The sequence below is a fragment of the Copadichromis virginalis genome, linkage group LG14 (assembly GCF_057382275.1).
Source record: "Copadichromis virginalis isolate Kocher_CV1m ecotype Utaka linkage group LG14, C_Virginalis_male_GT1.1, whole genome shotgun sequence".
NCBI lineage: Eukaryota > Metazoa > Chordata > Actinopteri > Cichliformes > Cichlidae > Copadichromis > Copadichromis virginalis.
Window position 1 is genome coordinate 10,060,239 of NC_140631.1, and position 260,572 is coordinate 10,320,810.

A 260,572-nucleotide genomic window follows, 5' to 3' on the forward strand; every position below is an offset into this window, starting at 1 on the left:
TGTGGACTAGATTGTATATTTTGGACTATATATTGAATTTACTAGAAAAAGTGAAATTTTATATTTCACATTCAAACGTGGAAAAATATAGATATATTAAACAGAATTACTTTGAAAATTGGAATACGTTTGTTCCAAATATTTAATTTTGGGGTTGTTTTGCGCAAAGACGTATTTCGGAACATTTCTTTATCTGTTTTTGTTATTGTTATTATTAATATTTTCCACCCCTTTTTCTGAAAAGCTTGCTTCCTTTCTGACTCAAACAGCAGAGTCAGTCATGTTAATATAATATTTTGAGCAACGAATTCACTAGCTATAAGCATAATTGCATTCTTTCAACGAATACCTGTATTTCTATTTTCATTACTCACTAACTGCTTCAGGTTTCCTACAGTGTTTTATGCCTGCATTTTACTGTAAATAGGTGTTTATCGCGCATATTATTACTAGTATTTTGAACCCTTTCTGATTAATACAATTTTCAACAAGTGAAGAAGAGCTCGTTTTTTCATTGACTGGAACCACGGAAGGCGGAACTAAAATACGCACAAATCACAAAGCACTACGTCGCTCGGTGTAGAGCGCTAGAGCGAAAGCAGCCTGTCAGCGGCCCTGAAAAAAAGGGGAAAGGGCTGGCCTTACTGACTCACAGTCCAAAACTTGGGTTGCGCGTCCATCAGAAAACAGCTTAGAAAAATCTCAGCTGAAGAGAGAGGAAGGTCTGGTGCATGTCACGTACTGATCCGCAAAATTACAATTAAGATTTCTTCGTGCGCAATTTGGAGGACAGTTTTTGACTCACTGGTGCATCCTGAGATTCTGCAGCGCAGCATTTCACCGATCGAGACAGAAGCGTCAGAAAGGTGTTCTTTTCAAAGTTTAGACTGGACTTGTTTGTTTTGGTGTGTGCGCAATGATGGCCACTTACCAAAACCCAGAGGATGACGCAATGGCCCTAATGATCCACGACACCAACACGACCAAGGAGAAAGAGCGCCCAAAAGAGGAGCCGGTTCAGGACAAAGTCTCCGAGAAGCCGGATCCGTCCCAGAAACCGCCGTACTCCTATGTCGCTCTCATTGCCATGGCTATCCGGGAGAGCTCCGAGAAGCGCCTCACGCTGTCCGGCATATACCAGTATATAATCACCAAATTCCCCTTCTACGAGAAGAACAAGAAAGGTTGGCAGAACAGCATCAGACACAACCTGAGTCTTAACGAATGCTTCATAAAGGTGCCGCGGGAGGGCGGCGGCGAGAGAAAGGGGAATTACTGGACCCTCGACCCAGCCTGTGAGGACATGTTCGAGAAGGGGAACTACAGGCGACGCCGCAGGATGAAGCGGCCTTTCAGACCCCCACCAACGCACTTCCAGCCGGGGAAGGCCTTGTTCGGAGGGGACAGCTATGGCTACCTTTCTCCACCCAAATACCTGCAGTCTAGCTTTATGAACAATTCCTGGTCGTTGGGCCAGCCGCCCACTCCGATGCCCTACACGTCCTGTCAGATGGCCAGCGGCAACGTGAGTCCAGTGAACGTCAAGGGGCTGTCAGCCCCCTCATCATATAACCCTTACTCCCGGGTGCAGAGCATGGCGCTCCCCAGCATGGTGAACTCTTACAACGGCATGAGTCACCATCACCATCCCCATCATACCCAGCAGCTAAGCCCTGCCACCGCGGCACCACCTCCGGTCTCCTCCAGTAACGGAGCCGGCCTTCAGTTCGCGTGCTCCCGCCAGCCCGCGGAGCTCTCCATGATGCACTGCTCATACTGGGAACACGAGACCAAACACTCGGCGTTACACACGAGGATTGATATTTGAAGTTTACCAACTGGTCCGTGCAAAAATGAAGACTCTGGGAGAGAGAGACAGAGAGGTAATTCCTGTGACAGTATTTTGAAGAGACCACTCTGACTCAGATCTCTTCGGTTCCAAGCTGACATCTAAATGCCGACGGGGAGCTATATGCACGAGGTGATGCTGAGAAAGTTTTATGAAATGGAAACAGGAGGTAAAGGAGTCATCGGCTGCTCATTCATCAGGTAGCACAACCTCTGGGAGCCATTTCGTGCGCCTGTATTACACTTGGACTGATGGCCATAACTCGGTATTGTAAAATCAAAATTGTGAAATGAAAAACTGATTATTTTGAATGGATAGACATTGCTGACATCGGTCCAGCTGTATTTTTGGTGTGCGTAATGATTTGTCTCAGCTTTCCTTCGGCTTACTGCCGAAAGACGTCCTAATGAAGTCAGAGTTTTAATGTGTGATTAAATCAGAGCTAATTTTGGCTTTCTTAGTAAGCTGCACCGAGAAAGGCCTGCACGGTGATACTTCACCTCCTGCTATAGTTGGATACTTTGTTAGGTTTAAAAGGTGTGGGTAGAGATCCAGCAAACTACCAAAAGAAAAAAAACAATTCAGGGCTTTTCATACTTTTTGATTACATGATGTAAATTCCAAAGTGACGCCAGCCAGTGTCAGATTTTGTTCTTTCTAAATATCGTTTTTATATATATATATAAATGTGATTAGTTATGTTTCATTAATGTTGGGGCCATGTTTCATTTTAATTAGCACTTTCCCTTTTTTTTAGGTTTGTCAATTTCTTAATAAAGTTGTATTTCTTAAATAATTAAGTGGTCATGAAGTAATCTGTTGTATGCTTTAGGCTATTATAGCAACCACTGCTGGCAGTAGGCGAGCAATCAGTAATAAACAAATCTGTGAACCTAACACGACATGAAAGTGCCACATTGGTTATGATGCAGGAGTTTTTTTCACAGCTTGTTCAAGAAAGAAAATAACACTATTAACAGCGGCGCGTGGTCGGCTGAGGATAGGCTTACATAAAAATGGCTGATAGGCGCACTCAGTATCACTTTAAAAATTAAATATGTATTCTATTGAACTGTTTGGCTCAAATTAGGCACATTTAAAAAATCTATCGATTTATTATATTAGTGTGACCAGGTAAAAGCTTTCTCTTTCAACTAAGAATCAGTGTCTGCGTTGTGTGCAATACAATAAAAACACATTTAGACTTATTCATTAGTATTTATGCCCGCTAAGGACAATTAATGTCATATGTTTAATATTTTATATTTTTACCATCTGCAGCGGCGTTGCGTGTAGGTAACAGTCCTCTTTTTTACTAGTTAATTTCAAACAGACAAAGAAACAAAATACACACATAAACTGGAAAATTTCAGCTCGTAATTTATGATCATAAATATCCAAATATACATATACATCTAAATAGTCTTTCTCTATAAGTGCAGCAACACTACTAATGCCTTCTACCGCTAGTAATAATAATAATAATGATATAATATAATAATAATATTAATAATAATAATAATCATAATAATAATAATAAATTCGATAATATGGTGGAATTGATTTACGGCATTAGTGTATTGTTTGTTTGCGTTTTTTAGTATTTTTTTAGCTATAAGTATTGGTAATAAACAAATAAAATCAGTTAAGGTACATATATATATATATATATATATATATATATATATATATATATATATATATATATATATATATCTACCAGTAATAGTAACACGTTACACGAAGAAAAAAAAAAGATAAAGTCATTTATCCCAAATGTAGTTTACAAAATATTGACATCTGCTGACAGTCTGCTCTGAAGGGTGAAAGTGGGGCACATTTAGACAGCTCCTCCTTCTTCCCTTCTTTTTGTTTTACTGAGAGATTGCAGAACTAAAGAAAATAAAATTCCATGCAGCCCAGAGGAACATCCATGAAGAAAATTAAAATAGCCTTTTGGTAAAACTTGATCTCAACCTCTTCTCTGCTATTATCACAAAGCATCGACATATTGGCGTTATCTGCTGTCTGCGTTTACATCTGAGTGATCGATCACTGCAAATAAAGTGTCTCCTTCGAATAGGTTATAGCTTTCACGCACAGTGGATTACTAAGGAATCGTCAGGTCATTTAAAAAATATTATTTCCTAAATTAATTATTGTACTATCATTTAAAGATGAAAAACTCCCAACACATGACTTCAGGGCACCACAGGAGGCGCATCCAAGCATTCACCTCTCTCCAACTTTTACTCGTCACAGGGACGGTCAAACAGGGTCATCGTCCAGGTGCGCCAAAATAGGACGCAAAAATCCTTTTTCTTGTTTTTTTCTACTGCAGAGACAATCGGTGACCGAACGAAAGCCACACTTACGGCGCCATGGATACGCACATTACATGAGGTTTTGCTAAAGTAAGCTAACCGTAGGCAATTATTTCATTGCATATGTACAAAATGCATGTGGGTCATGGATAATTTAAGTAATTTATTGACAGAAAAAGTCGCATAGACTTTTTGCATGTATATAAACGAAATTCAAACGATAGCTTTTTCTTATATTTTCTTCTTTTTTTTGAGGACTGCATAAACAAGGAATTCTCGCCCCTGGGTATTGGCTGCTGATAAAGCGCATAATTCACTTATAATCCTCAGACACAAAAGTCAGCGCATGTCGCATGATGACTGTTTTTCATTTATTATTCAAGCGCATAAATAAATAATTTCAATAATCCAGCGAGAAAACAGCACATCACTTCATCATGACAGACAGACTCTGCACAAAGTCATAATCACAGATAAATTGACTTGACACTCGGCCCAACTGTAAACAGCGTGTCTTCTTCTTCTTGCTCAGCAGCAGGCAGCTGTCGGGGATCAGTGAGCTCAGACAACCTCTTAACATTGTTGCCCAAAGCTCGTATAAAAACTGCGGGAACAGAAACACAGAATGAAAATGCCATCAGCCGGGTCTCACTCAGACTAACACTGACACTTCTCCATCCTCCTGTGTGCAGAGGGAGCGTCGAGGCAAGCCTGAAATGTAGCTGTGTACGTTCTCAGCTTCCTCACATTAATGTTTTGTAAACAATAAGGAGATAAGGGCGCTTTTGAAAGGCAACTGTATTCTAAACAAGCTTACAGAAATAATAAATACAGGGGTTTAACAAGAAATAATGTTTCGACCAGTGCAACCTTTTACATAAACTGTCCAACCAGAGGTGGAGTTTATTTTATTTCTTTCTCCTCCTGATTTAAAGTTGGAATCCATCAATCAGTACAGCAGCTTTTGTCATATATTTATTGATTTATTTGTGCGTTTGTTTGTTTGTTTTTAAAAGGGGAAAGTTGAACTTTTTGTTTATTAACAAAGTTTATTATTATTATTATTATTATTATTATTATTATTATTATTATTATTATTATTATTATTATTATTATTATAGGTCTATTTTATATGACAATTGCTTTTTACACTTTATATTGGCGAAAGCCTTTCTGCACCAAAAGCTTCCATATGTAAACATACATCGCTGTCTCTGTGTCTCTCACTCACACACACACACACACACACACACACACACACACACACACACACACACACACACACACCTTACTAGTTAAACTTGAGGACCAAAAGGCTCGCCTATAAAAGGCGCGAATATACAAAGACGTGTGCGGACTCGGGCGCAGCAGGTGTGCAGTTGCGCAGAAAGGTTGTCAGTTCAGCAGGGCGGCAGGGAACAATGGGCCTGCATACAGGATGTCTCGGGGGGCTGAGACAGATAAGGCCAGCCGAGGTTCAGCCCAGGCGACACAGGCCTGCTTTAATATAGTCTTCTTTTACGCTGACCTCGGGAGTTTATAATATATCATTCATTATGAATGAATTGGTGGAATTTTTTTTAGACATATAAGAGCAGCTTCCTTCAGGCCTTTACACTAAGAGCACGTTTAGCAGCCCATATATATCTAGATGTGGCTGTCGGAAACAATAATAGAGTTCACAATGACATTAGAGCTGCTGAGACATGAAGAAGAACAACGATTTAACTATGGCGAGCACAGCCTTATGGACACATCTCCCACGTATCATCTTAATTGGAAAGTGACGCTTTAGTGACTAAGCGGGAATAACAACAGCAACCGTGCAGTCAGAATTAAAATAACACTGGCTAATTATTATTAAATGTGAGTCGAGCGCATTTCTGCATCGGTGAATATTTCTGTCAATCATAATTATTTCTCCACAAGGTGAAAAGGTTTAGCGCAATGTGCGGTTTGTTTTCACGCGTCTTTTCCGCAGAGCGCGTTCTGAATAACCATGATTGTATCCTTTGTTGTGCTCTCGGAGATGACAGATTATAATCAACAAGACGAATGAGGTCAACTCATTGTGGAGGCAACGCATTTGACCCTCGCTTCTTCTCCGGCACACACACACACACACACACACACACACACACACACACACACACACTGGAGCGTACCTGGAGTCGTTCCGCGTATGACAGCCTGCATGCTCCACGGGGCATCGGCGATGCGACCCGGCAGGTCGAGTCACACGCAGGTTGCAGGTTTCCCAATGCCTGCACACAATTGAATTCCTGGCATTCTGGTCAATGTTTGAGATTGAAGAGCAACAGTTTCCACTTAGACGCGGCGCACATCACCCCGAACCCATTGAAAAGGAGAGTGGGGGTCACCACTGTTTGGTATACATCTGCTCCAAACAGGAAAATATGCAGAGATTTGATTCGCAGAAAATCCGGCAATTGTTCCAATCAGCATGCGTTTTTTCGTCTTCTCCTGTCAGAGTAGAAAAACTCAAAGTTTCAGCCTTTCTGCCACGTACTGTGCTATGTCCACGCCATTACTGAATTTGGAGTTGTTTATTTTCTGAGCGCGTCCTCTGGTGAATCTCCAGCTTGCCACGGCGATCTACGTGATGTTTTCAGTGACTGCTGATCCCTATCTTAATGACAACTCGACGAAACAATGGATGACATATAATAATTCTTTTATTAAGCCAAAAATATTGCAATGGTGTGTGTTGATACACCGCCACAGTTTATAAATAGGAACCGCGCGTTTGTTAACTGGAACTTTGGGCAACAAAGGTCCACAAAATGTCTAGAAATACCATATCTATAAATACACAGGAGTGTCATCTATTCAAGGAAAAGACAGTCATCCATCTGCAGAGCAAAATCATCACGCACTGACCTCTGAGTACCCTCCAGCCACCACGGGGCCGCTCAGTTGTCACACAAACGCCATCCTTTGAGTCTGACAGCCTTTGAGAGGAGAGGTGGTGAGATGCTGACAAAGAGCGACTGAAAATAAGCAGTCACCGGGCTAAATATTATCTCATCTCACTTTGGAGGCTCTAAAAATATACCTGTTTAATTTGTCATTTCATGTATGATAATCTCTGTCCAACGTGATAATCACGAGCTCTTATCAAATAACAGTGTTTTCGTGACGGAATATCACCTCTCAGCAACGACTGGAGGTTATGCTCCGGCTGACCTGTTAAAGCAAACAAACAAACGTGCACACAAGGTCAAGATTTACCAGCGTTTGGCTCACGCTAACTTCTGCTGTGGATGTGGCGGAACTGACCAGCTTATACTGTAAAGGGAAATGCGATAAAAAACGGTTTCCGTTCCCTTGATTATGAGCTGCAAATTGCTTTGTCGGGATTTAAATGGCAGGTCTTTTCCCAGCGTGCTCTGATGGAGTCTATTTTTAAAGCGCTTTCCTTTCTCGCCCCTCTAAAAACTTCCGCAGGGTTGGCAACAAGAAGCTATTAGGATAACTCTTCTCCTGTTAACATTCCAATTAATCAAAGACGAAAGCAAATTCCCACTGGGATCATTAAGGGCCAGCACCTGTTCTTCTAATACTGTAGGCTGTATAATAAATCAGTCCAACTTCATGGTCAGACTTAGGCCGACCTCTGGGGATGGTGTGAGACACATAATCACTGAAAGCCAGTTATACATCAGCCCACTATCAGTAATAGAAACCCCACGCGGATATGAATGCCAAACACTGAGCTTATTTAAAGCAAAACATCTTCTGGACGCTCTCAAATTTATACTCTCAGGAAGCCTTTTAGGATACAAATTGCATGAGATTAACGACACATCCTACGTTTAAATGGATTCAGTCAGTTATTGTAATGCTCTTTAACAACTGTGTTTTGCATTGTCACATTCTAATATTCTCCGAATTTCCTCTAAATAATGAGATTTGTGAATATTTGGTTTAAATATACGTATACAAAACAGGAAGTTGGCCCCGCCTCTATGTGGATGCCAAACAATCCCAGGTCACATCTCAAAACAATCCAATTTCAGCCATATTTCTTTCAAGCAATTACATACCTCTTGGCAAGGCTTCACAATTAAACGAATGATCATACTTGGAAATCCATAATTGTACCATTCGCATAAGGTGCCCTTTCAACTTAAATGTGTGTTTTATTACATGCTTATCATCCGCGATGGGATTACGCACAGTGTGGGTTTGGACTGAGTTAGAGTACATTTAATCAAATAAGAGGAGACGTAATGGAAGCATGCTGGACCCAAAGCTTCACTGCCTAAGATGCTGTCTTTGAGCCCAGCTTATGTTTAGCAAATTTCAGACAATGAGAACATTATGAGAGGAACTCTGAGGGAGAGCCTTTTACCCCTGCCCACCAGAGGTCATACGCATGGCATATAACTAACCTCTACATCTCTAATGAGGCCCATCAAACATAAAGGTACAGAGAGATGTTTAAGATTACGCAAACAGGAAGAAATGCTTTTGATTCATAGCAGGTCCGATCATCATGTGGTGGCAATGGATATCGTCAGCTTTCACTGATTTTGAGAAACTCTTACGATTTTTTTTTTTTTTTTTCGTTTTGGCTCTTCTTGGGAACTGTCATGGTTCAGGTCAAGTTTGCTGTGTGGCTCTTTGCTGCTCCCTTGTGGCTCAATAACGCCATTACAAAGAAACGCACCATAGCAGACGCTCTTTCTCTCTCTCTCTCTCTCTCTCTGTGTGTGTGTGTGTGTGTGTGTGTGTGTGTGTGTGTGTGTGTGTGTGTGTGTGTGTGTGTGTGTGTGTGTGTGTGTCAGGTTTGTTGGTATTTTAAATTGATTTTTGAAATCAGTTAAGGGATTATGTCCAAAAGTTGATTCTGTTCATCTGGACGTAGCGTTTTTGTGGAAAAAAATGTTTCATCACTCATCCAAGTGACTTCTTCAGTCTCAGCTGACTGCAGGTTTCCTCAATCTTATAAACAGTACATTTGCATAATGACTGAAACCAGCCCACTGAAGGAACAATGGGCTGTGAGGTCAGTTCCTTAATCTTAATTATGCAAATTCTCATGATCAACAGCCACTGACCAAAACCCACTGATCAAAGCCCACTCATCAATGGCTATGAGTACCATTCACAGGGAGTTGGGGAATGGCTGCAATCACAGCATTGTAAGATGGCGAAAGATGTACCCTTAGGCCCCCTCCTCGATTCAGAGATGGTCTTTCCCTTTTCACGTAAATGGCCTCCTTGATTCCGCGCTCAAACCAGCGTTCCTCCCTGTCCAGGATGTGTACATCCTCATCATTGAAAGAGTGTTCACTGGCCTGTAGGTGTGAATAGACTGCAGAGTGCTGGCCTGACGAGGTAGCTCTTCTGTGTTGTGCCATCCGCTTCGCCAGAGGTTGTTTGGTTTCCCCGATGTATAAATCCTGGCAATCCTCCTGGCACTTAACAGCGTGCACTATGTTACTCTGTTTGTGTCGGGGGACGCGATCCTTGGGGTGGACCAATTTTTTGGCGCAGCGTGTTTTGAGGTTTAAAAGCCACAGAGACCCGGTGTTTAGAAAAAATGCATCTCAACTGCTTCGATACTCCTGACACATATGGGATCACTACAGATTTCTGCTTAGGGAGCGGTTGTCCTTCTCTCCTGGATCGGCTGGAGCTTTTTTTTTTTGGCGCCTTCCCAGCTTTGACAAAAGTCCAGCTGGGATAACCACATTTACTCAGGGCCTTCTTGATGTCCCGTTCTTCTGCCTCCCTGGCTGCTGTGTCAGTGGGGATGGTGTTCGCTCTGTGTTGTAGCGTCCTGATGACACCCAGTTTGTGCTCCAGTGGATGATGAGAGTCAAACCTTAGATACTGATCTGTATGTGTAGGTTTACGGTACACGTCAGCTTTTAGATGTCCCCCATTACTGATGGAAATCTCACAGTCTAAGAAGGCTAACCTGACACTTTTCATATCCTCCCTGGTGAATTTGATGTGTCGGTCCACCGAGTTAATGTGATCCGTGAAATGTGGTACGTCCTGAGATTTGATTTTCACCCAGGTGTCATCCACATACCTGAACCTGGTGTTCCAGGGTAGGATGGCAAAGCCCTCTTTTCCACTTCTTCCATGTACAAATTGGCCACGATGGGTGAAACCGGGGAGCCCATGGCACACCCATGTTTCTGCCTGTAGAATTGACCCTTGTACAGTGGGGCAAAAAAGTATTTAGTCAGCCACCGATTGTGCAAGTTCCCCCACTTAAAATGATGACAGAGGTCAGTAATTTGCACCAGAGGTACACTTCAACTGTGAGAGACAGAATGTGAAAAAAAAATCCATGAATCCACATGGTAGGATTTGTAAAGAATTTATTCGTAAATCAGGGTGGAAAATAAGTATTTTGTCAATAACAAAAATATAACTCAATACTTTGTAACATAACCTTTGTTGGCAATAACAGAGGTCAAACGTTTACTATAGGTCTTTACCAGGTTTGCACACACAGTAGCTGGTATTTTGGCCCATTCCTCCATGCAGATCTTCTCGAGAGCAGTGATGTTTTGGGGCTGTCGCCGAGCAACACGGACTTTCAACTCCCGCCACAGATTTTCTATGGGGTTGAGGTCTGGAGACTGGCTAGGCCACTCCAGGACTTTCAAATGCTTCTTACGGAGCCACTCCTTTGTTGCCCGGGCGGTGTGTTTTGGATCATTGTCATGTTGGAAGACCCAGCCTCGTTTCATCTTCAAAGTTCTCACTGATGGAAGGAGGTTTTGGCTCAAAATCTCACGATACATGGCCCCATTCATTCTGTCCTTAACACGGATCAGTCGTCCTGTCCCCTTGGCAGAAAAACAGCCCCATAGCATGATGTTTCCACCCCCATGCTTCACAGTAGGTATGGTGTTCTTGGGATGCAACTCAGTATTCTTCTTCCTCCAAACACGACGAGTTGAGTTTATACCAAAAAGTTCTACTTTGGTTTCATCTGACCACATGACATTCTCCCAATCCTCTGCTGTATCATCCATGTGCTCTCTGGCAAACTTCAGACGGGCCTGGACATGCACTGGCTTCAGCAGCGGAACACGTCTGGCACTGCGGGATTTGATTCCCTGCCGTTGTAGTGTGTTACTGATGGTGACCTTTGTTACTTTGGTCCCAGCTCTCTGCAGGTCATTCACCAGGTCCCCCCGTGTGGTTCTGGGATCTTTGCTCACCGTTCTCATGATCATTTTGACCCCACGGGATGAGATCTTGCGTGGAGCCCCAGATCGAGGGAGATTATCAGTGGTCTTGTATGTCTTCCATTTTCTGATGATTGCTCCCACAGTTGATTTTTTCACACCAAGCTGCTTGCCTATTGTAGATTCACTCTTCCCAGTCTGGTGCAGGTCTACAATACTTTTCCTGGTGTCCTTCGAACGCTCTTTGGTCTTGGCCATGGCGGAGTTTGGAGTCTGACTGTTTGAGGCTGTGGACAGGTGTCTTTTATACAGATGATGAGTTCAAACAGGTGCCATCCATACAGGTAACGAGTGGGGGACAGAAAAGCGTCTTACAGAAGACGTTACAGGTCTGTGAGAGCCAGAGATTTTCCTTGTTTGAGGTGACCAAATACTTATTTTCCACCCTAATTTACGAATAAATTCTTTACAAATCCTACCATGTGAATTCATGGATTTTTTTTTCACATTCTGTCTCTCACAGTTGAAGTGTACCTCTGGTGCAAATTACTGACCTCTGTCATCATTTTAAGTGGGGGAACTTGCACAATCGGTGGCTGACTAAATACTTTTTTGCCCCACTGTATGTGAAGTAAGTGGAATGAAGACACAGTTCCAAAAGCAAACACACTTGGTAGATGCTGAGAGTGGTCCTGTTGCTGAGGTTGGGGTCATCCTGTAATCTCTTATGCACTACCTCCAACGCTTCTGTGACTGGGATGCAAGTGAAGAGAGATCTAACATCGTACGAGACCATGTTTCATCTGCCTCCATAATGACATCTCTCACCTTCTCAACAAAATCCAGGATGTTCTGAATGTGGTGTTCAGAGCTGCCTACCAGCGGGTTGAGGATTGAAGCCAGAAACTTGGAGATGTTATAGGTGACCGAGTTGATCATACAGACAATCGATCTTAAAGGTGCATCCTGTTTATGTATGTTCAGTAAACCATACAGACTTGGTGTAGATTCCCCTGGGTATAGCCTGTGGTATGAGGTCCGGTCATTAGCCTTGTCTTGTTCTAACTGGTTCAGACAGTCTATCACCCTCTTCCTGTAACCACTTCCTGGGTCTCGTTTCAGGAGCTCATAAGTATTTTCATCACTGAGCAGTGACAAAATTTTCTCATGATCTTTCTGGTTTAGCAAAACTGTGCACCTACTCCTGTCTGCCGGAATGTTGTTGTCATTACTAAGTGATGTGAGTGCCTTCCTCTCCTCCATGGTGATGTTGGATGCTGGGGGCTTTGCATTGCTGAGACAGGCCGAAACCTTCGTCCGTAGTTGCTCTGCTTCCACTTCTGCAATATTGTTGTTTCGAATTGCTGTTTCTGTGGCTGTGATCAGTTCCACTAGTGGGATTTGTCTCAGTGTGACAGCAAAATCCAGCCCTTTAGCACGGATGTTTTTTTTAATGCTAAATTGATTTCATTTGTTTTATTAATCCCTGTGATAGTTGGAGAGTTGAGGAGAAAATTATCTCCACTATCAGTATAAAAAATAACTCACTGCATCCTTTCAGATTAACCGAAGAGATAAAGTGTAAAGTGTAAATTGAGAAAAACAAAAAAAATTTATAAAGTTTTATAAAGTAATAGAAGATATAAACGTAATAATAGTGCTATCAGTAACCAAAACAGAAAATGACCTTATATGGTTGTGTTGATGCGTGCTCAAACATCCAGGTAAGGATGTTTGAGCACGCAAAAATTTGATTCATTTCATCTGGAAAACGCTACGTCCACAATGTCGTCTGGAAACATCATGGAGACGCCCGCCTTAACTCATCTATTCAACCCTCCATCACCACTGCAAACGAGAAGCAGCTCAGAGCAGATTCCTGACGTAACTCACCACTATCTTCATACATGCCCTCCTGCACTACCAGAGTTCCTCTCTTGGCACCCTATCATGTGCTTTCTCTAAATCCAAAAGACACAAGTGCAACTCCTGACCTCATCTCTATCAGCATTCTCAAAGCAGACATCACATCTGTAGCGCTTTGAAGCCATACTATTTGAAGTCACCTCTGCTGATAAGCTTCAACAACTCTTTCTCATATCTTCGTGGTATGGCCCATCAGCTTTATCTGTCTGTAGTTATTACAGCTCAGCACATAAACCTTGTTCTTCGAAAATCAATAACAGTACACTTCATCTCCATTCTTCAGGCATCCTCTCACTCACCAAGATTGTTCTAAACAATCTGGTTAAAAAGTCCACTGCCCTCTCTCCCAGACATCTCCACTCCTCCACAGGTATGTCATCAGGACCAACTGTGTTTCAACTCTCAGCACTTCCTCATTTAATAACTTTTCTCCATCCATACATTGTTTCTCTCATTTTCTTCAATCATCAGTTTATCAAAAATGCTGTAGTCCTTCCATCTACACTCTCACACATCCTCTCTTCACTTGTTACTATCTCCACCCTATGACTCTAATCTGCTGCACATCCTTTCCAGCTCGATCTCTCTGCTTAGTCTTTTGATACAAGTCCTTTTCTCCTTCCTTACTATCCAGCCTCACATGCTATCATTAAAATTCTTGCCATCTTGCTGTACACCTAACCTCATGCCCTCTTTATCTCCCAGACGAACCCACCTTTTCTTGCTAACCTCTTGCTTTGAATACTTTCCTGCCTCCTTGTCTTTCTTCCTCTGTCCAGAGGACACACAAACACCTTCTTGGCAGTTTCCTTCAACACTTCAGCTGTACTCTTCCGGTCTACTCCTCCCTAAACTCTGCACTTCCTTCTTTAGCGTCAACCATTTAATCATTGCCTTTGCCTCCACCCAGTTCCTCTTATTGGTTTTCAGAATCATCCTTTGACTAACATTTGAAACTCACAACATATCCAGTATAAAATAATTTACAGGATGCACATGACCAAAAAGCAGGTTTAAAATGGGTTTAGGTGAGGCACAAAAATCTTCACAATGCACCTTTAGTAGTGCTGATGTTGAAAACAAACAAACAACAACAATACTTAAAATCTACATATTGAACAAATGCATTTTCTATAATCATACAATCACAAGCTTGCTGGGTGACCTGACCGAAACAGAGACATTTGGAATGATTATTTGGAAGAGATAATTATTTTTGTAAATTTGTTCTTTTAAAATATGGCAAAATATGAAAGGTAATCTCCAAAACGACTTAAGTGTGAGATACTCAGCAGTCAACTTCTTTGGCAGCAGGTTTGTCGTCTACACCTGGACCTACAATACAGAGCAGCTGTGCCTTCATATTTATAAGAAAATAGATTTTTTAAAAGATCTTTTTCATTTGTGTTTCTCAAAATAACAAACTTTTATACTGACAGACCTCTGGATCAATGGCACTCATTTTTCTTTCTTGCATCCCTCTTTAGGAATTCAAAATATGCCTCACATAATATCTTTGAAAATGTATCTATGTATATATGTATGTATTATTTTGTTTGTTTGTTTTTATTTGGGTTTACCAGTCAATGACTGAATGTCTGAATTTCTACGAACATTATTGCTAAGGATTGTCTTATTGCATTGGAGTCACACTGGGTTAAATATGTACACTTGGGTTTTAAGGGGTATTTATTATTTTCTTCTTTTTTGGGGGTTGTATGGAAGCCCCAAACGCAATTTCATTGTTCTTGACAATGACAATAAATAAATAAATACTAATACTAAATACTAAATACTAAATGAGAATAAAATAATTCAGGTTGAACTTTTGTTAAATGCATAACTTAAATCACGCATAGCTTATGTGTGATTTCTAAGTTAGCTATAACACAGTTTGATACAGTGGTCTATCAGCGTTAGTAAGGTCACAAGCGGTCTCGGGTAAAACAAGCTCTTTATTTAACGTTTAGTTACAATCTGGCCCACAGTTTGGTTTATTGGTTGACGCATTAACCATAGATAATGATAGATTTGTTCGCCAGATGGCAGCAAAGTTCAATATTTTACTGGCACTGTAGAGTTGTGCAGGTTTTGTGAAGATTATAGCGATGAAAAGGGACACTGTTTAATGACGCTTCGTGGCCTAAGTGAATGATTTGGGGGCTACATAAAAATAAATGGCGACTAAAGAGTCGCATGGATCCTGTCCATAATCCGTTGTGGTATGAGCAATTTGAATGCGGAGCTTGCTTAATAGGCTGCACTCACTCTGGCAAGCTATTTCTCAACAAGGATGTTAAGAAATGTTGTGACATTACTTCGGCGTTTTGTACATGCTGTGAGCGGCTGTTGATGAAAAGCCCGGTATCCTTCACAGCTCATCCGGAGAGCTGCCTCAGAGCAAATCGCCAAGTTGTCGCTTTCAAAATAAAAGCCTCGCCGTGTCGCCACATGTGCTTGTTTTTTTTTTTTTTTTTAATTATATTTAAAAAAAAAAAACAGCACTGAATGCAGAATTTTGTATCCGTATTTTGCCACAAACAAAGAAAATACTGTACAAGTAACAGTTTCTAAAAGAGCGAACCCACAAAACCCCTGCATATTTGTGTTTTGTTTTACATGTGAAAGAGACTGACCAGCTGCTGCAGTGACCCTGTAGGCCTAATCTGCATCAACGGGATGAATTTACTGTAAGGCCCACATTCAAACATGATTTGGATTTCATAGGCCCCATAAGGAGGGCAACAGGCAGTCGTCAGGTTACACGTGATGATCCTCGTTATAAGCAACGCTCATTTATTGCATACAACAGGATGTTTCTGAAAAGATGCAGTCTACAACATCAACATTCATAACCTCTATGTTGCAAGAATTTGTATTTAAATGCAAGACCGTGTGTTTCAAGTAAATCAAGATAAGAGCAGTTTTGTGTTGCCTTTGGGTGCTGCTGCACTGAATGCTCTCAGGGAGGTGTTGGGTGTCAACATATGAGTTCCTTTTCTGCATCTTTATCATATTTTAAACTAAACTGCAATTCCCACTCCAAATAATAGCTTATAACATCTAAAACAAACAAACAAACAAACAAACAAACAAACAAACAAAAAGTTATCTGAAGACATTTACCTTCCATATAGACAACGCCATGTCTTATTTGTATGGCTTAAATTTGTATTTCACCGCGTATTCATGAAAATTAATTTTTATTCTTGAACATTTACCGGATGTCCTGTTCTTGTTTTACTGATCGGGCTTAATAGAGCCGGTGGCGGAGGGAAATGCAGCAACGGAGGTGGTGTTGGTGGTGGTTGTTCACCTTCTGAAACAAACAGGAAGCACACAGATCTCTTGTCCACCTGCGGGATCCGTGCTATTCGTGGAGAGGCTGTCGAGCGGTGTTGTCAGATACGCGGACTCGCTGTGCGTGAAAGTAGCCTGGCCCACTCCGTCGTGAAGATAAAGCAGCACTTTTAACTTTCAGCTCTTCTGGCGTGTCCTCTGCGTTTTTAACGACCTCCCAGGAGAAAATTAATGAAGGTAAGTCCCACTTATATATAAAAAAAAATCACTTCTTTTTAGCTGTGGGCTTTTCGCTCGGGGAGTGAGGACGTCATCACGCCAAACTCAGTTCATCAATTCGTCTAATGTTGCATTTATTGCTGTTTATATTTGGCATTAAAATCCCAGCCCTGCTGTGGAGAACGGTCACAACTTCAGCTAATCGTAGCAGTCTAGTCTGTCACCTTTTAATTAACCCCGATGAAGAGGTTTTTGTTTTTTTTGTAACCCCCTCTTAAAGCTAACTAATCAGCCTACCCGGTGTGGTGGGCGGCGGAAAAACAACCATAGTTTTAAGTTGAAATGTTATTCTGATGTTCACAGAAAACCTTGTCGGCGTGTTAAACGTTTAGATGTTGTTTGAGGGGTAGTGGATTTCATTATCTAAGCAAAACAAGTAACACATTCCCTTTATCGTGAGCTCTCTCCACACGAGAAAGGGACGAAGCATTCCGGAGTGATTACTCCTCAGCTGAGGGGGACTTTGACGCTCGCTCATCGTGTTGTTAGTTTTAAAGTCGGAAACCGGCCCGCACCTTTAACGGATCTGTAGTCTCTGTGCAACTGACAGCTGTGTGTATCTCATTGTTGAGAAATGGACCGACAACAGAGAGGATGTGAAACTTAAGGGAGCAATTCGCACAGTCAGCTTTTCTGCAATAAGCATGATGACCTTTTTGTTTTTATTTCATTAAGAATCTTACAACTACAACAAAAACCCTCAGTAATTTGGTAAACTTGAGTGGGGGTAAAGCTGCTACGTCAGTCTAAATCAGGGGTGGGTAACTCCGGGCTTTAAGGGCGGGTGTCCTGCAGGTTTTAGATGTCCTTGATCCAACACAGCTGATTTAAATGGCTAAATTACCTCCTCAACAAGTGTTGAAGTTCTCCACAGGCCTGGTAATGAACTAATCATTTGATTCAGGTGTGTTGACCCAGGGTGATATCTAAAACCTGCAGGGCACCGACCCTTGAGGCCCCACCCCTGGTCTAAATGGTAATGTGACACCTGTGGGGTTTTTGTGTTTTGTTTTTGTTTTTTTGTTTTTATTATTTTAAGTCTTGTTTGACTGTCCACCCAACATAATGTCTGTTCCAACTAGTCAGATGTGCCTTAGAGGTTGTATGAGACCGTGCATGATGTCTACCTGAAAGATGCACAAACCCACTCGATTCATTTATAATAAAATGTAATCAGTCTTGATAAAAGTCACAATTGGCGACAATCGCAATCAGACTAAATTAACAAACAAAAACGGCTGAGTTCTCTATCACTTATAGTACACACCGGGAAACATAAGTAATCCCCTGGAGTGTTGCTACTTAGAGTCAAGTGTTTGTGTTAAAGACAGAAGATTAGAAGTGTCGGTCCCTGTAAATAAAGCCTTACAAAATATGGGTCTGATCTTAAAGTTTGTTTGGAGTGAACCAGACTTTGATCACCTTCACGGGACCTTAGAAGAATCTTAATAGAGATGCGTGAAAAAGTATTTTTAAAGACCTTTGTGCTTGTCAGTCCGCAATACGATTAACACTTTTGAACAAATTCAAGACTACAGCTACTTTCTGTAGCTGTGAGTGTCTGAGATCACAATATGGAGTCCATTAGGAGGTGAAAAAGAATTCAAGGGTAACAGCAAGCAAGCAACAGCACTGAGATCTTTGCTCATTGTCTATATTATTACAGGGAAAAGAAACACCACGACTGCTGCTCTCCAACAAATACTCTAGCCCTCCTCAAGCTTACAAAAGACCATCCCAATTTTCTTTAACGTTTTTCTGTGGACTGACTTTCAGTGACCTTTTGAATAGAATGTTACATTTGGAGGATTTTTTTTGTTTGTTTTGTTTTTAAGTCTTGTATATCTACAGTGTAACATTATCCCAACTGTAAAGCATGGTAAAGGCTGCATTATAGTTTGGGCAGCAGTACAACTGTACAGAAGTACAATACCTAAAGCTTTGTAGAGACAGGGTAGTACGACAAGACAATCACCCAAAGCACAAAAGTATATAACCTATAGGAGAAAGTGCATGCTTTGGGATGGCCAAGGCAGACCTGACCTTAACACAACTGACATGGTGTGTTGTGACTATGTTGATGTTGTCGGATGGGAGTTATTGCTGTTAAAGAAAATTCTGTGAGTTACTGAATTAAAGATGTTCTCTACTTTTTCTACCCTGCACTGATTTCCCCAAGAGCCAACTACTTAAAAAAACCCAAAAAAACCCCCCAATGTTCTTTTTTTAAGAAATCAGTGCAGAAATCGTGGTGTTTCCAAAGGGTGCAGGAAATTGCAGCCAAACCTACTGATCATGTAATGTACGACTCAACAGTTGGGCTACTTCCTTAGACCTATTTTCATTCAGGTTTTGGCATTTCTAGTAAACCAATAGCCTTCTTTCCAACTAACCTGAGATCTGTGTTTGTGTTAGTAAAGTCATTACATATCCTTTAGCTCAGTCTTAAATTTTTATTGTGAGTTTAATTTATGTGCATCTAGTTAATCAGCAGCTCAGTGGTGATATATTGCAGGCAGCACAACAGATGATACGAACACGCAGCTTTGCTAGCAGGCATGCAGCCACGGCCACCAGTCACTTTGTTCTTTTGGCCATTGTAAGCAAAGGACTTGGTTTTTCAGATTATCTAGAAATGTAAGTAGCACTGTCCATGTTTGAGTCCCCCCAAAAATGTAAACACAATATTCATAGCAAGCAAAAGCATTGCAAATGCTGCCTTACTGAACTTATTTTGTGTATCGCACACAGTTACACCTGCAGTGTATAACTCGCAGCTGAAGATCTAAATCTTTGCGGGCAGTAAATCTTGGACCTACACAACATTTTATAAAAGGGGAAAATAATTTCCCAGGGGAGCTGGGCAGTATTTGCTGCTTCTGTGGCACTTTGGGAAATATTGATGCCCAGTTCATGCATTTTGATATTATTTAAAATGGGCAATGCTCCTGCCTACTGTGTGTTGAGCAAGGTCTGCTGTCAGGTTCCCTCTGAGGTAAAGTTGGAGAACACTGATAAGGCTAACTGACGTCACTCCAAAGACATGAGCCAACAATGCAGCTATTTATTCCAAGCCAGATTTGGTCCCAAAGCAGGCCCCTGAGAAACGGGGGCACAAATGAAGGCAGAATTCTAAGCAAGTGTTTTCACAAAAAGAAAAAGTTTTTACAACTGTGGTGGTGCCTGTGTCACACATCATTTTACTTACAAGAATGAACACTATTGTACACCGAGGCTGTTTTCTGTGAGGATTTAGCTAGCTGGTTAATAAATGATGAATACTAATGTGTACAGCTAAAGTGGAGACAAAGCCAGGTGGACTACAAATGGAAGGAAGAGTGTATTAGAGGTCCCAGTGTCAAATGGTGTGGTGTAGCTAAGGCCCAGTTTAAGGGAAGAATGTGATTAATATAGTCAGTTACTTTACATAAAAGCAGAATGGATTTGATTTGATATACTTTTATTAGTCCCACAAGGGGAAATTTCCCCTATGAAGAAGCTATGTTTTTGTCATAGCTTCTTCATAGTGATCAGTGACACTTGGATTGTTGCACACACCATAACATCAAGGTTTTATTGGCATATAGCAGCATGGTGGAATTGAGGACAGTGCAGTCTTAGTATTTAGACAGTGGTGTTTTTCATTGCTTTGGCTTTACTCCACCAACTTGGATTTCAAGCAAAACAATGACTCTGAGGTGAACATGCTGACTTTCAGCTATCAGGATGTTCACATCCACTGTGTGAGCAGTGTGAGAAATCTCCTAAGTCATAGTTCAATTTGAAATGCATCATACATTTTTTGTTTGTTTGTTCCCAGTATGGTCCCTCTCTGGAAGGTGACAAGTATGGCCCAAATGAATGCACAGTTATGAGTAATCATTGTTATCCTTGAGCAAAACTGACGACCAGGATCACGAAGCCCCATTCAACAGAGTACAAGGGTTCACTGACTAGTTTGAGGATGAAAGGATAACCCATTTGAACTTTATTGTTACTGTTTCTCAAATTATTGAACACCTCTACAAGATATGACATCATTTTTGACTTTGCAGATGCTGCGCTTCATTATCAACAAAACAAAATGAGGGACTATCACCACTTTAAGATACCTTGCCTTTTTTTTTTTTGGTATTTTTGTTTTTTACCTTTTAGTTTGCCAATTTGTACTAGACTGTAAATATTGTGATTCCAAAAGCAATAGAAAATATTCAGACTTTCCTTTCTTCAACTGTCTAAATGCCCCATTTTAGCTGTTGAGCAAGGTTCCAGAGGATGCTCTTTAAATGGAACATGTTAAAGAGAATAATATGTTGTTTGATAGCACAGTATGCTCATAAGAAGTGTGTGTGTGTGCGTGCGTGTGTGTGTCCTGCTTTTGAAACCAGAATTGTGTTCTATTGGTGGTTTCTTAAAATGGAGCACATAGCTGTGGTTTGCAGTTTTTGGGTTGTTTATTTTTTTAAATTTTCTTTTTGTCATCCCCCATTATATCTCACTCACTCACTCACACACACCCACCACCACAATCTCTTTGACACTTCCTGCTGCTATACTTTTAAAGTAATGGCTTGCATAACATCCTCTCAAAGAGCAGCGTGTAAGATAGCCAGTAAAAGTAGTCTTCTTTCATTTGTGTGTGAGTAGGTGTGTTTGGTGTGGCACACCAGTTTGTCTGCTAGCTTTCAGGATCACTTGCATTAGATAAGCCCTATTTAAGCCATTATGGTCAATGAAAATGTTCAATTCCGCTAGCTGGTCCCAACTATACATAGAAAAGAAACTGCCACAGCTAGAAATGTGACTGACTGTGAGGTGAGAGTGGCCTGTTGGAATTCTCCACTCTGCTGCACAGCAGGCCAGGACCTGCCAAGGAATGCAAGGAAGACAGCAGGAGAGGGTTAGAGGGGGAAGAAATGAGCAGATTGAAATATGAGAGAGAAATCTGTCTGTACCCAAGCCAGATGTGGTCACTGACATATGTGGTTAGACACATCCATCCAGTTTCTTCCACTTATCCAATTCAGGGTCATAGTTGGGGTTGATGGAGACATATTTACCCTTGTTAAATCGAATGGTCAAGTGCCATAAATCAGCTTAGGTTTGACATGATCCTTTGAATCATCAATAGATCTTGTTCTAAGCCAACATGTTTACATTGTGTCAGCTGAGCAAAGGAAGTCTTTGACTTGAAGTTTTATGTTTAGAATCTACCGTAATTTAGATGCTCACTTGTCCGAAAGCCACAGATGTAAAAAGCTTTGAGAAAGCAGGAGTTTAAATCTGTTTTCTTGCATTTAAAGTTGTTAGTCAGGTGTTGAAAAGCGGTCTGTAAGCTTTTCTGGCAAGACAGAGTAGAATTCAGTTGATCTGCATTACAGGTCATCAAATATGAGAGAAGTATGTTATGCACCATTGCTTATCCAGTCCTGCATGCATGCATGCAGGAGCATAAACCTGTCACCTGATTGCATTTAGGCAAGTTATGTATATAAAGACAGTCCCAAAAGGTTAAAGCTGGGTATAAAGTGATCACTTTTGATGTAACATGTTTTTATAACAAGAGTTTTCCATGAAGTGCTCACTCGTCCGACATCCCTGTAAAGAAAACGTTTGACGTTGAGTGGATGTGAAAAGCTAATCTGAGATAAGCTCTGGAGCGCATTCCTAACTACACACTGTCCATATGAAAACATGGCAATGTCTAAGCTATGATTCAGTTAATTTTGTTTTCAGGTGAACACTGTAGTGGTGGATCATTCAAACGGGAATTAACTCTGCTTATTTTCTTACTGTCTGCCCACATAGCACATCCAGTAAGGGGAGCATCTATGCAGAAAATTATATTATCAGTTATGACATTACTACACTACATATAAATAGCTGAGACACTGATGACAAATTGAATTTGTGATATCAGACTGAGGATTGTTATTTCAATATGTTTCATAGAAGAGGTTTAGATGGTCCGTCTGTGTGTTTTGTCTTGTTTTTGTTAGCTTTCTAGATTTCAGTGACGTTCTAACATTTCACTAACTGGAAGACACTGACAGGTTTCTAGTGGTTGTTTACCCAGTATTTAAATTGTGATATTGCCCAGGACAGGCCTGGGATCAGCTTAGGCTTAATTAAATAATAAACCTTCTGCCTAATAAGCACAAGTAAAATCATTATTTATTTTTTACTAGTATTCAGATTTATTTCACATTGACAGCCTCCATTCTGTAACCTCTGAGGTCAAAACCTTAACCTGACGTCTCTATAGCAACACTTTCTCACAGCGCTGCTTCATGTCTGCCAAAGCTGATGACACGTGCACAGATGATGGCATTTGTTTTTCGCAAGGCTCGGTGTGTGCACACATATCTGCATATGCACGCATATGGCGCGTTCACATGTTACCAATGTTCCCTCACCCACACATCCATGCAAATGCTGAAAACTGGTAAGAGTTGTAATGATTAGCATATGTGTATGCTAATCTGTAAAACAATCACATCGGTCTTAACTGCCTTTTATTGCAAAGGGATGTCTTCTAACTTCCTGTTGTCTTCATGTTGTCCCTGCGTCCTTAAATTCCAGATTATGTCAAGACTTTTGGTCGTCTCTCTTGAGGTCTGTTTCTTGCTTCTGTTCTCTTTTTTCTCCAGTGAACTAAGTGATCTCAGTCAGAGGTCACAGAGTATCTGTTTTGTTTTGGCTTGTGCCAGTGTGTGAGCTGCAGGGAAGGGACCTTTTCTCTGTCAGCCCTGACAGAAGGTAACTGATTTACAGTGTCCGAGAGAGCTTTTTTTGAGAGTCAATGCACAGATAGTCTTTCACTCCACCCACCTGAGGGCAGCCTCACAAACAGCCACTATAAATAGAGATTGAAGCAAGCAGCTAAAAAGGGGGAAGGTGTGGGTAAAGGCTAAGACATCGACTGAATGGGATTTTATCAAACACTTTAAAAAAACAAAAAACAACTTTAACTGTAAAAAATCAGCCTGTGTGTGAGTCTCCCATATTTGTTGGTGATTGAGGGTTCTAAACATCCCTCTGTGCTAATGAGCGGGTGTGTATTGTTTTTAGAAGACGACAGACAGTGGTCTGTTGTTTACGGTGAGGCAGTGATGACGCATGGTCAAATGTAAGGCCCCTTCAGACCACACTTGGTTTGGGGAGTGCTAAAAATGTGCATACTAGTGCATTCCTTCTGTGTGTTTTAGCTGTTGCTCTTTACTTGGCACCATTTCGACCCATATCTCAAAGCAGCAGTTTGTAGTTGTCGTTAACAGTGAACATTTGTTTTTAGCAGTCCGCTGACATCATACATCATGCACTATGTTTATGTGTTGGCTCTGGGGTTAAGTCAATGCACAAGGCACAATAAAAACATAGTTGTGTAGTCAGACAGGAAGTGCCCTCTAGGACATTTGTTGGGTAGGAGGGTGCCTTGAGGGTTGCATAATAAAGTAAAGCACCTGATTAAAATCTGAGCTCTCACTGGTCTCTGTGGACTGGAGGTTGCAAGGAGGATACTAAGGAGAATAGCAACAGGATGGCAGCTATCCTGGCTCTCAAATAACTTCAGTGTAATCAATGTGGTCAGAGTACATCTGGGCAGATAAGATGCTCCTTACTGAGGACGGTGAGAAACTCTGCTGGTGATGAAGCCCCCCGGCCGTTTTAAGACTCCGCATTCCTCGCATTCCCGGACCAGAGGATGGGTGGAGGAGAGGAAGGGTGTGGGGTTATACGAGGAGAAAGAAACTCAGAGTCAGACTCCCACTGTGGTGTTTCTGTCACTCTTATCATTCTACAGGGAGTCTCCGAAGATGTGAAAATCCTGCATTAGGAATCTGTGTGTACCATAGCCTAATCCCTTTTGCGCAAGATGTACACATTACACTTGAGGTTAACGTCACTCACTACTGGGAATTGTTTTCCCCGTGCAGTTATCTTACAAAAATAACTTGAAGCTCAGGTACTTATTTGCTTAAACAAATGAAGTCTTCCTTACATGACTAGTTAGTATCCTGATAATGTAGCTGGAAACTCGTAGCTTCTAGTAAAGAGGCCATTTCAATCAAAATTGCCAGTCTGGAATTTTTATTATTAATTGACTTGAAATTTTATTAATCTTGAGTGTTCTGCTTTCTCTTCTCATCATTTTCAGACATGGTTCTGTTTACGCTCCATTGCTTCATGTGCAATGCCGCAATAGCAAGAATTTGATGATGGGCGTCTTATTTCTGTGCTTATAATTTAATCATATTTTTAGTTTTCTCTTCCAGCGTTAAACAGAATAAAACGATCATTGTTCTGCATTCCATTTCAGTCATACCCTTGTTTTTGTCTTGTTATAAATCCCTTTACAGCTTTCAGCACTCTTCCTCCATCAGGCTCTGCACTGTGTGCAGGGCTTACGGCACCTTTGTTGCCTTCAACACCAGAGGGGAAAACAAACGCCATTAATGTTACAGATTTGATGCTCAAATATCAGTTCTCATGAAATCAGTGATTTGACGAGGCTAGTACGGGCTCCTTTACTCAGTTAAAATGGATGTTTAAGGGGCAAAATCTGTTTGTCAGAATAGTTGCTTGGTTATTATTTAGTTAGTAGTTATTTGTCAGGTGTAGTTGTAATCTTAGTGTTCTCACTGCAATTGTTTTAAAGTGGTCTTGTTTACGTGTGCAAGAGGATGGCAGAATGTCAAAATGATATAAGCTTTTTAGTCATTTGAGTCATTTGTCCTTTTTGTCATTTGAGAGAAGAAAATGCCTGAATGCGTGTTACAGATTATTGTCTGAATTTTCTAGTTCCTGGAAAATCACACGAGTGCTGGTGAGTTAATGAGTCCAAACTTAAGCATCATCTGTGACATTCAACCAGAGATCTGTGCTGAGTGATATCTCTGGAGTCTGCGATTAAACACGTTATTTTCGACTCTGTCCCAAAAACAAACTGGCAGCCACTGGCATTACAGTGAAGTTGTTTTGCGCAGAACAATGAAAAGGCTAAGTTTGGGGTTTGCCCTTCAGCATAAACGTCATCCCTGAATCACTCCATAGTGAACCCTCTGTGCTGGTTTGGAGCTTTCTCCTAAAATCTCAAACACACGCTTGCTGTGTATCATGTGATACTTTGAGTCAAATCCAGTCAAGGAGTTAAACATTGACCATCTCTGGCCTGAGATTTTATCACTGTTAAACAGCACACTTCCTGGAACTGGTCACCCCACGTGCCTTTCTCCTGTATCTGTGTGCGGTGAGTACAAACACATTTTGTGGTGAAAAGCCAAGTCTTACCTCTTTCTATGAATTTATTCTCTGCACTTTCATAAGTATACTCATTCTTACTTGAAATGTCCGAGTCTCACACACGCTCACTGCAGTTGTTCTTCTCCTAGTAAACAGGAGAGTGTCTTAACCACAGGGGAAAAAAACGGAAGTTTACCAGCTTCAGTCATTGTGTGCACTGCGTGTCATCAGTGTGGTGTTTTTGTTTTGTTTTTTTTGTTTGTTTTTTTAGATGCTGTATATTTGTTTGCCATATTGCCTGGTTCACATCTTGGCTTCCATAGTTACAGCTCTTTGAACTGTAGACGGTGTACAGATACAGAGACCCATGCATATCACTGCTTGAGGTGTTATATACAGTACAAACAGAGGTCAGGTCAGGAAGTCTTGTTTGAAGGTTTTGAGGTACCACAGAGTTTTCTATATTTTGCCATTTTAAAAAGTGGGAAAGAATTAATAAGTCTGCTTTTTATTTATTTTACTGAATTTATTTTTTATTTTGTAACACTCCGGATTACGTCTTGAAGGGCTTACTGACTCTGTTAATTTACCATCTTTTGGGATAAATAAAATGTATCTTATTATATTGACCAATATTTTGTTTAAGCATCAAACCTTATCCTTCCACTCACAATAATTTCCCCTGTTTAAACTGATAAAACATATTTAGAATGAGGTGAGTCATCCACTGCTGTTTTTCAGTCATAGTGTTCAAAAGATAACACATGTGCTTGTTGCTCCAGAAGTTACAAATGCCTGCCGGATGACTGTTCTTGACAGGCAGTGTGCCTTGTTGGTCAGACTGTCTCCTCGAGGACCTGGGAGCCCTGATGCTCCCAGGTCCTGGAGGAGTGGGACAGTCGTCATAGAACAGGGGTGTCAAACATAAGGACTAGGGACCAGAATCAGCCCAGAAAAGACTCCAACCCAGCCCACAAATGTTTTCATAGGTTTTACAGCTTTTCCCAGTTATAAATTCCTCCTCATGGCTATTTATAGAAACAGTTAAATAACAGAAATGGGGTTTTTTTGTTTTGTTTTTTTACTGATATAGAAAAATCAGTTTGTGCAGTGGATTGGCAGTAAAATAATAATAATAATGGAATGATATGCCAGAACTTTTATAATTTATAATCTATTATAATTTAAGCCCAAAGAGTCGTGCTTACAGTGCTTTTATTTCACAGTGTGTGTCTGTTTACAGAAACCGACACACACTGTTGGAATTAACCTTCTTAAACTACACATTTACTCTGTGAAATAACTTCCTCACATTGACTGATGGGGAGTTTCACCTGTCTGGCACTTCAGCTCAAAGTAGGCTGTGAGTGGACCAGGGTGTTAAATGAGTTTGACATTCCTGTCATAGATGGAGGCGGCAAAGGAAAGGATTGTAAGAAAAGGACAGTTAAGAGGGTCAGTAAGGAAGTTTTGGTTTCAGTGCTCAGCCTTTTCTGTTTTATATCACGTTGCAGGTCAGCTGGGCCATGGAGGTAACACCAGGTTGACAGACTTGTTAATGGTATAATTTCTCACCTACAGGACCAGTCTCGTTCTGTTTCCGTTTTTCTGTATTAAATCCCTTTTTATATTTCCTGTTTATCTACCATCACCTAAACATCTTTTTTTTTTTTTATTAATTATTTATTTATTTATTTTTTTACTTTCTCGGTCCACAAAAACAACTACAGAAATGAGTAACAACATTCAGTGCTTTCCCCTCACCCTGACACTTTGTTCTTTTTCTTTATCAGATGCAGTGTCCCAGAAGCTATCCAGATCCCCCCAGCCAGGAGCTGAGCCACAGGAAATAAGTGACTTCAGGAAACTGGTAATACATGTGCATGTAAACATGCTGTATCTTGTAATTCCTTGACCTATTTTACCTGTGATTCTGCTGCTGTGTGCATGTGGAAGAGGAGGAATAGCGCTCAGTCTTAGCTGGAATCTGGGCGAGTAGGCCTCGTCCTGACAGGCGGGGAATGTGTGGAAGCCAGCCAGCATACCTTACTTCCCTGTTAGAGATCAGTGTTACACCATCTTGGTACACTCACTGCTTTTGGTTTATGATCCTTTATATCCTCCTTTCTGGGCTTTATTACTGTGGATCTTGTCTGGACAGTACAACAAAATCGAAGTCGTGCGTTGTTTATTTTCATGTCACTGCAGCTAGGTGTGGTGTTACTGCGCCCCCCCCCCCCACCCTTTTGCTTCTCACTTGACTTTCGTTAATGTTGTAAAATCATTTAAGGTGCCGCTGGCCTTGGCAGTCATTTCCTTTCTGTACAATCTTCAGCCAGGCTTGAGACTGTTTATGTAATATTGTCCTCAGTGCAGGAAGTGGTGGCTCTGTGAGCTGATCTGTAAGTCTTTTTTTTAAGAACACACATGATGATTTGATGAACAGCATATAAAATTAACAGTTGCTGACATGCAGTGCACTCAGCATTAGTGGTTTCATTTTATCAGTCCAGCCCTGACTGTTTTGTTTCTGTCCTCGCTCATGCCTTCATTTCCTTTTACAAGTAGACTGAGATGAAGCAGTTTGACAAACTTCTTTCAAAAAGTCTAAAATAAGTGGTCAGAAATTAGTCCTAAAGTCAACCTTCTCAAAAGTTCTCCACTGAGAATCAGCAGATTTGTGATGGTGCTTGCTAGTCCAGGTGATAAATGGGAATAAAATGCAGTGTTTCTCACACACAGGCAGGTTGCCTACGTTTGTTAACTGCCTGATAAGTAGCTGTGGCAGATAGTTTCAGCATTTTTAATCTAATTTCAATCTGTCAGAACAATTCTCAGTTTACTAGTGAACCTCTCAAGTCCTCTTGGTCTTATTTTGGCTCTTCCCATCTTGTCTGCTCCCTACTGCCTGGTTCCCTGGCTGTTATAGTGGCCCTGGAAATTGTGCAGCTGCTTCTTCGGATACGATCTTATTCCAGGGTCAGACATCCTTCTGCTCTGGAGATCCACTGTGAACTGGCAGGCCACTCTAAGCAGGAGAATAACTGGCTCACGTGCCTCTATACCAGGCTGCACTTGAACACAGCTCCCAGCTGTAGTTCAAGTGGTGGTGGGGTTCATCCACAGGGTTGGACTCCCTGGAGAAGCATCTGACTTTTTCGCAGGGATTTGTTTGCTCCAAGTATGTGGTAAATGAAACATTTGCAGAAGAGCAATTCAAAAACTGTTTTAATTAGTAATTCACTTCATGAAGCCTGCTTGTGTCCCCTTTCGCAGCGCACATGTTGTACATACACATGTATGGATATGAACACAGCCCAGGTACAAACACAGTCTAAATCTGCGGGTGTGCAATGATGTGTGCTAGCTGCGAATGCTGACAGAGTAAACACTGGGTTAACATCCTTCTCCTCTCAATCACAGCACTGGGCTTTACAGGTGCAGTTTTGACATCTGTCTGCTTAATAACCACATTTCATACGGTTGGTGTCTGTGGCCAGTAATCACCAGTAATTGGTACGGTTGCCTCCTACCTGCACTCCGTTTCTCCCCTCCCCCTCATCCTTCACCCCCACTCAAATGTGGAAAAATAGCTCAATCCAATTACTCATGCTGTGTTCCTTCTCCATATCTTTCCACTAACACGACTGTATTGGAGGGTTTCCATGTTTCATCAGAAGTCAGTTGAGGGTCAGTCTGTGCTGACCTTTTTGTTTTTCACAGAAATGACCTCAAGTGTTCGCATTCTTGCTTCAAATATTAACATCAGTGTGGCTATAACCCTATAACACACAATCCTAGGAAGCCCAGCCCTTAAGCTTATTCTTAGGAGTGTGTTTGCTTGGCATTATCGTTATGGCATTGACCTTTCTCCCCGTGGTATTACAGAGGTTGCATATAATTAGACTTGTGTGTGTGATTTTTATCTGGACAATAGGACGAGAACTTCTGTATTTATCTAATTATAGATGGGTGGAAAGACACAGTGCCCTCGCATGCTACATGATGTTTTCTGTCACCACAACGTGCGTGTGTGTGTGTGTGGTTAGCATTAGCTTGAGTTCTGTATTAATAGACGCCAAAAAGGATGCAGATGAGCGAGTGTAGAGTCGAGCCGCCCAGACAAACAGATGGATGCATAAACTGAAGAGGCGGGCATCAGCGTGTCATTTACCGGATCTAAGTGTTCCCAGCAACCCAGTCACCTCTACAGTGAAATGATAGCTGGAGCCAAGAAATGTCTTCCATTTCCAGGCTTGTGTGAGTTTCATTCATTGCCAGTGTGTGGCTCTTTGTTTATGAGGGAGATAAATGGCTGGGAGACGAGTGCTGAAAACTCAGCTCTGTTTGTGTGTGCCATCCCTGCTACATTTCACAGCAGCTTAGTGTTATATTTGTCTATTTCTTTCCACTGTTTTCACAAAATAATCAGTTGCTGCAGTCCTGTGGAGGCTATGTGACAGGCTGGGGTTTTCTTAAAGTCTATTTTCGGGCTTTTCCCTGTGAAAGGATCTTGTTGCAGTCAATTGTTCTTCTGACAGTCACCTGAACCGCAGTAAGCTGTGTTGTTTTGTCGATAAATTTGTTGTTTCATTGAATTCTGTGAGACAAAGTGACCCGACGATTGTACATTTGGCCTGTCATAAATAGAGCTGAAGCAAATGGCCTTCCCAGGGGGCTGTGGTGGAGCTGTCTGTGGGTGGAGGGAGACGCAAAACAAGAATCCTGGGTAAGATAAGAGAAAGCCACATGCAGGTGCTGTAAAAGCAGTGGGAGGTTAGTTTTTTGGGTTTTTTTTGTTGCTGTTTTTTTTTTTGTAGGTTTGTCTGTTTATTTGCCATATTTATTAACACAGGCGGCAATTACAGCATCGACACCTTAATGCTTAAGTTTGGAGCGTTTCATTCTGTGTGAGGTAGCACTTGTCTTATATTTTCTATAGCTAGTCCAGAAGATGCATAGCAGCATAACGATTTATAAATAAATCTTGGGTATACGGCTACACATCTAAAACTAAATCCAAGCCCTTATTGGATAAAGTGGAGACATGACCATGTGAATTTCATTTACAGTGGCAACTGTGAGAAGATGTACTTTCAAGGAAGGTAAGTGTTGTAATCAGTAGGAATAAATTGATCCCAAGTGATATAAATAAGGTGGCCAACATGCTCACTCCCTCATATCATAGCTGTTCATTGTTTCCTCTTTGTCAGAGTTTCCGAGGAAAGCTTTCTCTGTTCTTTTCAAAAACAGAAGCTGTTGTGTCAAATCGAACAAAGGCTAATCCTTATGTCACCCTCACAGAGCAGCTTGTAGAACAGCTAACTACAAAATGGGAAGAATTAGCCGGCTTCTGTTATGCAAATTGGTTTAAAGAAAAGAAATAAGGAAGTAGCTTGCTATAAAGTATTCAAAACATACTTGATTCCTGTTTTAATGACATCGTGTGTATTTAAGGAAGAGAACCTAAACATTTTCCATGAGTATACTTTGTCTGTGTAAAGTTTTCTGTAAGAGAAGGGGACAAGAGGTGTAGTAGTTTGTCTAGATATGCTTGCGATTAATTTTTTTTTTTCATTTCCTCTTTCACAGAATTAGATGGGCAAGGCTAACTCTGTATATAGGGGTTTATTTCCCCTCTAGGGCTTCCTTTTGCCTTTTGCGTTAGTATCAGAACTTGCTTTGAATAGTCGTATGTGGTCGTGTTCAGAGTTTGCATAGATCTTTAGCTTTTCAACAAAGGTATGGTTAGCACCAGCTATGTTTGGGTATGTTTGTTTGCATGTCTCACATGAAAGCTGGATTTCCGGTGTTGTATTTAAAGTATCTCTTACAAAGCAATTTATTTACATATGCTGATGACCCCGGTGTGCGCGTGTGAAAGCTACTGAAGGTGTGAGAAAGCCGCCTGAGGCTGCACATCCCACACAGCAAAATATGGCTAGCACTGTGTGACGACGATGCCCCCCTTCAGCCTGTGTTTTTTACTGCTCAGTATGTGTTTGTTGGTCTGCGAGGCCAAGCTGGCAGGGCAAGGGCAACACAAGGGCAGTGTTTGTGCAGGGCACGGGACTGGCCTTGGTGGCACACACGTACACATACAAACATGCGCGCACACACTTGGCAAAAACAGAGGCTTATTGTGGACTTCAGGCCCAGTTTGGTCCACCCACTACAGTCACACATTGTGTCACATTTTGCATTTTATCTCTGCCTTTTATCTCTTTTTATCTCATTGTCTATCACGGATTGGTCTGTTTTTTGTTTTTGTTTTTTTTGGAGTCTTTTAGTGAACTCATGAACTTAACATTCCCATTTATTTTCTACTGCACCTGTTTCCCTTTTTAATTAATCATCTTTTCTCCTCTCTTTTCCAGCCATCTCAGAACTGACTGCTTCTCAGACCCTCCTGAATAGTCTTTAACATTCCCTCTTTTTTGCTCTCAGCCCTGAAGTCTGACAGTATAGTCACAGAGATCTGTGCTGGCGCTGCTTGTATTTATATCTGTACGTAACTTGTGTCTGTCCTTATTTGTCTCGTGCCTGAGAAGTGAATCAGGCTCTGTGGGACATCACACTTGCACATCAGACAAGCTCACCCGCTATTCTGTCACCTGCCTCCTCACAGACACAGACTGTGATGAAGCTAAAAAGGTGAACACTTATTCAGCGTTTCAAAATCTTCACTATGCTGGTTTCATTTGTAGTAATTATTGCTTAATGCTTAATATTACTTAACACAGTCGGTATTTTGAAAGGATCAACAGCGTTACAGGACTAATTGTTGGATCTGCACTGCGTATTTGTTCCTTTATTCATTGCTCCCTCCACACTTTGTTGCTTCTGCTACTTTATCTTCTCATGGAAAACATGCTCAGTGATTCACCACTGTCCCAATATGATGGCTTGCACCACTGAAGCATGATTATGTTAATAATTACAAGTATTTTCATTGTTCTCTGGCAGTTGGGCACCTACCAATATGTATACTGCTGAAAACCAACTGGTGGAATCGGGGTGGACATTTTGCTATGTGGACTCAAGAAACTAGGGTGTGTACCACAGACCATGTGATAATGAGACAACCACTCTCCCCCCGGCATAGTTACCCCATAGGCTTGTTGCATCTTTACATGTATGCGAGTTATAATATAGTTACATCTTGCATACATGAATATTCAAATGTACATCTTCTATTACACTCAGACATGCTGAACGTGACAAACCTAACCTAAGAGAACCAGCTGTACTTTCATTGAACATATTTGTTCTAGTTGGGATAAAATGTGTCCTCTTTTAAAAGGTACCAGTTGATGAAGGGGATGAGATTGGAAGGGTTTTGGCTAGATCATCTCTACAACCCATACTTCCACTCAAAATCGGGTTACTGATAAAGTCTCTGGTTAGAGCAAGCAAAACTGTGATGACTTTCACAGGTCTCATTAATAATGATGCACCAACCAAAGCAAGGATTAAAAACACTTATAAAGACCTGAGTGTTCATGAACTCAGAGATGACCTTCTCCTAAGGAATGGTCATCCTGCACAATCTAATCTAAAAGTCTTAATGGAAAGATGTAAGGGTACCACAAGAGTCTCAGAAAAAGTATTCAAGCATGTTTCTATGAGCGCACTTCCCAGACATTGTGTGGTGGACACATGGGATACAAAAATGCACTCTAAAAGAAATTCATCACTGCACACCAAAACCTGTGAAACATGGTGGAGGGAGCATCATGCTTTGTGCCTGCTTTGCTACCTCAGGACCTAGAGCCTACCATGCAGTTACTTAAACAGTGATTTCAATATTGTTTGTAAACCTTGGAAATCCCTTCAAAGCCCTTAAGGCTTGAGCATTTTTTTTTTTTTTTTTTGAGCTTGGTTAAGTCCATACATCAGAAGGCAAATCTTCATTCTGTTCTTTCTGCTATATTCTGAACATGGAGTTAAATTCCCTGGGGTCTTACTCATTCCCTTTGGGAGAGGAATATGAGGAGAATTATGCATTGATCTAAAAGCAATCTGTGGTGCACAGGAAAAGGATGTTTCCATTGCTCTGTCTGTCATGCTTCATTTCTCCTCCACTCAGCTAATGACCCGGTCTTCCTGATACACAAATAGAATGCAAGGAGAGCATATTAGACCTTTTGCTGTCATTCAAACTTGATACCATCTAAACGCAGTCTTGCACGGTCACAATTTATCTGGTGGAGTGGCACGTCATGATGTCACAGATGGATGTAGTTTGATGTGGTTGTGCACAGTTGTCACAAGAGATTTCTCAGACGTGGATATTAAAGAAGATGGAGCTTTGCATGTTGTTTCGTGTCTTGTCTGTGATGTAACCGTGTCATAATGGCTTGGATATGATTAGTGTCAAGGTGGATGAATGGTGATGCAGCATCTGTCACATTGATTCCAGGTTTACTAGTAATTGTCTTTATTGTAATGCATCAGAAAGTTTGGCATAAAGTGGCTCAGTGAAGATGTAATAACCTGTTTATACAAGATGATGGTGTGATCGCGATGTGATGCTCATTTTCTGGCTTCTCTACTGTTTGGCTCTAATATTTATTCATATAGCCTTGAATAAGGCATTGCAAGTGATACCATGTTCAACAGCGATGTTTTGGCCTCATTGGTGGCCAAGATATCACTCTTGAACATAATGTGGAAGGATTTGCTTAATTTACTTTCTATGGAGCCGCATGTGGGCAGAGTGGACACTCTTGTCATGTGTTTGACAGATTTTCTATGCACAAGCAAGTATTATTGTGCATATTGTATAGTACATTGCATATACTAGGTATTGTATATTGGGTAGTCTACTACACAGCAAATGCCTATTTAAAAACTGGCTCTGTAGTGATTTTCAAACAACAACAAAAAACCTGTCCAGTCTGTGATTCAGCGTCCATCAGCATTTATGAATGACTAGTTGGGACTTTTTTTTTTCCCTGGGTTTTTTTTTTTTTTTTTTGTGTCACTCACTTCCTGTCTGGTGTCATTATTTCCTCTTTAAGAAGTGGGTGTATACCATTGTGTCACAGGAGCCAGTGACACATGGCGCACTCTTGGCTGACCAGATGTGGTTTGTTCATGTCAACCCTAAAGATACGCTCACTTCATTCATGTTTTCTCCCGGATACAGTATGGATGTCGTCTTGTGACTGAGAATATTGTTTTGCTGGTGAGTTGGTTTCATTTCTGGTCCCTGCTCGTTTCCTATGTTGTGAAGATGATTTGGTTTTATATCATCAGATGAGTCATGTGGACAATGAACAAGAAGGTGTTCGGTACAAAAGAAAGGAAGTTGATTTTGTTAGAAATTGAATGCTTTAAAGATGAAGTGTTTATAAGTAAGTCTCATACTTGGCACGATACCTAAAAATATTACACCGCTGCATCGCTCGGCAGTCACTTCTGTGGAAATATGTCTGAAAAGTTGTGCACACAAATATGTCTAATCACCGACACAGTCACAGTGTGTCACAGTTGAAGTGACCGTTATGCCTGAATGTGTGTTTACCGTCTACAGCCACCACCTATGTCCACTCCTAATGACAGTAAGCAGTAGTACTACTTCTACTACTACTTCATGGGTGAATCACAGCCAGGGCTACACACCTCAGCTGATCACTTATCCACACAGCCGCCAGATAAACTCCTACTACAGATCTTAACAGCTTTTCAGTCAACCTACACACAGACTAGACTGTGTAGCTGATTCAAAGCAAGCGTTAAAGTTATGAAAAACAGTTGATTCATGCCTGCCTCTGTGGTAGCATACCAGTCTGTAATACCTGAGGTAGTCATTTCCTGTTGTTTTTTTTGGCTTTTTAAGTAAACATAAAGGCATTCCTTTTTAATAAATGGGTTATCTCCCACTGCTGATTCAAATTTCAGGGGTTTTTTTTGCTATCTGTGATATGAATGTTTTGTCTATGGTTTGTGTGGAGGGAATAATCTTTGTTATATTCTACAACTTCTCACGCTGAGTTTCATTCTGTGCCATTGTGGTTTGTGGCTGAAACTGAAACAAGAAATGTGGTGCAGGTGCTAATATGCAAAGTAGTACCGGTATACCAAGAAGTACACTGCTGGCATCAGTGCTGAAGCTGTTTGCTTACTATAACTATATATAGACTCTCATTTAAATGGCACCAAATCACTTTTTCAATGTATCAATGTGCCCTTTAGTTTATAAAATATATGAAATCTATAGAAAATTGCCAAGCCTAAAGTGATGTTTAATAGTTGGGGTTTTTTGTTTTAGTTTTTAAAGAAGCTTGTTTTTAATCTTGTGCACAGTCATGCCCACATCCAGACAAATGTACGCACATGGACACACGCGTACACACTGCATGCCCAGAAGTGGAAAAGCTGACTCAGGCAGCGTCTGTCTTGCATATATTTGTCTGTATAGTCATTTACGGGAGGACAGTGGTTTGGAGTGGAGAGGTGAAGAGGTCCTAGATCCTCTTTGTGAATCTTTATTTTTAGCACAGTGTGAAGGAAAATGTGTCACAGGACCCTTAATCACCAGGCGTGACCTTTTACGCAGACACCATTTATTTAAGCCCTGCTCCCCTTTTCTTTTTTTTAATTACTTGTACACAGAGATGCACAGACACACTCACTCCATTGTAGAGAGCCTCACAGGCTTCTTACTGTTAAACAGAGAGAGCTTTAGAAAGGGAGTGCTGAGTAATACCAGTGTTACTGTTAAATGCATCTGGGCATGAAAGCCATCACAACATTCAGACTAGTTCAGAGGAAGCAAAGGTTCACTTTGTTTCTTCTGTGGTGTGAACTCGGTGATTACTTGGCTTGGTTGTGGTGTCTGCTAAATATCAAAAGTTGTTAGTCAGGGTTCTCCGTTACCTTTTTGTTAATTAAACAAAAAAAATAAAATAAAATCGTAACAAAGGAATTACTTCTCTTCTTTTACTGGTCTCCTTTGATTTACCCACAAACCCTGTTCCCAGTGCATTGGCAGCTGTCTGATCAAAAGACTAAAGGATTCTGGGATGTGAATAGACTGTAGCTGTGTTCTTCCCAGGCAATTTCTTTTGTTTTCTTTTTTGTTTTGTTACATTTGTGAGAGGTTAATTCCAAAATAAAGAAATGTTAGACAAGAAATATCCATTTGTGCTTTGTTTTTTGAAAGTGTTGCCTAATAATCGTCCTCATATTGCACAGAAAACGAAGGACATCCAAGTAGGATCATATTTCTGCGCCTCCAACCATCAGGAGTCATCAGAGTTTGCCTGTGGAGTTTGGGAATGGAGGCTAACATCGTGATGCGTTGTTTACTTAGCCAACTTCAGGCCAACTGGATGTGCCCCTTCAGGCTTCTCTGTTTGTTGCCACATGAAACGCTCTTTCTTTAACTGAGCTTGCAAAGCCGCTTGTTCTTCTCTGATCCTCCCGCTGAAACCTGACCTAGCAGCAGACCTCTGGCTGACTGCCACCACATCCTCAATAACCCTGCTCACCTGTGTGTGTGGTATGTGAGAGCGAAAGCGGCTGAGTGTGTCTGCATCACAGCAGGATGAGACTGTATTCAAGCTGTCTGCTGTGAAAGTGTCATTTTTGAAGCATATAATTAGAGAGAGGGATGTTACATGCGTAGATGAGCTTGCACATGCACTCGTTCATCCATCCCTGATAACATGGTGCTGTGCTGTCAGTGTTTCAGACAGACATGGTGTCAAGTTACTCGTGTTTGTAACTGCGCACCTTTGTGGCATAACAAGTTTGCCATTGTCTGACCTGTGACTGTTAGTCTCAGTGGCTACTTGTGGTTTTCTGTTTGTCGTGTGAGAACACAGAGCAACACAAGCACACACTGTCTGCAGTATCTGGGTGTTTTGTTTTGTTTTCTTGGTCAAGGCAATAGTCTATAGTTCCAGAGCATACAGAAACACGCACGAGGCTGATTCCATTTGCATGGTTGATCATGTTAAATGGCTGGGATCGTGGCTCCAAATGCACCGCAGATATTGCACCACACTCAGACACGTGCTGAAATGGTTGCTCATATATGGCTTGCATGAGCACTTAACATAGAGGAGAAAGGCCATTAGAGGCAATCAGAGCTGTTGTTTTTAATGGGCTGATCGAGCTGGAATGGAGATGGCCCTGTGGCCTGGAGGAAGAGTTAATGTCCCGGGCCACTCGAGGACAACGTAATGAGAATGCAGGTGGAAGTGGTGCGATGTGCAGCTGTGGTTGAGGCAAAGGCCCAAATGGAAACCAGATTGTGGATTTTTTTTTTTTTTCTGTTTTGTTTTTTTTTTTAACACTAGAAGATGGAAACTCACTTATGCCATCTGTATGGAACTTTACGAGGTAAACTGGGTGGGTGCATGAGTTTGTCCGCCTGTCTTTGAATTGACTATATGCATAGTATGTGTCGATTACATGGCTTGGAGACTTTTGCATCTGCCAGTAATGAACTGTTACAAAAATAGCCTCACCATGCTCGCTTTCACTTTGGCACCAGCCTCTGAGTCTACCGACATATTCAGTAAATGTCTGTATACATGATTCATATTTGTGTGCATTCCTATGCATGCAGAACCCCGTTGCCAGTGTTTTCATTTTATGTGTGGTTTTTTCCGGAGGCACCAGATTGTCAGATGAGGGGAAGGCAGGCTGAACTTTTCTGTTTGCTTAGTGGGCATTCTTCTGCACTCTGGCCCTCCTCCAAATTAAAGCAGCGGCTTCCCACTGGACTCAGCACAGCGCTTCCGTCACAGGGACACAGTGACACTGAATCATCTGCGCCTGTCAACTTCTCGCTAATGAAAATGTATGAGCGTAAAAATGGCTGTGTGTGTGTGTGTGTGTGTGTGTGTGTGTTGTTGTGTCTGGAACTCTGATTTAAAAAGTTGGTGTTGTTGTTTGGTGAGGCTGGATTGTGTTTGGAGTCTAAGAAGCAGTTTTGGAGTTTTTTGTACAAATGAAAGTTTAAACTTGTGACAACTGTTTGCTGGGTTGTTGAAATGCAGTACAAGTTTAATGCGTGTACATCTTTTATTCTTGAAAAGCTTTAAACATCTCCTTTTGACCATATTCAAATCTCTTACATCAGTTTGAAAATGCTGTCAGCTTGTCTCTTAAGTTAGTCGAGCTTATTCTGGGTTAGGTGGGGAATTACTCATTATTTGGCATCTGTTAGTTGTTTTTGTTTGCTTTTTACAGTAGAATAGCAACAATGAACTTAAGTGTACAATTTGTTTGTCTCTCCAGGTCCTTATGGTTGAGGTGGTGTTAACTTCCTCTTGCCATGCCTCCCGCCATGACAGACCTCCTGGACATATGGGCGGCACACTCACCTCTGGCCGGACACGCTCCGGACCAGATCACTGTGGACTTTTTGCTTCCCACTGGTATTTATATCCAGATGGACGTTCCACGCGAGGCTACAATTCAGCACATCAAACTGGTGAGTGTCACTGGGTTGGTGACTGCACAGGTTTCCTAAGCAACAAGGTTATTTAAAGTTTTTGTTTTGACCAGTGTTAATATTACACCTCAACTATTTAAACCTCTTTCAGTATCCTGCTCTGTTTGCACACTATCTGTACTCTAATTTTAACTGTACTGTACTCTGCTTTGGTAATTATTGTCCATGATGTAAATATGTAAAAAGTGTTTCTGTTCTGTGTCCTGTTCTGTTTGTATATGGTTTTTGTTTTGCTGTGGATACAACCAAATTTCCCCTTGTGGGACAATTAAAGGATTATTCTAGTCTAAATACTTAATCAGTTCATATAAAATTCAACTGGGAACCTACTTTGAGGACTTCTTTTGCTTATTGTGTAGTTGTTCCTGCATGCCTGTAGGCTTGCTGTCACATTAAGGGAAAACAGAGGCTGCAGCCCAACATTCAGACAGCTGGTCAGTCAGTCAGACATTATCCAATGCCTGTTTTGACAGAGGTGATTGTTGTGGCTGGCAGAGTGTTTTTCTGTTTGCAAATGGCTTGTGATGTCAGCTTATAGGTGATGAGGCCATACAGTGGGGCAAAAAAGTATTTAGTCAGCCACCGATTGTGCAAGTTCCCCCACCTAAAATGATGACAGAGGTCAGTAATTTGCACCAGAGGTACACTTCAACTGTGAGAGACAGAATGTGAAAAAAATATCCATGAATCCACATGGTAAGATTTGTAAAGAATTTATTCGTAAATCAGGGTGGAAAATAAGTATTTGGTCAATAACAAAAATACAACTCAATACTTTGTAACATAACCTTTGTTGGCAATAACAGAGGTCAAACGTTTACTATAGGTCTTTACCAGGTTTGCACACACAGTAGCTGGTATTTTGGCCCATTCCTCCATGCAGATCTTCTCGAGAGCAGTGATGTTTTGGGGCTGTCGCCGAGCAACACGGACTTTCAACTCCCGCCACAGATTTTCTATGGGGTTGAGGTCTGGAGACTGGCTAGGCCACTCCAGGACTTTCAAATGCTTCTTACGGAGCCACTCCTTTGTTGCCCGGGCGGTGTGTTTTGGATCATTGTCATGTTGGAAGACCCAGCCTCGTTTCATCGTCAAAGTTCTCACTGATGGAAGGAGGTTTTGGCTCAAAATCTCACGATACATGGCCCCATTCATTCTGTCCTTAACACGGATCAGTCGTCCTGTCCCCTTGGCAGAAAAACAGCCCCATAGCATGATGTTTCCACCCCCATGCTTCACAGTAGGTATGGTGTTCTTGGGATGCAACTCAGTATTCTTCTTCCTCCAAACACGACGAGTTGAGTTTATACCAAAAAGTTCTACTTTGGTTTCATCTGACCACATGACATTCTCCCAATCCTCTGCTGTATCATCCATGTGCTCTCTGGCAAACTTCAGACGGGCCTGGACATGCACTGGCTTCAGCAGCGGAACACGTCTGGCACTGCGGGATTTGATTCCCTGCCGTTGTAGTGTGTTACTGATGGTGACCTTTGTTACTTTGGTCCCAGCTGTCTGCAGGTCATTCACCAGGTCCCCCCGTGTGGTTCTGGGATCTTTGCTCACCGTTCTCATGATCATTTTGACCCCACGGGATGAGATCTTGCGTGGAGCCCCAGATGGAGGGAGATTATCAGTGGTCTTGTATGTCTTCCATTTTCTGATGATTGCTCCCACAGTTGATTTTTTTCACACCAAGCTGCTTGCCTATTGTAGATTCACTCTTCCCAGTCTGGTGCAGGTCTACAATACTTTTCCTGGTGTCCTTCGAAAGCTCTTTGGTCTTGGCCATGGCGGAGTTTGGAGTCTGACTGTTTGAGGCTGTGGACAGGTGTCTTTTATACAGATGATGAGTTCAAACAGGTACCATTCATACAGGTAACGAGTGGGGGACAGAAAAGCTTCTTACAGAAGACGTTACAGGTCTGTGAGAGCCAGAGATTTTCCTTGTTTGAGGTGACCAAATACTTATTTTCCACCCTTATTTACGAATAAATTCTTTACAAATCCTACCATGTGAATTCATGGATTTTCTTTTCACATTCTGTCTCTCACAGTTGAAGTGTACCTCTGGTGAAAATTACTGACCTCTGTCATCATTTTAAGTGGGGGAACTTGCACAATCGGTGGCTGACTAAATACTTTTTTGCCCCACTGTATGTGAGTGGAGGTCAGAAGTCACAGACGTGATGAGGTTCACAACTCTAAGAAAATAACTTTGAGGCATTTGTTGTCAGCGTAGGTGTTTGTGTGCGTGTGGCCCTCATTCACAGCACAATCAGATTCCTTCTGTAATGACTGACTGTATGAGAACACAGATGCTCAGTCCTAAGATGTACCAGCTTCTGCAAAGGTAGCATTTATTGCTCTCAGTACAGGGCTGTTTATTGGATTGCACAGAATTTTTATTTTTATAATTCTGGTGTAAAACAAACATGTGCTGCACTGAAACACAAAGTCATTATTTCCCCAAAAAGGGCACCATTTAAAGCCTGAGGAGGTGGGTTGTTGCTGTGTGTACAGAGTGTCTGCTATTCATTGACCGCAAGTCCTGATTTCTCTCTGAAATTCATGGGTCTTTGAAATAAATTTTTTTTTTTTTTTTTTTTTTCCCCCACTGAGGTCTGCGTCCTTGCACACTGGTATAAACCCATACACGGACGTGTTTGCATTTTAAAAAGTACATAAACCTGTGAATCAAACAGAAGCCGTGTTTGTGAAAGGCCAGAGGCTGTTAGTTTAGCTAAAGGGTAGAATATTCTTTAACTTTTTGCAGGCTTTCAGACCGTCTGTACAAAACTCTTTATTAGTGATCATATGGCCAGCAGTGGGCTTGTGAATGACTGCTTCTTTCATTCACAAGCCTCCATTCATGTTTCAGACTACAGCCGAGCTCCCAAAAATGTTTTACAGCGATTCTGGGAAATGAGTTATCATTTGAAACTCTTTGTTTTCCATTTGTCACATGTTGAGATCACTTGCTCACAAAAGCAGTTCAGAGAAAGTAACTGTGGGAAATGTTTTGAATGTTTGTGGAGAGGAGAGAGGAGGCTTGTTCTGTTTTGCCAGAGTGCATCCCTTTTTCCTCACAAAAAGACTCGCTCTTTGACACCCATCCTGTGATCAGGCTGTGGGGAGCAAAGGGGCATGAAGTGTACCACCAGGGGCTGGCAGGCAGGGGAGTCGTACTCTGATTGCCTCACCCAGAAACTGTGTTGTAAAGATATGAGTCACGTCCATTTCTCATTCTTGAAAATGCTCTCAGCCTTGTTTTATGAAACTGTCAAATAAAATGTGATGTTTATTACAGTTGCTCATTTTATGTAAGATTTATTTAATATGGGCTAATGGCTACAATAAAACTCGCCGTGTGATTTTTTTTTTTTTTTTTTTTTTTTTTGTGTGTGGGGCAAAAATACCTTAGTGGAACATATTTGTTCTTCTCCCTTCTAGCTCTTATGGAAGCAGGCTCAGAGCTTCCCACTGTTTCCTGCACTCGGCGAAATGGAGAGCCACATGTTCGAGTGTGTCAACCAGGCAGCCGTACACGAAGAGCTGGAGGACGAAACGCGTCGGTTGTGCGACGTTCGCCCCTTCCTGCCCGTTCTCAAGCTGGTGATGCGCAACTGTGGTCGAGCAGAGCGCCTGTTGGACTCCAAGATCGGCGTGCTCATCGGCAAGGGTAATGCAGCATCGCTTTTAAGACTCTACCTCGGTTTGAAGCAGTACATTATCACACAAGATCTCTCACATGCGTTCCTCCGCTCCGGATAGATTCCTTTATTCTCCGTGTTTGACATTTCCAATAAAGAAAAGCACTTAAGAGCTGGTAAATGGGACTGTAAATCTTTCCTACCTCACAACAAGCCGTTAGCACCTCCTCCAGTATGCTAAGCAGCTCTCCCACTCAGCACGCTCTCCCATGCATTCAGACCCAAGGCTCCTGTGCAGATGGCTTCTATCACTAACTGATAGAGAAGCGTGATGTTTGACTGGACGTGTTCCTGACATGCCTTCCATCACATGTCACTTTGCATTTTCTCTGAAGATTGGGCCTTTTCAAAGAACACAGGGGCTCTGTCACTACCGTATAACAGCCCAGTCCTCTGAGGTGATTAACTATTTGGAGGAAAAGCGGTGTTAAGTCTTGAAGCAAGGTGAAAACCTTGCGTCATGATCAACACTCAGTTTGTTTATCATACATGAAAGAAGGCACAGTAACGTTGAGTTTCGGGAGTGATTCCTGAAAGCAGGCGTAAACGCATTACAGCGGGCTGCAGGTAAAGTATAGTGGAAAGTCTTTTCAGAGATTTTAAAGGCAAAACGATGCCGTGACTACTGAAGAGAATAACAGAGAGGTTAATCAGTAATGAAAGGGAAGTAGTGTAGCCCCATTGGATTATTAAACAGACACACATTCAGCATTCTTCCAACCAAGAGATTACGAATTGGAAGTCCTTTGTTCTTCAAAGAAGAAGAGAAGAGGCTCTGAGTGTAATTGATCAAGACTCAGGTGATATTGATATTCTCTCCCCCCCCCCCCCCCCCCCCGACTCCACTTTGGTCTGACCTGATCTCTTAAAGGCTTTTGAAAGAGTAAAGCGGTGTTTCAAAGGGAACCTCACAGGCTTGTCTAGAAGGTCAACACACACACACACACGCGCACACATACACGTGTCAACCATGTTTTCCCCCTCCAGTAATGCAGCCACACAAACTTGGTCTACACAGCTAATGTGCTTCAGAGCCTTCTTGAATGCTGAGGGTCATATGAATGTGAAATGCCTTTAAATGTCAACATGTTTTCATTACTCAAGAGTGAATGAAAAGTACCCTTTAAAAAAATTATAATAATAATAATCCAGTGATAAAAGCAGAAGGTGGACTGTGATCAGCCCAACAGCAACTTATACCTCTGTGTGTGAATATTAAGGGGCTCTACTGTAATCCAACATGGAGACAGTCATCATTTTATGCACATTCATTACTTCTGGTGTCTGGCACTGAACATCCCACAGGTGGTTGTGCATTTTCTATTAATTTTAAAGCCTCTGTGTTCAAGTGTGTTACTTTAGGAATATTCACCATCTTCCTACTCGTTTCTCTTATTTCAGAAGTTTCGTACTGACTTTAGTTAAAAATGCTAATTAATTTTGTTCCATACTAAGAATCCACATTGCCATTTTTAATAAAAACTCAACTTGACCATTATCAGTCTTTAAATTGAACCTGTTATGCTTTGTATGATGTAAAAGAGAGGGAATATCTTTACTGTGTTCCTCTCAAGCAGATGGCCCCCACAATGTGCTGTTCAAACCTTCTGTTTGTGAGTCAGAAGAAAGAAATAAACTGGCTTATAGGGAACAGCTGGAACAGCTTGTTTCAGTAGATGAACTGAAGGGCTGCAAAGTTGTTGATGAATTGGTTGAAGTCAGTTTGTTTTTTTTGGGGGGTTTTTACGCTGATTTCTTGTAACATTAAGAATCATCAATTTAGATTTGTAGACAAATTACTGATATCCAAGTGCCCCTCTTTCTTAAAGTGGTGGCACGGCTTTCTTTTGCAATGTTGTAACGGTGTCCTTTACTCGTGTTCTCTAGGTCTCCATGAACTTGATGCCTTAAATGACCAGGAGGTGAAGGATTTTCGGAGTAAGATGTTTCGGATCAGTGAAGAGAGGATGCAACAAATACAAATGATGGCATTCTCGGAGTGGGTGCAAGCCTGCTACTCCCCACAGCTGGAGCCTGCGGCAGTGACCGCGATCACAGCCGGAGTCAACGATGCACCGGTGGACCTGAAAGTCATTATCCACTTTGACCAGTCCCAGGTGAGGGTCTGTAATGCAGAACAGTGCAGCGTAGCTTAATCAGTGGCAGTTTATGTAGGATAAATAAAAAGGATACACTGAACTATAGATGCAGGAGGTAGAGCAGGTCTGCTAATCAGAAGGTTGGTGGTTCGAGCCCTGGCTGCTCCAGTATGGATGCCAAAGTATCTTTAGGCAAGATACTGAACCTCAAGTTAGTCCTTTGGAGTGTGAATGTTACATAGAAAATTTGGGTATAAAAAGCATTTAAAAATGCCTGTAAAGTAGAACAGAAAACTAGTCTTTACTAGTTTAGTCTTTGTGTTTTTGTTTTGTTTTTTTTTTTTTGTTTTTTTATTATCAAAGAAGGCTACATTTTCATTTCATTCAGATGCATAAACATGGGTTGGAATAAATGAGTCCTGCACAGCTTTATAGCCATTCTGTTTCAAAATGGGCCTAAACAGGATAATGGATGTTTTTACCTTCACTTCAAAATCATTCTGTAAAAAAGTGTTTTCTTTATTATAGTCCTGTAATTTCATAAATGCAAGGTTTGTGATGAAAAACTCAATCATGTAGTTCACAGGTTGCAGCTTTCTTTAGAATGCCTCATCCAGTCTGGTCTTTCTACCACAATCGCTGAACCTCTTACGGCTGTCCTCTTTTCAAAACATCAGCTTTAATCATTTTTACAGCATCAATAAAACCTGTTATACTTCCTCTCAACAGGCTCTGCACTAGCGTTGTAGGAATAAGTCAAAAAGAGAACTTATTTTGGATGATCTTAGACCTTTCCTGAGGGTTTTGACAGCTCTGACATTAATTCTTAATTTCTATTTTTAAAACAAGTTCATATAATGTATCCTCGTGTTGCTTCATTTTGTGCTTATATTGCACGATGCTGAGAAGGATCCTCAGTGAATTGTGGCTAATTTATATGTATTCTATCGTTTTTCTACTGCAATCAGCAAGAGTAGACAAAAAGACACTTGAGTAATATTTTTGGTGTTGAAAAGAGATAGCATGAGTGCTAACGAAGAAGCTGTCTTTGTTTTGTAATGAGCTTTACAATATACGTGTAAAGTTTTGTCTGTTCAACATCTCTGTATACATAATGAATTGAGAATAACCGTGTGACTTACTGCTCCACTACAGAAGACAAAACCACCTTGTTTTAGAAGCAAAAGTAACCATGTGACTCCACCAGCGCAGGCACATGTACTGTAGCTCAGCCTTTTTTTTTTTTTTTTTTTTTTTCTCTTCTCCCCTGCTCTCACAGTTGGCAGCTTCACAACAGTCACGTGATTGAGCCCAACTAGCAAGACATGTGACGACAATAAGTGGGTCAAAACCATCAGTGAAATTATGCCGTTCTCTCAGATGCACGCACACATTAGCATGGCAGCTCAAGGGACCAAAATGCGGATTAAAATGAGCTCCCTTCTTTTCTCTGAACTCACTTGACTATGTCCCTCCATCTGTCTCGGCCTTTCTCTTTGCCTCTGTAATAGAAATAATATTATTTAATAATAAAACAGATGGTCACATCCCTCCAGACTCCTGTATATCAGCTTTGATCAACATCACAGGCACACACATGCACATAATACAAAGACTGACCATCTGTGCCACCGCACTCAGGTGAACATTGGCAGGAAGTCTTATTTTAAGAGATCAGACACAATAAGCTACATTATAGACAGGAAGTGCAGTGGTGTCGTTTATTGTTCAGAAATAACCAGGGTTTGGTGTGGACTGTCTAAATCATTGACCGACTTCCTCCTCCATGTTCACGTCAGTATCCAAATCAAGTCTCATTTTAGCGTTTAAAATATGGCTTTTATAGTTACCAGCGTGTAATTAGAAAAACTTTTAATATCTCTGCTGTGTGTAGATCCTCACTAATGCAGCTAAGGTCGCTTTTTTTTAAAATTACTAATGAAGGATGTTTTTATTAAATCACCAGGAAATTAAAAGCAATTCCATCTCTGGTATCGGGTCAGTGCTGTGCTATAAATGGCATGACGCAGTGAGCCTCACGGTCACACAGCAAACCTGGTAGATTCCCTGTGATAAGGCGATGGAGGCTAACACGTATTTGAACACACATCAGTGGAAATCCTGAATGAATTCAGCCATCAGTGTACCAAGTGATTGCATGTATATGAACTCACTCTGTGTATCAGTTACTTGTACACATGAAAATTGAGAGACTTTTGTTATGGTCTTATAGATCTTATATCATTACTTGTTTTACTGTGCTCTTCCTGTTTAAGATGAACAAGCAAATGCAGCTTCTAGGTGTGTGTGTGTGTGTGTGTGTGTGTGTGTGTGTGTGTGTGTGTGTGTGAAATGTTTGTATTTAAATCATAGAGGGTACCAAATATACACACAAACGATGATTTAAAAAAAACAAACAGCTATTTTATTCTCAGATGGTCCCAAATACATTTTGACCAGTAATAAACACTTGACTGTCTATTTTCCCTTCTTGCAGGACTCTGCCAGTCTGAAGGTGTCATTGTCTTGCACCCCCAATGAGCTGATGGAGCAGGCTTTGAAAAAGTGGCTGACCACCCACGGATCTGAGGACGCGGTATGGAGGGGTCAGTATATACTGAGGGTCAGCCAATGTCTGGAATTCCTTGGTGGAGACCATCCACTGATTCAATACAAGGTCAGTGGCTGCATATCAAAGCTGTGTTTAAGTGTCTGTGAGTGGCTGATGAACTTCAACATCAACTTACATGTCTCACTTTCAGGTTCATGCACAGATATAGCAGATACAGTCTTCTTAAAATGTTGTTGCTGCTGTATAGTAATACCAATAGGGAGACCACTGCAACTGAAGGTCAAAAAGGGTCTCGCAGTGTTATTACTGTGACAGCAACACACCAAAGCCTGTTTTCTGATTGCAAAGAAAGATGTTTACAAGTTCAAATAGTATGAGGTTGTACTCGAACCATCAGCATCAAATTGGTTTCTAAGAAATATTTTCAGTAGAGGTTTATTTGTGGGTTCTATTTCTTAAAAAAAATCAAAATAAAGTGTGTTTATGTACAACTCATTTCAGCTGTTTTGGAGACAATTTGGAGCACGATTACAGCTATTTGCTGAAACATATGCTCGCTAGTTACTCTTTATTCCCCTTAAGAATTATACGTTGTGTTTTGTGGGGTTTTTTGCACATTAATTTTTCAGAGTAATCAATTGCAAGCTTACGTTTTCTTGTTAGTTCATTCTGAATATGAAACAACTAAGCATGATAAAGTTTAAGTGATATTGAGCAGTATGATGGATGACTCAAAACTGCCAAAGTATTAGCTTGCAGGTAGCTGTTATAAGCTGAGAAAAAATATATACATGTGTATCTACGTGTTATGCTTCGTAAGTTCTTGTTTTTCTGTTAAGTATATTGAAGTGGTTGCTTGGTCTGTGATATATATATATTTTTTTTAATGTTTTTAATTTACGTCTGAAATTCCATTGGGAAACACTGCCAGGTAGAAATCATGAAATATTTCGTTTTATAGATTTCTTAGGTCTGTTTTTATTAGTCCAGCAGTGTAAACGTGTGTGTGTGTGTGTGTAAAGATGTAGTCACATTTTTATGCATCTGAATCTTGTTTGGATCCATGTGGGCAGGCTGCATGATGTGCTTTTTAAACATTAAAAATATAATCAAGATAATAATGAAATACCTGAAATTGTTTGTGCACAGTCTTCCATGTTACATTGAAGTCTGCTGACAAGTTGTGCAGAGATTAAATTTCACTTCTCATTTATTCGGTCTCTAGCTCATTAGCTTAAGTGACTTTAGCACTTTTTCTGCTCCAGAGACTGCTTTAACATGACATGGCTACAACCTCCTAAAATCTCCTGTCCTGTCTTGTGTGCAGTACATTCGCTCATGCCTGCAGGCCAAGGAGGCTCCCCACCTCACCCTGGTCCACACCAGCACTGTAAAGACTATGTTTGACAAGGAAATCTCAGCCATTGGCGCTGTGGTTAGCCGCAAGTCCTCCAACCCACCTTTACCGCTACCTCCCAAGAGAAGGCCTCCCACGGTTAGTCCAAATATTATGCATGACTCTGTGAACAATATAAATTTTATGAGTGTGTCTGCTAATCAGCTGATGTTGTTTTCGAAGAAACTGTGCTTTGCTAACAGCTGTACATCATCTGATTTGATGGCGATTTGTTTGACGTGATCAGGCCTAAACAGGGGGTTGAAAATGTAAGAAAACGTTCTTATGTGCACTAGATTACAGTGACTTGATATCCACCAGCATTTGCTGCTCTCGCATCAATATAAGAAAAGTTGCACACTTTAGTTGATTCACCTGCACAGGTGTGGAGGTTTAGTAAGTAAACAAGTACTTTTGGCAGGTGTCTCTTTTATGAGGCAGTGTGTCAGCCTGTACTGCACTACCAGCATTTGCCACGCTGTCAGGAAATCATTGCCAGTGTCTTAGCACTGCTTGCAGGTGCACAGTGACATCACAGCTCAATGCGTGCATCCACATTTTAAATGTCAGGTTGAATTTCATTGGCCTTCATTAGCTAGTCTCCTAGGGGTTTTAATTGCCTGATACTGTTGAAGCCCCGGTGATGTGTGGTTTCAAAAGTTGATAAATATTTCAACCATGAGTCACCTGATAAAGGATTGAAACGTTAAATTTATTATGTAACGCTGCAGGAACAGCTACGGCTTCATAACCTTTCCTTATACTTTGCACCTGCTTGATTTAAGATCTCTGTTCCTCTGCAGTACTAACAGCCAGTCATTTCACTGCCCTTCCATTTCTCACTTTGACTGCATGTACTCCCTGCACTGAAACTATCACAATCATTTTGTGTCATGATTTGTGTCCTATCATGAAGTGACATTTATTCCAAGAACACAATTCCCTGTGATATCTTGTACCTGTAATTAATTTCACTTGAATTAGTTTTAATTGCCTCAGCTCTAAAGTTGGTATATTTTTTTCCTTTTTGTAACGCCTCTTGCTCAACATTGGAAATGTCTGTTAATCAAAACAAACTTAGCGCTTTTTTTTTTTTCTTTCTCTCAACATCACAACAAGAGAATTCCTACCTCAGTTATCACCCTCTCACTAAACAGCTGTAACACCTTGCTTGTTATCTGTGAAGCCTTGATTGTGATTATATGTATGTCACTTGGACCTGGGCTGATATGGAAAGTGTAATCAAGGTTTTCTATTTACTGATGGCGCAGTTTTTACCTGGCAGGGTTTTAACTACAGTTAAGAAGCATTATGATTTTTCAGTAGTTGTTGTGGTTCTCAATGAAAATGTGTACTAACAGTATTGTGAAGATTAGGGTTTTTTTTTTTTTTTGTTGTTTTTTTTTTTTTTGGGGGGGGGGGGGTTACCTGCCATCAAAAATGCACTAAATGCTGCTCTGTTTAAGGGCTAATAGTAGAGCACAGAGTATGAAACTAGATCTGAAGCACAGTGTATGATGCAACCACGCATCTCCAAACTTTGTCATATAAGTGGCTAAATCACACTGTTCATCACAGGTAAAGGAAACTCATGGATGTAACTCTTTCCACCGTATTAAATGCAGACAGATATAGATATATGTTCTTTGTCCACTGAGTTAAGATATAAATCATTTTGAGTGCATGGCACGTGTAAATAAATGTGTTCATGGTCTATGACGATTACATCTCCTATCACTTCCTCTTGTTGTTGTTGTTCTAATTAGTCTAAAAAAAGCTTACATTTTAAAGTGTTTTTCTTTTGTTTTGTGGACTTTTGCATATTTTCTGTGCTTTTTCTTTATTATATCGGTCTTGTCAGTGTTCTTTAAAGTACCATAAAAAAGAATGGTGCAATAGAGGAAGCAGACAGAAACGGACACTGGGCAGACTTTAATAAGGTTGCTGTAGAATTGCGGCTATTTGAGACAGGAAGTGAGATTTTATTTTCTTGCAAGGAAGTGGTTATTGGATGCTCTGCTGTTGGAAAGCTGACTGATAATTAGAAAAGAAAACAGAAGTACGGAGTGGTTTTTTTTTTTTTTGTTTTGTTTTTTTGTGATTATGCTTTACTTGACATGGAGCTGTTTCTGCCTGCAACAGTAGAATCAAACAAACATACTTCCATCTTTTCTGATAAGGGATCACGTTGACATTACATCAGTCTAATCACATAGGAGCAAAGAGACGGGCAGGAAGTGTGCTGTGTTGTTCATAGTTTGTAGGTGTCATGTGACTGTTTGTTCTGCTGACTTGCTGACCCTCACAAATCCACTTGGCTTGACATCAGACTGACCTGCCTGACCTTTCCTGTTGTTTGTGCCTGTGTCTGGAACTGTTGCTGTTTTTGTTTTTTTTTATTTAGTTTTTAAGCATTTGAGTGTGTATATCTTCACAGTACATTATGCCAGTCCCTCAGTTTTGTTTTGTTTTTTTGGGGTTTTTTTCCCTCCTCTCACTCTTCCTCTGCAGCAAGTACAGACGTGTGTGTGGGACGTGCCTAAGCCCTTTAGGATAGTTCTTGTGAAAGGCAGCAAGGTGAACGCAGAGGAAACTGCCAAGGTAAACTCTTCTTGTTTGCATCTATTAAAAAGTCATGTGTGTACCTATTAGTTTGTCACTGCACAAACCCTGCAAACCTGTGCCATCTGTCTTTCCAGTTTCACACAAACTAGCAAAGATATTTTGTCTAAGTTTGCATCTATGGCCATTGGCAGGTTGGCTTGTAATTGTAAAATTCAACCCTTCCTGCCGTACACAGGTCCAGGTTAGGGCGGGGCTCTTTCACGGTACAGAGCTTCTCTGCAAGCCGGCAGTTAGCAACGAGAGTAGCGGGCGCTCAGAGCACACGTGGAAAGACAACACAGTGGAGTTTGAAATCTCCGTTTGTGACCTGCCCCGCATGACCCGCCTTTGTTTTGCTATCTATGCCGTGATGGACAAGGTTAAGAAGCAAAAGTCCACCAAAAATCCACACATCAACAAGTATCAGACCATCCGCAAGGCGGGGAAAGTGGTGAGTGGGACGCACATTATCAGACAAGTGCCTTTTTTCCAAACTATCTTATATTGACTAACATTTAATTGTATGATCCAGCACTACCCCATAGCTTGGGTAAACACCATGGTGTTTGACTATAAAGGGCAGCTGAAGACTGGAGACATCATCCTGCACTGCTGGTCATCATTTCCTGGTATAGACATACACAAAGTCACGGTATAGTTTAATAATTAATAAAGGGCAAATTCATATCAGCTATGCATGTGTGTCTCTCCTGCCCAGATGAACTTGAAGAGATGCTGAACCCCATAGGAACCATTCAGACCAACCCATACACTGAGAACGCTACAGCACTGCACATCCACTTCCCAGAGTACTCTTCACACCCCATCGTCTTCCCTCCTTTTGACAAGGTCACACAGCAGTCAATCGTCATATTCAGTCAAATTAATAAGATGATACCCATTTGCCCTTTTAAAACATACCAATTAGATTAGATTTGTGATGTATGGATAAACACTATTCATCTGCGAATGAAAAACTGAGTATGGGCTTTTTTTGATAGCATGAGTTCAGCTGAAATTGTCAGCAGAGTGGCTTAGTGCTCTTCAAAATAGTACCTAGTGATTATGATGAAGTGGTAGCTGTTAGCATGAGAGGATCAGGACGTGCTCGGCCTGTTTAATGCACTCTGATGCATCAGTGTGCGTTCACTCATGCATTTTTTTTTTTTTTCATTTGAATTTTTTGCAGATACTGGAAAAAGCTGCAGAGATGGTCAGCGCTGACTGTGTGTCCATTGTGAGTTCATATACAAAAAAGGAGTTGACTGTGTGCGAATGTGTTTAGATGATTGAATTCATTCAGAATACATAAAAGTGCAGCGAAGCTGAAAGCACAGTAGTGATTGCTACATGATGGCTTACACGAAATGTGAGAAATGATGCAGCATGCCCATCTCTCTCCTCACACACTCTTAGAGTCACACAGTACAAATATAACCTCAACAGGCACCCGTTTGCTAGTTTCCTTGGAAACCCATTGTTATTACTTTGGCAGGGTGTAGCTGCAAAAATATTCAAATCCTCTTCAAAAGTACAAAACTACGCACGCTAATCAGATTACATGTACGTTTTCCTCTTACCACCCCTCAACTGAAAACCCACTCATGGGTGTGTTACAGCCAGTTACGTAATCTGCTGTTAGAGGGCATGCCTGAACACGGTCTCTTTTTTTCCTTTTCTTTTTTTAAATATGCAGTCTGTGCGTGAGAGAAACTAGATTATCGCTGACTAAAAGTTGTAATTTCATTGTTACAGCGTGTCATGTTACATATTAGTATAGAGCGCTGTACAGCTCAGCTGTTATTTACCTGTAAAGAACGTGAATGTCAGGACTTGGGTTACATTTTGTAGCTACTAAAATCCTGCCTCTTTGTTGAATCAGACACTTTACAAGTTTTTAACAAACAAATGAATGCTAGTTCTTGGCCCACTCATGCACATTGCAAAGATGGTGAGAATGTTACTACTTTAATGCTCTCCTGCCCTCATGTGGTTATTTACAGTAAATGCAGTTGCTCATCTACACGCTCTGAGTTCCTTACGTCCACCTTTCTGCTCCTTTGTATCTCAAAATCCCAAACCCAGCTGACCTTTTCTCTCTTTTCTGAACCGTTTTGCTCTCAGGGTCGTGGTGTTAAGAAATTCTACATGGAGCTGAAGGAGATCATGGAGCGTGACCCGGTCTCTCAGCTCTGTGAAAATGAAAAGGATCTGATCTGGACACTACGACAAGATTGTCGTGAGACTTTCCCCCAGTCGCTGCCCAAGCTGCTACTCTCTGTCAAGTGGAGCAAACATGAGGACATGGCCCAGGTTAGGAAGCATATCCATTGTTATGGGGTGTTACTGAGGATATAATGATATTAAGTCAGCACTTGTTTCAAGGTTTTAAAAAATTGATTCTTTAAAAAGAAAACTGTTTGATTCAGTGCAATCCCATACAATTCAGAAAAGGTCATATTTCATATATTGAGCTTATGCACAAATGTCAGTCTCATATTTTTACTACTTTTGACATAAAATGTGTGACAGTATCTCTTAATGTATAGTAGTCTGAGCTCTACAAATGTTATGGGTTGGTGTCAAAAATGCACAGCACGGATATGATGTGCAATGTTAAGAGGGTCCTATGAAACTTGGTCACACCTTCATCTACGTCTATGAGTGCAGGCAAGTTGCACTGAATTTAAACTGTCCTCCTTAAAACTAAAATCTAATTTAATAATAAACCCACAGCTGCCAGCACTGTTGTGAGAAGCAGAGCGTCATCGGTCACGGCACAGATGAAGCAAAAAGCCTGTGATAGAGTCTCTACTTGGGGGCAAGATTATCACTGTTGAAATGATTAACTGCATCATAATAAAGTCACTCACACTCAACCGTATTTACAGGAAAGAAATTACAGTCCTAACTGTTGTTGCTATAGAATTTATTAGCATCTTTATTATGTGTGACCCCATGGGCATTTGATTCACAGGTCCATTTAAAAACTAAAAGCATTCCCTGATGTAAAATGTATCAGTCTCTATCTCTGTACTATTGCTATGTGTAGCGTAAATTAGTCCTCCGGGGTGAGGCTGTCGGCTCTAATATTCAGACGAAATGATCACAACTGTAGTGTGTGCTAAGGAAACATGGGAGTTTTTTTGGCCAGTCTTGCTCACCACCTAGGCCACTTGCCAGATTTGGCTTCCTCGAACTTAGTCAACTTCCCTGAAATGGATAACGAGTTTTGCACTTCAGAAGTTCTACAGTGTATTTAACAGGAGTGATCTAAAAATAAGAGAAGGTGCATGAGAAGATGGCTCTAAACAGGAGAATGATTTTGATGCTTTAGGATCTGTTGTCCTTTTTGGTCACACATCATATCTAACTGATTAAATGTCAGCATATCTGTTTCTAAAGTTGTTTGTCTCTCCCAGCTCCAGGCACTGCTCCAGATTTGGCCCAAACTGAGTCCCAGAGATGCTCTGGAGCTGCTGGACTTCAACTATCCTGACCAGTATGTCAGAGAGTATGCTGTGCGCTGTTTAAAGGACATGAGGTAAATCCTTGCACACTTTTATGAAATGCAGTAGACTTCACTGTCATATATTACATTTATTATACGCTCCAATAAAGTACGCTTTTTTCTTTGTTCCATATACATCAACTGACCACAAACACACTTGGTCTGTTTTAAATGCTGTTAATCATACACTGGATTACATTACTGTTTAGAAAAATGGTCTTTCTAAGTTTCTGTCTTCCTGTTTCTTCTTTCCCCTCATCAGTGATGAGGAACTGTCACAGTACCTGCTACAATTGGTGCAGGTGTTGCGTTACGAGCCCTATTATGACTGCGCCCTCACTCATTTCCTGTTAGAGCGTGCTCAAAGAAACCGCCAGATTGGACACTTCCTCTTCTGGCATCTACGGTGGGTGTGGTTGTGTGTGCGCGTGTGTGTGGAGGCAATTGAGTGTTGTGGAAATAAACATGCAGGCTTTGAACAGTTACATATTCAAACTAAGGGAGAAGGAGAGGGAATGTTTGAAATTTCTAGATGTTTCTCGTTTGTCCATTCCTCCTCTGTGCTGCCCTCTACAGGTCAGAGATCCACATGCCAGCTGTTTCAGTCCAGTTTGCGCTACTCCTAGAAGCCTATTGTAGAAGCAACATCCCTCATATTGAGGTTCTAAAGAAACAGGCAAGCTGAACGCACCCACACACACTTATTCTCTCACACTATTAAAAAAAAATAGTAAAAGTGATGACTGCTTTGTTTTAGACTCCCACGTTTCATTTGCAAATCTTAAAACTTGCTGGAGGCAGAAATCTTAATGTATTGCAACTGTTATTTCAGGCAGTCAGGACATGATGTAGATATGTCATTATTAAGATTTAATTAATAAATCATCAACATTTTTCTGTTACTCAAATATGCTGAAATGTTTTATTGCTAGAAACTGCAATTTTACTTTGAAAAATCTGCACACACCTGACAGATTAGTGCTGATCTATTAAGTTCAGCTGGGGTAGCTCTATGGTATTTTTAGCCTCTCCGGTGCCAGCATTGTCACCCATCCTGCCCGCTGACCTTTGGCCCCTACACTGTTGGTTTTGACAGTCTCTTCTCAAATCATCCTGTGACTTCCTTATCATTTATCTGGCCAAATTTCCTGTTTGGTAGCGTATACACAGTGGTGACACAATGCTGACGTTGTCTATTTCAGGAGAATGATATCAGTTCTTAGTAACAGGAGAACTTTGTTCACGGGGTTAAATCAAACCTGTATGTTTGGTTCTGTTACATTGTTCTTCTCTTGATATGCCAGGTGGAAGCCCTGAGTAAGCTAAAGTCAGTCAATGAGCTGATTAAATTAGGGACCATCAAGAACACTCGTAGTAAAACCAAGGAAGCAATGTTGACCAAGGAGGCCATGATGACATGTTTAAGACAGAGTGGATACTCGGAGACTCTTTCAGACCTTCACTCCCCTCTAAACCCCAGTGTCCTGCTGTCTGACATCAAGTAAGATTACACAAGTTTTTATGTATTTATACCGGAGTGTGACAACCTTTGCTCTTACAGGAAGCTGATGGGTCTTTTTTTCTCTCTATAGTGTGGAGAAGTGTCGGTATATGGACTCAAAGATGAAGCCCCTCTGGATTGTTTACAACAACAAGCTGCTGAGTGGAGACACCCTGGGAATCATCTTTAAGAATGGAGACGGTAGGGATCAGAGAAGGGGGGAGGGGGGTTTGGAAAGGTGGAGATTAAAAGAAGCAGGAAGTGGCAAAGGAATGGAAGGAGAAAAGTCATCCTTCTAGCTTAATATTGCCTTTTTTTCCAAACTGAGGCACTTTCCCAGTATTCATCTTGACTTTTACTCCTAGACCTAAGACAAGACATGTTGACCCTCCAGATTTTGAGGTTAATGGACCTTCTCTGGAAGGAGGCAAATCTGGACCTCAGGTGAGTTTTTGTGTGTGTGCGTGTTAGACTGACAGATTTTTGCCAAGATTGTTTTTCTTCTTCCTGTGCTCTGTGGGGAGTTAATCTCCCCGTGCTAGTTAGACCTCTGGCCTCATTTTCTAAACATGTATACAGAGTTGTGTACAGGCACACATGTACTACACCCTGACCCATATATTCTATTGCTAATAGATAATAATATTTAAAAAATGACCCCATCATTTTTCTTTAAAATTACTTGAACATGCTGTGTACATATGTTACACAGGGTTGCTCTCTAAAAGCTGCATCAACCCCAGAAATTTTCTGTGCAATTCTGAAAGTCAAAAACCTTTTAATCAAATCCACACTTCACACTTTGCAAAAACCCTCTCTATACATAGACCTACACATCTGGAGCTAAGCGGTGGAGGGGGGTGTTTTGACAGTTGAGCCTGTGGCCAGTGTTTCAGATTACAGGGACACAGGTTCACAGTTCAAAAGCAGTGGGACACTGGGAATAAAAACAGGGATGATATAATAAAAATACTGAGATATTTTATCACTTGCAGTCTTCCTTGTCAGCGGTCTCTATTATAATTTACTTTGCTTTTTAATTTTTGAGTTAGACTGAGAAACAAACGCCTTTAAGACATTTGGTCTCCATTAAAGTCTGTCAAACTGCTAATACAATCTCTAACCTAAGCCTACTCTGAGTATTAGGTTTAAAAGACTAGGAGGGCGCTGTGTTTAATAGAACAGTGAAGAGGTCATTGTAAGCAGGTCCACGTCACAAAACAAGGACCTGCTGCCATCTTGTGGAACTGAAGGAAGTTAAAGTGAAAACATTGGCGATAACATGACCAACCGCATAACAAAGTATTGTTCCACACTGGGAGTGCAAAAACAGTTGGGGGGGAAAAAAACCCTCACGGTTACATTTATCTACTTACCCAGAAACCTGTCACACATGTATTACTGAGCAAGATCTGAGAATTTCTTCATTTGTACGTTAAAGGACAAAAGTCACTACATCAGATATTTCAAGTGTCTATCCATGTATAAACCAAAAATAATAATAATAATAAATGTTCTGATATTGTTACGCTCTCCTCCGTCTATACAGAATTGTACCATATGGTTGCCTGGCAACAGGCGACCGCACCGGGCTGATTGAGGTCGTCTCATCTGCAGAAACAATCGCAAACATCCAGCTGACCAGCAGCAATGTAGCAGCAGCTGCGGCATTCAACAAGGATGCTTTGCTTAACTGGCTCAAAGAGAGGAACTCTGGGTAAGCTGGAGCCCAGTGATCAGATAAAAGCCTGCAGCCTCAGAAATGATCTTAAGTGTTGTTTGTGGTTGTGCATTTACAGTGATGCTCTTGACCGGGCCATCGAGGAGTTCACTCTGTCATGTGCAGGCTACTGTGTAGCCACTTATGTCCTGGGTATTGGAGATCGCCACAGTGACAACATCATGGTCCGCAGCAATGGACAGGTTAGACAATCTGAGTTTTCTTTTTCCATTCTCCACCTGGTTTTTCCTGATTCCACAGGCTTCACTGATTGGCCTTGTGTGTTTTGGGGTTTTTTGTTTTCTTTTTTAGCTCTTTCACATAGACTTCGGTCACATCCTGGGCAACTTCAAGTCCAAGTTTGGCATCAAAAGGGAGCGTGTACCATTTATCCTCACACACGACTTCATCCACGTCATACAACAGGGCAAGACTGGAAACACAGAAAAGTTTGGCAGGTTTGTTTCACTTTGCTGTTTACCTCCAGCCCCAGCACCTCTGTTCACACGAACCACTGTGATTCAAACTGTAACTTCAACCATTTATTGCAATTCAGTCAAGTTTTTGTATCATTAAGATTAATTTGATAATCATTTACATTTGATAGCTTACTCTGTTTGGACTAATAATAAACCAAGTACAGTTTAAGGCCCTAATTCTGGTTTTCCTGTCTGATGCTAAGTTTGTGTGGCACACTTTAACAAGATGGCTACCAGAAGTGCCTTTTGTAAACTACATCATGGTGAAATGTATTATTATTATTATTATTATTATTATTATTATTATTATTATCATCATCATCACTCATACAGGAAAATGTAACTATTTTAATACAAGACAAAAATAAAAAGCTTTACAACTAAAGAGAGTAAATGTTGCAGTATAGTGTGGACCATCGGGGGCGGCCAGAACAGGGGGTGCAGCAACAGAAGGAGTTTGCTGTCTTAAATGCATGCTGCCATTCTTCATTTCATTTAAATTCATTTAAATGGCGCAGACTGGCTACACAATCTGGTCAAAATACAACTATTACCGAGAATTTTCTACAGAAACATAGTGTCCACTCATACCCAGAAACCTCCTAAATTGACGTCTAGTGGGTGGAACTAGGTAGCTCAATACTTGATAAAACATAATAGTTTCAAAAGAACTACAGGAGTTCAGCTATTACACTTCATGTATCTGAACACTGGTTCTCCAGTTTTGTTTTAACTTTGGGGACGTACACAAACTTTATTCATACGAGCAGATCAGAAATGCATTTTCTCTCAAAGCTATTCAGTGCTTTGAAATCAGTTCTTTGACAGAAGTCTGTGTAAAGATCGGAGAACCGGAGTGATCTGATATGCTTTCCTGTTCTTGGTGAGGATTCAAGAGTCAGCATTTTAGAGAGACCTAGAAACATCCCCTTACTATAATGGAGCTGAGTAAATTGTTTTAGCAACTCACAAGCGTATGATTGGTAAGTTAATAGAAGACTAAAATGTTAAGTTTTTGTTTCTTGGTTGATTTTTTTTTTTTTTTTTTTTTTTCCTTGATTTACCATCCTGAAAATTGCAACTGACTTCATCATGCTATGAAAAAGCTACATACATTACATGACAGAAAATGCTCAATTTCCATTTGTATTTCTAAGTAACTCTGAAGTGATATTCCATCTGCAAACTTTAAAAAAAAAAAAAAAAAAAAATTGTTTCAGCCACATAGGAATGACATCACAGCTTTAGCAGTGTCAGTGCAGTACCTTCTCCCTCCAGCAGTTGGCAGTAGAGACTCAGTGAACAGCATGTGTCACTGAGCAAAAATGTGCTCAGTGAAGGATACAGCTTTCTACTTTTATTCTTCCTTTATATGAAATTTGGACAATCCAAATATAATAGAAAACATCCATGTAAGGCATTATGTTCTCTAGTAATCTAAAAGCTGCTCTGGTAACTGTTGTTGCTGGTTCTTTTTTTCTTTTGCTAAAGGAAGGGAAAAAAAAAAGTTTAAAAAAAGAAAAACCTGTGCAGAGCTGCTGCTGCCAAGTCAAGAAAAATATGGGTTTGATACTACATTAAGTTATTGCTCAGCGATAATGATACCTAAGCTCAGACATGTCAGTCACGTGGAATGGTGCATGTATTGTGTTTGCAGAATGAGGTGCACGTTGGCGGTGGTGTGCAAAGGCATTACGAAGCAATGGCTCTCTGTTGTTTACAAAGTTCTGATCTGTTGTGGAACAAGTAGATGATTCATTTTGTGACGTGGAAATACCCGTGTGGTATAGTAATCTGTTATTGTGGCCTATATGCATATCTGCATTTGTAACTGTCTCACAAGAAGGTAGATGCCTAGAAGCAAGTCCTGTGAAACATCAAATGTTTTTGCAGCTGAAGTTACTATAATTGAGCAATAAATGAACCAATAATATAAATAATGTCTTCATTACTACTGAAGAGCTTAAAGACCAGCCCAAGGCATTAAATGTTTAATTACAATTACCTCATGTCTGCATGCATAAGACCCAGTATGCTGAAGCAACATTTGAAGTTATCCAACTAATCTGCACAGCAGTGCGCTGGTGAAGAGCAGCGCAGAGATGCACATCCTGCATGACGTGAGCTTGAAAATAACCTTTATCGCTCAGCAAAGCATACTGTAAAAAGAAAAGTGGAGTAGCGGCGCATTGCTGCGTCAGTTGTGGTTTAATATCTGGCACATTGTGCACAAAATGTGACAGTTGGCATTTCCCTCTGGATCACAAGAAGTATTTATCAGAGGTGTCTTTTTGTGGTCTTTGCGTGCTTAAAAAAAATTATGCAGCAAGCTTTTATTAAAGCTAGAAGAGCAACTGTGATTGTGTCCTTCAGAAGTCTGCAAGGAAAAAGGTGGATTCAAAATGCTTCTTACAAGCAGAGACAAAGTCATGAGTGCAGCGAGTTACTGCATGGTGAAAAGGAAGTGTGGCACGTTACGAAGAGCGTGTTGGTCCACCCTTTAGCTCAGACACATTTGTGTTGCTAGCAACAAACAGTGTAAACAAAAACCTTGAATCACAATCACTGACTTCACCATGTGTACTTTGTTAGCATGGGTGGTTGTAGTTCAGGAGGTAGAGCATGAATGCATGCGAATGTTGGATAGAAAGCTCTTATATTGAAAAAAGCATAGAAAAAAGTGCTGGTGTGAATGAGGCAAGTTGTGTGAAGCACTTTGAGTGCTCAGGTCGAGTAGAAAAGCTCTGTGTAAAAACAAGTCCATTTAGCATTGTTTTATACATCAAATAACTCAAATACAGTTATGAAGTGAACTGCATTAAAAAAACAGGCATACAAATGGAGTTTTTGTTCTTTTTGTTTTTTTTTTTGCTCAGTTATAGTCTGTATTTACAGTTTCCTGTAAAAAGACAAAACTTGAATCAAATGGGCACAGCAGTTTTTTGTTTTTTTTTTGTTTTTTTGTTTTTTTTTTAATGGGTTCAGTGGCCAGCAGTCTGTGCTCACTAAGAAATTCTGTGCATAAGGTTTTGTTAGAAAACTGAAATGTATTTTGGAACATTGTATTGGTTTTAGGAATGTGGAAAAAAACCTTTTTATAATAAAGTTCAAGAAAGATGGGGTTTGATTGACGAGTGAATCATCCCCTAAAGCCCCATCTCACAATTTTAAAAGGGAGCGATTTAGAGCCACAGCAGAGCAGCCTTTTTCTCAAGCCTTTTTCCACCTCTCTTAACAACTCCATTGAAAGTTTCAATGGATGGTACTGTTCGCATGTTCTCTTTTAGCTTTTGCTTTCACATTGGTGCAGATAAAATCTGACTGATTTATGGTTTTTGTTTTATTTGTTTGTTTTTAAGAAAATACAATAGACTTCATTAGAAAGCAAATAATTGAAACCATGTTCCAAAATGACTAACGTGTGTTTGTCTCTGTGTGCTCCTGTAGTTTCCGACAGTACTGTGAGGAGGCCTATCTAATCTTGAGGAAGAATGGCAACCTCTTCATTACACTGTTTGCCCTCATGCTGACTGCTGGACTACCTGAGCTCACTTCAGTTAAAGACATCCAGTACTTAAAGGTACGACAATCACAAGTGGCGATGCAAGGAGAGCACAAAAACTGTAGTTCTGTTACAGTGTGCATGTATAGATATGGTGTTGTAGTGGTGGAATGCACAAACACATCAGTATTTTATAAAGATTAACCAAATATTTTAGCTTAGCATCCATATCATCCCGTTTTCTTTTTAGACCCCTACCTATGGTAAATGGCCTGTATTTGTATAGCTTTACACACCCAGTCATCCACCCATTCACACACACATTCACACACTGGTGGAGGCAAGCTACAGTTGTAGCCACAGCTGCCCTGGGGCAGACTGACAGAAGCGAGGCTGCCATATCGCGCCATCGGCCCTTCTGGCCAACACCAGTAGGCGGTAGGTGAAGTGTCTTGCCCAAGGACACAACGACCGAGACTGTCCAAGCCGGGGCTCGAACCGGCAACCTTCCGATTACAAGGCGAGCTCCCAACTCTTGAGCCACGATACCTTTAATTTTAATTTCCATAAATCATCTTTAAAAAAGAGCTGCTTATAGCTTCAGGACCTTCGTAAGAATCTTGATACTAACATTATTTCTTCAGTGTCAGTAATTCAGTCATTGTTCCTAAACCTTGCTATTTTTCGACCATTATGTCATCATGAAGTTAATTCACATGGGGGTGATTTGTCTTCCAGATTTCAGCGTAGAATCCTTTTATAAAAATATTAATATTCTCCAAATTGGTACTCTACAGATACACATGTCTATAACATTTTAAATAACTGAGTGTCAGCATGTATGCAGGGAGACTACATCTTCATCCTCCTGCCCACATGACTTATCCTGTCTTACTTTCCGCTCCCTTTTCAGGACTCCCTGGCTCTGGGTAAAACTGATGAGGAGGCCCTCAAGCAGTTCCGCCAAAAGTTTGATGAAGCCCTGAGAGAGAGCTGGACAACTAAAGTGAACTGGATGGCCCACAATGTGGCCAAAGACAACCGGTCTTAGGGCAGCTGTAACCTTTCAAAGGCTAGGGGAGTGGTCCCAAGAGGACGCAGTGAGGGAACGTGAGAGTGTGAGGGAAGAGGCAGGATGTGCCAAGGAGACCCTAATTTAAAGAAGGGAATCTAGCAGAATATCCAAAACTTGAGCAGAGTCGCCCCCCTCCTGTACTATACAGAATAAAATCTGCCCCCTCATTCTTCAGTTAAGCTACTCTGCATCCTTACTTGCTGTATCCCTCCTCACCTTGCATCACACTGGCACGGTGCCCCGTGAGCCATCTTCATTCATGGTCTTGTGACATTTCAGTGGAATCACGGTGGGTAATGTCATTGCAGATTTTGCACAGGCACGAAAGCCGATGGAGCACGCAGCCAAAGGAAGGGAACTGAAGCACCCACTGTGCCCACGCTAAACCTTCTCAGACAAAACTCCACACAGAACAGGCTGAACTACTGGCTAACAAGATAAAATTTAGGAGTGGCTGAGTTATGTCAGATGGACTTGAAACTCTGCCTGAACAGACCCTGATGGAGTGCATATTGTGCCCACACCCCTGAACTTGTTTTAAGTAGAGCTAAGAGATGGGTGTAGAAAGGACAGAATGAAATAGACAAGAAAAAAAAACCCCATCTGACTCTGTGTCTTAAAATGGTGTGCACCACAGCCACAGGAAGTGCATCTTAACACTCGCTTCCCGTCTCAGTGTGCCTAAAAGAAAATTCAGGAAGATTGTATCGTTTCGGACATTTCTTTTTCCTCTGCCATTTAAGAATGTATCCCTGGATGTGGATGTGCCAGAGTACAAGTCCACAAAGTCAACTTGTGAGGGAAATGATGAAAGAGAAGGACTGATGCGAGAGATGCTCTGAGCCTACTGGTCCACTGTCTGAATCTCACTTCACTTGGACCGTTGAACACTGGAATGTTTATAGAGAGGCATATATAAGAAATTTTAAATAGTCTTTTAATAAACTAAACAGTTCATTCTAGTTTATTTTATTCTGAATTGACAATGTGCGTCGTCTCTTTGTCAAATCAAAAGCATTGTTGGCCAAAGTGTTATCGCCTGCCAGTTACCACTACCCCAGATTGTCCTCCTTTTTAAAGAATTCAACGCATTAAAGCCACCAAGTACACTGAGAAATAACTGATGCTTTTAACATGGTAGGACCAAAACAGAAAAAATGTTTAGCAGTTTCTTTTTGTTCTTTTTTTCTACTGTATTTTTAACAGTCTGTTTCCATCGAATGTGCAGATATGTGCCGCTCTATTTAAGTGTATTTAGCCCCTTTCAGACATGGGATGAGTAACATTACTGACTGACTTGTCAGTGAGACAAGCTGCATGGTACTGCTGAGTGAGCTGCCCCCACCCTTCCCACACAGGCTCCAGTGAGGAAGATGTCTTCTGGACCGGCAAAGATGAAAATCATCATTTAAGGGCATTCTCTACTGACGGAGCAACTCACAAGGATGCTTAAAAGACGGGCCCAGTCATGTCATGTGACCTGAAGTGTACAAAAATGCTTATGGTGAGACTGATAGCTCAACTTTTCCATTAAAGTGAGCAGACATGACGGTGGCCTGTTCAGGTGCCCACAGGTTAATTGGAAGGAGTGCATTTCTGAAAGGGCTTTTTGTCCTCATACAAGCAGATGTGGGCGGAGTCTGAAGTCTGGACCTGTGTGGGTGGGATTTATCAGTAGGGACATTACACTGCAATGTAAAGCTATTTACTTGTTTCAACATATGGTGCTCTACCAGCATCTGCGTCTGTTTGGAATTTTTCTTTTTTTCTTTTTTTCCTGTGCAATATCCCAGTATATGAACCATATCTAATCATATGAAACATTGGTCCCGGGCCCAAGCCTGTAATGGTTTTGCCTGCTGGTTTATGTGTGATGCAGCTGCATTTTGCACTACCTGCCTTCAGAAGTCTCAGACACTGGATATTGTCAAATGTACAGGCTTTTAATGTTTTGCTGGTTTCTGTTTTCATAGGAGTTTTATTAAATTTATTTTCCACTGTGCTGCATTTCTGTCTGTGGTCTTTTTTTTTATTCTGCTGCTTGATGTGGGCTGAGTGACTTCTGCGCCTACATAGGCCAATGGATATTTTTTTTTCCCTCTTCTAAGAGGCAAGAGAACTTTTTGATTCTAGACAGAAATATACACAGGCTTATTTTCGACAGCTATTTTTGCTAAAAAATATAAAAGTCAAACCAGTTTGTATACATCCAGAAATGAGTGAGTCTAGTTATAAGAGAAGTTTCCCTCTATTTTAATTTAAATGAAAAATATCAAAAGGGCAGAAGGTTTCAAACCCTCTGAAATTTTACAAAAATGTGATGCCCTCTCTAGCAAAAACTGCAGGCAACTTTTTTTTAAGACCAGTTTGTGTATTATGAATAATCCCATGTTCTCATGCTGGTACGTGTCCAATACAGAAACATGCTTTAGTAGGAAGATGGCCCTTACTGCACTGAATAAAACATTCAAAAACAGCTATAGGAACGTGACTGTTAATGCTGCTTTAGTTTCCAAATTCCCCAGCTCTCAATTAGATTGAACTAATAATCTGCAGAACCGTCTCACTGCACCTTTCAACTTATCTGCCATTAACTTCTTGGTGACTCACCCAACAGATGAACTCTGAGGTCTTGAGCACATACCTTGAAAAGTCAGAGCTTTTCTGGCAGGGTGGGGGCGAGCTGAATTTAAGTATAGGTGGCTTTAATGATCTGGCTGCATGCATAAATTTGCACGTACACTCAACAAAAATATAAACGCAACACCTTTGTTACTGCTCCCATTCCCCATGGGATGGACGTAGAGACCTAAAATTCATTCCAGATACACAATATAACCATCCCTCCCAAACAGTGGTCACAAATCAGTCCAAATGTGTGGTAGTGGGCACATCTGCTATATTGAGATAATCCATCCCACCTCACAGGTGTGCCACATCAGGATGCTGATCTGACATCATGAGTAGTGCACAGGTGTACCTCAGACTGCCCACAACAAAAGGCCACCCTGGAATGTGCAGTTTTGTCTCACAGCAAAATGCCACAGATGCCACAAGCAATGAGGGAGCGTGCAATTGGCATGCTGACAGCAGGAATGTCAACCAGATCTGTCGCCCGTGCATTGAATGTTCATTTCTCAACCATAAGCCGTCTCCACAGGCGTTTCAGAGAATATGGCAGCACATCCAACCGGCCTCACAACCGCAGACCTCGTGTAACCACACCAGCCCAGGACCTCCACATCCAGCAGGTTCACCTCCAAGATCGTCTGAGACCAGCCACCCAGCTGCTGGAACAATTGGTTTGCACAACCAAACAATTTCTGCACAAACTGTCAGAAACCGTCTCAGGGACGCTCAACTGCATGCCCGTCGTCCTCATCGGGGTCTTGACCTGACTCCAGCTCGTCGCCGTAACAGACTTGTGTGGGCAAATGCTCACATTCGATGGCGTCTGGCTCGTTGGAGAGGTGTGCGCTTCACGGATGAATCATGGTTCACATTGTTCAGGGCAGATGGCAGCTGAGAATGTCCCAGTTCTTGCATGGCCAGCATGCTCACCGGACATGTCACCCATTGAGCATGTTTGGGATGTGCTTGACCGGCGTATACGACAGCGTGTACCAGTTCCCACGAATATCCAACAACCTCGCACAGCCATTGAAGTGGAGTGGACCAACATTCCACAGGCCACAATTGACAATCTGATAGACTCCATCCGACGATGTGTTGCACTGCATGAGGCAAATGGTGGTCACACCAGATACTGACCGGTTCTGGGTCCCCAGACCCCCAATAGCGCAAAAAACTGCACATTCCAGGGTGGCCTTTTGTTGTGGGCAGTCTGAGGTACACCTGTGCACTACTCATGATGTCAGATCGGCATCCTGATGTGGCACACCTGTGAGGTGGGATGGATTATCTCAATATAGCAGATGTGCCCACTACCACACATTTGGACTGATTTGTGACCACTGTTTGGGAGGGATGGTTATATTGTGTATCTGGAATGAATTTTAGGTCTCTACGTCCATCCCATGGGGAATGGGAGCAGTAACAAAGGTGTTGCGTTTATATTTTTGTTGAGTGTAGTTAAAAAAGTAATATTTCCACCAGTGAAATTAGCTGTTAAGTGTAGACTTGAAAAACAAAAGCAAATAGAAATCAGCCATCAAACTTGCACATGTCAGTAGCGCTGTTTTTCACCTATCTCTACAGTTAGAGGACCATAAGGGGATTTTTATAAATGCCACCCTGCTCATCATGAAGCTCCTTTTGTGTCTGAGCGGTACAAAAATGCTCTTTATTGCTGTTTGGATGACTCGGGGACTGATTTTTATTTTTCTCTGTGGGCAATGCTAACAAAGTCACTACCTCCAGAGATCATCAATTATCAGTTCTCTTTCACTTGGGCTACAATCAGTGCTCTGTGTGACTCATCTGCTGTACGTGTGTTGTTCTTCAGTGCAGTTACATAATACAGTAACCTGTAGAAGCTTTGGTCGTAGGGAGTGTAGGCACAGTGTCAGATATTGTGTATACTGGGTGAAAACATAATTTTTTTTTTTCTTCAAATTTTCAACAAATTTGACACTGTTGGGGATTTATTTAAAATAGTTGGAAAACCACTTCAAGGAGTGTGCAAACAGTCATGTTTGTCATTTGACTGGTTTTGTGTGTGTGTGTGTGTGTGTGTGTGTGTGTGTGTGTGTGTGTGTGTGTGTGTATATATATTTTTTTTCAACTATTAAAATGTGTAAAAGTTAGGAACGAATCTGTAATAGCAGCTTCATATTAATATAATTAGTATTACATCACTGATGACTTCACACTACACCACAGACTGTATATTACAGATAGATGTAGCTACTTCGATGTGACTGTTTGTGGGCATTTAGAAGGCTCAACATTAGCATTTTGTCCTGCCACCATGGTAGGTTTTTTTGGAGACAAATGTGACCATATTTATATGGGATGGTGGCTTGCTATGTTATCAGCTAAGGCTGGCTAGCCATGTTAGTAAGCTGCATTAATAAACTATATAAGTTCAATACACAGACTAATTGGTGCCAAGTATCAGACTAATAAAATAGTAGATTTTCTTACTGAAATTTAAAGCACAAACCTTTTAGATAGGTTGCACCACACAGTCTATCATATACTTCCATTAGAAATGCTCCAAAAAGCACACGGACACAGGTCATGTTCAGGACACTGAACTACTTAAGTCCAGAACTGATCAGATGTAGCACCTATCAGTACAAATGGCAACACTTCTGAAGAGACTTATGAGCTAGAGTCGCAATACAATAAGAACTAGAAATTTTGAAAGGACTTCATCCTCCCTAGTTTTTAGAAGTAACTGTATATATAAAGATATACAGAATTATTCCTTCATTTGGCATTAAAATAGTATAAGGGGGAAAAGTTACTGGTTCTGACCCCACTGTGCCTTTGAGTCACACCTTCCAAAAAAATTGCTTATGATGTATGCATCAGCTTAGCCCCCTAAACCCAGTAAGAGGGACTCTAGTCCAAGCCATCATTTTGTAGGAATACCATAAACTTTTCAAAGTAAAAGCCATAGAAAGTTTCACCCACTGATTCATGCCGTTTTTTCCTGCCTTTCCTGCCTTGTTTCGAAAAGGGTCCAAAATTCAGGCCTCTGTGACTTCATAGCTTGTGTCAGGTACAATGGCATAGCTGTAAACTAATGCTGAATGCTTTTAAATTCTGTAAAACTGGACATTTTCACGTGAAATTATATGACTAGTGATTTGCTTTTGGAGCCAGCCCGTGTGGCGTTTAGGGGTACTGCAGTTTTTAGAAATTTTGCAGTGGTTTCATTTTCCAGCATCCAGAGGTTGCTGTGTCATCCTTTACACCCTGATAACACTGTATATAAATTATGTTTGCATCCAAACAGATATTTCAGGGCAAAACAGTTATGTTCTACACTTTTCACGCCTCACTTTATTTTCTTATTCATTAGCCATATCTTTAAGAATCCAAATATATACATCTTAAAAAAATTTAAAGCAGACAAATGGCTAATATGAACTGTGTAGTTTCACATGTGGGGCAATTAATGAAGAGGATTTCTGGTTAGATAATCATGAACAACAGTCAAAGCAGATGAAGCTATACACAGCATGATTCAGTCTTGTTTAGGGACTTCCACCCACCTCCAGGATCTCCAAGCCTGCTCCCACTGCCAGAAAATGCGCGTAGTTTAGGGAGGAGTTAAAGGAGGGGTGATTCATGAATCAGTCTAATTATACAGAGTCAGATCCACCTACACTTATAACCAAAGATGTCCTGAGAAAAACACAAAGCAAACATGCCAGCAGGAGAGCCTGTTGCTGGGCTCTGGGTGATATCATAAAAGTGGCTTTATAAAGTGTAGGCTGAGAAGGAGGGTGTTCGTTCTCACATGTTCTAAGGAGTGCAGGCTTTTGCATGGTGTGTTGCTACCTGAGCCAGGGTGGGTGGCTGCCACTTGACAAGCAGTTACAAAGCTTAGAATCCTGCTTACGCAGGTGCTCTGTGGAGGATCTTGGCTAGAAAAGAGAAAATATTGTGTTGTGGCTATCATGCCAGCTTGTGGGAAAAAATATCCAGCAGGTGCTGTCCAGTCCCAGAAAAACAGTGATGAATAAGCTTGGCACATAGCAGCCCATTAAAAAAATGTAACAAAAGACTGCAAACCTTTTATTTCAAAGCATAATGACGCAATCAAGACGTAAAGGCCGTTTTTAAAATGTAGTTTGCTTTGGTTTGTTTGCATGGCATATGATACACATCTGTACGTTAACTAACAAATGTATGTGGGCATGGTTTATCTGTGGTCTCTGAATGGAAAAAAAAAACTCGCCACAACTGAAGGGTAGAAATAGATGTGACGCAAGTAAGAATGTGTCAAGTTTCCCCACCACAGACCTGTCCCTTTGCTTCGATAAACACTTTCACTGCATTATCGATGCTTGCGCATCTGTTGAAAAGGTCACACAGGTGAAACATTTCAAGGCTTCCAACAGCAATCACGCAATAACTCGCACTTGCCTTCCCGAAATGAGTTTCTAACTTTTAGACTGACTGTCATTTTCTGTGACACTTTTTTCTCTCTGTCATCATCAGTTCCTGTTCGTTTCCTCCTTGCATTTTTTCATTTATGTAATTTTAACATTTGATAGGTTGTTGTGGATTCTGCTGCTCACGCAGTCGTAACTGCCCCACTCTCACACAACATGAGATTCCACGTGCAGTCAAAGCCTTGTTTATATAAAACGACGGACAGCACTTTAGGCCAATAAGCTTCCGATATCGCATTTCCGTCACGTTCTCCATGGAAACCCCTTGCATCCAGCCAATCGGAAAAAGCACAGGGAGGAGTCTAAATTGAGGTCGCGAGCTGGGCTCGGCGATTCGCTGATAGGCCTGTGCGGGAGAGAACCGGGGAGGATCCATTCACTACTGTGTCAAGCCGTCTGAAGCTCTGCTCCCATTGAGGAATACTGAACGGTATAACTGGATAGTTTTTACGTGTCGCTTTTGATTTTACATCTCGTTGGAGACCACCGGAGAGAGGATTTTTCCAACTACTGCTCAGGTTGGTCAGCTTTCATTTGCGCCCTTTCATTTTAGCAAAAAAGATTGACGAGCGAAAAAATAAGTTGCATAACAAAAATGCGGTCTGCGCATGCGTGAACCCCGAGTTGCTCTACTTTTTGTACTTTTAAAACCAAAAAATGCCGGTTATATTTTTTCTGTTCAGTCAGACAGCTAGATAAATGTTAGCTTTTATGAAATATGTCCTCTGCGGGTATCTCGCCGTGGATTCGTGGCTGCTTTTTAACGATTCGGTTACTTTTACATAACTGTGTCAGTGTACCGTGCACTGGATTGCAGGTCAACGTGTGTGTGGATTTTAAATAGCAGGTCAATGGGAGTCAGATGGGGGAAGGGGGGTCATTTTTAATGTTTTTTCCTTTAATATAAACGTTATCTAATACGAGAGTATCTATGTGAGAAATTTCATATGCACGGAAGTGTAATATTAGACGTATAAAAAGGCTCTTCGTCAGGTTTACTTTTTAGCTGCTCGCACTCGAAACACTTTTACAAAATGGCTTTGAATTGTTGGCACAATTATGGCCCGAGGAAGTGGTTTAATTTCTTTATATAAGATTTTTAAAAGTGTTTGTTAAATGTTTGGATTGACAGACAGGGGAAGAAGAATAATCAGATTAAGATTATTTCTACCTAAAACTACTACTTTTGCCAGATTTAAAAAAAAAAAAAAAAAAAAAAAAAAGTAGAAACCGCGCATGTTATTCAAAAGCATTTATTTGAAGCCTAAAAATGTCACTTGAGCTGTCTTTTATTTTTCACCCCAAACGTGTGGCTTTCATGTTACAAAGCAGTTTCCCACAAGGCCAAAACAGTGATTATACCATGGCAACATGCAGCTACAGGAAAAAAAAGTGTGTGACAATAATCACACACACACACCCCGGTGTCTTCTTTTAACAATTTTTACAACTTGTATGTCAGCAGTCATCATTAATAAGTAATATCTTAAGTTGGTGGCCTACACTGTGATGTAACTCACTCGGTCTGATGCCATTTTTATTGCATATTGAGATGGGCCATAACAGGAGGGGGTTAAGTAAAAATGATAGGTTTTGCCACCGTATGTGCAGCATCTTTCTACATCTATATTGATGTTGTCTTCCACTAATATTTGTTAAGCCATGTTTTAACTTTGTGTGGATTGTCAGATGAGTTAATTTTTCTCAAAAATGTAACAGTATGCCTTTATTGGTCTTCATGTGATTTCAGTTTCGCATGCCAGTAAAAAAGTGCACTTCAGGAGGAGCTACTTACAAGACAAACCATGTGGGTTTTATGAAACAAGGCTACCATAGCTTTGTGCTGCGCTATGGCCAAATCCATGTGACTGGAGCAGGGTTGTATAATGCCTGAGATCTGTGCTAGTGTGCTGGCTGTAGAAGCCCTCTAGTTGAGGGCTGAGCAGGAAGCAGAGGGAGTTCAGTTTCATTATGTCATTATTCTGCTCAGTGACGTGTTCGGCAGTGTTGCAGAGAGTTTGGGAAGACTCTCTGGTGGTTGGAGTTGTACTTTTGTGCTTGGATGCTGGTGTTTCTTGTTATGTTGATGGGGGGGGGGGTCACTGGTAAGCCAACGTCTGCACTGCATGGTCTTTCATTGAAGTTGAACACACTTTAAAATACAGGATAGTAGTCAGATTTTCTTCAGCAGTTTCATGTATGGTTTGTTCTGTGTTATGTCCACAGAGGAGCCGGTGTTATGACAGTTTGCACGAGTTTCAGGGATCAGTGCTTAACATATGGTCGTGTTTGTGTGTGATTTACAGTTTAGTAAAGCTTCAGTTTATCCATAGTGGACTGCTCCCACATAAGCACATGTGGAGAATGATTTACATAAACATACTTCAATTACTTAGTTTTTTGTCTGTTAACCTAATGTTTTTTCTCTTTTTGTGCATTTATTATTAGCTCTTCAGGCTCCCTATATGAAATAATCTGAGCAATAAAACTAACTTTAGCTCGTATATTGTAAACAAAATTTACCCGTGTGATTTTATGAGATATGTGCTGACATGTATAGAAAGTAACTAGAGGACACAATTCTAGGAAATGCTGGTCTTATTTCCTTAAAGAGAATGTAAATAATAGTAATAGGAATAAATATTTTGTTGCCATGATTACAAGCTGTGGTCTCTCTTTTGTTTGGGTGACATTATTCTAACCAGTTGTAACTCCTTGCTCTCTGCCGATTGGTCATTTCCAGCAGCCAATAAAACATCTCTTCACAGCGCCTGGCTGCTGCCTCCTTTAAACAAGAGTGGGTCATTTTCTAAGTGGAGTGGGTGGTTTGGAAAGTCTGCTGGGTTGTGTTTTTATATATATTTCTAGTTTAAAAAAAAAAATGAAGAACCTACTCTTAAAACTTTGAGAAGTTATGTAAAAGTGCTTATGTAAAGAGAGAGAAGAATAGACAGGCTGCTGAATGTGTGCGCTTACATAAATAGCTGCAACCTGACACTGGAGAGCAGCAAAACAGTAAAATAGTTTGGATTTGGCCTCAGTACCTGTTGCCGGTATTTCCTGTTCAGCTTTGAAAGACACGAATAGCTCCAACCACTGCTGAGGTAATTGTAGGAGGATAAAAACTGATAAAACTGGATCTTGTATTTGTCTTTTGGAGACCAGCTTTTACTCCCCAAGATCTTCTAAAGGCTCTTATTTAATTGCGGCTTTCCAGAAGCAAGTGAAAAAAGGTCTCTATTTACAGCATGGCTGAACTTCTAACACAGAAGTGGACAATTAGTTTTCTCAAAGGGCCACTGTTTTGGAGGGTCACACCAATAAGCTGAACTTAGTTCTGTTCAGTATTATATAGTATAAAGTGCTATTGGTGGCTAAAATGGGAAGCATTGGGAAGTCCTAATTTCCCATTAAACTCATGAGGGCTGCTCAGGGACAATTAAAGGGCCTAATGTGGTCTAGGGGCCACACAATGACCAGGTCAGTTCTAACACTGACTTGAATGAGAACACAGGCCATATATATTCACTTAAATAATTATGAAATATAATATGTTTTTTTTTTTTTTTTTTAAAGGTAATTGCTAAAAGGACTGTGCATCCACGGTCACTGTACTGTGTTACATAAGGCTATCTTTGATTTTTAATATGGACAGTTAATGTGTATGTGTGGGAGCTGTATCTTTAACATTAATGATACGGCTGTTTCTCTTAAAGACTGCTTGTCAGGTTTTCCTCCTACTGCTTCATTGTGTAATTTGTGATGCAGCCATCCATACAGGAGACTATTTAAACAATAAAACCCAATTTTCATGCTTTTGTTTTGTTTCTGCTTCTCACATCCAAGTTGGTCCTGATTATGTGCAGGCAGCGGAGGTTTTTGTTTGTACTGTGTCAGCAGACCTGTGTTTCATCTCTGGAGACTCACCTTTTATTTGAAAAACTGAACCAGATTAAGCTGGTCTGGGACTGATGTCTACCTGGAAAGGGCAAACGACTGGCCTATTTACTGTGCAAACCTTTTGAAAGCTGTATGGCAGCTCCTTTGGTGTGACTGTGTTAGTGTTTGTGTAACAGCAAGATCATTCTATCTGTGCTGTGGTGCCCTTTTTATTTATGGTTGACTTTTGAAAATGTGGAGATGTGAGGCCACACAGGTTGATCAAATCAAAGTCATGGCTACTGTACTTTGATAGATGGGTTGATTTAATCCACATTGATTGCTTCTAATATTAGAGTTGTGTTCCTTCTGCTATTGATCTTCTATCATTAGAAGTGTACTGTGCTGTAAAGTGTTGGTATGAGTAATTTCACCTGTTTTTGTTTTGTTTTTTGTCTTGTTTGTTTATTTCAGACTGCATTTCCACTCCTGAGACAACAACCCCATTTATGCTACAGTGCCATCAACTTTGTGGCATTGCCATGTGGAAGGTAACTTAATCTTCCATCACTAACTTGTCCCATGTCTGAGGATAGTGATCCAAAGCAGTACCTGTACTCAACCCTGGACGTGTGTGAACGGAACCGGGAAAGGGCAGGCTTGCACGTGGAGGAAGCGCAGGGCACTCCCTGCAGCTCCATTAGCCAGCTTCACCGCATGGCCAGCTACAGTGAGGGTTGTGGCGGGCAAGATGGGGTCGAACTCGAACCAGAGTTAGGATTGGCCTCCGAGGGGAGCGATAGCAGCCACGAGCACCCGGGGTCCCCGCATGATGACAGGAAGAGACCGCGCCCACCTTTGCACGAGGATGTGGAGATGGGTGGCAGTGGTTCGAGCGGGAGCGGGACAGAATCCCATGGCAACGAGTCACATGGCAATGAGTCCCACGGCAACGAGTCGGTGGGCAGCTCAAACGGCAATGGCAAGGATTCCGCTCTCATGGAGTCCTCGGGGAGCAACAAGAGGTGAGAACTCATCGAAACCACTGAATCGTGGTAAATGAAGTTTTTTTTTTTTTTTTTTTCTTTTTCTTTTTCTTTTTCCCACCACGGTGGGGGAGCGGACCAACTAGGTCACGGAAGTAAGGTTCATTAAAGTCATTGAAGGGCTGTTTGAGTTTTGCTGGGCTGAGTCATTGCTGAGTCATTTTGGTCAAAACAGGCATTTTTGGTGGAACCCACCTCTCTTCTACAGCTGATTACTAAAGAATGGTAAATGGTAGAAAAAAGCTTTTTTTTTTTTTTTTTTGGATGAAAGAAGAGAGTCTGTTCTTCATTTTGGTAGGTTCAGCGTTTATATGATCATAACACACAGTTTTCTGTGGCTCTTCAAAAATGAGTAAAAATGCTCAAAAACCCTGGCAGTGGGGAGTTACCTGATTTGAAAATGGCTGGCAGTGAATGAGTTAATGTCCTTCTTAATAAGTTTATTGCTTCAGTGACTAATTTCATGTCATCTAAAATTTAAAAAGGGAAAAGAAGATTGCAAAGGTGAAAGTGCTAATCTCGAGACTTAAGAGACTAAACGGTACATCAGAAACCAGTGGATGACATCACGGTAGCTGCATCCATCTTTTATACTGTCTGTGCATCGACTGTACAGTGTCCACAGAACCACATCCGTTTGTCATACTCTTCATACTCTGTTTCAAAATAGGACGTTATCACGTTTAAGAACAAACTTTGTGAACCTTTGTGTCACGATTTAAATTTGAGGCAAACATCCAAGAGAAATAAAATGCATGTTTGTAAAAAGTCTATGCCAAAAGTCAGTTTATAACTTGTTCAAAAAAAGCTTTTTGTGGGTGGCTTGACCTGGTTGTTTAACTGCCCACAGAATTTTCCATTGCACTTTGCGTTTCTTGAATGCTCCTTTTTTTTTCTTTCTTTTTTTCCACTATACATTATCATAGTAGTCTTCTTTTCAAGGTTTAGTATTTGCCTCAGAGGTAACTAAATTAATTAAGGACTTGAAATTTTCTTTTTAAATATAAATTTTCATGTGACTTGAAAAGCGCACGTGAATATAATTGGTTAATTACACTTAACACTTGTTCACTTTCTTTATTTGTCCTTCCAATATTTAAAAAAAAAGAGCAGCTCATATGACGGTGCAATTCTAAGAACAGCCTATAGCATCAAATTCCTGAATCACTTAAAATGTTTGCTCTTCATTTTTGTTATGCGTTTTCTGGTTTTCCTGCACACCTTTGTTCATAACATGACATTGTCCTTGTGATTACAGCTCAAACTCTCATAGCCCCTCCCCGCCAAGCAGCTCCAATGCTTTCAGTCTGGTGAGCTCCGAGCAGGACAACCCATCAACCAGTGGCTGCAGGTTAGTACACTTCTGAAAAAAAGCCCAGCCCAAATCTACTGGTATTTAATGCAACAACAATTGGAAATGTGAACAGAAAGGTCTAAAACCCCTTGTCAGTACGTTCCCCTCCTGTTCTGCTTCCTTTGCTGGAAAGCCGAGTGTGACATCAATGGTGAGATCTTGTCATGTTGACACACATGTCTCTGTCTCATTTGGGTCCTGCAGCAGTGAACAGTCAGCCAAAGCTAAGACACAGAAGGAGCTCTTCAAGACGCTCAAGGAGCTGAAGATGCACTTGCCGTCAGAAAAAAGGAGCAAGGGCAAGTCGAGCACTGTCAACACTCTCAAGTATGCACTGCGCTGTATCAAACAGGTGAAAGGTAAGACTTGCCTTGTGTGCATTGTTTTTATCTGTGTGTTCATGTTGTATGACTGATGTTATACTTACTTACATACTGAAAATAAACTTTTATCTCACGTGTTCACTTATCCATATTGTCTTGGTTGCAGCCAATGAGGAGTACTACCAGATGCTGATGAATAACGACAGTCAGCCACCAGGGTTTGATGTAACATCTTACACCATTGAGGAAATCAACAGCATCACCTCGGAATACACCCTTAAAAACAACGTAAGTACCACCGCTCTTTACCTCATCTTAAAGGATAAACAGCTAAACCAGTCTTATGCCTGAATGGTGAAAACCAATGTTATGGTAAATGGCCTGCATTTGTATAGCGCTTTTCTAGTCCCTAAGGACCCCAAAGCGCTTCACACTACATTCAGTCATTCACCCATTCACACACACATTCACACACTTGCAATGGCAAGCTACATTGTAGCCACAGCTGCCCTGGGGCGCACTGACAGAGGCGAGGCTGCCAGACACTGGCGGCACCGGGCCCTCTGACCACCACCAGTAGGCAAACATGGGGTTAGTATCTTGCCCAAGGATATTTGGCATGCAGCCAGGAGGCAGCCTGGGATCGAACCACCGACCTTCTGACTAGTGGCTGACCTGCTCTGCCACCTGAGCTACTGTTATTAATGATAAAAAAGTTATGGAGATGAGCAAACTACCAATATCAGATACATGCTATATAGCTAATTGGCTAGCTATTAGCTGTTACTATAGAAAACAACTGTTAGTTATTTTCTTTCTTTGAGACATTTTATGATTTACTGTTAAGTATCGTCCGTGTTTTTTCAACATTATTCAGAAGTTTGTATCATGAGTCATATTAGCTGGTGAAGTAACTTGGCAAGTTAGCCAACTTTCATTTCTACTTAGATTTGGTAGCAATGAAGTTGGCAAGTGAGATATGGCCAGTCAGCTGGTGTGTGTGTGTGTGTGTGTGCGCGCGTGCGCATGTGCGTGTGTGGGAATTTGTTTCCCATTCATCCAGAAGTGCCTTTGTGAGGTTAGATAGCAATATTGGATACAACTTCCAATTTCTAGTTCTTCCCATAGATGTTAGATGGGGTTCAGGTCAGGGCTCTGTGCAGTCAAAGTTCTTTCACTAAAGAGAGGTGCAATTTATCGCTCACTTTCGACGCCGCTCCGTCCAGCGGTTGAGTTTGTGCTTGTTGATGTAAAGTTTGCATACAGCTGCTCAGCCATAAAAGGTTGTGCCATGAAGCTCTTGGTACACAGTTTGTGTGCTGATGTTAATACCATATCAGTTTTGGAAGTCTGCAGTTACGGAATCAGCACATTATTGACGACTTTTACTTTTGCACTATGCACCTCAGCACTTACAGTCAATACAGCTCTCTAACTTTATGTGGTCTGCTGCTTTGTGGTTGATATGCTGTGACTCGCCCATTGCAATAATACCACTTACAGCTGATCATGGAAGATCTTAGAGGGAAGACATTTAACAAGCTGACTTGTTACAACAGTGGCATCCTAGTCCAGTAACACTCAGCCAGACTCAAATTTAGGAAGATCTAGTTGCATAACTGCATAACTAGATGCTTGATTATATACACTCGTAGCCATGAGACTGAAAACACCTGAATTTACAGATTAAGAGTTGTGGCCCAACACTTTTATTCGTGTAAAGTGTGTGTCAGTGCATGTATGTATGTTAGTAAATCAGACGCATCCATGGGCTTGCAGGTAGTGAGCCTAAGACTCTAGGCTCACTACCTACAATCTTACAGTTTTATTTGGATACCACCACCACCACCCCCATTTCCCTGCACTGTTAAGGCAACAAAAGCAGGAGAAAGTCTGTCTCAAGAAACCTAATTATAGCATTCAAGAGGGAAGCCAGAAAAGGCAGAGTTTTCTCCACAGGGGTGATGACCATTATAAAAAAGAAAAAGAACAAGCTTTATTGTTTATTTATTCTTGAAGTTGATGTGGAAAAAATAACAGACGTAAGATAAAGAATAAAGTGGGGGATGATAAGGAGCAGCCGATCTGTCATCTGAGTAGTAGTCAGTTTGAAGATGTGTTTTTAAATCTTCTGAGAGGGCTAGAAGTACCTAATTTGGTAATCCTAAATGATTAATATCTTTTTGTTTTTGCCTTTAGGATATATTCGCTGTAGCAGTGTCTCTCATCACGGGGAAGATTGTTTACATCTCTGACCAGGCAGCATCCATCTTGAACTGCAAGCGGGAAGTGTTCGACAACGCCAAGTTTGTGGAGTTCTTGACTCCTCAGGATGTCAGCGTGTTCTACAGCTTCACCACACCATACCGCCTGCCCTCATGGAGCATGTGCACAGGAGCAGGTAAGGATGACGAATGCAGGTTTGAGCTCCACAAAAGCTCACACGTGTATATGTATAAATATAAATTAGATAAATTTTTGCCTCCTTGACATAATTGGTCGTACAGTATGGTAAGGGGCACTGTAGACACGGATGGTAAAATTTCCAAAATAGGGTCACGCAGCAAACCAATATGAAACACATGCACCACCTGCACATGGAAGTATTTCCTCCACATACTCATGTTCATACATGCATAGCACATATTTCATTAGCATTCTCAATCACACATTAATACATGTATGACGCTAACAAATGTGGCATGTTTGGCAGTCAGGTCTGTGTTAACTGATGATGTGTACACCTTCAGGTTGTATTGCATTTAGGTTCTTCTTATCACAGAGTTGGTGAATTAGTGGGTTGTAATATAATTTTCTGCCCAGTGGTCATATAGATTCTACTAAAACTCATTTCAGAGATTACAAATTTGTGCATTATCTTTCAAAAATTTTCTCCAAAGGGACTTATGTTCTATAGTTGATTGCACTCCCACTTTAACAACTGGAAGCTGGTATCAGTCCAGTGAATTCCAGCATTTCCACTCATAAGCATCTATAATTTTTTTTTTTTTTGTAAATTGTCTCAAAAATGACTTTTTAAAAAAAAAATAAACTTTTGTAGTATAATTGCATCTCTTGCATTCTTATCTATGACACATGAGAGGCAAACATCTCAGGTCTGCTGAAGAGTATTTTGAATATTGATGACTGACAGATGGCTGAGTGGGAACTACTCATGCTAATTCAATTATTCATCCGACCTTTTTCCCCTCTTCTTTTTATTCAGAGTCATCTCCCACGGAGTGCATGCAGGAGAAATCCTTCTTTTGCCGCATCAGGTGAGTGGCAGCAGTCGGCAGCTGCTTTGAGTCACAGTTTCCTGTCCAAGCAAGCTCTGAGTCAGAGGAGGGATGGTGGGTAGGAGAGGGGAAAAGTGAGAGGGAGGAAGGAAGTCAGCAGCCTTGAGCTTTTGAACTTCATCTCCATCTAGTGGCCAGATGGGGTACCTGCTATTGCTCATTTAAACTTTAAAGTTGTATATTTATATAATATAGGTTGAGCTGGTTTGGACATGTATAGAGGAGGAATATGCCTGAACATGGATAACAGGAGGATCAAAAGAAAGGTTCATGGATGTAGAAAGAGGATTGTTGGTGTGACAGAAGAGGGTTAGGTTGAGCATTGTAAGTTTGAGTTAATTTTTCTACAAGATGCAGTATTTTCTACCACAAATGTTGTTTTTATGAAAGAAATGATGAGCTTAGGACTAAAACCACAGTTAACTAAATAATTACAGTAATTTCACTACATGATTAGTAGATAAACTGGTAAAAGGATCTCTTAATGCTTTTAGCTCGTTTTTCTTTCTTTTTTTTTTAAATATTTTATTTTGAAAGGCAAAAAAACCCAATATTCATTATTATGAAAGGGTCTTGACATTGTGTGTTTGCATTCTAGTGGTGGCAAGGACCGTAAAGGAGACCTCCAATACTATCCTTTCCGGATGACTCCGTACCTGATGAAGGTCCAGGACGCTGAGCTGGCTGAGGAGCAGTTCTGCTGCCTCCTGCTGGCTGAGAGGGTGCACTCTGGATATGAAGGTGAGAACTGCACTGTTTTAATAAAGCACTCAAGCGTATCACCCAATAATGAATGCAGTTTTATTTTGTTTACCAGTTACTTCTGACATGTATCAGATGGAAAATAAAGTCATTTGTTTCACACGTTTAGAAGTTGAACCATAGATGGCACAGACTAGTTAAACTTATACTAGTTAGACTATGCAAATCAGAGATGACAGCCTGAAATGTACCAGAGAAAGATGCTTATGGGTTTTTTCTATTAGTTATTGTTTTTATCCATGTGTGTACTTGAACAGATGGTGAGCCTTATGATAATCTCTATAAACAAGTTATCATCCACCCAATACTGTCGCCACTATAAAAACTGATCACCTGGAAAACAAGGAAATAGTGTTACATTTTTTCTGCAAGGCCATTTTAATCTGATTAACTATTTTTTTTTTTTTTTTTTTAATGTGTCACATTTTTTTAAATAAGGTTTTAATTAAACTAATTAGTTGGACAAGGGTCCAGGTCTGCTTTAATAACAAAAGCAGCCTTCAGAAAGTGCTTAAGATTCAATAATAGATTCATTGTTTCATAGTTGTTTTTGTTTTTTTTAAATCCAATTGATCAGTTTATTACCGATCAATCCCCTTGCTCATGTTTTGAAAGTTCAAAACCAGCTCGTGTGAGTTTAATCCTTTTAATGTGAAACAAGAGATGCTATCATCCTTTTGTTTCAGGGGATTACTGTACAATCATTTTGTTTACTGACATTTTTTCCCTTCCCTTCGCACACCTAGCTCCCAGAATACCTCCTGACAAGCGTATCTTCACTACAACACACACCCCTAACTGTGTGTTCCAGGATGTGGATGAGAGGTGAGTGGACTGAATCCTTCTATGATCCTTACAGTGGTGCCTTGTGTGAAGTCATCCTGCTGGCCTGTTTTCTACTAAAGTAATTACTGTTTTCCCAATAGGGCTTTGCCTTTATTGGGGTACCTCCCTCAGGACCTGATAGGGACCCCCGTGCTGCTCAACCTACACCCGAGTGACCGACCCTTGATGCTGGCAATACATCGCAAAAGTACGAACATTTGCATGCATACCTGGACTGTCTCACTGCGTTCTTATACTCTGAGCTCTTCCGCTCACACTTTACCTTCTGTTACCAACAGTTCTGCAGTACGCTGGTCAGCCGTTCGATCATTCTTCAATACGTTTCTGTGCAAGAAACGGTGAGTACATCACAATCGACACCAGCTGGTCCAGCTTTGTCAATCCCTGGAGCCGCAAGGTGTCCTTCGTCATTGGCAGGCACAAAGTGCGCATGTAAGTATTCCCACTGTGGTGGGGTTTTTTGTTGTTTTTTGGACATCTGTATTTATGAGGACATTAGGTGACAGCTCTATGCCTGCATGTTTCAGGGGTCCTGTGAACGAAGATGTTTTCGCAGCACCGGCTTTCCATGGAGGGAAGATCATAGATTCAGACATCCAGGAAATCAGTGAACAGATTCACCGGCTGCTGCTTCAAGTATGCACGCACACGGTTCACTTTTACACACACAAGAGGCATTTGACAGCTCCTCTAACAGCTACTCTCTCTGCAGCCGGTCCACAATATGGGCTCCAGTGGTTATGGTAGCCATGGCAGCAATGGATCCCATGAGCAGCTGGTGAGCATCAGCTCATCCAGTGAAAGCAATGGGAACATTACAGCAGGGAACACAGCAGAGGACACAGGCAAGACCAAGCCCGCCAGGACTTTCCAGGAGGTCTGTAAAGATGTCCACATGCTCAGGAATCAGGACCCTCAGATCGGTCTGCATTCCCCATCTCCCGCGCCGTCACCTTCTCTCCCCAAACATGAGCAGAAGAAGACCCATGAGAGTGAGTCCAGTTGGCAACTATTAAGTTCAAAATAAAGTTATTATTAATTTAAGTACAGCAGAAACACACGCAGAGTGTCTTTTGGTTCTCCTGTCTTCTCGTGTGTGTTTCTCATATTATCTCCTCTTCTCTTTAGCATTGGCAGCTCAAAGATATTCAACTGTGCGTCCAAAAGACTCAGTGCCCCCTCTGCAGGCCAGAGACAGTACTGCAGCCAGCATGGAGGGCTTCACCTACAAAGACCAGACTGTGTGCTCCTACCAGCAGATTAGCTGCCTGGATAGTGTCATCAGGTCAGGCATAGATTTGGTCATGAAGTCATCTGCACAGTAATCCCTGTGCAAAGGCAGAGAGATCATGCTCTGTTTGCACAATATCAAAGCTCTCTCATTTAAAACGCCTTCTTGTTTCTTAGGTATCTGGAGAGTTGTAATATACCCATCACAGTGAAAAGAAAATACCAGTTCTCCTCAAACACCACCTCCTCCAACTCAGATGATGACAAGAAAGGCTCAGAGGATGGCATGCAAGTGCCTCAGGATACAAATGCAGGTATGTAGTAATCATGCATCTGTGCACACAAAGTCTAAGGTACTGGCTCAGCACTAACAGAATCTTTCTCATTTAGATCCCTTGATGTTGGATTCTCAGTCAGGCCTGTCAAACATGAAAGCACTAAAGAAGCCTCCATCTGGGGCAGCTGCTGTGGTGGGAGGCCCCCTGGCACCCCTCACTCTGCCCAGTAAGGCGGAGAGTGTGGTGTCCATCACTTCTCAGTGCAGCTATAGCAGCACCATCGTACATGTGGGGGACAAGAAGCCTCAGCCAGAGTCTGGTGAGTTTCTGTGTCCGTAGAAACATAGCAGGACTGTCATTAGCCGTGTTTTAATGAGTTTATTTGACTGATGTTTATGGCACTGCTTTGTACAGAGATAATTGAGGATGTTGCAGAGAGCCCAGCACCCCCTGCGCTGCCTGTCAGTATGGTGTCTCCACCCAGCCAAGGAAAGGAGGCCTACAAGAGGCTGGGCCTGACCAAGCAGGTGCTGGCAGCACATACCCAGAAAGAGGAGCAGGCCTTCCTCAACCGATGCAGAGAGCTCCGTAATTCCAGGAGCTTCCAGAGGGACTGTTCCACATACCTGTACAAGCACAGAGGTCCACCCAGTGTTGAAGGTACTGTAAGCTTCAAATTTAGCTTTTCTGCTTTGTTGGGAGAAGCTATAGTTTAGCTAGAAGCTTAACAACTGAGGCAACCAAACACAATAAAAGTTCTACAAAGAGGAAATAAGGCTCACCTTTACATTGACTATCTTTTTTTAATCTTATCTTTTTTAATCAAAAATGACATTCTGACCTCTGCGTCTATATCCTCATTTCAGAATCACCTGGACCACGAGGCACTGCTAAACAAGGCACCGTTAGGCCAGAAACTACTGCCAAGAAGGGTAACCGCAACAGGAAGTCCAAGAAGCCACGGATGAAGCATCCCGATTCATCAGACAGCGCTGTGTCAAACCGTAAACCACGCCCCCCTCTCCAGGGCCTCAACCAGACCTCTTGGTCCCCATCAGAAGCATCGCAGTCAGCTTTTAATGTGTCCTACCCCACCATGGTCCCTGCATATCCGCTCTACCCACCAACACCTGCTGCTCCAGCTCAGGCTCCCCGACCGGACCGCTCTCTCTCTACAGGATTTGGAGAAGGGCAGAGCACCCAAGCCCCGCCCACTGCCACTCCGTTTCCTGCACCCATTGTTACACCTGTGGTAGCTCTGGTGCTACCCAATTACATCTTCCCCCAAATAGGACAAATAGGAGCAGCTCCGAGACCACCATTTTTCCCTGAGCAGGCCCAGCCGCAGCCTGCATTCGCTACCCAGCAGCCCTTTCAGCCCCCTCAGCCAGCCTACACGATACAGACGCAACCCCCCTTCACCAGCCAACAGCCATTTCCTGTGCAGACTGCCTTCACCCCCCAGCAGCCTTTCCAGGCTGCTCAGTCCGCATTCGCTACTCAGCAGCCGTTCACCGCCCAGCCGTCTTTCCCAATGCAGGCCCAGTTTGTAGCTCAAGCCCCCTTTCCACCTCAACCTTTCCCCTACAGTCTCTCCAGCGAGCCTCCCAAAACCCCTGCAGCAGAGCCTCGCGAGGGTGCGGCGTCACGATCTTCCACCCCTGCTTCTGGGGCGAGAGAGCCCGCCACATCACCGCCGCTGTTTGAGTCCCGCTGCAGCTCGCCCCTGCAGCTCAATCTGCTGAGCATGGAGGAGGGGCAGCGCTCAGTGGAGCGTCAGGACACTACAGTAGCCTCTGCTGGAGGACAGGGCGGCAGTGCGGCAACAGCGTCTGTAGGAGTGGGAACAACAGGGGATAAGAACGGAGGCGCCTCCAAGCCTGATAGCCAACAGCAGGTAGGAGCCACAGGACATTTACAAATACTAACACAAAGTTACTAACTTGTACAAGTGCCAGCACTTAAACACAAACTGTGTCACAGCGTGCCAGTGGAGAGTGAGTGTGGAATTATCTCTGATGTGTGCACCACCTTGTGTCTTAGGTGGAGTCTCCAGGAGACGGGGCTCACAGTGACGGGAACTCATCATCCTGCGACCTGCTGGACATCTTGCTGCAGGAACAGGAAGACTCTCACTCTGGTACCGGATCAGCCACGTCTGGATCCATGGGCTCAGGGTCAGGCTCTGGACTGGGCTCGGGATTAGGCTCAGGCTGCATTGGCTGTGGTACCTCAGCTAGCGGCGGTTCTGGAAGCAGAACAGGTCAGTAGTTGAACATTGAGGTCTGACAAGAGTTTCCACAAAATTTAAGAGTTTTTTGGGGGGTTTTTTGTGACTCTGTCTTTGTCTCCCCCACAGGGAGCAGCAACACCAGCAAATACTTTGGCAGTGTCGACTCTATTGAGCACGACCCCAAGTCTAAAAACAAGATGAGGGGAGAGGGCGGGTCTGAAGGCGGCAAGCCGCAGGACAAAGTCTCATCTCGAGGGGAGGGAGAGCATTTCATCAAGTATGTCCTACAGGAGCCCCTCTGGCTGCTGATGGCCAACGTTGATGACAAGGTCATGATGACATATCAAATGCCATCCAGGTGAGTCACTAAGTGGAATTAAATATTATAAGCTTCACCACCTGTATGAAGTATTAACCTTTTAACTCCATTAAATATCGTTCACACAAATGTATTTGTTTTCTGACCATCAGAGATATTCAAAGGGTTTTGAGGGAAGACAAGGAGAGGCTGAGGCAGATGCAGAAGAGCCAGCCTCACTTCACATCAGACCAGCGACGAGAGCTAGTGGAGGAACACCCCTGGATGAGGAGGGGAGGCCTGCCTGCTGCCATCAACGTTAAGGTGGGGGACAGACACAGTTTTAAGCATAGTTTAAAAAAAAACACACACACAGCACTCCCATTGCAAATAATTTGAAAAAGTATACCATGGAAAATAACGTGACTTGTGTTCTGCAAAAAACACAATAGTTGTACACTACTTTCTGCAAATGAACTTTATAGGGAAGATGGCAGTTTTCATGCAAGTTAGTGCTGCTCAAAGTCATTACAGATAACTGACAAGCCAATAATGAGACAAAACAAATGTAATGAAGCAAAACAATTAAAAATATAACTGTAAAATGGATTCAAATGAGCTAAATGTATATCTATAAATGTTGTAAGGTAACGATGGCATGTGTTTGTGTTCAGGAGTGTGTGTACTGCGAGGATGCGGCAGCGGCACCCATCGAAGAGGATCTGCCTGACATGGACATGAGCGAGCTGGGCGAGGAGCTGAGCAGAGACAGTCAGAACACCCAGAGCCAGTCTGGGGAGCCTCAGCCTCAAATGGAATCAGGCTCCTAAACAGCCAGCAGAGGGCATGTGCATAAATAGACACTATGGATGTGACAAACAGCTGTGTGCCTGACCATCCTGAAGAACTCATACATGCACACTACAAGCAGAACTCTGTGTTGTGAGTGTGATGGTTAGGAGGGTGTACACTGCTTGTGTGTGGGTGTAGGACTGCTACTGTGGTCCAGTTCCTAATGCACCCCAACAGGGGGCAGTAGTGCTGTCACAGCAAGTCACTTTTTCCATCTCTCACACACACATTCTTTGAAAAGACCTGTCTCTATTTTTTTATTTATTTCTCTTTTAAAGGCAGAGCACATTATAAATCTAAAGCTAATGACTGAGAGCTACTACTTTTAAATATGTAAGATTTTGAAATGTTTTTTTTTATTATTCTAAGTGTCAAGCTGTCAGAAGCAGCCAGGCTTTGCTGTTAGAAGTTTCTCCTGCCCAATTTTGTTTGTTTATTCCTGACTCCCCACATGATCCCATTTAATAACAAAAACGGAAAAACGACAAAAAAAAACCCCAAAAAACTTCACAGCCCGGGATCCACGTCATTTTCTTGTTAGGAATAGCTGAATAGTAGAATAATGGGGATTCTCATTGGATGATGAAGGTCAGTGGGTGGGGATTGGCACTTTTTGTATTTTGAATGAGTTTTTATGTCACTGCTCGTCCTGGACCTGAGTACTCAAAGTACGCAGGCGCAGCAGTGTTAGCACCAGACAACAGCCAGCAGAGTGACATGCGGAGGCTGGCCGGAACTTTCCTCAACTCTGACAATCTTATGCCTAATGATAAAAGTTATCCGTTTATGGGTGTTATTTATTATCTAGCAAAGGATCTGGCCAGAATATTTTTAAGCCGAATCTGTTCATCTGAAAGACTAATGTATTGCATTTCTAAAAGCTTGGAAACGCTACAGGAATTTTAAAGTCGCTTAAGCAGCAGAGCTAGCCTCTCCTTTTTTCACAGCACAGTCTGTAAGTGTTGCAGGCCTCTGCAGACCTTACAGAGCAGCTCAGGTGCTATAACAAAAAGTGGGCATCATCAAAGATCAAGAAGCTGCCAATGTATTTTTGTAAAACGAAGCAAATGACAGAGGAGCGATGCACTAAGAGCGAGGACTTGTAGAAACTTCAAACTCCAACTCTCTTTTTTGTTTCTTTTTAAAGAGAAACTTGCAGCCGTACATTTTCTAGAAAGATGAGTAATATCTTTTCTGTCAGTGTGGTGCAGCTCCACTACATAATTTCACTTTTAGAACAAATAACTACATTTTTAGGGATTTTTTTTGTTTTTAATGCAGTCCTTTTTCCTTCTTTTCTGGATCTATTTTTGCATCAAAAATTAGAACCCAATGCCTAATTTTTCTTTTTCTTTTTTTTAAATCTTTTTTTATGTTTTATTTTTTTTTTAAAAATAATGCATGTCGAAAGGACTAAATCATGAGTATCTGCAGGTGCAGCAATACAGATCCTGGAGTACTGTAAAGCCTATTGGCCAGAGCAAATGCGCAGCGCTGACGTCATTGCTCAGCATTGGCACTGACGTCTGCATGAAGGTGGGAAAGCAGTATTACATGTGTAGCAAATAAGAGGGATGATATTTCCCTGCTATTTTTTTTCCTCTTTTTTTTTTTTTTTTTTTTTGGGTGAAAGTGGGGTTTTTTACACTTTGGCCTGAGAAACATCAGCTCCTGAAGTATGAAGTAAATGGGTCCACCCTGCCTCTGCTTAATTGACACAAACCGTACAAGAAGTAGAGACCACTCTGGTGCTAAGGCAGAGAAACTGTTGGGCAGGGCTTGCAAGTGTACCTGGACCAAGAGCATCTCACCAACTTAGTTTTTTTTTTTTTCATGGTTTTTGGTTTCTCATTAACTTGGCAGTCCTTTTTTTTTTTTTTTTTTTTTAAATATTCTGTTTTTCTATTTCTCTTATTTGTGTGTCTTTATTTTGTTTGTTTGTCATTGGGGACGAACCCTACCTCTTATAAATCCCGGGTTCATGTTACTGTAAGCAGAACGTATGTGGAATGTGTATGCACCTGTGGGCAAAGAGCAATGGACAGAGTGGTGAGATACTTTGAGTGATTCCAGTGACTGAGGGCTCGTACGGAGACTCTTTGCCTCGGACTGGCAAAGGTTTATGGACTCCTCCTGAGGAGAGTACGGCGCCTCTCACCACCTTTAGTAACTGCATCTTTCTCTGTCATTAATCTCTTTTTCTGTGCAAAGTATCTCCATGGAGCCTGCAACGCTCACCTGTGTATAAAAGACCGGATATGTCTCAAGTCATGTTTAAAACTGACTTTGTTTCATAAGTCTCCATAAAGAGAGAGACTGATTTTAAACACTGCACTGGTGATCTGTTGGACGTTCCTTGACCTGTAAATGTGTACACACAGTATCGGCACGTGATGTCGTGTATGGTTATATAAGCCTGTCTCATTACCACTGTGAGTCTGTGGTATAAGAATCTGGCACATTTCTGTGCTTTTTTTTAAATTTTGAGGTGAGATGTCTTGTTTGACAATGTTGAACAGCCCCATTTCCAAAAATGTTGGGATGTGGCATAAAATTTTAAATGAAAACTTAAAGCATGGACCTGCAAATCCTAGAGACAAATTCAAAATGCTGCATTTTCTTTTCTGAAATGTGTCCGTTTTAACATTAAATATGTTGTCTTTATACATATGTATAAGAGAGAGTTTAAATGTGTAGCTTTTGCTTTTATTTTGTTTTATGCAGTGTTCGAACATTTTTGGAAAGTGGGATTGTGTAATAAAGCTGCAAAAATAGAACCACTCTGATTTCTGTGTTGTTTTATTATACATGAAGCTAAACACTAAAGAGGGCGTATGGAGTCCAGTTAAATGGCTTTTCGTGTTTGGCATTCACACAAATCACATTTAAATTCTAGAAAAAAATATTGCTTGACTCCTTTTTAATGTTTCTGCTAACACTTGAAACGAACGTGCATCAAAATTCAGTCATTCAACATTGCAAAATGTTGAATGACTCAAAATCTTTTTCTTTTTTTTTTTAAGTAGATGGAAGTTAAAACTTTTATCTTTGCGCTGTGTTGCCACGCTGACAGCTGAAACAGGCTCCAATGCTCCAGAGGTTGGATAAGTGTGTGTGTGTGTGTGTATATATATATATATATATATATATATATATATATATATATATATATATATATATATATATATATATATATATATATATATATATATATATATATATATATATATATATATATATATATATATATATATAATGTATATATATGCATGCACTGTTTTCATCATGACACACTACGATTATTCAAAAATATCTTGAGCCTGTAAAAGTTCATTAATTTGAAGGGGACCTATGTTTCCTTATTTCCTGTCATAAACATGCTGTTACGGTGGTGGATGCTCATATTAAGCATGTCCAAAATGTTCAGTAATGAGGTCAGTGTATGTACGAGTAATGGCTGTAAATCAAAAGCTGAGACTTAAGAGTTTAGACTGCTCTTAACACAAAGGTTCTTTTTTCCTACTCCTGGCTCTGTATGATGTCAGGGAGAGTGGATACCCTAATACGTTCATCTCAGCTTCAGAGCTCCAACCACTTGCTGTTCAAACCTTTAACTTGCAAAGGGCAGCCAAGGAAACTGGCTTAAATGGAGAGAAGCTGAAATGCATCATTTCAGACAAGCAGGTGAATTTGGAGGGAAGGGAGGGGGTCTGTAACAATCCTCTATTGGAGCTGGAAATCTGAATAATTAGGTTTGATCGTAGCAGCATAAGGGCTGCAACGACATTTTGACATTTATTTTAAAAAGCAAATGCATAATGTGATAAATTTGTGTCTTACATGGGACACAGAGGCATCCCCCCCTGCCGGCTCATAAGAGGCGATTGTTCTCTCGAACAGTCAAAAACAGTTGAGAGTCCTGAGGGTGTTTTTCAGGGTCCCCTGGGGATCTGTTTCAGCACCATATGCTCTCTTCTGCTGTTGAACCTCTCTCACACCAACTGTTGCACTGCACTGACCTTTAACCTCAGAATTCACAAGCGTAGTCGCAAACCCACAGCTAATGTATTTGGTCAGATAAGTCTTCCTCATGACTGATCGCCTTCCCTCCCCTCAATGTTGTCGGCCTGTCAGCATAAAATCCGACCACACATTCACGATGTGTAATATCTGAATGGTACATGGACTGGTTCTTTTTTTTCCTACTGTAATTCAGCACTCAAAGGTGCTTTATGCAACTTTCCTCTTACACCCACTCACACCTGTTCATGCAAGAACTTTTTCTTTCTTTTTTTCCCTGTACAAGTGCTTCCAATATTCACACACATTCATACTCTGATGGATGCATTGGAGAGAAACCTAGGGTTAGTATCTTGCCCAAGGACAAAGTCTTAAGACTCAGCTTTTGATTCACGGTTGTTAATTGTATGTACACTGATCTCATTACTGGAAATATCTGACTAAAAATGTACATTTCCTATGATGCTGTGAGTTTGCATCAGGTACGTTTTGGTTAAATGAAAGCTTTGGGGATTTCTGTGGAGTCCTGTGGTAGACAGAATGGGTGTGTGGGTGTAATTGAATGTGTCTAAATACCTTTGATAACATCTTAAAGGTGTGTTTGGGTAAGAAGCATACATTTATGGACTTAACTGTCTGAAACCAGATATGACTGGCTAACAGTCCTACATTAGACAGGCACTGGATTTATCATAACATCCCAGGTTTTGAGCTATTAAACATAAGTCACAAGCACAGAAACATTTTCTGTATATTGACTATCTTAAAGCCATTTTTGTGCTAGCTAGCTGATGAAACGGCCTGCTCCAAATTTTCCTTATTTTAAAAATAATTTGACCTCCCTCATCATGTTTTCGTTGAATCTGTTAGTTCACACAAAATAATACTGAGAGGAACAGAAATACCAGACAAAGGGGAGTGAAACTAGCACAAGTGTAGTTGTCTGAGTTTGATTCTAGTGTGATTCATTTGTTTCATTTCAACCTTTAGATCATAACATTGTTAGATCATTTTCCTGTTCCACACCTCCTCTTTCAGAGTTAGGAGGCTTTAGGGTTAGACTATGGCATTTGCAACGACTGGGGAAAGGAGTGCACTATGTCAAAAGATGTCCTCACACAGATATCCCTGCAAGTGTATATGTGTGTGTGCTGTGCCCTGGTGAAGAATCTCAGCATGCACTTGGACCATTTTAGTACCCCCCCCCCCCAAACCTCCACATACTTTGACGCTCCGCTGTCAAACAGTGGCTCAAAGCTTTGATCAGCTCCTCTTCGCATATGTTTCCTCCGACGCTCACACCCAGAGCCTCCAAGCCCCCATACTCCACCGGGGGTTGATAATTGGCCTGCCTCCTCCTCCAGTAATCCAGGATCATCAGACAGTGAACAACGTGCTCAACGTGCGGTTCCCCCACCTAGGTTATTAGCTGTAACCTAATGGTTGTGAAATATGACATGTTATTTACTTTTACGAGTAGAAACAGGTGCAAGTATCTTTATGGCTCTGCGTAAGTATACCTACACTATAATCATTCCAGTCGAAAATATCTTTATAGAAGTCTTGTGTTATATTTGTTTATAATTTCCGCTGCCCTTTCGGCCAGATCACTCGTTAAAAAAAGGCATTTTAATGTCAACGAGACTTTTTAGCAGTATAAATAAAGGATATATAAACATCACTTTGCCAAAAATGGATTTCAGCTGATTGTGGCTCAGAATGACTTGTTGTTGGTGTGATGACAGATATGTTTGACAGATTATGCGCCAGCAAGTCATTTATAGCTGTTTAAATGGGGGAAATCTTTTTTTTTTTTTTTTGGCAAATACCGGAAATCACTTTCTGGCACAACACCCGACTCTTACTGCATGCGATTATAGGAGGGATGAGGGGAGTTGCCCCTTTGTGAGGACCTCCGACGGTGCGTCTGGGTGACTGGTCCAGACAGGATCTAACACGCATTTGTTAACACGGTCATTGTGACAGAGGTGAGAGCGAAGACACTTTCGGAGAGGTGCGACTGCTTTACGCGCGCGCATGCACGCACTGTATGAATCAATGAAAGTTTAAGTGAAGGACATACTTTTCCTTTTGAATGCACTGGGCTACTTATTCAAGTGTTTGGGTTGCTGTTGTTTTCAGAAACGGTTTGCTTTATCAGTATTTTCAGACACAAACACGTTGACCCAGTTTCTCTCTTCTATTCCAAAGCTGGAGTCACGTCAGACAAAGAAGTTTTCAGTTACGTTATTTTATTTAGAAAAATTCAGACATTTTATTCGCAAGACATTTCTAAACAGCTTTACAACATAAAATGGTCATTCTTAAAGGAACTACTGGTCCGATAAACTAAAGGAACCTCTGAAATGCAATAGAAATATTTATATTAATTGGGGCATCGCCCGACTTCTCAGTTTCTAGAAAGAGCTTTTCTCCTTGTACAAATCCTATTTACACTGAAGTATAGACCAAACAAGAGGGAGAGTCCTGCACTGTTGCCTTTTCTGTGCTTTGTTGGGTGTTGAGAGGGATTGCTTTTTGTTTCTCCAGGTGTAAAGACAAGTCACAAGAGGACTCAAAGCCAGGGTGTTACTACTGAAAAGAACAGGAGGGCTATTTTTCTGAGCCTCCAGCTGAAAGCGTAGCAGATCCCTCTGATGGCATAAAGGAGAATCCACTTTTAATTTGAAATATATATAAATGTCCAAAGTACTCCAGGAAGGACTTCTGATGAAATGTTCTCTTACATTTTCTGATTCCAAACATTTCCCAGAATTGGGGGAAATCTCTGTAAACTTGAATTCAGTAGTGACTGTGAAGAAAATCCATCTGCACGCCGGTATTCAGAATCACTGCAGAGTGATCAGCTGAGGCTTTTGTTGGTGCCTAAATTGGTCTCAAGAGAACAGACTTTAATTATTGGACATCAGTGCCATGAGTTCAGGAGGCCTAAGAAAAAAAATCCATGCATGTAGTCAGCCTTCTTAACCGGTCTTATAGGAGGCCAAAACTGGTACAGCCACAAAATCCTCTTGTATTGTAGGGTGGAATTTTCTCTTTCAGTGGGACGTGCTGTGTCACACCATAAAAATGAAAGCCCATAATCCCCCTTTCAACACATCCCAACTGTATTCCATCCAAACTCCCACCACTACTCTACCAAGGTCTCCACATAGACCAGGGGTAGGTCATGGTGGGCATACTGGGAGGCTCCCTGTTCTCCATGCCCTCTGTAGAGCTCTGGTTGTGATCACTGTCAGTCTCATCCAGGTCAGAGCACAAGTCTTCACTGGACATGGAGGAAGGGGCTGGGGAGAGGGCAGAAGATGACCCGCAGGAGAAACTCCGTTCACCAGGAGAAGTGAGAGAAGCGCAGAGTGCCTCGCTGCCTCCATGCCAAGTGCTGCTGCTGCTGCCCTCAGAAGTGTCCGTGATTAGATCCGTCAGCATGTCCTGCAGGTGGTCCTCATTCAGGGGCATGCACTCCAGGAGATGGTTGAGGAGCTCAGCCGCCACCGTCGCATCTATCCCAGGACAGCTGGACACAAACATGTGGACCTCGTGCATGCACTGGATGTAACCAGCTGCAAACCGCTCGTTGGCTTCTCGGTTTAGTGTCTCTGCCTCTGTGAGAGGAGAGACACGACTGCTCAGCATCCAAAGCATTGATAATACAAGACTGAAGAACTCCTACTTTATTGACTGCAGACACGTGACAGCTAAATGTTTCTCCTTCACTACACTACAATTACTTAACAGCTAAAAATGTTACTTTTCAGCCTTTTATGTGATAAAATATCACTTCCTCTTATAAGATAATTGCAAATTGCTCTAGCTCTACATATAAGCATGTTGATACAAACCTCCGATGGTGACCATTCTGCGGAAAAAGTGTTTTTTTTCTTGTAAAATACTGTATAAGATATTTAGATGAGAGTTAATGGTATAAAACACACGGAAATTGTAATTTAAAAGACCCCACTGAGCTCTTGTTTGCTCATCACTGTTTATATTTTTAAATCAAGCATTTCCTGACTCTTCACATGCTCTTTTATTAGAGCAGGGTGAAAATGTACCCCTGTCTTGCAATAATAATGAGAGTAATTCTATCGATAATGCAATACTCAAGCGTTTTATTATTTGGCACTCTGAGCGCTCAACAAAACAGATCTTTACTCTTTTATAGTTACACGGGCTGGATAAATTTGGGCACACCTTGTTTCCGGTTCTTCAGTATGTCCTCCACCTTTTTCACGGTCAGCTCCAGCACCTCTGCGTTCTCCATCTTGGAATGAAACTGAGGAAAGAAACCAGATGAGCACCACCAAGGCCACAGTTTACGCCTTCATTGTGGCGCAGAGCAAAAGTGAAACTCCAGTGCAGGAGCTGTGTGCGCTCCGTACTCACGTCTGTGTCTGCCAGCAAAGTCCGCAGCTCCTGCAAACTCTCGTTGATGCGAGCTCGCCTCTTCTTCTCCACCAGAGGTTTCCTAGTCTGCGGGAGCACAGAAAGAAAACACTTCAGTGACATGAGGAAAGAAGCACCATTCAAAGTCATAAGCGTCCACCTGTCCGCGGTTGGTGCGCAAAGGCAACCCAGCGTCATTCTTCTCTCACTAAAGCATGTAACTAACTTTGAATCATTGAGGGGTTCCTCTCAAACTAACCATCCCTGCCTCATAACTGTGCACACGCAGCGTTAAAGCGGCGTGACAAGTGCGTCACTGCCAAGTGTCTCTGGACAGTGCCTCCACCGGTCCCCCACCTTTCTATCCGCTTTCTGTATCCCGCAGTAGGACTCATCTTCATCTTTCACATCAAGTCCGAGGCCGTTTGGCCGAGCCGAGGGGGCCATGTTGGTTGGATCGCCGTTACTGTGGCTTCTCCCACCGCTGCTCGTACCTCCTGAGTGGTCCTCGAGGGGCAGCTGGCAAACGGAACCGGTTAGCGGCAGAAAAAAAATCGACAAACTCGTAGGCGAGGCGAGGCGCCCTCTGTTTATTGTGTAATCCTAGTCAGACGTGCTGCTGGCGCTGAGTGGCTGTTGTTAGTATTTATAGGGGCTTATTAACATGTGAATAGGGGCTGTGCTGCTCTCGCTGGGGAACAACAGAGCGCACACGGTCGGAGCCAATGAGCGCTCTCCCCCTTTGTCTGCGGTCAGCCCAGGTCTGCGCCCCGAGGAGCTGGACTGGCTTTAATCAGACAATTTTTTGGGTTAGGGGAACGAACGTTCGTTTTTTGTCCCCCTTTCAGTTAGTTTCAGTGAACTGCTCGCACTTATAATTCATCTGCACAAAACGAATCAGCACAGAGACACAGAGTACAGTGTTAGAATAGTGCTGTTTGTTTTTATTTTCGTTTTTGTTTGACTGTTCATATGTTAGAAGAAGCCTCAAATATATGTTTAACTCAAGACAAAAATGAAATTCTTCAGGCTGTCAAATATAAACCAGTCAGTTACTTATTCAAACCAGCCCAACCAAAATGATTGCAGCACGACGCTGCACCTACACCACATCGAGGCATTTAAACCCTGCCCCCGTCTCTTTTCTGCCCGACCTCTTTTCCTCTTTGCTGGCTTCTGTGTCCGAGCCTCAGCAGATTTACCCGTCTGTTTGGCGGATGTAACGCGATGCCTTCAGTTGGCAGCTGCTGCTGCTGGCGGCCCCTCGGCCAAAACTAAATCAGTTCGGGGAATTAAGGGCCCTTCTCCAAAGAAAGCGACAGGTGTTGGCCTGCGCCTCGTTTGTTCTCCCCGTTGTTGTTGTGACTTCTGATTTGTGCGCAACTGCATTCTCACATTGGCTGCTGTGCAACGTGGACGACTTTTTTTTTCTCTCTTTTTTATGTGTGTTCAAACACACTGCAATATACACATTTGCACAACTGTGAATAAGTCAAAAGCTGTTCTCATAATACCAAGTTTGATGATTTAATTCGCCTGGAATTCGTTGGGGTGCTTTGCTGGTGAGCGTGCATATGGCGCATTGAGCGAATCCTCTGGCCTGGTTATTACATGTTTTGTTTACGTCATTTTTATTCAGATCACCCTCACAGCAGAGCAGAGTGGCTGGGTCAGCGTGCATCTGTGAAAGCTTCCAGGTAAATGCAGGGCTGCGTGCTAAGTTCGTGTTTTACGCGCTGTTTCCATAATTGCGCAGCAGCATTTCCGCTAAGACTGAAGCCCCGTGCCCCGAATGAATGAAGCCCTTCAGACCTTTGAAGTGAAGGGGTTTTTTTTGGCACCTCGCCACCCCCAGATCTCTTGTTCCAGAGAGCTTTAATGGTGTGGACTGTGGAGAGAGCAGCTGTCTCGGCTCGCTTTTGTTGGCGAGCTCCGCCGAGGGACCAGGCGTCCCCCTTTCTGTCTCCCTCTCTCCCTCTCTCTTCAGACCAGCCGCCTGGCTCCATGTGGCGGCCAATCACAGGGACTATAATAGCTGGGGAATGGGACACTCGCACGTTTGCACTTCTCAGAAGCTTATAATGAATTGCATCTTTATTAAAACGTGAATGTATGAGCCATCTCTGACACGTTTGTTTTGCTTCCAGATGGCAACCCCCCCCCCCCACACACACACAACTCGTTTAGATCCTCACTGTATTTATCTGCTTCCCTTATTGTAATGTAGCGAACTCGGAACGAAGCTAATCAAGCTTGGCGACATAGCGTGAAGCATAAATAAGCTTGTCCTCTCATCTCACATACGCACTATACAATGCTGGCATCATTTATAATTACAAATCGTGCTAGCCAGACAAACCTGCACACAAGTGATAAGTGTTGGTGGGTACTTATCTATATGTCATATCCTCCCAAATCATCAAATCATAAAGAAACAATCGTTATGACTGAGTTGTTTTCCACAAACATACAGAGTTCAGGTGTATCCGGATAAAGTCAAATGGAACAAATATGTCGAGCAGCTTCCTCCATCTCAGAATAATCCACAGACCTTCTGCAAAGAGGTTTCATTGGAAGCAGTTCTAATAAAGAAACATTAAAAATGACTCTCTTTTCACACTTCTTTTATTGCCATGACCTATTAGAAATGTCTTATATGAGGGGGTGGGGGGGATACCTCAGCAGAATTTGAGTTGCATACTGGAATCTGCTTTGCACAATTAGAGGTGAGACAGAAAACGGTTGTGTTATGATTTGGGTGCACTGACTGTAGTTATAGTCAGTGCAAATATATATATTAGGGTTGAGCAAAAGAAGCTCAGCTCTAATATATATTACTCACAAAGTTGTTTTAGCTCATGTTAGCTCATGTTGTCTATTGGCATGCTGTATAAAATGTAAATAAAAACAGCATGCAATGATTTGCGAATCTCATAAACTCACATTTGATTCACAAAAGAATCTAAAAATCATATCCAATATTTAAACTGAGAAAATGTACAATTTTAAGAGAAAAAAGAAAAGAAAAGCTTGTTTTCAATTTGATGCAACATTATGTAGAAATGTTGGGACGGAATCATGTTTACTACTGTGTAGCATCCCTCTGCTTTTAACAACAGTCTGTAAGCATCTGGGAACTGAGGAAAGGCAGCTGTGGGACTTTTGGGAGAGAAATATCTCATTCTTGTCCGATTCTAACTGCAGTCCAGGGTCTTATTTGTCATCATTTTTTCCCTTTTATCATGCTTCAAATGTCTGCTCATCCCCTTGACTTGCTGTTGTAATAAGTGCAGTTGCGGTTTAGCGTTCTCTTGCTGAAAAATGAACAGCCTATCAGGAAAAAGAGGGTATCTGGATGAGAGCATGTGTTGCTCTAAAATCTGTATATAACTTGAGATGTGCAAGTTTGTCATCCACCTAATGCACTTCCATACCATCAGAGATTTTGAACTGAAAACTGACAACAAGCTGGATGGTCCGTCTCCTCTTTAGTCCAGATGACACAAGAATTTGAGATTTTTATTTGTTTGATCACAGAACAGTTTTCTACTTTACCTCGGTGGATTTTAGATAAACCTTGGCTCAGAGAAGATGGCAGAGTTTTCTGATCATGATCAGGAATGGCTTCTCTTTTGCACCATAGAGCTTTAACCTGAATTTGTGGATGGCACTGTGAATTTTACTCATAGATAGTAATTCCTGGAAGTTTTCTAAGGCCCTTGCACTTATTTCCATGATTTAATGCTATGCTTTATGAGGGCCTGAAGATCCAGTATTGATTTTGGGCCTTGTCTAATGCGCACATTTCTACACATTCTCTTCATGACATGATGTAGATGTAGATCATTACATATTTGAAATGATTGCAATTTTATATTCAAGAACTCTGAAAATGTTCCCCGATATGCAGAGGCAGTTTTTACAGATTGGTGGAACTCTGCCTCTCAAAGATGCTCTTTTTCTACCCAGTCATGTTACTGGCCCGCTAACCTAATGATTTCACATGTTTTTCCAGCTCTTTAGTGTTAGTGCCACTTACTTTTCTTTTTTACTTTACCCTTTTTTTAAAGATGACTGTCATAAAGTTCAAAACAAGTTAATATTTGTCGATAAAATTTCTCTGTTTAAGCATTTGATATATTTTCTAAGCTCTATTGTGAATAAGATTAGGGGGCAGATCACTGCATTCTATTTTTATTTACATTTTATGCAGCATGCCAGATTTTATGATATCCGGTTTGTAGATTTGTTGGTCCCAGGGTGTTCATGTTAGACATATTAGCTTACTGGGGTAGTGGAAATGAAATTTTGACATCTGTTCTCACCCCTTTATGAAAAGTCCAAATATTAGCTGCTTCTCTGTTCTGCTTAATCAGCTAAACTACAACTGAGCATAAGGATATGAGTCTATGTAGTACTTAAGTGTTTTCTTTCTGACTTTGACACGTTTCGATTAGGCAGTTGGGTTTAGCACTTATTTGACTTGTTTCATGTCCATTACATGACAATAGTCCATCCATGAATCCATTTTCCTAGTTTATCGCATCCAGGGCCACAAGAGGGCTGGAACCTGTCACAGTCGAATGCTGTATAATCCCTAAAAATCTTAATCCATATTACTGTAACATCATATTACAATAAACACTTGTAGGCCTCTTAGACCTTAAAGTACTCCTGTCAAGATCCAACAGAAAAGAGCACCTGCAAAGATCATACAATCTGAGTGAGTGCAAAATAAGTTTTATTATTAATAATGTTTAGGTTAATAGTACAGCAAAGGAGGAATCTATGCAAAGGCCAAGCAGGTGGTCTAAGAAGCAAAGTCATGCCTTATAATAACAATAAATAAAGCTGTTAATACAATAAATACACGAAAGATTAATAAGAGCCTTCTATAATGCAGGCTACAAGAGGTCAACTTCTGAAGGGAAGTACTGAGAAAAGGTCTGTATAGAATCATTATAGCACACCTACAATAATAATCACTGGAACAAAAACCGCCCCACATGTTTGTCTTCTGAGCAGCATATCTATAAGATACATAACAAAGGATGGTCTAACGGAATGGACAACCAAGATCATCAATCCAGCAGTTCACCAGGGCCTCCACATCTCAAGTGTCCCCAGGTGGGAACTGTGGAGTGCTGGCCTTTCCTGAGGTCCAGCCTCTCTCTGGAACTGCTCTACTCTGAGGGGGGACCCTGGGACAACTTGGGTGGCTGGAAGAGCAGCATCGAGTCTGGGTGTGGGCAGGGTGAGGGGGTGCTCATCGGTGGACCTAGGCAGAGACTTGAGGAGGTGGTTGAGAAGACGGGAGCCCAGAGTTTTGTCCATCCAATCACAGGTCAGGAGCATGTTGTGAACCTCGTGCATGCACTGGATGTAGCCCGTGCTGTATCTCTGCTGGGCCTCAAGGCCTAACGTGGGGTCTGAATGAAGAGAGAAAAAGATACATGTGTCACAGCGAACCCCGGTGGTAACAGGAAACAGCACAACCAGTATAACCGGTTGGCTGCAATGACATTTCCATCCATGGCTCAGCACCTCAGACAGCCATCATTTTCTAATTTTTCCACTTTCGCCCATCCAGCAGCTCCACATACCACGTTGCTCTAACCACCACCCAGTGAAAACATTGTCAGACCTCCAACATATGCCATGATATGTGCTGATGCTGCCCCCTGCTGCCTAATGCCAAATGGGTCAGTGGATTTTCATTCTCACGCGTTATCGGTTTATTACGCCTAACCAAATTTAAAAAAACGGAGATATAAATCTATTTTATTACGATGAATAACAGCAGTAACAAAGCTCGTAATATCGTAATCAATCAAGTGCCCGGCTCCTTACCGTTAACTTTGTTGTTCTGGATGTTCTGCAGATGTTTCACCGTCATCTCCAAAATATCCGCTTTCTCCAGTTTGGATTGCTGTCGAGAGAGGAGAAACCTCAGTTATTATTGAGCCCTCGCTGTTTGCTCAGAGGAGACACGTAAGGACAATACTCACGTCCAGCCTGAACGCTCCGATCACGGTTTCTTTGAGCTGATCCAAACAGTTGTTTATCCTCTCCCGCCGCTTTCTCTCAATGAGCGGCTTTCTGAGCTGTAAAAAAGTAACCAAATCAGGTAAGAGCAGCAAAAACAAGATGGAGAGGCACTATGCTGGATTCATTTAAAAAATTGGTCAAAAAGAAACCCGTCTTCAGTATGTCCAGTACCTTTCTTTCCTCCTTTGCGCTAGGATGTTTCCCCAGGTTGTGCGCCATGGATGAAGCAGTCATGTTTTAACCTGTGGTGTGTGATGGTGTGTGTATGTGTATATGTGTGTGTTTGTGTGCGCGCTTTTTTGTCCCTTCTCCTCTGAATCTCAGTTCGTCTCTAGGGTCCTCGGCGCGGCGCGACCCTCTTATTTATAGGGCGCAATTAGCATGTGAATGCGCCAACTCTTTGGCTGCGGGATTTTCCCACACACGGGGTCCCATCAGTCAAGACTGACAGGTCACTGGCTCCATTGAATAACTGAGAGACCCGGCCTAGAAAAAAAAAAAAAAAGCTCACAAGCGACAGATGTCCAGCCTGAAACCATTGCGCTACACCCCCCTTCCCCCCTCTTCACCCGACAACAACACCAAAAAACTGCAGTTTCCTCTTCTCCCAGGCATGAACAAGAGTGTGCAATTACCGTGCTTTACTCCCGGGACCCCCACGTCTATTCTATTCAAGGGCAACATTACACCTGCAAAAAAAGACCAAACCTATTTCCTCAGAGCTCACGGGACGACACAAAAAGGCTGACAAATCACCTGAGAATATATTTCTGTCACCTGTTATAGTTCATAATCATATCCTTTAAAACCCCTGAATTACTTTAACAGAAGCTGGTTGCACTGGGAGAGGTTGTACCTTCGTGGAAGCGCAGAAGAGGGGGGGGGGACACACGCTGTGTATTTAGCCTGCTTTGATCACATTCGGTGTTTTTAAAATGTGAGACATCTGCTGTTAACTGTTTACGAGCAGATGTCAGATTGACCAGATACCCCCTCCCCCTTCAACCCTCTCTCGCTCCCTCCCCGTCCTCCTACCTTTTGGGTCCCCTAAAGTGGGAGCCCTTGTTTCAGAGCCACGCGACTGCCAGGCGAATGCCGGGTCGTGGGAATCGAGGTCGGACAAAGAGCGCTATTCACCCAAACTTAATCAGCATGAAGTGAGTAATAACCTTCACACAGGGCCCGACCAGAGGAGGACGAGGAGGAGGCTCGGCCTTTGGCAAGTGACCAGTAGATAGCCGGTGACGAGGCCAGGTGTAACACATAGCAACCAATCCAAATACATCAATCCCTCAGAGAAGCGTTAAGTAGGCGTCTGTATTTTTAAAGGGAGTGGGTTTTTGAAGCCACTGTGGGGCTGTTGTCGCACTACTATAACAAAAGTGTTTGTAATAGAGTTTTGATTTTACTGATCCATCTTTTTCCAGTGTTCAGTGGCAGACAGTGGCAAAAACAAAGACAAAATAGGCCCCGAAACAGCTCATGAGCTACAGAGAGAGACAAGTCAGAGTATCTTAGAAACTGCTGATCTACTAGGATTTCCTCGTACATCCATCTCTACAGTTTGCAGAGAAAAAGGGAAAAAAGTTTTCTGAAAAAAGAAAACTTTCAGTGAGTTGCAGTTCTCTCTGAGAAAATTTTTTTTGGTCAGAGGAAAATGGCCAGATAGCTTTGAGTAGTACCAAGGCAACATTAACGCCAATAACCAGTTGTTTAAAAAATTATGTGAAAGTGAATCTCTGAATCTCTGAGATCTCAATCCACTAGTGCACCTCTGGGTTGTAGTGGAATGGAAACTCTGCAGATTTAAAGCAGTTCTGAAATCTGACCCTGCACCAGCATGGTCAGCAAGTGTAATGTCAGTACTACTGAATTCTGAATTCTAATGGAATCAATAATACAGAGGATCTGAATTGTTACAGTATAACAGACTGCACAAATACACCAGGTATGTTACCTGTATGCAAGGGCTTGACATGCAGGACTGCCAATCCCATCAGTGTTCGCTTTGGGGAGTGGGTATCTCAAACCATCTGGGTGATGTAGTTGCTTTGAATTTTACGTTGCAATTGACTTTACTCAGTTAACTGTTTATGGGTTAAGATCAAATCTGATGATTATGATGAACATTTGATGAAATGATGAAACAAGGTTTCATTTTTCGTTAGAAGTTTGCCAGCAAAAGCAGATAATGCTTTATGAGGGGGCCATATTTGCTGCAATTACTTTTTGATAGTCAGCCATATCCCACCACTATCCTCCACCTGAGGCTTCTCTTGTTTAGAAACCAGCCTTCTCCTTCTGTCTTATCCCCCAACATGTAACTTTCAGCTCTAGGTGAACCCTTACTACACCTTTAGATGAAAAACAGAGTTTGGAGCTAACAGCTGCTAAACTCCACTTCATGCAGCTAAACAGACAGCTATAAAATTAAAGCCTCTTCCTGCTTCTGTTAGCTCTCACCTGAGGCTTTGGTTATTAAAGTGAATCACAGCTGTCTGTTTCCCAAGCCACTGCCTGCACATTCTTAACTTAATATCTAAGGAGTTAATGGTTTTGTGTATTATGCATTAACAAAACATTTTTCCTATACAAGAGGCTTTAAAATACTCTGGCTGTTGGCAATACACTGCATCATCACTTAGAAAACAACTTAAAGTACAACTAATTAATTTAGAAATTTGGAAGGATGCAATGCATCCAATATTTGTTTTGTTTAGAGTTAAGGAAGAGTTTGTGCTAATAGAGAGAGCATACCACACAACTTAAAAAAAAAACCCATTTCAAACAAAGTTCAGTTTTATTTCAAGCAAAATGTAGACAATTCAAGGAAAAGGCTGAGTTATTTCAAGCAAAATGTAGACTTATTTCAAATGTGTTAATGTACATCATTTCATTTGTCAAAACTGGATGAAATAATAATGCTTTGAGTTCAAATCATAACCTGTAAGTACAATATTTCCTTCAGGTGACATTTGATACAGTGTACTCCAGATTTATGCTAACTGCATCCTAAAAGGCCTTGGTTTCTAACCTTAAATGGGGTGCTAAGATTTCGTTCCACATATGCTCTCTGTACACTGAAATAGTTATAAAAGGAAGACAAATATTTCAAATTTCCTGATTTTAAGTCAATAATCCTAAAGTTTGTAATAAAGTAAAATATCTTGAACGTTTTATTACTGATCAGAGGACATGAAGATATTTATAGGCAAGAAGACACATTTCTATTGAAGTTTAGTGCATGTACAGATTGTGACCGATGCTAGTATTCATATTGCACACTGGACGGTTGCAGGGAAACTGTAGAAGTGGGATCATATGGTTCAGTGCAAGTGAAAGGTTGTTGTTGCTAAAGGAAGTGCTTTTAAGCTTTTAAGACACCTCATACGTACATTTATTTGCAGGCAGATTGTCGCTTGGGGTTCTACCTAATTCATCTTATAGGTCCCATGATCTGTCTATGGAGCAAGCGCGCCCTCATGCGGTGATCTCGCATGTCCCTGCAGTGTAACCCCCACTGTTGTTGCACGAGGCGACCACCGGAGGCGCTAGACGACACTGCAGTGACAGCCGCTCTCTGCTAACATTACCAGTCGGGCTCAGAGAAAGCACTAGGAGGAAACAGGGGCTGCACAATTAACAACAGTACAAACAAGGGGAGGCGACACGAGCAAGGAAAACAAAGCGGTTTTTGGTCCGAGGAGCACCTGGATTGCCTTTTACTGTCTTGACAAACCGGGAGAAACGAGTGAAAACGCCGTTTGCAAGGTATTGTGTTGTGAATATTATCCTATGAATTGTGGTTTGCAGGCATAGCTTTCTGAGCAAGTGGAAACGGTTTAGCTGAACCTAGCCTGCTGCTGATAGTTGCTAAAGCCAGGCATGGTTTTCAAAGCACTAACGCGAGGAGCCTCAGTCAGGCCTGGCTAACGTTAGGCCGAGTTAGCTAATTAACGTAGCCACTTTTACCTTATGATAGCTAGTGAGTTGGTAATATATTGCCACAACTCCTAGCAGCTGTAAATGAAGGTTTAGCAGCTGGAAAATGCTTGTAAGCAGTGGGCCTGCCGAGGCCTCCCGTGTGTCGACAGCACACACACAGTCATATACACACTTCCATAAGCCAGCCAACAGTAGCACGGTTGTTTGGTGGACTGTGATTGAAAAACTATAGGCCACGCTACCTTGCAAACAAATAAAGTTCGCTGTCCTGCAGAAATGAAAGAAAGCTAAGTGGCATATTGTTCCAGCTTTGCGGTAAACGCTCCTTTGTTTGCTAGACTCCATGTTATTCAGTATCCATTTTGTTAACATTGCGCAAAGTTGGCAGACTTCACACCATCACAAACCAGGCATGGATAACAGAGATGGGCGGTGCTCACTGTCAGGTTTATGTTGCACAGCTTATTGGGCCGTAGGTTTGCAATTAGCTTTTAAGTTGTACGAGTGGTAATACTTTCATTAAATAGATGTGTTGATGTGTATAATATATATATATATTTTATATATCGCTTGGAAAATGTTTTAAATAAATCAGGGGACTTGACTAGCACTTGCTAGCAGCGAGTAGCGGTTGCTAGCTTACCTTCAGATTGTAGCAGGGCACCCGCTGCTGTCTGGACTGAGAGAGATGGTGAGGTTAACGTTGAGCTGTTCTATGGCACTGTATTGTTTGAGTTCTGGTAGGTACTTATAGGACAGGATTCACTGTCACTTGCCACGACAAGTATTTCTAGGCTAATTTACCCAAAGAGAGGTCGAGCGGGTTTGGATTTTCTTTTTGTCTTTTTTTTTTTTGTCTGTGTTAGGACAGGTTGTACAGACGTCAGGTTGGCACAATTTTACTCGGACTCCTGATTAGTACCGGAGTCATTGTGGGTTAGATGTGATCTACCGATTTTGAACGCACCATATGTATTTCCCTCCTATTTGCGTCACTGGTACTGTATCAGGTCAGGAGCAGAGAGGCGCTTCTGCTGCCTACATTAACGAGCATTAGCCTGCGCGAAAGACGCATGTGGCCACCTGGCGAAGCTGAAGCCTGTGTACGTTAACGAAGCTGTGAGCAAGCAAAAACCATCCGCTTGGGAACATAAGGCTCTCCTGTTTCAGCTCTGTCACACATGACACATCATATATGAATGGTGGGCAACAGCAGCAGCCAACAGCAGCAGCCTGCCACCCCACTTTGGTTGCTGCTCGGTTTTATATTCCTGGCTCCAGCATTGCTTTCTAAATGTGGACTCCCTGCCAAGATATAAGAGGAAGTGTGTGACAACTCCAGGGTTTGTGTGCACAGTTTAGAGGATCCTGGCTGGAAAACAGGTTTGTGGCAGTGCCAGATTTGTACCTTTAGGTCACTAAATTCACCAAACATCAAGTGGAAATATGTCCTAAAAGGGCAGCACGCTTTCTATTTTTCCTCCAGCTAACCTGATCATGAGAATGGGATTACAGTTTACTGGCCTGGTGTTGCCTCTTCGTGACTGTTCATGAAACTTTGACTTTTGCCCTGCCCTGTGAACTTAGGGTTGTTGGGTGGGTCGGAGAATTTTGTAGAAAGGGGTCCTTGTTAAGTCACACAGTTAAACAGGAGCAGCAGTGAGATATGAGATGGTGACATCAGTCGATTGCATCACCCGTGGCCTTTCTAGGGTCTTTAGTGTTTGTTTTTTGGTATCGTTTGAGGATTTAGTTTTATAGATTTGTGACTCAAAGGGTGTGTTTACAAACCTAAATTTGAACTGATAAAGTATATTTGGCAATGTAGTGTCTGTTTAGGTATGCTATTGAAGTGAAGGAGTCGGGCATACAAAGGTCTGAGGTGGTGTCTTCATTTATGTGGCCCTGTGTCATAGTAAGCTCATTTCACAGTTAATCATTTACTAATAATGACCAAAAAACTTCACAAGCTTTTACAGCTGCTAAATGAAGCTTTAAAGGTCAGATCTAGATATGTGCAAATCATTAAAAAAACATATTTCCACAAATTTATTTCTATAACTAACATGAGCTTGACTTTTATTAGTATTGAGAGCTTCTTTGGGACTTACTACGTAGGTTAGTGTTTGTTACAGGATATATGGAGTGCACCACTGCCCTGCCCCCACCCAACTTCTACTTCTCAGCTCAAAGTTGCATAACAATACAACTTCATCAAAGGCTCAATCCAGAGTAATGACATGAGCAGCATTTCTGCTTATCCAATGAACATTTGCCAAAAACGCTAATTCATAAGATAAAAAAAAAAAAATCTCTTCTTGTCTTGAATACAGTAACAAGTAGAGGGATACATTTACTGCTACCATGCACACCTGTAAGTGCAGCAGCAGTCAATACATTTCCTGTTTCTGCGGTATTTAACCTTTCAAACTTCTCCTGTTCAGGGTTTTGTGTCTGCTCGTTTTACCATTTCTGTGATTGTACTTGGTCTTATCTGAAAGGTGGATTTGTTTTACATTTCTTTCCTCAGGTGGACAGTCGGCTGCCTGGTCACTCGTGGTAACTCTCCGCCATGCCTTTCCCCTTTGGCAAGTCCCACAAGTCGCCGGCGGACATCGTCAAGAATCTTAAGGACAGCATGACGGTGCTCGAGAAGCACGACATCTCGGACAAAAAGGCAGAGAAGGTAGGGTGAATCTCTTCATCTGTCAGGTGCAGTGTCCGTCACCTAAGAGAGTTCACTGTACTTAGTGACACGAGTTTGAAGGAATTTGTTTGAACTTTGAGATAATCTGATATGTTGATGTTGTGCCCTGGATTAATTTGTGTGTTCAGGCTACAGAGGAGGTGTCAAAGAGTCTTGTGGCCATGAAGGAGATCTTGTATGGGACTAATGAAAAAGAGCCCCAGACAGAAGCAGTGGCCCAGCTCGCCCAGGAACTCTACAACAGTGGATTACTCAGCACCCTGATAGCAGACCTGCAGCTCATCGACTTTGAGGTGAGACTTTTGATGTGAAGTTGAAAGAACAGGAACTAGTGGTAGATATTGAACAGTGGTCTCAATTTATCCAAGGTATGCAAGCATTGCAAGAATGCGTCTTACAGGGGCACTAACCTAATAAAATATCTGCAGTTAGAAGCCATTAGCAGCTTTACAGTGACATGTAAGGTCTAGCACTTAGCACACATGATGTAGAGGATTCAGATTGTGGTGAGAAAGTTTGAAAAGGTGTGGATACATTTTATTTCTCACTGCAAACATAAAGGGAACGCACAATAAAACCAACTAGAGAGCACAAGGAATTAAGCCTACATTAATCAGTCAGTATAAGTGGATGGATATTGATGATCTGAAAGCAAAACAGTGTTAAGTCATAATGTTTGTCCCATTCTTGCTATTTATTTTAGGAACTTTGTTGATCCACTAATTGTTTCAGGTGTTGTTTTTAATTTGTTTAAAATCACTTCACATTAATATTAGTTGAAGAATCACTTTATGTCGTGACATGTGCCTTATTTTGATTCACAAAATGGAAACAGTAAATGAAAATAAAAAATTATTCTTGCGTTTGTGGTATGCTTGCACTCTGGGGATGTCCAATCTGCCTGCAGAGAGCTCTGTTGTACAGTCGTTGTGTGGACCACTCTTGCTTATGCTTTTGTCCGTCTGCCAGCTGTGCAGAAGAGTGAAGTTCCAATAAACAAAGAGCTGAAGTGAAACAGTGTTAAGAACTATGAAAAGTGTCACTTCAGCACTGTCTGTGCTTTTCATGCTATTTGTTTTTTTTGTTTTTTATCTTTGAATTTCTTTTTGCGGTTCTGCAGTTCCCGGTTAACTCTGCTGTTGCTCCCATGCCTATTCCAGTCTACTTGTCAACCAATTGGCATTTGGCAGAAGTATGTGTCATCTGCTTCCAGCAACACGCAGTCAGGATTTAGGAGGAGTGCATCTGCCATGGGTGAAAACCCCTCCCATCCAAACACAAAAGTGTACGCAGACAGACACATGTGCAAGATCATAAATGATGCTTAACATGTCAGTGTTCTGTTGGTCATCATTGTGTGTTGGCAGTGGACCTGCAGTAACTTTACACTCACTGATGATTTGTTTTTGTTTTTTTCCCCACTAATTCACAGTAGCAAATGCACAAATCAAATGCAGTATAGCAAATGATATAACTAAATATAAAATGCCCTCTGTGTTAGTGTCAAAGGATAACCTGTCTAGGGTTTAATCCGCCTCTTTCCCTATAATACCTGAGGTAGGGTCCAGCCCCCTGATGACCCTGATAAGAATAGAGAGAATGGATGCATGGATAAAATGACGAAAGAGGGTCTGCAAATTAAATTAGGTTCCTGAACTTGGGTAAAAAAAATTATTTAAGTATGCATCTTGTAAATATGTAATTGATCGCTTAAAAATAAAAGCTAAAAATATTAGATTCCTTGATATGGAACAGACTGGTAGGACCCTGCACCATTAAATGGTTCAAACCACATTTCAAAGTGATGTTTTTAAAGCTCTTGTTCTGTTTGACCAGCAGTGCAAAATCTGCAGAAATGTACTCCCTTTTAACTGTGGTTTAAAAAAAAAAAAAAAAAAAAAAAGTACTGTTGTTTTTCTCTTTAAAGGTTTTTTAAAGCATTTTGTTTTTAAAACAATGGTGCAGGAACTAAACTATGTATGAGAAGGAAAAAGCAGGATGTTTCGAAAAAGTGCACGTGGATTGACAGCTTGCTATTAATGACAAACCTGCCTGTTTTGATATGGGAGCAAACTCATGTCTCGCTGCAATATGTCATGGTGTGTGTGGTAACTGCTGCAGGCTTCCCTGACTCACCCCATCACAGTGTGACTCACTGTACTGTGTGATCCTCCTTCCTCTTTTACCCTCGCTCATACTGCCCCCTTGCTCAAAAGAAAAGCCTGGTGAACAGTTGCAAAGCACAAGAGTCCAATATCAAAGTGTGACAGTAATTTGATATTTCTGATAACTTTACACACTTTTATTATATGTTCAGTTTTGCCAGTATACGACAGTGTCTCTCTTTTTGGCTCCTCTGTTTAGTGCTGTTTCCTGTCAATATGTTTAAACCTCAAGAGAACGAATCTTTCATCAAGGTTTTATTGCCACACTGCAGAAAATTAAAAATGCAGCAGATTCCTAGCCGTTCATTAGCTGTTATGCAATAAAGCACCACACCTTACATTTACAACGGCCCCTTGGCTTTCCACCCAGAGAGCTTGTTGTAAAATGACTTCATGTATAAATTCTCTATTGTGTGCATTTCTGTTCTGTCTAAGCCTTCATGTGGTATTTTTCTGTCAGGGTAAAAAAGATGTGGCTCAGATTTTCAACAACATCCTGAGGCGTCAGATTGGTACTCGGACACCCACGGTGGAGTATCTTTGCACCCAGCAGAATATTCTCTTCATGCTGCTTAAAGGGTAAGAGCATATACACGGAGTAATACTGCCCCCCCCCCCCCCCCCCCCCCCCCAATGATTATTTCATTATAATTGTTGTTGTTAACAGTACTTGGTATTGAAAAGACCAAGGAACCAAGTAACTTCTTCCTAGCATAAAGGGAAATGAGAGCTGCTGCCTATATAAGAAAAGTAAAAATAGAACAAGCAGTCCAGTTCACTACAGATTATAAAAACACCAGTATAAGGCATCCTAGAGTGCTACACCTTGTGGAAGGTGGCTCGTTTCTGTGCACCTCATCCACGCTTACAGATATCCCCTGGTCTGCCCTTCACCTTGTCTAATTTTGCAGTAATAGAGCAGCTACTAGTAACATATACAGTTACACTTTTCTTGTTTTTTAGAGTACAACAAGCTACATGCAAGTCCAGGCTGGAATAAGTTTGTGAATCGCTGTGCTCAAAATGTCAGGTGTTTCAGTTAGATAGAATTGGAAGTCTGCGCTTCTCAGATTCAGTAGTTCAGTGAAGGTTTGAAAAGGTAAGTGGAGAGGTTATACAACACATGAGAAGCACAACTGGTTTTATGTTGTCAGTTTAGTCAGATTGTTTCTGTCTTTCTGACTTGGATGAAGATATGAGAATATTTGGAGTCACCTGTGCAGAAATCCTAGCGACTCCAAAGGATTTAAAAATCTCTTCTTAAACCTGTTTTGTGAAAACCAAGCACACGACACGAGGATCAGTCATTTTGTGCCAGGGGCACGGTGAATAGATGCACTACTGTACTGCACAGCTTGACGTGACTGAAGCTTTCTGTTCTTTGTGTTTGTTCAATTAATCCCAAGGGAAACTATTTAAATGTCTGCAGTAAAGTGGTGCTCTGAAAGAACATACATCTTGTGCGCATACTCCCATTGTGATAGGACTAATGAGGATTTCCCTTGTTGTGTGTCGCACAGTGGAATTGATCCTCATTATCAGTAGTGTAAACATCATAAGCTTTCACCCAGCTCAGTCACTATCCCTGCTTTGTCTTTCCTGAAAACTGAAGGATCTTTGGCTAGCTGCACTCAGTTTAAACACTGGAAGTCTGTTTTATGTGAAACTGGCGGGGCCATATCATACCGTTCACGGTAATACCGGTATAATGTTGGGCAACGATAAGAAAATGAAATATTGCCATAGAATATGGGTAAAACGCGCATGCGCAGTGCCTTTGTTTTCATATGCACATGGCGGAAAAAGCATGCCAGCGACGGAGAATGAGAAGGGCGAAAGCGGATTGTTGAATGAAACGGATGAACCAGAATTGATTTGTAAAAATGCTGCAACTTCAGTGATGTGGAACTGGTTTAGCTTTTCGTCCGTCAGCTACACAACAAAGTTTTTTTGCACTAATAAAGTTGTGGAGTTGTAAAGTATCTTGTCTAGTGTCAATTATATCGTCAGTTATATCGTTATCGCAAATTTTCAATGTATATCGTGATAAATATTTGTAGTCATATCGGCCTGCTCTTGTTCTGTACACCATTATTATGCCAAACATTTTGCAGCTCACTGTGTTCTTGTTTTCAGTTTTTCAGGAAACCATCCATCCTCCTACCGCTTGTGTTTGCGTGCATGTGAAATACAAAATGAGAAATCATTTTCCATATGTTGATGTTATATGCAGGTATGAGTCTCCAGAGATTGCACTGAACTGCGGTATCATGCTGAGGGAGTGCATCAGACATGAGCCACTGGCCAAAATCACACTGTGGTCAGAACAATTCTACGACTTCTTCAGATACGTGGAGATGTCCACATTCGACATCGCCTCAGACGCATTTGCCACTTTCAAAGTAAGTCAGCAAAGTTGTTAATCTATTGAAGTAATGCTCTAAAACATCTATGGTTCCTCATAGCTGTAACTGCCTAAACAGCTTAAAGAAAACAGACTTGACAAAGCACAGTCACCAAATGCCTTGAATTAAAAACCAGATCTCAACACTTCAGCTCTCATGATCTGCCTCTTAGATTCAAAAGGGAAAACCTGGTCATGCTTTTATGTTTATGACAGTTTAAATAGCTGTTTATATTATTATGTAAGCCCTTACTTGTAGTTTGCTACTTCAGTCTCCCATTGGAGCAGCTCATGTTTAAGATGGTATTTTTTCAGGATGGGGACGACAGGCCAGTGCCAGCTTTGAGCATGCAAATCGAGGGCCAAGTTGTAGTACATGTAAAATAATCACTCAAAGAGAGTGTAAGAAGCAACAGAAAGTTTATTACTTTATTCCCCTGGCATGACACACAGCTGTTCTCTGTCATGCTGAGAGATTTTTTTTATTTTATTCTTTTTTTTTGGGGGGGGGGGGGATTCTCCACTAAAGGGTATCTGAAAATGGCTAAATCGGGCAACAAAGTCACTAAGTACAAGACAGCGATGTGAACTGAAGCAGGATGATTACTGCTGTGAGTGAGAGGGGTTTTCTTCTAGACACATATTTAAAAAAAAAAAAGAAAGGAAAAACCTGATAAATCCAAGTAGTCAAGTGTTTTAAGTGCACGGCCCTTTGTTAGCTTTGATAGAAACCAAACAAGCTGTGTAGTTACTGTGGAGTTCTTTGACTATTTTAAATCTTGTGCTGTTCAAAAAGACTTTCACACCTTTACTTATTGAATACATTTACTGGCATGTTAGTCTTGACAGTAAACGTGTTCATTCCATCCAGCTAGAGCTGGGCGATATGAGATTTTTTCATATCACGATATGTTTTTTTCATTTCAGTCGATAACGATATCTATCACGATATAAGCCAAATAACTATATTTGTAAGATTTAAATGTGCCGTTGCTCACAAGTAAAATGTGAAATAATCAGCAGCTTGTTTTTATTTAAATATTTATTTCCCATAATAAGTTCAACAGGGTAGATGTACTTAAGGAACATGAGACTTTTTCAGATAAATAAAGGCAAATATTGCAAACTACACAAAAGGCAGCCGCTAAAGCGTTTAAGTTTCAAAATAGAACAAACGAAACAGACTAAATTGTCAATTCCACTTAGAAACAAAGTATTAATTCTAAAAATAAATCTTAGTTTGTTTTACAGAAGAACAGACAAAACTGACTAACTTTTGTCAATATCAAATAAACTGAGAACTAAAAGGAAATTCTCAATCTCTCCTTGTTGTATAGCTTAGCTTTTCAAACAGTTTTAACAGTTACTTTAGTCTGACAAAAGCCGAATGACGAATTAGCGCTTCCAGTCAGAGACTGAGGCTACGTCCACACGTACACGGGTATTTTTGAAAACGTGTGGAAAATCTCAGTTTTTGAAAACTGAGATTTTCCGTTTTCGTTTTAAAAAATAATCCCGTCCACACATAAAGGCAGAAATGAAGGAAAACGCTGCTATGAACATGCCAAAGCAGCAGGTGGCGCTAGATTCCTAACCGTGCAGAAATGTTGGCCAATCAGAAGTCTAGAAGCCTCGGTGGGAAAAAGTAAACAAAGCTGGGGCATAGAAGCAGAACCGAGTCGTATGTGTGGAGGGACAGTAACTGTGTGTATATGTAAGCATTTAAACACTGCAGAGAGTAGAATTAACAGTAACAGTATTGTAGAAATTCATTTCACCGAAACAATAACGTGGCGCACAGTGTGACGCATGCACCAGTTTATTGTATTTCCAGACTTGTTTTCGGCACAATTTACAGTGCACGCTACTCTGTTTTTTGTCAGACTTGAAATAGCCGAAATACCTTCACACTACGGAGCTTCTATGGCTCTTCCGTTCGACAATCTCTCCGGCATTGGAACCATCATCTGTTTTCTCTTCGGTCACGCTCGGTTGATTTTTCTAGTCGGCACACTCATTTCCTCCATTACGCGCTGGCTCCATTACCCGCTGGCTGCTTCCCAAACAAACACACGTGCGGCTTGGCACTTGTGCTGTATGTAACAAGTCACGCGACGTGACGCTGCGGCTGTGATTGGTTCGGCTCTGCGCTACTTAATGGACAAGAGCGGCGAGGTCTATCGCGATAGCTTAATTTCTCTATCGAGTAAAAGTTATATCGCGATACATATCGTTATCGTTCTATCGCCCAGCTCTACATCCAGCAAGAGATAACTTTGATAAACCATTGTAATAAAGCATTTGTCTGCTGTCTTGGAACAGTTTCAGTCATCAGACAGTGAGCTGACATGTCTTTTCTCGCTAATTTTTAGCTTCAGAGTGGTTCATTTAGTGACAAAACGTAAATGGATTTCTTTGGGTTGTGGTTTGTATCTGCGCTGTACAAATAGGAGACAGATGGGACCCAGTCATAACTGTCAGGTCTGAATGTGTCGCTGATAGTTGGCTTTGTCTGTTTCCAGGACCTCCTTACAAGACACAAGCTACTCAGCGCAGAGTTTCTGGAACAACATTATGACAGAGTAAGTTCACATTTAACTAAAAATATCTAGATTAGATCAAAATATGTAAAAAATGTACTCTTAAATAAACCATATAGCCTCACCCCTGCCAAGGATAGTGTTTGAGACAACTATAAGCTTTAGATTAAAAAACAAAAACAGTTTCTTTTGACCAATTACGTGTGAATTAGGTCTGTCTCTGTTAGTCAGGCGGTTTAAGATGCTGGCAATCTCTTTTTCTAACAACATCAAACCAGCCATTTGGGCGATAATTTGCAGGCTGGGAGCACAACATAGCTGTCAGTCCGTGAGAGGAAAAGCTCTCATTTTCCTGTCACAGTGTTTTGATACAAGATACAGATGTAATTGTGAAAACACCGCTTGAAGCATTTAGATGACTGCCTCTCTCGCTGACCACTTGTATTTTGTCTGCCTCACTGCCTCTTTCTCTGCTGCTCTAGTTCTTTAGTGAATATGAGAAGCTGCTCCACTCAGAAAACTACGTGACTAAAAGGCAGTCCCTCAAGGTAAGAGCCCAGGATTGTGCCAGTAAAGAGGTTTCAAGTAGTGGTGCAACTCTATTCAGAGAGCTATTTAAAAATGGTTTCTAGTGTTGGGTTTCTCTGAATCACTCTTAACATGACTGCCATCTAGTGGTTAGACCACAAACTTATGTGGTTATTTAAAGAGCTTTAATGGCTCCTTCACTGGCCTCATATTTGGAGTGTTTAATTCGATTTCAGTCTGAAGACTGAGTACTTGATGACTAAATCTGTAATCCAGATGTTTGACCACTGGTGATTCTCAAACACATTTTTATTGCCTTATTCATGATCACTAATGATTTATATACAAACGAGTAAAGCGTGACTACTTATTTAAATATAGTAGAAGAAATACACTGATGGAATACATTTTTATTTCTTTTCTCTCTCTAGTTGTTGGGGGAGTTGCTCCTCGACCGGCACAACTTCACCATTATGACAAAATACATCAGCAAGCCAGAGAATCTCAAACTCATGATGAACCTGCTACGGGACAAGAGCCGCAACATCCAGTTCGAGGCTTTCCACGTTTTTAAGGTAGAATCAAAGCACTGTATGCTAGTCCTTTCTACAGAAGAGGCAAGGCTTGAGGGGGGTAAAGAAAATATTAAGGTGCTTAATGCACTTCCTGATTTAATAGTGTTGTGTAAATTATTCAAGACATCAGGCAGACTTTCTTCTAATTTCTTCTACTTTTCATGTGGATCATTTCTAGTTCTGTTCTGCTTTCTTTTGCTTAGTGGAAGAAGCAGCAGGTAGAGAACTGATTCATGTGCCAATACGCTGAATTCACTGAGCCTGAAATGCAGAGCACAGACTACTGTCACTGCCTGCAGTTCAAGACAGAGCTGCACCAGTTCATGGAGTAATTCAATTATAAAAAATTCCTGACACAAATGTTTTGCTTCAGTGCTTCATTTAACACACAGCTGTGCAGCGCATCGATGTGTTAAACAATGTAAACATGAGCATTTCAACTACATTTGTGACTAAAAACAGACCTGCAGTACAAACGTATTTAGGAGCAACGTGTGAATAAAGAAATCTGACAACATTAAGCCCACAGAGTTTTAAACAAACACTGACAACACAACAGCAGCAGTGATGACGACACAGGCACAGTTTAACGTACATGCAGCAAACGGGGTGAGTCTCATGGCGGACATGGGATGCACTAGATCATATTTATTTCAAACATTTTTCAGATTGAAAATGAAACATAAATTATAGTGTTCACTAAATTACATTAATATTTAAAAATAAGAAAAAATAGCTTTAAAAAAAAAATAAAAAAAATAAAAATGTATATGGGCCAGTAAAACTCTGAGCCACTGACCTGAGGGTTGTTAGGTTGGACACATTGGTATTATTATCATCCATACATACATCGATCGTGGGGCAGCAGCCCAGCCCTGACCTCCCTCTCCCCAGCCACCTCCTCCAGCTTGTCCGTTGGAACACCAAGGCGTTCCCAGGCCAGGCTAGAGATATGATCTCTACAGTATGTCCTGGGTCTGTCCCGGGGCCTCCTCCCAGTGGGACATGCCGGGAAAACCTTGCCCAGGAGGCGCCCAGGGGGCATCCTTGTCAGATGCCCAAACCACCTCAAAAGGCTCCTTTCGATGTGAAGGAGCAGTGGCTCTACTCTGAGCCCCTCCCGGATGGCTGAGCTTCTCATCCTATGTCTAAGGGAGAGACTTAGATTCCCTCTACCTTATCGTGGTTGAAGGGTTTGTGTGTCCCAGGGATCCCAGGGGCGATGTTGTTTTTAGGGTTTTTTTTCCCTTTTGTTTGTTTTTGGCCCCTGGTAGGGTCTCCCATGGAAAATTGGTTCTGGGTGAGGGACCAGACAAAGAGCAATTCAGAAGACCCCTATGAGAAGACCATTGAGGGAACAGTTCACCCTGTCCGGGATATTAATGTTATTATTATCATTTATGTTTTCATAGCAGCAGTATAAGAATTTGGCATCAAAGCACAGAGCACACTTCAAAATGCTGGTATGCTCGCATTTCTTGCAGCCACCACTTTCTTCTTTAAAGGCTTACAATGAAAACACATGAACACACACCTGTTCTACCTTGTTGTATATGCATCGAATTTTATTCAACTCTGACATATGACTCTACTTGAGATATTTATGTTTTTGCATTTAAGAAAATGTTTTCTTTAAAGAATAAATTTTTAATATGACCTCTACATACAGTCAAAGGGTTTAGTTGTTGTTTTTGTTTGTTTTTTGGCAAATCTGAGCTTTTTATTCTGAAAGATCCTCTTTTCTCTTTGAAATATTTATTATTGCTCATTAATAGGACAAAAGTATTTCTCATCAGATTTTTCATTAATCGATGGAATAACAGAGTACTCGGTTACTAATATAATCAATAGTGCAATATATATTGTTACTATTTAGTGAGTTATTTGGTGAAGTGTTGGTGAGCCTCTTCTTGTGAGCACATGTGGTCCTGCTAGCACCACAGATACAGATTCTGTAGAAAACAAAATCATGAAAAATTCCCTCTTTCTGTCTCTCTCCACAGGTGTTTGTGGCCAACCCGAACAAGACACAGCCCATCCTCGACATCCTGCTGAAGAACCAGACCAAACTCATCGAGTTTCTGAGCAAGTTCCAAAACGACAGGACAGAAGACGAACAGTTCAACGATGAAAAGACTTACCTGGTCAAACAGATCAGGGATCTTAAGAAGCCTGCACCTCAGGAGGCCTGAGGCGAAGAGCGTGCAGAAGTTTAGGGGGGGGAGCCACCAGGACCATGTCTGGACATCATCCAGGCAACATTTGCTTAATGGACCCCATCAGCAGCTGCTGTTCTGGTTTCTGAACAAAATGTAAGAAACAAATTAAAAAAAGAAAAAAAAAAAAGAAAAGAAGAAGAACAAATCTACTCGTATCAACTCGTCAGGAAGTTGCCAGCTCCTCTGCACCCCGGAACTTTTTTCTTTTTGTTCCTTTCAGTCTTTTTCCCTCAAAAGAGAAAATAATAGTTGCTGCTGCTTTCTTGCACATCGAGACATTTACGGTATATTATATTGACACAACCCACAGCCCATCAAACACAGTGGCAGAAAATATCCGTGCATTTAAAGTAAGGCAGACTTCCTGCAACAAAAATGGACCCGTTTACACAAACATGCGTATTACAAAAAAAACAAAACATGCATACACACATGCTGCAAGAATGTGTGTATGTCTTGGAAATGGTACGAGCAAGTTGAACATTGGTGTGTGTGTGTGTGTGTGTGTGGTCGTTGCATGCCTCGAAATGTGACAGATCCATTGCTGTGCCCGGCGTCGGCTCTGTGATGGCCTGCCGAGCCCGGCACCCACGTTCAGTGCCACAAACTGAAATTTGTGTGCATCACAGCAACATGTATGCCTTCATCCAACAAAGCAACAGCGGCTCGTTTTACAGGGGCGAACTCTCAGACGCCATCGCACCGTTTACCTCCCGTGTGCTTCGTCACCACAGGGCACATGAAGCACAGGCGCAAAGCAGGGAGGGAGGAAAGGTATAATTCTGGTGAAGCCCAAGACATGGACATTTTTATTGTTTTCTGGGACAGGATGAACATGTACATATGCCTTTTTGTTTCTTTTCTTTTGCTTTGTAGATTTTTGTTTAACCTTGACACATGAATATATATTATATATATTACCTTAAACATAATGTTTTCGGTTAATTGTAATCAAATTGCTTTCTAAACCATAAAAAACAACACAAGTTAAGTGACATTGTTTTTGCATTTCATTTTACTGCTGATTGCTGGTGGGTTTCTTTGTACATACTTTGAAGGGCCAGCTCACGTTTAGCTAACCTTATAGGATATTAACAATTTGTCCAGCAGAGGAATGTCATTGTATTAGCTCTGGATCTCTTAATCTTCTTTTTATTCTCCATCTACATTTTTGAGTATTTCAGACTCAGACTGCTGAATATGTATTGGGGGAGGTGATGTAGGCGCAGAGCATTTACTGAAACATTAAAGCCTGTGTGTTTGTGCACTTTGTGAAGTACTGGATGATCAGCATCACTTACTGGAGTTAGGGTGATGAAGATTTCCCCAGTTTCTTTAACTTGTTTGTTTTTTTTTTTTTTTTCTTTCTTTCTTTCTTTCTTTCTCACTGTTTGGCATGAGGCCCTGGAGTGCTGTGCAGCCCCACAGTGAGTGTACTTCTGGGGTGACCTCATTAGGACTTTGGAAACTCAGCACATCTTTCCACATTCTTACCCCACCCCCTACACCCTTTTTTTCCCTTGTTTGAGCCTGTCTCTTCAGAGGGTTGATTTAATTCCAGTACAATTGTGAGCGTAAAGCATTGTGGGTAGCAGAGTACTTTGGGCATCTTGGATTGTCCTCATGGTACTGAGCAAAACTGATGAAACCACAGATTTTTCTGCATTTACACTGAACTCGGGCAACGTGTTATGGTCAACACATTCAAGCAATTTAGACAGAAACCAGAAGCCCATAGTTCTTCCATGAGCATTGAACAAGCATGTTGCTCCACTGGCTGTGCATGATGCTGTACTAAAGATGTTGTACTGGAATTGGTTTTTCCAGCTATTTAACAACATTGAAATGTCCAGTTGAACTCTTGGCTACATGGCTGTACGCTGGCTTTGACTCCAGTTTCAGCAACGAGCGTGTGGGTGCTTTCAGAAGTGTCAAAGGCTTGGGCCCTACAATCGAAATAAAGGAATAAAAACAAAACAAACAAAAAAAGTATTTGGAATAAAACAAAGCCTGTTGTTGCTTTCCTTCTGACTATCAAAGTCTCGGCTGTTGATTGTATGTGTGCTCTGTGATTCTAAGGTTCATGTGGGTACTTGGTAAAAGCATTACAAAGTCAAGTGTCTTGTAAATAGCCTTTTCTAATTTCTCCACTCATTTTCAGTCCAGTCCTTGTACCTGACCATTAACACTGACTGATGAATCCTTCTAACATAAAGATGGGAATCGCTCAGTCTATGCAGAACAGACAACTTACAAAAAGCAAAATTTGTAATTGAATCTTTAGGAACTTTGTTACCATTCTTTAGTTGAACCTATGGAAACTGCCAAAGATAAAATGGCGACAGACACAAAATAGTATTTCTGAAACACCAAGGTGATTCCTAAGGAGCTGTTAGCTCAAAACGTATAATATCCCAGCATGGTGTGAAGGGTGTCCTTATTAAATAAGGAAGCTAGAAAAGTGGAGGATGAAAGAAGTTTCAGGCCTTAACGCTACAACAGATAAACGGTGTCTGAATCCATGTTTATGGAGGACTTCAGGCGAGAGGTAGAACAGTGAATGTAGTGTCGTCTGTAAAACACAGTGGAGGGTCTGTCATGGTTTGTGATTTTACCAAAATTGATGGAATTACGAACACACAACTGTCAGATTTTGATCCACTGTGAAAGATCATCTAGAAAGCATCTGATTGGCAGTAATTTCATTTTTCTGCCAGTGCAGTAAACCCATATCTAGAGAGTGTTCCACTGTGTGTTTTTCTACAAGTCACGGATTGGTGTCCCTAGAACCCGGACCTCAACATTACGAAAGCAGTGTGGGGTCATCTTAACAGAGAACAGACCAAAAGGCAGAAACATGCAAAGAAGCGTTTTGAATGTCCTTCAAGGAGTTTGGAGAACTATTCCTGAAGAAACAGAACCCTGGTTTCTCGCTATATTAAGGCAGGACCTATACCACACCACGTAGCAATATTCCAGTGTAGAAATACTGTTGTTGGAAAACTGACCTATCACTACTTAAGTATCAAAAGTTAAGTGTCAAACCATAAAGTGCTCTTCAAGATCATGTATGTGCATGAAATCAGAGCCAGTCTGAGAAAAAGTTTGAGACGCTGAGAAATGAACACATTAAGCTGTGTGTGAATGCAGACCGATGACCGTTTCATACAGTCACTGATGAAGACAACCAGATCAGGGTCAGAAGTGTGAGAAAAGGCTAATAATTACTCACTACATCATCTTGTGGTACAAAGTGGTAGTACAGCGGCCACTCCATACTTCTTTAACACGGTGCATACATAGCACGGTTACCACTCTGCCTCACAGAAAGAAGGTCGTGGTTTTGAATCCACCATCTGGCCTTTCTATGTGGAGTTTGCATGTTCTCCCCGTGTCTGCGTGGGTTATCGCTGGGTACTCTGGCTTGATCCCGCAGTCTAAAGACATGCAATTAGTGGGGTTAGGTTAATTATGGATAGATGGATATTTTGCACACAGACTTTAGCCGTTTCTTCATATTCTGTTGATAGGTTTAGTTAATTTTAAAAGATTTTAATAATTTCAAGCAGAAATTTAAGCTGAGGGTAGATAAGTTTGCATATATCAGCATATATTATTATAAAATATCATTATAGCTACAGCCTTAGTTTTATGTGGAAACTGTTTGTCTCGTTAATAAAGCTGTTCCTCTGAACAGTAGACAGTAAAGCGGCAGATTGGTCCTTTAAAGGACGATTAAAAAAAGCACACTTCCGGTGGGCAGAGACAAAAACAGAGAGGCACCCCGGTGGTGACAGCAGAAAAGAGGGCGAGAGTAAGGGATCTGTCTGAGAAAGGTGGCCAGCTATCGTCAACACAGCCCGAGAGTGAAGTCACCTGCAGCGGATAGACAGGCGAGCAGTGACCGCCCCACTACCCCGGAGCCATGGTGAAGATCAGTTTCCAGGCTGTCTCGGGACAGAAAGTGGAAAAAGAGAGCGATGGCGACAAGACCGAGATCCTCATTCCTCATCCGATGGTGAGCAAAAGAGTCGCCTGTTCACATTTAACCCATTATAATCGAGCATGATATCAACTCTTGTGTGTAGATGGTCTTTATGTAACGCGATGCCTGCTGTGTGTCCAGCAGGCTCACCTGCCTGCTTGGTCCGCAGGGCAGCCTGCACCTGCTCGGTCATGAGCAGCAGCAGGGGGATTTTTTTTTTCCCCTTTTTTTGACAGCATCTATCGACATTTGGTTGGGAACAAAAACATGTCATTGCTGTGACGCTTTCCTGTGCGCCAGCGCGCTTTGTGCACGTTTGATGCAAGTTATTCCAATGTGCAAAAAGCACAGCAAAAAGCCACAATGTACCAATTTAAAGGCTTTGTACTTGGTTTATCTGTCGATTTCCCCTGCAGTGCTGATGTATTCAACAAAAACAAAACCCCCAAGCTTTCAAAAAAGGGTAGGGGGGGTAAAAAAAAAAAAAAAAGGGGGGGGGGGGGGTAGAATGCAAGAAATGCAGAGCTTTGGGATGACAAAATGGCAGATGGGTTGCCGAGGCTTGCAGCGCATGCAGGATTATTTGTCACAGCTCTAAAGGGAGGCAGAGCTGCGGAGTCCTGAAGTTTGCTGTGCTGCGGAATCCCCCTGCATCACTCTTATTAAAAAATACATGGCTGAGCAGCAGAGACGACAAACACCGACAGAATACAGAGGAGGCGTCCGGCATTGCATAGGAAGTGAATATCGCAGGAGTGCAGAGCTGCGGCCCCTGAGTGACTTGCGCTCCTCCAAATGTACTGAACAGGAGACAGACAGACAGACAAGGCCTCATGGTGTGACACGCACTCAGCTGCTGCCACGATCCCATCTCAGTGGGACGGAGGAACACAAAGAACTTGCAAAAGTCTGCCTTCACACATACACTGCTGTCTCCTTGTCCTTGTGCACCCTCCAAATGCTCCCTCCAAAGAACAAAGGCTTGAAGAATCAAATTCAGCTCAAATAGCAAAAGCGGTGTCCTGAAATTAGGCACTCGGGCCATACCACGCAATGTTGGTGGGGTGAGGGGGGTGGTTGGTGAAAGCTTTCAAGCATTTTGAAGTCATCTCCCTTTAAAAAAATAATAATAATAGGAACACACGCAAACACAGTTGCCATCATTTTTCTTTGAGGTATCCTCAAAGAGTCTTTTTTTTCACATGCACACAGTTGTTATTTTTCCCTTCATAGCTCCAGCTAAGAATAGCAGCCCTTTGTTTCCTTACAGTCTGCTTTTCACAAGATAATTTCTCCTGCTGTAGTTACTCTGCAGCACATCTACAGTAATTCGCTGAGCCAGTTCTCAGATAGTAGCCACTCGCTGTGTGTGTGCGCGTTTCCTTTTACAACAATGACTAACTGTGTGTAGTGCCACCCTCCAAACACTGGCTGGGTGCGTGGCATCAGCAGATGGGCTGCGAGACTGGAGGCGTCTGGGAAGATTACTCACTATCTAAGTCAAGTTTTCATTACCCGCCGTCTCCGTCAGCCTTTCCTCCTGTCCGAGATCCGTGCTGCTAATTCCTGCAGTTAAATTCAGATTTCTTTTCAGCCACCCGTCACACGATCGAATCGAAGCTGGCTAGAAATGCTGCTCTGTGCACTTCTCGAAGTTTTAATGTATGCATTTGTGGTGTCCTCCAGGATGAGGAGGAGCTGGTCCTACCCCTGCGGCCCAAGAAGTCTCCTCTCAATGGCCTGTGCTGCCTGACGTTTGGTCTGGTGGTCTTCATGGCTGGTCTGGTTTTAGCCTCCATCTTTGTCTACCGCTACTACTTCATACCTCATGTAAGACTCGATTATGCTCTGCAGTGTGCCATATGTGTGCCCTTGTTGGCCTTGCAATGAAACACTGCACTAAAAAATGGGGGGGAAAATGTTCTTCTTTTTAAAAACAATAAATAATTGTAATCACTGCCATCTGAGACGGATAATGTTGCTGCAGTCGTGTTTCTTGGCTGCTGTGTTGCATTAAAAGCTGATCTGTGTGCATGTGTGTAGATCCCAGAGGAGAACTTGTTTCACTGCAGGGTGCTGTATGAAGACTCTGTGTACGCTCCGCTGCGTGGCCGTCAGGAGTTGGAGGAGAATGTCGGCATCTACCTGGCCGACAACTACGAGAAGATCACTGTGCCCGTGCCTCACTTTGGAGGAAGTGACCCTGCTGATATAATCCATGATTTCCACAGAGTGAGGACAAATATACACGTGTTACATATAGGTCTGATATTCTACCCCTTAAAGACACATTAACGCCACACTCGCATGTCTCCAGAATGTCTATTTCAAGTTTCAGCCTCAAATACAACACACATAGATGCAGTTCTGAGCCAAAATGTGGGTTGTAACATTTTTTCAGTATGATAACTTCTTTTTTTTTCTTCTTCTTCTAGTAAATGTGAACATGGAGTTTGTCTGAGTTCATGAAAATCTGCAGTCCAGGAGTATAGAACAGCTAGAGTTTTTCCACACAGCTCATAGGCTGCTTTAAAAACAAGACTTCATATTCGTTGTCTTTGTCAGCTGACAAGAATTGGGGGAAAATATGAACATGAGGCAGATTTCATTGCTCATTCGGCTGCATCAGAGGGAGTGAGTGCAGAGCATCGGAAAGAAGCATACAGCTAGCAGAAAGTGGACTCTAACTATACTGTATACTCATTGCTCATTTGGCCAAAGTGCAAAGCTGTCGTCTAATGCTAACTAGCTTTGTTAGCAAAGTGCATCCATAGACGACATGGGTTTATTGCACTGCAGACACAGACACCTGCTACTTGGTGCTGAGAAAATAAGTAAATAAATGATGTAGCCCCATGCACTTATACAGTGAGCCTGATAATCATTCATATTTAAGGCTTTTTACAATTTTTTTTTTTTTTTTTTTTTTTTTACAAAACACAAAACTGTGTTGTAAACAAGTGGCCTTTTGAGGAACTGCGGTCTTCACCGATTCCACGTTGGCTTTATCTTTCAACCACAAAAGTTGCAAAATATACAGAAAAGCTAACATTACTGACTTACTTTAAATATCAAAATTCAGTCAGTGAAATACTGACCTGCTTTTGTTTTTAAATGAGAATGAGAGTTTAATTTTATTGTTAAAGCACCAAATGAAATTCTAGTCAGCTAAAGGTGCTTTACATTGTAAGCTAAAGACTCTACAGTAATGGAGAACTGGTCATAATTAGATTGCTTTGTTGTTGTTTCCAGGGACTGACTGCATATCATGACATTGCTCTGGACAAGTGCTACGTTATCGAGCTCAACACCACCATTGTGATGCCTCCGCGCAACCTCTGGGAGCTGCTTATCAATGTCAAGGTAACACAGCCAATCTTAGGCGACATCTCCAGCTGTTACCAAATGCTGGAAGCTAACATATTTAGCAGTGTAAGAAATGAATAAGAAGAAAACCACCCCACTTCTTTTCTTCCTTTATTTGTAATATCGTTGGTGTACTCTGTGATGTATTGATACACTGCTTATTATGTGGACACACTAACAACTAGCATGGCTTAGTAAGTCTGTCGAAGCTTCCCAAGCTTTTTAATTTAAAGAAAAAAAAATTTAACCTTCTTTGCTGATGTTCGAAGGAGTTGATACTTTTGGCAAAGTTAAAATTAATTTGAGTTAATACACCATTTTGGTGTTGTTTAACTGGAAATATTCCTCTGCTACAATTTGCCAGCATTAAAAGTCACTCGGGAAAATTTCCACAGATGTCAGTCCCCTCAAGAATTAGTATTGCAGCATCATCAGCCCCTTTGTGTTCCCACCGAGCTTGTTACTGTGTCTCTTGCAGAAGGGCACATACTTGCCTCAGACCTACATCATCCATGAAGAGATGGTGGTGACCGGCAAAGTGCACAACATGCGTCAGCTGGGACCTTTCATCTATCGCCTGTGCAACGGGAAGGACACGTACCGCCTGAACCGCCGCGTCACCCGCAGGCGTACGTTGGGGTTAATGGGGCCATTAAAAAGAGCTGATACATGCCTGTGTTTTTGTTTTCTTTTGGGGGATTAAGAGGTTTATCGTTTAAGCTGTGATTGTATCTGAAGTTCAGCGACTCGGCTGATCGCCTCTCTGTGTCTCGCCCCATTTTCCCTCATAGGCATCAACAAGCGTGACACGAAGGACTGCCACCACATCCGCCACTTTGAGAATACATTTGTGGTGGAGACGGTTATCTGCGATGAAGCGTAAACGCGACTGTCATCTGTGAGATTCCCGCCCACACAAAGGCACATCACCAGTCATGTCTCCAGCCACTGTAGCAACCTCCTGTGGATCTGATCATGTCTGAGTTGCACTTTACTTGTTTTTGTTTTGTTTTTAATTTTATTTCAGTACCTCCCCTTTATTCTGTTTCGAATTAGGTAATATTTACCCTAAAGTGTGATGCAATACTAAGCTGCTGGTTATGTCACAGGATTTTCCATGTAGCAAAGGCCTTAAGCCAAAAATAATGATTTCAAGACATCTCCTCTTTGGGGATTTGTATGATGGTTACCGTTGCCGGGGGAGACGACTTTCTCCCCATGTTGTTTTGTTGTGCTCCCCTTGAGGTTACGTTGTTTTCCTTAGTTATCTACACAAAGCATGAGGTATTGCCTTCCTGAGCAAACATGGATTCATTTATTTATATTTTCTCATGTTCAGTGTAATGTAACTGTTGATGACTAGTAGCTTGCTTGCATCTTTAGCCTCTTGCTTACCTGTTGCTTCCTCGCTTCTGCCTTCATCCTGTTAAAAAGCACTATCGCACAGTAGACTTTAGACCAGGCTGCATTGGGCACTACACTTACTATTTTTCTTCTTTGGGAATAATATTCTGCCCCTGAAACACAGACCCATATTTCTTTTTGACCTCTAATTTGTCACACTTTTTCTTCTCTCTCTTCCCCCCCGTCCCCACTACTTTTCTGAATCGTTTTAGACTAACCTTTGTTTTCCCTTGCATGTGTTTATGTATAAGAGAAACAGCACTCTTAGAATGTTTTGTAAAACCACGTTTAAAGCCTTAGTCCAGAGTCAGAGACTGGACTAAAGTCAAAACAAGTGAAAGGGAGCGTATTATATGTTAGATGAACAAAACCAACTGTGATCTGTATATTTTGTCTGCCAATGAAATCTGTCTGTGAATAAAGTAGTAAAAAAAAAATGACTGAGTTGAGGCATATGTTACTTTATTTCAAACGTTACTAGGCTTCAGTCAGTATCTTATGAATGTAAAAAGACTAAGGGGGTTTTGTTGTCACCATACGGGTGGGTGGGCAAGCAATGTTGACACCCAAATTTGTGAATACGATGACTCAAGAAAGAAGCGATGCAGGAGTTTCAAAGTGACAGCGTAGGTGTATCTTCGACAAATTTTAATCTCAGTGACCTAGACTTCGAGGTTGGAGGTCAGAGGTCAAGTTTTTTGAAAATTCTGTGAATGCGATAACTGGAGAAAAAGCTGACAAAGGATTTTGAATTCGATACCATGGGAGCATCCAGTAGGAGGCTGAGGGTCGACGCTGGCTGCTGCCAGTATTTTTCATTTTACGGTTTCTATTTTGTGTTCTGTACCGATTTAAACATTTCTATAGTAAAATCCTCGTGTGAACCTGCAGCTCTGCCAGCAACTACATTTCCAGTCACCATTAATCAAAAACATAAAATCTCCCTAGATTTTCTAAAGAAATCTCTTAAAGTAAAAGAGGTGACTTTGATGTGTTTGTTTTTTTTTTTTCTATAATGAAATCGCTCTTAACTGCTATTTGTATTTGACATATGCGCCTTATAGTTGCTTTTTACATCTTCCAGTCTTTGTCAGTGATTTGAACTACATGCTGTGTGAAACTTGTAGTAGGTTAATGTAGGGTAATATTAGAAGAAATGATGACTGTATTACACAGATGGGATAAAACATGGACGTAGCCACTGTGATTCAACCACTGCTTTTGGTCTCAGGATTATCTTTTCTGTTTATATTGGAAGTAGAGCTTGTACATTGTTATCTGATGCCATCATGTCATCAGATAACCTTTAATGAATTCTGTCTTTAATGACTTTAAAAAAGCCTCAAGTACTGACTGCAGACATTTGACTTTTTGGGGGATTTTCTCCAATCCACACAGGGTCAAAGCTATACGTAAACGCTCATACAGGCTCTATTAATGTCCTTAGCAAGTTGCACTTTGGCAAGATGCTTTTGGTAGCCATGAAAAAGCTTCTATTGTAATTCTGGCAGATTGATGGAGTTCATTTTAACCATAGTCCACAAATTTTCTATAGTGCTGGTAATTCCAGAACCTTAATGATAGACTGCTTTATCGATTAACCAGTTTTAATGTGTCTTTGAGATCATTGTCCAACTGGAACACCCAACTGTGTCCAAGTTTCAAACAGCTAGGTGTTGATTTGAGGTGAAGCTGAAGAATCTGAATGTCATTCATGGCTGTGTGGCAGGCAGACTAGGACCCAAATGCAGGACTGAGTCGAGGATATGACTTGAAAAAAAAGCAACTTTAATGCTGTGACTTAAAAGTTTCAAAAATGGTATAAAAAAATACAAGACATCAGGTAAAAAGCTAAACTTGGAAACTCAGAACCGGGAGACCTGAAAACACACAACAAAAAACAAGAGACGAGAGACTGAGACAAGGACACAAAAGCTTGACATTAGGACGGGGATAAACATGGAAACACACGACAGACTGGAGAGAAAAAACACACAACAGAAAGCAGCAGGAGATGCTGAAGACAGAACAGACATGAGAGCAGGCAAAAACTAAAAAATAGAAATATTAAACACAGATGCACTAGGAAATACAAAACTACAGACTAACTAATACAGGACAAGAAGATGAAAATCTGTTCAATCCAAAAGAAAGATTCACAAAACCAACATAAACTCACAAACTGTGTCAAAGACATAGGATCATGACATTTGTTCTTCATTACTCCATGCACAACAGAAGTGCTGCCACCACCATGCTTGATGTCTGATACAGTGTTCTTAGGTTTGAAAGCCTCAGGTTTAAACATACCTAAACAAGCATACCTCTTGCCATTGTGGCCAAATAACTCAATCATTGTTTCTTTGACTGGTAAAACTCCAGAAGTCATTTGTCCTGTTCGTGTGGGCAGGTGTAAATTTCAGCTTGAAAGTGTTGATTTTGTAGCAGGGTTTTTTTTCTGAAACCTTCTCAGTTCACCATGAAGTAAAACTCACTGGACATTGGCCCTAGTATTACAGCACTTTCCTGTTCATGCCACAGTTGAACTTTTGTGGTTTCTGGGTTGTTCCTCAACATCGAAACCAATTTCATCCCAGCAGAATGTAACGGTTTGGGCCTTCTTCCAAGACTTGGCAAAGTGGTGACACGTCCAGATAACTTGGTCCTTATATCCTGGCAAGTAGAAACTACCAGTTGTAGTCAATTATGATCACTAGGTCTTGGCAAATGATGACTATATTGAATATGACACAATCAACTTTCGTGTACAATAGTAAACATTAACAACAGTAAAATGTAATGGCCAGTCTGGGAAATTCAACCAATCTTCAGTGTCTAATAGCATTTTCAGTGATAACCTTTGGATAATTTTAAATCTGCAGATGAGATAATCAGTCGTCTTACAGTCTGTTGTAGGCTTACACCAACACCCTTCCATCTGGTGGGACTTAATTAGGCCTTGAGCCGTTGGCTCCACTACTGAGGCACTCGCAAAAAAAAACAAAGGCCTGAGTCTTATGAAAGGACTTAAAATATACAGAAGAGATGGGCTTAAACAGTGCTGTATGTAATGTTTTCAAAAATATTTACAAAATATTGTGATTAGTCAATTTTAAACCAGCTTTTCTGCTGAATGTTTAATTATTCTTAATCTATCCTCAACATTATTCATTCATGTGGTACTTTACATGCGTACACACACCCATCTGTCAGAGTTATTCTTATGTATATGCTGTTTTATTTGCCAAAAGAGAAATGAGGAGATTGATATTACTCTTATACGTCTTGATTAAATATTAGGCCAAAGCAACAACGATATGAGAAAAGGTTGTTTGTTTCATGTCCCTGACAGTATGTAGTTCCACACACGTGACTTCTGGAAGACTCTGTTTTTTCTGGGGGGAGGGGACATCTTCTCATGTCAGAGTGTTAAATCTGACAAACTTATTACATGATACTGATCAGGATATTGACTTCATGTAAACTGAAGACAAGTAAGGACACAGTTTTGCAAACACAAAAAAGTGTTGCAGGTGACTTTTTTCACAGTTTCTAGTAAGTCAGCCACCGATCTGTGGTTGAGGCTTTCATGTTGCAGCGAAAATAGAACATGAAACCACTAGGCCAAGCCTCTTTCACTCCTTCACTTTCTGGGCTTGACACAAATGTTACTGAAGAAATGAACATTGATGGTTAACTGCTGAAAACTGTGCATGTGGTTGAACTACTTAAGAATCTTGTGCACAAACGAGCTACTTTGTAAAAAACAAAAACAAAAAACAGGCATGTATCATGGGACATCTGATAGCAACTCTAGCAGGTCACTAATCTATAGTTCTCTTCCCACGTCCTCTTTTTTCTTCCAGAAGGAGTCAAAAGAAAAATAATACATCAGTGGATCCAGACAGCAGCTCAAAACAATCAGACATGCCAGTGGAGTTATGCTGGTTTTGCTTTTTGTAAGTATGTGTAGTGGCATGGGCAGAAAACATGTGCAGAATATAAGCAAGTTGATGGCAAAAATCAGCATTACGTTCACCTTGTTTCTGACCTTTGCAGAGTCACTGAGATGTTTGTGTAGAGTCCAAGAAACCATAACGGTGCACACAATGTTGACTGCTAGCATTGTGACCAGTAACACAATCTGAAGGTAAATAATTGCTGATCGTGTTACACTTTTATATTCATGAAGTTCAAAACAAATGTGATCTGTGTGGTTCTGTAAGTGTTCTAAAAATCCTTTGGCCTCTGGGATATTTACCACCAGCAAAACCCCCCAGACCAGCGCTGCTCCTTTCCAGGCATTGCACGAGGTCCGAAGATGGCGAGACCTCAGAGGATAAACCACAGCCAGCAGTCGGTCCACACTTATGAAGGTGATGAAGGAGGCGCTGGAGCGAATGTTGTTGCGAAAGATTATTACGCTGAAGAGGCATGTGATAATTCCCAGCGGGGTGCCTGTTGCATGATGGTAGATCCTCATGGGCAAAGAGAAGATGGCTAGCAGGTCTGAGAGTGCCAGGTTCACCATGAAGACAGCGTTGGGTGATTTGAGGCTGTGGCGGCGAAGAAGAATCCACAGTGAGACTGCATTCAGTGGCAGACCTATCACCATAATGCAGCCAAAGATCCCAGCATAAACCCGGTCATCTTCTGTGGAGCTGTTTGATGTGTTCATGATGAGAAAAGAAATGTCTGAATGTCCTTTTTAAAGAACTGAAGCAGAGTGGCAAAGGTTCCTCTTTGTGTGGTTTTTGTTTGTGAGTGAGGCGTGACTAGTTTGTGACTGTGACTAGTCACACTACAGGAAACTCAAGCTCATCTCATCTCATCTCATCTCACCTCATAAGCTCTGCCTCTATATTTGTGCTTTGAAGATAGGATCTCTGATTATGATTCCTGTAATACACATTTTTAATACGCTCTGACTGTAATGAGTTTATTTTTAGATTCTTGATTCTTTCCTTTGCAATATGGTTTAGTCTTGAGTTTAGTTCTTTTAATGTCTCTGAGTTTATTTATTTGGGGGATGGTTTTTTTTGTAATATAAACTTTACTTCTATAAAGTATTTTCCCAGGTCAGGTTTGTGTCAGCCAAAATACAAAATAAACGTCTTGTTTTCTTTTACCAATTTCTCCTGTGTGGTCTTCATTCTGGTCCTCGCTGATTGGTCTCACACAATCTGCAGCCTCAGATCATGATGGTTTAGAAATATTGGAAATGACAGTATTATTTTTGAGTCTTTAATCTAGGCTATTGCAACCACTGTGCCTCCACTGCAGGCAGGACTATGATAGAATTCACACATAAACGGCTTCCAAACTGAAGTTCACTAATCTGCAGTCAGCTTGCCTTATTTCCTTCCCTCACTTTTTTTTTTAACTTTCAAGAACATTGAAAATAAAACAAATAAAAAATAATAGTCAATTAAATTTTTAGAGTTTTGTTATTTTAAGTATTGTGTAATTTAGGGATTTTCCCCATCTTATACTTAAATCAGACATTTTTCGTCACTGTTCAGCTGTACACATACAGGTCCTTCTCAAAAAATCAGCATATTGTGATAAAGTTCATTATTTTCGGTAATGTACTGATAAACATTAGACTTTCATATATTTTAGATTCATTACACACAACTGAAGTAGTTCAAGCCTTTCATTGTTTTAATATTGATCATTTTGGCATACAGCTCATGAAAACCCAAATTTCCTATCTCAAAAAATTAGCATATCATGAAAAGGTTCTCTAAACGAGCTATTAACCTAATCATCTGAATCAACGAATTAACTCTAAACACCTGCAAAAGATTCCTGAGGCTTTTAAAAACTCCCAGCCTGGTTCATTACTCAAAACCGCAATCATGGGTAAGACTGCCGCCCTGACTGCTGTCCAGAAGGCCATCATTGACACCCTCAAGCAGGAGGGTAAGACACAGAAAGAAATTTCTGAACGAATAGGCTGTTCCCAGAGTGCTGTATCAAGGCACCTCAGTGGGAAGTCTGTGGGAAGGAAAAAGTGTGGCAGAAAACGCTGCACAATGAGAAGAGGTGACCGGACCCTGAGGAAGATTGTGGAGAAGAACCGATTCCAGATCTTGGGGGACCTATTCATGATTCCATCTGCTGAAAAGCTTTATGGAGATGAAGATTACATTTTTCAGCACGACCTGGCGCCTGCTCACAGTGCCAAAACCACTGGTAAATGGTTTACTGACCATGGTATTACTGTGCTCAATTGGCCTGCCAACTCTCCTGACCTGAACCCCATAGAGAATCTGTGGGATATTGTGAAGAGAAAGTTGAGAGACGCAAGACCCAACACTCTGGATGAGCTTAAGGCCGCTATCGAAGCATCCTGGGCCTCCATAACACCTCAGCAGTGCCACAGGCTGATTGCCTCCATGCCACGCTGCATTGAAGCAGTCATTTCTGAGAAAGGATTCCCGACCAAGTATTGAGTGCATAACTGAACATGATTATTTGAAGGTTGACTTTTTTTGTAGTAAAAACACTTTTCTTTTATTGGTCAGAATTTTTGTGAGATAGGAATTTTGGGTTTTCATGAGCTGTTTGCCAAAATCATCAATATTAAAACAATAAAAGGTTTGAACTACTTCAGTTGTGTGTAATGAATCTAAAATATATGAAAGTCTAATGTTTATCAGTACATTACAGAAAAAAAATGCACTTTATCACAATATGCTGATTTTTTAAGAAGGACCTGTAAAACTGAGATATGATCGGTCTAAAAAAAGAAAAAAAAACAAAGCGTAATTTTACATGAAATAAATAAAAAGTATGAAACATTACAGGGCCTAGGCTTATGTGAATTTACATTGATGGATGCCAGATGGTTTGTTTTCAGTTACCTTTAATACGTTTGTAAGTTTTGAAGAGAGATGATCAGTTTGAATAAACAGGTAAAGACATGTTATTACAGTAGATAACCTGTGCTAAAACTAATCAGAAGAACAAGAAACAATTTCTTAAATGTGGCAGCGTGATGATAAATGATTAGACTGGACACAGTGAATGTTCCTCGTTTGGAGTCTTTTTTTGGAAAACATTTAAATATGTGGCGCTTGTGCGCTATCATCACATATGGTGATGATAAATAAAAGTGGCAACAGGTGCACTGGAGAGCCACAGTATCCACAGACCATTTCTCTACTTTCCCTCCTGACTGATTTTCCTTTTGTTTGGTTTTTAGCTACTGTTCTTGTCACTGCTGGTAGCCCAGATGCTTACAGCCAATTCTGGTTGCACAGGTAGTCCAACTCCTCCAGGATGGCACATCCATGCAAGAAAGTTTGCTGTGTCTCCGAGCTCAGTCTTGAGTATATGGAGGAGATACCAGGAGATGGGAGGTTGCACAAAGAGAGTTGGACAGGGCCATAGAAAGGCCTCACCCTAAAGGGCAAGATCTGTGTCTGCTCATTTCTACTAGGAGGAGCTGCCAGACTCCCACAGAATGACCTCCAGCAGGCTATTCCTGTGCATGTTAGTTATCAAACTGTCAGGAAAAGGTTTTGTGAAGGTGGCACAAGGTTCCAACATCCTTTAGTGGACCCCGTGCTCACAGTCCAGTACCATGTATCTGCATCTTCATCTGCAGCTATGTCAGCTGAGTTAAACCTTCTTCTACTGACCACTCTGTGCATGGTCACATGTTAACCAAGTTAAACAGCAAATGTATTCAGCACAAAATTAAAATATAAACCTAAATTGTTCCATGCCACCATTTTTATAAACTCTGACATCACAGAAAACTGCATAATGCACGATCTATAGCAAACACCAGTCAAACATTGGTGAACTTTACTGGTATTTCTGGAAGTTTTATGAATCTTCAGCTTTAACTGTAGAAAAAGAATTCTTCATCCTTTTATAATCTTTTCCTCCAGGAAACACCGCATCAGCTACAGGACAGTTAAGTAATGTACATTTTGCTGTTACACAAAAGAAAACAAACAAAACAAAAAAGCATCTGTGTAAACAACAAATATTTGTTTTATTTAAAATCTTTATACACTTTGACATATATTAGCCCAACATTACTGCGACATACACAAGCTAACATTTGTTTAACAATACCAATAGAAACGTATCTACAGGAGATTTAACCTAACTAAATGAAATCAATTTCACTGCACATGGATGAAACAAATCAAAGCAAAATCAAAGAATCAAAACAAAACAAGCGGGAGAAAAGGCAGCAAGTAAGGGAAATTCATTCTTCACAAATTTCTTTCAAAAGAAAGGCGAGCACAGCATAACTAACATGCTAAGATTGATTTAGCTGTCAGCAGTTGTAACAGGCAGTGGGAGAGTTTTATATGTGACACTATATCTATCACAATTAGACAGCACAAATTACCACAATGAAACACATGGGCTTAATTTTAGAAAGAGCCATACAGAGCAAAGCAGCAGCAGCTCCCTCTCTAAATGATGTGCCATAAGGTGGGCTGATATAGTGGCAACTAAAATCTCCATCCATTCACCTCTATTTATCCAATTCAGGGTTGAAGGGGTGCTGGAGCCTATTCGAGCTACCATAGGGTGACAGGTAGGATATACCTTGGACAGGTCGCTAGTATGTCACAGGGCTGCCACTAAAATTCATTTTGAGCAATCACTTGTATCGACAGAAGTTTCAAATGAAACCTTAGCAACCCTAATATCAAGCAGAATGTAACATTATTGTATATTGGACTAAATCAGCCATAAGGTTAGAGAGGCTTTTTTGTGGAAGCAAGTGTGTTTCAGGCAGATGAAAAACAGCCCCAAATGAAAAACTCTTGAACTCATAAACAATTCACAAAAAAACATAGAAAACATACCAAGTGTTTAAACTGAGAAAATGTACCTTTTAAAGACAAATATTAGCCCATTTTAAATTTGATGGCAGCAACTGATCTAAAAAAAAGACTCTTCTACTATGAAGCCACACTGCTGTAATAGAGCCAGTATGTTATTTATCAGTCTTATGCAACAAATTCTCTGAAAAAATGTCATCAACATTTAGAGCATTGCTCTAAAATCTGTATATAACTATCAGCATTGATGGTGCCTTTCCAGATGTGCAAGTTGCCAATTTCATGGTCAGTAATGCACACCCATACCATCAGAAGTGTAACCTTTAGAAGGCCCATCTCTTCTTTAGTCCAGAGAATTGCTCTGACCATAGAAAAGTTTTTCAATTTGTGCATTTTAAATGCATTTTGCCCAGAGAAGATGGTGGTGTTCCTGGACCATGTTCTTCTTTTTCTTTAACTTGGATTTGTCGTTGGCACAGTAAATTATGATTATGATTCACATACAGCAATTTCTGCAAGTGTTCCTGAGCCCATGTGGTGATTTCCACGACACAGGCATACTTTTTTGTAATGCAGTGCTATATTAAGGCCTGAAAATCACAGGACTGCAATGTTGATTTTGGGCTTTGTCCCTTGCGCACAGAGATTCCTCCACATTCTCATAATGCATTGATGATGTTATGTATTGTAGATTATGAGATATTCAAGCCTTTACAATTTTACATTGAGGGATGTTATTCTGATTTTTTTTCACAATTTAAAGACGCAGTTTTTATAGGTTGATGAAACTCTTCCTTTCTAAGATGCTCTTTTTATACCACATTACTGACCTGTCTTTCATGCAACTGAAAAATGTACAAGGAGACAACTTATCACAAAAACAAAGCAGCTAGTCTGACTAAAAAGACGAAAAAACACGATTTTTCTTCTGTTTTTCTTATCTGTTTGTTAAAAGGTGGTTTGTTTCATGTCCTGACAGTATTTAGTTCAACAAGCGGTGACTTCCAGAAGCTTTCTAACTGATTTAGACAAGCTGCTTCCTCAGTTGTGAAGTGAACAAATATAAAGTAGATTTAATGAATTATGTGATTTTTTTTCTCTACACTGTTTTTCTCAACTGCATGAGAAATACTTCAGGAGAAGGCTTTAAGAAAAAAACTTCAGTGTGTCTGAATACATCTTCTCATGTCAGATTGTTAATTCTGACAAACTTATTACATGATACTGATTGAGATATTAACTGAACTTGACAAAAATAACATCTTAGTTCCAGTGTTGCAGCTGCCTTTTTTCACAGTTTCTAGTAAAGCAGATGAGCCACCGGTCTTCCTGTGGTTGAGGTTTTCATGTTGCAGTGAAAATAAAACATGAAACCACTAGGCCAAGCCAAGGCTTTTTTTCTTTTACTTTCTGGCTTTTACACAAATGTTACTGAAGAAATGAACATTGATGGTTAACTGTAAAATAGTCAGATGTCAGATGTCTATTCATATTAACGTACAGAATTCACCTGCTTGCTGCTACTACTGCACACCCAATGTATATACATATATATATATAATGTTCTTCCTCTACACCCCCCCAATTTTTTTTGCACATGTCGAGGAGCGTGTCAGGCTACATTTCACTGTGTGTTATACTTGTATAACTATACATGTGACAAATAAAGAACCTTGAACTGCTGAAAACTGTGCATGTGGTTGAACTACTTAAGAATCTTGTGCACAAACGAGCTACTTTGTAAAAAACAAAAACAAAAACAAAACAAAAAAACAGGCATGTATCGTGGGACATCTGATAGCAACTCTAGCAGGTCACTAATCTATAGTTCTCTTCCCACGTCCTCTTTTTTCTTCCAGAAGGAGTCAAAAGAAAAATAATACGTCAGTGGATCCAGACAGCAGTTCAAAACAGTCAGACATGCCAGTGGGGTTATACTGGTTTTGCTTTTTGTAACTGCGTGTAGTGGCATGGGCAGAAAACATGTGCAGAATATAAACAAGTTGATGGCAAAAATCAGCATTACGTTCACCTTGTTTCTGACCTTTGCAGAGTCACTGTGATGTTTGTGTAGAGTCCAAGAAACCATAACGGTGCACACAATGTTGACTGCTAGCATTGTGACCAGTAACACAATCTGAAGGTAAATAATTGCTGATCGTGTTACACTTTTATAATAATGAGATTGAAAACAAATGTGTTCTGTGTGGTTCTGTAAGTGTTTAAAAAATCCTATGCCCTCTGGGATATTTACCACCAGGAAAACCCCCCAGACGAGTGCTGCTCCTTTCCAGGCATTGCACGAGGTCCGAAGATGGCGAGACCTCAGAGGATAAACCACAGCCAGCAGTCGGTCCACGCTTATGAAGGTGATGAAGGAGGCGCTGGAGCGGAGGTTTTTGCGAAAGATTATTACGCTGAAGAGGCATGTGATAATTCCCAGCGGGGTGCCTGTTGCATGATGGTAGATCCTCATGGGCAAAGACATGATGGCTAGCAGGTCTGAGAGTGCCAGGTTCACCATGAAGACAGCGTTGGGTGATTTGAGGCTGTGGCGGCGAAGAAGAATCCACAGTGAGACTGCATTCAGTGGCAGACCTATCACCATAATGCAGCCAAAGATCCCAGCATAAACCCGGTCATCTTCTGTGGAGCTGTTTGATGTGTTCATGATGAGAAAAGAAATGTCTGAATGTCCTTTTTAAAGAACTGAAGCCGAGCAGCAAAGGTTCCTCTTTGTGTGGTTTTTGTTTGTGAGTGAGGCGTGACTAGTTTGTCACTGTAGCTAGTCACACTACAGGAAACTCAAGCTCATCTCATAAGCTCTGCCTCTATATTTGTGCATTTTGAGTGTATTTTTATATTCTTGATTCTTTCCTTTGCAGTGGTTTAGTGTAGCACCCTCAAGGATTGACGTACGCACGATGTAGTTATAGAACAGGGGTTATTCTGTTCTTGGCAACCCGTGAGAACTGCTCACGGACAAACAATAAACAAAACATCACAGATTCTTCCCTGTCTCTGTCAGTCCCTGCATCCCTAAATGTCTCCAGTTGTCCCAAGTTCCCTCTGACTGTCTCCTTGGTGCATTTAAACCCCTGTTCCTCCCTGTCCTCATTGTCTGTTGTCTTCATCTCCATTATCAGTTATCATAATTTTACCCTCTCTGTGCAAGTCTGCAAATTTCTTTATTAAATCATAAGATTCTTAAATTCATCAAATCTCTCTGTGCCTGGGTCCTCGTCACAAAACATGACATCACTGTTTTGTACATTTTAACACAATTTAATCCCCACAGTTGTGAAAGAAAAGCAAAACACTTTTTTGACAAGTCTGTAACAAAACCATCAAATCTGATAAAGGTTATTTAAATGCTGCTAAAGAAGAATGGATTGGAATAAAAAACAAACAAACTGATGATGAAAATGATGCTCATAGTGAGTAAAAAGTAAACTGAGTGCATTTTTTGGACAGATTCACTTTTAAAGTGTATGTATAATATAATACGGATACGTAAAAAAATACACTCCAAAAATAGAAGAGTCCTTGAAATGTACAAAATATTATTAAAAAATTAGAAAACTGAGACACCTTGGCCTATGGTACAATGTATATAATGTATGAAAAGATCTTTACTGCAGATGCTACTATGGCTCTGCAGATTTTTTCTTTTCTTTTAACCTATGTCGCCTCACCTTGAGGTTGGCAAATCTGTCTATCACATTTTGGTGGTCAAGTCTCTCAAGCATCTCTTTCTCAACTGACATCACAGCCAGGTGCTGGAGTCTGCTTTGACCCATGGTCCTTCTCAGCCAGGTATGGAGCTGACTCAAGACACTAAATGACCTCTCACAGCTACAGCTGCTAACTGGGTTTGTTAGGGCAACCTGAATAACAGTTTTCAGTGTGGGGAAGATCTGATTATCCAGAAGATTGTACAATGTTAACATATCTGGAATGGCACCAGCCTCACTCTTGAGCTTCAAAAAGTCTTTGGTAACCGTGACTTCCTCTGACTGAAGCTCAATATGGTAATGCAGTGCCAGGGCTGACAACCCAGTTTGTTTTGCAGATTCTGTAGAGCAGCTTTAATATAGGGAGAACACAACTTCCAGATTGTATGAGTAAAATTAGTTGTTTCCCCCCCCCCTTTGCCAGTTTAACAGTTTCTGTTTTGCCTGTTAGTACTCCCTGTCTGTTTTCTTACCTGGTTCTGCCTGACCTTGTACTTTCTCCTCATGTTCCCCTCTTTCCTCTTTGGACTGACATTCATACACAAATAGATTGTATTCAATTAGATTAAAAAAAATACTATTAAGATCACTAATAAAAGTCCTCTCTCAGTGTATTTTCAACCAAAAGGCAAATAACCAAACCACATGTACATCTAATAAAGGATACAAATATTGAAACACTGATCCAACATTATCCGTTATTGATGGATCATTTGATCTTACACTTTTACCTGAATGTGTCACGGGGCCGAGTGGCATGTACTGAACAGGACTCAGGTGCAGAAACCCAGAGCAGAGACAGCAGATGATGTAACAATTTATTAGGCTTAAGTGCAAAAAAAGAAAAGATAGCAAAGACAAAAAACAAAACAAAACAATAAGACGTGGAGTTTGACGAGGCGTGGCCTGGGGAACGTGGCTAGGGCGAGGGAATGAGGCCTGAGATGCGGAGTGGAGCTGCGCAGGGAACAGTCACACTGAAGAGAGAAGATAGAGGAGTTGGGGAGGTAGTGGAGGCGTGCAGCTCGGATCTCAGCTGACCCTTCTCACCCTGGACACAGTCTGTTTGACCTGCTCCCCTCAGGCAGGAGGCTCCGGTCCATTCGCACCAGAACCTCTCGCCATAAGAACAGTTTCTTCCCCTCTGCTGTTGGACACATGAACAATAACCGTATGACTGTTCCCACCACTAACACATGACCCTACGCTGTGTTCACTGCATCATTCCATGTTTGGCACTGATCACCACCTGCACTCATGTATATATCTACTTAGCACTTTTAATTCTTATTCTCATGTCTATTTAAGCGTAATTTATGACAGTATGTTTGCACTGAAGCACTGCAGCAATTTCCTAATGTTGTAAACCTGCTCAACATTTGGCAATAAAACCCTTTCTGATTCTGATTCTGGAGGCAGCTCTGAAGTGGCCAGTTGTAAGAGTAGCAATTCTTACTTGCAGTAGGGGACATGGAGTGTTGAGAGGGGGGTGATGAGAATCCAGGGGGAGGCTGAGTGGCGTGGAAAGGCTGGCCTGAGATCCGGGGCTTCAGATGGAGTGTGATGGCAGGAGGGCAGGCAGGTGAGGAACAGAGAGATTTTCAAAATGATTGCTTGGTATCCTGAGTCGGGAGGTGGAGCGTGAGCCAAGGTGAATACAGCAACTGCAGCACAAGAGTCTTGTTAACAAGATAGATCACAGCAAGCACTTGAAGTATAAGGCCTGTTACCAACATGTGTTGATGACGAACTGGCAGTGAATGAACATCAACGTGTGGTTTAAATCCCTCTGGCTTGATTGCCTGCAATAGGCTCCAGGTGTGCAGGAGCTGGAGTTGGCCCTGCCCAGGGGCGGATCCCAGGTCAGTTCAGGAGCCTTATGGAAATTCCAGCCACCCACCGCAGACCATGACAGAATGTGGCTCCTTCTTTTGAAAAAACTTCCTCATATCCATTATGAGCCTGGCTGTCTCTCTGTGTACACACACACACACACACACACACACACACACACACACACACACACACACACACACACACACACACACAGAACAGGAGCTATAAGGTTAATGGGCATCCAGTCAGTTAGCTAGTTAGTACCTTGGGTTCAATATCGGTACATGCACATATGACAAAATAACCAGTTTCTCTCATTACATTTCAAACAGGACAGTGGTAACAACAGCAGGCTACGGACAATGTTAAGTTTTAGATTTTAAATAGGCTATATACATTTCAATGACATCAACAGGACAGTCAAATAGCGCTGGTTTTACTACAGAGTAGGACGGATTGTAGGGTAGCAAACATCGTCGGAAGTTTTCAACACTGCAGGTTACCTGTTATAATGTTTTTCAGCTAAAAAGAAACATGGCCTGACTCCTACCTAACTATATAAAGAGTAACTGAAAGTTAAATGCAGCTAACATGTCCTGTTTCCCAGGTGGTGTTACCCTTTTCCCTGCGGTGGGGAGAGGCAGACCGCCCCGACTCCGCAGCAGCAGGGAGGCCCCACACTCCAGACCGCAGTTGGACGGCCAACTCCTCCTAGCCCCCCCCCGCTCCAGCAGGCCGCAGAGAACGGGGGTGAGAGAAGACCACCACCACCTGGGTCTGGGTGCAGTTCCCCCCTCCAGGGGCAAGGGTACCTAGACCCGGTTCGTAGAGTACGCTTGGGGAGTGTGATCGTGTGTACAGCGTCTCTTTATGTCTGTCTCCACGTTGGTTGAGTGTGGAGTAAGTGCATATGAGAGCATGAGGGTGGGGATGGATGTTTGTGTCTGTGTGTGCCTATATGTCTGTGTCTATATGTCAGGTTGGGTATCAGACGCCACCTCTCTGGGGACATCTCAGGCCCTCCAAGGTTTGGAGGCCTATCTCCACCCACCACTTCCCCTGCCAGTGGCGGACTCCCTCAGGTGTCGGTGCGTTGGTGGTTCTTTGTGTCTGGGGGTGGGCGTCCGGGTACACACCGGCTCACTCCTTGGCGGCCGCTTATCGGGGCCTGGAGCCTGGGGCTCGCTCGGGCCACTTCGGAGGTGGGGTGCCCCCGGCCTCTCGGCCTGGGGCTCGGTCACTCAGGCACAGCTGGGTGCCGGCGGAGCTCACGGGCGCGTCACTGCAACTCCCCCTGTCTTCTGCTCCGCGGCTGCTGAGTGAGCCCTCATCTGGGACTCTCCTCAGCTCTTACTGGGACAGTGGCGCGGCTGCCCCTCTGTTGGTCTTCCTTGGTCTCTTGTGTTCTGGGGGCCTCTGGATGTCTGGAGTTTTGATCTCCTCCATACCTGCTTCATACCCTGGAGGACGGGGCTGTGGCTCCCCACACTCCCTAGCAGATCGTTACATGGAGAAACCTTTGGAATGCAAGCATGCTGATCCACACAGGTATGCACACAGGTGTACACACGGGTATTCACAGACGCGGACTACAGCTTTCTTGGCTGCTGCCTCAAAGCACATTGTACGCTGTCTATCTTGCGTGCTGCACAATATCGTTTATTATTTAGTATCTACTGATATCTACTGCTAGCTAGTTTATTGTGATGGTGCGTTTTTTTTTTATTATGTTGCTCTTTGTTGTTTGCTTTCTCTTCTGTTTTTTTTCTCCATACAGGTGACCCAGGTGTTTTGTTTGTTTTTCTTTCTTTCTTCTCCCCCTTCTCACCATCTCTTCTCCCCTTTGGTTTTCTTTCTCTCCCTCTCTTTCTTTCATTCTCTCTCCCTGTCCTATCCCCCAGTCATGTCTGTCCCGTTTGTAGCAACTGAAAATAAAATAAATTCATAATTATAATAAAGGTCAATCAAATGGACCAATATGGCAAGGCCATGATGATCCACTTGGTAAAATAAATCCGCTTGGCATCTTTCTTGGCCTTAAGACAACAATTCTGATGGCTAAAGATCCAAACGGGACACAAAAAACAAAAAAAACCCAAAATAGTCAACAGGGTCGCAAGAAGCGTGTGGAAAAACCAAGGCGCAAAATAACTGCCCATGAACTGAGAAAAGTCAAGCGTGCAGCTGCCAAGATGCCACTTGCCACCAGTTTGGCCATATTTCAGAGCTGCAACATCACTGGAGTGCCCAAAAGCACAAGGTGTGCAATACTCAGAGACATGGCCAAGGTAAGAAAGGCTGAAAGACGACCACCAGTGAACAAGACACACAAGCTGAAACGTCAAGACTGGGCCAAGAAATATCTCAAGACTGGTTTTTCTAAGGTTTTATGGACTGATGAAATGAGAGTGAGTCTTGATGGGCCAGATGGATGGGCCCGTGGCTGGATTGGTAAAGGGCAGAGAGCTCCAGTCCGACTCAGACGCCAGCAAGGTGGAGGTGGAGTACTGGTTTGGGCTGGTATCATCAAAGATGAGCTTGTGGGGCCTTTTCGGGTTGAGGATGGAGTCAAGCTCAACTCCCAGTCCTACTGCCAGTTTCTGGAAGACACCTTCTTCAAGCAGTGGTACAGGAAGAAGTCTGCATCCTTCAAGAAAAACATGATTTTCATGCAGGACAATGCTCCATCACACGCGTCCAAGTACTCCACAGCGTGGCTGGCAAGAAAGGGTATAAAAGAAGAAAAACTAATGACATGGCCACCTCGTTCACCTGATCTGAACCCCATTGAGAACCTGTGGTCCATCATCAAATGTGAGATTTACAAGGAGGGAAAACAGTACACCTCTCTGAACAGTGTCTGGGAGGCTGTGGTTGCTGCTGCACGCAATGTTGATGGTGAACAGATCAAAACACTGACAGAATCCATGGATGGCAGGCTTTTGAGTGTCCTTGCAAAGAAAGGTGGCTATATTGGTCGCTGATTTGTTTTTGTTTTGTTTTTGAATGTCAGAAATGTATATTTGTGAATGTAGAGATGTTATATTGGTTTCACTGGTAAAAATAAATAATTGAAATGGGAAAAAAACCCAAAACAAAACAAAAAAAAAAACATGTCCTGTTTTAAGCCAGGCACTCCCACCTCCGCTCAGCCACTATTGCTCTGGCAGCAACGGTGCTAGAGCCAGAGCAGGGGAGAGCCGAGCTGGAACAAACCATTTTGGGAGGGGGGAGGGGTTATCTATACTTTTGTTGTTAAAATGTTCCATCTCAAGTAAGTACTGTATGCTTTTTATATTTTTAGTAGTGTGTCCCACAAACAGCAAATATTTTCAAAAAAAAGTAAGAAATCTTTGGGGGTGCTTTGATTTATTTTGGGGGGTGATGAAGCACCCCCAAAATGCTGAAGCACCCCCAAAAATGAGCTAAAATCGCCCCTGCTTCTATAAAGTATTTTCCCAGTTCAGGTTCCCTGTTGCATTTAGGTTTGTCTTGTTTATTGTGTCAGCCAAAATACAAAATAAACGTCTTGTTTTCTTTTACCAATCTCTCCTGTGTCGTCTTCATTCTGGTGCTCACTGATTGGTCTCACACAATCTGCAGCCTCAGATCATGATGGTTTAGAAATATTGGAAATGACAGTATTATTTTTGAGTTGCGTTTTTAATCTAGGCCATAGGTGTCAAACTCTGACCCGCGGGCCAAATTTGGCCCGCAGCCTAATTACATTTGGCCCGCGAAGCCATACCAAATTACTATCAGAGCTGGCCTACTGGTATTATACAGCTAATATATATATTGTTTAGTATTAAGCTTTGCTTGTTCCATATTCAGTTTTTCAGCAAAACTTGTTTGAATCCATAAGAAAAGATTCATTCTTATATCTAGAGGAAGATTCTTTTTTCAATAAATATTAACGTTAGCCCGCGACTTTGTTCCAGTTTTGAATTTTGGCCCACTGTGTATTTGAGTTTGACACCCCTGATCTAGGCCATTGTAACCACTGTGACTCCACTGCAGGCAGGACCATGATAAAGTTCACACATAAATGGCTTCCAAACTGAAGTTCACTAATCTGCAGTCAGCTTGCCTTATTTCCTTCCCTCACTTTTTTTTTTCACTTTCAAGAACATTGAAAATAAAACAAATAACAAGTCAATTAAATTTTTAGAGTTTTGTTATTTTAAGTATTGTGTAATTTAGGGATTTTCCCCATCTTATACTTAAATAAGATATTTTTCGTCACTGTTCAGCTGTACACATAAAAATGAAATATGGACTGTCTAAAAAAAAAGAGAGCGTAATTTTACATGAAATAAATAAAAAGTATGAAACATTACAGGGCCTAGGCTTATGTGAATTTACATTGATGGATGCCAGATGGTTTGTTTTCAGTTACCTTTAATACGTTTGTAAGTTTTGAAGAGAGATGATCCGTTTGAATAAACAGGTAAAGACATGTTATTACAGTAGATAACCTGTGCTAAAACTAAACAGAAGAACAAGAAACAATTTCTTAAATGTGGCAGCGTGATGATAAATGATTAGACTGGACACAGTGAATGTTCCTCGTTTGGAGTCTTTTTTTGGAAAACATTTAAATATGTGGCGCTTGTGCGCCATCATCACATATGGTGATGATAAATAAAAGTGGCAACAGGTGCACTGGAGAGCCACAGTATCCACAGACCATTTCTCTACTTTCCCTCCTGACTGATTTTCCTTTTGTTTGGTTTTTAGCTACTGTTCTTGTCACTGCTGGTAGCCCAGATGCTTACAGCCAATTCTGGTTGCACAGGTAGTCCAACTCCTCCAGGATGGCACATCCATGCAAGAAGGTTTGCTGTGTCTCCGAGCTCAGTCTTGAGTATATGGAGGAGATACCAGGAGATGGGAGGTTGCACAAAGAGAGTTGGACAGGGCCATAGAAAGGCCTCACCCTAAAGGGCAAGATCTGTGTCTGCTCATTTCTACTAGGAGGAGCTGCCAGACTCCCACAGAATGACCTCCAGCAGGCTATTCCTGTGCATGTTAGTTATCAAACTGTCAGGAAAAGGCTTTGTGAAGGTGGCACAAGGTTCCAACATCCTTTAGTGGGCCCCGTGCTCACAGTCCAGTACCATGTATCTGCATCTTCATCTGCAGCTATGTCAGCTGAGTTAAACCTTCTTCTACTGACCACTCTGTGCATGGTCACATGTTAACCAAGTTAAACAGCAAATGTATTCAGCACAAAATTAAAATATAAACCTAAATTGTTCCATGCCACCATTTTTATAAACTCTGACATCACAGAAAACTGCATAATGCACGATCTATAGCAAACACCAGTCAAACATTGGTGAACTTTACTGGTATTTCTGGAAGTTTTATGAATCTTCAGCTTTAACTGTAGAAAAAGAATTCTTCATCCTTTTATAATCTTTTCCTCCAGGAAACACCGCATCAGCTACAGGACAGTTAAGTAATGTACATTTTGCTGTTACACAAAAGAAAACAAACAAAACAAAAAAGCATCTGTGTAAACAACAAATATTTGTTTTATTTAAAATCTTTATACACTTTGACATATATTAGCCCAACATTACTGCGACATACACAAGCTAACATTTGTTTAACAATACCAATAGAAACGTATCTACAGGAGATTTAACCTAACTAAATGAAATCAATTTCACTGCACATGGATGAAACAAATCAAAGCAAAATCAAAGAATCAAAACAAAACAAGCGGGAGAAAAGGCAGCAAGTAAGGGAAATTCATTCTTCACAAATTTCTTTCAAAAGAAAGGCGAGCACAGCATAACTAACATGCTAAGATTGATTTAGCTGTCAGCAGTTGTAACAGGCAGTGGGAGAGTTTTATATGTGACACTATATCTATCACAATTAGACAGCACAAATTACCACAATGAAACACATGGGCTTAATTTTAGAAAGAGCCATACAGAGCAAAGCAGCAGCAGCTCCCTCTCTAAATGATGTGCCATAAGGTGGGCTGATATAGTGGCAACTAAAATCTCCATCCATTCACCTCTATTTATCCAATTCACAGTTGAAGGGGTGCTGGAGCCTATTCGAGCTACCATAGGGTGACAGGCAGGATATACCTTGGACAGGTCGCTAGTATGTCACAGGGCTGCCACTAAAATTCATTTTGAGCAATCACTTGTATCGACAGAAGTTTCAAATGAAACCTTAGCAACCCTAATATCAAGCAGAATGTAACATTATTGTATATTGGACTAAATCAGCCATAAGGTTAGAGAGGCTTTTTTGTAGAAGCAAGTGTGTTTCAGGCAGATGAAAAACAGCCCCAAATGAAAAGCTCTTGAACTCATAAACAATTCACAAAAAAACATAGAAAACATACCAAGTGTTTAAACTGAGAAAATGTACCTTTTAAAGACAAATATTAGCCCATTTTAAATTTGATGGCAGCAACTGATCTATAAAAAGACTCTTCTACTATGAAGCCACACTGCTGTAATAGAGCCAGTATGTTATTTATCAGTCTTATGCAACAAATTCTCTGAAAAAATGTCATCAACATTTAGAGCATTGCTCTAAAATCTGTATATAACTATCAGCATTGATGGTGCCTTTCCAGATGTGCAAGTTGCCAATTTCATGGTCAGTAATGCACACCCATACCATCAGAAGTGTAACCTTTAGAAGGCCCATCTCTTCTTTAGTCCAGAGAATTGATCTGACCATAGAAAAGTTTTTCAATTTGTGCATTTGCATTTTAAATGCATTTTGCCCAGAGAAGATGGTGGTGTTCCTGGACCATGTTCTTCTTTTTCTTTAACTTGGATTTGTCGTTGGCACAGTAAATTATGATTATGATTCACATACAGCAATTTCTGCAAGTGTTCCTGAGCCCATGTGGTGATTTCCACGACACAGGCATACTTTTTTGTAATGCAGTGCTATATTAAGGCCTGAAAATCACAGGACTGCAATGTTGATTTTGGGCTTTGTCCCTTGCGCACAGAGATTCCTCCACATTCTCATAATGCATTGATGGTGTTATGTATTGTAGATTATGAGATATTCAAGCCTTTACAATTTTACATTGAGGGATGTTATTCTGATTTTTTTTCACAATTTAAAGACGCAGTTTTTATAGATTGATGAAACTCTTCCTTTCTAAGATGCTCTTTTTATACCACATTACTGACCTGTCTTTCATGCAACTGAAAAATGTACAACAAGGAGACAACTTATCACAAAAACAAAGCAGCCAGTCTGACTAAAAAGACGAAAAAACACAATTTTTCTTCTGTTTTTCTTATCTGTTTGTTAAAAGGTGGTTTGTTTCATGTCCTGACAGTATTTAGTTCAACAAGCGGTGACTTCCAGAAGCTTTCTAACTGATTTAGACAAGCTGCTTCCTCAGTTGTGAACACTGTTTCCAACTCCTCAGTAAGGAAAATCGGTTGTCCTAAAAGTCGCTAGAAGTCGCTAAATGACGTCCTCGCCTAATTTGCATAATTGGTCATGCTAATCTAATTGTAATCTATGTTGTTGGAGAGAGAAATAACATCGTGGAAGAGACATAAAGTGAGTAAAAAACGTCCTAAATGCATTTAGAGTTTATTTAGAACTACAAATTAAATTTCTTTTAGCAATTATTGTTTTTTTTTTAATGTCACAATTCCAACCCTGCTCCTTTACCCGGGCCTGGACCGGCAAGTGACCCGAAATAGGCACTCTGGTGAAGTTACTTTGTGTGTGTGTGTTTATAAGTAGTTTTAAACCTTGTGATCCACAAAACAGCATAAGAGTAAAAGAGTAAAAGAAGAACTGACTGCGTTACAGCACCCGCTGCTTGTTGAGAGTAAAAGAGATACGCGCTTTCACGTCTTTTTTTAGCGACTTTTTTTTTTTAGAAAAAAAGTCGCTAAGGGGTCTGAAAACTCGCTATATATAGCGACAAAGTCGCTAAGTTGGCAACACTGGTTGTGAAGTGAACAAATATAAAGTAGATTTAATCAATTATGTGATTTGCTGCCTTTTCCCATACTTTCTGTAGCTGAGGCTTTCATGTTGCAGTGAAAATAAAATATGAAGCCACTAACCCAAGCCTTTGCTTTTGCTGTTTCAGTCTCTGGCTTTCACGCAAATGTTGCTGAAGAAATGAATATTGATGGTTAACTGCTGAAAACTTTGCATGTGGTTGAACTACTTAAGAATCTTGTGCACAAACGAGCTACTTTGTTAAAAACAAAAAAACAGGCATTTATCATGGGACATCTGATAGCAACTCTAGCAGGTCACTAATCTATAGTTCTCTTCCCACGTCCTCTTTTTTCTTCCAGAAGGAGTCAAAAGAAAAATAATACATCAGTGGATCCAGACAGCAGCTCAAAACAGTCAGAAATGCCAGTGGAGCTATTTTTCCTTTGCTTTTTGTAACTGCGTGTAGTGGCATGGGCAGAAAACATGTGCAGAATATAAGCAAGTTGATGGCAAAAATCAGCATTACGTTCACCTTGTTTCTGACCTTTGCAGAGTCACTGAGATGTTTGTGTAGAGTCCAGGAAACCATAACGGTGCACACAATGTTGACTGCTAGCATTGTGACCAGTAACACAATCTGAAGGTAAATAATTGCTGATCGTGTTACACTTTTATAATAATGAGATTGAAAACAATTGTGTTCTGTGTGGTTCTGTACGTGTTTTACAAATCCTATGCCCTCTGGGATATTTACCACCAGCAAAACCCCCCAGACGAGTGCTGCTCCTTTCCAGGCATTGCACGAGGTCCGAAGATGGCGAGACCTCAGAGGATAAACCACAGCCAGCAGTCGGTCCACGCTTATGAAGGTGATGAAGGAGGCGCTGGAGCGAATGTTGTTGCGAAAGATTATTAGGCTGAAGAGGCATGTGATAATTCCCAGCGAGGTGCCTGTTGCATGATGGTAGATCCTCATGGGCAAAGAGAAGATGGCTAGCAGGTCTGAGAGTGCCAGGTTCACCATGAAGACAGCGTTGGGTGATTTGAGGCTGTGGCGGCGAAGAAGAATCCACAGTGAGACTGCATTCAGTGGCAGACCTATCACCATAATGCAGCCAAAGATCCCAGCATAAACCCGGTCATCTTCTGTGGAGCTGTTTGATGTGTTCATGATGAGAAAAGAAATGTCTGAATGTCCTTTTTAAAGAACGGAAGCAGTGTGGCAAAGGTTCCTCTTTGTGTGGTTTTTGTTTGTGAGTGAGACGTGACTAGTTTGTGACTGTAACTAGTCTCACTACAGGAAACTCAAGCTCATCTCATAAGCTCTGCCTCTACATTTGTGCTTTGACGATATTGTGATCTTGGATGGCAGAGCCACTTTTATCATGCGGCTCTCTTTACTACACAGAAACTATTGCCTCTCTAAGATGCTGCTTTTATACCAACTCATGTTACTGATCTGTTGCCTATTAACCCAATAAGCTGCAAAATATTGCTCTCATTATTTCTGTTTTCTAGCTTTTGTTGCCTCTGTCTCCTAAGATATATTGCTGCAATCAGATTCCAACTTTCTCACTGTAAATATTTTACGTGTATTGACATTTGGGACAGTGTCCCAACTTTTTGGATGTGACATTGTAGGACTTTTAAACAAATTGTTAACGCAATATGGCTATGTCTAATGTAGGGGACGGCAACCTTTAACATCAAAAAACACATTTTAGCCTCTCCACCCACAGGTCTATTTGAGTTCACACCTTATGGAAAATTCATCAAATAACAAACAGCCCACTTTCAAATAAATAAAACGTAGCAGTGGAGTAATAATTTTAAAATAAAAAGAGTAATCATGAAAGCTTTTTGCATGAAATTATGACTTCAGTCTATTTCAGTGTACTGTCCTCTTCTCAACAGGCGACAATAAAACAGCTTGAGGTCAGGGTCGAACATATACAGATATTTGCAAAAGGTATTATAGATATTTTGTGATTGAAAATGACAGCATATTAAATAATAGTGTTCTCACTTTGTTTTGTTTGATTTCCATATCAGGGCTGCAAGAAGGTGTTTGGACTTCCTGTAGTTTATGTTTGAGAAAACCTGCTCGCATTGCTATGCGGATCTCAAGATATGCAGGCCTCCGAAATATGAAGAGAAATATGTCTCAAAAGCGTAAACTAAGCTTTACAAACGTATTCAATGATGCGTGTGTAACTTTAGAGGACTCACGCGCGTGCTTCAATCCACACAGAAATATCTGACCACACGTAAAACTATTTTACAAACGCGTACATCCAAACCTGAGTAAATAATTAATTTATTAAGATCAGCTTCAAGAATCCGATCATTTTGACTATCAAAAGCCTTTTTGTGCGTACAAACGTATAAGACTACACGAAACAGCTCTCTCGCTCGCTCACAAAACCTTACATACGTGTGGACGAATCACCTGATACGCACAGATCACGTCGGTATGCCCACGTAGGTTTTGAGGTAAATTTAACACTGCCAGCTTCTGCGTTCAAGTGCCTGTGTGAGTCAGAGTTCATCTCGTAGCTGCTATAGCTTCCTGGTCTGGTATAGCCTACTAACATTTCACTTAGAAATGGGTCCTTTACATGCCCCTCTGGTTGCACTAGCTAGTACTATAAGCATAGGTTTCTTTTTCCCAATCTCCGTAAACTTCATTGCACTTCACTCAGTCGCTGGCGCGCACGTGCCTGTCTTCCACTTCAGCCTCTGGCACAGAATACATTACCCATCAGGTTACTTTCCTAAAGGGGAGACTATGCCTGTAACATTTCAAATGTTCCTAGTTTTATTTAATTTTACTTTTTTAATATTTTTTTTTACCCAAATCTGCAAGCCAGGTAAGAGCCATAGCTCAGGGGCGAAAGAGCCGTAGGTTGTCGATCTCTGGTCTTATGGAAAACCATCAGGCAGTACACCAGTGTTCCCGTGTATGCTTGTAAACCCATCCATCCAGTTCCATCTTTTCTAATTTGGGCTTGAGTCTATCTCAGCTGTCAGTGGGTGAGAGGAGGGACAGGTCACCAGTCTATCACAATACAAATGCAGTGAGACAGAAGTATTCATGCTCACATTCACATCTACAGCCAATTTAGAACAACCAGTTAACTTCACAAGCATGCCTTTGGACTGTGGGACAAAGCCGAGGTACCCAGACAGCACGGACAGAAAGTTTGTCTCCTTCCAGCTCACCCTATAAGGGAACAGTGCTGTATTCTACATATATCCATCTTGTTCTCTTTGTTCTTTTCTTTTTAAAATACTTTAATAGGTTCATAGTACAGCAAAAATCAGATAAGGGTAGCAGGACAGATATTTAATTGTCTTTTTAATTGCCCCTTAGGGACAAATACAGTTGCTTTTTAATGAATTGTGAATTTGAATTGAATTGACTTTGATTACACAAAGACTTTGTAGCAGTGGCTAATGGGCTAGTGAGCCACTTTGAGAGGCGAGACCTATCACCATAATGAAGCCATATATCCGGTCTTCTGTGGTGATGTTTGGTGTGTGCATGATGGAAAATAAGATATTTCTCTATCCTTTATGAAGTATTACAGTAAACGTTCTTCCTTTTTCTGTTTATCTGTGTGAAGTGAGGCAAGGTTAGTGTGTGACGCAGCAGTTAGTCAAAAATGTAAGAGGAAACTCAGCTTTTGTGGTTGGTGAAGTTTACTTTTCATGACATTACAGACGCAATGAAATTCTGAAACTCTGCTGCCAACCCTCCAGCACTACAGCACTTAACTTTTTTGTTTTGCTTCTCAAGTGGAGCTACTATAGGGCCACATATACACATGTGAACACACACACATAATGAAGAGTTGTAAAAACTTCTGTAGCTACCATGTCTGTCACAATTGGGGCAGCAGCCGTGTGATGTGTGGAAGGAGGACTCAAATGCAACACTTATTCAGATGTGAGGGTGATTTATTAAGAATACTGAACATAAAGTGATGATGGCAAAACACAACTAAGGATGAACTAAACTGGGAGAAACTAAATCAAAGAGTAGCAAACCTGAACATGAAGGGAGGACAGCAGGGAGAGCACGCAGGGGATTCACGGAGAAATACAGAGTACGCAGGGTAACACAGAGGCAAACACACACTATAAATACACAGAGGGACACTGGGAAAAATCACACACACAGGTGAAAGACACAGCTGGACCTGATTAACCTGACGAGACAGGGGAACACTAACACCAGGGACCAACAGAGGGAGCACAAAACCCAGAAACCCAGTATCTAAAACACAAAACACAAACCATCACAAAACAGCCCACAAATAATAATGAAAATAATAACAATAAATACACCAAACACAAAATCACCAAGTCACGGACTCAGGATCATGACAGTACCCCCCAAGGGCTGGCTCCCGACAGCCACAGAAAAACACCACCAGACCCGGGTGGGCGGTAGGGGGTCCAGGACAGAGGGACTGGACCAGGACAAAAGTGGAGGCCCCAGAGTCCCAAACAAAACGTTAACAAAACACACAGGGGACTGGGAGTCCGAAACATAGTTCAGGTGGCCGGCCTGGGGGCCAATAGCACAGAAGGCCAGGATGGGACAGTTCAGGAGGCCGGCCACGAAGAAGGCCGTGGCGGCGAGCAAACAGTTCAGGAGGCCGTCCATGCGGAAGGCAGTGGCGGCGGCGACCTCGTTCAGGAGGGCGTCCACAATGGCGATGACGACCAGCCAGCGGCCTAGAAAACGGCCAGTGATGATGAGGTGGTGCTAGACGTGGACCGGATGGCGGCATGCCAGCAGCAGAACCAGGCAAGGATGAGGAGAAGGATGAGGCAGAAGCTGCTGCTGAAGCTGAACCAGGCGGGGCTAGAGCTGAAGCAGAGGCCGGGCCAGGCGAAGCCAGAGCTGAAGCAGAGGCCGGGCCAGGCGAAGCCGAAGCTGATGCAGCAGGTGATGATGAGGATGATGAAGCCTCTGCCGCAGGCGAGGATGCAGACACGGAGGCTGGACCAGACAAGGATGCCGCCGATGCCGACGCTGGACCAGACGTGGATGACACCGATGCCGGCGCTGGACCAGGCGTGGATGACGCCGATGCCGGCGCTGGACTGGGCGAAGGCGAAGCTGAGGCTGAAGCTGGACCAGGTGAGGCTGAAGGCTCTGAAACTGGACCAGACGAGAATGTCGCTGCAGGCGGCGGTGTGGAAGCCGGAGACGAAGGCGCTGCAGGCGGCGGCGTGGAAGCCGGAGGCGAAGGCGCTGCAGGTGGTGGCACTGCAGGCGATGGTGATAGCTGGATGGGTTCCTCGGTCCCCCCAGCAAAAGCAACAGGCTGAAGCGGTTCCTGAGACCCCTCAGCGGAAGCTGCTGATGATGGCGAAGGCTGGACGGGCTCCTTGGTCCCCCCAGCAAAAACAGGCTCAAAACCAGTAGGCATGGGCGCCCCTGGCACACACAAAACAAAACCAGCAGGCTCGTGGGCCTCTGGTGAACGTGAAACAAAACCAGTAGGCACATGGGCCTCTGGCACACATGAGGAAGGCTGCAGCTGCGCAGAGCACTGACTCTGCTCAGGCAGTGACAGCCGGGTGCAGTCCCTAGCTGGCATCTTGGCCTCCAGGGGTCCAGAGTAAGCTGAGGGTTGTAACCCAGCCTCTGGGGAAGCCCTGGAGTGAGTAGTAGTCTCTAATGTTGCCAGCTTTTGAGGAACAGGTCCATTGTGAAACAGTTTGTCTCCCTGCTCAGAAACAGCGGCGGAAAAACAGTCCTTTAAGGGGTGTATGGGCATAGCTTCCTGTAGAGGGGCGAGTGAAGATTGTGACTCAGCCATTAACTGAGCTGCTGACTGAGCCATGGACAGAAATATGGGTTGTAGTGATGCTAGTGGTGATGGTAGCTGAGTGGCTGACCGAAATGGTGGCTGAACAGTTAATAGTGCTCCTGCGGAGGCTAATGGCTGTGCTACTGACTGGGGAGCTAACGGCTGAACACAAAACTGAGCTGGAGAGTGGCAATAAAGTCCAGGCTCGGCTGGAGCGACAGAGACAGTCTTTTGGTTTAACAGAAGGTTTATAGACCCCCACTTGGGAAGGGTCCGTTACCACAAAGGTAGGTAAGCTACACATACTATCTCTCATCCCGCTCTGAATAGCCCCCGAAAACAAAGTCCCGGAATCTGGGGAAGCCAAAGTATCCCGCTCACTCACCGCATCTGGCTGCTCGAAAGTGAATGCAGACGGGGGATGAAGTCCAAGATCCAAAAGGAGAAATTCCTGCTCCCACGGATATAGCGAGCCCAGAAGCCATGGGAGACCAGTCAAATCAAATCAAATCAAATCAAATCACTTTTATTGTCACATCACATGTGCAGGCACACTGGCACAGCACATGCGAGTGAAATTCTTGTGTGCGAGCCCCACAAGCAACAGAGATGTGCAAACACAACAACACAAACGAGCAAATACAAGAATGGCCAACCTGAAACTAATAAATATATGTACAATATATAATAGTATATGCATTTCTGGATGTGTATACTAAATATTTTCCTACGTGTGTGTGTGTGTGTACACATATTTTACAAATTAAATAGTAAAAAAAAAATAAAATAAAATAAAAATATAATAATAATAATAATAATAATAAAATATATAAAATATACAGAGTTGAATATGTGCAAAACAAGTGGCATTTATATACAGTGTGGAGTGCATAATGTTGAAGTTCCAGTAGTGAAGCTGAGGTGTCTATGACGTGTTCAGCAGTCTGATGGCCTGATGGAAAAAGCTGTCTCTCAGTCTGCTGGTACGGGACCGGATGCTGCAGAACCTCCTTCCTGATGGAAGCAGTCTGAACAGTTTATGGCTGGGGTGACTGGAGTCCTTGATGATCCTCCCCGCTTTCCTCAGGCAGCGCTTCCTGTAGATGTCTTGGAGGGAGGGAAGCTCACCTCCAATTATCCGTTCAGAGCACCGCACTACTCGCTGGAGAGCTTTGCAGTTGTAGGCGGTGCTGTTGCCATACCAGGTGGTGATGCATCCAGTGAGGATGCTCTCAATGGCACAGTGATAGAAGGTCCTGAGGATGCGGGGGCTCATGCCGAATCTTTTCAGTCTCCTGAGAAAGAAGAGGCGCTGCTGTGCCTTCTTCACTGTTTTGTTTGTGTGTACTGACCACGTAAGATCCTCAGCCAGATGTACTCCAAGGAACCGGAAGCTGCTCACTCTCTCCACAGCAGCGCCGTTGATGGTGATGGGGGTGTGTACTTCTCTGCACCTCCGGAAGTCCACTATCAACTCCTTTGTCTTTGCGACGTTGAGGGTGAGATGGTCACCAGACGTCACCAGACGTTGTAGCCGCCTCTCTATAGCGTGATGGGACTTGTCATCCGGGCTTTCCAGCCACAGGTCGATGAGCTCTTGTGAGGCATCGATGAGATTCTCCCATAGCTACTTAGATGGATTAAGTGCTGCTGGGTCCATCTTGTGGTCACGTCGTACTGTCACTTATTCAGATGTGAGGGTGATTTATTAAGAATACCGAACATAAAGTGGGGATGGCAAAACAGAACTAAGGATGAACTAAACTGGGAGAAACTAAACCAAAGAGTAGCAAACCTGAACATGAAGGGAGGACAGCAGGGGATTCACGGAGAAATGCAGAGTACGCAGGGTAACACAGAGGCAAACACAGACGACGCGACGAGGAACAAAGGCAAACACACACTATAAATACACAGCTGGACCTGATTAACCTGACAAGACAGGGGAACACTAACACCAGGGACCAACAGAGGGAGCACAAACCCAGAAACCCAGTATCTAAAACACAAAACACAAACCATCACAAACCCCCCCCCCCCAAATAATAATGAAAATAATAACAATAAATACACCAAACACAAAATCACCGAGTCACGGACTCAGGATTATGACAACATAGATATTTACATTAAGCTTACAATGGCAAGTAGTTGGGGAATTTTTTAAAATTCAATATGAAAATACCTGACTAGACATGAAAGTGTTTTACACTAAATTCTACATAAATCATCAGCAGTACTTTTACTGCAGAAAAGGTGTTCCCCATATTGATCATATGAATGCTGTTATATTGATCAGTATTACTGCTGCTGCGGATGTTTAGGGTTGACCTCATTTGAACTGCTTCATATGGTGTTTAATTTTTGGTAATGCCTCATATTCTATAAAATCATATGTTTGCGGTGGCAAGTGCATCTCTCAATAAACAACTGGCAGTGAGCTTAAAAAAAACAAGTCTACAGCTTGATTTTAAAAACAAAATATATTACATTTATTTATAAAATAACACACACACAGCTGAAGTAAAAGGCCTGAGCAGTGTGTGACACAGACAGTATCCCCATTTATTTACATTTACACAACATCTTCTTTTTTCTTCCAGAAAGCATCAAAAGAGAAGTAATACAACAGAGGATCCAGACAGCAGTTTAAAACAGTAAGACATATCAATGGCTTGACATGGGCACAATCCATAGCCATAGTTATAGGCACAGGTAAGAATATAGCATATAAAATCAAGTTTATGGCAAAAATCAGCATTACATTCATCTTGTTGTTGATTTTTGGAGAGTCACCACTGAGATGTCCGTGTAGAGTCCTAAACACCATAGTGGTGCACACAATATTGACTAACAGCATTGTGACCAATATTACAATCATAAACTGAATAACTCTTAATCGGATTCCTTCCAAAGGACATTTTGCAGATTCGTAAGACTCAAAACAAGTAGGGCGAGTGTGGTTATTCAACTGCTTTAGAAAGTCCACACTCTCTAGGATGTTCATCACCAGCAAAATCACCCAGACGAGTACAGAAGCCTTCCAGGCATTGCACGAGGTTCGAAGATTGCGAGACCTCATAGGATAAACCACAGCCAGCATTCGGTCCACGCTTATGAAGGTGATGAAGGAGGAGCTGGAGCGGATGTTGGTGCGAAAGAACATTGTGATGATGAGGCACACCCCACTGGGCAGAGTCCATTCCCCTGTGGCGTGAAAGTGGATCCTCATGGGCAAAGTGAAGACCAACAGCAGGTCTGAGAGTGCCAGGTTAACCATGAAAACAGCGTTGGGTGATTTGAGGCTGTGCCGGCGAAGAAGAATCCACAGTGAGATCGCATTGAGAGGCAGACCTATCACCATAATTAAGCTAAAGATCCCAGCATAAACCCGGTCTTCTGTTGTCACGTCAGTGATGTTTGATGTGTTCATGATGAGAAAAGAAATCCTTCTGCGTCCTTTACAAAATATTGTAGCCAAGCAGCAAATGTTCCTCTTTGTGCTGGTTATCTGTGTGGAATCAGAATCAGAATCAGTATACTTTATTAATCCCAAAGGAAATTAGGGTTATAGCGGCAGCACGCTAATGGCGCATGCGCACTAACAAAGGAACCTTCTGACCAACTTTACAAAAACATCACATTGGGGAGACATGTCAGAAAGGTAGGCTGATAGGAAAACAACAACGAAAATACATAACATGAGGTAAGAGGAGGAGAAAAAAACTCCACTCAGACTGAGCTCCTAGTGGGAGAACAGTTTGATAACAGAAAAAACACCTCAGCACAAAAAGCACATGACTATCAATACACCATAGAAACACAAGACAAGCAACAGGGGCGGGTAAAGGGTAAGAGAAAGCCGGTGTAGACAGCGCATCCGGTCCTGCAGCATCCTGCCATCTTCCCCGGTAGGGCACAAGCATCGAAGGTGTTGGAAAGGGAGGGGGGATCAGTGTGTGCATATCAGTGTATGTGTGTGTGTGTGTCCAGAGTTCAGCTGAGACAGTGTCTTTTGCCCTGCCAGGCTAAGTAAATGAGGTGAGGTTAGTCTGCGAGGGCACAGGAAACTTTGTGACATGACTCAACATTTGTGGTAACTGACAGAAGTGACACTACATTACAACACAGTTAAGCTAAGCGTAAACCCTGCATCTTGTGTTTACTGTTAGCCCAGAGTGGCTAACTGTTTACAGCTAGCCACTCAAGGCTAAAGGCTATTACACACTGAACGCGAAAAAGGGACACGAAATTAACAATTAATTACGTGCCAGTTGTTTAAATGCCTTACGTGTAAACAATTAACTTTAGTTAGTATAGATTACCACTGTAACTCTAGAGTTAGAGTGGGAGAAAAGACGGGGAGTTCTTTTTGAGAATGAATCAGAGATCACTAGGGATGGGTACCGGTGTCCGGTGCCATCTGACATAAACGGTAGTAACCAGACCGAAAAGCAGCGCACATTTTGGTGCTTTATTTCGGTGCTTTATTTCGGTGCTTTTTTTTCCTGAGCTGTGATACACTTCTAGCCAATCATTTTACGTTTCCGAGGATAGTAGGCGGGGCCAGGTACGTACGTTCAGTTAGAGCAGAGCTACAGATTAAAAATGTCCAAGGCGAAGCGGTCAAAAGTCTGGCTGTACTTCACAGCAAAATATGCAAACTCAGCAACCTGCAACAAGTGCTTTAAGCTGATACTGTGATACTGTCAAAGGAGGTAACACCAAGAATCCGATTAAACACCTGGCGAAGCATAGCGTTTTTTTTAAAAGCCGAGAAATGCGCCGTATTTGATAGCTTGCTGCGAGACCTCACACCGTGCACGTCGGGTGGGTTGCCAGTTATCGGACCCGGAGCAACATCCCCCAAAAACCCGAAGAATAGAGTCCTGGCCCCTAGCCCTGCCAGTGTAGCAGAAATGATGATGATGATGATGCAGCAGCAGCCGTTCTTCTCTGCATGAGTAGCTTCATGTTGTTCGTGTGTAATTTACGTTGAGTAGGCTAACCACGTTATTACATTAATGCATGTAAGGTGAACTAGCAAACATCATCATAGCTACATGCGGCTGTCTTCTTGTTTGATGGCAGATACTCGCTTCACCCTGGCCAAAAAGGCTAAAATGACCAAAGAAAAAGTGGGAAACAGCTAAACATGAGAGGTTTTTGGACAAAGTTTGTGTTTTTTCCATTGTTTAAGCACTGCTTCCAGCCAAGAGTGATGCCATATATGCCCCATAGCTGCAGAAAAGGCTAACATTGTTATCTTTTTACAAAAAAACCCAGCTGAACATGAGAGGTTTTTGGACAAAGTTTGTGTTCTCCATTCTTTAAGCACCGGTTCGAGCACCGTTTAAGCACCGGCACCGTTTCAAAAGTACCGATTTGGCACCGGTATCGGATAAAACCTAAACGATACCCATCCCTAGAGATCACAGTATAAAAGTGAAAATAAATATTTCACTTAAGGCCCTGTGAACCGCAAACAAGAGAAAAAAAACTAAAAATAGGTTCTTAATAATCCTAAAGGATTCTTGCAGCTTTATTAAAATCTCCAAGAGGGCAGCAGGTCTCTCTACATCTGTGTATTTGTTAACTGAGAGATTCTATTGTTCCTGAAAATAACCCGTGTTCCAGTTTAGCTCGTTTTCATTTTACACTGGTTAAGTTTTTTTGTTATATCACACACTCCACTCTAACTGCTTCAGATAATAAATGTGCAGATTTCTCATTTTCAACAAGTAGGTGCTTCTACCTGCTAGTATGTCATACTTGACAAAAGACCTCACTGACAGAAAAAAGTTGCTCTCTAGATCATACAAATGCATATACATGTCAACATTGTCTTCAGATAACAAAGTAAATTATACTGATTAAAAGCATTTGCAATGATTTTGAAATATTTTTGAATTTTGAAATAAAAACAGCCCTCTAACTGGACTTGTACCTATGTGTTTCTGTGACATCAAGCTAAGCACACGCTACAGTTTTATCAAAAGGACTGGACTGGACTGGAACATGTCAAATTTTTATTAAGGAACCAGGCTGGTGTAATTAATTCCAGCAGGCTCGTAAGTATAAGAACTACTTGTTTCAGCAGATAAAATTAAAGCGCTTGGAGTTGAGTAACTGAAGTTGCAGTGCAAGTGAAACGAACCTTATGGAAATAATGAATTGAGAATCAGAAATACTTTATTAATCCCGAAGGAAATTATAGGTTGCATCTGGTATTGAGGTATTGAGATTTACCTGACAGAAACATACTTTGTGTTTCCAGAGTATCGTCAGCCCTGCTTTTGGTTTTGGTTTGGCTTTGTTTGCATTAACTAGCTTGACAACATTTAAAACCCTAATTGTAGATAACGAGTATCACAAGGGTTGTTATCAACTTGTAGATCATATCAATCTTCTTCTACGCGAAATGATCCCTATGAGTGACGCCTACGCCAAACCGAGATGTTGTCAGATGATGACGATGAAATCATGATTAAAAACGTGAAAAGAACATAAGAAATGTATCAGTAAAATGCAACATTGTTGCAAATTGAGAGTTAAATATGTTGGCGTGAGAGCTTGCAGAGAATTGAGAATGTGTAGAAAACGTGAACTCATATTTTGAAACTTTCACTTTTTAAGTTAAAACTTAACTCAAAAGTTTGATATTCTCATTGATATTTTCACAAATATACTGAGAGCAGCAAACTTGTTATTTAAATTATACTCATATTTATTTCTTTTTTTTTTTAACTACTACTACTTAGAACCACAACTCTGACTACAAGTTCTAAAATCAGTGAATATGAGTGCTCTACTATTGCATTAAACATTTCCCCTTCCACACCCTGACCTACTTTCCCTGCTGACGTGCTGATTTTTGGTTTTAGTTTTGTTATCTATTCTGTCACAAGTTAGCTAACATAACTAATATAAGTCTAATAGCCCAAAACCAACCACATGACATTATGTTCTGTACTGACAGAAAAACACTAAACATGTTTTTAAAACATGAACTTTAAGTGTCTCAGAGTGACGCTGTGAAACTAGTTCATGCATTTATTACTTCTAAGTAAGACTACTGTAATTCATTATTATCAGGATGTCCTAAAAACTCCCTGAAAAGCCTTCAATTAGTCTAAAATGCTGCAGTAAGAGTACTGACAGGGACTAGATAGAGAGAGCATATTTCTCCTTCATTGGCTTCCTGTTAAATCCAGAATTGAATTCAAAATCCTGCTCCTCACATACAGGTCTTAAATAATCAGGCCCCATCTTATCTTAATGACCTTGTAGTACCATATCACCCTATTAGAGCACTTCGCTCTCGCACTGCAGGCCTACTTGTTGCTCCTAGAGTATTTAAGAGTAGAATGGGAAGGAGAGCCTTCAGGCCCCTCTTCAGTGGAACCAGATTCCAGTTTGGATTCGGGAGACAGACACTATCTCTACTTTTAAGATTAGGCTTAAAACGTTCCTTTTTGCTAAAGCATATAGTTAGGGCTGGACCAGGTGACCATAAATCCTCCCTTAGTTATGCTGCAATAGGTTTAGCCTGCTGGGGAATTCCCATGATGCATTGAATATTTCCTTTTCAGTCACCTTTCTCACTCAACATGTGTTAATAGACTTCTCCTCTGAATCACACTTAATTAATCTCTGTCTTTCTTCCATGGCATGTCTTTCATCCTGTCTTGCTTCTCTCACCCCAACTGGTCGCAGCAGATGGCCGCTCCTCCCTGAGCCTGGTTCTGCCGGAGGTTTCTTCCTGTTAAAAGGGAGTTTTTCTTTCCCACTGTCACCAAAGTGCTTGCTCATAGGGGGTCATGTGATTGTTGGGTTTTTCTCTGTATCTATGAAGCGCCTTGAGGCGACTTTTATTGTGATTTGGCGCTATATAAACAAAATTGAATTAAAATTGAATTGAAGTTAGCCAGAGCAGGTACAGTAGCCTATTTTGACAAAGAAGCCCCAACCAAGGTCATAGCAGATGCAAGCCCTGTAGGCTTGGGCGCAGTGCTAATACAAATACAGAACGGAGAAGAGGTACCAGTGTGTTACGTAAGTCGGAGTTTAATAGACTGTGAGCAAATATATTCTCAAATGGAAAGAGAAGCCCTAGCACTGGTATGAGCATGTGAGAGACTACATCCATATGTGTATGTCAGGAAGTTTGACCTCATCACAGAACACATATAGAGATCATATACAGCCAAAGATCTAGACCTTGTGCACGAATAGAAAGATGTACTAAGTACTATGATAAATGGCCTGTATTTATATAGCACTTTACTTGGTCCCTAAGGACCCCAAAGCGCTTTACACATTCAGTCATCCTCCCATTCACACACACATTCACACACTGGTGATGGCAAGCTACATTATAGCCACAGCTGCCCTGGGGCTCACTGACAGAGGCGAGGCTGCTGGACACTGGCAGCACCAGGCCCTCTGGCCACCACCGGTAGGAAACGGGTGAAGTGTCTTGCCCAAGGACACAACGACCGAGACTATCGGAGCTGGGGCTCAAACCGGCAACCTTCCGATTATAAGACGAACTGCCAACTCTTGAGCCACGATCACGCCCTGAGTATGGTGTAATGACATCTAAAACTGCTGAAAAAGTCATTGACTCTATATATTCAGTAGACATGGGCTACCAGTTACCATTAAATCTGATAACAGCCCACCGTTCAAATCTGAGTTTTTCAGAGAATACTGCGAAACTAATGGAATCAAACATATAAGAACCACACCAAAATTGGCTCAAGCAAAGGGAGAAGTGGAACGTCAAAATGCATCAATGATGAAAAGAATCAGGATCACACAAGCTGACAGCCTTGACTGGAAACGAGAGCTGAGAAAACATGTGACAGATTATCGCAGCATTGAACATCCAACCAAAGGCAAAAGTCCAGCAGAACTCCTGTTCGACTGCAAAATGAGAGGAAAGTTACCGAACACCTGTGAGTCAAAATCAACTGAGTTGGATTTGCGCGACAGAGGAAGATCAAATCAAAATCAAAGATTTCTGCTGATGAACGAAGAGGAGCTGAGTATTCAAAAGTTGACATGGGAGACAGTGCTGGGTCAACAAGACAAAGTGGACAAGTTTACAACACCATTCAACACAATGCCACACAAAATTATAAGCAGAACTGGAAACCAAGTCAATGTTGAATTGCCAACAGGAGCTCGCTATCACCGGAATACTACACATGTGAAGAAATACAAGACAAATGAGACCAGAGAAGGACAACACGAGCAAGACACAATGAAAGGGAGGAAAGTGAAACAAACACAAAGATTGACACCTTCACACCAAAACCACAAGAGGGCCCCCAGCGGCCAGAGAGACCAAGTAGATCACAGAGGGCTAAAAAGATACCTGAGAGGTTTCATGATTTTGTGGTTAAATAAACCATAATATGTTAATGTGTAGAGGTAATATAAAATGTACAAGTTTCAAGTTCATATATGTATTTGTCCCTCTTTGGGGTGATACTCCCACTAGGACTTAAATCTGGGACTCCCCACCATTTGACCTTAGAACTGAAGAAGCTTCTCGGATGAGAGGTGAAACGTCTTCAAGCTGCTTGAAGACATTTCACCTCTCATCCGAAAGAAGTCCAGCCGCTTTTCTTTGCAAGCTCCTTTGACTACGATGACCTGGATGACTGAGAACCTTCACAGACATATTCATATATGTATGTATATATGTATATATTAGGGAAAGGAAAGGTACAGGTGTGGTGAGACAGAAAAAATAATTGTCACAAAGTAAGACAAGAAAACAATGTTCAGTGTTAAAAAAAGAGAGAAAAAAGAAAACAAAGTTATTAAGGCTAAAGAGGAAAAGGGGGATATCATGTACTGATATGTGGATAATGTCTTAATGTGATGACATTGGAACCGGATGCTGTTGCCCCGGAGAAAGCCTCATTAAGCGGCTAGTTGTCAGATCGACAGTGTTCATTAAAGCAAGAGAAAGATAATGCTTTATATCCTGATTTAATTCAGAGTGCTCCACCTAATTCACTAGTAAGGTGGGCACAGAACAGATGGTATGGAGAAAGAAATTGTGAGACATCAGATTTAAAGGCCTCAGACATCAAAACATTGACAAAAAAAGCATCGCTTTCATTGAAAAATTCTGAATTCTGACTAAAAGGCATCAGACCATACGGTCTCAAAATAAAAGTGCCTCAGAGAGAATCTTCCTGCAGGTGATACTGTTGTCAGTTCTCAGCCCAAATCTAAATACATCATTAATGTCATTAAAAGGGCATCAAAGTGTGTGCCAATTCAGGGTCTGCATCCTTCAAAAGACTTGTCCTTTGCGATCGACGTAGGTCAGGTCCTTCGAAGACGGCAAAGGCCGGAATTTCGAGGCTGTTAAAAGCGACTGGTTTAGCCTACGGCACGCTGTTTTTTGATTATAGAAGGGGTCTACCTTACAAAATAAAGCATTTGAGGCCACTGTTGTTTTGATTTGGCGCTATGTATAAAATTGTATTGAAAATTGAATTGAATTGCTCGAGTTGCTTAACACTGCATTTTTTGACAGAAATGAAGGAGAAATTTTTAATCTTATGTATGTTAAGTATCTGAGGCTGAGCGACCAACGGACTGTAAAAACATTATAATAATAGCTAGAAAATAACAGCTAATGCTCATGTGACTAGTGTCATCTCACTTGTGTAATGAAAATATGATATGTCCAATATTACATTTCTTTTATTACTAAATTAAATTTAAAAATTACAGCAGTAAAATTGAAGTTTCAAATACAGAGCTTCAGTAAATACTCCAACGTGCAATTATTTCTGTTTCATATCACAGACAGTGGATCATGGTATGGTTAGATAATCATATAATCATATAATCATCGTCCCGATACCCAAAAACTCCAACCCATCCCATCTTGCCTCAATGACTACCGCCCAGTAGCACTCACCCCCATCATCACTAAGTGCTTAGAGCAGCTGGTCCTAGCACACTTCAAATCCTGTCTCCCCCCCACCCTGGACCCCCACCAATTCGCATACCGCCAGAACAGGAGCACAGAGGATGCAGTCTCCATCGCACTGCACTCTGTCCTCTCACACCTGGACAACAACAACATCTACGCCAGAATTCTGTTTATAGACTTCAGTTCAGCGTTCAATACAATCCACCCCTCACAACTCATCAGGAAACTGACAGACCTGGGCATCAGTTCCCTCATCTGCAAATGGTTACTGGACTTCCTGACCAACCGCCCCCAACATGTCCGGCTGGATAACCACTGCTCATCTACCATCACAATGAACACCGGTGTACCACAAGGCTGTGTGATGAGCCCTTTCCTCTACTCCCTCTTCACCCACGACTGCAGACCTGCTGATGGTTCCAACACCATCATTAAGTTTGCAGATGACACCACGGTGATTGGCCTCATCAGTGACAACGATGAGGCCGCCTACAGGGAGGAGGTGGATCGTCTGGCTGAGTGGTGCGACACAAACAACCTGCTGCTTAACACCGAGAAGACCAAGGAGCTCATCGTGGACTACAGGAGGAATGCTGACCCACATCCACCCATCCACATTAAGGGGACGGCTGTGGAGCATGTGAGCAGCTTCAAGTTCCTGGGAGTCCACATCTCCGAGGATCTCACCTGGACGACCAACTGCTCCAAGCTGGTCAAGAAGGCTCACCAGCGCCTCTTCTTCTTGAGGACTCTGAGGAAGAACCACCTGTCCTCAGACATCCTGGTGAACTTCTATCGTTGCACCATCGAGAGCATCCTGACCAACTGTATAACAGTCTGGTACGGGAACTGCTCTGCCTCAGACCGGAAGGCGTTGCAGAGGGTTGTGAAAACTGCCCAGCGCATTGCCGGAGCACCACTTCCTGCCATAAAAGACATCTACAGGAAGCGGTGTCTGAAAAGGGCTGGGAAAATCATCAGAGACCCCAGTCACCCATCACATGGACTCTTCACCCTCCTGCCCTCTGGGAGGCGCTACAGGAGCCTCCGGACTAAGACCACCAGGTACCGGAACAGCTTCTTCCCCACAGCTGTCAGATTCCTGAACTCTGCCTCCTGACATCTGACCCACGTTAACACATGGACTGAACATACCCACACCCACAATGGACAACTGTACCCTCAAACACACAATAATAACATGGACTGAACCACCACTCACAACCACTAGCACTTTATATAGCCTCTGTAGAAACTATCTACACCCTCACTTATCTTAACTGCACTACTGTATAGCTCTGTGTAAATAATCATTCTGTACATTCGATAATCTTTAATCCTACAACTGTTTACAACTTGCATAGTTCCCATTTCTATATAGCTGTATATCTCAGATTCTGTAAAGTTATTTATTTCATATTCTTTATAGTTTTTCATATTTATATCCTGTTCATAGCCTGTACATAGCTTGTACTCACTACAGCCTATACATACTTATAGTTATAGAATATTCACAACATACTTCATACCGTGTACATTATAACATACCATAATAGACCCATTTCTGGAATATTTGTATTACTACATAAATAAATGGGATACACTGAATACTTACCTCAATACTACCAAGCTTTCTCCTAGGCCGTTACCAGTCTGATGCTCTTTTGTCTGAGACCTTTTAGTCTAACCAAGTTTTGGCTGAAACCTTTTAGTCTGATGCCAGTTAGTCAGATGTCTGATGGGTCTTTTAATGAAACGTGACGCTTTTTTTGTTTGTCGCCTACTTCTGAGACACGTTTAAAAGACAACAAAACACTTAATGAATGCAGCTATTAGTTTGAGTTTTGCAAAACTTTCCTTGCAAGAAGTGTTGCCAAAGTCAAAAGTCAATATGTGAATTTGTGATTTATGAGGTAGTAAAAAGGGAAATAAAAATTATTAATATTCAAATCACAAGTTTGCAGCTCTCAGTATATTTGTGAAAGTATCAACCTAGACATTTGTGAATATTTTTTTCAGTAACTGCAAATTAAAATAAAACAAACACACAAGCATGTAAAATATGTTTAAAAGTAAAAGTTTCAAAATAAAAGTTCGCATTTCTTTCTTTCTTTTTTTTATTCTGCAAGCTCCCACATTTTACAAACGTATTTCCATTCATAGAAATAAGACAAGAGATTACTGCTGCCGTTAGTCTTGGGATTCTCAGACCGGTAAAATAAATATTTTAATTCCAGTTAATTACTTTATCGCTGGATGTGCTACTGTGCTGCGCTTAAAACATGCTATTACCACACATAGTAAATAAACAAATCAGTCAAACGTGGCGCTTCTGGTCGATTTTAAACCGAAAGTCTGAACATAACCTGCTCCTGAGTTATGAGCGTACTCGTCCGAAGGTCTTGCTGGCAGTTTGCGTTTTAACCTAATAGCTATAGTTATTTTTCTTCTTCTTATCATTATTATTATTATTATTTGTTTTGGAAACTTACTAAATTCGTCTAAATGTAGCCTTAATGAAACAACGTCATTTTAAACGCGAAAAAGGCCAATTTGTGCCCATGCAGTCAGAAGCGTGTTTGATAAGACGGATTACAAGCTACAAGAGGGGTTTAAACTAAAGTTTCTGCGCCTAACTGCAGCTTGGACTGTGCTCAGTCAGACAATCTCTTCAAATATACTCTGTAATATACTTTGCGTATCTTTATTCAGGAAGCCTTCCTTTTTCCCGATCTCCCATACGTAAAAGTGGACCTACGTACCTGCGGGTCCGCAACTCTTCTGCTGTCGCTTTCCAACGACGGAGCCCCCACATCTGTCGGCGTGTTAGACTTACAGGGAAACAGTTGTGTTTTGGGCGTGGCTTTTAGGACATTTCTTTAAACAACATAAACACCAAAAAGTTTTCCAGTTTGACAGGTTGCATTTCCATGCGTAAGACCGCCGCTGGAGTTTAAATTGTGAGACGTTTCCGCCAAACTCCGCATAATAAGGAAAATTGCGCTCCTTTTGCTCCCACTGGACTCTTTAATAATTTTTCTTTGTATCTGACATCAGACATGCCCCATATTTGTACTGCTTTTCTTCTTTTCTTTACAGAGCTTTGTATGCTTGCAGTGCCATTCAAAACGGCAAAACCGAAAATATGGTCAGGACTTTAACGCACTTAGATTGACACGTTTTGCTTGCTTGATCTCAGCAAGCATAACACGTTCTGAGTGGAAGAAATAATACAAAAAATACCGTGGCGACTTCTGCTTTTCTGTTTGTTTGTTTTGTTTTAATTTCACATAGTTCTACAAGTAAACTAATCAACTAATTCCTATAGTGTGGTAGTGAGGATAAAAATTGAAAACACTGTTGGTGAACTGCAAGAGTAGAATAGATACTTAAATGTGATGCCCTATCTTCTCTTTAACTGCATTTTGTTGCCCTGTACCTGTGACATGTGCAATGACAATAAAGTTGAATTCTATTCTATTCTAATGATGGTGCCCAGAGACAAATTATATTTCATTTAAACTTGCTTTAAACGCTTAGAGGCAAGACTTTGTTTATTTCATTTTGAACTTAATTATGTCAAACTTTGAGAAGTGTTGTTTTATTCTAATTTCATTTTGATTCTCAGCTCGATAATTCCAGAGTTAATTCCTGACATAAAATGTCGGTTTCATTGTGTTAGATGTAATTTAAGCTTAAGAAAAACAAAGAACAACTTTATGAAGAAAAACACAATATTGTGCAGTAATATCAACAGTTGATTTATTGAATTGGAAAACTCACAATTGAGCCATGTAAGAAACAGATTAAAAAAACCTCAGTGAGACAGTTGAAAGCTATTGTTGTGGTGCTGCTCCCAACCTAGCAACAGGGGGGAAGTGGACCCCAGCCACAGCTGTGCCTAGAGGCCAAATCTGCTCTTTACCAATGTCACGTAGTGGGTCACATCCAATAGGGGAGAGGAGGATTTGGTCTTGGTGCATTAACACCTCTCTGGCAACAGGCATCTATAGCCAAATGTCAAAAAATTGTGGTGGAGGCGGTGCGTCGATTGGAGGAAACAGCCATGTATGCCATAGCTGTAGCGCTGGCCAAGCAGGATTGCTGGATGAATTGGGAGAGTGCTGAAAAGAGGAAACTCCCATGGAGTGAAATCTGTGGAATGGAGGCTCATAGGCTAAGTTTCATCATTCCAGCCACATATGATGTGCTGCCTTCCCCGATAAATCTGCAGCTGTGGTTTGGAAAAGGCCCATCTTGTCCCCAGCAACGCTCAAGCACATCTTGGTTGGTTGCAGGACAAGCCTTACTCAAGGCAGATACAGATGGAGACACAACCAGGTCCTCAGGTGTCTAGCTGAGAAAGCTGAGTGCAAGAGGAAATCCATCAAATGGCCTGTATTTGTTAGCGTTTTACTTAGTCCTTAAGGACCCCAAAGCGCTTTATACTACATTCAGTCATTCACACACTGGTGATGGTAAGCTACATAGTAGCCACAGCTGCCCTGGGGCGCACTGACAGAGGCGAGGCTGCTGGACACTGGTGTCACCGGGCCCTCTGACCACCACCAGTAGGCAACGGGTGAAGTGTCTTGCCCAACAACAACAACCTTTATTTATAGAGCACATTAAAAGCCTTAGGCATACCAAAGTGCTTTACAAAAAACAATAAAATAATACAGTTAAGAGCAAAATAATACAGTTAAGAGCATTAATATCAAATATAATAAGAACAGCAGACAATGTTCACAGTAGAAAGCCACTAATAAAATGGACTGCAGCACATAGATTATAGCAGACCCAGTGCCGCATGATAGAGAACACCAAGAATGAAGGAATAGTAAAAAGTTAATGCAATAGGTCGCAGTTAACAGTCAGCATTTAACGGGTAGAGAAGGCAAGTTCAAAAAGATACGTTTTAAGGCGTGCTTTAAAAGAAAAAATAGAATCAGACTCCCGAATGCCAATCGGGAGGCTGTTCCATAACTCAGGTGCAGCAAAGGCAAACGATCGATCGCCTCTAGATTTCAACCGAGATCTGGGCTGAACTAACAATAACTGCGAGGATGACCTTAAAGCCCTGGCAGGGACATAAGGGTTTAAAAGTTCCTTAAGATAGGTTGGCGCAGTATTATTGATAATTTTAAAAGTAAGCAGCAAAATTTTAAATTGAATACGGTATTTGATAGGCAGCCAATGCAGCTCAGCAAGAACCGGAGTAATATGGTCAAACTTCTTGGTTTTAGTTAGAATACGTGCCGCAGCATTCTGAACTGTCTGTAATCTATGTAGAAGGGTAACATGGAGACCAGAATAGAGTGAGTTACAGTAATCTAGTCTTGACGTTACAAAAGCATGAATGAGCTTTTCTAAGTCATTATACGGGATATAGTGTCTGGCCCTGGAGATGAGACGAAGCTGATAAAAACTAGATCTGACAACAGCAGACACCTGTTTATCAAGTTTAAAGGAGCTGTCAAACAAGACACCCAGATTCCTGACAGTATCAGAGAAAGAACTAGTAAGAAAGCCAAAGGCATCTTGAAGTTTGGCGCGAAGGGCATTACTGCCAAAAATCATGATTTCAGTCTTTTTTTCATTGAGAATAAGAGTATTTGCCAACAGCCATTTCTTGACCTCACTCATGCACTCACGAAAGTTATTTAAAGATAAAGCGAGATCATCATGTAACTCAAAATAAATCTGGATGTCATCCGCATAATAGTGAAAAGCAATGTGGTATTTCTCAAAGATAGCGCTTAAAGGAAGCATATACAGTGAGAAAAGGGTCGGGCCTAACACAGAACCCTGGGGGACACCACAGCAAACAGGTACAGGGGAAGAGGAAGATGAGGCCAGATGTACCGAAGAAAGCCGATTGGAGAGGTAAGATTTGAACCAGTCCAAGGCAGTGCCCTTAATGCCAACAGAGTGCTCTAATCTTGCGACTAGGATGTTATGGTCAACCATATCAAATGCAGATGAAAGATCCAATAGAACTAAAACAGAAGGACGACCATTATCAGCCATAAGTAAAAGATCATTAAAAACACGAAGCAGCGCTGATTCAGTGCTATGATGTTGTTTAAAGGCTGATTGGAATTTATCATTTATATTATTCTCGTCCAGGTAGGTCTGCAGTTGAAGTAGAACCACCTTCTCAAGGATTTTAGCCAAGAAAGGAAGCTTGGAAATCGGTCTATAGTTGGCAAAATCACTATGATCCAGGTTATTTTTCTTTAAAACGGGTTGAATAAATGCATGTTTAAGAACTGAAGGTACATAACCAGAAAGCAAGGAGAGGTTCAATATAGACAATAGACAGGGTCCAATTACATTAAAACAATCCTTGACTATACGAGATGGAAGAACATCATGTACACAATTAGTATTGTTTAGTTTCTCAGTTATACGCTTCAGGGTGGGAAGTGAAATTAATTCAAATTGATGTAAGGCAGCAGAACAGTCAGAATTAGACATACTGTCAGTCACCAAAGGAAGCGTAGATCTAAGAGATAAAACTTTATCTAGAAAGTAGTTTGAAAATTTTTCACAGAGACCTGGGGAGCACGAGAGTGGCATAGAGGGACGAGGATTCACCACTGAGTTAAAAATTTTAAATAGGATGCGAGGATTGTCACCATTAGAAGTAATAATCTTAGCGAAGAAGGCTGCTTTAGCCATTCTGGCAGCAGATTGGAATTTCGAGCGGCTAATACGTAAAATGTCATATGATGACTGGAGTCTATCATTCCTCCACCTCCTCTCATCGCGCCTGCACAAACGCCGTAGAACACGGACAGAGTCGTTTAACCAGCATTGCGAGTAGGTTCTGGGGCGTTTGTGTTTGATAGGTGCAACAGTGTTAAGAATCGAGGAACATGTAGTTAAAAAAGTATTGGTAAAATTCTCAAGTGTGTGTGGGATAAAACGCAACAAGGACGCAACAACCGAGACTGTTGGAGCCGGGGCTCGAACCGGGACCTTCCGATTACAAGACGAACTGTCAAACCTTGAGCCACGATCGCCCAACCTTTCGTGAACCAAGAGGAGCGTTAGTATCCATCAACATTTGTCTGGGAGGTATACAAGCCGAGGACTAGCCCTTCAACCCTGGACCTGAGCCTCCTGAAGGTTGCCGGGGATTGGCAGATGCAAGTGGACTGACATCACTTGGGCACCTAAGGCAGTCAGCTCTGCGACCTGTGGTCTAACTCCCAAAAACTTTCATATGTCATTGATCTGACGGTACCGTGGGAGGATGCAATTGAGGACGTGTTTGCGGTATGCCAATTTGGCAGCTGAGGCAGAGGACAGAGGTAGGAAGATCGAGGTGCACCTGGTGGAAGTGGGGTGCAGGGGCTTTGTTGCCAGTACAACAGCAAAACTGCTTAGAGAGTCTGGAGTCAGAGGACGGGCACAACAGCAGGCTATGAGAGAATTAGCTAACACTGCTGAGCGGACCAATCACTGGCTATGGCTAAATAGGGCTGACATCACTTAGGCACCTAAGGCAGTCAGCTAACCGAGAGACACAAGAAGTGAGGCTCTTTAAATATTCAATAGTTAAGTATTACTTTTCGTTTTGCAGTGAATTGATAGAAGAAATTAAATTGTAGAAAATTAAAAAAGAAGAAAGTAGAAGAGAAAAAACAGTTTAACATTAATCAGTGACACACTCCAAGGCCTGATCAACCCTGACAGGGCGTCCTTTGATGAGGGTACACAGCAAATCCAGCATGTCCAAATTAACACTGTCGGATTTGATTTCAACACTATTAAAGTGTCTATATGGGTCCACACCAGAGAGTGTTAATTTAACTCTTTTTGGAGAGTTGGTACGTTAACTCTGATTTAGTGTTAAACACCAAATCTGTCTGGAGTTGATAATTTAACACTTGGTGTTAAGAGTTTATATATTAACTCTCAAAGAGTATTTTAGTTTAACTACGTAAGAATTATCTTCTAATTCATTCTAAAAAGCGGGAATTTTACTGTTCTGAACTTCTAGAAATTTCTTTTGGAAATAAACATTTACTAAAAAGACGCAATGGTTCTTGAAAAACATTTATTCTGAACTGTGCACCACAATTTCAAAACATTTTCTGAAAGATGTAACAGTGTACATGTTCTCACTTTCATTAGAATTTTGTTTATCAAAAGGTCTGACATAGGTGAGCTGGTAAATGCAAATAACAGCATTCTCATCACTTATTTCTTCAATACAATATGCATGTCCTTCATTCATCCCTTTGTGGAACTCCAACGCACTTCTGCTCTCCCCCATATTCCATCTTCACAAGCATATCCTGTGTGGAGATTGAATAAAAATTAGTTGACACTAATTAATGGCACAAATAATCCAGTAACAATTGCAGCACAGTTAAAAAAAAAAGGAATCTTCTTTGAGCCATTACTTGTGTAAAGTATTTTCCCAGAAGACAAGGACACAGGCAACAGGTAATACTGAACTAAATGCAAACCTCAACCTTTTTAATTTTTACCTAAACCGTGTGCACAAAACTCTGGAGGGATCTATGCTAACGTAGAATCCAGTCAGGACGTCAGCTACTGCTGTTTGCTCGTTTTTTCTTTATGGGCGATCGTTTTCAGGCTTCAAGTAGCACCATTATACCAACATTTCACATTCTAGACATTGTTTTAGGTGTATTTGACCAAAAGTTTGACTGAAAATTCACATGCAAGCTTTTTTCAAGGCTGTGGTATTTGCCCGCAAACAATACCTTTCAGCTAGCTAAAACAGAATATTATGCTATCAGCGAGCAACATGGCTAATGCCTTCCACACAGCTTTGTCTCAACTCCAAAGAGCCACAGAAGTAAAAGCTAATAGAAATAATTGAAACAATCTTTGAAAAAATGACTTACCAAGCATGGCAAACAACTCAAATATGTAGAGCAAAATGTTCTGAAACGGCTTCACTTCAGCTTCGATTGGAGCCTATGGTGCTGGGGGCGGAGTCTGTGAATTTACTCTATTGGTGTCATGGCCCCTCTAGGAGTTCAGAGTTAAGAGGTCAAGACTTAATGTTTCCATTGTAACACGTCCAGATTTGACATAGAAACACTCATTTTTAACACTCGATTTTAACTACTATCATTTTACACCTCAGAGTTACATTAAAAGAATGTGATTCTACTTAGAGTAAAATTAACTCTACTTTTGCAAGAAGACTATTAACACCAAAACATTTAACACTTTTGAATTTGCTGTGTATCTAGTGATAATGGCTGAAACACCCAATAAATTCAAGGTCCACTACTGATGATTTTAATATAACCAAGATCAGATTTTGAATCCCTAAACCTAACCAAGGAAAGTAAAAAGAAACTAAAAAAAAATGGCAGAATAGCTTGTGATAAAAGACCGAAACACCCTGTGAAGTGGAGGCACACAACGATGTATCTTGCAGGTAAAGTTTCCAGGCTGCCTTCCTCATAGTAGCCATCCCTCAAGACTTTCTCCACTTGAAGCAATGCATTGTCAGGGATTGTAACATCTTGCATTTTTATTGAATTCTGCTTAACCACTGAAAAATGCAATCTTTTAAATCATGAAAATGAATATTTATAAACAATTGAGGATAACACAATGCTAATAACATTGATCTAAAAAAATTGTGGTGTGATGGAAATGAATGTGAACGTTAAATTAAATAAAATTAAACAATTAAATAAATAAAGATCTTTAAATAAAGATGTTTTATGCATAATAAAATATTTGTGGGGCTTAAACTGCTATTTTCTACAATTGATATCTGATGATTGTAAAGCTATAACTCTTTAAATCTCTTTCAAATTGTTGACAGCCCAGTACAATTCAAATTGTCCAGAAAAAGATAGTCTATTTGTCATGGTTTACGAGACAATGATGCAGGAGAGAGTGTTTCAAACTGAGAATGAGCCTTTATTGCAGCTGTAAGAATTACCAAAACCCCAAACTGGGGTCAGCTAAACATGAAACTAGAAACTAGAAACTCTCGAGGCCTGGAGTTCCCTACCCCTGCTCTAAAGTAAAACAGGAAATACAAGACAGAAAACCACAGTTCCCAGAATAAAACCAAAAACACAAAACACTGGGTCGCAGACCCAGGACTGTGACACTAATAGACTTAACAGGTACTAAAATGTGATAGCATATTGTCAGACTGCATGCCACTGATTGGCTGGACAGTGGTGTTATTTGATGGCTCACGAGAGTGTCTCTTTCACAAAAAATTGAAAGACCATTTTTGAAACCTGGCAACGAGGGAAATGGGCACAAAAAACGCCACTGTGGTCTGTTCTGACTGAAAGCCACAGACCGAGCAGCAGGTATATTCTTTTCTCAACGTCCACCTTTGTTGTAACGTTCATGTCATATACTAATCATGTCACGGGATGTTCTGCAGTGTTGCTATGACAACAACCACACACATTAGGTGGTACTTGATTGTAATGGAAAACCTGTTGATCCAAGCCAATCTGTGCAAGTCGATCTGAGTGGGTACTAATGGAAAAGTGCTTAAAGAGCTGTGAGGAGGATGTGTGTCTGCTTGTCCAGAGGCAGAAGACCAGGACGTTTCCAGGACCTGATGGTGTGCCCTGCTTGTGCTTGAATGTCTCCGAAGTTGTCTCTGAAGTTCCTCTGCTGATTCAAATGCTCCAATATCATTTCTGTCCCAAAGAAGTCCACCATTACATAATTAAATAACTACAGGACTGCTGCCATGATGTTTGTGGTCATGAAGTCTTTTGAAAGACTGGAGTTGAGCCACATGAAGGACACGTCCTCATTTTAGGAGTGACAGCGTTTTAGTAGGTAGAGGTGAATGCTTGGACATGAATTGAGCTGCGGTTTGGGGAAGGCCTCGAAGGGATCTGCCGACGGCTCCCGGGCCTGGCAGATCCCCATGTACTAAATAGAAGTGAAGAAGTTAAAGAATTGATAACAAGGAGGGAGGAAGGGTGGGGAACGTAAACGAGAATGAACAGTTGCAGAACTGGGGGAATCTATATAGGTGGCAACCGGAAGGAGTGTGTTTGGAGGCGTGGTCCCGCTCCTGAAATTCAGATACATAATCTCCAAAAAAACCCAGCTGCTTGTTTAAGTGAAAATAAATTGATGGGTTTTTTTGCACTAATAAAGTTGTGGAGTTGTAAAGTATTTTGTCTCGCATCCACTATATCATCAGTTATATCGTTATTGCAAATTTTCAAATATATATCGAGATGAATATTTTTGGCCATATTGCCCTGCCCTATCCATGAGTTCATCATTAAGATGGCCACAAATGACCATGTGCTTGGTGAATACCTCAGACAGAAACCCATGATAAAAGAGGAACAAAGAGAAGAACCATTATGTAAGGACAGGTCCCTGGACGGTATGTACCACTGGCAGATAGAGGAAGTGGCTGATATCCAAACATCGTACCCATGGCTGGGCAAAGCAAGACTAAAAGACAGAACAGAGGCACTAATCATGGCAGACAGGGACAAGCTTTTAGCACAAGATCAATAGAGGCTGGAGTTTACCATACCACGCAAGGCCCCAGGTGCAGGCTGTGTAAAGATTCTCCTGAGACGATCCAGAACATAACAGGAGGCAGGGCATTCATGGATTTTTTGGCATGAAGAGAGCAAAGTAAACCAGCGTCAAACTTTTTACTTGTGTGCACAAACTTGGCATAATAAAGATAACTCTGATTCTGTTCAAAAATTCATAGACCTTGTGGAAAGGGTCCCAGAAGATTTTAAGCTCTTATAACTGGATGGGTGAAGCGGCATCATGTTAAACCCTTTGGATTCAGAATGAGGTTTCACTCAAGTTCATATGAGTGTGAAGGCAGTTGAGCAAATACTTTTGGCAATATACTGTCCTTCATGATCACAGTGTGGCATGGGTCACAGCCAGTGGAACAAACCTCCCCTCAGACTATCTGCTTTTCATAAGGAAAAACATTTTCATACTGACAATTTAATTCAGAGCAGTGTTTTTTATCACTTTTTCATGTTATGAATTCTGCACTAAAGCCCAGAATAGCCTTTTTCTGCAAACTCTTAAAAAAGGACAGGTCGCTGCACGCCTGGAAAAACCTGTTTGTACAGTAACTGAGGCTTTATGAGAGTGAAACAGAACTCTCTCTCTTTCTTTGCTGTTGTTTGTTTGTTTTGGTTTGTGAACATCTGTTAAGTTGTTTTAATAATTGGGCTAGATGCTTCATTGTAAATAAATCAAGTGAAAACTTGTCTCGTCTCTCAATAAACCGGTTTGCTGTCATGAAAATTCCATTGCTAAGTTTCTAGTCAAAACAAAACTTCTATAACTAAAAAATGAAATAAAAACAATACGCATTTGACTTTCCTACCGATTTTAATAAGAGAGAAACAAAACTGTTTAACAAACAAGGCTTATCATTAAAAAAAAAACTGCTACTACACATTCTATGTTTACAGTTCTGTATTATACACAGAAATGTCAACAATCAGAAATTTACAAACTAACAAGAACATCAGATTCAGAATACCTGAATTATTACACTAACTTTCCACTTCCACAGATATTTCAAATGAAAATGGCCAGAGCAAATTCTTGACACACTCATGCTCTTGGATTAATTTTGTGGGCTGGTTTTTCCAGGGAAGGTCCATCATTGTTCCAAATTCTCCATTTGTGGAAAAATGCTCTCAGTGTGGTTTACCAGATTTGGACTTTTGGCTTACTTAACAATTAAATTAATTAACTGATTTAAGAAGTTGGGATTACTTTTCTACACAAGATCAGGTAGGTTTGGATAGTGTTTTTTCCCCTTATTAAATGAGATCAAAATTTAAAAACTGTATTTTATATTTACTTGAGTTATCTTTGTGTAATATTAAAATGAGTTTGATGAGCTGAAACATCTAATAGAGATGAAAAAAAAAGAAGAAACATCAGGAAAGGGCAAAGGGTTTTTTTTTAGAGCACTGTATTAGGTCTTTTTAATATGTGCAACTCTGTTGATTTTCTTTACTCATTTCAGTTATTACCAGCAAAATAGTTGCATGTTTAATCATCTGGGAATTTACCCAGATGTATTTATTTATTTAGATGGAGATCTTGACCCCCCCCCCCCTCAATTTTCAGCACAAAGTTACGGCCATGTAGGGTGGGAAGCTTTGATAAAATATTGTCAAAATTTTACCCAATTGTTAGGGTTGAAGATGAGCCTCAGAAGAAGCCACATCATTCTTCACAAACTGCCTTTTTCAACTAGACTGTGACCTGATCAGATATCACTGGACTTCTCCACTACTATGAACTAAAACATGGTAAGTAAAAAGTGAATTCTAACAGTTTGAAAATCATAGGGTTGGTAACGCAATTTATTGGTTTATTCTAGAACTTTACCTACTCATTAAAGGTCTTTTAACAGATAACACCAGCTAGCTTGTGTCGAAGAAAGTTATTACTACTTAAAAATGCTTGATATCATCTTTTAAAGTTATTATTTGAAATGAGGCTGAGGTCACTCTGTTTGACAAACTCTTTAGAGATCACTGTATATAGAACAAAGAAAGTATCAGATTGGGTGTTGCATTTGTGGGAAAAAGGTAAAAAAGAAAAAGGAGCATAGTCTATCTAAACTATTTAACTTAATTCAATTATTTAATTTAACCTAAATGACCCCGATGTTGATAACAACATCTTTTTATTTTAAAATTTAAAGGAAATGATAATTTGTCCAATTTAGATTTTTTAAAGAGATTGCGCCAGTACTCCGACCTCCTCTGACCCAAGGGCATGCGCATCCCTGTGCTTAGCTGGCTTGCTACTAGTGGTGCAACGGATCAAAAATCTCACGGTTCGGATCGGATCACTGTTTTAAGTCACGGATCGGATCAATTTTCAGATCAGCAAAAGTAGTAAAAAAAGACAAAAATTCGACTCGCCATTTACTTATTTAAGTATTTTTTGCCTATTAAAAAACATTCAACTGAAGACTCATTCCACGCAGTTATATAAAAACAAATTAAGGTGCAATATGGACCTTATGGACCATGCTGGTCATCCTCTGCACACGGCCATAAACAACCAGAGTCTGTTCAGTGACAGGTTGCTTCTCCCAAAGTCAAGGACCAGCAGACTTAAAAACTCCTTTGTCCCACACGCCATCAAACTGTTTAACTCCTCGCTGGAAGGGAGAGGGAGGGGAAACGGGGATAAAGGAGGGGGAACAAGTAAGCTGTAGTGCCTTTTCACTGTGCAATAGTTTTTGTTAATATCCAACGGTGTAATAGACTCACAATACTTGAAATGTGCTGTTCCCTTGTATTCTTATTCCTATTTATTCTATTTATCCCTTTTATATACTCTGTATTTATATGTGTGTATATATGGTATATTTCTGCTCACATTCTGCAACTTCTGTCGGTGCTGTGCTACTGGAAACTGAATTTCCCGGAGGAACCCACCCAAGGGATAAATAAAGTTTCATCTAATCTAATGTAATCTATAGGGCAGTACAGGGCTTTGTATCTACCACTCGACTGTGATATAACGAGCGGTCATGGTCACGTGGCTTTCCGTTGCCCTGGAGGTCCACCCATTTGTAGTTAGGGCAACAGAAGATGCCTGGGACAGTTCAGCCATAACTTTAAACTTTTCCTGCTCATACATGCTTGGAACGATCGTGTCACACTGAAGTGGACGCACAACGAGACATAGCGTGGCTCAAGCACGTTCATCACAGTTTAAACCCCTTGTTTTGCACAATGGAATACGGCCTCCCGTCTGCAGCTAAACACCCCAATGGCTTCTGTAATAGCTTTAGCCCGGTCGGATTGGGCAGCAAAAGGCTGCTTAAATACCGCAAACTCCTCTGCTCCGCCACACCGATCACTAGCGCTGGCCATAACTACCGCTTGACAGACCCACCACGCACACCATACACATACTTTTTTTTCTTTTTCAAATCTTCGGATCACGTGTGTACCGAACCGTGGAGTGGGATCGGTTTGGATTTCGGATCAACCATGATCCATTGCACCACTACTTGCTACTAATGAAAACGTGATGTAACAGCAACATACCTGAGTATTTATACTGCCCCCACCCAATATTTATCCACCATCTTTGATCCTCACTCTACGTATAATCAAAGTAAAATAAAAAACACTAATTTAATGCCTTACAAATATCGTTTGTATTAAGCCTTTTGGTTCTTAGTCAACACACAAGGCTAAGTTAAAGAGTTAACCTGGCAGCAGGGCTGGACTGGGACAAAAAAAATCAGCCCAGGCATTTTGACTAGAGACCAGCCCACCAGGTATTATAGGAAAAGCCATAAAGCCTTTGAATGAAAACAAAAACTGTTGTGACAGTGATGTTGTTGGGATTAGAGCTCTCCCTATCCCTACATTCCCACAATGTACACTGTCTTGTTGGTATATATGTATCAATCTAATCAACTTAAACCTACACTATCCTCCCTATTATGTTATTCTAAACAGTACTTAGCCGAAAACAAAAGACTGCTTGGTCGAGTTAACCCCCTGAACTATCTACAACACATGGTAGAAACCTGAAATTAAGACAGAGAAGACTTTACTATATACAGTAATGGATTTCTATACAATTTACATCAGACGAAAACTTTGGTTGTAAGATTCGGGTAATTATTTAATAAAAGATAGACATTTTAAATGAGAATAAGAAAGAAAAGTATTTCTTTGTGCCTCCCTTTCCCTGTTAATGCCCTACCTGGCCCCCCTGGCAAAACTTTGCTAGACCCGCCCCTGCACAGTTACCAGCTGTTAGCTACTTAGAAAAGGATCCTGATGTTTTTTGTCTCTCAGAAACAGTTCATAACTTCCCTTCAACTCATTCATGTGACCTAAAAGGTAAATCTGTTTCTCCATCACCTGTTCAGCTCTGATGATTCAGTAAGGACATCTCCTGGTTTCATCTTCATGTTTCCCTCTCACCACATATCCAAACCGATATCATGACCAGCAGCTTTTACAGCTGTGGCTCCAGCAAACATCATCTGATACTAGAAAGTAATATTAAATAAATTCTAACAACAGCTGATCAGGCTTAAACGTGCTGCTGTTGTTTAGCATCTGCTGGTTTATTCTGGCACAAACTGGGCGATAAACAAACAAGAGAGACCGGACTTGCAACAGAAAAGCCGATCAGCTGATTATTGATCAGTTTTATGATTGAAGTAGCAACAGGAGAGGGAGGGGGGAAAATGAGAGAAGAAGAAGCAGCTGACAGCGTAAAGACCCAGAATTACTTCAGCTTTGTGTCTTTTTTCCCCATTGTAGCTGAAGTCCGGGACAAACTGCATTGCTTTTCAGCTCAATACAAAACGCGATTTTCTCTGAATACGGGACAATTCCGTTTTTTAGGGGACGGTTGGCAACTCTACTAATTAACCTTATGAATAGAATAAAGTTCACTATCAGTAACATCATAGCACCCACCCAGCTGCATAGAAACTCATGCTAGCTAGTACGCAGTACGAGTTATTGTAGCTGACTGTAAAAATGAAAATAAACTCCACCTAAACTTGGTTTATATCTGACCCAGATAGACTGCAATTCAGAACTTCATACCTGAAGTTCAGTTGACCTGACAATTGGACCAGCGGCCGCCTTGGGTCTCTCCTTCTCCTGCCTCTCCTTTCCCTCATCCACCTGCTGGCCTCTGTGGAAGCTATTTTTACACATCTGCCAGCATCTGGCCAATCCACCACCTTTCATTCTTTATACCGTTACAAAAACAGCAACAACAACAGTACAAAAAAAAAAAAACCCCATTGGCCGAAAAAAAAGAAAAAAAATCACCATCGGCCCACTGGGCAAATGCCCGATGGCAAGTCCAGCTATGCCTGGCAGGGTGTTAGGTTGAAGTTGTTAAATGTTGTCAATTGTGTACTCAAATTTGTAAACCGTGCCTTAAACTGCATGGTTAGATATTCGTCAGAATCTAACCATTTATGCGTCAAATAAAACAAACTTGGTTAAATTATACAGAGAATTCAAAATCGTGGGCCCATAAAAGAGGTTAAAGTAACAGAACTCTTTGTTGCCAGAAAAGCTGGCAACAAGCAATACTACTAACTCAAACAAACTAACCTACCTAAACGAGACAAAGGGGAAACTTGGCTAATCTGTCATGTGAAGGCTGTGTGCAGGCAGGAGTGGTGATATGAAGGACCCAAAGTGCAGACACTCGGAGGCAAAATGTGAACTCAAACTCAGATTAATTGCTAGATGGCAAACAGAGAACTAGCAAAACTGAGAATACAAACACTAAACAGAAAATAACAATAACCTGAATTGGCTGGCAGGGAGACAGAACACACAGCAAGATGAGGGTAGATAAGGGAGATCACAACACGGACACAGAGAAACACAGGGCTTAAATACACAGAGAGAGCAATCAGGGAATGGGTAACAGGAGGGAAACACACCTGGGGCAAATCGGGCCTAACGAAACAGGGGAAGCAAAATCAGATACATTAACATAAGACATGGACCTTCAAAGTAAAACAGGAAACATAACACAGAGATGCAGACTCACAGGCAGGCACTGCAACAGAGGGAACAGAGACGTGGGACCAGGGCAGACACGGACACTGACTGGACACAGAATAGAGGGAGTAAGGAAACCAAAACTTGAGAACCACATAATCACACACCAAGAAGAACTACGGAAAAAATAGAAATGCAAAACAGAAACCAAAACCTTCACAAAAATAAACTAAGATAAGAACACCAATAAAAAGGTATGTGGCGTGGGTGTGGTCTCTGGCCAGCTGCAGAGGAGGGGTGACGCAGTGAGCTCCCGGGGCGGTGCAGGGGTGGGGTGAACAGGTGTGCTGGGATCTGACAGTGATTGTGTCTCTTTATATGTTGGCAGTGACAGTCGGAGGGGGAGCGGACGTGACAGCAGAGAGAGCAGGAGTGTCTGTGTCCCAATGAACAATACAAAAACCACAGTGTCAAATAAAAGGTTCTGCTGTCATCATATGCGCTCCAGCGTATGTTTATCGGGTCCAATGTTACAAGGTACAAACCTGAAACCACTGGGTCAACGACCCAGGTACCCTAAGAGTATGGAAGCCCCAGAGGGCAACAGCAGAGGAGCCTAGGAAACAAAAAAAACCAAACAAAAACAGGCTCACGAGAGGTGCAGGCGACCAGGAAAACAGTTCCAAAAAAGTTCAGGGGGCCGGCCCGGAGGCTGACGGCACAACAGTCCAAACCTGGGCAGTTCAGGGGGCCAGCCGGGAGGTTGATGGCCCAAGAGTCCAGAACCAGGCAGTTCAGGGGTCCAGCCTGGAGATCTGAAGGCCGGCCGCAATGATGTCCAGCCAACGGCCTGGAAAGTGGCCGGACAGGACAAGGATGCGCAGGCCAGACAGGACGAGGACAAGCAGGCCGGACAGAACGAGGATGAGCAGGCCGGACAGGACGAAGATGTGCAGGCTGGACAGGACGAGGACGTGCAGGCCGGACAGGATGAGGTGGCGCCGAGACCTCTGGTGCAGACGAAGCGGAATCAGCCCGTGCAGAGGCCTCAGGCAGAGACGAAGCAGGACCAGATGGCAGCACGGCAACCACAGGCGATGGAATTGGTGGTGGCACTGCAGGCGGCAGTGTGGAAACTGCAGAAGGTGACGCTGCAGGCGACGGCGAGGAAGCCGCAGGTGGTGGTGCTGCAGGCGACGAAGGCTGGATAGGCCTTCCGGATCTTCCAGCAGAGACAGAAGGCTGAACGGGCCCCTCAGACCCTTCAGCAGAGACGGAAGACGGCTGGAGTGGTTCTCCAGAACCCCCAGTGAGAACAACAGATGAAGGCCAGACGGGCCCCTCGGTCCCTACAGCAGGAACAGGTGGCTGGACAGGCTCCTCAAGCCCTCCAGCAGAGACAGAAGGCTGAACGGGCCCCTCGGACCCTTCAGCGGAGACGGAAGACGGCTGGAGCGGTTCTCCAGAACCCCCAGCAGGAACAGACAGCTGGACAGACCCCTGGGTCCCTCCAGCAGAGACACACAAAGCCTGGTGCGGTTCTCCAGAACCCCCAGCGGGAACAACAGACGAAGGCCGGACGGGCCCCTCGGACCCTCCAGCAGGAACAGGTGGCTGGACAGGTTCCTCAGGGCCTCCAGCGGAGACAGAAGGCTGAGGCGGTTCTCCAGAACCACCAGCGGGAACAACAGACAAAGGCCAGACGGGCCCCTCGGACCCTGCAGCCGGAACAGGTGGCAGAACAGATGACTGAGGAGAGGAGTGGCAGTGGCTAGGGCACCGTTTACTGCGGTATGAGGGAACAGGAACCAGTGGAGGACAGAGACCACCTCCTCATCCTCTGACCACATAGCTGCCAGGAAAGAGGCTGGTGAATGGACGTGTTTTGGAGTTTGTACGTGCTTCGGAATTTGTACGTGTTTTGGAGTTTGTACATGTACACTGATGTTCAGTAGATATTACCACTGTGTGGCTGTAACTGCAGCCATCACAAGTATATTAAATTATTCTAAAATTAACATTGAAAATGTTTTAACCTTAATTATTTAACTTTAGAACATCCGTAAGATGCACCTGAGGGGATATCTTTAGTTGCCAGTCTTGAGGAACACCAGCACATATCCATTCATGAAAGATGGAGGATCTGGATACTTATTTTACACTTCATAGAGGACTATGGAGAAAAGTGAGTATTTCTTGTACATAAACTAAATCAGTTATAGGTTTTGTTGTTGGTGGTGGTGGTGGTAGTTTGTGCGGCATTTTCACTGTCTCTACATTTAGGCTTCTTGGCCAGAACGTCAGGGACACTGCCCTGTGCTGGCCCAAGTAAAATGATTCCAGTGGCAGTTCCTTAAGTGTGTGTGCTGTGTGATGAAAACAAAGAGGATCAGTCTAAATGTTGGATTTCTTTTTTTTTTCTCCAAAGCTTCTGCTCTTGGTATTTGTTTATTTTACAAGAAATCTACAGAAAAGTAAAGTTTTTGTTTATCCAATTTTATGAAATGCAACTGTTTTTGCTTGCAGCCCAACTTCAGGAATAAAGGCAATTTTGGCATCATCAATATTAGATCAGTGTCCATGTTTAAAGGACTGCTGTAGCACCGGATATGTAAGTATCTACACTTCAATGGATACACACAACAACAATTAAAAAACCTAAATATTGGGGGCTGAAAAAAAATCATCAATTTATCAATTTAAGAGTTTTTAAATGTAATTTGTTCTAAAAACAGAGTCAACTTCACAAAGCATGTCTTTATGTGTCTTAACATGTGTATGTGCTGTAACCAAAGACTGATTTGAAGTAATGAATATGATATAATGAATTAATTACTTTTTTGTTACTTGCTTTTTACTTTCGATGATATATTTTTTATGAATTTTGCTGTCTATGTTCTATGTATCATATGGCAATAAAAAGATTTTTGAGAAAATCTGTTTTGAATCTAGTTTTTATATGCTGAATTTTATACTAAGTAGGAATCTTAACCCAAACGTTAATGGTAATATAACCCTTGTGATGGGTTCTGAGTTTCGACTCAATTTTTGGTAACCTCAACTTTAAACATTGGTCAATTTAATCCAATTTTTGGATAGTTATCCTAACCGGGTCAAACCAGTAACCCAACCCTGTTAAGTTGAAACAACCCAGCGTTGGCTCGGTCCATATTTGATCCAGCGTTGGGTTACAAATTGGGTCATTTTTAACCCAGCATTTTTTAGTGTGGACTACTTACTGGTATTTGGATCGCCTGTAAAAATGACTGGTTTAAAACAAATCTCAGCATATTGACATGTTTGATAGCATGAGGGCTTCTATTTCCAGGCAAAATGGACCAGAAGCACTCGTGTTTCCACAGATCTTTCTTAGTTGCAGGGCACGACTAGGGTGTACTGCTGGAATTTCCATTGCATCGGAAAACCTGAAGCAGTCTGAAGTAAAGCTTCCCACAGTTCTTGATCTCCTGCTTAACACAGAGTTAAAGCAGTGATAGTGACAGGTCAGACCAAGGAGCTAGTCTTATGTCACATGCAGACACTCTGGAAATGCTGCCTCTTGGAACTGCAGTCCCAAGCTATCCCCCTGTCCCCCGTGTGTGTTTACAGGCAGGAAGTCTAATACATGTTTTCAAGCATTCTCAGTGGACGCAGCCTATGAAGGGTGCCATTGATGGCCTGCTAACAAAGAACCTCAGGCAAAAAAGATTTCCTCACCATGAACAGTAGTGATGGGATTTCTGGCTGTTTTTGCTCGGCTCACTAAAACGAGCCGGCTCTTTCGGCTCCGAAACGGCTCTTCAGGTTGTTTTGTTGCTTTAATTAATTTATTATTAACAATAATATAAAATTATGCACAAAAGGAATTACTAATGTAAAAAAAAAAAGTCATTTTATTTATATATGTTTATATATGAATATATGCGGTGGCCCCTAGAGACAAAACACGTACAAACTCCAAAACACATTTCTAGCATGAACTGAACTTCCAAAGCAGAGCTACTAGATCACTTAAATTACACAATTGAAAGCATGTGTGTATTGTTTGTGTATTTATACACAAGCACTCATATATATTCAAATAATAAAAAAAAATGTTTACCTGTTATTACCACACACCGAATCCGGCCGTTGGTACTTCCTGGCTTGTGTAGCCACTAGGTAACAAAAGCTCAACACTGCGCCCAGCATCCTGGAGCACTTCTGTTGTCTTTTGTACGTGTTTTGGAGTTTGTACGGGCGTCGGAGTTTGTACATGTTTTGGAGTTTGTACGTGCTTTGTCTGTAGGGGCCACCGTAAATATACTTTTATTTATTCACTCCACATAAAATGTAATAAATAAATCATATAATACAAAAACCTACTAGTCACAGTTCAACTTTTAACTATTTAAATTTTCAGCTTTTTCCTTTTAAACCAATTTAAAGTGAAACAACACAAAACACTGCAAACCACAACACAATTAAATATAAATTAAAATATGAAAACAAAAAGACGATGCACATTCTCTGTCATATGGGCCTGCATGAATAAACTTCCTGAGTCCTTTATCATCCGCAACTGAAAATAGTTGTGGGTGATTACTATACCTTTCTAATGTGACGTTGTTGTTCCTGGCTCTCTTTCTCTCTCTCTCCCTCCTGCTCTGTTCCTGTGCTACTGCCAGTGTAACTACCGCCCCTCCCCCCTCTTCCCATCGCAAAGCACAAGGCTTGCGTGCGGAGTGAAGCGGGAAAAAAGTGCGAGAGAGTGGGGGAGAGAAAGAAAAAAACCCCACAGCTCCCAATAAGGAGCCGGCTCGTGTCAAAGAACCAGCTCTAAGGCTACGTTCACACTGCAGGTCTTAATGCTCAATTCCGATTTTTTGATCAAATCCGATTTTTTTGTCTGCTCGTTCACACTACAAATAAAATGCGACAGCAAACGCTCTCTAGTGTGAACGCTCAAAGCGGCCCGCATGCGCAAAAGAAGACGTCATACACAACGCGCTCTGTTTAGACCCAGAACAAACTATATTGTTTGACTGATGGCCCTTAATATAAAGACTTCGGACTTCATGTTTCCCGATTTTTGCTTTAAGTTATTTTGTTATTTACATAATAATGTAGATAACCTAATAATGATCCTTATTGCTGTTTTAGAGGAGCGGTGCTTCAAAGGATAGTTGCAGATTTCTGTCAGAACCTGCAGGTTATGCAGTACAAATAAAATGTTAACGTTTCTCCAACGTTGTCTTCCCAGCAGTTTCACCGGATGGCCAGAAAGCGTTCGCGATGTCTTCTCTGGCGCTGATAATTGGCGTCTGTCTTGTGTCAGTGACGTAAAAGACGGATTTAATGCGACTTGACCGTTCACACAGCAGTCGCTTTCTGAGACATCGGATATGTATCGGATTCAGTACCACATACGAAAGTGACCCAGATCGGATTTGAAAATATCGGATTTGTGCCGTTCACACTGTCACACCATGATCGGATATGAGTCGCATAGGGTCAAAAAAATCGGATTTGATGCGCTTTCGCCTGCAGTGTGAACGTAGCCTAAGAGCCGTTTCGTTCGTGACTGACACATCACTAATGAACAGGCTGCCTCCAGGGATCCCATCAACAAAGGTCACATCTTGCACTGTGTAGAAGACTAACTTCTGAACACCAGTTCAGAGAAACTCTTGTAGACTCAGCATTTGTTTTTTTGTTTGTTTGTTTGTTTGGTTTTTTTTGGGGGGGGGGGGGGCAGAGGGGAAGAGGGACAGTGAGAAAGGCCATTAAAAAAGACCAAAATCTCTTGGATCACCTGTTGAGAGAGGAAAAAAGGGAGAAAAAGAGGAAACAAGCAAAAAAGAGAGCAACATAATAAACGCAACACCATCGCATTAATCTAGCTAAATGTAAACCCATATGGAAAAGATATATATAAATCTTATAAACTTTGTATCTGTCTTGCATGAAACTTGTATGAAAAGCATACAAGAGTGAAAACGGATATAAGATCCCTTGAAAAATTATATAAATGAAACTTGTATGTTTTGGATACTTACTAAAACAATATATGAAAGTAATGTGAAAGTGGCCACTTTCATGAGTAAATCATATAAGCCTTACATGATTCACTATATGAAGTAAGCCAAATCTTATGCAAGTCTTTTATAAGTTTTTTCTATTTCTTTTCCATATGGGAATAACAGTAAATACTAAAGACCGATAGCGCACAATGTGCTTTGAGGTAGCAGCCAAGATAGGTGTAGTTTGTGTCTATGAACAGCGTATGCCCGTGTGCACACCTGTGTGGGTCAGCACTCTGTGGCTGGCTTATTGCAATAGGTTATCAATTATGGAAATTTTACTATGGTTATTTATGGTGATATAAGCTGATTAACAGTCAAGTTCATATTGCATATGAAAAATGTTTGTATATTTTGTGGGGGGGGTACGGTGACACAGTGGTTAGCACCGTTACCTCACAACAAGAAGGTGCTGAGTTTGACTCTTCTGTTTTTTTAGCAGCAAGTAGAAAAAAACCAACCAACCCATGCTGTGGTTCTGCAAGAAAACAAACAAGTGTTTCCCACAGGGCCAAACATTTAGATCATTTTTACATTTAATACTAAATGGGTGTCTCTCCTATTCCAGTTTTTGTACCATATTTATGCTTCTGTATTTGTATTTGCCATAAAATTTTGAACTTAAGACATCATGTTTGTCGCAAGTAAGCTTATTTCCTAAAATGTTTTAAATTATTAGTGAATGTACTAATTAGTGCATGAATACTGAATAAAACAGCCTGGATTGTTTTGTTTTTTTTGCGTTTGAAACTTTGTGTCAGGGTCCTTAGGTCCTGGATCCACGGTTTTGAGTTTTTCTTTTGAGTTAATGATTTGCTTTTAAGAAATGATTTATATTTAGGTCTTTAGTCTTCTGATGGTAGTTTTGGGTTAGGGTTTTTTTTTTTTTTGCCTCAGGCACACACTTTAGTGTTTTTGTGCCTTTTCTAGCTTTTGTTTATTATAATTTTGTTAGTTCTCTTTGTGATCGCTGTTTGTTCCCCAGTTGTGTCCTATGTCTCTCTGTCTATAATCTCTCTCTGTTGTTTTCTGGTCTCGCTGTTTAGTTATGTCAAGTAAGTCGTGTCTCTGTGTCTGTTTATCTTTTCGTCTGTGTCTTTGTCTCTGTCTCAGTATTATGTTTCCTGTTCTGTTTTGACAGTCCCCCGTCTCATGTGTGTCATGTTTAGTTTTGCTTCCCCTTGTCACACTAGTTAGATTCTGCCAAGCTGTGTTCCCCAGGTGAATCCACTCTGCTTTGCAACCTCGTGTGTATTTACGCTCTAAATTCTCCTCAATTCTTTGTCATGTTGTCCCTTAATGTTGTGTGTCATTTGCCTTGTGTGTTCCCCATTTTCCTCGTAGTTCCTTAGTTTATAAGTTCCCGATTTCTTACTTCCCTGAGTTAGTATCAGTTTAGGTTAGCATCAGCAATATGTCCTGCACGTGGGTCCACTCCATGCCCACTCCACAGCCAAATTATGACACTTTGATGTTGCAGCAAGAATCTGTTCATGATGCTTAGAGCCCTGAGAAAGTTCAAAATTGCCTAACTGCTTTCGAAACCTCACACCCTCTGTGATTTTCCCCACCAGCAAGATCAGCCAGGCGTGTGCAGCTCCATTTCAGACACAGAAATAGGTTTGAAGTTGACCTCAGAGAATAAACCACAGCGAGCAGATGTTGCAAGCTGCTAAAGGCAGCATAGGAGACGATGTTGTATTGAACAAGCCTTGCAATGAAAAGTTGAAACATTTCTGTTAAAATGTGGTTTGTAACCTGTGCCCTACTGTATCTTGTACTGCAGCAGTGACTTCCGGAGGACAAACCATGATGTTTTTTTTTCTTTAGCTCTCCAGCAGATGAAAACAGTCTGCTTCCTCAACTGAACAATGAGCAAAATGTAAAATAGGCTCTCAATCAACACCCTTTTCTCACACTGTCTTTTTCAACTACTTGAAAAAGACAAGCAGTTAGTTTTGTTTTTGTTTTTGTTTTCTTTTTTAGAAAAATCATCCAAGAGAAGGGTTTAGGAGAAAAATAACAGAAGCGCACTAAACTTTGCACATGAATAGATCCAAATAGTCAAACTAAAAGTGAAAAAATTAACAAAGGATATTGCTTGAAGTTCTTAAGCTGACAACAAGTAGTAACCTCTTGAATGTGTAAACTAAAAAAAGCTTTGCAGCTGTCTTTTTTAAGCTTCAGTTTCTAATACAGCAACCATTCTTTTGGTGGTTGACGCTGTCATGCTGCAGCATAGGTCTAAATGAAACACGAAACCACTACTTCAACTAGCCTTTTCACCATCTGTCTCACACGCAAAGCTTCACAAACATGTTAATGTTGGTTTATTGGTGAAGCCATACAAATTGTTGAACTACAGAAAAGTTTGTGAACAAACACGTTGTTCCTCTTAAAAAATATAGATCCCATTGTAAATCTAATACCAACTTTTGGAAATAGCAGGTCTTTTATCTACAGTTCTCGTTTTTCTTCCAAAAGGAGTCAAAAGAAAAGTAATACAGCAGAGGATCCAAACAGCAGTTAGAAACAGTAAGACACACCAGCGGCATGATTTCTTTGCCATGTGCAGCCATTCCTATAGGCACAGGTAAGAACATGGCAAACAAAACCAAGTTCATGACAAAGATCAGCATAACTTTCATCTTGTTGCTGACCTTTGCAGAGTCACTGAGATGTCTGTGCAGAGTCCAAGACACCATAATGGTGCAAACAATGTTGACTGTTAGCATTGTGACCAATAACACAATCTGAAGGTAAATAACTGCTAATCGAGTTTTACTCAATAAAAGCTCGTAAGAGTCATAAGATTTAAAACAGGTAGGTTGAGTGTGGTTCTGCAAATGTTCTAGAAAGTCCAAACTCTCTGGGATATTCACCACCAGCATAAAACTCCAGACGAATGCTGCTCCTTTCCAGGCATTGGACGAGGTTCTTAAATGGCGTGACCTCAGAGGATAAACCACAGCCAGCAATCTGTCCACACTGATGAAGGTGATAAACATAGCGCTGGAACGGATGTTGTCACGAAAGAGCATTGTAATGATGAGGCACGCCATATTGTTCAGAGGCCAGGTGCCTGTGGCATGAAAGTAGATCCTCATGGGCAAAGAGATGATGAGTAGCAGGTCTGAGAATGCCAGGTTGACCATGAAGACAGCGTGGGGTGATTTAAGGCTGTGGCGGCGAAGAAGAATCCACAGTGCGACTGCATTGAGAGGTAGACCTATCACCATCACGCAGCCAAAGACCCAAGCATAAACCTGTTCATCTTCTGTGGTGCTGTTTGATGTGTTCATGATGAGAAAAGACGTTCTTTTTGGTCCTTTATGAAGTATTGCAGCCAAGCAGCGAACATGTCCTTATGTGCTGTTCATCTGTGCTACGTGAGGAGAGCTAGTATGGAACAGGAAACTCTGGTTGTGGTTGCTGACGTAAATTAAGTTTGCTGTTTTCAAATGCAACACATGACACACCAGCTGTGATTAACAACTCTACTCATTAGGATATGAATTATGGCAAGATGAAAGTAAGAGATGATAATGACCAACAGCAGGTCTGAAAAAATCAGATTGCCCCAGCATAAACCTGTGCGGCCATAGTGAATGTTTAATGAGCTCATGGCGATAAAAGAAATGTATACATGCCCTTGATTAAAACTGCAGCTGAGCACAACACTCACACATGTATCTCTGTGGTCTTTAGCTGTGTCAAGTGAGATGACTGGAGAGGTTAAAAAGTCAAGTATTGCAACAGGAAATGTAATGATACAATCTACTTCCTGAGGCAGCTGAAGAAATTCAACCTGCCAACACGGACGATGATGCAATTCTACACTGCAATCATCGAGTCCATCCTCACCTCCTCCATCACCGTGTGGTACGCTGGAGCCACTATCAGGGACAAACAGAGACTGCAGCGTGTTGTGCGCTCTGCTGAGAAGGTGATTGGCTGCAGACTCCCATCTTTGCAGGACCTGTACACCTCCAGGACATTGCGGCGTGCAGCCCGGATCTCAGCTGACCCTTCTCACCCTGGACACAGTCTGTTTGACCTGCTCCCCTCAGGCAGGAGGCTCCGGTCCATTCGCACCAGAACCTCTCGCCACAAGAACAGTTTCTTCCCCTCTGCTGTTGGACACATGAACAATAACCACATGACTGTCCCCGCCACTAACACATGACCCTACGCTGTGTCACTGCATCATTTCATGTTTGGCACTGATCACCACCTGCACTCATGTATATATCTTTCTACGTAGCACTCATAATTCTTATTCTCATGTATATATCTCATGTATATCTCATGCACATATCTTTCTTTCTACATAGCACTTTAATTCTTATTGTCTGCACTGAAGCACCGCAGCAATTTCCTAATGTTGTAAACCTCAACATCTGGCAATAAACCCATTCTGATTCTGATTCTGATTCTGATTCTAACAGTCATATTACTTACGTAAAAGAATAAAACAATTTGTTTTTCACATGGTTTAGAATTTTTTATTAATTAATATCTTCTTATACAAAAAAACTAACATAGTTTTATAAGATCAAACAAAGTTTAGAAATAATTGACACGAATGGTTATTAAGGAATAAAAAGCCAGGGATCAAATTTCATAGTAGAACTTGTAATAAACTGTTTAACAAGTAGTTCTTATCAATTTTTGTTCAATGCTGCAAGATGCTTTATATTTCTGGTTTCATATATATATATATATATATATATATATATATATATATATATATATATATATATATATATATATATATATATACACACACACACACACACACACAATCACTTTTTTTTGGAAAATTGGAAAACCTTAATGTGACTGGAATTATAAGTTGAAATAGCATGTCCTAAAGTTACTGCTCTCTTGGCGGATCCGCATCTTCTTTTTTCTTCCAGAAGCCATCAAAGGAAAAGTAATATAAGAATGGATCTAGACAACAGTTCACAGCACTAAGACATATCAATGGCTTTAATTCAGTAGGTTTAACTGTAACTACACCTACTGACAAAGGTAGGAAACAGATAGTAAACAAAACCAAGTTCATGACAAATATCAGCATTACGTTCATCTTGTTGCTGACCTTTGCAGAGTCACTGAGATGTCTGTGCAGTACCCAAGACACCATAACGGTGCACACAATGTTGACTGCTAGCATTGCGACTATTAACACAAGATATACATTTGCTATACCTTTAGTTAAACCTGGTTTCCTTTCAGGACTGAAATCAAAACACCAACTGTCGTTGGCACTTTTTGGAAAGTCCAAAGTCTCTGGAACATTCAATACCAGCACAAATAGCCAGACCACTGCTGCTCCTTTCCAGGCATTGGATGAAGTTCGAAGATTGCGTGACCTCAGAGGATAAACCACAGCCAGAAGTCTGTCCACGCTGATGAAAGTAATGAAGAAGGCGCTGGAGCATAGGTTGTTGCGAAAAAGCATTGTGATGAATTGGCACGCCTTATTGCTCAGAGGCCATCTGCGGGTGGCATGAAAGTAGATCCTCATGGGCAAAGAGATGATGACCAGCAGGTCTGATACTGCCAGGTTGACCATGAAGACAGCGTTGGGCGATTGGAGGCTGTGACGACAAAGAAGAATCCACAGTGCGACTGCGTTGAGAGGCAGACCTATCACCATAATGCAGCCAAAGACCCCAGCGTAAACCCTGTCCTCTGTAGTGACATTTGATGCATTCATGATGAAGTTTCTGCCTCCTTATTAACTGAATTGCAGCTGAGCAGCAAACCTTCCACTCTCTGATGATTATCTGTGTGACGTGAGGGTAGATTAGACTAGGGAGTGTGAAATATTGCAACAGGAAATCTGGTGGTGCAATTCGATCGTGGCCGCTGACGTTAATAGTTATAACATTTTTAAATGAAATATCGTGTTTGACAAATAACAAACATACTTTTTATACAATCTGACAACATTTAGAACCAATACTATTAACATCCGTGGCCTAGGCTAACTGTAAAAGCTGTATTTTTCCCAACTCCCAATGAAAAACAGGTAGCATTAAAACCAGTTGCAAATTTTTACAATGTTTTTTACTATTTTACAGCTATAAACTAGTTTTACCATGAAAAAGACAAACCAAACAGGCTGCAGGTCTATACCAACGCACAAAAGTGTTTCCCCAGTTACGGAGCCAGCTATTTCCTGTTTTTTCCAGTAGTTGTGTTATGAGCTCTCGATTTGGATTTTGCATAGAGACATGTAAACTTGAGACTTCCTGTTTTTCACAAATAAGCTTATTTCATAAAATGTTACAAATAATTAGCAAAAAGTGACTGAATTCTCATAAAACAGCCTAGATTCTTTTGCTATTTAAAGCTTTGATGATGCAGATTAACCTTTTTATGACTCTTAGAGCCTTGAGAAATTCAAGATTGTTCAAACGCTTTCAAAACCTCACATCGTCTGTAGTTTCTCTACTAGCAAAATGAGCCAGACGAGCGCAGATCCTTTTCAGGTACAGGACAAGGGTCTAAGATGGCATGGCGTCAAAGGAAAAACCAGAGCCATCAGATGTTCCAAGCTGATGACGGGGATGAAGTTTTCACTGAGAGGATGTTGTTAAAGAGCATTGTGATGAACAGTGTGTGAAGAGTTAAAAAGTTTCACTTACAATGTGGTTTGTTTTACGTGCTTGACAGTATCTTGTTCTGCGGTATGGACTTCCGGAGGTCTTTTTTAAACTCTCCAGCAGATAAAGACAGGTTGTTTCCTCAGTCGTCAAGTGTACAAAATGTACAATAAATCAGCTACAGTCCTGAAGCTTTATATTTAAAGAATAATTTTATGAAACTGTGAAGCTAACAAGTCTTTTCTCTATGTATCCCACTGCCTAAGCTTCACAAGTACATTTAACTGACAATTATTGTTGAGTTACTGGTGAAAATGTTGTTCGATTTTATTTATATAGCACCAATTCACAACGACAGTCACCCAAAGGTGCTTTATATTATAAAATAATATTAGAATGAAACCCCCAAAATTGCATGACTCTGATCAAACCTGTGGTAACAGTGGGTAGAAAAAAAGTCCCTTTCTAACAGGAAGAAACCTCCTACAAACCCAGGGTCAGGGAGGGCAGCCATCTGCCACAAATCATTTTGGGGTGAGTGGAAAGACAAGAAAGCAGAGAGAGGCAAGTCAAAAGACACACAATAGTACAATAAGCTCAGTTTCAGAACTTAGGAATTGGGATATTATGCTTGAACTAAATGAGCATTTTGTGCAATAACAAGTTAGTTCACCAAAAAAAAAAAAGAAAAAAATTCATGTCTAGCATCTACATTTCTCCTCCCTTCGTTGCATCTTCCATTTTCTTCCAAAAGGAGTCAAAAGAAAAGTAATACAGCAGAGGATCATGGAACATGGCAAACAAAACCAAGTTCATGACAAAGACCAGCATAAGGTGTCTGTGCAGAGTCCAAGACACCATAACGGTGCAAACAATGTTGACTGTTAGCATTGTGACCAGTAACACAATCTGAAGGTAAATAATTGCTAATCGAGTTTTACTCAATAAAAGCTCGTAAGAGCCATAAGATTTAAAACAGGTAGGTTGAGTGTGGTTCTGCAAATGTTCTAGAAAGTCCAAACTCTCTGGGATATTCACCACCAGCATAAAACTCCAGACGGATGCTGCTCCTTTCCAGGCATTGGACGAGGTTCTTAAATGGCGTGACCTCAGAGGATAAACCACAGCCAGAGCATCGTAATAATGAGGTACGCCATATTGCTCAGAGGCCAGGTGCCTGTGGCATGAAAGTAGATCCTCATGGGTAAAGAGATGATGAGTAGCAGGTCTGAGAATGCCAGGTTGACCACAAAGACAACGTTTGGTGATTTGAGGTTGTGGCGGCAAAGAAGAATCCACAGTGCGACTGCATTGAGAGGTAGACCTATCACCATAATGCAGCCAAAGACCCAAGCATAAACCTGTTCACCTTCTGTGGTGCTGTTTGATGTGTTCATGATGAGAAAAGACGTTCTTTTTGGTCCTTTATGAAGTATTGCAGCCAAGCAGTGAACATGTCCTTATGTGCTCTTCATCTGTGCTACGTGAGGAGAGCTAGCATGGAACAGGAAACTCTGGTTGTGGTTGCTGACGTAAATTAAGTTTGCTGTTTTCAAATGCAACACATGACACACCAGCTGATATTAACAACTCTACTGATTAGGATATGAATTATGGCAAGATGAAAGTAAGAGATGATAATGACCAACAGCAGGTCTGAAATAATCAGATTGCCCCAGCACAGGGTTCGGCAACCTGCGGCTCCGGAGTCGCATGCGGCTCTTTAGTCCTTATACTGTGGCTCCGTGTGGTTTGGGAAAATAAATTAGATGTATTTAGCTGAAGTGCAGCTATTCTCCACCGTGAACTATGTTAAAAACAAACACCGCTCACGCCTCACAGATGACAACTTACAGTCCTGCGTAAAGATGAAAGTGAATTCGTACAGCCCCGATTTACAGACGCTGTGTGCAGAGGTTCGGGAGCAGAAGTCCCATTGTAAACATACTACGGCAGACCCGATGATGTTTGCATGTACAGTGGGGCAAAAAAGTATTTAGTCAGCCACCGATTGTGCAAGTTCCCCCACTTAAAATGATGACAGAGGTCAGTAATTTGCACCAGAGGTACACTTCAACTGTGAGAGACAGAATGTGAAAAAAAAATCCATGAATTCACATGGTAGGATTTGTAAAGAATTTATTCGTAAATTAGGGTGGAAAATAAGTATTTGGTCACCTCAAACAAGGAAAATCTCTGGCTCTCACAGACCTGTAACGTCTTCTGTAAGAAGCTTTTCTGTCCCCCACTCGTTACCTGTATGGATGGCACCTGTTTGAACTCATCATCTGTATAAAAGACACCTGTCCACAGCCTCAAACAGTCAGACTCCAAACTCCGCCATGGCCAAGACCAAAGAGCTTTCGAAGGACACCAGGAAAAGTATTGTAGACCTGCACCAGACTGGGAAGAGTGAATCTACAATAGGCAAGCAGCTTGGTGTGAAAAAATCAACTGTGGGAGCAATCATCAGAAAATGGAAGACATACAAGACCACTGATAATCTCCCTCCATCTGGGGCTCCACGCAAGATCTCATCCCGTGGGGTCAAAATGATCATGAGAACGGTGAGCAAAGATCCCAGAACCACACGGGGGGACCTGGTGAATGACCTGCAGAGAGCTGGGACCAAAGTAACAAAGGTCACCATCAGTAACACACTACAACGGCAGGGAATCAAATCCCGCAGTGGCAGACGTGTTCCGCTGCTGAAGCCAGTGCATGTCCAGGCCCGTCTGAAGTTTGCCAGAGAGCACATGGATGATACAGCAGAGGATTGGGAGAATGTCATGTGGTCAGATGAAACCAAAGTAGAACTTTTTGGTATAAACTCAACTCGTCGTGTTTGGAGGAAGAAGAATACTGAGTTGCATCCCAAGAACACCATACCTACTGTGAAGCATGGGGGTGGAAACATCATGCTATGGGGCTGTTTTTCTGCCAAGGGGACAGGACGACTGATCCGTGTTAAGGACATAATGAATGGGGCCATGTATCGTGAGATTTTGAGCCAAAACCTCCTTCCATCAGTGAGAACTTTGAAGATGAAACGAGGCTGGGTCTTCCAACATGATAATGATCCAAAACACACCGCCCGGGCAACAAAGGAGTGGCTCCGTAAGAAGCATTTGAAAGTCCTGGAGTGGCCTAGCCAGTCTCCAGACCTCAACCCCATAGAAAATCTGTGGCGGGAGTTGAAAGTCCGTGTTGCTCGGCGACAGCCCCAAAACATCACTGCTCTCGAGAAGATCTGCATGGAGGAATGGGCCAAAATACCAGCTACTGTGTGTGCAAACCTGGTAAAGACCCATAGTAAACGTTTGACCTCTGTTATTGCCAACAAAGGTTATGTTACAAAGTATTGAGTTATATTTTTGTTATTGACCAAATACTTATTTTCCACCCTGATTTACGAATAAATTCTTTACAAATCCTACCATGTGGATTCATGGATTTTTTTTTCACATTCTGTCTCTCACAGTTGAAGTGTACCTCTGGTGCAAATTACTGACCTCTGTCATCATTTTAAGTGGGGGAACTTGCACAATCGGTGGCTGACTAAATACTTTTTTGCCCCACTGTACATGCTTTTCAGCATCTCTTTACTGACCACTTTTCACACACGGTTGCTGTATGCATACAGCTGGTTTTGTGCCAAAAAGTGATTGTCTGCCAAAAACTGATTTCCGGTATTTGCCAAAAACTTATTGCTTGTATTTAAACTGTTATAAATAACTTTTGGTGTATAATATGTGAAACATATGTCAAATATATCCCTCATTAATAACATCACATCGTCTTGAGCAATAAACAACATTCCTGTAATAAGGTAGAAGCCGCAATCAGTTTTTGGCAGTGAGTTTTATGTATCCTTCATTTGTGCATCCATCCATCCATTCGCTTCCGCTTATCCTTTTCAGGGTCGCAGGGGTCGCTGGAGCCTATCCCAGCTGTCATAGGGCGAGAGGCGGGGTACATTAAAAATGTCTCTTTTAAGAGTAATCTGGCCAAGAGGACAGCTGAAATTGCAACAAATGCAAAAATAGTTCTGTAAATATATTTTAAGTTGACAAAAGGGAGCTGATTGATTATAATGTAAGTACAATAAGAGAGTCACAAAGATACTTGAGAAACAGGTAATTTTTAAATTTTATATATGACCCCTTTGTAATACCTGTTTACCAAAGTCTATCTAGTGTAACCAAGTGGTTGGCGGGGTTATGAAAGAAATAATAAAATGACAGTACCACCAGGGGGGAATTTTGCCACGGCCGCTGGTAGATCCTCAGTTCGACTCTGCGAGCCAGCCCACAGCTGGTGCAGGTTTTGATTGCCCGTAGCCCCACTCAGTCTCATGCAACTCTCCACAACTGGGAGAAAAAGGGGAGGCAGTACCAGTTTTGTAGCACCAGCCCGATATCCAGCTGAGGATCGCCATAGCCAGCCGCAAAAGCTGGAGTGAAACAATAGTCTAGAAGGGGCTTAGAGTGAGACCCAAAGCCCCCAGGGGCGAGGCGAGGCAAAGTAGCAGGAACAAAACTGGACAGCCAACAGAACGGAACACAAAGCAAAACAAGACAAGACAGCAGCTAGGCAGGCGTCTCGATTCTTCGCTTAAAATCAGGCAGTTGGTCCCTGAGAGGGTGCGGCAGCAATCAAACCCTACAAACAAAAGGGCAAAGATAACCTTAATCTTCCATCCATCCATCCATCGTCATCCGCTTTGTCCGGGGTCGGGTTGCGGGGGCAGCAGCCTAAGCAAAGAGGCCCAGACCTCCCTCTCCCCAGCCACCTCCTCCAGCTTGTCCGGGGGAATACCAAGGCGTTCCCAGGCCAGCCGAGAGATATAATCTCTCCAGCGTGTCCTGGGTCTGCCCCTGGGCCTCCTCCCGGTGGGACATGCCTGGAACACCTCACCCAGGAGGCGCCCAGGGGGCATCCTTGTCAGATGCCCGAACCACCTCAGCTGGCTCCTCCTTAATCTTCTGATTTACAAATACAAGCAGCTATAATATAAGCGGCTTACCCCAAGACTGGAGGCGCTGTACTGCACGGTGGACGCAACTCAAACGCGTCTCTCCACCATGGCTGGAGTAAAGAAAAGAGAAACAGCCGTGCTGTAGCGGGCCACACTATCTGATCGCCTCGGTAAATTAAACAATAGGCCAGCATTTACTGCTGTGTTGCGCCAGAAGCTCGGGAGGAATGAACCAACAAAAAAAACGGCTTCCCTTTATACAGACAGTCACCACCCTGTAATCAATATGCAGGTGGGTTCCTAATTATCCCAATCACATGATACAAGGAGCGAGTGTATCGGAAATAGAGGGAGAGAAGGTGAAGCGAGCAAGCAAAGAACCAGCGAGAGAGACGCACACAACCCATCCGGCCACATCTACCCCCCCTTTTTGCATTGGCGCCCTGACAATGACTCAAGGAAGCACTAACACCATGGCCTGAATATGGCAAGCTGAGCATTAGCGACTGGTCCGGATTCAGCAGGGCATGGCAAGTGATGGATGTTAGAGTGCTGATCAGCTGTGGAGCGTGCTGTTCTCCGCAATTGTGGCTACTCACCTCAGACTGTCTGACCGAGCCTGAGGAAGAATCTGGGGGAGCAGAGGTCGGGGGTACTACAGGTGTCACGGCCTGGGGGTTCAGCTGGTCGCTGATCAGCTGTCTCCCCCTCTTTTTCTCTAGTCCTCTCTCTCTCTCTCTTCTCCGCTTTCTCGCCAGGGCTGAACTCATTATGGGTTCACGCCCTTGGCCCACGCCCTCGGAGGAAGAAACACCTGTGCCTTATCAGTGTGGTATTTAAGAGGGGAAGCAACGGCTGTTCTTCGCTGGATCGTTGCGAGAATCGCGTCAGTGAAAGTCGAGCGCCCCAGCAAGTATTTTCCCATGCAGTGTATGTGTTCAGCATTTAACAAGCGTCTCTTTGTGTACAGATTCCCTGGACTGTTCCCCGGGTGTGCGAGTGGATTCGTGTCTGGATTGTGTGGAGTAAGACGAGCGTGTTCCCCTGGATTTTCCCCGGAGCCCTGCCCCCTTCACCTTTTGTACATAGCACTGCCTCGCACCCCCTTGTAAATAGCACTGCCTCATATCTGTGTATATACTCTCTCTTTGGACATTGTTCTACAATAAATTTCCTTGTGTGCATCATCCCCGGAGTCCAGCGCGTGAGTCCACCCCGTACGTCGTGACAGTAACGATCCCGCCACACCATGGACTCAGCGGACTCAGCCACCCAGCAGCCGGTCATCTCCACGGAGGCTATCTTGGACCGCCACGAACAAATGTTACTGCACATTAATCAGCAGCTGACAGCGCTAACTCAAGCCATCGCTCAACAGATACCGCTGGTAAGCCCGCCGACTACATCTCCGCCCGTTGTTCCACGGTTACCGGCTCACGAGCCCTCTGTGCCCGGGACCTCCGCTCCTCCACCGCCGGCCCATGCGGAGCCTCCAGAGCGGTCGCTGTCCGTACCGGAACCATTCTCTGGTGAGTTCCGCAAGACTGCGGGTTTTTTAACGCAAGTGACATTACAGTTCAACCAGCTACGGCGGACTTATGAGACCGATGCAGCTAAGATTGCTTTTTTTGTTCAGTTGCTACGTGGTCAAGCATTAATTGGGCGCAGGCTGTATTAAGAACGGATCCTGAAATAACCTATGCCGATTTTCTCGCTAAGTTTAAGAATGTCTTTGAGAGAGGCACCGGGGCCGAAGCGGCGGCTCACCAACTGCTTAATTTGAAGCAGGGAAGACGGAGCATGGCCGACTACTCGATTGAGTTTTGGACTCTGGCAGAGGAGACCGGGTGGGGGCAGTCGGCACTGATAAGTACTCTGTTGAATAACCTGTGTGACAAGCTAAAACGGGAGCTGGTTATGAGGGAATTACCTGTTACTCTTCCTGATGTTATGACCCTTTGTGTGAAGGTGGATGACAACATACGAGCGCGACACGGCACTAGAGACTACAATTCCCAGAAGCCTCTGGGACGAGAGGAGACGGCTTCCGGCGGAGGTACGGCGAGTGGAATGGGAGGATGGGACCGGAACTATGAAGACGAGGGTGAGCAACCCATGCAGATAGGGCGCTCCCGATTAACGCCGGAAGAGCGACAACGGCGTTGGAGGGCTGGTGAGTGCTTCTACTGCGGCCGTAAAGGTCATATGGCCGTTTCCTGTCCATACCAGCCAAAAGACCGCGCCCGCCAGTAGAGGGGAGAGTACGGGTGGGCGAGGTTTCCTGTTCACCATCTCCCCCTCGCTTGATGCTTGCGGCTAAGCTAATGGTTCGTTCGGTTTCTCATCCACTCCACGCACTAATCGATTCAGGCGCAGAGCAGAATTTCATTGACGAGTCCCTTGCTCGGGAATTAAAATTAAACACTGAACCGCTGCCTCACTCACTCCAAGTTACCGCCCTCAGTGGGCAGCGTCTCCCGGATATCACCCATATTACGGAGCCAATATCGTTAACCCTCTCTGGCAACCATTCCGAGATGTTGCAGCTGTTTGTGTTTAAGGCTCCTCTTACACCGCTGGTCTTAGGATTCCCCTGGTTACTTCTACACAACCCGGTCCTGGATTGGCGGAGGGAAAGCATTCTGGGGTGGGGAGAGGAATGTCACATGTCTTGTCTAAAAGCCGCAACTCCACCCGCGAACCCTCTGAGTAACCCCCCACCATCTGAGCCGCCCGATCTCTCGTCTGTACCCTCAGTCTATCACGATCTTGAGCAAGTTTTTTGTAAAGATAGAGCACGTTCTCTTCCCCCTCACCGGCCGTACGACTGCGGAATCGATCTCCTCCCAGGCGCCCCACTTCCTACCAGCCGCTTATACAGTCTCTCTCAGCCTGAACGGGATAGCATGGAGACGTACATTAACGAGTCACTCGCCGCAGGTCTGATCCGCCCATCATCCTCCCCTGTTGCGGCCGGGTTCTTTTTTGTTGCTAAGAAGGACAAGAGCCTACGGCCTTGTATTGATTATCGAGGTCTCAATAATATCACCATCAAGAACAAATACCCACTACCACTGCTAACTTCAGCCTATGACCTGCTCCAAGGGGCCACAGTTTTTACTAAGCTAGATCTGCGTAGCGCGTACCATCTGGTTTAGGATACGAGAGGGGGACGAATGGAAGACGGCTTTTAACACACACTTGGGCCATTTCGAATACCTCGTCATGCCGTTTGGTTTAACCAATGCCCCAGCCGTGTTCCAGGCCTTTGTCAACGACGTGCTTCGGGACTTTCTTAACCACTTTGTGTTCGTCTACCTTGACAACATACTCATCTTTTCACGCTCCGTCTCTGAACATGAACGCCACGTCCGGCTGGTTTTGCAACGTCTTCTCGAGAACCGTCTCTTTGTGAAGGGCGAGAAGTGTGAATTTCATGTGACCACTGTTTCATTTTTGGGCTACATCATTGAACAAGGTAACCTCAGGCCCGACCCGGCTAAGGTCCAGGCGGTCGTAGATTGGCCCGTCCCGACAGACCGTAAGCAACTCCAAAGTTTCCTGGGCTTTGCTAATTTCTACAGACGCTTCATCCGTGACTACAGTAGGCTGGCTCTCCCACTAACTCGTCTCATGTCTCCTAAGGTTCCCTTCTGCTGGGAGGAGTCAGCACGAAAGGCTTTCAATCTCCTGAAGGATCGGTTCACCTCCGCACCCATCCTGGTTCATCCTGACCTCGGCCTGCAGTTTGTTGTGGAGGTGCATGCCTCGGACACTGGGGTGGGGGCCATTCTATCCCAGGAACAGAAAGGCAAGCTCCATCCCTGTGCCTTCTACTCTCGCCGTCTCTCGTCTGCCGAACAAAATTATGACGTTGGGGACAGGGAACTGTTGGCTATTAAGCTCGCCCTAGAGGAATGGCGTCACTGGCTGGAGGGCGCTGCCCAGCCATTTGTAGTTTGGACAGACCACAAGAATTTGGAATATATCCGGTCAGCCAAACGGCTTAATGCTCGCCAAGCTAGGTGGGCCCTGTTTTTCACAAGGTTTCAGTTTACCATAACCTACAGGCCGGGTTCCCGCAACACCAAACCCGACGCTCTTTCTCGCCAGTACGCTGCCTCCAAGGAGACCGCTCGGGACTCTCCCATCATTCCCCCCTCGTGTGTCATTGGGGTCCTGACGTGGGAGGTTGAATCGGCCATTAGGGAGGCCCAACGAACAGAACCAGACCCAAGAACGGGTCCCCCTGGACTACTCTTTGTGCCCCCCGCTGTCCGGTCACAGGTGATACATTGGGCGCACACAGCAAAATTCGCCTGCCACCCGGGGACCCTCCGCACCGTTTCACTCCTTCGGCGCTTCGCTTGGTGGGCCTCCCTCATCAAGGATGTCCAGGAGTACGTAGCGGCCTGTTCAGTCTGTGCTCGGAACAATTGTGTCAATCAACCCCCCTCTGGTCTCCTTCAGCCCTTGCCTACGCCTAGCCGCCCCTGGTCCCACATAGCTGTCGATTTCGTCACAGGCTTGCCACGTTCGTCAGGTAACTCTGTCATTTTGACTATCGTTGACCGTTTTTCTAAAGCGGCTCATTTTGTCGCCCTCTCCAAGCTTCCCACGGCCCTGGAAACCGCCCGGCTCCTGACAAAGCAGGTCTTCCGTCTCCATGGCATTCCGGCGGACATAGTCTCGGACAGGGGTCCGCAATTCACGTCTCGCGTGTGGAAGGAGTTCTGTTCCTCCCTGGGGGCTCAGGTCAGTCTGTCTTCTGGCTTCCACCCGCAGACAAACGGCCAGGCAGAGCGGGCCAATCAGGAGCTTGAGGCTGCCCTCCGATGCGTGGCGTCCACCCATCAAACCACCTGGAGCGAGCAGCTCCCTTGGATTGAGTGCGCCCACAATAGCCTCACCTCCTCGGCCACCGGATTGTCCCCTTTTGAGGCGTCTCTGGGTTTCCAACCACCTCTGTTTCCGGCTGTTGAGGGTGAGCATTTCGTGCCTTCTGTCCAGCAGCACGTCCGGAGGTGTCGGCGCGCTTGGAGGGCCACACGGGCTGCCCTTCTCCGCACGGCTGAGCGGAACAAGCGCCTGGCAGACCGCCGTAGGACCCCGGCGCCTGTTTATGCGCCCAGACAGGAAGTTTGGCTGTCGACCCGATTCGTTCCGCTGTGGGCGGAGTCTAGGAAACTGTCCCCTACCTTTATCGGTCCCTTTGTGATTGACTCTCTGGTGAACCCGGTGTCGGTCCGCCTTAAGCTGCCCCGGACCATGCGGATCCATAATGTCTTTCATGTCTCTCAGGTGAAGCCCTGTCTTTCCAGCCCTCTGTGCCCTCCTTCCGGGCCCCCTCCACCCGCCCGGGTCGTTGATGGCCTTCCGGCCTTCTCCGTCTCGCGCATCATGGATGTCAGGCGCAGGGGGCGTGGTTTGCAGTACCTGGTGGATTGGGGGGGCTATGGCATTGAGGAGCGGTCTTGGGTCCCGCGTGCGGCCCTCCTGGACGGGGACATGGTGCGGGCGTTCCATGCCGCTCATCCTGGGAGGCCTGGGGGTCGCCGGGTGGCTCCCGTTGGGGGGGGGGGGGGGGGGGGGGGGGGGTACTGTCACGGCCTGGGGGTTCAGCTGGTCGCTGATCAGCTGTCTCCCCCTCTTTTTCTCTAGTCCTCTCTCTTTCTCTCTTCTCCGCTTTCTCGCCAGGGCTGAACTCATTATGGGTTCACGCCCTTGGCCCACGCCCTCGGAGGAAGAAACACCTGTGCCTTATCAGTGTGGTATTTAAGAGGGGAAGCAACGGCTGTTCTTCGCTGGATCGTTGCGAGAATCGCGTCAGTGAAAGTTGAGCGCCCCAGCAAGTATTTTCCCATGCAGTGTATGTGTACAGCATTTAACAAGCGTCTCTTTGTGTACAGATTCCCTGGACTGTTCCCCGGGTGTGCGAGTGGATTCGTGTCTGGATTGTGTGGAGTAAGACGAGCGTGTTCCCCTGGATTTTCCCCGGAGCCCTGCCCCCTTCACCTTTTGTACATAGCACTGCCTCGCACCCCCTTGTAAATAGCACTGCCTCATATCTGTGTATATACTCTCTCTTTGGACATTGTTCTACAATAAATTTCCTTGTGTGCATCATCCCCGGAGTCCAGCGCGTGAGTCCACCCCGTACGTCGTGACAACAGGCACATTGGAAATAAGCCTGGGCTCCACCGATGGGACTGTAGTGGTGTCGGGAAATGACACCATGGGTGCCGCAGGATGTGAGGGCACCTCAGGGATGAGGAGCCACAACTCATCGTCACTCAGATAGGTCCGCTCTAAATCTCCAGGCTCCCCCCAGACCCAGTAATGGCACTATTTGGTGTAGCTACAGTTAAAAACTTAAATAATAAACAAATTTGTGCTCTGAGTTTTATAACATTGCTTGCAAGACGCCTTATACTTCTAAATTGGAAAAATAAAGCCCCCCCAACTCATTCTGCTTTATTAAGAGACACAATGTATCATTTACAGTTGGAGAAAATTAAATTTTCATTAAGAGATAATGTTAAACAGTTTTACCTAATTTGGCAACCCTTTATAGATTACTTTAATAAGTAAAACTGGGAGGTATGGCCTCCTCCCATATCTGCCCCAAGAATATATATATGGGTCTACGCAGGTGTTGTTTTTTTTTTGTTGTTGTTTTTTTTTGGGGGGGGGGGGGGGGGGGGGTTCGTTTGTTTTGTTTCCCCCTCTCTCCCTCCTTTGAATATATTTATTTAGGATAATAAATGTGTATGTATAGACATAGATATGATTGTTTATACAATGGTAATTATATTTTATGTAAAAAGGATGGGGAGAGGAAGGAAGGGAAGGGGAAAAAGAGGGGAGGGGAAGGGAAAAGGGGAAAAAAGAAAAAAAAAAGAACTATGTCAATGTAAATGAGATATATACTTTGTTGCCTGATTTGAATAAAGAAAGGAAAAAAAATAAAAAAAATAAACATACAACTGGGACTTACCAGCAGCGGTGGAACAAAAGAAAGCCACACATAGCTGAAGTTCCGAACACTGAACAGCACTTCATGAGGAATTTGTACAGGTCAGGCAGGTCAGAACAGTCAGTATGAATGTAAACCTGGTTGATATGCACACTCATTTAAAAGATGTAACTATTAGCAATTACCAGATAGCTGCACTGTTGATCATCCTGGATGAGTAATATCACAATGAAGACGTCTTGATGCATTCTCAATCATCCAGGAAAGTAAATCTCCAAAAGTTGAATCTGTTCATCTGGACGTAGCGTTTTTGTGGGAGAAATGTTTCATCACTCATCCAAGTGACTTTTTCAGTCTCAGCTGACTACAGGTTTCCACAATCTTATAAACAGTACATTTGCATAATGACTGAAACCAGCCCACTGAAGGAACAATGGTTGGGAGGTCAGTTCCTTAATCTTAATTATGCAAATTCTCATGACCATTGATTAACAACCACTGACCAAAACCCACTGATCAAAGACCACTCATCAATGGCCATGAGTACCATTCACAGAGAGTTGGGGAATGGCTGCAACACCATGGATTTTGTTGAGAAGGTGAGAGATGTCATTATGGAGTCAGATGGTCTCGTACGACGTTACATCTCTCTTCACTTGCATCCCAGTCACGGAAGCGTTGGAGGTAGTCCATAAGATATTACAGGATGACACCAACCTCAGCAACAGGACCACTCTCAGCGTCGACCAAGTGTGTTTGCTTTTGAAACTGTGTCTTCATTCCACTTACTTCACATACAAGGGTCAATTCTACAGGCAGAAACATGGGTGTGCCATGGGCTCCCCAGTTTCACCCATCGTGGCCAATTTGTACATGGAAAAGAGGGCTTTGCCATCCTACCCTGGAACACCACCAAGCCATTGGTTCAGATATGTGAATGACACCTGGGTGAAAATCAAATCTCAGGACGTACTACATTTCACGGATCACATTAACTCGGTGGACTGACACATCAAATTCACCAGGGAGGATATGAAAAGTGTCAGGTTAGCCTTCTTAGACTGTGAGATTTCCATCAGTAATGGGGGACATCTAAAAGCGTAAACCTACACATACAGATCAGTATCTAAGGTTTGACTCTCATCATCCACTGGAGCACAAACTGGGTGTCATCAGGACGCTACAACACAGAGCGAACACCATCCCCACTGACACAGCGGCCAGGGAGGCAGAAGAACAGCACATCAAGAAGGCCCTGAGTAAATGTGGTTATCCCAGCTGGACGTTTGTCAAAGCTGGGTGCCAAGAAGGTGCCAAAAGAAAGCTCCAGCCGATCCAGGAGAGAAGGACAACCGCTGCCCAAGCGAAAACCTGTAGTGATCCCATATGTGTCAGGAGTATTGGAGCAGTTGAGACGCATTTTTTCTAAACACCGGGTCTCTGTGGCTTTTAAACTCCAAAACGCTGCGCCAAAAATTGGTCCACCCCAAGGATCGGGTCCCCCGACACAAACAGAGTAACATAGTGTACGCTGTTAAGTGCCAGGAGGATTGCCAGGATTTATACATCGGGGAAACCAAACAACCTCTGGCAAAGCGGATGGCACAACACAGAAGAGCTACCTCGTCCGTCCAGGACTCTGCAGTCTATTCACACCTACAGGCCAGTGAACACTCTTTCAATGATGAGGATGTACACATCCTGGACAGGGAGAAACGCTTGTTTGAGCGCGGAGTCAAGGAGGCCATTTACGTGAAAAGGGAAAGACCATCTCTGAATCGAGGAGGGGGCCTAAGGGTACATCTTTCGCCATCTTACAATGCTGTGATTGCAGCCATTCCCCAACTCCCTGTGAATGGTACTCATGGCCATTGATCAGTGGTCTTCGATCAGTTGGTTTTGGTCAGTTGTTGTTGATCAATGGTCATGAGAATTTGCATAATTAAGATTTAGGAACTGACCTCACAGCCCATTGTTCCTTCAGTGGGCTGGTTTCAGTCATTATGCAAATGTACTGTTTACAAGATTGGGGAAACCTGCAGTCAGCTGAGACTGAAAAAGTCACTTGGATGAGTGATGAAACATTTCTCCCACAAAAACGCTACGTCCAGAAGAACAGATTCAACTTTTGGAGATCACAATGAAGAGTAATACTGCAACCGACCAGTCACATTGATCGGAAGGTTGGTGGTTCGATTCCTGGCTTCCCCTAGTCTGCATGCCAAATATCCTTGGGCAAGATATTAACCCCAAATTGGTCTCCGATGCATCCATCATAGTATGAATGTGTGTGAATGCTACTTAGAAAGCACTTAGAACAATGTGCTTGTGCGAATGGGTGCGAATGGGTGAATGCACAAGTTGTCTAAAGCGCTTTGAGTGCTCAGAAGAGTAGAAAAGCGCTATATAAGAACCAGTCCATTTACCATTTATATAAACTCCCTTCTGGAACAAATAGTAAATGTCTCAAGTGGGGTTTTTTTTCTAATAATTAATGCAATATAACAAATTCATTATCAAATTAGGTTTGCTATTTGCCAAATTTAGCTTGCTTTGCTTGTGATAGTTTTTAATTGCATTAGTTAGCTTCTTAGCTAATGCAAACTGAATGCTCTGACAATGTGATTGGTCAGTTGCGATGCTGGAGCTGGACCAACAGTGTTTTGATGATATAGGAACAACACCATCACAGAGGCAACAGATTGTCTCTGACTGAAGCTGAGAAAAGTCTACCGGCAACTCCACCTTTCCTGTTCACGTGCCTCTATGTCTGTATTCTCAAATGAGCATATTTCCCCAACTATTAATAATTCTTTGAAAACAGAAGAAGTGTTCAAATTTTGCCAAAATTTCCTGCTGCTAACAACAAGCCTTTTACATTCTTAGTCCATCATTGTTGTTGTTTGAAGCACCAGAAACATTTTATTAAACAATTTAAAAAAACAAAACAAAACAAAACAATACAGTTGAACAAAATACTTGTCCCATTGCTACACAATCACTTTTTTTGGAAAATAGGAAAACCTTAATGTGACTGGAATTATGCATTGAAATAGCATGTCCTAAAGTTACTGCTCTCTTGGTGGATCCGCATCTTCTTTTTTCTTCCAGAAGCCATCAAAGGAAAAGTAATATAAGAATGGATCTAGACAACAGTTCACAGCACTAAGACATATCAATGGCTTTAATTCAGTAGGTTTAACTGTAACTACACCTACTGACAAAGGTAGGAAACAGATAGTAAACAAAACCAAGTTCATGACAAATATCAGCATTACGTTCATCTTGTTGTTGATCGCAGAGTCACTGAGATGTCTGTGCAGTACCCAAGACACCATAACGGTGCACACAATGTTGACTGCTAGCATTGTGACTATTAACACAAGATGTACATTTGCTATACCTTTAGTTAAACCTGGTTTCCTGTCACGACTGAAATCAAAACATCCACTGTGGTTTGCATTTTTTGGAAAGTCCAAAGTCTCTGGAACATTCAATACCAGCACAAATAGCCAGACCACTGCTGCTCCTTTCCAGGCATTGGATGAAGTTCGAAGATGGCGTGACCTCAGAGGATAAACCACAGCCAGAAGTCTGTCCACGCTGATGAAAGTAATGAAGAAGGCGCTGGAGCGGATGTTGTTGCGAAAGAGCATTGTGATGAATTGGCACATTATGTTGCTCAGAGGCCATCTGCGGGTGGCGTGAAAGTAGATCCTCATGGGCAAAGAGATGATGACCAGCAGGTCTGATACTGCCAGGTTGACCATGAAGACAGCGTTGGGCGATTGGAGGCTGTGACGACAAAGAAGAATCCACAGTGCGACTGCGTTGAGAGGCAGACCTATCACCATAATGCAGCCAAAGACCCCAGCGTAAACCCTGTCCTCTGTAGTGACATTTGATGCGTTCATGATGAAGTTTCTGCCTCCTTATTAACTGAATTGCAGCTGAGCAGCAAACCTTCCACTCTCTGATGATTATCTGTGTGAAGTGAGGGTGGATTAGACTAGGGAGTGTGAAATATTGCAACAGGAAATCTGGTGGTGCAATTCGATCGTGGCCGCTGACGTTAATAGTTACCGGTATAACATTTTTAAATGAAATATCTTGTTTGACAAATAATAAACACACTTTTTTATACAATCTGACACCATTTAGAACCAATACTATTAACACCTGAGCCTAGGTTAACTGTAAAAGCTGTATTTCCCCCCCACTCCCAATGAAAAACAGGTAGCATTAAAACCAGTTTTTACCATTTTCTTTTTACTATTTTACAACTATAAACTAGTTTTACCGTGAAAAAGACAAACCAAACAGGCTGCAGGTCTACACCAACGCACAAAAGTGTTTCCACAGTTACGGAGCCAGCTATTTCCTTTTTTTCCAAGTAGTTGTGTTATGAGCTCTCGATTTGGATTTTGCATAGAGACATGTAAACTTGAGACTTCCTGTTTTTCACAAATAAGCTTATTTCATAAAATGTTACAAATAATTAGCAAAAAGTGACTGAATTCTCATAAAACAGCCTAGATTATTTTGCTATTTAAAGCTTTGATGATGCAGATTAACCTTTTTATGACTCTTAGAGCCCTGAGAAATTCAAGATTGTTCAAACGCTTTCAAAACCTCACATCGTCTGTAGTTTCTCTACCAGCAAAATGAGCCAGACGAGCGCAGATCCTTTTCAGGTACAGGACAAGGGTCTAAGATGGCATGGCGTCAAAGGAAAAACCAGAGCCATCAGACGTTCCGAGCTGATGACGGGGATGAAGTTGCCACGGAGAGGATGTTGTTAAAGAGCATTGTGATGAACAGTGTGTGAAGAGTTAAAAAGTTTCACTTACAATGTGGTTTGTTTTACGTGCTTGACAGTATCTTGTTCTGCGGTATGGACTTCCGGAGGTCTTTTTTAAACTCTCCAGCAGATAAAGACAGGTTGTTTCCTCAGTCGTCAAGTGTACAAAAATGTACAATAAATCAGCTACAGTCCTGAAGCTTTATATTTAAAGAATAGTTTTATGAAACTGTGAGGCTGACAAGTCTTTTCTCTATGTATCCCACTGCCTAAGCTTCACAAGTACATTTAACTGACAATTATTGTTGAGTTACTGGTGAAAATGTTGTTCGATTTTATTTATATAGCTCCAATTCACAACGACAGTCACCCAAAGGTGCTTTATATTATAAAATAATATTAGAATGAAACCCCCAAAATTGCATGACTCTGATCAAACCTGTGGTAACAGTGGGTAGAAAAAAAGTCCCTTTCTAACAGGAAGAAACCTCCTACAAACCCAGGGTCAGGGAGGGCAGCCATCTGCCACAAATCATTGGAGGTGAGTGGAAAGACAAGAAAGCAGAGAGAGGCAAGTCAAAAGACACACAATAGTACAATAAGCTCAGTTTCAGAACTTAGGAATTGGGATATTATGCTTGAACTAAATGAGCATTTTGTGCAATAACAAGTTAGTTCACCAAAAAAAAAAAAGAAAAAATTCATGTCAAAAAGAAAATATCATACCAAAAATAACATGTCTAGCGTCTACATTTCTCCTCCCTTCATTGCATCTTCCTTTTTCTTCCAAAAGGAGTCAAAAGAAAAGTAATACAGCAGAGGATCGAAACAGCAGTTCACAGCAGCAAGACATACAAGTGGGGTTAAATGAGCAAAACTTTTTGTGGCTAAACCTATTTGCACAGGCAAGAAACAGATCGTGAATAAAACCAAATTCATGGCAAAAATCAGCATTACATTCACCCTTTTGTTGATCTTTGCAGTGTCACTGGGACGGTTGCATAGAGTCCAAGACACCATAATGGTGCAAACAATGTTGACTGCTAGCATTGTGATGATTAACACCATATACAAATAAATAACTGCTGATTGTGTTGCACTCATAGAAACAGTTCCAAAACAAGTGGCATTGTTTCTGTTTTTAAAACGTTTTAAGTCCATAAACCATGGGACATTCATTAACAGAACAAATAGCCAGACCACTGCTGCTCCTTTCCAGGCACTGGATGAAGTTCGAAGATGGCGTGACCTCAGAGGATAAACCACAGCCAGAAGTCTGTCCATGCTGATGAAAGTAATGAAGAAGGAGCTGGAGCGGATGTTGTTGCGAAAGAGCATTGTGATGAATTGGCACATTATGTTGCTCAGAGGCCAGCTGCGGGTGGCGTGAAAGTAGATCCTCATGGGCAAAGAGATGATGACCAGCAGGTCTGATACTGCCAGGTTGACCATGAAGACAGCGTTGGGCGATTGGAGGCTGTGACGACGAAGAAGAATCCACAGTGCGACTGCGTTGAGAGGCAGACCTATCACCATAATGCAGCCAAAGACCCCAGCGTAAACCCTGTCCTCTGTAGTGATGACTGACGTGTTCATGATCACAGAAGAGATTTTTCTGTTCTTTATAAAGTATTATAGCTGAGCATTCAAAGTTCCTCTCAGTGCCGTTTATTTGTGTGAGGTGCGTTGAGGAAAGTTTTTAAGAGTAAATTGAAATGAAGTGGCACAGGAAATTTGTAGACTCATCTCAAGAGTTGTGGTTGATGACGTAAATTGAGTTTTTCTGTGTGGTGTATGCTATAATTAAATCCAAATGTTGTTATACCTCAAATAAATATATCTTAACTATTTCAGATAGTTAAGATCTAGCTCACATTAATGGTTATTATGAATTAAATATATATGTTATATCTCCTGTCTAGAATAGAATAGAATAGAATAGAATGCCTTTATTGTCACTATAGAGTTGTACAATGAGATACAGAGCATCTCCTACTCAGTGTAAACATGATGGGGGGTACAGTTCTGCAGCGCTATGTACATATGGACAGTATTAACATAGGGAAAAACATATATATATATATATATAAAATGTACAATATACAAGCCGTAAGTAATATGTAATAAATAGTGTTATGTATATACAGTTGAGTTATTGCACATAGAATTGGTATTGCATAGTGGTGGTCCATAAAGGAAGTGGGAAGTGGGGGGGCTGTGTTATCTGTGCATGTGTGAGTTCAGGGTGGTTATCGCTTTGGGGAAGAAACTGTTTTGGAGTCTGTGGGTTTTTGTGTTGATGCACCTGTAGCGCTTCCCTGAGGGAAGCAGGCTGAACATGTTGAAGCCAGGGTAAGAGCTGTCCTTGATAATGTTTGCTGCTCTGCTGAGGCAGCGGGAGGAATAAATGTCCATCAGGGAGGGGAGAGGGCAGCCGATGATCTTTTGTGCTGTCTTGACCACACTCTGAAGCCTCACTCTATCTGCTTTGGTGCAGCTGCTGTACCATACCGTGATGCAGTAGGTTAGCAGGCTCTCAATGGACGAGCGGTAGAAGGTCAGCAGCAGGTTGGAGTTCAGCTTGTACTTCCTGAGGACTCTCAGGAAGTGCAGCCGCTGTTGGGCCTTCTTGATGACCGCTGAGATGTTTCCTGTCCAGGAGATGTCAGCAGAGATGAGGACACCAAGGAACCGGAAGGTGTGGACCCTCTCCACACACTCCCCGTTGATGTAGAGGGGGGCCAAGTCGGTGCTGTGTCTCCTGAAGTCAACAATGAGCTCTTTGGTTTTCTTAGTGTTCAGTGCCAGGTTGTTTTCTGAACACCATGCTGCCAGCTTCAGGACTTCCTCTCTGTACTCTGCCTCGTCTCCCTTCGAGATGAGTCCGACTACCATGGTGTCATCAGCAAACTTGATGATGAGAGTGTTGTTGTGGGTCGAACTGCAGTCGTGGGTGTAGAGAGAATACAAGAGGGGGCTCAGCACACAGCCCTGTGGGGAGCCGGTGCTCAGTGTGCGAGTGGAGGAGAGATGAGGGCCGAGTCTTACAGTCTGGGGCCGGTTTGTGAGGAAATCCTTTATCCAGGCACATGTGAGCCTGGATAAAGTCTAGGGCTAACTGTAAACATTGCTAGTTGTGTGATTCCTTCCACCCCACTTCCTCTAACAGAAATCGTTAATCAGTGTTCAGAGGAAAAACTGTCATTACATTCAGATATCAACCAAGCTTGAAAAACCAAACACACGTTCACTTATCAACATTAAACTTCCTTAGCAAGAAAGTCAAAGTATAAATAAGTGTTTGACCTAAAATTCTATGGATTACAAATAAGAAACAAAAATATAACCGAGGGTAACTGTTTAACAAGAAGAGCTTTTCATTTAAACTAAACTGCTGCTAGATGCACTTTATCCAGAATGCAATATTATATGAATGTACAATTGCAACTAATTCAATAAAAGGACACGATGTTACAATCCCTGATAATGCATTGCTTCAAATCGAGAAAGTCTTGAGGAATGGCTACTATGAGGAGTGTGTTTAATGAAAAATTGCAACCAAGCACAACATTCACAGTTTCCTCTAGTGCAGTTTGTGTAGGTGAAATAAGATAAGATAAGACTATGGAGGGTAGAAAGTAAAAGCTACAACAGCAAGTTTGCTGAGGTACTTCAAGAGTTGTGCCGCAAATTAATCATGCAGTTTTCTTTCGATATGCTTTAAAACATTTTGTAATGTAATATCTTATTACACATCAGCTTTTATAAGATCTGACGTAGTTTACAAAACCACTCACACGGTTATGACATGGTTATAATAAAATAATATTATAAATAATTCGTTTTTGTTACATCCCTAATCTATGCAAAAAATAGACATGTTGTGACATGTGACTCCCATGTTCTTTAAAAGTCCAAAGAGTGACCACAGAATGAATGGATGGCCAGCACTGTGTAATATTTACACATTGGGAGTTATACTTATAGCCGTTATTTAGTGGTCAACTAACATTTATACAACTTTCATATTTTTTTTTAAATAAAATTAGTGTTTTTTGGATCAGTGGCACAAATCTGTTTAATGTGCAAATACTGTATTTGCTAGAGGACCCTGCAAATATGAGGGTTTACCATCCAAAAGTGACCACATAAAACATCAACTTGTCAGAGAGTCTGTGTTTCACTTTTCAATGTTATTATTGTAATTTTAGTGCTCTGTAATGGCTAGTAAGATTTCCTGTTTGTTCTTAATACTCAATGATGTTTTGTGTTCTTATGATGGTACATTTTTACATCAAGGATTGATGCTATTATGCATATTTTCTATGGATGATAAGGAATAGCAAATTCCAATCTTGTGTGTTCATGCTAGCTAAAAGTAAATTTCCAAATATTTGATAATACAAGATCTGAAAGTACAAGATTTTTTATTAATAGGTCTGCTAGTTTAGATTATGAGGAGAATATATTATATTTGTTGGTAATATTGCTTACATCCTTTATGTATTCCTGTTTTAAGAGTGTCATATTAATTGAATATAGGCATTCAATTTGATTTACTGTTGTTCTGCTAATCATGGCAGGTTTCAGTGTTGCACTTGTGTTTTTCAGTAATAAACAGGCTCTGTTGACCACCAATATAATATTTATTTTTTCTTCATTCTTTTGGAAAGCACTGTAAACTATTTACCATGCAACTGATCTGGTATTAGGCTACAGTACACATTATTAAAATCTATGTGAGACTGAACTCTCTGTGCCCTACTCTCTGACCGGAGTCCCTGTCCGTAAAGGAGTTACCAAACCAGCTCCCCGGTGATATTTGCTCTGAGATCCCTAAGCATCTCTTGGGCACAGCAAAAATAAGTTGTAAACATATTGGCTTATTGTCCACTTTTAATGCAGTAAACTTGTTTCTAAACTTGCAGCTGGGGCTTTTTATATACAGTGGGGCAAAAAAGTATTTAGTCAGCCACCGATTGTGCAAGTTCCCCCAATTAAAATAATGACAGAGGTCAGTAATTTGCACCAGAGATACACTTCAACTGTGAGAGACAGAATGTGAAAAAAAAAAATCCATGAATCCACATGGTAGGATTTGTAAAGAATTTATTCGTAAATTAGGGTGGAAAATAAGTATTTGGTCACCTCAAACAAGGAAAATCTCTGGCTCCCACAGACCTGTAACGTCTTCTGTAAGAAGCTTTTCTGTCCCCCACTCGTTACCTGTATGAATGGCACCTGTTTGAACTCATCATCTGTATAAAAGACACCTGTCCACAGCCTCAAACAGTCAGACTCCAAACTCCGCCATGGCCAAGACCAAAGAGCTTTCGAAGGACACCAGGAAAAGTATTGTAGACCTGCACCAGACTGGGAAGAGTGAATCTACAATAGGCAAGCAGCTTGGTGTGAAAAAATCAACTGTGGGAGCAATCATCAGAAAATGGAAGACATACAAGACCACTGATAATCTCCCTCGATCTGGGGCTCCACGCAAGATCTCATCCCGTGGGGTCAAAATGATCATGAGAACAGTGAGCAAAGATCCCAGAACCACACGGGGGGACCTGGTGAATGACCTGCAGAGAGCTGGGACCAAAGTAACAAAGGTCACCATCAGTAACACACTACAACGGCAGGGAATCAAATCCCGCAGTGGCAGACGTGTTCCGCTGCTGAAGCCAGTGCATGTCCAGGCCCGTCTGAAGTTTGCCAGAGAGCACATGGATGATACAGCAGAGGATTGGGAGAATGTCATGTGGTCAGATGAAACCAAAGTAGAACTTTTTGGTATAAACTCAACTCGTCGTGTTTGGAGGAAGAAGAATACTGAGTTGCATCCCAAGAACACCATACCTACTGTGAAGCATGGGGGTGGAAACATCATGCTATGGGGCTGTTTTTCTGCCAAGGGGACAGGACGACTGATCCGTGTTAAGGACAGAATGAATGGGGCCATGTATCGTGAGATTTTGAGCCAAAACCTCCTTCCATCAGTGAGAACTTTGAAGATGAAACGAGGCTGGGTCTTCCAACATGACAATGATCCAAAACACATTGCCCGGGCAACAAAGGAGTGGCTCCGTAAGAAGCATTTGAAAGTCCTGGAGTGGCCTAGCCAGTCTCCAGACCTCAACCCCATAGAAAATCTGTGGCGGGAGTTGAAAGTCCGTGTTGCTCAGTGTACCTCTGGTGCAAATTACTGACGTCTGTCATCATTTTAGGTGGGGGAACTTGCACAATCGGTGGCTGACTAAATACTTTTTTGCCCCACTGTACTTTATAGCCTTAAATGTGCCTCTCTATTGTGTTCTACTCTCTTCTGGAACGCTGATAATGTAAAACAAGCCATGCAAATGTGTCCTCTGCATTGATCTGAATGGAAGATAACCTTAACCAGAGCAACAACTAGCACGGTGATAAAACCAGCCTGACATTATGAACCTGTGAAACATGCCGCTGCTTGCCATGTACGTGGGTTTCATCAGCGCTCACTTAGAGCAAATTGCAAGACATAGAGATGTCTGCAAGTGATACCGAAGATAACGCAGATGGTTGTTCTGCACAGAGTTAGCAGTGCCTTTTCCTCTTGGGCCTGATTTCTTATCTTGTTTTGGAGGTTTTTTTTGGGTTTTTTTTTTTTTTGGGGGGGGGGGTTGAGAAAACAAACACAAAAACAAAAGATTCCACTGTGATATTTGAACCAGAACCTCTCTGTTAAAGTTCACGCAACCAAAGTAGAGTTGGCTAACATGACTATATCATTCAGCTCTGCATGTGCTCATAATTTTACCGTCTGCTGCCACACTGGCTGACTTGAACATTGCAATTGCTGTCACTGCTGCTGCTGTCTGCAATGAGACAGCTCTGCGAGGCAGACATGACAACCAAATAAAAAAGGTTTTAACAGAAAAGACTGTAATACAAAATCTATTAGACTTAATTTGAAATTCTGGTAGAACTATAATATAATATAGTATTTGTTCTAAAATTAAAGTATAATTTGTATTTACCTACAAATATTTACTGATAGATACACTAGTAATGATTCAAGTTTTTAGTGCGAAGAAGAAATAATTATACTGTAAGTAATTTGAATTATACTTTAGGTATATTGCAGGAAAGGAGAAATAACTTTAAGTAGTTCATAACTACTTAACAGTTACGCACAGGTAAGAGTCTCACTACCTCTTGGTGAGTAGTTTGCATTGGCAGATATATCAACATTGTACACATCCTGAATGTAATAGTGTCATTCCATAATATTTGGATTGTATGTTTTAATACATAGATAGATAGATAGATAGATAGATAGATAGATAGATAGATAGATAGATAGATAGATAGATAGATAGATAGATAGATAGATAGATAGATAGATAGATAGATAGATAGATAGATAGATAGATAGATAGATAGATAGATAGATAGATATGAACTTAGCCTCTGTGTGGACATAGGATAGTCTCTCTCACTACTCCCAATTAGGAAGCCGCAAAAAGTTGAAAACTGCCCTCTGTAACTCAACCATTCAGAAAAAAGCTGTTACAAAGCAGAGAGGTCTAATTACAGGACGAGGCTGATGCTCATTTCTGCTGAGCAGTTTTTATTAGTGCGCACGCACACACACACACACACACACACACACACACACACACACACACACACACACACACACACAGGAGCCCTTCAGGGACTATATATGGGACCCATAGAGTGACGTCTTGTGTGTTACAGAGTGGATATAGCATTTAAGATGAATTTCTTAACATTGCGCTGTCTCCTTCCTCTGCTACTTTTAAACTTTGTTTATTCTGGTGAGTTAATGAAAATTCCACTAAATGTGATACTTTAGATCTTGATATAAAGTACTGTGCACAGGCCTTGACCAATTCCTTATTGCTTCATAATTTCCTAGGGAATTAAGAAATAACTGCTTATTAAAATGTTTAAAATGTATACAATATAGTATATAAGGCAAAAACAGGGTTTTTTACAATTCTATGAATTTATTCTTCAACACAGCTTGAACCCTCTTGGTCAAACTTTTTTGTAATTTCTTTAAATAGTCTTCAGGAATATTTCTCTAGACTTCTTGAATGTCATTCAAAGCTCTTTTTTGGATGTTTCTGCCTTTTGCTATGTTCTCTGTCAAGATGATCCCACGCTGGGCAGTCCATGACAGACAAATTTGGATTCATTCATCATCTTCAGTCACATGAGGATCAATCAGTTGTTTAGATAAAACAAAATATGGTTCACCTGTTCATATCACTAATCTGGCCAACAGAGCTAAGACGGTGCCAAGTTCTCCATTATTTTGCATAAATTATGTTTAGCTTATGATTTAGATTACAAACTATTCAAGTTTCGATTCATTAATTTAAGCAGTTTCACAGTTGTTTTTCTGTCCTATGTTTTTTTTGTTTGTTGTTTTTTGCTAACAGGACAGATTCTGAGGATGATCAAGAGGCGTGCACGTGACAACCAGCTTCAGAAAAACAAGCAGCTTCTCCTGAAGCTCACAGTCAGTCTTCATCAGCCTCTCCACCACGTGAAGGAGGGTTGGATTGTCCAGCCCCTGAACCATTTCAACCAACAAAATAGCAACACCTTCCCTCAGGTAGAGGAACGCTGAGCAATGCTTTAATGCTTCACACCCCTGCCTGCACGTAAAGGTTATTCACTTAAAGGCAGTTAAAAGAAAAAGACTTAATGAGGTTTTTTTTTAAAAAAACAACAAAACTTTTATGTAACTGAAAAATATATAAAATAATCATATGTGGGAAAAGGAAATTTTGCTATTGCTCTAGCAAAAATAACTTCTTACAGGTGTTTTGTAATGACTTTTTTGACATCTTTGATTCCCACTTGGATTCACATCTGAGTTTTTCACTGAATTTGGCAGCGTGTTTAGAATTTTTATCATTACAAAAGGTTCAGCTCAAACCTTCAGATAAACAATCTTATTATTTTCAAGCACTCGTTGACTTGATGCAGAAGAACATTTCCACCACAGTGCTTCATAGTTGGTTCTTCTCCCAACATGCTATTTTTAGTATGCAGCAAACACATTTCCCTTCAGAGCACATCATTTCATAACGCCTGCTTTGTATGTGTAAAATTTGCATTTTTAGGTATCACCATTTGCAAGAGTTATTTGCAGGTTCTCTGATAATATTTTGTGGTTCTTGAGAATTTCTATTTCAGGTTGTCTTTTCTCGCGCTGAATTTGCTGAAGTAGCCAGTCCAAGTCCAGACCAACTTCAAGTTTTGTTTCCTTTGTTTGAAATTTAGAAATCATTTTTTATTCTCTGTTAGACTAATAAGCTCGAGCTTGTCTTTGAAGGCCTCAGAGAGCTTCTTCCAACTTTGGCATGACATTTAAACAGACAAAATAATAGAGCATGCCAGAGGTTTGATCAAAGATAGAGTCTGCCTGTCACTCCCTTAGGAGCATCTCGTCCCCTTTTTTAATATTTTGGATTTGAAATGGTGTGGTTATGTTATTAGGGATTTTTTTTTTAAAGATAATGAAGAATATTACGAAATGTTAGTTTTTGATGTTATTTCCGTATATCGTCTTATCTTATCTGTAGGCATCGCATCAAAGAGAATCAAATGCCGGCTTGGCTAAATATGGACGATATCCATTTTCTACTTTTTAAATATGACTCTAAATTTACATTTCACTTCTGGGCACAGACCTCTCCAGTGCGAGTGCATGGTGCTGATAATTAAAGGCTTGATGTTTGAGAGGTCTTTGAAAATCTATGTTAACGATAAGAGAACTCTTCCATCAGTCAGATCCTGTGAACCAAAAGGAGGCCATAATTTATTTAAAGCACTGGAGAAGATGCCATCGTGTGATATTTCTGAAGACTGCTTGGATTGCAGTGACGCTGATAAAACAGATGCCCTGTCAGCTCAAATCGCAAAATAGGCTGCGTGCAGCAGAGCAAGTGTCCCGTCCCACTGAACCCTGCTGCTTTCACTTTGTTGTGGAGATAAGAGCTAAACTGAGTTGCTGTGGTTCTTAAGAAGCAGAGAGTGAGCGGTCCATTCAGAGAAATGTAGACTAGATGAACCTTTTTCATCACTCCTGATTCAGCACGGAGTGACAGGGTGGCGTTTCCTGACAGCATGAACTGAAATGTTCGGCCTCATTTAGCTCTTGCAGCCATTTGAGGCTGCCAATGTGCAAATTTGCCCACTCCAGCATCAAGTAAAGGATTACTCAGAGCAAGTCCTTGAATGTGCACTGCTGCCGGTTTGGGCGAGCATAAATAAAGCATGTCTTTCTTCTTGTACTTTTCTCAATGTCCTCCAGAGGTTCTTTGTGAATGAGGCATACTGGCAGCATCCTGATGGCCCGGTGTTTCTCTACATTGGGGGAGAAGGGCCCCTCGTTGAGTATGATGTTCTGACAGGTAGTGTAAAATACAGCACATATCGTCACCTGTTTGTGCCTTTCACAGATCAGACACGCATATGAAATCAGTGTTCAAAACACTCAAAGAACTGGCAACATAATGACTTAATAATCAAACTTTGGAGGTAAAGTGATGCTCATCTGCGAGTATATCTGTGTTTTGTCTTTTTTGTACCCTAAAACTTGTTTTGTAAGTACCCGTAATCCCCCAGAGAAGCGTGTATAGGAGACCTAGGAAAAAGTAGATGTTGGTACTGGGTTACAATTTTAAAACACACAGACACAGTGCTTCTATACTAAATTCACCTGTTATCATACTTTACTGCTAAAAATATACTGTGGAACAATCTACGTAATATACAGTAGATCACTAATCATTAATATTACGTAGATTGTTGTTTAACAACGACAAAACTTTAAAGAAGACCTATTATATATTAATAGAGTCATTTTGCAAGATCTTTGAACTCCTCCTCCCTTCCCCTTTTCGTCCATTTTTCCTATAAGCAACCTTTCTTCTGATTGGCTTCCCCACATAAACAGAATACTTGAAAAGCTGGTAAGCAGAGCTTCAGTACTCATATAGCCAGAAAGTGTGTTGCAGAGATCGTCATATTAATGATATCCCATGTCACTAATACTCTGCACATTGCCACTCCCTCACGTTCTCTAACATCTTCCTGATCTGCTCGCCTCACCACCATGGGCTTTCAGCCGATTGGCCCCTTGTCTTTGTAACTCTCTCCACATTTGCGACACTGGTTCTCTCCCTATCTTTAAAGCAAGCCTTAAAACAGACTTTTTTTAAACTTGCTTTTTCTGTTTAATTTTAATTTTATGAACCTCTGATGTTTAATTCAGTCAGTTTGTCAGTTTGTCCATACTGTGATTTTGTTATTTAATTGCTTTTACCACTGAGTGTCTTGAAAGGTGTATATAAATAAAATGCATACTTTTTATTATAGTTATCCCTTTTCTATGACATCATACAGATCCAATCACAGAAAAAAAAAGTCTAATACTGAGGATTTAGATCAGTCTGAAGCCTGTGAGCTTTATCCTCACAGCGATTACTACAACTCATACACTGACCTAATTTTTATAAACACCGGCCATGTTTAATATGAGCACAGACAGCAGTCACAGTGCATTTATGACAGAAAATAAGGAAAGTGATTAATAGGTCCAGCAAGGTCAGGGAGGAGGCTGTATTTGAATGGCTATAGCTATTAGCTACATGTAGATGTTGGTTTTTATAAATCATTAGTTCATTATTTTGATAATAGTTTAGATCATTTAGGATTTTTCTAAGCACAATGCCAAAATGATGGTTGACAAGAAATTATACTTATTTTCACAGCTAATTCAACGCTATCATTTTGATATTTTCTTGTTTTTCACATTGTATGGCAGTACAGGCTCAATCATCACCGTCACCATTCATATATCAAGAAGATTATAGATGAAAAGCCTTTCTGATGGCACCACTGTCATATTTTAATGAAAAAAATATATATATCGAGAGTTCATTCATTCGTGTTTTCTGAAATTTGTCTTCAAATGTGCAAACAGTCTAGCCCCAGAGCCTCTTTCAAGAAATGACCAAAGAGAAGAAGAATCGTTAGGAGAATAGTGAACAGGAAGTGTAAAATGTCACAGCAATATGGAGAAGATCAGCATTCTCTGTAAAAGCCTGTTATCTATAAATACACTTCCACCCGAAATCAAATTAATTACAGACCTTAAATCTTTCACGGTAAAGGTCAAAGTTTGTAAAAAAGCACAGAGCTGCAGCTATTTCAATTAATTAGAATTTCATAATTATTCATATTTTCTAGGAATCATGTTATAATCAATGCGTCTCTGTATGTCTTTTGTTAGATTTCTACATTTTGTGTCCAGTTAGTGTATATTTAACATAGTTTTGTATCTACAGTACATCGTGGTTCTATGTGATTGAATATTATAAACTTTTATTTATTAAACTGCATCATCTTGTTTGTATAAAATTGATCAATAGTGCAAATAGTCATCAGTTACCACTTAATAGTTTCCATATTTTTTGCTCAGACTGTAGCAGGACAGTGTAGCTGGACACATGACACTTTGTAACTTTTTAAAGTTACACTCACTTTTAAGCCTCTCGTGTACCGTACCTGCATCTCTAAAAAAATATTAGGGCTTGCTTCAAAATGAATCTTATCTGCTTCGAACATGTTTTCCCAGGTCACCATAGTGACATGGCTGAAGAGCACGGTGCTCTACTTCTGGCTCTGGAGCATCGTTTCTATGGTGACAGCATTAACCCTGATGGCCTCAAAACAGAGAACCTGGCAGACCTAAGCAGCCAGCAGGCGTTAGTGCTGACTCTCTACCAGTGTGTGTGTGTGTGTGTGTGTGTGTGTGTGCGTGGGTGTGTGTGTGGGTGTTCATCATGCAAATGTGTATCTTTCCCATCGCATTTCTCCTGCATATGAATGCACACCTGTCTATCTTAGGATTCATTAGGACATAGACTATCAGTAATTTTATTTGTAAGTCAGGCAAATCTAATGTGATTTTGTACATTTGATTCCAAGTATCTCTCTGTCGTTTCATCTATCTGATTACATTTGTCTTCGTGACTTTTGTGCAGACCTCTTTAGATGCATGTGCACTTTATTTTTTGTAATTTGTTTCTTTTCATTCAGACTTACTGACCTGGCTGCATTCCACCAGTACATCAGCCAAAACTTCAATCTGACGCACAGAAACACATGGATCAGCTTCGGAGGCTCATACTCTGGAGCTCTATCAGCCTGGTTCAGAGGAAAGGTACAGGACATGGTTTACATATGGAAGCATTCAAAGATGCATAAGGCTTCAAACTTTAAAATACAGCACCTCACAATCTTTAAAAACTAATCCTATAAAAGACAGAGAAAGATTTTAGAGCTTATTGACTGTTCTTCTGGAACAACACTTCTTATTCCTGATACTGTGACTGAGATATTTGTTCTATATCATTTTACAAAAACAGATCAGAGCAACATATTTGTATTTCATACTGACAGGAAAGATCTAGTTTAGGGAAAAACACAGCGTGAGTCATTTGTTTCCGAAGAACTGTAGACAGGCAATAATTCATAGATGCTCTTCTGTTTATACCCTGAGGAGATAAGAAAGTACTGAATCTCATCTTACTATATGAATGTATCACTTGCTTTTTTTTTTTACTTACATTTTCAAGTCCACAAACTAAAAGAAGATGATTCTTTAAGTGAATATTTGTGGTTACTCTTGTGCAATGATTTTCTAGACAAAGAGTTAATCAGTACCCTTTCTGAGGTCATGACGTTACTATGCTACCTCTATGGTTTTGTTAGTAAATCCCATAAAAAGACTAAAATCAGCTACATTATGAAGAAGTGTTCCCCACTTTCAGATTTTTTAACATATCTTTCACATGTTGAATTGCATATTTTAGATAATCAAACTAATTTTAATATTAGCCAAATATAAGCAGAGTACATACAAAATGCAGTATTTTAAATAGTGATTTCAGGTAATAAGGGGGGGGGGCTTTTCTGCACTTTACCAGAAAATCCTGAAGGAGAATGTCTGGCCGTCAGGGTTTGGAGTGGCCTAGTCAAAGTCCAGAATCATGATGTTTGGCATGACCTTAAAGAGGCCGTTCATGCTCAAAAATCCTCCAGTTCCTCCAAAGTGATGTGAAAGACTCATATTATTAGTTATCAAAAACATTTGATTGCAGTTCTTGCTGCCAAAGGTGGCACAACCAGTTATTAGTTTTAGTGGGCAATTACCTTTTAAAAAGAGGATCATGTAGGTCTGGATAGCTTTTAATACACTAAAAAAAACTACTTCTTAAAAGCACTTAACCAATAAATAAATATTCAAAACTGCAATTTTGTATTTACTCTGGTTATCTTTGTTTAATATTAGAATTTCTTTGATGATCTGACACTTGCAAATGTGAGAAATATGCAAAAGAAATCAGGAAGGAGCATATATTCATATATATAAAAGTACATCGATTGCTGCTTCCACTCTTCATAGCCTGCATGCAGCTCTCCATGAATTCATTCCCAAAGAAAGATGAAGTCTTTAAGTGGTGTTTGGTAAAGAAGATTTTAGGAAATACTTTTAGAACATCTGAGGATGAAGCCACTTTCAAGTATGGATTTGACTGCTGCATTAGTCCCTGTATAGCAAAAGCAAGGAGCTAAACCAAGCTCAGTCACCATATTAAGCGGAGTCATGTGTTAGGTAGTGTAACAGTGTGGAGAGGAATGTTACATGTTAAGTTTTGGATATAAAGACATGTATAGATTATCGGGTTGTCAACATTGATCTTCATGTTTTACAAAAATCATGTAAACTCAACAGAAATATATTAATTGTTTTTGTGTGTCTTCTCTCGCTCTGTACTGCAGTTTCCCAATCTGGTGTATGGAGCTGTGGCCTCCTCTGCTCCAGTCAAGGCAAAGCTGGACTTTTCTGAGTATAACAACGTAATACGACACAAACCATGGTCACAGGATTTAATATCACCATTCATTTAATTATTATTGATTTCTTTGTGTTTTCATCGCTGACTCTTATGGGCTGAATGTGTTTTTCACCATCAAAGAAGTAACTGTGATCAAGTCCAGTTTTTCCCTTCTGATGTCAGTACACCACAAAGGTTCCTCCATAACCAGAACTTGACCTTAGGTTCCTCTGTTGTACCTACATCCCTCCAAACAACTAAGGTGTCTACTGAAGTTCATTTCCTTTTGAATCACATATCTGCCCTTTCCTCTATTTCAGGTTGTTGGCTTGAGCCTGTTGAATGAGGCAGTTGGTGGCTCAGAGAAGGTGAGAAGTCTGCCACCATCTGTGCATCATGTGTCAGGGATTAGATTTTAGTCTGTTACTTTTGTCTGTTAACTTCACACCATCCACTTCCTGCAGTGTCTGTCTAAAGTGCGTGAAGCGTTTGCTGCAGTGAAAGAAGCTCTGATGAGTGGAAATATCAACCAGGTAGCCTCAGACTTTGGATGCTGTCAAATCCCCAAGGATCCTTATGATCAGGTGATGACATGCTTTGATGGACACCAAGCTCTTGTTCACGCAGTTCTGTTCATTTTTTGCTTTTTAAAAAAATTAAATATATACTTTTTTGTGATAACTTTCTTTTCCCACTGTATGCTGGTAATAAGCTGTTTGAACCTTTGCAATCATGTGAAAAAGAAAGCGCAGCTTTATTTTAAACCTGTCTACAGTCTTTCTGTGATAAACATAGGACAACTGTCAGGTATACTATTGCATTTTATTGCAAAGTTCAACTTGATGGTAAAATGCCAAAGCTGTAGTTGCGAGACCTTCACTGCAAAACATAATATGGTACTTGTCCAGAGTGTTGCTCTCTTGCTAAATATATTTAAACAAATATGGAGGTTAATTCAAAATTATTCATTTGCCTATCATGGCTGCCGGGGCGAGCCATGTGGTGAAGGAGGAAACGGACCCAAAATGCAGGCAGTGGACTGGTGATGAGAGAGACAGGTGGGCAACACACCTGGGAGAAATCGGAGCTGACGGGACAGGGGAAACGTAAATTGAACACACTCACATGAGACGGGGACCTTCAGAATAAAACAGGAAACTCAGACACAGAGAACCAGACATGACACTGAACTAAACAGACAGATTCACAAGCAGACAGTGTGACCAGGGCAGGCACAGAACAGAAACCTAACAAATCATAACAGAATACATACTCAGAATAAACAAAAGCATAAAGAAACACAAAACACTGAGTCAGCAGACTCAGGACCATGACATTGCCTGCCTAATAAAGAGCTATGGGTCACTGAGTCCAGACTTTACTGAAGAGGGTGCTCAAAATGGGAGTCATGACATGAGGTTCAAAAATGGAACTTAAAGCATGTACTGTCAACAGTTCTTCTTGTGGACCGCCGTGTTAGCCATTAGGTGTTCTGTATGTACTAGCATGATCCTTTCTGAGGCCAGAAAACAGAAATGAAAAACAACAGCAACAACAAAAGCTAACCCCAAAAAGCAGAAGCAGTGTGTAGAGCACACGCCATGATTTATTAGCTTGTAGAACCACTTTTAGCAGCAGTAACTTGAAGTGTCTGTTTTCTGTATGTCTTTTTCAAGCTCTCACATTGTTCTGGTGGAAGTGTGGCCCACTCTTCTTTGCAATGTTGATTCAGTTGTTTGAAGTTTGCAGGCATTTATTTATGCACAGCCCGCTTAAGGTCCCACCATAGCATTTCAATTGGACCAGTGGTCCATTCCAGCACTTTGATTATTTGCTTTTTCAACTATTCTGCTGTAGATTTGCTGCTGTGCTTGGGATCACTTTCATATTTCATAACCCATTTTCAACCAAACGTTATCTGATCTGTCACACAGATAAAGAGAAAGTAGCTTTCTGAGGAAGCAGCCCTTCCAAATAATGTCCTGATAATACCCTGATGTGTAAAACCTGAACTGAAAGAGGATGCAAGCCTCCTTTACTTTTCACATTCAATATAATGTGGCCACTAAACTGCTGGCCATAGCAGTTCATGGCTTCTCCAGATCCCTGGGAAAGCTCTCTTTTTAGACCTAGCCCTGCTTTCACAGTCCAGGTCAAATGAAAGAGTTTTTTAAGTAGTAGTATACATAAAGTGGGCTTAATTATTTGCCTACTTGTATTGACTGCGTGTGGGCTGTCAAAGTGTTTAGGCTGGTTAACAAACACTGTACACAGATTCAACTTTTCATGTTAATCTCTTGTTACCATTTATTCATTACTTTTAACTTTCCATTAATATCATTCACTTTTTAGTATTTATCATCTAAAGTTAACAAGTTATTTCTGTATGTTCATTAGTTTAAGCATTAAATTTGCTCACTAAATCTATTTTGCTCTCTTATTTGAACACTGGGCTTCAAATATTAGTGTACTTTTCCACTTCTTTAAGTTACTTGAAGACGTTTCACCTCTCATCCAAGAAGCTTCTTCAGTTCTAAGGTCAAATGGTGGAGAGTCCCAGATATAAACCTAGTGGGAGTATCCCCCCACAGAGGGACAAAAGGACCCCCTGATGATCCTCTACTCGCCTGAGCCAAGGTGTGAAACTGGGTGTGGGTCCCAATCAGCCAGAGTTTCGGATGAGTTCATTGTGAAACCTGGCCCCACCTTATCATGTGAATTCCTAAGATCAGATGGCCCAGGATGTGAGTGGGCGTTAAGGCGTCTGGGAAGGGAACTCAAAACTGGATTATAGATGGCAGAGAGTTGGTGTCGTAAACCGTCCTCAAGCAATTTAAAGAAGTCCAGAAGCTTTTCTTTACAAGCTCCTTTGACTACGATGACCTGGATGACTGAGAACCTTCACAGACATACTTTTCAAATTATTTCCACGTAGTCTCCTAGTTGGCAATCGATATTTTTCCTCATTTAATCCTGTTTTCTTTCTCTTTAACTCTTTCCTTTATTTGTATCTATCTCTTTCCAGTTTTTATGCAAGTGGACAATAACATATTCCTTTACTTTAGATTGAGCTGATGGAAAGCTTGGCCGACATTTTCATGGGAGCAGTGCAGTACAATGAAGAGGGGGTACTCATGTCGATAAATGAGCTCTGTGGCATAATGGCCAACAACAGCCAGGAATATCAGGATGGGATGGAAGCCTACAACCGCCTTGTTAAACTCTCACAGGTATGGAGAACAGAGCGGGCTCCTTCTCCCCCTTTACATGTCGATATGTGGCCACCAGATGTCACTGCTGAGCCATTTTCCTGTATGTCTGCTGTCCCTCTCAGAGTTAAAAACAAGCAGTGCAAGCATTTGTGATTCCTTTATGCCTTTACCCTTATGCAACTCCCACAACATCTGTCTACTAGTTTTGTTTCTTTTCTTTTTTGTCTCTTTGCATGTGTTTCTGCACTTGACAGATTTACCGATTCACCAGTAAGGAGCCGTGTTTGGACATCTCCTATGAGAAATCAATGAAGGATCTGATGGACACGTCAGTCCATGCCGGCAGAAGAGGAGAGAGACAGTGGACCTACCAGACATGCACTGAATTTGGCTTCTGTACAACACAAACACACACAGACACTTGTTTTCATATATTAGCGTAATTAACATAATTAACATAATGCTTTCCCTAGCTGCGTACTCTAACCATCAGAAAATGAATGCCTAACCCTTAGCCTAAACCTAACCATAACCTAATTGTAACCCTGACACTAAAACAGCATTTTGAGCCTGGAAAATGCCTTCAATCTTGTGGAGATAGGCATCTTGTCCCCATAAGTGACTGTTGTCCCCCACAAGTATAGTGGCATGCCAATTTTCTGTCCTCACAAAGTCATGTAGACATGTACACACACACACACACACACACACACACACACACACACACACACACACACACACACTAACACTTCTTTATCATACGTGATTTTTTTCTTTTCATGTTTGTAGACCAGACTTGTGAGGACGCCACTTGTCCTTTCTCTGGGATGTTGACCCTGCAGGATCAGACTAAGCTCTGTACCACGCTGTTTGGTATTTCCCAGCATTCCCTGCCTGCTCGCATCGCCTTCACAAACACTTACTACGGAGGAGACAACCCCCACACACACAGAATCCTTTATGTTAATGGTGAGAGTGGGTTTACTACAGACAAAGTCAACACATTTACAGAGAAAATACAAAAGTAAGGCGAGACAGAGAATACCGCCTTTTCTTACATATTTAGATAACCAGCAGGGCTGCAGCACTTTCTTGACTGTTGAAGACTTTTTTTTATCACTTCCACAGGAGGAATCGACCCGTGGAAGACGCTGTCGGTGGTGCAGGACGGGACTGAGGAAGGAGAGGAGGCCCAGACAATTTTCATTAAGGACACTGCTCACTGCGCTGACATGTCGAGTAGAAGAGTCACAGACCGCAGCTCGCTCACGAAAGCCAGACAGGTACCCACGCCTCACTGAGAAGTTTTCAATCTGAAAAGCATTTTTCAGAGCAGCTTCACACACCAGTCAGTGCTGTAATCCTTTAAAGCATATTTTCCTCTCTTTCCATGTCTGTCTTAAAACAGCACAGAGGCGCGCTTGAAGAGTAAACAGATCCTATCCTGACGTTATTTCAGCCTAAGAAACAGAGGACAAAATCCACAATGCCCACATTTTAAAGTAAAATTCAAATCAGTGCATTTTACCTGAAGTTTTAGCTATTTTTGAACTTAAATTAAACTTCCAAACTTTAGAAGTAGAACATCTGATATGAGTTAACAACAAAGATGATGCACTCTCTAGTCAAATACATGCAACTGCACATTGCTGGTTAATTACATTGCAGCATTTACACCATATATTTCCAGAGCGTGCCTTGTCTCCTTTAAAGAGAAATGAGGTAATTCCAGCTTTAATAACTGTCAGAGTTGTAAAATACTGCCTCGTGATATAATAAACTATACTGTGAAAGTGTCAGTTAAATGCTGGAATGCATTTTTACACAGTATTGTGGATTTGTCCTGCATATATATAGATATATAATCTATAAATCTCAAATTAGTTGTGATTCATATATCATAGTGCACAAAACAACCACTTAAGTGCTGCTTGGTGGTGCACAATCACAAATCAAGTGCTTACTGCACTCTTGCAAATCACACATTGCAGGCTTCCCATATCAAAACCAGCCTTTTAAACCACATACTAACCCAGGAAGCACCTTTGCTTTGCGGTATAGTGTGGTAACAATCCTCAAGCAGTTGTAGCATTAGAAACATGAAAAACCTTAATGTATGTCTGCCTTTCTTTCTCATCTTTCCACCTCTCAGGAGATTGAAAAACACGTGGCTAACTGGCTAAAGACAGCTGCCCAGGAGAAGCTGGAGAAAGGAACGTCCTGATCAGATCACGTTATAACCCGATCATCCCTTATCACCCACGTCTGAAGCTGATAAGAAATAGTTAATAATCTGTCCTCCGCCTCCTCCTTCTCCTGCTCATCATCTTCCATTTCCTCCCTCCTGTTCTCTGCCCCTTTGCTGTCCATCTATATCAATCTCACAGCACAGAGGCCGATCTGTGTATTTATGTGTTGTGCTTTTCGAGATTTTCCTCTTATGTCTTTATTTTGGACTTTGTGCTGAACATTTCTGATGTTTAGGCTGATTGAGTTTTTAGAGGTTTGTGTTCTTAACAGCCATTTCTCACTGATTAATTTTTAAATGGTGCTAGTAAAATAAAATGTTTTTCGTTTTTTTTTTTTTTATCTGAGTTTTGTTTTTGAAGTATTCCTCAGTTGTCATAACCATTAAGTGTCACTAGGGTGTGATATTGCTACATGATGAAACCCATTTCTTGAGGCGCTGCTATCAAAGTCCTGAGTGGCTTATTTGTTGTTTTTGATGAAATACAGTAAGCATGCGAATCTCAAGCATTTGTCTCTGATGTTTTTCTTTCTTTTTGCTTACATATGTTAAAATCAATGAACTTCAGCGGATGTGATGGAGACTGTTTGTGACAGAAAGGTGAGGAAATTGTCCCAAGGCCATCTGTTTCCTTGTTTGTGTGTGTGTGTGTGTGTGTGTGTGTGTGTGTGTGTGTGTGTGTGTGTGTGTGTGTGTGTGTGTGTTAGTGAGAGAGAGAGAGAGAGGGAGAGAGAGAGAGAGAGAGAGAGAGAGAGAGAGAGAGAGAATATCTCAGTAGGGGGGTCAAAAGTGGGAGGTCGTGACCCTGCTGACCCCGTGGGAGTGAAGATCATCAATCAGCTAGAGGCTGGACAGAGCAGCAGGAGGGGACAAGCGCACACACACAGACACACAAACACAGGCATACCTAGATACTGTAACAAATGCTGGGCATATAGCACAATGAAAGTGCATTTAAATGGACTAAACAAGTAATTGAATCAGACATCAAGCATTTATTTTACATTCCAGTCCCCCCTCCTCCTTCTCAGCCACACACCCACACGGCACACTGTGGCATCTATAAAGGACCGCCAGAGGTTTGCTGTTGGTAAATGTGTCTGTGTTTTCTGTATATATATATATATATATATATGTGTGTGTGTGTGTGTGTGTGTGTGTGTGTGTGTGTGTGTGTGTGTGTGTGTGCGTGTGTGTGTGTGTGTGTTTTCAGCCCAGCGCTTCTGTTTCATTCTGTTTTTAACAATCTACTTACTATAGTAAACAAACAAACACACACACATGCACGCACACTGCCACAAATTCCACTATCTGGATTATCAGCCAGCACTTGCAGGGCGACAGGGCATGCTTTTTCTATCTCCTCCTCCTCCCCCTCTTGCAGCCTGTCCTGTTGATCAATGAGGAAGTTCTTGGGCCTCAACTATTAATCAGAGCCTATCGGCTATCTGTCCGCCGGGCCAACCAATCAAAGCCCTACGACAGCTGGGCCATGAAAAATGTGGCCCAGTGGACTGAGGGGAGGCTGGAGAAGTTGGGGATGAGGGGGAGGGGTTGGTGGCAGTGGGGTCGCAGAGAAGAGGAGGGAGGTGAAGGAGCACTCTATCTGTTCCAAGTCAGATCAGGCTGCACGACTGCACTTAATGCACTTACAGTTGATTCTGTACATGCTGATGGCTGCCACACACACACACCTACACGAACATGATGAAGCACATAGCTTTCATGACACACAGAATGATTCATTTCAATCAACACACATTTTCTTCCTGATTTACATTTACTTCAGACAGAGACATTCTGCAGCCATACAGCACCCACTGTGTTACCACTTCTTGTTTTCATCTGGTGGCAGCCAGCGTGATAAAATCTGTCAAAAAGTACGACAAACACAGCGTTTTTATGGAGCCTTTGCAGCAGAAAGCTCCTCAGTGAGGCCTGTCTGTTGATCTGTTGTTTAATAACAAGGCCTCGAAGCTTCATCAACGCACTGCCATCCCTCTTCTGCATAATCACCATGCTCACACTCATCCATTCACATCTTATTGCCATGATTAGATTAGATCTAATGCTATTACATCACTCCCATCTCTCTCCCTCCTCTTCACTCCACCTCTCTTCCTCATCATAGATTTCTTGCAGATCTTATTAGTGTGTGATGCGGACCAGGTCTCTACTCTTTTGGATTTATGAACCCTCAGACTTCTCTCCTTTAATCTCTCTCCTCCTCCACTCCCTTCCTGCATCTGTCCATCTATCATTCTCAGGGTTGGCTTGGGCGGAAGAGTATTAATCCCTCCATCCCATCTCTCTCTCTTCTCTGGACAGATGAGGAGGTGGAGGAGGAAGATGGGGAGAGAAGGAGGGGGAGGGGTCGAGGGAAGGAGACCTCAGATTACTTTTCATAACATTTCTGTACCATTGTGTGTGTGTGTGTGTGGGGGGGGGGGGGGATGAAGAAGTGCTGCAGGTGATGTATGCAGATTTATTCTGTGATAGGTCATGATGTCTTCAACAGGTATGAGAAGGAGCTCAGAATGTTGGAGGGGTGAGTGTGTGTGTGGGGGGATGCTAAACAACTTAGTTTGGTACTGTGTGTGTGTATTGTGGTCACCTTTCTGCATGTTTATCACTTGAGATTTAGTGTGGATATATATGTATATGTTATGAGGTTTATGCAAAGTGTGGGTTTCGTCAAAAGGGCAATAGAATCTGCATCTCATTACCTGTTGATGCCCGCCGAACATGCACACACACTTCAAACACACACACGTGGTATGCTCAGCAGAATTGAGTGGGCTCTGGGAAATCAATTAAACTGATCGGGATATTTAATGTCCCTTTCTTGCAGGCCAAGTTCTGCAAAAAAAAAAGAAAAAAAGAAAAAGAAATTTTGTGTTAAGAAAAAAAAAAGAAGCTTCGACCAGCTGTGGATGTAAAGCCGACTCTCTTCTTCCCTTCGGCCCCTCCTCTACCCATGCAAGCCATGCAGTGACAGGTAGATTAAGGGGTGTGATAGATGCCCCCCTCTCTGTGGCTCCCTCCTCTCCACCACCCCCCTTTTCCCTCCCCTCCATCCATCATGGCGGCTGGTGTAATTGCGGCTGCGTGGGGCTGGCAGAGGGAGCTTCCATCCATCTCCTTAACAACAAACAGTCACGAGGACGGATGGCGCTGCTCTCCCCAGTTAATCTCCATCTATAAGGGGGTAGGGTGGGGACCAGGGGTGGGGGGGTGGAGGTGGTGGAGGAGAAGGAGGGGAAGAATGGAAGAGAAGAAAATAACTGAAGGGAATAAAGGTGGTTTTGGCCTTTAAAGACAAAAAATATGGCAAAGCAGAAGGCAGAGGGAACCAGGGAATGGAAATATGGTAAGATGGCAGCGGGGACGTGAAGGAAGATGAATGACACGGGTTGAGGGGACTGAGAGAAACTGGGGGGAAAGTTTGCAAACAGGCTGCAGGAGCAGGTCGATAAGGGCGGATTTGCTTGGCCAGCATGCCAGAAGAAAACCGGAGAGAGATGGAGGAACACGGGCAAGGAGGGAGGGAGGGAGGGTAAAAATTTATGTCCACACAGCCAGACAAAAAAGAAACTAGATAGGCATGGCCTCATAAAAATGCACTCTGCACCCACTAACTGCACCCCACTTTTACCTCTCTCTTGTTCCTTTCCTCATCCCCTCATTCGCAAAGCAGGCGGCAAAGGCTTACGGTTGTCTGATGTTTTGGGTGGTTCAGTGTGGTTGCCAGAGGTCATAGCAGCCATATTTTCTTAATGGTGGAGTCACTGAAGTCAACAAGGCTGGGTGGCCTTCTCAAGTCGAGTAAAACTAGAGTTTTGTTGCGAAATGGGGCAGCAGCAACAGCAGCAGTTGCTGGAGGTGGCTGATTTTCACCTTGCAGATGATGAAAAGGATGGACTGGAATTTTAAAAGTGTCAACAGCTGGCAATGTCACATTTGTTTTTGCAGCAGCAGCTGCATTTAGCTGAGAACAGGAAGAGGAAAGTGGGAGGAAATTCTGCTGGGAACTTGATGAGTTTACAGACAAACCCTCTTTCTATTTTTCCTGTGTCACACAAGAAGAACATAAAGACACATGCGCTCTCACATTCAAACAGTTCCACACACAACTCTGCCTGTTGTTTCCTGTTTTCTAGCCCTGGGCATCACCTGCAGTGAGGCCCAGATTAGAAGAGTACCACTGACCTTCGTGTAAACCACTGAACCACTGTAAACCACTGTAAACCACCACTGACCACCTTGACAGTAACCCTCCAGCACGCAAGCAAACAAGCAAGCGAGCACACACATTTACATACACACAAACACGTATATGCATCTCTGGGTCTACTGCAAGCACGTGCACCCAACAGGCCTTGTGCAGTGGAGAGAGCGCCTGAGCCTTGACAGGGAATGACAAATAACTGCAGCAGCCCTGACATGGCGAATGGTCCCACAGTGAACCTGCCTGACTGATTTCCAGCTCTTTGGTGTAGAGAGCGAGCCCGTTCTTTACACAAGGTCCCCAACAACACAAGGCCAACACGTAAAGCTGAATTAACCTGGGAGTCAGACAAGAAGCCAATACTACGTTTTTATCAGCCACCGCGCATGCAGTCGCACTGTCTGCCAAACACGGACTGAATTACTGCACAAGTGATAGCATGTGACCTCATGTTCAGACTGGGTTTTAAATAATTATGCTGAAAATGTACACTCATCCAAACAGCATGTTATAAGAAGAACAAGGTGGGGATCCTCTAAAGGCAGCAAAAGGAAATCTAGTTTATGGCGTACGAGTAAGGCTTTTGTTTTGTTGACACGCATGTATAGAAAAACTTTTGCATAAAGATTAATATTGCTTTAATCTGATCTATGAAAAGTCTTTAATCATGTCATGATTGTCAGGAATGGAAAAACTAACAAAGTAGCGATAGTAAGTCATCTATTTTACATTAAGAAATGATTAAGCACAAACCCACAAAGACTTTTGTGCACATTTGGAAGAGGTTGTGTAAACAACCCAGTGAATCACACATTTAGTGGGTAGAAAAAATTCAATTAAATCTTATTTATATAGAACGAAATCACAACAACAGTCACTTCAGGGCGCTTTATATTTTAAGGGAAAGACTCCACAATGTTACAGAGAAAACCCTGACAATCAGATGATCCCTTATGCACACTTGGTGACAGTGGGGAGGAAAAACTCCCTTTTAAAAGGAAGAAACCTCCAGCAGAACTAGGTTCAGGGAGGGGCGGCCACCTGCTTTGACCGGTTTGAGGTAAGGGGAGAGACACAGGACAATCTATTCTACATAGTAGAGGTGGTGCAACTTTTGTTGTTGTTTTATCAAGCTGATAAAGCAACAATATAGCAAAGATAGAATCCTAACTACAAGAGCTAATTTACTGTTTCAATGTTGTAATCTTGTTTCACGATGTGTTGTTTTAACGCACACATTTTAACTCTTTATATTAACAAACCCACGTTATAATACCTATAAGTATTTATTTATTTTTAATTATTATTAATATTATTAATTATTCCAACATGATTATCAACTGCATATTGGCTCATGGTTAGTAATTACAATGCACTTTCTAAGGCTTTTTCAGGACACACACATATTCATCAACTCAATAACACACTATAAATACAAGTGCTAAAAACTCTTGATAAATAGTGGGACATTACACTGTAGAAAACATGAATTTTACTGCTAACAAGCAAACAAGTAATCATTAATAATGCATACTTGTGAGTAGCAAGGGGGTAATTTATGTTAATGCCATCAATTTAGGGTTTATGTCTAAACTGATAGTTAATTGAATAGCTGATAATAGACAGTAAGGATAGCATTCAATTACACGTACACTACATATAATATTTATAAATACCATATTATGTATTTGTTAATGATTGAACGTTATTTCATTACTGAGCAGTGAGCCTGTCCTCACTGGTCAAAGGATGTCAGATACTGCTGCTTGCATTGTATTTCAGCCTAAATCACGATCTTTTTCTCAACCTAATCAAGACTAAACATAACCAAACAGATGGCAGCGTAAACACAAAGCAGAAATAAAAAAAATAACAGTGACTGAAGGAGGTCAATGAGCCACAGACTTCATGTTTGGAGTCTTATGATTCCACTCTACCTGCTTTCCTACACATTTTTTAACAAAAGCATTTTTAATATAACTTTACTTTACAAAATATGTTCACTCCACAGTCTTTATGAATCATTTATAGAGTTTGATAAGCAGTAGTTGGGAACTTACAATACCTATTTATATGATGTTCAATTATTAAATAATTACCAAGTATTACCAACTATTATTCCACGGTTTGGAAACAATAACTACCTGTTAGAGAGAGGTTAAATTAACATTTAATGTGCCATTTATTAATTGATATCAGAATATTTAATCTAATATTCTGTAGTTAGTAGTGTTAAATTAAGTCTGTCTGTTTCTGAAAATTCAACGAGACCTCCTTCCAATAACCAGTTTTTCACTTATTAAGCAATAACTAGGACGTTATAATGAGAAAAGTCTTACTAACTTACAATCTGGTTGTGCAGAACAAGGGAAGTGTTGTATAATGACTAATGAAGAGCTAATAAACCACTAATGAATGTTGATAAGCCACCAGCTGAAGGTGAATATAAATGCTACCCTGCAGTTTGCTCTGTGAGTTATTTTGGGGCATCTCTGTGTGCCTCCGTGAGAACATTCAGATCAGCCGTGTTACCCGTTAGCACAAACTTAATAACATATGTTGTGTTAAAACGTGTTGTTATGCTGTGAGTGAAAGGAGGTGTTACAGCTGTGATAAAAGTGATGGGTCGTTTAAGTGTTTGTGATGTAAATGGCTGTAATCTGTGTTTAGATAAACAGCCTGTTGGATAAAGTGCGAAGATTTATGGTCCAATTCAGAAAAATGCTTGAGAAAAATCCGGATCAAGATCTGATCAAGAAATCAATAACTTTTGATGGTCGTGTATGTCGTCAGCCATCCGGGTCACTGTAGTCTTAAGGGCTTGAAAAAAAAAAAACTTTGAAAAAATTAACTTATGTTAATTCAGTAGGCTATTTGTGTTGTGGAAAGGGTTAGAGGAAAATCTAAATCCCTGCGAAGATGAATCCATCAGATGTTACACGCTTCGGTGTTAATCCTTTCATTTAACCTGTTAAAGAGAAAACAAGCCTTGGATCGCCTTTTCCAGCCCATTGACATGGCATCGTGGCTCAGTGTAGGATGGGGCTTGAGCTCTGTGATCACCCCCGCAGGAAAGCAGCACCCTGCGGAGTTGAAAGCCCTCCCCGGCTGCAGGGACGACGCGGGGCCCTCGCAGGCGGCCCTACGGCCAAACACCGTGCCGCCCACAGAGCCGCCTGCCCCGGCCTCCTGATCCCCGCCAAGCCGCTGCTGATTGAAAAGCAGCCGCCTGTTGGCCCCTCACAGCAGGGCCCGGGGGAAAAGAACGTTTTGGATAATTATCATGTTACTTAGATGTCATTTACAACACAAGACGGCGAGTTTAGCAATGCCACTAACATCTGAAAGGTCCCCCCTCTCTCTCTCTCTGTTTCTCTCTTTCTGGTTAAAATGAAAGTTACGCGTAATGGTTTTATTTTCGGACGTCTTTCAATCAACAACAACAATTAAGAAAGAGGGCCAAAGGGTGGCATTTGATTTGGGTCAAAAGGCTGCCCTTGAATGGACGTCAACAAAAACAGCAAAACACTGTGAGCCTGTAAATGTCATGAGCACGCTCCAAACTTATTTATGAGGCACAGGAGGGATAGCTTCACCGAGACCAACTTTAATCCTATAATTAGTGGAGATGAACTCCGCCGAAGGCAAACCAGCGTTATTTTTCTACAGCTTTCTCTTTCTAATTCAAGTCCTAATTGTTGCACATGTGATTAAAGTGCCCATATTTCAGAAGGAGACCGTTTTGAATGAAATGTCTTTGTTGTGTGTGTGTGAAGGTGATCACACACCTTCAAAGTGTCTGGATTTTCATAGATTCTCTTAAACAGTGTGAGCTATCGCTATTCTTCTCCCCAGTTATCCCGAGATGATAACCGCGCAGCTGCAGGGGGAGGATGGAGGGGTGGAGGAGTGAAATCAGCGCGGAGATAAAAACAAAAAAGCGATCGAGGGGGTCTGCGTCTTCTTCTTCTTCTCTGGCGTTTGTGTGTGTGATAAGGATAAGGAGGAGGGGAAAAGAAGGAAAGGGAGGAGGAGGGATGAGGGGGGGCGTGGGTGGGGGGGGGGGGCAAGAGACCCCGTCGTGTTTTGACCCTCCGAAACCTCCCCGCACACCGCCACCATCACCATCACCACCACTCCACCTCCTCCTTCTCTGCACCTCCTCCTCCTCCGTCTCTCCTCTGGAGGCTGAAAACACCATTGCTCATTCCCAGCCGTGACATTTTCCAGCCTGTCGCCGTATGCTGAGCGGACAGCCAAACGCGAGGAGCCAGGAAAGGAAGAAGAAGAAGAAAAAAACTGGGGGGAAAGGAGGGACGCTGTCTGTGAGTCCGTCTTCCACAGCACCGAGCATCCCGACGCTCTGCGATCCGGAGCGAGACGCGCACCAGGCGGAGGCGAGGCGCTGCAGGAAGCCGCCGCTCCCTTTCACACCGGGGGATTGTGGACTACACCGGACACGGCGTAGGACAGGATACGGCGAGCGTTTACGTCTCGGTGGGACATTTTACACCATTTATTTGAGCCTCGCATTACTCCTCCTCATCCGGCAATAGCGTTTAATGGGCTGCTGGGATTATTATAGCGTTTATTAGCTATTATCTTACTATAAAGCATTAGGTCCTCCATAGAATATCAGCCGTCCATAAAACCTCTAGTCCCGTCGTTATGTTGTTATATAAAGCACGATGGACTCGGAGTAAACACACACACGCACACAAGGAGCAGGTCCTAAGTGTTTATATCCAATACCTCACGCTGTTGTTGAATCCCATGGGCTGTTCTTACAATTACAACTTAATTCACAATAAATATAAAAACAAATGCACTTTTATTTCCAGGACCCCGGAAGGCAGAGGAAGGGAGCAAAGCACGCTGCGCTAGCCGAGCAGCGCATCATCATCCCCGGTGTAGGACTGGCTGTCGGGTCGCATGGAGAAGAGGGTAGGGCTGCTCTTTTTTTTCTTTTTTTTAATGAGTGAGGCAGACAAGAGCCTGTCTCGGCTAACATCGTTTTATCATTACAGAGAAGTAATTAGAAAACAGTCACAAAGGGAGCACATGGTAGGAAATCCTCTTGCTTGCAGGGCACATAAAAAAAAAGAAAAAATCAAGGCCCAGTGAAAGGAGAGCAGTGGATGTTTAGTAGGGGAAAGGACAGAACATTAATATCATTTCATGCTATAAAAACTCATCATAAAATATTCTGTATATAGCAGCTAAATGCTTACTTATAATCAATTTGATATTGATTCAAAGAACTTTTTGGCCCACCACTTTTAATCAACCATAATCTATTTCACGAGTTAAAATTCGGTCTAGTTTAGTTTATGCGATGCATAACTTGCAGTGTGGGAACCATAAAAGAATGTCCTTTTTTTTTTTTTTGCGTATAGCCTAATGTCAGATAGGTTTAGAGTGGAGGTCATTAAGAGGCAGAGGAGAAGAGATGCAGCTCTGCAACTCGGTAAGTAGGTCAGTTTTTTTGCTACAGTGATTCAGAGGCTTGGTGGTGGTGGTGGTGGTGGTGGTGGTGGTGGTGGAGGAGAAATAGGCTGACGAGCAGCAGGCGGACAGAGACCTCTGAATGGAGGAAAGCAAGTGTAGATATTCAGTGTGTATACAGAAAATCACTGCCGTGTGAAAACAGCGCAGACAGCGAGAGCAGCAGGGGCCAAACATGGACAACCACGTGTACCGGGAACTGCTTGCACACAGAGCCCATATAAAGAAACTGAAAGATTTTCAGATCGCAGAAATAAAATGGATACTTGCTGTATGTAACAAATTTCCCACGTGTGGGACTAATAAAGGTTATCTTATCTTATCTTATCTTATCTTATCTTATCTTATCTTATCTTATGGCTCATTTGTATATTGAGAGACAGAAGATTTTCACTGCTCCATTTAACGTTAAATGTTTTTATTCGGGTTCGTACAGTAATAACGCAGATTAAAAGAGAAAAGTTAAAAATTAAAATTAAACAATCAATTCAAATGGAAATCAGTGCTTTAACGTGTCTCTGCGAAAAACACGCCTATATTGTGGCGCTCCAGTCTATAACCTGCAACAGGTACGGGTATTTTACCCTCAGAAGAAATATGTAGATTTCGTTTTGGAAAGCTGTAGATAATCATTTCCATATCTTAGGCAAATTTAATAATTAATACAATTTTTAAACAGTGCATTATAGAAATATATGCTAAATCTATGTTCTTTCCTTGTGGAGGGTATCGCCCGCTGCTTGCGCTTTGCGATTTTTAAGGTTTATTGATTTTAGAAGAGCGTGGAAAATCTGAAGTTTAGCACAAAATTATCAAAAATATCCACACTTAGTTATTTTCCAGTAAAATGAAAGCAGGCTTGTACTTTTAAGCCCATAGATTAAATTGCGTGTTTCTTGTTTTAAAACACAGTTTTTAAATTTCAGTTTGAAAGAATTTATATTTACAGTTAAATTATTCTCCGCTGATAGAACATTAGCTTCTTTTGCTCAGCTTTACTTTCACATAGTGTCTGACATTTATGAAACACAGCATCTGCTCCAGGTTTCCTCTTTTAGAAAACTTTGCGTTACTGTGGCGCATATGACCATAGTCAAACAGCTCAAAGTCTCCTGTTAGGCCAGCTATAACTTCTTTTTTTTAAATATAATGAAAATGTTGTTCTGCCATCTGAATCCTGTTTACCGGCTCCGTGACTTTTCTGAAAAAAAGGGAACATTCGCGGAATTTGTCATCTCGACTTGTTCGCTTTGATCCGCCTCGACGCACGGAAACTCGATAGGGGCCGTGCGTAAAGAGAGACGCGCAATCTGATAGCGGTGATTGTGTTAATAGCCAGCCTCCATAAAAACTAGAAGGTGTCCGGGGACAGGGCCTCAGAGCAGGTGCTTTCTGTGATCCCGGTGGCCATATGTGAGGCTGAAATGCAACAATTTGATAAGGCGTTTAGGACAGTGGTTCCCAAAGTGGGGTCCGGAGACCTCCAAAGGGGTCCTAAAGAGGGGTTTTCATGGAAGGCATGTGCATGCGTGTAAAGAGGAATGATTTAATTTCTGTTTCATTCTTTTATGTAATTCCCAGAGGTTAACATTGAGGGAGAATAATTGCTTTTATACCAGGTTTCACTGTCTCACCACTTGCAGGTTATCTGCTTTTGCACTCTACAAATAAACATCACTGATGATCTGGAAGTGGACACTTCTGAGTAAAATAAATATAAAAATAATGTGGTTAATCAGAAACCTTTATTTGGAAACAGTCTGCGCAGTAAAAACCAGCCTAAGCGCATCATAACATTAATGACTGGGTTAAAATAACACTGAAGTTAAAGGTGTCCATGCTGGGGTCACTTGTCCCGTGCAGTCTGATCCCAGTGGCCCTTTGGGAGTGTAACAGGAGTCCCAGAAGCAGATCTTCTGACCTGAGCAACATCACCTTAGAGACTGAGTTTCAATAACTCAATAAAACTCACACAGAGACAGAGCAAGTTGGGGGAACCAGGGAGTCAGACATGTGGATTCATGACACGTATTTTGAGGGCTGCTGAGTGCACGATTGTCTCTGTGCATGTGTGAGTCATTGCGTCTGCAACATATGTCTGTGTATGATTCCCTCTGCAAGTGGGCCTCAGTGAGGCTGTCACACAGCAAATCATGAGAGATGTCTGCACAGCTACTGTCTTGTCTGAGTAATGCAACCAGGATACTGTATTAGCAGCTACAGGCTTGCTGTCTTTCTTCAAAGATGACATCGCCTTCTTTTGTTATCTCCTCCTCTTCTTCTTAGCTCACAGAAAGTAAACTTTTCAAGTAGTGAGGATAACTGCTTTGCAGCTCTGCTGCTGCTGCTTCTGTTTGGCTTTCATGAGTGTTTTAGGATCCTGGCATTGCTAGAATTTCCTTAAGTATCTCATCATTCTACCAAAGTGAAAAAAAAAGCAATTTTTCATAATTAAAGTGCATCTTTCCTCCTCAGATGATCCAGGCCATTTTTCTCATGAATGTTACATCAAACTGCAGTGACACTGGTTCGACAGTTAGTTTCAGATTAGCTAGGATTACTAGTTGTAATAGCACTTACACACATACTCAAACTTACAATATCAATATGCGGTCATTTTCCATTTATATAAATGACAGCATAAACAGAAGCATACAGATATAAACCCACATCAGGTCTAGTAACTGTAACTGTATATTAGACCGTTCCACTGACAGCCCGACCACATAATAAAATCCCAGTGTGATTTGATGTCAGACAGCCACAGATGTCCAACGTGTCTCATGTTTTCTGTCTTTTCATCTAATTGTGTTTCAGTATGAAGAGCTGGTGCACTACTCAGGGTCAGAGGGCATGTCGGTGGGGGGGTACGGGGATGAAGTCCGGGGGCTTCCTCCCCCGCAGTACGGACCCACCATCCCCGACTCCCTCAAACACCACAAGGACCAGATCTACGGGTAAGCATGTGTCAAAAAATGATTTAGTAGCCTTCCAGTGGCTAGAAAAATTTTAAGTACATGCACACTCTTATGAGATTAACATAAAGTATATGTTTGTGCTGAATATGAAAATACACATGGAGTGTTTATAGCTGTGTGCAACATAAATACTGCGGTTTAAAGTTTCTCTTAACACATGAATGTCAACTGTGACTGTGTTTATGTATAGTTTGTTAACTCTGTGTGTGTGTGTGTGTGTGTGTGTGTGTGTACAGTCACCCACTGTTTCCACTGCTGGCCTTAGTGTTTGAGAAGTGTGAGCTGGCCACCTGCTCCCCTCGAGACTCCACCTCCCTGTCAGCAACCTCCCACCTCCCTGGCATGACCAATCACAGCGACGTCTGCTCCTCCGAATCCTTCAACGATGACATCGCCGCCTTCGCAAAGCAGGTGAGCGGTGACTGTGAGGCCCAATCAGAGAACCAGGTCTCAGCTGATGTTGTTTGCTTACAGATTTTTTTAATACCGGGTTGTAGATTCGGTCAGAGAAACCCATTTTTTCTTCCAATCCCGAGCTGGACAATTTGGTATGATGCACCAACTAACTTCACACTTAACTCAGATTTCACATTGTGGGATATGTTTTCATAACTAAAGTGCATCTTTCCTCCTCAGATGATCCAGGCCATACAGGTTCTTCGCTTTCATTTACTGGAGTTAGAGAAGGTTGGTGAGACTGCATGTTGTTGATGTTATCTTTGTTTAGCATCATATTTCTTTTTATTAAACTAAACAAGAAAGGCAATAAGTCTGTAAAATTCTTATTGTTATAGTTATAATTTCTTTAAATTTGAAATATGTGCACCTGTCCTTTAATCTGTTGGTAGGCTTAAAGCTTAAAGCTCATTATTAGGTATTATTAGTATTAATTATTAAGTAAAAATTTGTAAAAATAAATAAATAAATAAATCTTTTTCCCAAGGTGCACGACCTGTGTGATAATTTCTGCCATCGCTACATCACCTGTCTGAAGGGCAAAATGCCCACAGACCTTGTGCTGGATGAGCGAGAGGGTGGGTCCAAGTCTGACATGGAGGATTTCACCGGGTCCTGTACCAGTCTGTCGGAGCAGGTGAGACGTTGGATGTTGATCGGCATGCTTATCACACATCCATCTGTGTCCACTGAGAATCCAGAGTAGTGCCCCTAGTGTTTCTCAATTCCCTTTTATTCCGCCTGTACTAGGAATTCCTCATCTCACCTCTGTCCTCCATCTTTCCCTGTGCCTGCAGAATGCATCGTGGCTACGAGAGCCAGATGAATGTGCCACTACTCCTCTGGGAACGCCAGGCACCTGTGGCCTACCTTCACACAGCACAGCAGACACCTGTAGTGATGCAGGTACACATACGCTAGCACAGATCTTAGCTGCATAATTATAATAGCCAAAGGAAGTCGCAGCTATGATATATCTAAAACCATCAGGGAATTAAATTTAACTCTTTCCCCAATCTCTGTACCCTCAATGATGTGTTTCTCAATATATATCTATAAATACTTAGTTTGATGGCCATAAGAGCAGGCTTCAGGTTTTTCTGAGGGTAGTCCTAATAAACTGTATAGGGAGAGGTCATTCTCACTAACGTCTGATGCACAGCCAGTCCTTTTGTGCTGGAAGCATGCCTGAAACATGACAGAAACCACTCAGTTTAGAGAAGAGACATAAGGGTGTTACCTGGCAGGTGTCCACAGGGTTAAAGAGTCAGAGTACAGAAAAGACAGGCAGATAGAGTGGAAAGTAAAAGAATCAGTCTGCGCAGAGCAGAGGACAATTTGTGCGTGAGACATGATCATATGTGTATTATTTACATGACATCAATAGTTAATGATGAACAGAGCTACTGTGTGCACCAGAAAACACTGCAGTGAGGAAGCAGACACAGGGAAAGCAGGTTACACATTCACTGTGTATAGTAAGAATATAAATAACTGTGTGTTAAAACAAGCCAGTATTATCATAACTACTGGTAGCTGCATTGATAATCAATGAATCACTTTAGGTGTTTTTAAACAAAAATGAGAAACATTCTTCGCTTTCAGCTTCTTAAAGACAAATTACTGCCTTTCTCTGTCATTCGCAATATTAAATATTTCAAGCTGGATAGAAAAAATAGTTTCAGTGCAATAACTCTAGAAAATTAACCATCTTTCAACCGTAAAATGAATGACATGCACAGCAGTTATACTAAACTGTAAAATAATAGTTATGGTGAGTTTGATTTGTGAAAGCAGAGTGTGGTTTTAAAGCTGACGCAGTTTGCCTGTCTCGGGTCAAACACATTTGCTTAGTGGGCTCGCGTGAGTTGGGACCTGATAGATGCTGGCAGTCATTTAGGATGATGATGATTCCATGGTCTCCCTGCAGGCGATGGTCTCGATGGAGGCGTGGCCTCTCCCAGCACAGGTGAGGAGGACGAGACGGACAGAGACAGGAGGAACAACAAGAAGAGGGGGATCTTCCCTAAAGTGGCCACAAATATCATGAGAGCTTGGCTCTTCCAGCACCTGTCGGTGGGTTGGCTTTTCATCTACCTTCCACATTAAAGTGAATTATTACCCTTGAAAATATTGAATTTAAACGGTAGTTAAGTCATCCTTCCACACTGGTAACCAAACAAAGGAAGTCTGCGCGCTGTAATTAGTGAAAGAGAGGATTTAGCATGGAACAAAAACGTCTATGACAGGAATAGAAAGAGGGGTGAATGGAGGTATAATGGAGGTCAATTAAATTAAATGAAAAATCTGGGATTAAGTGATTATGTGAATATGCTTGCTGCTGAATAATTGTGGAAGCGACAGAAATGGAGTGAGTAATTGTTGGTGAGCTGCTTGGATTGGTAATTAGCTACTAAATGAGGCAGGTCAAATGTTGCTTCACTTCAATTATTAAAACGTGTGTGTGAGTTAGAGAGAGATACTGAGATGGAAAGCGAGAGGGGCTGATGAGGGTGAAAATGGGAGTGCAGATGTTCGCTCAGACGGAAGGTCATCGATGTTCGAGCTGAGAGCTCACACACGTCGCTTTATTCTAGATTCAGGCCTCGAGATGATTCTCAACAAAAGCTGAAAAGATCACAGCGCAGAGTCTGGAATGTTTGATTTCTCTAACCTGAGCCTCGTGTGTCCTCCTGCAGCATCCGTACCCATCTGAGGAGCAGAAGAAGCAGCTGTCACAGGATACAGGACTGACCATCTTACAGGTCAACAACTGGTAAGTGTGCTCAACATCAGTTACATTTTTAGATGTGAAGCATAACCTTTACATTTTATGTTTCTTATGCCAAGATTTATTTTTATTGTGCATGTTACTAGTTTTGTGATTTGGTGCTATATGAACAGAACTGCGTTCCAGGGTTTAAACTTTGTCCAATAGTTACGCTCCTTTAGGCTCCGCCCCTCTGAAGTTCATTGTTCCTTTAAAGTGTGGCAGGGAAAGGTTTTTTTTCCTTTTTCTGTAGGTTAAACCAGAAGTTAGCATCACCTTTGTTTTCTCCGCACAAAGCAGATTCTTGTTCTTTAATTATCGTGTAAAATAAAAGCTCATGGCATGTCAGCAAATTAATCTGAATGAATGCACATCTCTTTTCTGATCTTTGCAGCATAAGTGCAATTGGAAAAACTAAAATGCAGGCATTATGGTATAAACAAAACCACCTGGGTTCAGCGTAATGACGTTAATTGGCCCATTGTTAGTCAGTAGTGCTATTTTTTGTCATTATGCAAATGTGTGGGTGATTGAGCATGCATCCAGATTTCTAAAGCTTAAAGCTAGACCTTATTTCATCTTTCTAACCAAAGAGACCTGAATCCAAACGAGGGAACCAGAGGTGTAGAACTGCTATATCTCTTCTGGGTTTTAGGACTCGTTTCTCTGGTGCTCTATTGATGGAGATTTAAGATCCTCCCTGCCAGCATGCCCTGTTTTTAATGTTGTGTTGAAATTATGTTGCTGCTACTTTGCTTTGTGAACTTTTTTGGCAAGTTTTTATTCTACAAAGCCCAAAGTATTTTTTTTTAATCCAGTTAAAAAGTGCACACAAAAAAAATTGATTTGAAAATAGACATTTAATGTACTTTACTGGAGTGTGCCGTGTAACAGGAAGCATTTTTCCCAAGCTGCAGTGCCATGTAATTCACAAGCTCTGTGTTCGGAATAGTAAACCAATAATCAAATAATCAAATTATTTAGTGCTCGCATCTTTCCTATACACTCTCTGAGCACACACACACACACGCACACACGCACACACACACACACACACACACACACACACACACACACACACACACACACAAATCCAATCAATGCAGATCAATCAATTATCACAGGGCTGATCGATACGTCCTTTGCCCTAACGCTGATTTACTCTGTCCTCTGAAAGGGTTAAGTGGTTGTAAAATGGAAAAGGTTAATAGTCTCCCGGTCAGCCTTTTTCTCCATTAACGGGTGTCTCTCTCTCTCTCTCTCTCTCTCTCTCTCTCTCTCTCTCTCTCTCTATCTATGTGAATGCTTCATACAGGTTCATCAATGCCAGGAGGAGAATAGTCCAGCCAATGATTGATCAGTCAAATCGCTCAGGTCAGTGTTTAGTCAGTCATTCAGTAAATCTAAATGTGTGCATATGAGTGTGTGTCTGTTGTGTATTTGTGTAAGAAGGCGTGTGTTGTCTCACAGGTCAGGGTGGTCCCTACAGCCCGGAGGGCGCGGCTCTCGGGGGCTACGGGCTTGACGGCCAGGCCCACCTCGGGCTTCGAACAGCAGGTACGGCAGAATTAAATACAGCTGAACTGCATTCGTCACTAGGAGCACAAACACTATAGTTTATTTTGACAGACACACACCGTTTGTGCTGCTGGAAATACTCATTAGCACACCAAATGTGGAGTTATCCATCTCTGAAAACACCCCCCAACAACTGCAGCACCAAGCTGAATCTGGAAATCATTATGTTATTATATTATGATATATTATATCTTCAATAGGAGCCTTTGGTTTTGGAACTAAATTAAGGAGGGAAGTTGAAATTATTAAGAAATGTTTGTTTTGGTCTTTTCAGTTTGCTGTAGAAGTTAGTATGAAGTATGAATCTATAGAAAATTACCAGCAACGCTGATTATGAAACGAAAATAAATGAAAATAAATAACATGGATTAGGTGAAATATCTATACATATTAAATAAAATATAACTACCTGCGTGGCTACAGTTAATTAACGACCCACCAGTTTCTTTTTCATTTTCATTTCTAGTTGAAGTAGAAGTTTTAAAGTTTGTGATTTTAATATTAACAAAAAACTTTGCCCAGCACTAAACACCACTCTGAAATACCAAACCCCGTGTCCTAAAATAAAGTTGTTAAAAAACCTCTTAAAAGTCAGCAGCAGTGTTCAAGGGACTGAAATACATGCTGTACAGCAGGGCAGTGTTTAAAACCTGCATACGTTTGTTTTTAAGTCTGACAGGGATGTTTCCTGATTTATAGAATATTGCAATGAATTATAACAATTATTTGTAGCTTTAATTGAAAGCTGTTACAAATTTCAAAGGATTCAGGTGCTTAAGAGGAACTAAACAGGTGAACCTGCACTGAATACCTGCGTCAGGTTCACATAGTTTCCAGTGCAAACCTATAATCCATTAATAATGTGAAAAGACTGATTTAAGACAGAAGGGAAGGGTCTTCTGTACTTCTGCATCTTGGAGGATCCTCGTAAATATTCCACTTTCTTCTCGCACCAGGTCTCCAGGGAATGTCCTCCCTGCAGGGTGACTACCCCGGCGCTCTCCTGTCCCAACCAGGCTATCCTCCCCACCCAGGACCGTCCCTCCATTCTTATCCTGGCCCGCACCCTCACGCGGCCATGCTGCTCCACCCGCCGCCTCATGCACACCCCGCAGAGCCGCTGCTCACCCAAGGACTGGACATACACGCACATTAGTTGTGGGAGGATCTGGGGTGTATATGTGGTGTGTGTGTGTGTGTGTGTGAGAGAGAGAGAGGGGTAATTGCCGTTTGAATGTGTGTATATGTTTGGAGGGATATGTATGCGTGTGTGTGTGTGAGTGCGTGCGGCTGATTATGTGTAATGAAGGTACACTATTTAAAGAAAAAAAGACACATTTCTCCAAAAGTTTACATTCCCCACTGAAAGACACTGACCTCAATGTAGCTGTTCCACCCTAACACACATGCACACAAACACACACTCACACAAGTGGATGTGACCCTTACACACATGCGTTAGTCTGGACCCACAGGTTTAAGCCATACCTCTTTCAGAGTAGAAGTGCTTCCTCTTCTTTAAATGACTCCACTGTGTCCTGTGGGTGAGACATATGCTTTAAACTACACTTCCCATCATGCCTGCTGAACCACAGGAAGACCCAGGGATTGGATCAGACACACCGATGAATACTCATCCCGGACTTTTTGCCACAGCACGGGGCTCGGGTCCTGTGAGCACGCCTTCTTCACTCCTCCCTGTCTTCCTACACATGTTTGACTGTCAGAGACTGAGACACACACACACACACACACACACACACACACACACACACACACACACACACTCCCCTTCACACACAAACTTTATTTAAAGCTTTGTTCTTTTGTTTTTTTGTGTTGTTATTTTTTTTGTTAGTCTTTTCTTATTCTATTTTTATATTTATGCACGCCACTCCAGGCGGCTGCAGCTTCACGTGAGTTTATTGAAATATTAGTGCTCTTCCTCAGCATGAAGCTAAACACTATGAATGACTTCCAGTCTGCCTCGCTATCGTACCACTGACCTCCTTAAGACGCCTGCAGGCGTCCGTTACCTTAGGATCTTTCCTATACACACGCACATACACACACATTGCAGTAAACACTACATTGAAAGCCATTGCAGCACGCACACGCACGCACACACAAAGTCCTCTGTAAGCATTTCTATTACAGTGTTGTCTGTCACAGCGGTGCGTGAGGGGAGCTGCAGCCAAAGGACTCTTTAAACATTCGGCTCCCTCTCCACTCTGCTTGGACTGCTGAAGTATTTCTGAATGATTATGATGATGAAGATGTTGATGGGAATACAGTTAAAGTATTAAAATCTTTTTATAAAACTTGAGGGTTTTTTGTCTTAAACCAGTAATATTATCACATGACATTTATTAGCAGGTTAAAATTAACTTTTGCAAGTGTTCCTTTATTTAAAAGCTTATCGTAACATGGTCGTAATGTCTGCATAAGCAAATTGTACGAATCATGATCAGAAAATTCATATTTGTCGTGAAGCAATGTGTTTCCCAGAAAAATTAGAAGACATCGGTTCAGTCAAGGCCACTGTAGTCAAAAGAAGACGGTTATTTCCATCTGCAGTGATTCATATTCTGGCATGGATCTGTTCTGGGATCTCTCCACTCTTGAGGAGGGGAGAGCAACACATCGCTGAGCAATAACAACAGGCCTAACACTGATTAAGTCATGCAGCATGAAAGGAGAAGCAGGTATCGGGGAGTGAATTGCAAAGCATTGCATTGCATTGGTTGAAAAGCAAATACATAAGCAAATGGTCACAACCACAGTACCATAAATGAAGCAGAAAGCACCCTAAAGATCTGCCAGCTGGACACATTGAAAGGTATCGATGATATGACATGATACTGATATAAGCTGATTTTCACCTCATTGTCTGTGAGTGTTCTCAACCTGGTCACCCCTTTAAAAATGATCTGGCACTCAAATGTGTTGTAAACTGCTTGTGTTTCTTAGATTTAAACGAGACAGTGGTTAAATCAAATGACCTTAAAATGAAATTCTTCAACTGTAAATAAAATAGTGTTGTTAAACTCCTTAAATTAAAACTGGAAGCTCAAACTTCTAATGCTTTATGAATGCTCCATTTCACATCTACTGAGGTGATGTGAATAAAAAACGGAGAAATGTGTGCATCTGGTTTTATTTGGCACATACACAAGCCTGTGCAAAAGCTGAGTGATAATACGTCTGATGTACATAAAGGATAACCCAGACAAATGTCAAATTATGAACTCAGCTTTGCATTGCATTTCTATCGTATGCTGTAAAGAGCCATACATTCAGAGTGCAGGCTTTTTGATGAAAACACAGCCACTTATGAGTAAACACACGGCTCATTTTGCAGAAACAGTCATTTAAAAGTTTGGAGTTCCTTAAATGCATCTATTCTCCTCAACTATAAATCTTTTCTCTTATTGGTAGATATATACACATATGGCAATGGGACAGCAAAGCTAATGCAAAACAGCACCGAGAAATAAAAACAGCTCGTGAGATTTACAACAATCCGTTCCACTTAGAAAATGTGGAACTCCAGAGACATTCAAACATTCATAACAAACATCGCAGCCGCTGGCTTTTCTAAGAACCATTTTTTGAAAAATGGTGCGATCTTTCTCTATTTTCCACTCATAAGTCACGTCGGTGTCCTCCGACTATCTGTTTATCTGATGGAGGCCTCAGGCTGCAGCTGCAGTGATCTGTCACGCAGGCTGGATTATCACAGGGAGGAAAAAAGAGTCCGAATTCTTAAATGTTTTATAGCGCAGACAAGAGCTCACATTCTTCTTTCCTGTCTGTTTATGCCATATTTAGAAGCACAAACACTTAAAACTTGAGCAGCCTGTCGCCTCACTTTCCCCCCTTAAAGCCTGGTAGACACCAATCCTATTCATAACCTTCACCTCTCTTCTACTTTAGGCCCCAAACATCCACACATAATTACACCGTTTGCTGCCTTACATCCACTCACAGCACCCAAAGGACACAACAAACACGTAATACCCCATCCTCGCCCTACCCCCATTTGGCCTGCAGGAGGATGGGGACTTGCAGGGGAGGTCAGAGGCCAGAGTTCAGACAGGGGTCAACAGGAAATGGTCGTTCTCCCTTAGCACGCAGGTCCTGACCTCAGCACTCCTCCACTTTTCGTTTCTCTTTGTCCCTTCACGCACTCGCTCCTCAGCCATGCTGGTCAGGACGGGCCCCTCACTTTTACTCTCTAATCCCCCCCACCCCCCCATGCAGCCCTGTATGCCTGGTAATCCCTTTTTTTTTTTTCACAACACTGTCATGCAAATAGTTCAGCAACTTTTGTTTCAGTATGATCTGTGAAAATGTACCATTATTTTTTATACTGGTTTTGAAACTGAGCTCTGCACCAAAGTAGATACTAAAGCCTACAGCAAACACACTGTCCATCACACTGTCACTGTTTAGTCAGACCAAAAGAAGGAGGGCACAAAAGTCAAAAAGGGATAACAGGAAGTTTTTCAGTGAGACATTTTATATAATTTTATATAAATGTCTCTCCCTGGTGAAGCACAGAGTCTCTCCAGGGGATGTGGATAACCAGGGGAATGAATGAATATGGTTTGTCTATGAAAAATAACATCTTGATGGTGCCGTATCTGACATTTAGCATATCACGGAGTGAAGGGCATGGTTTTAAATATTTGAGAACCTCCAGCATCAACATGGGAAAAGATGAAGAAATGCAAAGAAATGTCTCCTTACCACTGAAGTTTAAGCCTGAGGCCTTTACATTCTCAATCCATATAACCTAAGTGTGTAAACATGTATGTTTAAACAAGAAAAAGGCTGTAATATCAATATTCACTCCTCTGACCTTTGAAACAGATGATTGGTTTTCAAATGACACGCTGTTTTTATAATCTGTACAAAAAAACACACACACATTATCATTAATTTTCCCCCTCAGCATCAGAAAATAATATTAATAATAATAACCAGAAATAATCACACCTGTCAGTGCACGGGACTTATTGACAGAAAATCTGCTGTAGCCTGTAGAGGTGTGTAGTTTGGCATTACAGTAGATTTGAGCCATACAGCGTCACAAATCAGATTTTTACTTTTATTTTCTTAATGCATTAAAGCTCACTTTGTGGGAAACATTTATTATTTATTTATTAAATTCACATAAGATCAAGCTATTCCGATTTTTATTGCAGCACTGGTGCAGTGTTGGCCCTTCATATACATATCACTACACTCCTTACATCTCCATCGTTTCAAGACTCATCTTCTTGAATTTGACGATTCAGGTTATTGAAGCAAAATGAACACGTGTGGAAATGTGCACACCTGTGTTCATTTATTGTGTGTGTGCATAAACATTGCACAGTTCCATTTTAATATAAAGTCTGCGTGGTTGAGCAGGAGAGAGAGAAAGAGAGAGAGAGGAGGAGGGTTACTGTGGTGGTCATTAATCATTCAATTACACACCTGTCAGAGTTCAGACAAGTAGGAGAGATGGGGAGGGGGAGGGAGTAACAGAGAGAGGGGTAGAGAAAGAGAAAGGAATGGAGGAATGCGGGGGGGGGGGGGGACTGAATGACAAGGGAGAATGTAAAATCTCCACGAGGGTTAAAAAGAGAAAAGGAGAAAGTTTTATTGTGGGCGTGTGAATGAGCTGTGACAGAGGAAAGCTGTTGTACGGTGATGGTTAGTCAGAGGCTGCAGTAAAGACAAAGGACCCTCACGCGCATCATAGAGGGACAAGAGACATGTGAGGACAAGGAAGAGCACGGCAGTAAAGATGCTCTGCTGTTCAACGGGATTGCTTTGGTCAAAGTGAGACATTACAAGGTGCACTGTGGGAGTTATGAAAAGCAAAGGAGGGGGAAAGAAGTATATCGTTATTGATAATTCAATTCAATTTTATTTATACAGCACCAAATCGCAGCAACAGTCACCTCAAGGCGCTTTATACTGCAAGGTAGACAGAGCAAATCCCAACAATCATATGACCCCCTATGAGCGAGCACTTTGGCGACAGTGGGAAGGAAAAACTCCCCTTTTGACAGGAAGGAACCTCCAGCAGAACCAGACTCAGGGAGGGGCGGCCATCTGCTGCAACCAGCTGGGGTAAGACGGTGAATTATTTTTATTTACTGTCTGCACTCCCTGTCTATGTAATGTATCACATTAAATCAACTTACTGTACTACTATCGTGTTAATATAGTGAAGAAAAACTACAATATTTAACTGAGTAACTGAGTTACTAAGTAGTTGTGTGAAGTAATATATAATGCAGATATTTGAGGGAACATTAATAAATCAAACTTTGTTTTCCCGTCCTTGTTTCTTTATATGTGAGCATGTGTGTGTGTGTGTGTGTGTGTGTGTGTGTGTGTGTGTGTGTGTGTGTGTGTGTGTGTTGCAGTTTCCGTGTTTAGCTGCAGTATCTCAAACGCCTCAGGCCACAGCCATCTGTGCCCCCTCCCACATCCCTGCCTTACGCTCTTCATTTCACACACACACACACACACACACACACACACACACACACACACACACACACACACACACACACACATACACACCACCACCACCTCTGCCACTGCCATATATCTAATTTATGGCAGTGGTGAGTGAGTTACACACACTCATGTATGCATAATATATCACATATGTGAAAGGACTATGTGTGGGAGAATGACACGTACTGGCCATGTATGGTTTGGACCACAACTCTATCTTCAGCACTTCTTAAAATATTGCCCATGTGTGTACGTGTATGTATGCATGTGTGTGTGATATAGAGAATCACTACAAATGTGATTCAGTGTGTATCGCAGCATTTCTTGCTCTGTCCACCAACTATCACATACTGATAGTATGTGTAAAGAAAAAGTGTGTGTGCGTGTGTGTGTGTGTGTGTGTGTGTGTGTGTGTGTGTGTGTGTGTGTGTGTGTGTGTGTGTGTGTGTGTGTGTAAAGGCCCAGCTGTTTCTGGGCTTGCCATCCACATGCAGGCAGAATGCCAGATGTCTCATTAGGCAAATTTGATTGGCTCGGTCATTTAGAATGCAGCAATGAGAGGGTTCCATATGTGCATGTACATGGAGCTGTGTGTGTACATTTACATGAGAGGCCCTCTGCATAACTATTCACATGTGTACACGCTCAATGTATGTGCATTTATTAAGTATTGTGGTAACATTTGAATTTACAAGCTGTTAATTATATTATAACAACAAAAATAGCAATGTAATAGCATAAATGTATCATGAATCATAGGAAAATGTACAAGAACAATAGCTACAGACTGTAGATTAAATTACAATAATGAATTTAAATTCTACTTCAGTTCTTACAAGAATTCAACTGTCTTTTCCACCTTTTTATTTTGATTTAGCATTTTTATTAAGTTTTATTTATACAGCATCAATTCAAAGCACTTTATATTGTAAAGTTCCTACAATAACTGAAAGAAACCACAACCATCACATGACCCCCTATAAGCAAGCACTTGGCAACAGTGGGAAAGAAAAACTTCCTTTTAACAGGAACAAACCTGCAGGAGACTCGGGCTCAGGGAGGTGCAGCCATTAGCCGCAACCAGTTCGTGGTAAGGGGAACAAGAAGAGAGCAGAGGAAGACAGGATGAAAGGTAAACTATGGGAGAAAAAGCCAGAGTTTAATAATAACTAATGATTAAATACAGAGTGGTGTATAAACATAGAAAGCAAAAAAAGATGAGCGAAGAAGAAATCATGGGAAACCCCTAGGAGCCGAGGCCTCCTGAGCCGATGACTCCTTTTATTTTAATTTTTAACTGTGCTATTTTTCCACTAAGTCTACTTTAAGTGAGATGCTTCAGCCTTAATTTTTAGTTTATTAATAGCCACTTCTTAAAGTCTTAACCAATTGACAACCCCGAAGACTAAAAAATAGCTGATGTACCAAAAACTAGATTTTTGAATGACCACTTGAGGGTGGCTCCAAAAGTGAACCACAAACTGCCATGTGAAATGCCAAACTTTATACAGCAGATTTAATGTGTTTTCAGCTGTATGGGTTTCAGAAGCTGCATTTTAGAAGTAGACTGTAGAGGCTCTAACTTACTTACTTACTTACTTTAAATTGTGCGATATTAGGCCTGTGACCACTTCCTGACTGGGCTCACCTCAACTTATTTAAGTCAATAAAGTCTTTGCACTTTTCAGTGCAACAGTTTAACAAATGAATTGACTTTAACAGCAGTGACGCAAATTTGGTAAATTTGGTTCTAGTATCTTATGTGTATACGTCTTAGCACTCACGAGCAGTTTCTGTGTAATGCATTAATCCTGTCTATGGATGCACCTTACAAACCAAGTTAGCATTAGCTGACAGCTTACCCCCAACCCCCCATGCCCAGTGCTGAACCGTCACCTGTCACTCTGTTTTTACAGGTGCTTTAACTTGACTTACACATTTAATGTCAATGACTAGCCTAACGTACCTCCTTTCAAGTCTCCTTTCAAGAACCTCTTCGAATGTGACTTGCAACTATCTTTTCATTATCACTTCAACTGCAACTTTTACAGACATGCCATCTCCCTTACATATATGCAAATTTGGTTTTGACTCCTTCCTTTCAGTCTTGTAATTTCAGTTGTCATTTTCAGCTTTGTCTCATGACCAATGATTTATTCCTTACTTACCTGTTTGGTGCTATAGCTTCTGCTTCTGCTAAAGATTATACTGTGCCAAAAGAGGCACACTATCACTAGTACTAGTAGTGGTAGCACAGTGATTTTAACTTATGTAACTTAGTTTAGTTTCAGCTTCCTCTTCAAGAAAGCTCCAAAGCCACCCACCAATCAAGGGGCTAAAAGCTGTTCATAACAGAGAAGGTTGAATGCTGCCCTCTAGTGGCCCAAACTGCGGATGAACTTTACTGTAGTGTAGAGATAAGTGATAATGGTGCTACTGTAATTGCTTTTTGTGGGGAGTCTGTGGATTTAAAGTGTTTGTGCATTACT

General features: G+C 41.8%; 17 protein-coding genes and 1 pseudogene across 21 annotated transcripts; 7 read left to right on the forward strand and 11 right to left on the reverse strand.

The window, feature by feature from the left end:
* Positions 1 to 638: 638 nt before the first annotated feature.
* Positions 639 to 2,645, forward strand: foxl2a (forkhead box L2a). Its single transcript, XM_085479242.1, has one exon. The coding sequence runs from the start codon at positions 917 to 919 to the stop codon at positions 1,826 to 1,828; it is 912 nt and encodes a 303-aa protein (XP_085335368.1). The 5' UTR covers positions 639 to 916; the 3' UTR covers positions 1,829 to 2,645.
* A 13,910-nt stretch (positions 2,646 to 16,555) lies between these two features.
* pik3cb (phosphatidylinositol-4,5-bisphosphate 3-kinase, catalytic subunit beta) lies at positions 16,556 to 63,817 on the forward strand. Its single transcript, XM_085479243.1, has 24 exons — positions 16,556 to 16,817; positions 27,896 to 27,972; positions 39,360 to 39,555; positions 43,030 to 43,258; positions 45,177 to 45,406; positions 47,886 to 48,065; positions 49,288 to 49,455; positions 51,868 to 51,957; positions 52,157 to 52,411; positions 52,493 to 52,589; positions 52,679 to 52,809; positions 53,150 to 53,197; positions 54,085 to 54,273; positions 55,383 to 55,504; positions 55,734 to 55,877; positions 56,048 to 56,147; positions 56,776 to 56,972; positions 57,064 to 57,173; positions 57,338 to 57,416; positions 58,522 to 58,689; positions 58,772 to 58,895; positions 59,005 to 59,150; positions 62,619 to 62,751; positions 63,587 to 63,817. Exons 3-24 carry the CDS (start codon positions 39,397 to 39,399, stop codon positions 63,722 to 63,724), a joined length of 3,237 nt encoding a protein of 1,078 aa, XP_085335369.1. The 5' UTR covers positions 16,556 to 16,817; positions 27,896 to 27,972; positions 39,360 to 39,396; the 3' UTR covers positions 63,725 to 63,817.
* Positions 63,818 to 71,195: 7,378 nt separating this feature from the next.
* Positions 71,196 to 89,120, forward strand: LOC146693398 (period circadian protein homolog 2-like). Its single transcript, XM_085479244.1, has 22 exons — positions 71,196 to 71,357; positions 75,193 to 75,743; positions 77,023 to 77,115; positions 77,323 to 77,477; positions 77,608 to 77,729; positions 79,641 to 79,842; positions 80,668 to 80,719; positions 81,339 to 81,481; positions 82,249 to 82,327; positions 82,429 to 82,535; positions 82,627 to 82,780; positions 82,876 to 82,984; positions 83,061 to 83,340; positions 83,477 to 83,633; positions 83,756 to 83,892; positions 83,969 to 84,175; positions 84,271 to 84,516; positions 84,723 to 85,753; positions 85,900 to 86,119; positions 86,216 to 86,447; positions 86,561 to 86,711; positions 87,062 to 89,120. The coding sequence occupies exons 2-22, from the start codon at positions 75,301 to 75,303 to the stop codon at positions 87,215 to 87,217; spliced, it is 4,476 nt and encodes a 1,491-aa protein (XP_085335370.1). The 5' UTR covers positions 71,196 to 71,357; positions 75,193 to 75,300; the 3' UTR covers positions 87,218 to 89,120.
* A 4,380-nt stretch (positions 89,121 to 93,500) lies between these two features.
* her13 (hairy-related 13) lies at positions 93,501 to 96,411 on the reverse strand. The gene is made up of 4 exons (XM_085479245.1): positions 96,024 to 96,411; positions 95,667 to 95,753; positions 95,475 to 95,556; positions 93,501 to 94,885 (listed from the first exon to the last, which is right to left on the reverse strand). The coding sequence occupies exons 1-4, from the start codon at positions 96,111 to 96,113 to the stop codon at positions 94,416 to 94,418; spliced, it is 729 nt and encodes a 242-aa protein (XP_085335371.1). The 5' UTR covers positions 96,114 to 96,411; the 3' UTR covers positions 93,501 to 94,415.
* A 3,978-nt stretch (positions 96,412 to 100,389) lies between these two features.
* her8.2 (hairy-related 8.2) lies at positions 100,390 to 106,554 on the reverse strand. The gene is made up of 5 exons (XM_085479251.1): positions 106,303 to 106,554; positions 101,886 to 102,200; positions 101,675 to 101,770; positions 101,517 to 101,595; positions 100,390 to 101,095 (listed from the first exon to the last, which is right to left on the reverse strand). Exons 2-5 carry the CDS (start codon positions 101,946 to 101,948, stop codon positions 100,761 to 100,763), a joined length of 573 nt encoding a protein of 190 aa, XP_085335377.1. The 5' UTR covers positions 101,949 to 102,200; positions 106,303 to 106,554; the 3' UTR covers positions 100,390 to 100,760.
* Positions 105,244 to 120,064, forward strand: cab39 (calcium binding protein 39). 4 transcript variants are annotated; one of them, XM_085479246.1, is made up of 9 exons: positions 105,244 to 105,485; positions 108,190 to 108,345; positions 108,495 to 108,659; positions 110,992 to 111,110; positions 112,765 to 112,933; positions 115,458 to 115,517; positions 115,958 to 116,023; positions 116,435 to 116,578; positions 118,582 to 120,064. In XM_085479246.1, the coding sequence occupies exons 2-9, from the start codon at positions 108,232 to 108,234 to the stop codon at positions 118,768 to 118,770; spliced, it is 1,026 nt and encodes a 341-aa protein (XP_085335372.1). In that variant the 5' UTR covers positions 105,244 to 105,485; positions 108,190 to 108,231; the 3' UTR covers positions 118,771 to 120,064. The 4 variants fall into 4 exon arrangements, with proteins under 4 accessions (XP_085335372.1, XP_085335375.1, XP_085335373.1 ...); XM_085479249.1 differs by lacking the exon at positions 105,244 to 105,485 and adding an exon at positions 106,289 to 106,350; XM_085479247.1 differs by lacking the exon at positions 105,244 to 105,485 and adding an exon at positions 106,379 to 106,399.
* A 2,475-nt stretch (positions 120,065 to 122,539) lies between these two features.
* Positions 122,540 to 127,989, forward strand: itm2ca (integral membrane protein 2Ca). Its single transcript, XM_085479252.1, has 6 exons — positions 122,540 to 122,815; positions 124,469 to 124,612; positions 124,826 to 125,014; positions 126,035 to 126,145; positions 126,627 to 126,777; positions 126,940 to 127,989. Exons 1-6 carry the CDS (start codon positions 122,723 to 122,725, stop codon positions 127,029 to 127,031), a joined length of 780 nt encoding a protein of 259 aa, XP_085335378.1. The 5' UTR covers positions 122,540 to 122,722; the 3' UTR covers positions 127,032 to 127,989.
* Positions 127,990 to 129,319: 1,330 nt separating this feature from the next.
* Positions 129,320 to 132,469, reverse strand: LOC146693403 (lysophosphatidic acid receptor 6-like). Its single transcript, XM_085479253.1, has one exon. It carries the CDS (start codon positions 132,228 to 132,230, stop codon positions 131,382 to 131,384), a length of 849 nt encoding a protein of 282 aa, XP_085335379.1. The 5' UTR covers positions 132,231 to 132,469; the 3' UTR covers positions 129,320 to 131,381.
* Positions 132,470 to 135,544: 3,075 nt separating this feature from the next.
* On the reverse strand, positions 135,545 to 139,334 carry LOC146693404 (lysophosphatidic acid receptor 6-like). The gene has a single exon (XM_085479254.1). It carries the CDS (start codon positions 139,040 to 139,042, stop codon positions 138,194 to 138,196), a length of 849 nt encoding a protein of 282 aa, XP_085335380.1. The 5' UTR covers positions 139,043 to 139,334; the 3' UTR covers positions 135,545 to 138,193.
* Positions 139,335 to 147,463: 8,129 nt separating this feature from the next.
* LOC146693405 (lysophosphatidic acid receptor 6-like) lies at positions 147,464 to 151,107 on the reverse strand. The gene has a single exon (XM_085479255.1). The coding sequence runs from the start codon at positions 151,075 to 151,077 to the stop codon at positions 150,229 to 150,231; it is 849 nt and encodes a 282-aa protein (XP_085335381.1). The 5' UTR covers positions 151,078 to 151,107; the 3' UTR covers positions 147,464 to 150,228.
* Positions 151,108 to 158,198: 7,091 nt separating this feature from the next.
* LOC146693406 (lysophosphatidic acid receptor 6-like) lies at positions 158,199 to 169,750 on the reverse strand. Of its 2 annotated transcripts, none has more exons than XM_085479257.1 (2): positions 169,463 to 169,750; positions 158,199 to 159,245 (listed from the first exon to the last, which is right to left on the reverse strand). In XM_085479257.1, exon 2 carries the CDS (start codon positions 159,165 to 159,167, stop codon positions 158,310 to 158,312), a length of 858 nt encoding a protein of 285 aa, XP_085335383.1. In that variant the 5' UTR covers positions 159,168 to 159,245; positions 169,463 to 169,750; the 3' UTR covers positions 158,199 to 158,309. The 2 variants fall into 2 exon arrangements, with proteins under 2 accessions (XP_085335383.1, XP_085335384.1); XM_085479258.1 differs by lacking the exon at positions 169,463 to 169,750 and adding an exon at positions 168,316 to 168,413.
* A 22,318-nt stretch (positions 169,751 to 192,068) lies between these two features.
* Positions 192,069 to 194,010, reverse strand: LOC146693407 (lysophosphatidic acid receptor 6-like). The gene has a single exon (XM_085478780.1). It carries the CDS (start codon positions 193,587 to 193,589, stop codon positions 192,741 to 192,743), a length of 849 nt encoding a protein of 282 aa, XP_085334906.1. The 5' UTR covers positions 193,590 to 194,010; the 3' UTR covers positions 192,069 to 192,740.
* A 1,040-nt stretch (positions 194,011 to 195,050) lies between these two features.
* LOC146693408 (lysophosphatidic acid receptor 6-like) lies at positions 195,051 to 197,055 on the reverse strand. Its single transcript, XM_085478781.1, has one exon. It carries the CDS (start codon positions 196,010 to 196,012, stop codon positions 195,164 to 195,166), a length of 849 nt encoding a protein of 282 aa, XP_085334907.1. The 5' UTR covers positions 196,013 to 197,055; the 3' UTR covers positions 195,051 to 195,163.
* A 164-nt stretch (positions 197,056 to 197,219) lies between these two features.
* Positions 197,220 to 198,411, reverse strand: LOC146693409 (lysophosphatidic acid receptor 6-like; annotated as a pseudogene).
* Positions 198,412 to 211,733: 13,322 nt separating this feature from the next.
* Positions 211,734 to 213,666, reverse strand: LOC146693410 (lysophosphatidic acid receptor 6-like). The gene is made up of 2 exons (XM_085478782.1): positions 213,496 to 213,666; positions 211,734 to 212,842 (listed from the first exon to the last, which is right to left on the reverse strand). The coding sequence occupies exon 2, from the start codon at positions 212,770 to 212,772 to the stop codon at positions 211,927 to 211,929; it is 846 nt and encodes a 281-aa protein (XP_085334908.1). The 5' UTR covers positions 212,773 to 212,842; positions 213,496 to 213,666; the 3' UTR covers positions 211,734 to 211,926.
* Positions 213,667 to 214,406: 740 nt separating this feature from the next.
* Positions 214,407 to 215,320, reverse strand: LOC146693411 (lysophosphatidic acid receptor 6-like). Its single transcript, XM_085478784.1, has one exon. The coding sequence runs from the start codon at positions 215,253 to 215,255 to the stop codon at positions 214,407 to 214,409; it is 849 nt and encodes a 282-aa protein (XP_085334910.1). The 5' UTR covers positions 215,256 to 215,320.
* A 6,098-nt stretch (positions 215,321 to 221,418) lies between these two features.
* On the forward strand, positions 221,419 to 234,496 carry prss16 (serine protease 16). Its single transcript, XM_085478652.1, has 13 exons — positions 221,419 to 221,479; positions 222,110 to 222,285; positions 223,993 to 224,092; positions 226,321 to 226,450; positions 226,785 to 226,908; positions 228,531 to 228,608; positions 228,907 to 228,954; positions 229,051 to 229,170; positions 231,652 to 231,816; positions 232,053 to 232,194; positions 232,588 to 232,767; positions 232,927 to 233,081; positions 233,951 to 234,496. The coding sequence occupies exons 1-13, from the start codon at positions 221,419 to 221,421 to the stop codon at positions 234,020 to 234,022; spliced, it is 1,551 nt and encodes a 516-aa protein (XP_085334778.1). The 3' UTR covers positions 234,023 to 234,496.
* Positions 234,497 to 242,342: 7,846 nt separating this feature from the next.
* Positions 242,343 to 253,325, forward strand: meis3 (myeloid ecotropic viral integration site 3). The gene is made up of 13 exons (XM_085479259.1): positions 242,343 to 242,771; positions 243,116 to 243,218; positions 246,597 to 246,736; positions 246,994 to 247,168; positions 247,255 to 247,305; positions 247,394 to 247,444; positions 247,701 to 247,850; positions 248,011 to 248,119; positions 249,144 to 249,289; positions 249,913 to 249,989; positions 251,299 to 251,357; positions 251,454 to 251,540; positions 252,518 to 253,325. Exons 2-13 carry the CDS (start codon positions 243,207 to 243,209, stop codon positions 252,715 to 252,717), a joined length of 1,257 nt encoding a protein of 418 aa, XP_085335385.1. The 5' UTR covers positions 242,343 to 242,771; positions 243,116 to 243,206; the 3' UTR covers positions 252,718 to 253,325.
* The last annotated feature ends 7,247 nt before the right edge of the window (positions 253,326 to 260,572 follow it).

Excerpts from the sequence above, each read along its gene's own strand:
- cab39 (XM_085479246.1), top strand. The coding sequence starts at position 108,232 with ATGCCTTTCCCCTTTGGCAAGTCCCACAAGTCGCCGGCGGACATCGTC. Across the intron at positions 112,934-115,457 it reads ACGCATTTGCCACTTTCAAA|GACCTCCTTACAAGACACAA; the intron begins GTAAGTCAGCAA and ends GTCTGTTTCCAG. Across the intron at positions 116,024-116,434 it reads CTAAAAGGCAGTCCCTCAAG|TTGTTGGGGGAGTTGCTCCT; the intron begins GTAAGAGCCCAG and ends TTCTCTCTCTAG.
- LOC146693408 (XM_085478781.1), bottom strand. The coding sequence starts at position 196,012 with ATGAATGCATCAAATGTCACTACAGAGGACAGGGTTTACGCTGGGGTC.
- itm2ca (XM_085479252.1), top strand. The coding sequence starts at position 122,723 with ATGGTGAAGATCAGTTTCCAGGCTGTCTCGGGACAGAAAGTGGAAAAA. Across the intron at positions 124,613-124,825 it reads GCTACTACTTCATACCTCAT|ATCCCAGAGGAGAACTTGTT; the intron begins GTAAGACTCGAT and ends GCATGTGTGTAG. Across the intron at positions 126,778-126,939 it reads CCGCCGCGTCACCCGCAGGC|GCATCAACAAGCGTGACACG; the intron begins GTACGTTGGGGT and ends TTTCCCTCATAG.
- LOC146693403 (XM_085479253.1), bottom strand. The coding sequence starts at position 132,230 with ATGAACACATCAAACAGCTCCACAGAAGATGACCGGGTTTATGCTGGG.
- LOC146693411 (XM_085478784.1), bottom strand. The coding sequence starts at position 215,255 with ATGAACACGTCAGTCATCACTACAGAGGACAGGGTTTACGCTGGGGTC.
- meis3 (XM_085479259.1), top strand. Across the intron at positions 247,445-247,700 it reads ATTTACTGGAGTTAGAGAAG|GTGCACGACCTGTGTGATAA; the intron begins GTTGGTGAGACT and ends CTTTTTCCCAAG. Across the intron at positions 251,358-251,453 it reads TGATCAGTCAAATCGCTCAG|GTCAGGGTGGTCCCTACAGC; the intron begins GTCAGTGTTTAG and ends GTTGTCTCACAG.
- LOC146693406 (XM_085479257.1), bottom strand. The coding sequence starts at position 159,167 with ATGAACACATCAAACATCACTGACGTGACAACAGAAGACCGGGTTTAT.
- LOC146693404 (XM_085479254.1), bottom strand. The coding sequence starts at position 139,042 with ATGAACACATCAAACAGCTCCACAGAAGATGACCGGGTTTATGCTGGG.
- LOC146693407 (XM_085478780.1), bottom strand. The coding sequence starts at position 193,589 with ATGAACACATCAAACAGCACCACAGAAGATGAACAGGTTTATGCTTGG.
- foxl2a (XM_085479242.1), top strand. The coding sequence starts at position 917 with ATGATGGCCACTTACCAAAACCCAGAGGATGACGCAATGGCCCTAATG.
- prss16 (XM_085478652.1), top strand. The coding sequence starts at position 221,419 with ATGAATTTCTTAACATTGCGCTGTCTCCTTCCTCTGCTACTTTTAAAC. Across the intron at positions 226,451-226,784 it reads GACCTAAGCAGCCAGCAGGC|ACTTACTGACCTGGCTGCAT; the intron begins GTTAGTGCTGAC and ends CTTTTCATTCAG. Across the intron at positions 231,817-232,052 it reads GCCTTGTTAAACTCTCACAG|ATTTACCGATTCACCAGTAA; the intron begins GTATGGAGAACA and ends TGCACTTGACAG.
- LOC146693410 (XM_085478782.1), bottom strand. The coding sequence starts at position 212,772 with ATGAACGCATCAAATGTCACTACAGAGGACAGGGTTTACGCTGGGGTC.
- her8.2 (XM_085479251.1), bottom strand. The coding sequence starts at position 101,948 with ATGACTGCTTCATCCATGGCGCACAACCTGGGGAAACATCCTAGCGCA. Across the intron at positions 101,596-101,674 it reads TCGGAGCGTTCAGGCTGGAC|CAATCCAAACTGGAGAAAGC; the intron begins GTGAGTATTGTC and ends CTCTCTCGACAG. Across the intron at positions 101,096-101,516 it reads CCAGAACAACAAAGTTAACG|ACCCCACGTTAGGCCTTGAG; the intron begins GTAAGGAGCCGG and ends CTCTTCATTCAG.
- her13 (XM_085479245.1), bottom strand. The coding sequence starts at position 96,113 with ATGGCCCCCTCGGCTCGGCCAAACGGCCTCGGACTTGATGTGAAAGAT. Across the intron at positions 95,754-96,023 it reads TACAGAAAGCGGATAGAAAG|ACTAGGAAACCTCTGGTGGA; the intron begins GTGGGGGACCGG and ends GTGCTCCCGCAG. Across the intron at positions 95,557-95,666 it reads CTTTGCTGGCAGACACAGAC|TTTCATTCCAAGATGGAGAA; the intron begins GTGAGTACGGAG and ends TTCTTTCCTCAG.
- LOC146693398 (XM_085479244.1), top strand. The coding sequence starts at position 75,301 with ATGTCTGAGGATAGTGATCCAAAGCAGTACCTGTACTCAACCCTGGAC. Across the intron at positions 86,120-86,215 it reads CGGTTCTGGAAGCAGAACAG|GGAGCAGCAACACCAGCAAA; the intron begins GTCAGTAGTTGA and ends TCTCCCCCACAG. Across the intron at positions 86,712-87,061 it reads CTGCTGCCATCAACGTTAAG|GAGTGTGTGTACTGCGAGGA; the intron begins GTGGGGGACAGA and ends GTTTGTGTTCAG.
- LOC146693405 (XM_085479255.1), bottom strand. The coding sequence starts at position 151,077 with ATGAACACATCAAACAGCTCCACAGAAGATGACCGGGTTTATGCTGGG.
- pik3cb (XM_085479243.1), top strand. The coding sequence starts at position 39,397 with ATGCCTCCCGCCATGACAGACCTCCTGGACATATGGGCGGCACACTCA. Across the intron at positions 52,590-52,678 it reads CTGCTGGTCATCATTTCCTG|ATGAACTTGAAGAGATGCTG; the intron begins GTATAGACATAC and ends TCTCCTGCCCAG. Across the intron at positions 56,148-56,775 it reads TTGAGGTTCTAAAGAAACAG|GTGGAAGCCCTGAGTAAGCT; the intron begins GCAAGCTGAACG and ends TTGATATGCCAG.